Below are 288358 nucleotides of genomic sequence, written 5' to 3'. Positions count from 1 at the left end.
GCCAGGCAGCCATCTTGGATTTTGATAGTTAAAGTTTATTATCGCTATTTCTCAGAAAGTGCTGAAGGGATCTGTCTCAAATTTCATATGTAGGTTCCCCTTGGTACCTAGTTGTGCATATTGCATTTTGGGACCGATCGGTCAAAAAGATGGCCGCCAGGCAGCCATCTTGGATTTTGATAGTCAAATTTGATATCACTATTTCCTCGGAAAGTACTGAAGGGATCTGTCTCATAATTCACGTGTAGGTTCCTTTAGGTACCTTGTTGTGTATACTGATGATTATGGAAAAGACAATGTAAAGGAGTAGGTACAATAAGGGGCAATTATGGCCCCAGAATGTATAGAAATTCAAACAATGTCAAATCTCACAAACACAGCTTTCCAAAAGAGTTGAGTATCGATATTTTCGCAATCAAAGATGATTTTCCACTTACAGTATTTGTAGATGGGTTAAAAGACGATATATTTAGGCCATTTCATGCATTTTTATACATTTTCTTGCAAAAATGGCTTGAAAAAGCGTAGTTTTCACATTGGCCGCAGCTTTGTCCAAACACCATTTTTTGTCAACAGAACCAACATAAAAATTTAAATCTTTATGCAAAATGTCGAATTTGGACACAAATGCGGCCAATCCGAAAAAAAGAAAATTCTATGAAATTAACGAACCAGAGATCGCAGCGGCGGTAATAATAACATAAAACGGTATCGGGCACGGCTATTATTTATCCGGAAAAAATAAATCGGAAACATATTCAGTGTGCATATATGAACTAAGGAATAAAAATAATATTAGTAATTATTTTGATTAGTTTTATGACGATGTATAAAATTATTACTCCGTGCAGTAAGCGCCTTTCTCAATTTTCTGTAGCGAAAACGTTGCGATAAAAATAGTGTCCGTATTCTTTTGCCCGGATTACGGTCCCGCCTTTATAATGTACTCGGTGTTTTGACACAGCGTAACTGGCGATGTTTACGCTGATTTTCTATATACATTGTCTTCCCGGTCGTTTCAACATGGATCGTGATGTTCAATTGAAGAATCAAGTATACTCTTCTTGATATATATAGTCTATAGATTTACTACTATATATCTCACGAGAGGTATTTTGATCATAGATGGGAACCCGTCAATGACCTGACATTTCGGTAGGCCTACGTCACTGAAAATTCGAAGCCATGTATCGTTGGTAGGCCAAGTACAGTAACGTTAACGTTCAGTTCAACATAGATCATTCCGTCATACAGTAAATCCTATTCATTGACACCATTTTCATGTATAAGCCTGTGTGTTTTATGTGAAAAATGTTCATTTTTTAATTTTGAAAATCTGAAAAGTTGGCGATTCTACAGTTAACGTTAGGCCTACTAGCTAGCTAGGCTAGAGTAGTGCAATACGGTAGGACACTGGACATGGGTTTAACTACTGTATTTTATCTCTATATGTTATAGATGTATTTATATCATAAAGGCGTTATATACCTTTATATAATAAAATCTAATCTAGCAAAAAAATTGTTTACATTAGAGTGCTACAGATTATTAAGGATACATATCTTCATTTTTTCAACTAATTACGAAGCATGCGTGGCAGTCGTGACGTTCTGTCCCCTGTTCCGAAGGTAGTGAGTCCGAATCGACATTTATACATATATATATTTTTTTTAATTTCTGAACCCCAACTTTTAATGAAATTATCAATTCATCCTTTCCTAAAAAATATATATATTTATATATTAAAGACCAATTACCTTTCCGAAATAAAGAATTAATATTATTTCAATAACATTAATTGTATAAGAAAATTATATTTATCGATGACCTAACACAAGGCTTCAACACTTAACAAATGCAAGCTTTCCTTCGTAATCTATTTTAACAGTGAAGTACACTTCGCTGTTTTGCTGTCTGGCGCAGTCAGGACGACGGCTAAAACATAATACGACCCGCGTTATGAAAATAGCATTAGGGTTATTTTGAATAAATTGGTCAGAATGTGTTGCCAATTGAAGTATTAACAGAACGCTAATAACTTTTGCAAATCTACAAACTTATCAATCTCGTTTTACTTTCCAATTTTAAGAATAAAGAGCCCTTTCGGAAAGGTAGCGGGCCTTTCAGTAATAATATGTTAGGCCTATACCTACATGTGTTATTTTAGTAGGCCTATAGTTCCATTTACAATTTAAAATATTATATTTAGAAATATTGAACCAGGAACATTCTTAACCTATATAACCGTATGTGAATATGTTGTTCAATCTATTTTCTCCTTTATTCAAGTTGACATAATTAAAAAATAATAATAATAAGGACACCATTACCATAGTCAACATATGTACTATGTACATACTTCCCGGTAGTTATACATGTAACCATTGACTTTACTGTGATCAAATGTTAAAATGCATATACATATACATGTATATTACAACAACTTGTTCGTGGTCTGAGCGTTGATTATATTTACATCTGTATGGTAGGATGCCTAGACGATTAATTTGATTTGATTGTGAAAAAGGGACACTTCTTAATGAAAGACTGTATGGTTGCCATGCTACCAGTATTAATACTAAATATTTAGGAATAAACCACTGCAAGGACACTGGCGTTGCTTGTCAAAAGTATTTTCTTACATTAAAAGATCATGCTTGAAAGTAAATAACATAAAAACAGCTTATTAATTGATAAGAAAGGGTAGATGTGACGTAACGTAATTCCCAGAACAGGATACAAACCTCTGGAACACATTGAAAAGGTGTAAGTCCGAAGTCACTTGCGCGGTTGAAAAATGCTTGTAAATTAAACATGACCTGTTGTACATGTATCTAAATCTATTATCTTTCATTATTGCACTTGGAAATATTTACATGAATTAAAGTATTGTCGATTTTACTTTTGTAAATAGCGAGCGTATACATGTAATACATATCGTAAAGTAGTACCGTAGTGTACATATGTAGTAGTGCCATAAGATTGTGATTATATTACGTTGTTGCTATCCTTTTGGGACTTTGATATAAAATTCAAGAAATGTGAAGACTACCCTGCTGAAATACAGAAATGGAATGAACAGACGTAAAATTAGATTGATTAAATATCTTTAAAATCTCATTATTTTGTGTTTTTAGTGTCTAGAGTGTTGTTGCTATGGAGAGAAAATGGTTGCTATGGTGTAACTATGGGCTATAATATGGTTAAGTGTTATGAAACATGACATGGTTTCGATGATTTCTTATACACATCACAAAGTACTAACTTTCTTAAAGTTTCCACCTTAATCTACGCGTTAGAAATTTTTAAAAGCAATTCAAGTGTCTGTTTTAGCATCAATACTGTATGCTCGTTGCCAGGCCTGTTGCTAGGCAACAACATAACAGAATGTATTGAAAGTGTGCATTTTATAATTCCCATATATTGATGTATATATAGTATCAAAATAAAGGCAATCTCTGTTGGGGCCAAAATTGACCTTTATTGCACCTACTCCTTTGATATTAACATTCATCAAAAATGGTATTTTTGAAGGGATCTATCTCAAATTTCACATGTAGGTTCCCCTAGGGCCCTAGTTGTGCATTTTGTGATTTGGGACCATTTGATCAACAAGATGGCTACCAAGGAGTCATCTTGGATTTTGATAGTTGAAGTTTGTTACTGCTATTTCTCAGAAAGCACTGAAGCGATCTGTCTACAGAACTTCTACATTTCATGTAGTATGTTTGAAAAAGTTTGAAAAGTAGAGAAAAGATCCATCTTTCCATTGTCAGACAAAGATCATTCTTTGGTGGGCGCCAAGACCCCTCTGGGATCTCTTGTATTTACATTTGATAACAATTTAATGATGAAAGAGATTTTGCATCTATAAGGAATAAGAATTCATTATCAGAATATCGTCAAAGACGGGAGAGCCATTTGAACGGCCATCTTTCATATTCGCTGGCACGACAATTATAACTTCCCAATAATTATGACTTCATTATATCCAGAATGCAGTTCATGGACTGATGAATGCCAACTGCGCTTGCTAAGTTTACATAGTAAGGGTGCAATAACTATGTAAATATTATCAATTAAAGATGCTCCACCCCCAACAGAGCATAAATGATATTCATCATTTGAACAATAATTGGTGTTTAATCGTGTATATATATGTCTAATTAACACAGAAAATAATATAAAATAATTCATTTTGCCTTTGGTGCATGCGCAATCAGTACTTCATTCCATATAGGATATAGTGCCACTGATTTTTTTTGGGATGCAATTGATTATTTTTCATACTTTTAGCTTGAAGTAAAATTAGAAGCTCAAACTTTTCAATGTTGGTAATGGTGTAAAGTAAGTATTTCTTGTAACTGAAGAAAAATACTAAATTGTCTGCTCCTGTTTTAGATAGTGAAAAATACCATTAGTCAGCGTCTTTAAGTGGAGCATCTTTAACAATTATTAGGTCATCTGACCAGAAGGGTCAGGATGACCTATTGTCACCATGCATCGTTTGTCATTGTGCGCCGTGCGTAAACTTTTTATTCAAACGACTTCTTCTCAATAACCGAAGGGCCCAGGGTACTGATATTGGCCTGTAGCATGCTTGAATGAAGGGATACCAAGTTTGTTCAGATGAATGACCTTGACCTTCATTCAAGGTCACAGGGGTCAAATAGGTTAAAATCTTTAAACGACTTCATATGAATAACTAAGAGGCCTAAAGACCTGATATTGAGCCTGTGACAAGTTTGTTCAAGTGAATGACCTTGACCATCAAGTTTGTTCAAGTGAATGACCTTGACCATCATTCAAGGATATAGGGATCAAATACATGTAGGATAAAATCTTTAAGCATATTCTTGTAAATAACTAAGAGGCCTGGAGACTGGATATTGGATTTGTAGCATGGTGGGGATCAAGGAACCTTCATTCTGACATGGTCTAATTCATCAGATATATCAGAACGTGAACTTCTTCTATTAAAAGAGTTCTTTTGTATAGCCTTAATTGTGTGCCACAACTACATTCTTTGAGGTGTTGCATTGTGCCAATAGTAAGATGACAGTTAAGGCTCATGGGCCTCTTATATTTTGTATTTTCCAGCTTGAAAAATATGTAGCCACATCTAAGCTGAAGTATTATTTCGCCGTTGATACGTCATATGTAGGGAAGAAGCTAGGTCTGCTGTGTTTCCCATTCTCTCACTCAGTAAGTACTTACATGTTGTAGCTATTTTGATCTTTTGTATTAGAAAAGTGTAGGTTATTATATGATTACTAACTACAAAAATAATCACTTTATGAAAAGATATAGCTGTTAAAAGCTGTATACATGAATAAGACAATTTATTGATATGCTATAAATTTTTTATTGCATAATTTCTTATAATTTTGATTCTAAATATGTTCCATTTGAAAATAACATTGCATATGTATGTGCCTTATCTATAAATATTTTTAATTTTATGACTTTATAGTGACAACTTGACATTTGAAAGTACAGCATGACTGTTGTATGTTTTGATAGGATTGGTCTATAAAGTTTAATCAGGATGAACCTGTAGCACCCAGGTATGAGGTGAACGCTCCTGATCTCTATATCCCAGGTGAGTTCAAGTATTTACTGTAGTGATTTAGAAACATTACTAGTACTAATTAAGCTTAGTATAATATCCTTGCAGCTTTAATATTTTGTAAGTATTTTAAGTGTTATGTATTATAAGAATTTAAAGCTAAATGTGCCTTATTTTTCATATTCGTAAATCTGGAAGGGTTTTTGACATGTTATTCACCACCAAAAATTGTCAACATTTTGGGAATTACAATACTTTCAATGCATAGGTTGTACAAATTGCAGCTGAAAAATGATTTTTGGCAGTACAGCCGAAAATTATTATAATTTATGTCTACAGTGCAGTGAAATGAGTACATAAGGTCAGACCATGAAGCCAAGATGTGGTCTACAATTTCATTTTACATTTTTACAGTGTTATTGATAATTTTAAAGTGATTTCTTCAGGTTTGTTTCCATCTAAACATGCATCAGGCATAAAAACAACAATTTTACAGTGCATTACAATACAGTGTTGTAACTAATGTGCATTTTATATGATACTGTAGTTCATTAAGATAAACATTTTGATATTGAAAACTTACATCAAACATAATTCAATGATTTAAAACCGATTATAAATTATGATGTATTGTAACAACTTAAATACACACTCCATGAAATAAGTTAACTTTCTTTAATAAATAACATTTTTCATTCAAAAGATCTTAATTACACAATTGTCACACTAACATGATAGCATCTCAAGTAAAATAATCTGTTTGACAAGTTCATTTTCTTTCTTTTACAGTGATGGCCTTTGTAACATATGTACTAGTCGCAGGCATAGTGATGGGAACACAAAACAGGTGTATTATTTAATTAATCATTAGAAGCCAATCAGTCCCTTTGGGACAAGAGTATGTGTTGTGTCTTTCCATCTCTCCGCATTAAATCTTCTATAAAGCGTTCTACAAAAGGGGAAAAGTTGTCAAAAACTTGAGTTTTGGTATGAAAAGAAATCCCAGGACTACTTCTCCTACATCACTTTTCATAGTATTACAGTCCAATCTAATTAAAATTAATTCAAGTTGTAATTCCGCTCCACTTCAATAAAATCATACTTATAATTCTGCTCCACTATGATGCTATATACAATACAGTTCAATACAAGATCTAACATCTCTGGTCACTTTTAATAGCATAGAATTAGAAAATATTTTCGAGAGAATTGACCACACCAAAATTTTGATAGGCGACATGCTGACTAGCTAACCATGGGGGTCATGCTGAGGTGACCTCTAAAGGAAAGTTGTTAGATCTTGTATTGGAGTGTATCATAGAGCAACTTATTTTAATTAAATTGTATTTCAATTCTGATTAACGTTTTTTTGTTTTAACTGTACAATATTATAGAGTAAAGATTTCCTGGGTACTGATATATTTAAAGTGACACAATAAATATGTTACAGATTTACACCAGAGCAGCTAGGAACACAGGCCAGTACAGCACTAGTCTGGCTCATCATGGAGCTGGTCGTGCTGCTATTTACCTTCTATGTGATGAATATCAATACAGACCTCAAGTACCTAGACATCCTCGCCTTCTGTGGATACAAGTTTTTAGGGTAAGTTAGTGCATGGATGGTTAAAAAACTTAACAGAATCAATTCTGGTTGTTAAGTAGAGTTGTCTACTCTTGGTTTTGGGAACAGAGATTTGTTATTATGTCTTTACTTTAAATGAGAATCTTAACTTTTTCTCAAAGATTCAGTGACACATTCTCGCAAAAATATGACTCGTTATCATTTTGCGAGAAATATTAAAATGTATCCTTATGTGATTGAAATATAGTTGCTAGATTACTGTAGGTCAGCACTTGAATTTCAACGAGCAGCTTCATTAAATGTAAGTGACATCCATGTATAGTCTTAGTGACATATAACAATATGCTACAAAATTTTATAGGATTTAATTTTGGCACAGTTAGGATGTAGAAGCTAAATTACGACATTTTAAACTTAATACCAAATTGCAATAAAATACCTAACCTTCAACAACAAGTACATTTACACATACATTATTTATATTATTGCAAGTAAGTATGGAAAGATAAGATTTAAACCCACATAGAAAGTATCATTTAAGTAGACATATGTTTCTTTCTATTATTATAAAAATTCTTCCTTTCCAGGATGATCGTGAGTCTGTTAGCGGGATTGCTGTTTCAGTCAACAGGATATTACGTTGTCCTTTTATGGTTTAGTTTATGCATAGCTTTTTTCTTGGTAAGTCATTCTATATCAGAACATTTCTAATAAACAGTAAAAAAATGATAATTCTCTTCCATATTTCTATCTGGTAAATAAGATCACAACTGTTACAAAATTTCTATCTGGTAAATAAGATCACAACTGTTACAAAATTGTGTTTTGTTTATCTGCATGTACCTTATTGCTTAAAAAAGCCTTTTGTTACAAACATTAGAGAACCACTTAACAATTCCATGGTTCAATACTATTAATAATAATGAATTCCACAATTCATTCTACCAGTATGAGGCTTTAAGAGATATTTAATTAAAGGGAAATAACTCTAGATAAATCATAATACTTGAGCAATAACGGTGCAAAATAAATTTTATCATTGATTTTATTGTATTTACAGATAAAATCTTTACGAGTTCAAATTTTACCTCACTCTGAAGGAGATGGATTCTCAAAGGGAAGTAAGCGTAGTCTGTACCTGATACTATGTATATCCCTTATACAGCCCCTGATGATGTGGTGGCTTACCAGTCATATCATGTTTGTTAGGAAATGATCGCCACTGTTGCCAAACTGCTGTGTGTGATAAAACATTTGACCATGAAAACCAAATCATTTATCTGGATGTGTGCTATTTCTTATGTGGTGCATGATTAATGAGGTACAACTACAGGGTACCTCGTTCGAGAAACAGTCTGACACTTTGACATGGGTTTGGTTTGGATAAGGCCATATTTGCATTAAATATTGAAAAATGCTTTCATTTAAAGTTAGAAATGAGCATTTTGTCATATACTACTATTAAATCAGATTCACTCTGTGTAATATGTAATATGGTGAAGGAAATACTCACAAATGAAGTGGGTGGTGTTTTTTACATCTGGTTGTATCAGTGAAAGGGGATTAAATTGAACATCATTAGAATTATGTACAAATTTAGTGTTAGTTTTAACATTGACCTTATCACTGCAAATGACTTGATTGGGATGTATGAAACCAGTGCTCTACATTATGTATTTTTGTTCTATTGACTTTTCTTGATAACTTATTATTTTTAAATACCATTTTGATGTATTGTCTGTCCGTGTATATATAAGTATTATGGTATTTGGTGAGCATGGCTAATATGGTTTAAATGTGAGATTAAGTACTATTTGTTGGCATGCTTGTTAGTCTACGAAAGCATTAGTATTTAGAGAAAGGAGAATGGTCTTGGATCTGTGAATGATAGGAAGCATGTGGAAGAATAACAGTTGAGTGAAACAGGAGGGTATATAATTAAATACATTTTCTGTTTGATAATTTGATTCTGATATGGTCAGTTATATTTTACATATATAACAAATATATGTAGTTACATACAATGTACAGAACTGATGTCATGTTTTTAAGTTACTTGCTTTGATGTTGAGCTATTTCCAACTTTCACCAGCTGTATTTAAAAATGTTTTGTGTAGCCTTGCTACACTGTGCTTTACGTCACTTCTTGATGCCTATATATCCTGTTATATTTCTACAATATAAATATCTTATTATCTAAATGTAAGGGGTAGAAAATTATTCCAAATTACCTAAGGAAATTATAGTGCATAATATATTTAGTTATGGTCTTTAAAGTTCCTGACATTAATGGCTGTTACAGTGGCAATTTGTATCACTGAAGGTAACACGACTGTAGTTGTGATAACATCTGTACCGGTACTGAAAGATAATATAATACTTATGTCTATAGAGATACACATACAGTGATATAAAACATTTTAGAGTCAGTCAAACATTGCTGGTTGTCAAGGATTGAGAATTCTTAATTAAGGTAGACCGTCCCTTCTGGTTTCCTCTCATGGATTTCGTTCATTTTTTGATATTTTGATTTTAGGTATACCCTGATCACAAAAACCACATAAAAATCATATGTCACCGGGTTAATTTTTCTTCCAGGGTTGCTTAAAGATATGTACAAATGACTTAATAATCCGGATTTTAAGGATTTTTAAATAAATAATATTTCCTCCCTGTAGCATCCCTTAACATATAAATAATATACCTGTAACATGTTCATACCTTCAGTAGGTGATATAGAATTCATTACTATATCCAATAAGCTAGGTTTTCCACAATAAAACGAAATATCGTTATTTTAAAATTAAGTCCGGACCCAATTTTAGTGAAAAATTGCATAAAAATAGTAATATTTTCTTTTTTTCTGAAAAAATGATCTCAGGAAAAATCGATTTTTTAGAATTTCCATGAAGACTGGCTTATTTGCAATACGAAAAGCCAATAAAAAGTATACATCACCGCATTATTTTTCAAATTATGACCGATTTGCTTCCTACAACCCCTTAAATTTTGGTCTGAAAATGTTAAAAAATAGGCGAATCTGTAGCACTTTTCAACGTTTTATGTTATTCATCTACCCTTGTTAGTTTTTACGGATTGGCACACCTTTATATTGATACACTTTAAGTAAACACTTGAAAAGGTTCTAGACGAAATACTTGCTCGAATGCCGATTTCAGAAGCGAGTTGTAATAGGTGGGTACGGAGAAATAAAATACGTTTGCCGGGATTCGGATAGCGACGTAACAAACGTATGACGTCACAGAAGGGACGGTCTACGTTAATTTGTTAAAGAGTATCAATACTAAAAATTTGTTAAAGAGTATCAATACTAAAAGTATCCGTTTGAAAAACTCTTTTTGAAGTAATTGGTCATTTAATTGCAAGAGTTCATTAAATACCTAGGTAGTATGACAGAAATCAAATTATTTCAAATTTTCTCATGGCATACTGTGACAGTCGTATATCAGGCAAATTACGAAACTTTGTTAACACCTCATAACCATTAACATGATATTAAAGTTATAGATTTGTTTCCTAAGCCATGGCAAACGTTGTCTTCTTGATGTCATTATCTACATATTATACACTTAAAGTTTTTTATAGAGCAAATCATTTTAGAATCATGTGGTAAGAACCACATTAAAACAAATTATGACGATATTGTTACTTGTCTGTGATATATACACATTGTCAATATATCATGAATTGAATAAGAGATTGATAGTAATTATCACACTACAGTTTTGGGCTTATCATTCCAATATCTTACAACTACATGTACATGTATATCAAAATTGGGACATCTGAGGATCTGGCATCACAGATGAATTGAAAAACTAAGCCAAAAATAGAATTAGTATGTTTAAAACAAAACCTTACTGTCCCGGAATACTTCTGCATATAAATATTAATATTTAGTATTCTAATGTAAAAGATAATAGGATATCACCACATTGCACTTGTTTATATAGAGCATATAACTCAGCAGTCATTCATATTATAGATCCTAATTGTACAAAACATACAGCAAAGGGACTTTACTCAAGTCAGACCAATGTGTCATGTGGATACTGTGTGTAAAACAGACATTGTGATAAGCCAATGAGCAGATGTTAGGTCTCCTCACTATGAAGCTTCCTCTTGTAGTGAAAACAGTATTTTGATATCCTACAGAAGAGTGTGTTCCAGTAGTCACTGGATATTTTATTAAGAATGCTTGATCTTGTTCTAGTTTGCATAAATTGAGACTGTTTCTGCCAAACTCTTTTGTTTTTAAGACAAGGGGATTACTCCGAGACATTATTCTGCCTTGGTATATATCGATGCATGCAGCAAAACAAATAAAATTGTGATGTAAATTTCGTGAATCATTCTTCCTCTTATATTTTACGGATAATTAGTTAGCTGTTCATTATATATGCTTGAAAATTGAATATCGTTCTCCGTTTTCTTTGTAAAAAGATCATTTATTAGCCCACCATCGTGAGTTCAGATGGTAAGCCATTCAAAACACCTTTCGTCCATGCTTTGTCCCTATAGGTTGCCTATTGCATTTTGTGAATGAAAGGGGGAAAACATGACTTATACGCAGCCATGTTGGATTTGGTCCTTTTATCAGTCTACGATCGTATCGTAGACTACTGTACCCTTGGCTAGCGAAGTTGTCCTGGTGTACATCAAAGAATTTGTATAAGGGTACACACTGTTGTTTTGAAGGGTAGCTCTCTCTGTTATCTTCAAAGGAAGTCCCTGTAGGCCTGTGATTGGTCAGTTTTCCTCACCTGGACTGCCTTCAGTTTTCATATAAAGTATAAGATAATGTAGTCCAGCGGTGGATATCGCATCAGTAATAGAAACCCCTGGAATATCGAGGATTAAAGTACTAAAAGACATAGCTAGCTTCATCAAATTAACCGTGTTGGGTCAGTTTGGTCCCGAGTTCTGCTTATCCATTTTGGAACAAATCCCAGCACAAAATGGCAGATTATGCCTGGTCCCCATTATATTTGAAAATTGATGTGTGATTTTGCTAAACAGACTTCAGTTTTCAAATGGGTATCAAATGTTAAAAAAACAAAAACAAAAAACGGAAAATGAAAAAATCCCTCGTTCCATTGTCTGACATAGATCATTCTTTAATGGGCGCGAAGATCCATCTGGGCTCTCTTGTCACAAAATTCTGATATAAATATGTTGCTGCTCACGAAATTTGTACCAGTAATTTTTACGTTCGTTTGAAATAAACTCACACAAAACTCGTCTTTGCCCAACTTTGGACTTGAACATCTGGCTTGCATAGTTATTCCCTGTGGATATATTATGCGCCTGTACTTAACAAAAGAACACATATGATTGCACGATAAACATAAAATATATTTCTGATGACACACCACACTGTATTAGCGATATCTTACTACATACATCACGTCTACTTACTTTAATGTACAGAATATAAAAATGCTTATTTGTGATTGCACCAAGGATTTATAAGTGACACTTGTAAGTCCTTGGATTGCATGTAAATGAAACTCGCTTATCATTGAAGTTATAACGGTTTATTAAAGTCTACCTACCGGAACGACTTTAAAAAAATAAAGAAATGTGAAAATGAGTTAGGTAATTCCATTGATTCCCAAAAATGTTAAATGTGTTACTATAATCCTTTTGACCACTTTTTGAACAGCAGTCAATTCTTTTTAAAATTCCAATAGCGTGTATTGTGCAGCTTTTGTTGGATTTTTCCAAGCGTTTTCATATTTTTACCGCGCAATACTTCACGGCTTCGATTTGGTTTGCTCGGTGTAACGTCTTACTAACGATACAGCCATGACAGTCAGGTTTAGGAGGTGGGGGAAAGTCGGAGTTCTCATTATCAAAAAAACACTGGCCAGTACCTGCTTGGCAACTGTCTACATTGGATTCGAACATGCGGATGGATTGTGGTAAAATATGTATAAAGCACCGAAATAAACTTTTGGGCATAATTTTACATAAGGCAGCTTCCATTTGTTCAGCAGAGTAATTATTATAATTTTATAATTGTGTAATTAAAAAAAGACCCTTGACAAATACCTTGAACCCCTAAAACAATTATCAACCTATATCCAAGGTCAGCGTTAATTACGTGTATCTACATACTGACATAATGTAGTGTGTCTGTGTTGATTGTAAACAGGTGTCGTCGTTCACATACTTTTTGTAAGTAAAACACACAAGACTGTGTACTACGCTGATAGGGCAAGACTTATATATGTACTATCTCGGGACTAATGATAAGCTCTGCGACATAATCTGTGTACTTCTAGCTGATAGCATGATCATTTACATGTGTCCGTTTCGTCAGTAAAGATACCAGCTGGCCTACCAATTAGTCAATCTTAGAGGAAGCTGACCGCTGATGTAAGATCACCCCGGATCGCCAAAAGGTAACAGGGAGGGGCGTTCGTGGTAACTGTCGGGGATATACAATGTTGTAAGTTTGATCTTAGGTGATTGTTGCATAATCTGGTGTATGTGCCCTTTCTGCCAAACTAAGACATTCTGACAGTAAACCTAAACCGTCAGAATTCCCTAGTCTGACAGAAGGGCCAGAAGAAAGTCGAGCTATCAAGGCCAAGTTACTTGCGTATTACTGATGAGCATGGGTTGTATATGTATACATTATTGTCTGTAGCAACAAGAATGATGTTTGGTAGTAGTAGGACTGTATGGTCTAGTTTGAAGATGACAATATGAAATACAACACACCTCGTATAATTTACATGTTATAACTGCTCAATATACAATTTTATTGTGACGCATCACGAATATATGTGACACGGCTTGATACATATAAGCTTGATTTTTTGACATTTTTATATACAATTTATTTACATAACAGAAATTAAGTTACAAGACCCAATTTGACCCATGTACAGCCGCACGGACTGGTATTGTCCAAAGTGGTTGACATGACCCGGTGTCGAACGATGGCGTTTCTCTGTACCTAGGTTAAGAAATATTTTTCATGAATCAGTGTCACATAAGATTTAAAGTAACTGATTTGTGGATTTGTCGGTCTATGCATTTCATCTTTATTACAATACTGTATCAAATTTTCTCTTATTTGCTACATACCACAAGTTGTATCTGTATAAGTACTCGTATTTCCGTATACCAGTTTTCTCACTTAAGATTTACGTTGTTATTGTTCCTCATTCGGTAAACTTACTGATGACAGGGACAATGCTCTGCTGTCTATATACAGGTGTACATAATAGTTAGACACCGCCATATACAACCACTATTGCCCATCTATCACCTTATACATGTATATCAATATGAAGACATTTTTTTTCACTCCCATCAGATAATAACGATTATCATTTAACACATTAGTTGATATCGATATTGTATGCTCTTTTGTCAGAGTTGCTTCCCTTCGTTTTACTCCGTCAGTTCTGACGGAGTGAGACAGGGGAAGTAACTCGTGATAGATCAGAATGGGGCTGCTGGTGTCACACAAGTCTACTATGTAATGCCTTTCCATGTGACACTTTAATCATGTATATTGAATCTATACAACGCTACACTTTTCTCTTAGCTACACTTATCACCTTAGACCCTATTCCACTAAACCTGCCTATATTGTTAATATTTTAACCTGATATAATATGTTTAGCGACCAACTTAGACCCACGGTTGATTGAACTTCGCTATTTTTTTCACTTGATACTAACCGACCTTTTTTTTTACACCAATCCAAATATGGCACCGATCCTGTGATAAATGCATCCTCGATATACTGGGTTACTAACTTACTATCAATGACGCTCTATACACCCCTGTGGATATGACCTCAGTGATATTAACCCCCATAGTATCGAGGATCCCCGGTGGATATAACGTCAGTGATAGTAATCCCTGAAGTATCGAGGATGCCGTTGACTAGGAATGACAATATTTGCCTTGACATAGTGAATTATGCTAATATTGTGAAACAAACAAAATAATGTTATGTAACATTTTGTAGTGTCCGGTGGAGCCATGATGGACAGATGGACCACATGTGGCGACTCAGTAGTGGTGGTAGGCCTGCTATTCGCTATAAGCTTACATTTAACAGAGGGACAGATGTTTCAGTTTCAGTCGACCATGGATCCAGCGCTAAGTCTTAGATTGAGTCTTTGTCGGGAAACCTGCGGTAACCAATACTATGACTGTAAAATTGGAAAATGTGAAAATGGAGATTTTGGAGCGGATGAAGGATACGGACCCTGCATTGGCCTTTGTACGGACACTTTTTATTCGTGTTGGAACGATTGTAAAAGAACTATAACTCCCGCCCCCACCACAGTCCCACCCACTGCAAGCCAGACCCTGCCTCCGGGAGTTTACGAGGTCATTCGGAAATTACACTCGGCAAATGATATTAGTGAATTAAATTCAAAATTTCTCCGTGATCCGAATGGTCACATAAAGGCGTTGAAGAGACATGCAGACAATGAACAGCCGACCGACTTAGTCCTGTTTGCTGGGAAAGGCTACATTGACAAATTAAATACAGCTAAACCATATTCGTTCACTGGGATGCGGAATTGATAAGTACCTTAACTAAGATTTAAATCGATTCTGATTCATAACACAGGGTCCAGATGTCAGTTGATATTTTCAAGTATATTTTGGTCTTTCAATTCATAGTGTTTATGGAACAATTTTCCAACTTTTTGAAAATATGCCTTCACTTAATATCGAAAAGTTTGATCGTTTGTTTTTTCTTCAATAATCCACTGAAACTCAAGCGTTTTGATAATCATTATAAAACCATATGTGATGGTTTAAAAACGCTATCACTTACTTTACAATTGTTAAAACGTTATGTTTCTGGGCCCAGTTTCAAGAACACTCCTTATAGTTAGGAATCTTTTTTTCTTAAAATGATCTGTATATAAAGCATTACAGAAGTTAAGGATGGGATATAAATGTTGTATATGTGATAAGATGAAATCATCATCGAAGTGACTTTACCAATTACCAATTAAGTAAGGCTCTTTCTTTGGCTGTGCATTTTCATTTTGGTACACGGTAGACGAACATATTCTGAGTCTTTAACTCTTACTGAAATCAAAACCTATCTTGTCTTGTATTTTTCAAAATGTTGGTTATGTTCTGTTGATTCCGAAAAAACTAAGACACATTTAACTTAAAAGTATATTCTTAAAAATAATTATCGAGTCATGAAATATTTGTCGACATACCTACATTATGTGCATGTGTAAAACGTGTATACATGTATTTATAATGCACTTTTTACCAAATACCGCATATAGACGTATATTTTTCCTAAATTTAATAATATTTATCAGAGTTACTTCCATTTGTTTTACTTCACCAGACTGACTCTTGGTCACCATGGTTACTGGATCAAGTTAATTAGGGAGATGACATAATTACATTAGATAGGTTATTTGTAAAGTTCATTTAAAGGCCAGTTCGAAAGAAAACTTAAATTGTATTAACAACAATCATAACATCAAAAATATATATCGATGTTCTAAGATGAGGTAACAGCAACAAACAATTGCGAGACTTCCTGTGTAATCTATTTCGCTATTTTGCCGTCTGTCGTATTAGTGGGTTTTGAGATCCCAAAACGACGTGGATAAAGTACTATTTACCGTCGATTAGTCCCTATCTTCCGGTGATTATGACGTCATCATTTGACGTGGTTTTTGTGACGATGAAGGTGATGATAAGTATGGTATGAACGATAAGCTAACAATTTTTGCAACACTACAAAATTATCAATCTAGTTTCATATTCCAATTTTTAAAATTTAAAAGCCATTTCGGAAAGGTAATGGGCCTTTAACAAGTTATGAACAATATGCATTTAATGTGTAATATGCAATGCGCTTGAAAATAGCTAAAATATTAAAGAAACTATATTTCTAACTATGTATATTGACTGTAGCTGTCCGCATATGGGTATTTATAAGCATATAGTATTGGATTGACAAATGTATATAATTAGATCAAAATATGTTAGTAGGGACAAAGATACATTCAATTCTCACAAATGTCACAATTCTTAGTAGAAGAACACATTAGCCAGGCAAACCAAAATATAAGATAATATATATATATAACGTGAACTTACGAAACTCACCAAAATCAATTTATTTCTTCGTTCCAATTGTTCACCTTGTACATACTCACACCTTTATAGAAATACACTTAAGAAACCAGGACGTTTTCCAGGTACATGTGATACTCAAGGATACGACAGAATGTTTATATATATACGGAACATGACACGGCAGTTTGTATTTTGTTACGGATGTTTTGTTGGGAAACCCTATGGCGGGCCTCTAAGCGTTACAGATAGTGTACACTGTGATGATGCAATCAATCCGGTGGAATCAAGTGGAAGGCGGGGAGGGGAGGCTGGGGGAGGGGGTAGGGGTAAATTTTGAAAGGATTAAAAATGGATCTTGTTTTTATCATTATTATTCCGAGGCTAAGCAAACATCTCTGTATTATTATGTCATATAGCATCAGCCAGCATATACATATAAACCAGAGAGAAACGGCGTAATTTTCGCATATTGAAATACAATGACTTAACGCTACCTCCAAGAGAAATGGTGGGCTTTAAAGTGTAGTGGGAAATCCAAATTTTGTGGTAATTTGGATTTCCCACTTCACTTTAAAGCCCACCATTTCTCTTGGAGGTAGCGTAATATGAATTTGTAATTGATGTTTTTATTTTCTTACAATTCAATTCAAATTTGCTTGTAACGAGCATTTTCATTCCCTTTATCAGACCATAAAGAATTAAAAATAAATGACGAAGCCGTTTGAAACGTCACTTCTGATTAGCTGATATTGATTTCATAGGGGGGGGGGGGTTACCGGAATTCTTATGAAATTATCTTAAATACATTTTTATGTTATGTGGAGATAACAAAAGTAAATTCAAGTTGTTAACCTTAAATTACAACAAAAGTGTTATAAAATACTTAAAAAAAAGGAACGGTAACTTCTGAGATTTTCCGTCTGTGCACAAATTTCCATCGACCATTATTTTGTGTCCTAATTAGTGTAAAAGTAAGAAGTGTACTCTTATTTAGTTATTATTTCATTTTTAGCAATCTAACCATTAATGATTATCATGATGAAAATGTACCAGATAAGTTCTACAATAATTATAGGTTTTATTTTTAAATGCAAATATATATTTTGTTTTGGTTTTGCGCAAAAGCATCAAAATAAGCGAAATGTGAGCTGTAACCGTTTCAGTGTATACTAGACTTTGCTAGTTCAGTTAAAGCTTAGTTTCACTTATAAATCCTTGCTTATACTAAAACTTATGCTTCTAGGGATGAAGTGGTAAAACGTCTTATTAATTGAAAATAGATAGCAATAGATTTTCTACTGGTTCAAACTTAAGACAAAATAAAAAGAAAAATAACTTAGACGAAATTGAACCACGCAAACATTATATTGTAGTACCCCTTATGGGGCCTCTTAATGTCCTATTATGGCCAATCCCAGTTGTGGCAACTCCCGGATGTCAAGGTATGAAAACGAGGCTAGAGAACACATTGCATCAGACAAGGGCGAGGGAACAGCACGTAAGCGGTTGTCCCAGAAGATAGCTATTTTATTAAAGTGAAGCTAACGACCACAACATGGCAGAAACAAATTCAGTGGACGAAGAAAAGAAAGGCCTAACAGAAACAAATTCAGTGGACGAAGAAAAGAAAGGCCTAACCGACATGAACGACTCTGCGGCTGTAGATATTGACCATGATGATTCCACGGTAAAATTTCTCAATGGCGGAAATGGTATCGACTCGACGAAAGAGGACAGTGGATCGGGTGACATTTCGTTCACAGGACTTGGGAAAGAAGAGTTGATGAAATATGCCGAAGATCCATTTTGGAAGAAGGTCAGGATTATCCTGTTCATTCTCTTTTGGGTAGGATGGGTTGCTATGTTGGTAGCCGCAATCATCATTATTGTGATGGCACCAAGATGTCCATATCGACCCGACACAAAATGGTACGACGAAAACGCTGCATACCAAGTTTACCCCAAATCGTTCAAGGACAGCTCAGAAAGGCAAAGCACAGAACCCTCGGCTGGAATCGGAGATCTCAAAGGTCAGTATGTCAACATATGATAAAACGAAATACATTGTGGTCAAAAGGTGATATCTTTTCCGCTACAACACTAGGTAAATGTGGTCAAAAACAACTGGGTGGATTTCTCAAATTCTGTCACGCGATGCAGTTGGCACCACGTAACACGGTAACCGACATAATGGTTCAATTGTCATGCCTTTAAGTTTTGCGCGTGAATGTTGGACATCTGTTGCCAGTATAAAGCTGTCAATGAACCATCCTCGATACTCCAGGAGTTCCGATCACTTACGATCTCTACACCCCTGGACTATCTCAGGGTAAAACTGGAGGCAGCTCAGCGGAAAACATTTAACCAATCACAGACTAGCAAAGCTTTCCTTTGAAGACTACAGAGAGAGCGACGCCTAACATCAAAGCAACACAGCCACAGTGTACCGTTATACGGCTCTTGATGTACATCAAATGACTAATTTACCTATTTTATTCTGTTGCCTCCAGTTTTACCACGAGATGGTCCAGGGGTGTAGAGATAGTAAGTGATCGGAACCCCTGGAGTATCGAGGATGACAATGAACAGGCTATATCTAAGTCAATTTCTGATTTCAAAATATTTTATTGGTAATACAAAAAGCATAATTATAACATAGATCATAAATATAATAAGGTACATTGTATTAGCAATTTGATTGGATAACAGGCAAAGCCTATACAAATCCGACCCCAAGTCAATATTTTAACACAAAGAATAAAAATATACCTTCCAAACTGATACATACACAGTATATACAACTAAAAAATGAGACACACAGGTACAAGAGGTCATAACAAAAAACTCTACAACAAACCCTTTCATCTCAACTCGGCAAGAAATGTTTTCAGTAACAGGATAGTGGAGTCCTGGAATTCTCTCCCTGTTGATGTGGTCAATGCCGAGAACCTGAACATTTTCAAAAATAGATTAAACAAGCACTGGAAAAACCATGCCACAAAATTTACCATCAACCTAGGAACAACAGTATATTATACATACACCTAGGACATACTATTAAGGATTTTAAGCAATTACTTTAAATATTTTTCCATTATTGTAAATATACATCTCTACAAGCCTTTTTAGCTCACCTGGTCCGAAGGACCGAGGTGAGCTTATGGGATACCGCAGCGTCCGGCGTCCGTCAACAATCTACTTCTTCTCCATAACTACTGGTCGGATTTCAACAAAATTTGACTGGTAGCATCCTTATGCAAGTTATGGGCTACTAACTGAAAATATTACAAATGATGGGGCTGATCCCCCGGAGCCTGAGGGGCGGGGCCAAAAGAGGTCAATTTGGCTATTTCCATATAAACGACTTCTTCTCTGAAACTAAACAAGAGATAGCACGCATAATGCAATGGTAGTATTGTTATAGGGTGGGAATTGAAAATTGTACAAATGATGGGGCTGACCCCCGGGGGGCCTGAGGGGCGGGGTCAAAAGGGGTCAATTTGGCTATTTCCATATAAACGACTTCTTCTCTGAAACCCAAGCATGGGATTGCACCCATAATGTAATGGTACCATCCTTATAGGGTGGGGATTCAAAATTGTACAAATGATGGGGCTGACCTCCCGGGGGCCTGAGGGGCGGGGTCAAAAGTGGTCAATTTCCATATAAATGACTTTTTCTTTGCAACTTAACATGGGATTACGCTCATAATGCAATGGTTACATCCTTATAGGGTTTGGATTCAAAATTTTGCAAATGATGTGGCTGACCCCCCGGGGGCCTGAAGGGTGGGGTCAAAAGGGGTTAATTTAGCTATTTCGATATAAATGACTTCTTCTCTGCAACTAAGAATGGAAGAGCACTTATAATGCAATGGTATAGCATCCTTATAGGGTTGGGATTTGAAATTGTACAAATGATAGGGCTGACCCCCGGGGCCTTAGACGGCAATAGATGCGAGGTCAAAAAGGTCAATTAGGCTACTACTTTCATATAAATTACTTTGTCTCTAAACCTATGTATTGGATAGCATATTTGTATGGTATCAATAGCATCATTGTATGGTTGTGATTCAAAATTAAACTTTGGGAGTCAATTTTGCTTATTTTTCTAATTGTCAGTCTTGTGATAATTACTAACAAAAAACCAGGTGAGCGATACAGGCCCTCTGGGCCTCTTGTTTGGAAACTGATGAGTATCTGCAATGTTTTCATTCAATATAGGTTTATCCAGCAAGCTCTCCTACCTGAAAGATCTTGGAATAAAATCCCTGTACATCAGTTCTTTCTACAAGTCTGGAAATGAAGACAGTGGAATGGATGTGGTTGATCATAAACAGATCGACTCCATCTTCGGCACCCTGGACCAATTCAAGGCCATCCGCAAAGAAACCAAAAATGACAGTATGTATTATAACTATTGCAATTTTTACACATGCAAAAAATAGCCGAAACAGTTAATAAATTGTCAAAATTTCTTGTCATCATTTGCTCATGCTTTTCCTTTCCTCTTTAATGTCTTACAGAAGTCATATACTTAAGGCATTTCTAGTCCATACAAATTTTGTAATGGGTTTGTAAATAGCTTTATTCTATTATTGCAGTGCGCATCATCCTGGATTTCATTCCTAACCATACTAGCCGAAACCACACTTGGTTCCAGAAGAGCATGAGGAAGGAAGGAGACTATACAGACTACTATGTCTGGGCACCATGTTCACAAAATAGCAAACCAAACAACTGGGTAAGGATAATGTAGCATTGTCTTATTTGCAATTAGCTGTCTTTGAGAATAGATTCAACCCATAAGCACCTGGACGCTTGAAAAATTGAAAAAAAAATAAATAAGGGACACTTAATAGAACCAAGTTTGGACTAGCTTTTCATAAAATTAGCGCACAAAGTAAGCCATCAATCAATTTACAAGAAGTCATCAAATACCAGTAAGAACCTTTAGGTTTTTGTCATATTTTCAGTCTGCATTTGAGGCCATAGGGATGAGACACTTATTGGGAGAATACATCACAGCATGTGTCATTGTATTAAAAAAACTAGATTTTTTTTTTCTTTTTTTTTCTTTTTTTTTCTAATCTTATAATTGGTTATTATTTTGAAAATAATTTGTGTATTCTTATGTCTAGATGAAGAGTGTTTTAACTGTAGAAACCTGTACTACACGTGTATTATGGTTTTTGTTGTAGTTAAGTGTACATGGAGGCTCTGCCTGGGAGTACGACCCTGTGAGACAGGAGTGTTATCTCCACACGTACCTGAAGGAGGAACCAGACCTCAATCTTCATAATCCAGATGTGCTGAATGAATTGGATGTATGTATTACATGAAAGAAGGACCAACTCTCCCTCATAATTTGTTGTCAAAGTTTGATACGTTTTCATTGATCCAACATTTCATAACAGTACACATTAGGAGGACAGATGCTTCACAGATGATTACAATCTTTGATATAAAAAAGTGCAATTTTCATTGTTAATGTGTTTATTATCAGAAAGATAAAGGTGCTGTTCTGGCTAGAGTGTAGTATTCATATAAATTTCGTTTGATTTCAGGATATTTTGCGTTTCTGGTTGGACCTGGGAGTCGATGGATTTAATATCATTGGAGCACAGAACTTGTTAGAAGCCAACTCCACTGTCAATAATGACGAAGAACCGAGTGGTCTACCTGTCGCTCCAGTAAGCTCTGCTTTTAACTTGTGTAAAGATGTTGTCTCATCATTTCGTATTCATTTTTCTGTCCTTTTGTGTAAAATAAAAAGACTATGTACGGTACATGTATTTCATTATTTGGTTTAACAGACACATTAATTCACTGATAACTGAAAACGTTTTTAATGTTTGAACGATGAAATATTCTTTATTTAGATTCATTATGATATCCTCTTGAACATGTGTCAGAAATTATTTAATTTTAGTTTGGTCAAGGTGAATAATAGAAACCCTACATTTAATTTCTTTACTGTTGAACCTTCAGACTGACTATGCCTATTTGGAACACACCCTTACCCGTAACCTGCCAGAGTCTGTCGCCCTCATCAGTAGGTGGAGATCTGTCGCTGACAGCTATGCTACAAAGCCAGGCAAAGAAAAGTAAGTCGAGATTATTAATATCATAAAAACAAGTAGTGGTGAACAGGATACAATTTGTCCAATAATAGGTACAATTAGTCTTTTTGAGAAGGATTTTGTATTCGGAATATTGATTGTTTATTTCACAATTTACTCAAAAATGTGGCCAGATATATTCATGAAATAAAAAATATCCGAAACCAAAACCAGTTTAAACATTGGATGGTATCAAAACTTTTAAGATTGATGAAATATAATTATGAAAATGTTACTAAAAATTGTTTGTTTTCTTTAGGATGTTGATGGTAGCAGCCACTGGGAACATGAATGAGACCAGCATGTATTATAGTGCTGGTGGTAAGGCGGCTGCACACTTCGTCCTAACATCCCCTGTTGACTTCACCAAACCTGCTTCAGCAAGCAACATTGCATCAATGATCCAGGACTTCATAGATGCTGGCCAAACAAAACGGGCCTGGTCTGTAAGTAGACTTAAGGGATTTGATAAAAGTGTTGGTAGCACCAATAGATATCTTAAAAGTTGTTAAAGGTTACGTGATCAAGTTGGGAAAGCAAATTAGTGAAACAATCTTATTTAGTTTTCAATAAAGTAACAGCTTGAGTGAAAAGTGTTAGAAGGACAATTAAAATGATAAAAAGAAAATTTCCTCAATATACACTGTTTTCGGTTATCTTAACACAGGACAATAATCACATATTTAAAGCCATGTTGCTCCATCCTCATAACTTTTGTTGAAATTGTGTATGATTGAAAAAAATATAACTTAACTGTTGAATTTTGTTTTCATTTTAGTTTGGCAACCAGGACGAATCTCGTCTCGCCACTAAGGCTGGTAGTAAGATGGTAAAGGCTATGTTGGCTCTCCAGATGTTGTTACCAGGGGTACCTGTTAATTACTATGGCAACGAGATTGGCATGGAGGATGGCAACATTCCATACGCAGACAGGAAAGATAGTTTGGTGAAAGATGTATCATCGGTAAGGATAACTTATGAATGATTGGTTAAACTCTTAAAGTAACATGGTTTTGTTTTTTCACAAACTTCAGTAAGCAAAACATTTAATGATATACAGCTGCAAGTATTCCTAGTTTAAGTAAAGAGAGCTTTCTGATTAGTTATTAGTATCTAAAGTTCCCATATTTTGTGATATCCTGGTCATTAACCAGGTCATGACTTTATCTATCAGTTAAGGTATTTTTGCTGGTCGTAGAATCGCTCTGTTTACATAGTTAAAGATTTGCTGACTTACATAGTTAAAGATTTGCTGACTGATAATTATCACATTTGATATTACTTGTAGACTGACTATGACCAGACAAAGAGCAGGGATCCATTCCGCACACCAATGCAATGGACCAGTGGACAGAATGCTGGCTTCTCCGAGAACACTCCTTGGTTACCAGTCAATGCAAACTCAGATAAAGTCAATGTGGAGGTAAGATTTATAAAAAAAAAATTAAGACATTTTAAGAAAATAGTACTCTATGTTGATATCATATCTATAGGCAAAGCTTAAAAAATCTGATTTCTGTAAGTAGTTGGAATTGTCAGATGTCTTCAGTGAAGGATCGTTGACGAACCTTTCATAACATTCTTACCCTCCTGTTTTCAGACTGAAACTGCATACTTTAGCGACAGAAATATGGATGAGACCCAACTGTATGCATTCAAAAACCTGACAGAAATCCGAAATGAGGAATCCTTCCAGTGGGGTAAAACCACTGTAGGCACCGTGCTTGACAGTCTCTGGTTTAAACGCCATGCAGAGGGATTCCCTGGCTTCGTGGTCCTGATGAATCTGGGTTCAGGAAGCCAGACTTTGAAGGTCGATAAAGTTACAGATATCCCTGCCCAAGTGGAACTTGTGTTCCATTCGGAATACAGGATCACAGAAATGGAAAGAAATCTGGACTTTGAAAAGAAATCCATTTCCATAAATGCAGGCCAAGTCCTTGTTTTTAAATTCCAGTAAATTATTGAAATTGATGGAAGCATGAGTTAATTTTGATGATGAAATATTAACCATATACTATGAAATAGTAAATGTTTTACACTTCAATGAACTGTAAAATTACAGGCCATATTAAAATATACTACTTCAATATTTCTTAAGTAGAGCATTTAAAATTTCTGCCTGCATAATATGAAAAGCTTTTCAAAAAGAAATGAAGGGGAAAAATAGATAAATGTACATTATAAGTGGTACCACAATAGCTTACAAATTAAGCAAATTACGAAGTGATAGTCCCATTATGGAAATGATAGAATTAATTTCTAAAAACAAAATCAACACATGCTTCCGTCACCTGTGCACCAGATCCTGTCTTAATTTATTTGATATCTTGATGAAGTGTTAGAGACACTGACTGCATGATGACCGTCCAAGGACAGAACTGTCGGTTGTATCAATTTCATCACTGTGTATCGATATCAATTTTGTACAACTACTCGTAGAACGGGATATTTTTGTGTGTGCACCGTTTGGCAAAATAAAACCAAAGAACAAAATTACTGAAATCCAATAAAATAAAAGATATTAACACCTAATAATATAGTTATCTTTTTTTGCATTTATATACCAAGTGAAGTTGAAATTTATGGTAATAATTATCACATAAAAAGTATCACCATGGTCTATTTGATATGGCCAATGCCAAACCAAGTCATAAATGCCAGAGTTGTTTGTTTACCCACTAGTGCTGTAATGCAAGGAGGATTGGAGACCATCTTTGCACCCGAGAATTCAACAAAACAAAGCTTTTCTGTTCTTTCTTTCATTGAACATTTCAGAAACACTGGAAGCTACATAATGTTACATGTATGAAGTGTCATGATGTGGTAATCGTAAATATTATTAGCCAGAAATTACCGTATTCAACACAAACTCCCTGTTATAGACATCTCCCATTTTGCCTGACATGGAGTACGGACACCGACACGGACTTCCAAAATTCGGGGGTTGTTTCGAAAAACAAATTCAACAAATCAAACTCTCCTTACTTTTTCATGTTCATTCCATGTTTATCCAAACATATATGTTTATAGAATAGAATAATGATTATAATTTAATTCAGATAACTCAATCAGGTACCAATCAATTTCCGAGATTTTACTTACTTTTACTATAGAAAAATCGAGTTGTGGCGCATTGATATCTTGTCCAATAATTCAGTTTGGCCAATGATTGCGCCGCTTTTAAAGTGAACAGTCGGGCAAGGATGGCTAAAGTCGGTAAAAATGGTGTGAATGTATCCAGTATAATTTCTTATGAAATGGAAAAATAAAATATCTCGTCAAAATCTGTCTGCATACGAAGAAATTAATTTAAAGTATGGGAATTCTAAAACGTCCTCCCGGCTCACTATGTCATTTCCACACAGCCTCGCTTTCAATGCTTTCAACTTTTCTTTACTTTAATGGACAGAACTGGGAAACTAAGCAGAACTTGACCGTAGTATTAATATGTGAGAACTTTTGGAAGGCCAATGAACGCATTTAGACTGGTTTTCTTTGCCCGACTATTCACTTTAAAATTCCCCGCGAAAATACTTCACGATGGAAAAATAATCTCCACGATTTAACCAATAGAAATGAATGTAACAGTGCGCACATGGTCACCTTTAATTTGTATTTACTATGCGAAAACACGTGTTGTTTTCAATTATTTCTTTTAATGACGGGTAATAAGTCATTAAATAATTAATTATATGATTAATCAAGAATGTCAAAAAATCTTGAGGACCTTTGCCCCTCATTACGTTTAATCTTCCTGAGCCACTGATCAATTCCACCTTTGAAAATTTTTGTATTTAAACCAAACAAATAAGATATATCAGAAATTGTTACCGACCATGCACTGTCACTAATATAGATACACAGACTTTCGACTCTGTTGATATACGGACACCTCAGATGCACAGGGACCTGGCACGATTTTTTTAAACTAACAGTATACATATAACGTTATATATTATAGTATCAAGGGTATGAACTCGGTGGTCGAGAAAAACGGACCTATTTTCTTAAAACCGTGATTATTTTAATAAATGGGTTCTATACAACATTGACGGATATCTTACATTAAAGAGAAATAATTCATCTTTCCATTGAGTGCTTGATGAACAAAATTGGCCAAGTATTGACGAAGTTATGGTAGGATGAATCGGGAAATTTACGAAAAATATGCTAGGTAGACATTTCCTGTCCGGTCGAAATGTCGTCTCGGCTCTAATGGGTACCTCAAAAACCAAGCCAAAATCACAAAATCTACGCTGGTGGTGGTAAACAGTACCCATAACTGTGTTCATCCACAATCTCCTTTGGAGGTGTCATGACCCGTACTATTTAGAAACTCCATTTAAACATCGTGCAGCTCACTTACTTTAACCGTCACCGCCATGTTCATTTGTTCTTCGGCGAAGGCGCGATCTTTTGTTGTTTGGGGGTTCGGGGTCACCCCGGGAAAAAAAATTACGATTTAGAATGTCATAGATGAGTTTTACGATGTATTTTGATGATTTTGCAATCGCCGAAGGCGCAAGATTTTGGTGATTGTGGGTCCGGGGGTCACCCTGGTAAAAAAATTACGATTTAGAATAGCTGAGATGAGTTTTACGATGTATTTTGATGAAGTTGCGAGCGCCGAAGGCGCGGGATTTTGTTGTTGTTGTTGGGGGGAGTCTGGGGGTCTCCCCCGAGAAAAAATATTAAGATTTGGAATGGCTGAGATGAGTTTTACAATGTATTATGGTGATATTAAAGCGATCCTAACACGGTAATTGTTCCATTTAAAGTTATCTGCATTTAGAAATGATAATTGTGAGTGTCGTCATACCATTATGGAACCAAGCTCGATCTGAACATACCGGATTCACACTATCGGCACATTATTGTGTAACTCAAAATAATGATAAATTGATTGTCAAGACAATAAACAAATTCATCTTGTAAGAAGCATTTTTTTAAATAGTATAATCCCTTGATGGACATGTTTAGTCTAGTTCGGTGTATTGAATTTTCATTATTAAAGGTTTTGACATTATGTGCTTGTTCAAACATATAAGGAAATTCGCCGAGCAGCGGAAAATTTTATAAACAAATGTACAGAAGGACCCTTTTTCTTTCAAATGTGCATATTTAGAACATTTCACTCGGCGAAAATGGGGGGAAAGAGACATGTTTGCTACCCCCGCTTCCTACCCCCCTGCGTATATCAATAGTCAAAAGCCTGTGCTATACCATATCGGTCCGGATATACACTAAAGCATGACACAAGTAGGTCACGTGCATATAGAGACAGGACAGTGCTGAAACAAGCATATCGTATCAAAAATGTATAACGAATAAATTTACAATGAACACCATTAAAAAAATTGAAAGTAAACACACATTTAAAGTTATATAGAAGTTGCAAGCAGTATTCAATTTATCTTAAAATACCAAGAACGTACATATCGTGTATATACCATCTACGTCCATGAAATATAACCGAATTATACCTGAAGTACATTATTGTATGTTTGAAAGACACGAAATTTGATTGCACTCCCTGCTTTTAAGCGGAGCCAATCAAATGGCCAGATGTTGTATAATGAATATGTATAATTAGTACCGCCTTTATTAATTGAGTTTACATTTGATTGATTTTCAGTGTAACCTGACATTATAAAATGAAAGAAAATGATACCATTTAAACTTAAAAATTCTTCCAGCAATAATGTCTAACTTTAAAGATACAACACGACAATATATTCTTTTTATAACGTATTTGTTACAATTTGCCTATTTTACATTTCGTGACTGCCCCCAAATTTCGGAGGTCCGTGTTGTGTCGGTGTCCGTACTCCGTGTCGGGCAAAATGGGAGATGTCTAATAGAACCAAATTCGAACTAGCCTTTCATAAAATTATGGCACAAAGTAAGCCACGAATCAGTTTTCAGAAGGAAATCTAAGAAACTTGAGGTTTTCATAATTCAGTTTGAGATCAGTGAAAATTAGACTTCAATAAAGGGGAGGGGCGCTTATTGGGTCGAATACAGTACTAGTAAGAGACCACCTACTGGAGACATCAACTAAATGACATTTGTAGTCGGCCGTAAAACTCATACAAATATCCCTAATATTTCATTTACCATATCCAACCCAATAGGCAAGCACAAGGGACGGTTTTAAATTGGCGCATAATAATATGAATAGATTTGGCCTAATCTTTCTCAAAGTGATTGCAAAATAAATTAAATAAAGAAGCTTACACCGATTTCATGTCGTGGTAAGTGAAATTGAGGCCTCAAAAAAGGGCGAAGTGTTGCTTATTGGGTCGAATACGGTACATATATTCTTGGGACAGTTGTACTTATTGGGTCGAATACGGTACATATATTCTTGGGACAGTTGTACTTATTGGGTCGAATACGGTACATATATTCTTGGGACAGTTGTACTTATTGGGTCGAATACGGTACATATATTCTTGGGACAGTTGTACTTATTGGGTCGAATACGGTACATATATTCTTGGGACAGTTGTACTTATTGGGTCGAATACGGTACATATATTCTTGGGACAGTTGTACTTATTTCATTTTAGAACTATTAAAAAAACAAGACGGTCGATAACAAACTACATTTGCATACGATTTTATTTTGTCGATTAAGGGTTTATCACTACAGTGTATAGGCCGAGATACTCTGGCCCTGACCACAGGTATCTGAGAATTAGTTACAGATGATATAATCATGGACCCAACAGAGTGCCCTAAGACCATTTTCAGACGTTTTCGAGGTCTAGATCAAAAAACGATAAAAATCATATTCTACATGGTACAGTATGATTTTTATCGTTTTTTTTCTAGACCTCTAATATTATATCATCTGTAACTAATTCTCAGATCCCTGTGGCCCTGACACCAGACTTATGACGGGTACAATGCAGAATCAATTATGGGCATTAGCTTTAATTACGATGGTATAGATACACCAACACGAGAAGTAAAGTACGATCTATCGTCGATTATCCCCACATTCCGACTTCACAAAAATCACGTCAAAATATGAAATATGAAAGACCACTTTTAAAGGAATTTACAAACTCATGCAGTTTTTACATTTCATAGAAATCGGATTTGATACATTTACAAATGTGATTGACACCATGAAATGTTCAAGAACAAGGACTTTGCATATTGCAGTCACAGGTCCTTGATGTTCTGTTAATATAGCATAAATATAGAAAACAAACACCCCCTATCACGTACTGTTTTGATACACTATATAAAAACCGTATTTTTATATGTATATAGGGGTATTTTGATGCTATATATTATTGAAAGAACGTCAAGCTCCTGTGGTATAGCCAACTACCGGTGACATTTTTGGTACTAGTAGCCGAACAAATATTAACGCATAATGAAGAACATTATCAAAGCGTGTTCGAAAAAAGTCGAAACGCAACTAGTAGACCGCATCCGTAAAAGGTTCTGTTTACTCTCAGGCGCTTGACTCTGTAGCTATATGTATTATACTGTGCCACTGTATTACATATAGAGAGAGAACGATATTGATAGAGCCAAGCGCCTGTGGTTCGCTTCTGGCCTAGTAGATTAGCTTAACAATGTGAGATGAATATCAAATTGGCCCCAAAATGAAGTCAGAACTATACAGAATACTTCAATGTTGATAACATGATGGAAATTTGTTTATCAATCGGCTGACATATGATGAGTTTATAAAGCCGACTTTCGAAAACAACAGCATGCTATTCTCACGTTGTATAAATCATATACCATATTTTGGACTAATATCTAGACTTATAGGTAATGAAACAGGAAATTATATTCTAGTACTCTATTAACAAAGACCACAGGGATCCGTGAATTAGTTAGACTTTGTATAAATTTGGACCTACCAGTGTGTCCATCGTCCATAGGGGTCTAGATGAAACAATATTAAAACCATACAGCTATTATTCGATTGAGAACAAATAAAACATTACATGGACCAAATACGAAGCCACGATATCGGCAATATTTTGATATAAAATTGTCTTATGTCGTACAAGTGAAAAAGAGATCCCTGTTGCCAATGTTAGGATATTTAGGACAAGTGTAATCCTATCATATCCGATATATAATGTTAAGATATTTAGGACAAGTGTAGTCCTATCATATCCGATATATAATGTTAGGATATTTAGGACAAGTGTAGTCCTATTATATCCGAAATATAATGTTAGGATATTTAGGACAAGTGTAGCCTATAATATCCGATATATAATGTTAGGATATTTAGGACAAGTGTAGTCCTATCATATCCGATATATAATGTTAGGATATTTAGGACAAGTGTAGTCCTATCATATCCGATATATAATGTTAGGATATTTCGGTCAAGTGTAGCTTATAATATCCGATATATAATGTTAGGATATTTAGGACAAGTGTAGCCTATAATATCCGATATATAATGTTAGGATATTTAGGACAAGTGTAGTCCTATCATATCCGATATATAATGTTAGGATATTTAGGACAAGTGTAGTCCTATTATATCCGAAATATAATGTTAGGATATTTAGGACAAGTGTAGTCCTGTCATATCCGATATATAATGTTAGGATATTTAGGACAAGTGTAGTCCTATCATATCCGATATATAATGTTAGGATATTTAGGACAAGTGTAGTCCTATCATATCCGATATATAATGTTAGGATATTTAGGACAAATTTAGTCCTATCGTCGATTAAAATGAATCGCTGAATCGATATAAGGAATCATTCAGAAACAAGAATTCCACGGAAGTGGATGTGTTGCCTGCAGAGCAGTTTCAACGTCATAAGAAATAGTGCTTTACAGTTGAAAATATTGTTTTATAAATAACTAAGTGAAGTTATCAAGTCCCGTAACTCTTGCAAATACCCATCCGAAAACTTATTGATATAAAGCAATATACATAATTTTGTTGAAATCGCCGAAACAGCTAACAATATGTGAAAATTATATTCTTTTCGATCAATCTTTAAAAATGTCCTCAAATACAATGATAAACGCGCGACATTGTCGTACGATCTATGAAAAATGCTTACAAACATGGAAGCATCGTGGCTTTGTCTATTTTCCAAGAACTTCCACAAAAAATACCACGTGACCTTATTACATCCTCCAGTCGAATAAAAAGTATGTGTCAACAAGGTTCTAATGGATCACTAATACGATACGCAGTTTCCAACGGATGCTCCAGGAATTATCACATTTCTCAGTCAATGACATCACAGACAATGAGGTTGTACAATCGTAAGTGATGATCAAGATGGTGGTACCTCGCTACAAAAGGCTTTTCCGTGACCTCCATGTACTGTTAAAGAAATTATTTTCGATGGCGTTGTCTACTTGATGCTGGTCGTACACACATTCGTGAAGGCGTTATGTGGTATCTTGAAAGGTGCAGGCTGTTGGCGGCTCTTATTCCTTACGGAACGGCTACGTTCCCGGCTAGCCATTATTCTAGGAAGAACGTCCGATCCGGCGGTTTTGGGCGGGTCGTTCATGAGCTCTTTGAGTTCCGACGCCCGTGCGAGATTAGGGAACATCTTGGGTTGTGTCTGGGGTCTACGTCCACCCCTGCTCATCAAGGCTCGGGCGTTAAATAATTCATGTGACGTGTTGACAGCTTGGACCACTGGCTCTCGGGTGTCGTCTGCAATGTCTTTCTCTGGGCTGCTCATATCAGCAGTTGTGGTCGTCTTGTCAACCATAGCTGGGGAAGAGATCTTTGGAAGTGACACATCTTCTTTGGACTCGATTTTCTCGTCTTCACATGGACTTTTCTCTTCCTTATAAGGATGTGTGATGGAGGTATGGGGTGTGTCCCTTGCCTTACGAGGAGTTCGCTGACTATTTAGCGGCGTCCGCGGGACTTTGACCACCTTCTTTGCGACGGGCCTTTCTTGTAGTTCCTTTTTGGTAAACATGCGTCTGATGGAAGATTTTGGCGGTAATGGCGTCACACACTGGTTAATATTAGGCAAGGTCCTTGACACCGCAAGAGACCATACCTTAGGCGGCCTCTTCTCATCTATACTTTCCTTGTTAATTCGCGAGCCAGATACGGCAAACATTGACTTACGAACCTTTTCAGTTTTCGCAAGTTCTAGCCTTTTTACTAAATGTTCCTTTTCTTTCCAAGAATATTTTGCACAGTTGATTTCTCCTATTGTCTTTTCTCGTCGGATGGCAAAAGAAGGGAACAAATTCACAGTCTTGTTACTGTCAAACATAGACATTGTTGGGAAACTCTTTGTATGTTTCGACATATCCAACTCAGTCACCATTTTTTGAAGTTTAATATCCTGAATACACGACCGAGCTTTTGAAGTCATAAGAATTTGGTACGGGGTTCGCTGGTCTGTTGCAAACATCTTGTCTTCTTCTCACTTTTAAACCAATATAAGATGGAATCCTCACAGAATATCGTTGTGTATATTCTATGTCCACATTTCAGAACATCAATCATGCCCGCACATTTCTACCATGCTGAACACTCGCCATAAGTGCCGACCGAAGGTGTTGCAATGGCGACTTTATCCGTTGCTATTGTAAGAACAAGATTAAGCTACATTGACCTTTCTTACGACGTTACAACAAATGTGTGCTAGTGTTAAGTTTTTATTTCAAAACAGGATCGACTAGAGTTACACAATGGAAGAATCCACTACGTTTTAGTGGTAATCCCTTTACTGTAACAAGTGGGGATTAGTAATGTACAGCTCGTAGGCTTCTAACGATAATTCCCCGCCTAATCCAGTCAGCACCAATATGGTATCCCTATAATACACAAGTGTCTAACTAATGTGTAGATTCATTATACACCTTACAGCTGTGTAAATCCAGTATTAAACAATCAAAGGTACTGCAACACACGTGAGTATATAATATTAGTCTCACCGACTATTCTTAGTAACAGAGACCTCACTGACTATTCTTAGTAACAGTGACCTTCACTGACTATTCTTAGTAACAGTGACCTTCACTGACTGTTCTTAGTAACAGTGACCTTCACTGACTATTCTTAGTAACAGTGACCTTCACAGACTATTCTCAGTAACATTGACCTTCACCGACTACTCTTAGTAGCAATGACCTTCACCGACTATTCTTAGTTATAATGACATTCATCGACTATTTTTGGTAACAGTGACCTCACTGACTATTCTTAGTAACAGTGACCTTCACCTACTATTCTTAGTAACAGTGACCTTCACCAACTATTCTCAGTAATAATAACCTTTCACTGGATATTCTAGTAACAATGACCTTCACTGACAATTCTTTGTAACAGTGACCTCCATTGGTTATTCTTAGTACTTAGTAACAGTGACCTTCATTTAGTATTCTTGGTAACTGTGACCTTCATTGCCTTTTCTAAATAAGTGACATTCATTAATTATTCTTACTTACAGTGACCTTCACCAACTATTCTTAGTAACAGTGACCTTTACTGATTATTCTTACTAACAGTGACCTTTACTGACTACTCTTGTAACAATAACCTTGACCATCTATTCTCAGTAACAGTGACCTTCTCCGAGTATCCCCACATAATCCCAAAAATACTGTTTCATTGAAATCAATCCAGTAGTTTAGAAGCAGTTGTTCGGACAAATTTTGAAACCTGTGTATAGTAACCTTGTTACCATGGCAACACAAATTTCGACACATATAACCTGCCCGCACATCTACACATGGTCCCCGACAATACTGCAAAATCAGTCTGGTAATTTGGGAAGAGTTGTCTGGACAAAAGTTTTCTTCATTAACATGTATATAGTGACCTGGTTACTATGGCAACCAAACTTTTGACAACAAAAACTGCATACACATCTACACGTTGTACGAAGCAATATTGCCAAGTTTCACTGAAAATGACCCAGTAGTGTAAGAGGAGTTTTCCGGACAAAATCAAGTGTGTATAGTGACCTGGTTACCAAAATTTGACAAACAAAAACCTATATGCACATCTACACATGGTCCCCATGGGGGCTATAATGACCTTCACGGACTATTCTTAGTATCAGTGACCTTCTCTTGAGTGTTCTTAGTAACAGTGACCTTCATTGACTATTCTTAGCTGCAGTTACTCCTGGAATCTGAATATAGGTTACAGTTTATATCATGAGCGAGACTGCAATCTCATAAATTGACTGAAATGAAAAGTTGTTGTGCTCCTTTAAGGACACCTAATGATTTTCCTTTGGTTTAGCCCACACACGAGAGACACCCGGTAAAAATACATGCATAATGCATGTGAAAGTGCCAACATGAATTTCCATGGCCTAATTGAGGAAATTTTTTTTATCATTTTTGTTCACACAAGGTTGCTTTCATCTTAGTGACGACACTTTGTGTAATTGTGTAGGCCGTAGTAACCGTTTTCTTGAAGGCATGCTAGAATAGAAATGTGTTATTTTAGCTGCTAAAGCTTTAGGGGGAAAAGCTTTATATGTTTAATACTACAAAATGTACCGTAATTAGATTACAAATTTTCCAATTTTTTACCTTGACCCCTCAAACTGTTCTATGGGTACTCTGGGTGGTCTACATATTGATATAAACTAACTAATTCTCAGATTCCTGTGCATTTACCTTCTGACTGGCTGTTCTACATGAACCTTGAGATTGACTTTTCCTAGTAACAATGACTGAACAATTTGGAACATACCAATACATCAGATCTCTGAAGGCTTTTGTCATTGTTTTATTGCTCCAACACAGACTTCAGTCTAAAGATTCTCATCATCTTGTCTCTAACATTGTTGGAGTATCATCAGTATAGGCTATTTCCATTAGAATGAGTCATACCCTGCCTCCATACCGTACCCATTACGACCATCTGTCAGAAATCTCCCGCCCGTCGTTCAGAGCTACATCATCACAGCTAATATCAATATACAGTGTGTGTAGTTTTGAAGATTGGATATATTTGATAGACAAACACAGCATTTGAATCATTTTCATCATGTTGTATTGTTTCCATAACATACAATCTATCAGAACATATACATCATTTCAATTTGCAAGTTTAGATATTGCATGTATCTAAATAAATTATATGCCACTGCACCAATGTCCACAAAACATGAATAAGAAATGATAACTGGTTATAATTAACGTCATTCATACAACTATACCAGTGACTTTATTTTAACCATGCAAGGAGTTGTTTTGTTTTACATGACAAAAACCATATATATATGGACAGACCATTGGCATCTTTTAAGTTGATTACAGTTATTAGAATACATTTCACATATTTTATGACAAAATGGAAATAAAAATATTCAGGCAATAGTAGAATTATCTATTTATCAGTAGCAAAACCTAAGAGGAAAAGTCTGAGCTAGTGTATGATTGTTGAAAGAAAGTCATAATGTATCTAGAAAATCACAAGAAATATTTTATGAAAATGAATAAAAATGGAATGAAGAGGACTGTCCCAACTAACTGGACATATTTTGAGCAGACAAAGAATCGATAAATGCTGAATGGATCTGAAAATATTTAATATATTTGTATCTCATCAGTTGTTACCCTAAAAGGCTCTAACAAGTGTCAATTTGTATATCTTGGGGCCACAATTCTTTTTTTAATATATCAATTCTGATGAACGCAAAAGAAAATAATTGTATTGAACACAATGGCTAAGCCTATAAATACAAGTGTTGTTTGCTCTATGAAGGCTAAAAAAAGACTTAACCTGTCATACTGTCATATTCAAACAGAAATGGCAACCAGCATAGAAAAGTTAAATTTTACAGTGGTCCCGATGTTTTAACAGAAAAAATCCACCTACATTGTATATATGTTCATATTAAGAAATCAAACTGAAATCAAATTTCTAAGCTGCATTTCATTGAACCTAACAGAAGCAAAATGTTTGACTCTTATAATAAACTTATTTCAATTTCAGATAAATAACTGTTGGACTGATTTCTTTACAACCCAATCAAGATATAAGTGGAAAGAATGATTTATCCAACACCATCCTATCACTAATAAAAATACATTTCCGGATTTTCCCAGAAACTTCCCGATATATTTCTTTGTCCATCCCTGCAACAAAGGTGGAATTGATTTACAGATTTCTCCCAATCTTTATATAAAGGAATATCTTTTCTCTACACTGATTTAAAGATTTCCACAATCTTGAAATGCAGGGATATCTTTTCTCGACCCTCGTTTCCAGATTTTCCCCTGAAACCAGATTTTCCCCAACTTGACATGCAGGGATACCCTATATCAACATTGATGTCCATATTTTCCTGTCTTTTGACTTATAGGGATTCTATTTCTCCTACCCTAGCACATTGGTATGTATTTTCCTCCAGGATACCCGACTCAGTCCTATCAACCCCTGGGTTTTGAGGGCACTGTCACTGTGATGCCCTGAACACAGAATCTTCCTGAAGAATTTCCAATTATCCATGCAACATCAGAGGTGAAAAACATGATCAATTTGTAGTCTTTTAAGTGTTAATTTGTTTGTAATTCACCAATAATTATGCAATCACAGCACTGCATCAACGAATAGCAATGATACCACTTTCCAACAGTTTCTCAATCTTCTTAGCTACTTCAGGATTTTTCAAATGTCTGAAGAGAAAAAGGAAATGGTGAAAATATTGTGTTTTCTAGAAGAAAAGGAAGAGTTTAAACAACTTATTATATAATCCAATCTGTCTTAGTGACTATCTCTGTATAAAGACCACTTGCTTGATAACAGCATTTCCTTAGGGTTTCAAATGGTGAATCTCAACACAATTTGTCCTGTGTATAAAGATTATTTTTTCTTGGTCCCTTTAGTGGTCTTTATAGACAGGTTAGACTATATATAGCCTTATTGATTTATATGATTAATTAACCTATGTCAGCCATCTTGATACAAAATACCTGATTTAACAATTTTTTATAACTAATAAATCAATGTGTTTGTTGTATTTTATCAATTTTTGATAAAATTTATGACAGTATCCTCCACCAATACATATGAATTGTGTACATCATTTTAGATTTTATTTATAAGGTTTGGTTACAGTCCATGATTGGTATGACTTACTCTCTAACAGCTTCTGGCTCTTTCTGCATCTGTTGCAGTATAAGCTGCATGGCTGGATCAGCGAGGATCTGTTGCACTTCAGGGTCAGCCATGGCACGTTTCCTGACAGCCTCGGGATCCCCTCCCTCCGCCATCAGTGCCTCTCGGTAACCACGAGAAGCTTCCTGGATACAGGGAATGCAAAAACCATCGGAAATGGTGAAAGTTGTGCTTAAGTGTTTATAACTATTTTATCTATAGCAAATGTAATACAGTCGAGACTGTCTTATGTGACTTTCCAAGGGACCATTACAAATAAGTCAAATAAGACAGGGAGTCACTTAAAACAGTCCAAGTTCATCCGCAACATCACAAAATAAAACATTCCGATTAATTTAATGTATCCCTTTATTTATTGTCATGTTTACCATTGTTTATCAAGGAGAAATATATTGATGGTACCTGGCATGGTCTATTTAATAGTGTTAAGCCAAATATTGTGAGAAAAAACGATCTCTCGTGATCCGTCAAAACAGTAATGTACGCTTGTCAACAGTCAATGTTAAGTTCGATGATCACACCTCTTTCTCAATCCTAAGGCCTCCGGCGAATGAAAAGTCGTTCAAGACAGACTTTTGATAATTTGTGGGTTGTAAAAACACAGTCGCTTGTCACATAAGACAGGGAGTCACTGAAAACAGACCCATTAAATAGCAAACTATGTTTGGGGTGTCTCCAGTAAAGTCACATAAGACAGGGAGTGGCTATATACAGGGGGTCGCTCAGACAGTCTCGACTGTAGCTATCCTAATTTATACAAACAAAGCATCACAAGGTCTTATTAACATTCCAAAACGTAGGGGTTAAAACAAAGAATAAGAATAATTGTATACACCTAAAACAAGAATTAATAATGAAAGTACAAGCAAATTCATGGAATTCATATCCCCTCCTTTCATTAATCAAAGGCCCATTAAGGGTCCAATGAAAGTGTCGAACGTTATACCGATCTTTGAACCTAACTATGCTCACCTCACATTTTGGATCTACCTCCAACGCCTTCTGGTAGGCAGTAGCAGCTTTGCTATGTTCTTTCATTGCCTGCAGGATACCACCCTTCCGTAGGTAACCCTTTACTGGAAACAAACAGAAGAGTTCAATCAAACATGTTCGAAAGATCCTATTTAAAAGAATTTAGTTTTTAGTTTTAACAGTAAAACTTGAAGACAAATCTGCTTGATATGAAATGTTGCTATTACTAAATCAATTAAAATTTCCAGTTTTGGGTCCTCTTTGATTATACAGTAAAACCCCTCTAACTCGAACCCGGATTCCTCGAATACCCCCTATTCGTCGAACTGGTCGTACGGTCCCGACCATCTCTCTATTTAATCTATGTAACAAAACCCCGGATAGCTCGAACAGCTATTCGTCGAATACCCCTTATTCCTCGAACAGAAATATGTCCCCGTTTCATCAAATACATAGTATTTACCCACGTATTCGTCGAACAGGTGTTCGGCCCTTGAGATTTTTTTACCTGTGTCACACCTGACTGCACTGACCGACATGGATCACGATCTTGTGTTTATACAAGTAACGTATCAAACCTTGTAATTAAGGGATTAACGGTGTCATTATTACCTACCTACCCGATCGCAAGTCGTTGTTTGATGCTAACTTTATTTAAATATATCAGAAAAGGCATTAAGTTATTGATGTTTCTCTCGTAATAATCTTCGCTGTAGATACGAAAATACGGAAGTTGTTGATCCATGTTAATAGAAAGTACGCATTGTGAAATGACAAAAGAGGCGGAAGATATTGCTGACGCCCGCCTAATTATAAAAATTTATTTTTTAAAATTTCTTTGTTGGTTTAATTCGACAGACTAACACAATGTTATTTGCCGAAAGATGTAAACGATATCAAACAATATATGCAAAGTACATTTTATCAGCGCGTTCCGTATCTTTTTCCATAAATTATATTTTTTAACTTGACTCGTAAACACATGTAACCCAACGTTACGCTTTTATTAAATAGACATCTATAGATATCATTTCTTATGTCCGTAAATATGCTGGTTAATAATTTTTATTGGGAGTATGTATTTTGTAAATGTTTTGAATGATTTGTGATAATCAAATAACAGAAAATGTACTTCTTGTTGACCTATACGGATTGTACATTAACCTAGATGACAATCGCTTACTCTGATGTGAATGATATTTGATTAAGGGCTTTCTCGTTAGCTTTTTCAAACGCTAAATTTATGTTATACATATTTTTCAACTTGATATTGCTATCAATAAAACACTTAAATAAAGAAATCCAAAATGCTGAAAGATAGGGTAATTAAAATGTCATTGCCGTGCATTGTTTGTCATAGTTTGAAACCGGACATTTTGAATGTTGATCGTGACCAACCTCGGATGAGTCGAATACCCCGTATTCCTCGAACTATTGATCTGGTCTCCTGCTGTTCGAGTTATAGGGGTTTTACTGTACTTTGAATTTTATACCTATCAACTACAGTAGATACCAGTAGGTATAGAGAAAAGGATACAGATATGACAACAAAACAAACTGATTGATTGCTCATGTAGTGAAGACAGAACTTAATGCTCAATGTTAAGAACAATGAGCATTTGATGGTGAAAATAGAACGAACTAAAAAGGTCTAAAGGTTTGATAAGAGGCTTTGAAAGTTTAAGACATTATACATCAGGCAACATATTCATGATATCAAACACAAAACTTTTCCAGTCTTTTTAATCAATAAAGCATTACCTAGTTCTTTATATATTGAAATAAAATGAAACAAACCTTTACAAGGAAATAGAATATTGTAACCTTACCAAATGCAGGGTCGAGTCTTATACACGTTTCAGCATCTTTTAACGCTAAGTTGAATTCCATTAGTTTTGTGTAACAAGCAGCCCTGTTGCTGTAGATCTTGGCATCCTCAGGGTTCCTCTTTATAGCCTCATCATAATGCTTCTTAGCTGTTGGATAGTCACCTAAGAAACAAATGATTTTGGAATCGCATATAATGCTAATTTTAATAATAACCTCAAAAACAGATTTACTTCTTATAAATATTGTATCCTACAGGGTACTTTTCAGTATTTAAACACAAAATTTGTTTCTTATTTCCCTTATTTTCCAAATTTCTCTGTAAAACTCTTAATGCATTCACCATTTAAGACAATTGAACTCTTCAATTCCGATTCAAATGCTGGAACAGCTCTCATGAATTTTTAGGTGTGATCGAGTTAGTATTACTTATAAAATTGGAAAATGAATCCTCACCTTTCTGAAAGAACTGATTGCCTAAAGCTTTAGCTTCTAAAGATTTTTCAGGATCAATAAACGCTAGTCTTTCCTTTTCTTTGATTCTCTTCTCAATCTACAACAAGACAATCTTAGCAAAGTACAAAACAAGAAATTTAAGGGGATATTCTGAATTTTGTCATTAGTTCTAAAAGAAAATTCTGTATTTTCTCATGAATTTTTAAAGATGCTCCATCGCTGACAAATGGTTTTTTTCTCTATCAAAAACATGAGCAAAGGAGTATCATGTATATTTCTTCAGTTTAAAAAGTTACTTAATTTACACCCTGGCGCTATGTCCTATATTGAATAAAGTACTAGTTATGCTTGCACTCAATGCAAAGTAACTTATCTTATATTATTTTTTGGTGTTAATTAGACATATATATATATACATGATTAAACCCCATTTATTGTTAAAATGATGAGTATCGTTTATGCTCTGTCGGCAGGAAATATATCAGTTTCGTATTTTGTCATGAATTCTAAAGGAAATTCTGAAAACAAATTTGTATTTTGTCACAAATAAATCAAACATTTAATTTTGTAGATTGAGTAAAATATTTTAAGGGCATCAAACATTATTACTTCGGGATAAACAGTGAATATTTCAATCATATTCAAGAACATACCTCCTGAATACTCTTTGCTACATCGGGTGTTCGATGTTCTGCCAGAGCTTTCTGGAAATACCTCAAAGCATTTGAGTCATCATCTTTCTTCAAGTAAGCTTTCCCTATACGTGCTAAGGCTCTGTGGATATAATTACATAATATCACAAATAATCATATATATTGTTTCTGCAAATTTCACATTATGTCACATTAAGACAATAATTACTATATAGAACACTATCAGTAAAATATCTTGTTAAGGTATAACAAAATATATGTTTGGTTAATTGGACTCGAACTCTGGCACCACTCACTTAAAAGGCTGATAAAATAGGAAAGGTGCTTAGTTTATGAAAGAAATAGAATAAAGCAACCTTATGGTTGAATATTCAATGGGAACATTTAATAAATATTTCATATTCAAGGTAATGGAACTTCAGGCCTTGAAAAGAGAAATGGGTGTTTTATAGGAATATGGTGTTTATTGTGTCAAATATGGTATTACACTTACTTTGCAATTAATGTGTAGTCCACTCTATTCTCTCGTCCAACTTCAACGGCCTCCTCACATACTGCTATACACTTATCATATTCCTTTTGTTCAAAATACACCGCTGAAACATACAAGTGTTAATCTTATCACCATTAAAACTCACTTTTACATAAATATCACATCTTTTTTCTATCCAAATTTCCTCACTACAACTGAGCTGAACACACAAAACAGATCATGGTTCTATTAAAATCCTATTATGCTTTCACAAAACTCTAAGATGTACATAAGGATTCCCTATGAGACATACTTCATATGGTTTCTTTCTAATGAGGATAATTACGACATTAATAATCAATTAGTAAAGAAGTCTTAAAATAAAACAGGATGATTCCCATACATAATTCGATTCCCTATCATTCGGCAAAGTTTGGTACTTTATGACAATAATTTTACCCCCCAAAACATAATTGGACTTAAAAGCTAAATCAGATACATTTTAATTATATTATCCTCAATCTTTTTCAGTTATAGTCAGGAAAAAAGTCAAATTTATAAGTACCATATCTTATTGCAATTTTGTTTATTAAATTCTTATCAATCCCAATTTTAATGCCAGGCCTATTAAGTGACCTAAAAATGAATGTCACATTCTCAGAGATTTCCGACAACTTGAATTGCCAAATTAATTGTCAATTAAGTCACTTATTATATGAAGACAAAATCTGTACCTGCTTTATTTGTTCTAAAGGAAATATTATCTGGGTCCAGTTCAATGGCTGTGTCATAGTGAGTTAGCGCCTCCTCAAACTTTTTACTCTTATAGGCAGCATTACCAGCCTCCTTCTCAGCGAGAGCCTGTAATGGAGGCAGACCACAGAATATATAAAACGTCTTGTAAATGCATTCTTCTTTAGACTGGTGTGTGATGCATCATCCTTAAAAGAATTTACCTGCCCTACTGACAAGAGACAACAAAATATCTGCAAACAAGAGGCCCAAAGGGCCTTAACGGTCATCTGACTACCTTGACAATAGTAAAATTAAATATATATGGTGTCACTTTGTCAGGATCAAGTCAGGATCATTTTCAATTTCTTTTAACAAATTTTATTTCAAACAAGAGGCCCAAGGGCCTTTAAATATAGGAAATTAATTAGATATATAGTGTCATGGTAGTCATCTTCGATTTGGGATCAACCAGAGATGTAACAATACTTTGTCGGGACCATGTCAGGATCATTTCATGCAAGTTTCAGCCAAATCGCACCGGTAGAACTTGAGGAGAAGTTCAAAATGTGTTTTCAAGATGGCGGCTGTGACCGCCATCTTGGATTTCGGATTGACCCGAAAAATAACAACACTTTGTCGGGACCATGTCAGGATCATTTCATGCAAGTTTCAGCAAAATCCCACAGGTAGAACTTGAGAAGAAGTTCAAAATGTGTTTTCAAGATGGCGGCTGTGGCGGCCATCTTGGATTTCTGATTGACCCAAAAAATAACAACACTTTGTCAGGACCATGTCAGGATCATTTCATGCAAGTTTCAGCCAAATTGCACTGGTAGAACTTGAGAAGAAGTTCAAAATGTGTTTTCAAGATGGCGGCTGTGGCGGCCATCTTGGATTTCGGTTCCACTCGAAAAATAACAACACTTTGTCGGGACCATGTCAGGATCATTTCATGCAAGTTTCAGCCAAATCGCACCGGTAGAACTTGAGAAGAAGTTCAAAATGTGTTTTCAAGATGGCGGCTGTGGCGGCCATCTTGGATTTCGGATCGACCCGAAAAATAACATCACTTTGTCGGGACCATGTCAGGATCATTTCATGCAAGTTTCAGCCAAATCGCACCGGTAGAACTTGAGAAGAAGTTCAAAATGTGTCTTCAAGATGGCGGCTGTGGCGGCCATCTTGGATTTCGGATCAACCCGAAAAATAACAACACTTTGTCAGGACCATCTCAGGATCATTTCAGGTAAGTTTCAGCCAAATCGCACCGGTAGAACTTGAGAAGAAGTTCAAAATGTGTTTTCAAGATGGCAGCTGTGGCGGCCATCTTGGATTTCGGATCAACCCGAAAAATAACAACACTTTGTCAGGACCATCTCAGGATCATTTCAGGTAAGTTTCAGCTCAATCCCACTGGTCAAACTTGAGAAGAAGTTCAAAATGTGAAAAGTTAACGCACGGCGGATGGCGGACGGCGCACGGACGAAACATGATGACTATAGGTCATCCTGACCCTTCGGGTCAGATGACCTAAAAAGTGATCTTAATTCTGCACAGACAATTGTTTTCTCCCTTTACTATACAACTTTTAGAGATATTGAGAACAGAAATCATCAATCTTTTTTTTATATTTATAATCATTTATCAGCTTTCTAAATGAGTTTCAACTCTGCTCTTGCCCATATAGATTATATGCAAAAGGCACAAAAAAACAGAAGAAAACAAAATGAAACAACTATGCTTTGCTAGAATAACATATCAATTTTTCAAACATTGTTTTACTTATGGTATTTATATTTAGAAAAAAATGCACCATAGAGGTACAGTAAACCACATGCCCTGGATACTGCAACATTATTCCATGTTTCATCAAATACTTCATAAACCAAATGTTGCACAAAAAAAGCATGGGGAGGGTGAAATCAGGGTAAAAACAGGCATCACTCCACAAAACCAATAATTATATATCAAGATTTCATCTACAAAATTCCTTTTAATCGATTGAACACAAGTATATTTCTGTGTAGGGTCTACCTTTGCACTGTTTGCATTAGATTGTTCAGAGCTTTGTGATTTGTTACTCGGAGGAGCATCGGTTTCCATTTGTTGTGGACTTTGAGGATTAGCGTTAGACTTGGGCTCTTTTTCAGCATTATCTGAAGTTTCCATATCCCCCATCTTGGCCTCCAAGTCAAATCCCATCAAAACTCCTAAAGTTGTTATGATTCGGGGATCTTGAAAGTTCCTTAAAATATAAACAAAATGCATATCAATTATCAATTATTTTTCATGTATCCTTTTCATTTGTATTTACCAAATCCGAGTCTAACAGTGTTAAAATGAACCATTTCAAAACATTCAATAGGTCCAGGATCCTTTTAGAATTCTATACATACATAACTAGCAATATATATGTGCCATACAACCTCCAAAGCTTAAATACTACTTGAGTTGCTTACATCAAATTTTATAAATTCAACTGAAACTTTAGGTCAGAGCACATGAACTTGTTGATTTCTTTATCATCTTTTAAGGCTTGGCTTTTGCATGATGAGAACTCAGAACTTTCAAAGAGCTACCCATCAACTGTTCTTTGACCTACACACTTCAGTCATTAATCTCATACACTGGTCTATTAAAATGTCTTGAGTAAAATTTCAAGATATACTTTTACTTCTTTCAGCAAGAAGTTTTCCTTTCAAAGGTTACATTGCAACTTGGAATGTATACTCATCTCCTGTTTTCCTGCAAAGGAGTAGCTAAATGGATTAGAAGTTTAGAACCTTTGGCAAAGGTTTCCAAAATGTTACAATTTGCACACAATCTAGTTCAATATCACCAATTCTTTGTGTTATGTTTCTGGTAGATAAAGAAGTTGGAGTAGCTGAAAGATCACTGTCAATCTACAGCAAATATGTAGGCCTTAAATCTTAGCCCAAATGTGACAAGCTTCCTACATAACAATGTAGGATATTTTAACCATTTGGCTGCAGAGGCCCTATGAGGCTTTTCATGTATGACAAAATGGGAATGAATCTTTCCATATATAACAAAATGGGAATGAATCTTTCCATATATAACAAAATGGGAATAAGAAAGGGTAAGGACATATACCACTATATTTACATTTGCTTGTCACTTCTACTATATAAACTAACCAAGGCAAAGTGAAGGATATGGCGGTATAACTGACACCCAAAAAATGACCATAATGACGTCACCAATGTTGACGTGGTGACGTCAACTGATCACCGTCAAAATGGCTGTTCCATCTTGTGGATTAAATCGTCATTGGTTAATTGTTTTCCTGGTTTAGCTTAAACAATGTTTATACAGATACCCTAAAGTGAGTTGATAATGTAAATATAAGCATTAAACTATCTTCCTACGGCATCTATGGTCTATATAGATGCCAGAGCTTTGCAGGCAATCATCGCATTATGAAGATTGTCTGCAAAGCTCTGGCATCTATATAGACCATAGATGCCATAGGAAGATAGTTAAATGCTTAAATATATAACATTGTGTAGAGATTAAGGAACTTACTGAAGACTGTTTGGGTTTTGTCTTAGAAGTTCTATCATCATTTTGTAATCAGGCTGTTTCAAATATTCCCTGGTTTTTGGGTTAGCCTCCAGCTTAGCCATCACATCTGGTCCTGAGAAGGGGTTACCGATGGGCTGACTACCAGCCGGACCTGCAGAAAAAAGAAAAAAAAATTTAAACCAGAATATTGAAAAAAAAATTCAATTACAAAATGATATGACTTTATGCATATACTACAGCATTCTATTTCAGTAATAGTAATCTACAACAATTTCTTTAGATATTTTCTTTTTCATTTTATATTTAATTTGAATTACGTTTTGTTCAAGGTCTAGAACATTCATTCCTTTTTTTTATGTGGGTAGAAATATTCATGGTTAATCTTTTATAACCATGTGACTGCAGTTTTATACTGAACCATTTTCATTGCATTTATATTTGCAGTTTCTAGCAATAATGGAAAAAAACGAAAATTTCTTACACAACAAACATTTCCTGTTAAACAGTAGTATACTGTTCATCATTAATTGGTCCATAGAAAACATTAACCCTGGTTTACTTTAGCTCACCAGCTGATGCTATCATGTAAAACTTGCCTGAAAGATGGGATTTGGCTTCTTTAAGATCATCTTTCAATTGTTGATTGTCAGGCACCACCTTCAGTCCCTCTTCATAAACCTCAACTGCCTCCTGGTAACGGTTTAGGTAGCGTAGGGCAGCTCCTTTTCGTGAATAACCCTACAACCAACAAAGCCATAAGAATGTTTGATCTATAAAATCAAAACCAAACTATTTAGCCTACTGTTGCAAGTCACTTGTACTGGTATAGTAATACAATATAATCAGTTTCAGCTAATATGTGAGAAATTATTATACCCCATTGCTCATTAACTTTCATTAAAAGTGAATACCTGGCAGAGCTGGTGGTGCATTGATATATAATTGATTCAATCTAGCCACAGCAAATCAACATCAAACTACGATTTTATGTTCAATATTCATAAAAATCATGAGATTTAATTGATTATTTCTTCTCTTGATCAGTGACAGTGAAACTTCAATAAAATGGGTTTTTTTTTGTATCTGAAAACATAACTTGTCTGAGACATCAATCTTTATTTAATGATTCACGATACAATTTTCAATATTATTGAGTTACACTCACTTTGAACCAGTCAGGTTTTATTTCCAGTGTTTTATCTGCATCACCAAGCGCCTCCAGATAGCGACTGGCTTTGGTCAGGGCCGCTGATCGGTTACTGTACAAGACATGGTTGGCCGGGTCCAAAGCAATGGCATCTGTGTATTTCTGAATGGCTTCCTCAAAGTCTCCAACCTCCAATGCTTTGTTGCCTTGTAATTTTAGCTCATTCACCTAGGTACATTTTTGTAAAAGGGTGAGGTCTTTATAATGGGTGGAAGGTGTGGAATCATGCATGTTGGACTGCAGGTACACTTTGCAACAACCACAACCTCAAAATTGTGAGGATTGGAAAACTCAACAAGGCATGCATACATTTACATACATACGTAAATAGGAAAAGTCAGGATTTCATCATTATTTGAGAAATTAATACTTAATCATAAACTTATATTTGCAGACATAAAATGCAGGTCAAAATGTAGGTCAAAGTGACCTGCCTCAGCCTAGTTTTGGTATATCATACACTGCCTCATCTAGGTGGACCAATATACTAAATCTGGAGTTCTAGTGCATTATACAGGAGGTAGAGCCATGACAAGACAATGTGAGGAATGTAAACCTAGAATATTCTCTTCTTCCCTTACCTGAATATAACTAATTTGGCACTAATACCTGTAGCAAAGACTAGAGTCAATTGACTTTGTTAAGCATGTGGAAATAAAAGTTGACTGGTGAGAATGGTAGCTTCTAGCTTTCAGTCAGTCCTCTGCCATATGACCTACATACTATTCATCAATACTTTGTAATATGTACATGTACTGCACAATATCTAAGTATTCTGACAGCCCAGGGGAGATAATAAGTTAGAGTATTATAAATTTCAAAGCTATTTGACTGAACTTTGCATCGAAGGAAGCTAGTAGGAGCTTGTGGTAAACTTTTATCAATTTAAATTTGAATAGGATTTCTTTTCATTATATGGAATTAAATTTTCAATACAGAAATTTATGGCATTAAATTTTCAATACAGACATAAATAACTAAGCCATTTATTTTAATTGTCATTTCAACATTACCTGTATATTGAATTAAACGGATACTGTAAATTTACTGATATATTTTTTAAGTTGGTGTGCATCTCAGTGTGGGTTTTTTCCCTAAATCTTTAACATTAGGCTTATCAAAAAGTTTCTCTTTGGATCTTTATGTTTTTCCAATCAAAGAGTGTCACAACTCTAATTGTGCAAGGACAGTGTGGACAAATTTACCCAAAAAATATATCACCTCATCACCACACCAAGATGAATATGACCCCCCACCCTTCTTCACTTGATGACCTATCAATATCAGTTTTCACTAAGCTGTAGGATAGAGATGTCCATAGACTATAATATTGAAGTTAACTGTTACCTATAAGGGTCGGTGGATGTGGCCAGAAACATATATACATAGAGATTGGAAACTTTGTCTTTGTTGACAGGCAGCGGGACCTCCGGTTTATAGGCATTTTCCCTTGGCTAACCACTTTTAAGTGTTATATTTAAAACATGACATTTTTGCATCAACACAAAGTTTAAACATTATATCATGGTTTGATGTGACCAGTTTTCCCGATTTATGTTATTTAATATGATTTTAGAAAGCATGAAAATCTGCAATTTTACCGGGTTTTTCGAAAATGAGACATTCAAAACCGGAAGTGCATTTTGTTTTATTAATATATAACGTAAATTAAAATATTATTTTTTCTATCTAAAATCGTACTCAAACCATCCGAAAATTATTGAACATTTATAAAATATCAAAGTTATTCTGCAGCAGTGCTGTATTTAACTATTTAAAAAATTATCTAAAAACCCCTAAGCACATACAGAGGTACATCTGCCGATCGTGAAAATGGCGAAGTTGCCAGTCTCTCTGTATACATATATATGTTTCTGATGTGGCATAAAAGGAACAACCATTAAAAGAACAATGAATAACACCGTAACATACAGTGCGATTGGCTTAAAAAATAACAAACTTGGACTTGTTTTACTTGCTTTGTCAGTTATTAATGGAGCGATCGGGAGAGTATAGTATACACAGCACATTGTAAATCAAAATGCCTGCTAATACCTTCCACGGTAGTTGTCAAACTGGAGCTTATTTCCAATCAAAACATTAGAACGAAACCACATGGTTCCGACATGGCCGAACCGGCATGTCTCGCCGACATGTGTTCATTGAACTAGCAGCGACTTGTTGTGTGCTTTTCTAATGACAGACGAACAAACTGGATCGGTTATACCTTCATGCAAGACATACAAGTGAGAAACTACTCCACAAACGAGTTGTAAACACAGTTTCGACTGTGAACAATCCTACCTTTTCCTTAGTATCCGCCATCTTTATAGAACGTTCTCGACAGTTGAACTGTAGTTATCTCCCTTACATCGGGACTGTGCGTAGAAATTGCTAGAATATTTTCACGTCATACAAATTAAAATGCAACAAACAGATAAGTGAGCATTATATTTTGTATGGTTAGTTTGAATGTGAATATGTGACTGCCTCAACTCCATGGAATTCCATGTCAAACATGTCTTATTTCAGTCTGTTCATTAAACTGATTATTTTTCTTGTTTAAACACATGGATCCTTTTATTGTATTTTGAGTAAAAAATAAACAATACAATGGGAATTAAATCATCACCATACCCATTTAAAGTTTGGTGTCCGAAATTTGAACACCCATTACTAAAATGAAAATTTCCTTATTAGTCCAAAATTATCGATAAATACTTAAAGGCCCACTACCTTTCCGAAACGGTTTTTGATTTTTAAAATGGGAATGTAAAGCGAGATTAATAATTTTGTCGAGTGGCAAAAGTTATTAACTTAACGTTAATACTACACTTATTATCACCTCCTAAACAATTTAATTAAAATAAATAAAATGTTAATTTTCATAACGCGGGTCGTCTTATGATTTCCCCGTCGTCCTAAATACCGCGCGGTAGTTGACTATCACTGCGGCAGACGGTAAAACAGCGAAATGACTCCCCATTGTTATCATATATTACGCAGGAAAAATTTAGCATATGTTTGGTGTTGTAACCTCATCTTAGGCCATCGGTATATATTTTCTGAGATAATTAATGTTTTAAAGAAATCTTTATATTTTGCTCCGGAAAGGTAGTGGGCCTTTAAATATTGTTCGATTTTCATAACATTTGAAAAGTTCTAAATGGATTTTAGTAATTCAGAGCTTTCCTTGGTTATAAATCAATAAAAAATAGTAGAAGTAGTAAGTAGAGTAACCAGTTATATCCTAGAAATAAAAGTTCAAGTTGACAAGGGGACATGTTTATCAGCTAATAAAGCCTTTAGGGTAATTACAAATTGAGCCAAAAATCTGGGAATATATGGCGAAAGTTAAAAAAGATATATATCAAATTAACTAAACAAACTTAACAAACTTTTATTTCAATGCATATATGATGCAATTGCAAATGAGTTTAGTCAAGTTTATTAATTTGAATTCAAAAGACTTAATTTAGCTTACCAATAACTGTTTATTAATTTGGCTTTTAACTTATCAAATTATAAATTCAAATAAAACAGGACTGTCTTGGATCGTCTTACTTCAAATGTCATAATAATAGATCATCTCCGTACATGTACATCATGTGGAATTACAACAAGGAAACTTTACATCAGGTGTTTTAATTTCATATATTAGTTCTTAATACATGTACTTTGTATAGGCCTAATATCATAATGTTCAATGACCAACCCGAAAGTGAAAATATCATTTGCGCTTCCATAAGGTCGTGCATCTGATCTGCAGTATCAACTGAGATAGGTTTTTGTGCAATAACGTTACAAATTAATCACCATAGCTGTAATGTCAATGCCCACCCCCCCCCTCCAAAATAAAAATATATCAACTACAGACATGGGTAGCTCTTTATCATTTTTCAGTTAGTGCCTATGATGCACCAATTGGAGCTGCAGAACAAGTTGTAATAATCATTTGGGACAGCATTCTTAGATAATTGCATTTGGGGCAGACACAAAATATGTACCTATGGGATTATATAAGTATACATCCAGGCATGTTTTAGTTCAATCTAATATGTATAGAACATGAGAACATTTAAAAAAAATACATGTGAAAAAGCTCATAGATAATTCAGCTAATAGAGGTCGAGATGACCATGAAAAAAAGTACAATGAGTCAGATAACTTGACCAGCTTTATAATATCAATAAATATGGCTAACTTATTATATTTGTACTCACTGACATTATTTACATTTGCTCACAATGTAACAATATACATGCTTTATATGAAAATTATAATTATTTTAATTTGTTTTTAATTGCTGTCCGAAATTTGAACCCCCCCCCCCGTCTGAAATTCGAACTGCTATACATTGCTGATTACTTTGGCCTGGTATAACACAAATTTAGTATCTGTGTTGAGTTTCAAGTGATAATAGCAAGAAAAGAAAATTCTCTCTCTGCTCATACCTCAGTTGTGGGGGTATGTGGATAGGTTTCAAGCATACAAAGGTTTTACTATTAAGGTGTCCGAAATTTGACTACTCTAACCTATCTCTAATCACACGTCAGCGATGCAAACAATGATAACGAACACAAACTTAATATTGTCGTCGTGCTCCGTCGTTGTTACGTCATTTTATTGTTGTCCTGACGTCATGCTAGCTAGCTACTGTGTTACCGGGACGCCATAATACCGTTGTCGCGACGTAATACAATTGTTGAGAACGTACATATATATTTACCCTCCGAGATCAATAAAATCTTCCTGCACATTTGAAAGAAAGGGGGGTCCTCATGCACATTTTTTCGAAACTCATTGTAAAATCCTAAAACGTTCAAGCACGTAATGTTCAAACCTTTAATAATGAAAATTCAATACACACAAACTAGACCAAAAATGTCCATCAAGGGATTATACTATTTCAAAAAATGTCTCTGAAAAGATCAATTTGTTTATATGTCGTAGCAAGACAATTAATTCATTATTACTTTGAGTTACACATCAATGTGCCGATGCTGTGAATCCGGTATTTTCAGATCGAGCAAGGTTGCATAATAGTATGACGACATTCACAATTATCACTTCTAAATGCAGGTAACTTTAAAGGTAGGTTTCGCCCAACCAAATAAATATTTTTCTTGGTCAAGCTAGGCAACTGACCACCCATATTGGTTGCTGTATGCATCGAAAATGATCTGAAGATTATATCTATGTACAGGATAAATTTCAATTTCGTAGTCGTAATTTTTCATTGGGCGAGACCTACCTTTAAATCGAAAAATTACCGTGTTAAGAACGCTTTAAAATCATCTAAAAACATTGTAAAACTCATCTCAGCTATTCTAAATCGTAATATTTTTCTCTGGGAGACCCCCCGGACTCCCTTACATCCAAAATCTCGTGACTTCAGCGCTCGCCCGCTAATAATTTCCTGTTAGCGACGCCACTGTCTATAGATGTGTACAAGGCAAGGACGTATTTGTACGGAAGCGTATTAGGCTCACGTACGAAAATATTTTTCAGGATAACGAAAATGTTTTATTTGGCGGCCGCCATAAAATTATATATAACACATTTAAAATAAAACATTTTCGCTATCCTAAAAAATATTTACGTACGTGAGCCTAATACGCTTCCGTATATATGAGACTTATAAATACTTGGTACAAGGATATATGAAAAAAAAGTATATAAAATATCTCCTTTGGGTGCGGGCCGCGGAGGCGGGGGTTTACAAAATATTGACTCGGGACATTTGCCCCCCCCCCCCCCCCCCCCATTACGTATACGTTTCATCTTCCTATGCCACTGAGATTTTTTTTTTCCAATCTCATCATGAAATAAAGACAAGCTACACGAGATCTTAGCATGTTCCAAAAATATGTCGTGACAAAAGTATCACGATTTCGCGGTAATTCCAGACATGTACGTGGAAATCATTTTACATGTGTGACCCTGACTGTAGACATTTACGTCAAAACCATTAAACAAGTGACCTTCACTGTAGACGGGTACATCAAAACCATTAAACAACTGACCCTAACTGTAGACGTTTACGTCAAAACCATTAAACAAGTGACCTTGACTGTAGATGTGTACGTCAAAACCATTAAACAAGTGACCTTCACTGTAGACGTTTACGTCGAACCCATTAAACAAGTGACCTTCACTGTAGACGTTAACGTCGAACCCATTAAACAAATGACCTTCACTGTAGACGTTAACGTCGAACCCATTAAACAAGTGACCTTGACTGTAGATGTGTAGTCAAAACCATTAAACAAGTGACCTTCACTGTAGACGTTTACGTCGAACCCATTAAACAAGTGACCTTGACTGTAGATGTGTACGTCAAAACCATTAAACAAGTGACCTTCACTGTAGACGTTTACGTCGAACCCATTAAACAAGTGACCTTCACTGTAGACGTTAACGTCGAACCCATTAAACAAGTGACCTTCACTGTAGACGTTAACGTCGAACCCATTAAACAAGTCACCTTGACTGTAGATGTGTAGTCGAAACCATTAAACAAGTGACCTTCACTGTAGACGTTTACGTCGAACCCATTAAACAAGTGACCTTAACTGTAGACGTTAACGTTAAAACCATTAATAAAAAGTGACATTCACTGTAGATGTGTAAGTCAGAAACATTAAACAAGTGACCTTGACTGCACTTACGCTTTAACCGTGACATTTCCTGTGTGCATATGCGCGGAAACCATACAGTTGTTCACGATTCTAAATATGTTCTAGAATACCTTTGTAATGTGCCTATATAATGTATATATGTATACTATGTAAGTAGGCCTAAATCTATATTTGATGTTTTACGAATTTTAGTTTAGATCCCCAAAACAATTAAACTGGTCTCTGGGTCTGGACACTAACAGTAGAATGATTGATAGGCTAAGGCTAAACAAGAAACGAGTTTTTTTATATGAATCCATGCATTCTTTTCTTTATTTTGTAATGAAAAAACTAACTTCTAAAAAAGTGTCAACCATTTTATCATTGATATAATGGGGGTAATGACAAGTAGGTGTAGATAGAAACAACAACAGATAGTACAAGATCAATTTCTTACAATTGAAAATGTATTTTGGCGAGGTAAAGATGGTATGTGTGTAAATATTACCGTGTCCCTGTGCCAAGACCTCTTCATCTTTATACGCAGGCGGTTAACATAACAGCTAGATAGTAACGAGCAAAGCGTTATCACGTGGTATAGTAGTTTCCGCTCTGACTAATGACCCACTTACCTACACACGTTACACATTTTGAAAGTAAATAACAACTATAGCGCTCCACATCACCTGAAAACTGTAAGTATTATTTCTTTTACTTATTTTATAAAGACATGTTATTGTAAACTTATTTTATATGTACTTTGGAATCATATTCCTTCCTCACTGCTGCTGCGGGACAAAGAAAAAGAGACCACGCGGTGATGTTTACATTTCGGGTTCCCGCGAAAATGTGGGGCGTTTTTAATGTGTACTATTAACACACATTATGCGCAATAATTCACATTAACAACAATAACGATGAACAAGAACAGTAATTAATAATAAGAAAATTCATAATTCTGTATTATTTTCTCCAAAATACATAACTTCATGTCCATTTCTCCCTGCTGATAAAGGCGGTGTCATCAGACAAATGATGATTTCCGGTCTTCTGTCGTACTCAAAAAATGAATTTTATGTCTTATATATAGAAATGTTTCTTGATATCGATAACCAAAGGTAACACTTGTTATTTAACATCTACTAATGTAGATGTTGTTACTTGTATAACCGAAAGATGATGGCCATACTTTCACTCCTCGTGCACGTGGACTGATGAAAAAAACATGGCCGTTCATTTATGCGTTGTTGACTACGCAATATGGTATCAACCATTTTACCGAGAAAACACGTGTAATGAGTAAATTGTAGGACATTAATCTAGCACGCAAAATTTGAAGAAAATTTATTTGTTGACGTTTCCCTTATTTTGAAATAATTTATTTACATCCTGAATATTAGTCTAGTCTACCCAACAGTACCAACTAGATTTAACAACTGCCACTAAACTTAGATTACACAGAATGAATGGATTTCAGTGCCTGTGTTCAGAGTTAGTCATTCATAAAAAGACGTTGTCTTTTAAAAATACATTTTACATTTGTTTTGTTAAACACACAAAAAATATATACATGTTCAATATTAATGCTCCACCAATTAAAGTGAACAGTCAGGCAAGGATTTATAAGTGAGAAGGATTCGTGACAGTCTCTTTATACTACTAAACACCACGCGAGACGCCTATGAACCGGGAATAAAAACCGTTTTTCTCAACAAGCACTTGTCTTATCAAGTCAAACGAAACACCAATGTAAAGTTTATTAAATTTCACAACGTTTATTACTTGCTTTAAGGGTGGAAGATTTAGAAGATATGTCTTAAATTTTCGTTAAAAAATACGAATGCTCATAAAATGACGGCCCCGCTTCAGAAAGTAAGACGGGTAACCCTCGCACCCGCAAGCTACATCAAAGGCTGCGCCGGCGGATATCAAAGGGAAAAGGTCGTCGCCCAACGTCACGGTCAGTGCACAAACACAAAAGCTCCTGTCTTGTACTCCCCCAAAACCCAGTGTGACTTATCCTTCTCATATACGTCCTTGAGTCAGGCAAGGATGGCTAAAGTCGGTAAAAATGGTGTGAATGTATGCAGTATAATTTCTTATGAAATGGAAAAATAAAATCTCTCGTCAAAATCTGTCTGCATACGAAGAAGTTAATTTAAAGTATGGAAATTCTAAAACGTCCTCCCGGCTCACTATGTCCGTGGTTACATTTCCACGCAGCCTCGCTTTCAATGCTTTCAACTTTTCTTTACTTTAATGGTCAGAACTGGGAAACTAAGCAGAGCTTGACCGTCGTATTAATATGTGAGAACTTTTGGAATGCCAATGAACGCATTTAGACTGGATTTCTTTGCCCGACTATTCACTTTAAAGCAATTATAGACAAGTAGGCTAGGACCATTTGTAGATATACAATGTTCTGTTTTTAGAAAAGCACAATTTGTTGATCAAATTCTGGTTGGATTATAAGAACACTAAAATTTATTGGCTTCTTTATGCAAACCATGAATACTTTAAAATAACAATGCAAAAACAGAACAAATTAAAATATTGATACGTTATAAGTAGATGCCTGGTATGATGGGAGACCACTTAAAAAAGTAAATAATAAGTATGCTAACTTTGCTGCATTTAAATGTTTATAGATACATAATGAGAAAATGATGAAAGTGAAGAGCACAGAAAAAAGAAAGACAAGATAACCTATATGAAAGAGATAGATAATAGGTAAGTGGTAACCTTTGAGTTCTCAAGATCATTTTTCTTATTTCATGTAGAATTAAAATTGTCTTAAAAAAGAAACAAGTAAAAAACCAGGATTAATCAATGTAATACAGGGGTTTCGAGATCCTAAAGCGACGTGAGTAAAGTACTATTTACCGTCGATTAGTCCCACCTTCCAGTGATTATGACGTCGTCATTTGACGTGAGTTTTGTGACATCATAATCACCGGAAGGTGGGACTAATGGACCGTAAATTGTACTTTACCCACGTTGTTTTGGGATCTTGAAACCCACATATTTTGTGTGCATTGAAAGAAAACGTCTGTTTATTAAAGATGATACTTATTTTAACAGCAAATTGTTGGTGTGTAAAATGTTAATAAATATATACTAGGTATAATAAAGTATATTTGGTTGTGTAGTGTAACTCTAAGCAGTATGTGGAGATTGTAGTTGGGTTGTATACACACAGATATCACAAGACATACAACTAACAGTAGAATACACAGCCAGTGGTTATGACAGACAGGTCCACCCGCTGTGTCCCATACACCCCCACAAATACCTGTACCTGTCATATAACAATTAACACCTGTGGCCCCTCAACAGGTAAATTACTCCCAAGGCCAAGGTGACACCTACCTGAGGTTGTGTCAATCACATTGATAAGGTGACAACTCTCAGTACTATAACTACCATCAATGTCACACACAGGATCTACATGTGGTACAGGTACTACACAATGCATCATTTACAGCTATTTCTATCATAGTTATAGTTATACAGGTACCCAGTTTGACTTTTTGTAAGTGTATACCCAGTTTGACCTTTTATAAATGTATACCCAGTTTGACCTTTCATAGGTCAATTTTAATGGATTGTATAATGATCAATTTGACACTTGTTAGTGACATATTAGTCAATTTTGGAATAGCATAAGCTCTTAGTGGAACTAGTGAATCAATTCCTTGTTCTGTTATTGAAAATTGTCTCCCTTGGTTAATGACTAGTATTAAAGTTATTTTCAACTGTGTTATTTTAGCTCCCTCATTTTCCTGATGTGTAAATGTGTTATTTAAAATTGTATTTTAATTATATTCACGGGTTTTTCTCGTTTTAAAAACTCTGAAAATTTCAAATAATAGTATATAACAATATTTTGCATTAATTAAAATTAAAAAAAGGGATTCTATATATATATGGTAGAAAAATGTTCATGAAAGTTGAGGAATATGATCATTTAAATCATCATGATACATATGTGCTGTAGTAATATTTGAATGAGAAAAAAAAATTGTAAGGTGTACAGTTTGCACACTGCAGGGTTTTTGCCAGATATTTTGCGAAAAGGACCCTAAGCAAAATTTGGGAAAATATAAGAAGTATAATTTTATTTCTTTTTCCAGTTTTTAAAAGTTCTGGAAAAAATATACGATCTTTGCAAAATTTTACAAGTTGTTAACATTATTGTTGAAGCTTTTCACATCATTTGGGAGTTATACCTTAATTTTACCACAATTGGGAAAATGTTGACTGAAAGTACAGTGCTATTTTTCAACTGGGAATGGATCATTTTACCGGCTGCCTGGCAAAAATCCTGACTGTATGATTTGTAATTTATGAACTGCTTCTTTCAAAGACGAATGTTATAATTTAGTAGTTCTAGCTCTTGCCTGATCTTTTATATGCTACTAATAACCATGTAACATTGAGAATTGTACCATATAGCAGAAACATATAACCATTGTTTGCATATATATATTACTCCTGTATAATGTCTGTTGGAGATAAACTAACAAATCCATAGAAATTACTAATCAATAAAAATGTTTGTTTTTTTTCTGGTTTAACAAGTCTTGCTGTGTCATTACTACTGGAGGCTAATGACCCCAGACTTGGTAGTGACCTAGTTTTTGTATGTTACAGTTTTTGGTCAAAACTTGTGATATTAACACCTGAATTACAATACCACAAGATCAAAACTAAATGATCACACCAATAATGAGGTCCTAACTGGACAACAATAGGAGAAATAACGCCTGTATTGTTAATGGAGAATATTTTTTTCTTTTCTACTCATGTAAAAATTTATAACACTATGACAGAATTATAACAGGTTTGTAAAACATTCACACCAAGATAATATTCACATGATTAGCGCTTTCTGCAAATTGTAGTAGAACCTGAAACATATTTATTTATGACAACAAATTCAATGTATTGAGAAGAATTATTCTTAAATACAATTAAGAACAATCTATTTACATACTTCACCTGTAACTTTTGTGTGTTGGCACCTGGAACTTATCAGAGGACAAACCGGTAAAGTGATTGATTCCCAATTTTAATATTTTAAAGTATTAGATTTGCCTCTCTTTTCTTGATTTGAGTAATTTTTCTGATATGCCCATGAGTTAATTGAAATCACTTCAATTGAAGCTGAAATTAATCTGTGATCAAGTTAAATGTAGAAACTTAGCAATGATTAAATGTTATATTCAGTTGAAATAAAATTCTTTCAGTTTCATTACTGTCTGTCCATTCAGAATTTGTTACCAGATATTTTCCAAAAAATTAGCTGAATGAAATTTGGTATTCAGATCATATCATATTGTCATGGTTTTACAGGGATCTAGCAAAGGGAAAAGTAAGATTTCTTAGGACTCTATGTCTGTCAAAAAAGGATAAAACAGAAAATTCTTAGGACACTGAACATCTGATCTTGGGCATAATTTTGGAAGGGTTTCTATTACATTATTGTATGAGACATTAAATTACACTGTAGTAAAGGTAAAAATAAAATATATTGTAGCGGTGAGACAATATAATACATAAATTGTTGCATTGGTGAGAGATTATAATACATTGTTGTGGTGATGAGACACTAAAATGCATTTTTGTAGTGGTGAGACACTATGATAAATTGTTGTAGTAGTGAGACATAATACAATGTTGTAGTTGCGAGACACTATATTACATTGTTGTAGTGATGAGACACTACTACATTGTTGTAGTAGTGAGACATAATACATTGTTGTAGTTGCGAGGCGCTATACTACATTGTTGTTGTGGTGAGACACTATAATACATTGTTGTTGTGGTGAGACACTATAATACATTGTTGTAGTAATGAGACACTTTACTACATTGTTGCATCGGTAAGACACTATAATACATTGTTGTAGTAGTAAGACACTATAATACATTGTTGTTGTGGTGAGACACTATAATACACTGTTGTTGTGGTGAGACATTATAATACATTGTTGTAGTAGTGAGACACTATGTTGTTGTGGTGAGACACTATAATACATTGTTGTAGTAGTGAGACACTATAATACATTGTTGTTGTGTTGAGACATTATAATACATTGTTTTTGTAGTGAGACACTATATTAAATTGTTGTAGTAGTGTGACACCATAATACAATATTGTTGTGGTGAGACACTACTACATTATTGTAGTGATGAGACATTATGATACATTGTCTTGTTGATACACTATAATACGTTGTTGTAGTAGTGAGACACTATATTACATTGCTGTTGTGGTGAGACACTACTACATCATTGTAGTGATGAGACATTATGATACATTGTTGTAGTAGTGAGACACTATAATACATTGTTGTAGTAGTGAGACACTACTACATCATTGTAGTGATGAGACATTATGATACATTGTTGTAGTGGTGAGACACTAATACATTGTTGTAGTAGTGAGACACTATAATACATTGTTGTAGTAGTGAGACACTACTACATCATTGTAGTGATGAGACATTATGATACATTGTTGTAGTGGTGAGACACTAATACATTGTTGTAGTAGTGAGACACTATAATACATTGTTGTTTTGGTGATACACTATAATACATTGCTGTAGTAGTGTGACACTATACTACCTTGTTGTTTTGGTGAGACACTATAATACATTGCTATAGTGTGGTGAGGCACTGGAGCTCTGATACATCCTTGTCGTAATGGAGTAATTTAATGAATTGTTAGACTGGTGAGACACTGTAATGCATTGTTGCTGTAATGGGTAATAATGTTATTGTTGTTTACAGTTTTAATAAGGTCCATTAACAAGGATATTTCCTGAAAACAGGGATTAAAATCACAAAACATTTTGGTCATTTAGAACAGGAGAACACTCAAGCACAAGTTGTTGTAGCCTGTATAATGTTAAATCAATACAATTTCCTCATGTATTAGTTGAAATGATTCATACATTTTATGTTTTGATTAAGTCGAACCTCCAATAATCAAAACTATTAGATCATGAAAGATGGTTATCTCTGCTTTGATTTAGGCTTGAATGATTATAGAAATATTAGCACTTGTTTTTTGTCCAGTGTAGTTGGAATTTGTCGATATAGCTATCTTGTAGCTGCATCTGGAGCCCCACATCACTAAGAGTGAAATGATGATGTAGTGAGATCGAAGTCTTTCTTTCTTGGCTGTGGTACAGCTAGTGATGTTTTGATCATCTTGTGTGAGTTGCTTAGCAACCGAGTGATAGAAGCCCTGTGGTTGCCATGGATATCCGCCATGGAGGGAAAATGAATTGAAAAGATGCAGCCAGTGAGAATGGCATATCTCTAATAGCATGCTATATGTGTAGCTGTAGTATCAATGGCCGCCCAGTCATTGTCAGTGAGGGCTGACACTGAGGGCTGACACTGCGTGCCATAGACTATTGTTCTCTTCAGAATATTTTCTTCGTAGGAAATGATCTTTGTCTAATTTTCCTTTAAATAATTAATTTAAAGAAAAAGAGGAAAACTTTTGAATATTTTTTACAGATTTTTTTCTTTTGAAAACATCAAAAGGAAAGACACTACAAGCAGTTAATAACTTTAGATCAATCAGAAAATTCTAAGTAATTTATATCAAAGGAAATTTGGAAGGATATTTTTAGTTTATTTAGAATAGAATTAATTTTGAGATTTTGTTGTGACCGAAATTGGTGATTTGAGTCATTGGACTTGGCAGTTGGTGATTGTATGTTTGTGAGATGGTCTGTGTTCATCAATTATACATGGCTGAGCTGCACTGTAGCATCACACCATTCTTATGTATTACAGGACAAAGTCTGACACAATAACATCACACAGTTCTAATGTATTACAGGACAAAGTCTGACACAATAATATCACACAGTTCCAATGTATTACAGGACTTGAACAAAGTCTGACACAATAACATCACACAGTTCTAATGTATTACAGGACTTGAACAAAGTCTGACACAATAATATCACACAGTTCTAATGTATTACAGGACTTGAACAAAGTCTGACACAATAACATCACACAGTTCTAATGTATTACCGGACTTGTTCAAAGTCTGACACAATAACATCACACAGTTCTAATGTATAACAGGACTTGTACAAAGTATGACACAATAACATCACACTGTTCTAATGTAATACAGGACTTGTACAAAGTCTGACACAATAACATCACACAGTTCTAATGTAAAACATGACTTGAACAAAGTCTGACACAATAACATCACACAGTTGTAATGTATTACAGGACTTGTACAAAGTCTGACTCAATAACATCACACAGTTCTAGTTCTAATGTAAAACATGACTTGTACAAAGTCTGACACAATAACATCACACAGTTCTTAATGTATTACAGGACTTGTACAAAGTCTGACACAATAACATCACACAGTTCTAATGTATTACAGACTTGACAATCGACAATAATCACACAGTTCTAATATACAGACTTGTACAAAGTCTGACACAATAACATCACACAGTTCTAATGTATTACAGGACTTGTACAAAGTCTGACACAATAACATCACACAGTTCTAATGTATTACAGGACTTGTACAAAGTCTGACACAATAACATCACACAGTTCTAATGTATTACAGGACTTGTACAAAGTCTGACACAATAACATCACACACAGTTCTTATGTATTACAGGACAAAGTCTGACACAATAACATCACACAGTTCTAATGTATTACAGGACTTGTACAAAGTCTGACACAATAACATCACACTGTTCTAATGTAATACAGGACTTGAACAAAGTCTGACACAATAACATCACACAGTTCTAATGTAATACAGGACTTGAACAAAGTCTGACACAATAACATCACACAGTTCTAATGTATTACAGGACTTGTACAAAGTCTGACACAATAACATCACACAGTTCTAATGTATTACAGGACTTGTACAAAGTATGACACAATAACATCACACTGTTCTAATGTAATACAGGACTTGTACAAAGTCTGACACAATAACATCACACAGTTCTAATGTATTACAGGACTTGTACAAAGTCTGACATAATAACATCACACAGTTCTAATGTATTACAGGACTTGTACAAAGTCTGACACAATAACATCACACAGTTCTTATGTATTACAGGACAAAGTCTGACACAATAACATCACACTAGTTCTAATGTATTATACAGGACTTGTACAAAGTCTGACACAATAACATCACACAGTTCTTAATGTATTACAGGACTTGTACAAAGTCTGACACAATAACATCACACAGTTCTTGTATACATCACAAGTCTGACACAATAACATCACACAGTTCTATGTATCAGGACTTGTACAAAGTCTGACACAATAACATCACACAGTTCTTAGTATACACACAATAACATCACACAGTTCTAATGTATTACAGGACTTGTACAAAGTCTGACACAATAACATCACACAGTTCTTATGTATAACAGGACTTGTACAAAGTCTGACACAATAACATCACACAGTTCTTATGTATAACAGGACAATAACATCACACAGTTCTTGTACAAAGTCTGACACAATAACATCACACAGTTGTAATGTAAAACAGGACTTGTACAAAGTCTGACACAATAACATCACACAGTTCTAATGTATTACAGGACTTGTACAAAGTCTGACACAATAACATCACACAGTTCTAATGTATTACAGGACTTGTACAAAGTCTGACACAATAACATCACACAGTTCTAATGTATTACAGGACTTGTACAAAGTCTGACACAATAACATCACACAGTTCTAATGTAATACAGGACTTGTACAAAGTCTGACACAATAAAACTACATCACACAGTTCTAATGTATTACAGGACTTGTACAAAGTCTGACACAATAACATCACACACAGTTCTAATGTATTACAGGACTTGTACAAAGTCTGACACAATAACATCACACAGTTCTAATGTATAACAGGACTTGTACAAAGTCTGACACAATAACATCACACAGTTCTAATGTATTACAGGACTTGTACAAAGTCTGACACAATAACATCACACAGTTCTAATGTATTACAGGACTTGTACAAAGTCTGACACAATAACATCACACAGTTCTAATGTATTACAGGACTTGTACAAAGTCTGACACAATAACATCACACAGTTCTTATGTATTACAGGACTTGTACAAAGTCTGACACAATAACATCACACAGTTCTAATGTATTACAGGACTTGTACAAAGTCTGACACAATAACATCACACAGTTCTAATGTATTACAGGACTTGAACAAAGTCTGACACAATAACATCACACAGTTCTAATGTATTACAGGACTTGTACAAAGTCTGACACAATAACATCACACAGTTCTAATGTATTACAGGACTTGTACAAAGTCTGACACAATAACATCACACAGTTCTAATGTATTACAGGACTTGTACAAAGTCTGACACAATAACATCACACAGTTCTAATGTAAAACATGACTTGAACAAAGTCTGACACAATAACATCACACAGTTGTAATGTATTACAGGACTTGTACAAAGTCTGACACAATAACATCACACAGTTCTAATGTATTATACAGGACTTGTACAAAGTCTGACACAATAACATCACACAGTTCTTATGTATTACAGGACTTGTACAAAGTCTGACACAATAACATCACACAGTTCTAATGTATTACAGGACTTGTACAAAGTCTGACACAATAACATCACACAGTTGTAATGTAAAACATGACTTGTACAAAGTCTGACACAATAACATCACACAGTTCTAATGTATTACAGGACTTGTACAAAGTCTGACACAATAACATCACACAGTTTCTAATGTATTACAGGACTTGTACAAAGTCTGACACAATAACATCACACAGTTCTTATGTATTACACTTGTACAAAGTCTGACACAATAACATCACACAGTTCTAATGTATTACAGGACTGTACAAAGTCTGACACAATAACATCACACAGTTCTAATGTATACAGGACTTGTACAAAGTCTGACACAATAACATCACACAGTTCTATATTATTAGGTCACAAAGTCTGACACAATAACATCACACAGTTAATGTATTACAGGACTTGTACAAAGTCTGACACAATAACATCACACAGTTCTTATGTATTACAGGACTTGATACAAAGTCTGACACAATAACATCACACAGTTCTAATGTAATACAGGACTTGTACAAAGTCTGACACAATAAGTTCTTATGTATTACAGGACAAAGTCTGACACAATAACATCACACAGTTCTAATGTATTACAGGACTTGTACAAAGTCTGACACAATAACATCACACAGTTCTAATGTATTACAGGACTTGTACAAAGTCTGACACAATAACATCACACAGTTCTTATGTATTACAGGACAAAAGTCTGACACAATAACATCACACAGTTCTTATGTATTACAGGACAAAAGTCTGACACAATAACATCACACACAGTTCTAATGTATTACAGGACTTGTACAAAGTCTGACACAATAAACATCACACAGTTGTAATGTATTACAGGACTTGTACAAAGTCTGACACAATAACATCACACAGTTCTAATGTATTACAGGACTTGTCAAAGTCTGACACAATAAATCATCACAGTTCTAATGTATTACAGGACTTGTACAAAGTCTGACACAATAACATCACACAGTTCTAATGTATTACAGGACTTGTACAAAGTCTGACACAATAACATCACACAGTTCTAATGTATTACAGGACTTGCAAAGTCTGACACAATAATCACACAGTTCTAATGTATTACAGGACAAAGTCTGACACAATAAATCACACAGTTCTAATGTATTACAGGACTTGTTCAAAGTCTGACATAATTATATCTCAGTTCTAATGTAAAACAGGACTTGTACAAAGTCTGACACAATAACATCACACAGTTCTAATGTATTACAGGACTTGTACAAAGTCTGACACAATAACATCACACAGTTCTAATGTATTACAGGACTTGTACAAAGTCTGACACAATAACATCACACAGTTCTAATGTATTACAGGACTTGAACAAAGTCTGACACAATAACATCACACAGTTCTAATGTATTACAGGACTTGTACAAAGTCTGACACAATAACATCACACAGTTCTAATGTATTACAGGACTTGTACAAAGTCTGACACAATAACATCACACAGTTCTAATGTATTACAGGACTTGTACAAAGTCTGACACAATAACATCACACAGTTCTAATGTATTACAGGACTTGTACAAAGTCTGACACAATAACATCACACAGTTCTTATGTATTACAGGACTTGTACAAAGTCTGACACAATAACATCACACAGTTCTAATGTATTACAGGACTTGTACAAAGTCTGACACAATAACATCACACAGTTCTTATGTATAACAGGACTTGTACAAAGTCTGACACAATAACATCACACAGTTCTTATGTATTACAGGACTTGTACAAAGTCTGACACAATAACATCACACAGTTCTTATGTATTACAGGACTTGTACAAAGTCTGACACAATAACATCACACAGTTCTTATGTATTACAGGACTTGTACAAAGTCTGACACAATAACATCACACAGTTCTTATGTATTACAGGACAAAGTCTGACACAATAACATCACACAGTTCTAATGTATTACAGGACTTGTACAATACACAATAGTACGTGACACTGACACAATAACATCACACAGTTCTTATGTATAACAGGACTTGTACAAAGTCTGACACAATAATATCACACAGTTCTTATGTATAACAGGACTTGTACAAAGTCTGACACAATAATATCACACAGTTCTTATGTATAACTGTACAATAACATCACACAGTTCTAATGTATAACAGGACTTGTACAAAGTCTGACACAATAACATCACACCATTCTTATGAATAACTGTACAATAACATCACACTGTTGTAATGTATTACAGGACTTGTACAAAGTCTGACACAAAAACATCACACAGTTGTAATGTATTACAGGACTTGTACAAAGTCTGACACAATTATTAACATCACACAGTTGTAATGTAAAACATGACTTGTACAAAGTCTGACACAATAACATCACACAGTTGTAATGTATTACAGGACTTGTACAAAGTCTGACACAATAACATCACACAGTTCTAATGTATTACAGGACTTGTACAAAGTATGACCAGGGCTGGGGAAAAGTACTCGTTCGCTCGTCTAGACGAGTGGATTTGGCCATCGGACGAGTGAATGTTGACATCACGCTTGTCCGTCGGACGAGTGAAAAATTCTGACAATGACTATATGACCTACACCTTATTAATTATATCGTTTCTCGGTAAATTTATATAGGGTCTGACATTCGTAACGGTTTCTTAAAAATACGACGAAGAAATGATAAGCTTTCGTTTTCTGCATCATTCTAGGAATTCCCGACTTTCGTTTTCAATGCGCATGCGCATGTAAAGCATTGTAACATTGTAATCAAGAGTCTAGAGGTGTATCGAAAAACAAGATGTCACAGCGAAATTTGCTTCAGTTTTTAGCGACATTCGCCTCAAAAAAATCTTACCAGTAAGCTAATGGAGTTAAAAATAATATATACCTACTACATTGGAAAGTAAGTTAAAATATCGACCCTTTAAAAAGATATCTTTTTTATAACACTTGCATACAAAATTGTTTGGGAATTAAATGTTTTGTCGGTCTTCTTGTAAAACTGTCTGTTAGTCATGTTATCCCGAATCGGCATCAATACAGTTCTAACAATCAAATGGATATATCTAAAACCGCTGTAGGCTAATATATACAGTCACATCTCCTTATTTATCTGACAAATATTGCGGACAAGTAAAAATGTCATTCGGACGAGTAGATTGTGATGAAGCACTTGTCAGACGGACGAGTACATTTCAAAATTTTTCCGCAGCCCTGATGACACAATAACATCACACTGTTCTAATGTAATACAGGACTTATACAAAGTCTGACACAATAACATCACACAGTTCTTATGTATTACAGGACAAAGTCTGACACAATAACATCACACAGTTCTTATGTATTACAGGACTTGTACAAAGTCTGACACAATAACATCACACAGTTCTAATGTATTACAGGACTTGTACAAAGTCTGACACAATAACATCACACAGTTCTTATGTATTACAGGACAAAGTCTGACACAATAACATCACACAGTTCTAATGTATTACAGGACAAAGTCTGACACAATAACATCACACAGTTCCAATGTATTACAGGACTTGTACAAAGTCTGACACAATAATATCACACAGTTCTAATGTATTACAGGACTTGAACAAAGTCTGACACAATAACATCACACAGTTCTAATGTATTACAGGACTTGTTCAAAGTCTGACATAATTATATCTCAGTTCTAATGTAAAACAGGACTTGTACAAAGTCTGACATAATAACATCATACAGTTCCATTGTATTAAAGGAATTGTACAGAGCCTGACACAATAACATCACACAGTTCCAATGTAATACAGGACTTGATCAGTGCGTAAACTTTTCAATCAAATGACTTCTTTTCAATAACCCGAAAGGCCCAGGGCACTGATATTTGACCTGTAGCATGCTGGGATGAAGGGCTTCCGTTCAAGGTCACAGGGGTCAAATAGGCTAAAATCTTTTAAACAATTTCTTGTGAATAACTAAGAGGCCTAGAGACTTGATATTGGGCCTTTGGCATACTGTGATGAAGGGCTATCAACTTTGTTCAAGTGAATGACCTTGACCTTCATTCAAGATCACAGGGGTGAAATAGGCTAAAATCTTTAAATGACTTCTTGAGAATAACTGAGTCCTAAAGACCTAATATTTGGCCTGTGGCATGCTGGGATGTAGGGCTACCAAGTTTGTACAAATGAATGACCTTGATCTTCATTCAAGGTCACAGGGGTAAATAAGGCTAAAACTTTTAAATGACTTCTTATGGATAACTAAGAGGCCTAGAGACCTGATATTAGGCCTGTGACATGCTGGGATGAATGACTACCAAATTTGTTCAAATGAATGACCTTGACCTTCATTTAAGGTCAAAGGGGTCAATTAGGCTAAAATCTTTAAATGACTTCTTGTGAATAACTAAGAAGCCTAGAGACCTGATATTAGGCCTGTGACATGCTGGGATGAATGACTACTAAATTTGTTCAAATGAATGACCTTGACCTTCATTTAAGGTCAAAGGGGTCAAAAAGGCTTAAATCTTTAAAAGACTTCTTCTCAAGAACCAGAAGACCCAGGATTCTCATATTGGGCCTGTGGCATGCTGTGATGAAGGGCTATGAACTTTGTTCAAATGAATGACCTTGACCTTCATTCAAGATCACAGGGGTGAAATAGGCTAAAATCTTTAAATGTTTTCTTGAGAATAATTGAGTCCTAGAGACCTGATTTTGGGCCTGTGACATGCTGGGATGAATGGCTACCAGATTTGTTCAAATGAATGACCTTCACCTTCATTTAAGGTCAAAGGGGTCAAAAAGGCTTAATTCTTTTAAACAACTTTTCTCAAGAACCAGGAGGCCCAGAGTACTGATATTGTGTCTGTAGCATACTGAGATGAAGGGCTACCAAGTTTGTTTAAATGAATAACCTTGACATTCATTCAAGGTCACATGGGTCAAAAAGGCTTAAATCTTTAAAAGACTTCTTCTCAAGAACTAGAAGACCCAGGATACTCATATTGGGCCTGTAGCATGCTGAGATGAAGGGCTACTAGGTTTATTCAAATGAATGACATCGAACTTCATTCAAAGTCATAGGGATAAAATAGGTTAAAATCTTTGAATGACTTCTTAAGAATAACTAAGAGGCCCAGAGACCTGATATTGGGCCTGTGACATGTTGGGATGAAGAGCTACCAAGTTTGGTTAAATGAATGACCTTGACCTTCATTCAAGATCACAGGGTTCAAAATGGCTAAAATCTTTAAATGACTTCTTGTGAATTATTAAGAGGCCTAGAGACCTGTTATTGGGCCAGTGACATGCTGGAATGAAGGGCTACCAAGTTCAAATGAATGACCTTGATCTTCATTCAAGGTCACAGGGGTTATATAGACTTAAATCTTTAAAAGACTAATGTTTTGTGCTAATAGTCAGATGACCGTTAAGGCCCATGGGCCTCTTGTTAGTGAATATTATAAGTGGCTCGCTGACTTGTTGGTAATCTAGTAACACAACTTATTAAAGGTCAGTGACATTTTAATCCCACCATCACCATCATATTAGCAGGGTCAGCTGTTCAAACCTGAATTTGTCCTTGGTCAAATCATCCTCCATTGACTGTATGCACAGGGATAAATCTTAGTCTGGTTTATAAAATAAATGTTTGGTTCGATCGTGCTCTGAATCTTATTATTGAATTGGTGGAAAACTGGAGCTCCAATAGAAAATTGTCAACCTGACCTTGATAAACAGATTTCATAGATTCATTTGTTTGAACCAAGTTGTTTGAAAATCTAGGAATTTGTCAATATGTAGAACAATACCTTGTATGATGATAACAATACAGGATGTTTCATATCGAGATGTAGTTCTGCCAAACCTTTGATTGCTGAGCCATCCTGATGTATCCTTCTCTCACTAACACTGCTAATATTTATCTGATGGACTATTGATGGCAAGTTTTTTGTTTATTCGCTGCCAAATGAATCATTCAGTATAAGTATGGTACAAAAAAATCAACAATAAATAAGCCACGAACAACCTTAATGACAAAGTGGTGAAATTGTCTTTGTAGGTAGGTGGGTTTTCTCCAGGTACTCCGACTTAATAACCAGGCATAAGTCCTTAGATGGCCCTGTCTGTTGATATGACTAGAAATGATTAATCAAACTCTATCTGATGTGTCTAGTGATGTAAAATATTGTTTCTTATCTTTCTTCGATATGTAATATTGTAGTGCTTTACTATGTATTGTTCATAAGGCTATAATATACAGTCTGCTATAAGGCATATTAACATATGATTTGATGTTTGACATATAAATATTTTGGTATATATTATTTTAACTCATTCACCCCTGAATATTCATTATGAACTGTTCCAACCTTAGAATTAGAATGGTTCAAATGTGTATTTAGCGTGTGTGTGTGAATGGACTAAAATACTGATTCCCAGCCACATTGTCTCTATTATAGAAATGGGTTAATTTAATCATGTTAATAAACAGCTTTAAATTAAAAGTAAGTTCTGGACTTTATTTTGCTTTGCTTAGATTAAAATCTGTCACAGCTGGTTGTAAAATTCTCTTATGTTTCATCAAACAACTATGGATTTCTAATATAATTCCTATAAATTCTATGAAATGGATACAACCAATAGAAATAGAAAGTTTATATTCATAATCAATACTGGTATATGAAATAATTGAAGTTTGAATTATTGGCTGTTTTGGCTGTTTGAGAAGTGATAGGAGATTCAAATGAAAACGAGATTCTAGAGACCAGAGTTGTTTAAAAAGACAGATTTCAGAAGCCTTAAACTTAGATTTTCAGATAAAACTAGAATATTTTTAGGATTTTAATTACAATATGAATACACTTGTAGCTAAGTATATTTCAGTATTCCATTTTGATCTGTTTGTTAATTGATAATGTGTAAGTCCTTAATTAAAACATTATTTAGTGTGTCTATGTGTAAGAAAAGGTTTAAGTGGTTGTCTCATTTTGGTCTCCAGCATTTGGTTATTCAACAAGAATACCCACTATTTACAACCAGTTTTCAGTTTTATTTCTGAAGAAAAACTTGATTATTCTTTTAGAAACTTCTAATTTTATGTCCACTCTCTGACTCAGCTTAATATAATAACAAAAAGCAGTTGTCATTTGAGAAAACATTGTTTTAATTCTTAACAAAAAAAGAATCATCATTGTACAATTTATATACATGTATTTGTCAGCACTCAAAACTCACATCCCACTGCTTTTCTTACAAAACTCTTGTATTTGGTTTAATACCATTGGCTGAAAATACTGATAAACTCATCCATTTCATTAAAGACTAAATCCGTTAAAATTAACGTAATGATTTAGACTGCTTGTGAACAATTAGGTGTATATTACGTTCATCTATGATGCCATGAGAAATATTTTATACAGATATAAATAAAAAGGGAAAACATTGCTGTATTAATCCATATATTAAGAAAACTAAAAATACCAATTTGGACTCAATTAATGTTCAAGGTCAAACTGTAACCCTTGATCTGAAACGTTTGATATAATCTTTATAAATTGTAACAAAAATAAAAATGAATCTGCCCATGTCAAAGAGCAAAATCAATGCTGTTTCCTTACATGGCTGCAAATGAAAGCGAACTAAAATAAAGGCAACTGGATCAGTTGTGACTGATTTAATTCTCTTGTTTTTACAAAATCAATATGCTTCGATATGAAAAGAAAAAACCTATGCTAGCAGAAATGTAAGTTTTGTAAAATAACTTCAGATGAATTCAGATAAAATCTACAGTGACAATTAACTTTGACACTGATCTACCTTATATGTGTTGTGAAAGTTTATTTTCCAGTAAAACTCAACTGACCAAGATCCCAAGCAACCTTGAATACTTTCAGCAGATTTTTCTGAATTTGCATCCTGAACACAATGTACTCCTGAACTGTGAGTTAATGACAATAAAATGAACAGAATATTTGAAGCTACTCTAAAGTTTTATAATTAACAATCCTAGAGCCAAATGCCACAAGTGAAGATGATGAAGTTAGGACTAATGCTCATTATAATTTAATGAATGGCAATTGCAGTTTCAAGATGCCTAGCAATATCCTGGTGTACATGATGCAGCAACATCTTGCATGACCCATCCCAGTACCCGATGCAATTTCAAGGTAGTGGCACTACATGTCTCTCACAATATGGTACTGACTTTAATTGCAGTAAAACAACTTTTGGCATTTCTGGTATCGAAGTGAACTCGGGAATAATAAGGAATTGGTTACAGGAGTTTCATTAATAGCACAATGTGCATATGTTTGTCCATAACTAAGGAGATGTTATCATCATTTGGATGAGCAATACTCTTGACACTTTCAACATGAAAAATGTCAGATTTGGGGGACAGTCTGTTATATTATGGTCATGACAAGCTAGAGCTCTACAAACATGTTGTTATCCATCAAACAGCTTTAGGATATGGGGACCAAGTCTGCGTGTTGCTAGAGTTTACTTGTGGTGACATTCTGTTGACCCAACAAGATCCCAGTTCTTGATTGACTATGCAGTACCTGCAGTTTTGTCTCAAATTAAGCATTTGTGGGACAACTGGATATCAATATCAAATAGTGCTTTAATGTCCTATTAATATTTTTCACCATATTTGGTAGTGGAATGAGATCCATTACAAGGGCAATATACTCCCTGAGGGTCAATGTTAAAGAAAGAGCAGAGACTGAACCCAAGGTTGGGCACAGATGCTACTGATTTTTTTAAATAAAACAGCATACCACCATGTATGTACCTACCACGCAAAACTTGATCTGTCTTGGCCATGAAACATGTAAAATAATAGCAGAAAAATAAATTTGTGTTTGTTTGTTTTTTCTTGCCATTTTAAAGAAAAAGAAAATGTTATCTTCTGTAATTCCATTGAGATGTTAAATTGGGGACAATTTTAACATGTACACCTCCTGTAGTGTTGCAGGCACACAGTATTGATATTTTTGTGAATGTAGTAAACATGTCAACCCGTTTCTCCATGCTAGCTGTTTCACTGGCCTGTTGACATGGCAGACCCAGTGTGTCTGTAATTCTCCACAGCTGTTGTGTGTTATTATCATGGAAATAGGCAGGGATTGTAAAGATACTAATATAGAGTTACTATCCCAGCCAACACATGTGTGTAGTCCCAGGTCATCAGCTGGCCCACTGTTACCATGGAGACTTTGATCACAAGTTCTGCTCTTTTTTTCTTTATAGGCCAATGCACTATATATATTTCATTTGTGACAGTAGGCCATATTTGCCGACTCATTGACAACACATTTTACAGGGCAGTTATAATAAATTGCTATTTGTGGTAATAAACTTCTGAATGCTGCCATAATTGTGAACTCTTTATCCTACATTAGAATATTATGTCCATCTACTTAATGATAACTGTCTTCCTTCTGGACATCTAACATATATGATTAGTGGAAATTTTTCTATATTTTTTTTTCTTTCTTTTAAATCTATTTATACTTCAGTAAACAGGGTCACAAATTTTACACATGTGCATAACCATAGACCTTCTTCATCGACCTGACACTTTAAAGCTCCTCCTCATTTATAGAAGACAATATCATAGATTATTTATGAACAATTTGGCCATAATTTCATCCATTTTGTCCCATATTAGGTAGTTAAAAACCAGTGGGTAGCTCCTGTTTGGTCCTAATCGGTGATAAATTAGACCAGCAATTGGATGGCCTAATATTATAACACCATGGATACATACATGCACATGCATTGGGAGGAGAGGCTGTGGAAGTGTATTGATTGAAGCCAGCTTAATTCCCCTCTGTTTTAGAGACATGAGCATGGCCCTGTAGGGGTCATTGACAACATACATGCGATTCCAGGGAAGGTAGGAATGGAGGTTTCTGGGTACAGACGACAGTCATCATTATGGAGTATAAATAGCCCCTCTAATGGTATCCCTTTAACAATCTCCTGGCAATTATTACTAATAAATATGGTTAATTTTGTCAAAACTTCCTAATTGGACAAACTTGATTGTGGATTTTTTAAAAGTCGTTTATCAGTGTATATCTATACATATGCCACTGATGTGTATGTCACAATGATAAGACAGATACAGGCTTATAGATACACATGTATACTATATACACTAACAACACACACATCCTAACATCCCATAATATACAGACACATCATTCTCTCTCCAGTCACTGGGCCAGTCCACACACTAACTAGATTACTGAGTAACACAGGTGTATTTACATAGCTAGATATATATATACCATCTTCACTCATCCATGATTTTCTCCGCCAATTGTAAGTGTTTTAAAGTTTTTGACCCATTTTCTACATTTTCTATTATCAACAATGTCAGGGAACTGTTTATAGGATTTAAAGCTGTATAGGAAGTTAATAGTAGAACTTTTTTTTTATCTTCCTTGTTTTCTTTTCTGTCTATAATCTGATGATATATGCCTGACTGACATGGTGTCTTAAACCCCAGGATTAAGTCTGCCTTAAAGGTCAGTAAATCTGTTGTGGTCTAACTTCCCTAAGTATATACAGGAAGATGCCCACAGCTATTGTTGGTGACATAATTGTCAGTCCACAGAGATAGTGAGATTTTCATGATTAGGGACAGTACATTGCCTGAATTTGACAATTTACTGGTCAATACCTAATATGATGACTGCTGGCCTGAGGCTGTGGTCAAGTGCTCAGGAGAAGTCTTTGAATTAAATGTGACAGGCCATGAGTGTCTGCTCGATTTAGCTGGAGGGAGGTGTAATTAGAGAACACACCAGTTTTCTAGCTCAAGATAGTTCAATTGTGGTAACTAAGCAACTGTGCCCAGTATCCATGGAGATGATGCCTGGCTATGCAGAGGGCACAGCTGTGTAGAGACTACATCACATGGGCACTCTAGCCAGCCAGTAGACTGAGATGTTCAACCAATAGGGAGCCAGCCTGTGAGAAGATGTAGCCTTTCATTTGACAATCCCATCATTCACCTTTACGCTCTGTTGAGTCGGAAGAGACGCCATCTTGATTTCCCTAACAAACAGGACAGCATCTTGTGATGAGGAGTTTAAGATGAGACTCATCTTCTCTACTGGAATGTAACGTAAATGAGAAACTGGAATTTAATTTGTGAACCTGAAAGATAACACAGTAGGTATATATACTATTGGGCACTTGTTAGCCAAGGACTTATACACTATCAGGCTAGATTAGATTAGGCGCATATGTTTATAGCTCGAGCTCTCCATGTGTTGGTTTCTCTTCAGCCTCAGAGTCACACTCAGGAGGAAAAAAGTTTTTAAAGTTTACAACTGATGTAGAAGCACATGGAGCCTTGGGTATAGCTGCTGCTATGTATTGATTTGCCTATAGGTAAGTTGTAGTGGACATTTAAACCCCATACAGCTGTGATGTGGTGGCTCTGGATGACACCACTATATATATACGTGTCCATACCATTCCTCTCCATAAACTCCACATTTTTCCTGAAAGTAGAAATGTTAACACTTTAAACCACAAGTATATGCAATATAATCACTCTTGAATCTAAAATTATTGCTAGCAGTAACATTATTTATTTTACATGTCTGGAGCTTATGATATAATGGGGTTAAAGTGAAGAGGAAATGATAGAGTTAGTGAGCATTACAAAGCACTTGTGTCGTAGTTAGCGACGTGGACACCCTATACTGTACAGTATAAGGTTACATTTAGCCTGTAGTACCCAAAGCTATACATGTTACTGTTTTGTTAGAGCTGTAATATTCTTTATCAGTTCTCCAATAAAGCTATAGGATGTGAAAGTCATTGTAGCTGTAATAGCAGTTTTTATGTGTGACCCTAACGAATCTGGTCTTATCACATGCATACATAATCTATATGGACAGGATGTATGTTTTCATCTAGTGGTTCTGAAAATAAGAAATGCTCCAAATTCGGCCAGTAGGACACCTTGCTATTACTTATATTTGTAGGACAACAGTGTGTCACTTGTCATCTGCGCCAATAGAGCTTTTCATTATGTCCTTGCTTGCCTTTTCAGATGATTATGAAATAATTCAATAGGTTTCTAACATTACGATAAATTTTATTCAAAATGCATTTTCTATGAAAATAATATATAGTTTTGATAGAATTGTTAAGTTACAATAAAAAATGTCATCTCTGTTGCTATTCTCCCTAAGAATTTGTCGTAATTTGCACTTGGCTTCATGAATACATTAGTTTCAAATTTTAGGGGTAAAGTAAGGTACAATTTAACGTTGGTTGTCGATTAGTTCCCCCTTCTGGTGATAGTAACGTCATATTTTGACACAATTTTTATGACATCACAATCACTGGACTTATATTGACAGTAAATATTAGTTACTCATATCGTTTTGGTATGTCGAAACCCCGGTATTATTTATGACAATTGAAAATGTTGGTTCTTGAGCGCTAGCTCCTCTCCTACACTTTTAATCTGATATTACCTTCCTAAGGGCGTCACACTTACTGCATGCATGCATCCTTTTCTATATTTTAGGATATAGAAACTGATACTTTATAATGGTCCTTCTTGCATGACGTCCTATTAACAGCCCAGGTCATTTAAGGACGTGCCAGTTTTAGAGGTGGAGGAAAGCCAGATTACCCGGAGAAAAACAGCCAACCAGTGGCCATTACCCAGCAACTGCTTCACATAGTATTCAAACTTATGACCCAGAGGTGGAGGGTTTGTGGTTATATATGTCGAAACATCATAACCACTCGGCCATCGAAGCCTCTACAGTGTAATGTCAGTTTAGTCAATTGATTTGGTCTAAACCATAAGCTTTCTTATCTTAAACAGGGATGCAGTGTCAAATTGGTTTGGGTGTTCAGGGTTCGAAACTGACATGGGGCAGTTGTCAGGTAGACAGGTTCTGACCATTAGTTGATGGTTCTTTCTCTGAGTACTTCTGTTTTCCAAATATGACTGCTAAACCTGGCATGTTGTTAAATGTCATAAGACTTTAACATTTTATAGGTCATAAAGTCGAAATAAACAAACTCTATCCTAGATGCCAGTAAATGGTTTTACCATATACATTAATTCTTACACAATATAATGAATATTTTAACAGACAATGCATTCTATATGATGTCATTTCCTGAAAGGCCATGAGATACCTAAATCTGGTATGTGTGTAGCCTGTATCATTGATACAAGTCATGGTGTTTTTTACTACAAGGGCATTGTGACATGGTCTGACTGCATGTGTTCATTAAAACAAACGGATTTTGACTGGTCCAGTTGTCTAGGAGTAGTCTGATATGTTGTATTACCTGTAGTATTACAGGTTGATACAGGTATTCCATCACACCTTAAGGACTCTGATAAGGATAAAGAGATCAATCAATACTTAAACAATTCTTTACTAAAATACACCTGTACAATACTGGATAGATATCATTGATAATGTTAAAATTTCCTATAACATCAAGAAGGGAATTATTGGTAAGATTGGCGATATAAATTGAACTATACAATGGACAACCTAACGACTGTAGCTAATGACCAGAGATGTGTAGTATGTTACCTGTGTATACCTGTATTCCTGCTGTAGCTGCTTTCAGCCTCCAGTTACCTGGCCAAATCCTCTTACATCAGGTGTAGATGTGTTACCTGTGATGTTTAAACACTTCTGATCTGCTGTAGGGTGGAGCCTCATCCCTCTAAACTTCCTCATGTTACCTGTGAGTCCACTCACTGCTGCGTCCAGGTCTGGATCCAGGTAAACAAAGGTGAGATGGTGGTAATGGAATCACAGCCTCTGAACCAATCAAAAGCCAGTTAACATGGCTGAGTCAGCCACACTGCTTTGTTCTAACAAAGGGTGTTTGGTCGAGCGACCAAAGCATCATGTATCCTGGCAGCCTGACTGCCTAATTACCTTGAATGGTCTATTGATTGGAACACCTTGTGCAGGATATCGACAGTTTTTGCAATTTCTTGATATCTCAAAAATCAGACAGCAACAAAGTGTTGTCATGCACATCAGTTCTCAGTGTTCATAGTTACCATGGTAACTATTACAACATTATTATGGCAAATCGGCCAAGTGTCATGGATGATATGATGTATACTGGGTAAGAGAGGGCCACAATGGATATGTGGCTCCGACGTCTCAACTATAGCGCAGAGAAACTCTCCAGGTAGCATCCTATCTCATTTATTAATTGTCTTATTCATTAATTCATATGTGATAATTCTGTTGACTGGTATCAAAATCATTGTCTTGTTTTTTAACGTATTACCAGAAAAAAATATCAGTCTGCATTATGTTAAAAATGAACTTTTGTGTCTGGGAAATGAAAATAAAATGTAGCAATTTATGTGGAATTTAAAAGTCTTTTAGACAAAAGGACAGTGTATCTATTATATCTATTAGAATGGTATAGTTAAGGGAGACTCACAATTGAAATTGATTTTACTGTGTAACATAATGGATGTGACATGCTTAATGGCTAACTATTGATGTGATGTTGTTATATATACAGATAATTCCTATTTGTGTCAAATTAACACCTGTACAGGTAAACAATTACCTGTCTATATTGTGGGTTTCCTTTCTAGAGTACTTAGGGGCCATTATCATTTCGCTAACAATACCTGTTTTCTTTAGTGCTGTAGCCTGTTCAGGTAGATAATGACCTCTGACCCCACACAGGTAAAAAACAACAGATGAAAGACAAACACCTCAATTTGAGCACTATCTAGATAAAAGAACACCTTTAAGGGTTTTTTGAGGTGTTTGTTTTCCAATTAATGCGAGGTCTTAACTTGGTGATTGGCAGTAATAATCCTGTCAGGAACATTATATAGACATAGGGTCTCCTCACTGGTCAGTAGACATTACAACACAGACCAGTGTCCATGCAGTCAGACCAAATGAAATCAAGACAGTTTACAGCATAGTTCATATTTTAAGGTCAGTAAATCAACAAACAGAGAAATGTTGCCATTTTAATAATTGGCACCCCATGTGATATCAGATTTAGCTTCTCAATGTACATGCGATTCCTTGTGAAGAATAAAAAGTTTTATAAATAAATTTTATCTATTTATAGTATCCACTTTGTCATTCCTGCTAATTAAAGTCCTATATTATCAATAACAGTCAATGATATTATATTCTATCTGTAGAGAATATACAGTATATATACATGCAATGTAACTCCATGATGTACCTGTTGTACTTTGTAATCAGGTAGATAATATTCTATATAGGTTACCTGTATATGTCATTTACCTGTAATGTATGGCTAGGTCATAAATGATAAAGTGATCTGGTTCCAAAGTGTATAAAGGTTTGAATGAATAAGATGTAATTCTCGCATTATTTAATGCAAAACAAAAGAAAAACACAAAAACGAAATATAATTATTTTAATATGAATCCGTGTATTTTTAGCTCATACAATAAATATATATTAGAGGATGAACAGACTTAGACCTATATCGCTATAACATTTTCAAAATGATTTCATGAAGCCTTTCTAAATATAACTTATTTTGAAGGTAAAATTATATTCTCATTATCATTTATCAGGTAAAAAATGACGAAACATTTTATTTTTGAATGAAATTGATTCTAAATATATGTTGAACAGTACATGACAATGCGTTTAATAACATATATCGGCATTTGTAGGCATATCATGTGTACTGATGATACACCCTATAAAATATGGCGTTGTCAATATTTGTCCTTTGTCATGTGTTTATACAGCATGCTTAGCTGATGAGGGCATCAGCATAATGTTTGTTTGCAGGAAACATTCCGAGCTATTTTGATACATATTTCAAATATTCAATAGTAGTAATAGAGTATCTGATAACATACTTTTGTATTACTGTATCTTATATCCTAGTTATATATATACACTGGACAAATACAGATTGAACTAGTAGTATTTTCAAAGACAGTGATTGTTATAGTATATGCGAAATGATAAATCAATATTCACAGGTTTTATCTAATTCATGATTTAATTAAACTGAATTTCTATCAAACAAAAACATTTTACGTATGTAAACTGATGTTATTTAACAGTGATAGGTTAATATATGAACTTGATCTTGATAAATTGTCAGATTGGGCACCATATCGAGTATACCTTGATGGGCAGGTGCACCCAGTACATTGTCTGAATGGGAGTACATTGTCTGAATGGGAATTGAACCCTTAAGTCTTATTGGTGACAGGCAGCATCGTTAACATTACACCATCTGGCCATCCTATAAATTAATCAATTTAAACTTTTTGGGGGAAAACGATAATGCATTTTTGTTCTTTTTCCATTGTTTCATACAACTATTTGACTGTTTTAATTCAAGGCTAATATGAAATAGAATTAATATCAAAGTTGTCAGACACATTCAGTTCTAGTCAGATTCAAGCATCAGAACACTGTTAAAGAGTTTTAAAACAAAATACAGACTTGCTGTTTAATGTGAATAATACACAGGAAGTGTCCTCCAGATATTAACATCCAGATGTCAGTGTATAATGTCCCTGTAATTTTATACACATGTAACCATGGCGATGGTGTACAACAAGCCACAGGTAACATGTTGTGTCTCCAATGAAAGGATGTTACACATGACTGATCCGGTACAATCCACACAAACCCTACCACTAAGACTGACACTGTCTGCATTTACACATTGAAACTTACATAGGACTTTATGATGAGGATACTTTTCAAGTCTTAATTGAAGATAGCATACTTTTTATCAGGACATTTTAAAAAATGACCTTGACTCGCATGACTTGATAGTTAAGAGTTGGATGATTTATAAGTAAGTATATATAGGTACTTATTGAGTGCTCACAAGTCACGATACATGTGACCTTTTTTAAGGGCACGACCTCTCTAGAAGTCTTGTGATCAGCAATTCTGCAGAAACTAGAGGTGTTGTAAACTGTTATCCTGATGTTAAAGTCTAAGATATACAACTTAAAGATGTCATCTGAGCGAGTCTTGATGCATTTCTTTAAGATTCCTTTTTGTCCATAGTTTCTGTATGTGTAGGGCACATGTGCTGCAAGCCTTCCAAGGGACCTATGTTTTATAAGCCTTAAATAGGGATTGTTTCCTGTGAACCTTCCAAGGTTGTGTCTTCTAAGCCTTCTGAAGGGCTTTATTCTAATAAGTCTGCCAAGAGTAGGTCTTTAAAAGCTTCTTGAATACATGCATCTTCATTTGATTTTTGAATCCCAAAGGGACTATTTTGCAAGGAAGTTAAACTATATATATATTGCTACTAAAATATGTATTTGGAATATTGCTTGACTTTTACCAATTTTTTGTTTGTTTCTTTTTGCAGTGTGTTCATGACTCTTTTGACGATGGCCCCGACACGTGCGGAGGAGAGCGATGCCCACATGCGGGAACGACTGGTGAATAGTTTGAGCCAGTCCTTCCCGGGAAGCGCCCTCTCGCGTGCCCTGCAGTGCATGCAGCCGGAGTCTGATGATGAGGATTTCAAGTTAGACGATGATATGCTCAGTAGTAGCTGTTTTGCTGAACTCCGCCTTGAGAAAGGCCCCATCGAGGATGATGATCTAACAAGTTTGTCATGGCTTCAGGACACAAACCTACTGCAGAACATTAACGCCGAAGAGGATGAAGAAAACTCGGAAGGTCAGAAAGAGAACGGCGATTCGAAGGAAGGAAACCATTACAGTCAGTCGCATCCTCCACATGTGCCATACAACCCACAGAAACATGTCAACAGTAAGCCTCCCTACTCGTTTAGCTGTTTAATATTCATGGCTATTGAGGACTCACCACAGAAAAAACTTCCTGTGAAAGACATTTATTCCTGGATATTAGGACATTTTCCCTACTTCCAACATGCTCCGACGGGATGGAAGAACTCGGTGCGGCACAACTTATCTCTCAACAAGTGTTTCAAGAAGGTGGATAAGGATCGTGGACAGGTAAGCATTTGTAACACAGTTTTAGATTTTAAGTTAATCGTCAAGTTTTAATATGTCAAAACATACAATGTTTTTAGACTTAAAGTTTAAAATATTTTCTCCTTAAATAGTTTCTGCAACTTTTACGATACTCCCTGCAGTAAAAGGGAAAAGTGAAAATGTAGTGTTATGACCTTGAACCTAAGAACACTAAGCTGGAAGCTCTACTTATTGAGTGTTGTGGTCAACAAACAAGTTTGGTTAAACTCTTGTAACGCCAGAGTAGAGAATGTTGCACCAATGCATATCCCCCTACTCTATGAAATGTTTCCCATAATGCATCACTTTCCACCATTGCTACCCCTACATTGTAGCAGCTAGTCTCTCAATGAAGCAATTCCCAGAATGCATCAGTACATTGTGTACCCCCATAAAATATTACCCATAATATTTCCCTATTTGTGTCTCAGCCGATACACAACCTCCCATGGTATAGACCTACATGTTTTTTATTCAGATCCGTGTAGCTTGTAAGTCGATATGAGTGGTGGTCTGCTTTTTATCACTCGATATATATATATATATATATATATATATATATATATATATATATATATATATATATATCAGAATAACATTATAATGATCAGCTATCAAACCTAACAAACACTTAAAACCACTGTAGCCTCGTTACACATGGATGTTACATGTTGCCAGGCAACAGAATTATTTAACTAGCTTAAAATGGCATTGATAGTAAAACATTTAAAAAAATTATTTAAGAAAGAATGTCAAAATACTTCAAGTATGAAGTTGAATTTAAAAGAAAGAGTAGAAAAATAAAAATAAATTATCATTATAATGCCTTGATAGGTAAATGACATATAAAAACATTTTTCACTAGAATTAAGGAACATGAATCATGGTGCATAACTTTTTCAGTACATGTAAACTGTTTCTGGCAGTCTAGATGTAGGGTACAGCTACTTAATCAATTAGCTTAACATGTTTGATGAGGTGAATAGACTTGAAGCATATCTACTTTGGCATGTTTCGTATGCTCTAAATGATACCAGACAATATTGGTGATGATGAAGTGTCTGCATCATAGCAACAACAAAACCAACACACAGAATGGACCAAGATAGTCCTCATTTCAAACAAACGTAAGAGAACTTCAGCTTTATTAAAACATCTTTTGCTATTTTAAAAGCAAATGTAGATCATTGAATGTGAGGCTGAATAACAGATGGTACAGACCTTGTACATTGTACTGGCACAGATATACTAGGGATTACGCAAATTCCATGTACCTGTGGTGTTCCTGTGTTTTGGAAAGAGACAAAAAAAATGAAGTTTTAATCTGTGAGGATCTGAAAATTTAGATAGCATTACCTACTGGTTACTCTAGATCTGTTAAATATCAGATAATTTTTTTTTTATATATAAATTGCTTGTTTGCCATGATAAAAAAGCAAATTTACTGGAGAAAGATATACAATTAAATGGAACCTTATAATGCATATAAAGCAAATGACCGTAAATAAGATGCAAATTGAATGATTATACAAGAAGGATTTTCTGCTGTTAATTTTCACTGTCATTGGAAATGAAGAAGAATTTATAAAATGCCAAATGTTGAAAGCAATGAAGAATACTGTGAAACATATTACAAAGCTCTACCTTGATTAGAGATTTCCTAGGTAGATTTGGCCAGTTGTATTGATGTCACTGTAGACAGTTAGAAGGTTAGGAAAAGTAGATTTGTCACATTGTTTTGGTGTCTTACATATTAGACTGATGATGCAAGCAGTTAGATAAGACTGGCTCAGGATTATACATGTAATGTGTGATGGGGTACTAAGTGGTATTAGCTCAACAGGTGTCCCTTGTACAGGAATGTGGTGTGACTGCCTCATGCTGTATCCTACAAAGGCAGGTCTTCACTTAAGGTCCCTAAATAATATAGCTTTAAACAGGGGCTAACCCCTTTTATACCTGTATGTCTGATCGTTCATCTTTTTGTTCAGTAGAAATAATTACAGATAAATCCTATATCTTCACATCAGTTTAGCTAGGTGTTGCAGTATCTTATTTCTTTAAAATGCTCACTTTGTACTCAATTTGGTGTCTTTGCCTGGGGATGTTTTCTCTATTCTGATTTGAATGTCCCTAAAAATTCTTTAAAAGTGGTTAATTCTAGGTGGCAATTATAGTGTCTGTTGGAGCAGAATTCCGCTGATCAGATCAGTGGATTAAAGGGCCTGTAAACAGGGTCAGTTAAAGGAGTTTGAACTGACAGGTCAGTTAATGGGGCTCGGGGTCGTCCCCAACTTGAAGGGTCAGTGAGGAGAGAAGTAAGGGTGTTGATGACATGCTGTTGAGAGTTATCTCAGGTGTACAAAGTCTAAACTGCTGGGTCTGAGTCTGCATTCCTGATAGTCACATAGACCTATACCAACACCTGGTGTTGACCCGTGATAGTACTCTGATAACATTGTCTCTGTTCTTCTCCTCGTACACATCTCTGTTGTCACCTGCTTCATTCACATCCACTCAAAAAAACAGCTGATTCCACTTCTTAAAAAGTCTACAATCTTTGATGTGACATAATTCTGGTGGGTTTTGTTTGAGCTTGACTGTTCATGTGAAGCTACACCAAGTAAACCTGCATTGTTGTAGAGAATTTAGTAGCTATTATAGGAAATAATTAAATTAGCAGTTGTTGATTTAAGTTGTGGTAACTAGCTTCCAGTTGAGCAGACAGTTATGTAAGGGGTGAGCTCGGGTTAATTGGCTGATGATGTGATGGTTGGGCTACACAAGTGTACTTACATACATTTCAGGAGTCCATGGTAACAGTATAGCATTATGATATAGGCCTAGTCCTAGAGGATATCATAACTTAATTCAACAGGCTAAATTGTTTCAATTTGTACCACTGCCTTCTGGGGAGAGGCAGGTCAGGCAATGTAAAGGAAACTCCTAGTAGATCTCCATGACAACACCCTAGTGGTGCCTGCCTCAGCCATTTGTATTCACATCCCAGTTACCATAGTTACCAAATTCAGCAGTGTCTAGCTATAGCAACACCAAGCAGGCTACCACTATATGTGAAGGGTAATCAATGTTCTCACCCAAATCCACTACATGGCCACTGTCTATTCAGTATAAAAACATTGACATGTTCACTAAAACGCAGGTTTCAAATTCAGGAATATTTTCATTTCTGTGGAAAATTATTCAACATAAAATATCAAAATCAATTATAGAATGGACCATTCCTCTAAAAGAATAAAACTTTACTCTTTATATAGCAGCATGGTTTCCATGTACAATCAATTCAGACATGTCCTTAATCATGCCTTAATAGATATAGTCATGTCCTTACAACCTACGTGATATATGTCTTTAGACCCGTCTTCAGATCTGTCTATTTACATCTATCTTACAATTTATACCCATCTGATAGCAAAATATCACTTTCATAAGCTTATCCATTTCATGAACAATGGTGTTTATAGTACATGAATTCACAAACAAAAGGTAAATGTAGTATATGTATATGACTTGTTCTTGTAGTAAGGAGAATTCCTCGACAGTTTCAGTTAACAAAATTATTCCAAGTAAAACCAGATAAATATTGGCCTATCTATTTAATAAATCATGTTACAGTTTAGGTTACATACTGATTATAGGATTTTTACAAAGCAAACACTTCCATGTTAAACTCTTTTGGATTGAAAAGTATCTGTATGATAACAGACTTGTGTTTAATGTGTTGGTGTCAAATAACATTGAATCGTTACATGCTTGTTTGCTTTAGCAACGTATCATAATGCAAATTTGTTTGTACTATAAAGTTTTAGAATTAAGTTTCGATTCGTAAATAATTCTATTGATAATGTGTGAGTTTGCTATTCCTATTGACTTAGAATCATGATCCGTTAGTGATCATGTACTGTCAAAAAGTTATCTCTGGACAGCATATCTGTTATATAACGGATCTTTATCATAATGATTTTAATAATTATGTTGACAATGTAAATTGGCAAGAGATCTATATATAATTAAGAGTTTACATTTCCTGTTGAATTAATAGAATATCAGTAAGGATCCAGATTTATATAATAATATTATGAGTTAGTTATTTTTGTTGAAAATGAGTACAATATTGGTTAGGTAAGGTATATATTAAAATTTATATTAAATGCGTTTTATTTTTCTGTTGAAAGTGATTTTAAGAGATTTATATGATAATGAGTTTTATTTTCCTGTTGACAGAGTATCTGTAAGAGATTTATATGATAATAAGCTTGATTTTCCTGTTGACAGAGTATCTGTAAGAGATTTATATGATAATGAGTTTGATTTTCCTGTTGACAGAGTATCTGTAAGAGATTTATATGATAATGAGTTTGATTTTCCTGTTGACAGAGTATCTGTAAGAGATTTATATGATAATGAGTTTGATTTTTCTGTTGACAGAGTATCTGTAAGAGATTTATATTAAATGCGTTTTATTTTTCTGTTGACAGAGTATCTGTAAGAGATTTATATGATAATGAGTTTGATTTTCCTGTTGACAGAGTATCTGTAAGAGATTTATATGATAATGAGTTTGATTTTCCTGTTGACAGAGTATCTGTAAGAGATTTATATGATAATAAGCTTGATTTTCCTGTTGACAGAGTATCTGTAAGAGATTTATATGATAATGAGTTTGATTTTTCTGTTGACAGAGTATTGGTAAGAGATTTATATGATAATGAGTTTGATTTTTCTGTTGACAGAGTATTGGTAAGGGTTCCCTATGGTGTATAGACCCAGACTACAGACCTAACCTCTTACAGGCACTGAGGAAGACGCCCTATCACCCCTACCATCAGCTACAGATGCTGGCCAACCCACAACCATCTCATCAATACTCTTTTGTCCAGAAGTAGGTGTACCAGCTTGTGATAATGACAGATTGATGTTAATTATTCTCAAATAATTAGAAATTAGGGTAGATTTCTTAGAGCATATGTAATAGAATATTTTACCTAATAGCATATGTTATAGAATACTTAAAACATCATAGCACATGTTATAGAATACTTTGAACATCTTGACCATGTAAGAATATTGTTAGGTTAGAGAACGATAAAAATTTGATTTAAAATCTTTTATCAATAAATGTTCAATGGTAAAGTGTATCTAAGATCATATAATGATAATGTAATGAAATTGAGCCAATATCTTTGTTAAGACAGTTGTTAGCCAAGATCTCAGGTCAACTCCATCAGACAATGTTATAAGGTGAAGGACTTCAAGATAGTTACATCATCTGTCTTGATGACGGGGACATCAAAGCTTCCCTATAGGCTAGCTAATGGTATACCATGGAAAGTTGGGTTAGGCGTTTGTTAGAAACAAATTTCAGATGTGAGAGATATCAGATCAAATCATCACAGTTGTGTTGTTAGAGGGGTCAAATCATTATATGTCTATAGTGTGTTTAGGGTTGAGGGGGTGGGATTCAGATTTTCATTACACATGCCTTCCCGATCATGACTTCCCCCTATTGATCTATATAGTTACTATGTAAATCACCACATCAAACTATTGTTAGTGTAGTAACAGCTGCAGACCTAACAACACTTCAACAACATTGGAATTAATGTATAGTGAATAACAAAGGAAAAATGCTAATTATGGACAGGGAGCAAAATTTGTATGCCGTCCCATGATTTTAGTAGCCATATAGTATATTCACATCTCAGTTGATTTCTTATGGGATCAAGTAGGATTAAGTCACAGGTTACTAAACTGTTTGCTTTAAATCAGATTAAGTAATGGAAGTAATTAAGCTAAGCTCCACGGGTAAAATGGATACTGTAAAGATTATGGAATTACATAAGATTAAGTAATTATTTGTTAAAAATGAAGTTGTTAGAAATGATATTCCTTTGGAAAGCTAACTTTTTGTTTAGTTTGTCATACCTGGGCTTACTTGGACACTTGGCCCTCTCCTCTGAACCGTCTGTCGTATTCAGGGGTATCCACTGGGAAATCATGTTAATATATCAAATGTTGTCATTAGTTTTGTGCTGGACCTGTATTGAAAAGGCAATCACCAGTCACTGTTTCATGTAATGGGGTTTTTTGACTTCAAGGCAAAGTCATTAACATGTAACTTGGTATGCAAGATGGACATGTATATAACAAACAGAACAGCCAAGGGATAATAGACGAACATTTCTAGTATAAACATTGTTTATATGTGGTACTCTAAGTAACATCAACAGTGTGGCAAGTCTTTACATAACCCAAGTTTCTTTTTACCTTAACCAGACTAGGACACGCTGTACATGTATTTGTCCTTATAAAGTTTAAGTCTGGTGTAAGGGCCAGAGGAAACCTGGACCACTTTCTATAGGGGAAAGAATAGCTAATTACATTTCTATGGTAAACCACTGTGTTATTGCAGGGGCAGATAAATTTATTGTATACAGAGAAATGCTATTGTTGTTATGTGTGTAAGTGTCACTACACACATGTAGAGTGGGAAGTTACCATGGTAACAGGAAGCCTAGTCTGAGTAACCAGTGGAGCAGGAAGTATTGGGCTAGGGGTAGTGTGTGTTTCCCTGGGGCTAATACTGACAGTGATATACAGTGTTTGTGTTCTATTTATAAGTATAGGTGGTCTTTCCCGACAAAACTATGATTCTCATTGTCCACTTGTTGCTCAGGACACTTGTCCTAACCTCAGGTCATAGAAACATTCCATTGATGACAAAAACACTTTTTGTTAAGACAAAAAAGTATACATATCAGAAAACAACATCAAATATTGTCTGAAGATTTTTGTCAAAAGACAATAAATAGATTTTGTATAAAATATAAAAAAAAAACCATGCTTGTAAGTTGTTAGAGGGCAGTGCACTAGGTTTTCTTTAGCTTCCGTCACAAAACAGCATATAAAGTGTATCATAAACAAACTGTGCTGTAAATCAAGATTAAAAACTCAACCCATCCACCCTAAAGTTCATAATGGACTGTTCCAACCTGACAGTTAGAAGAGTTCAAAATATATTTTTTCAGGTGTGAACCAGTTAGATTTTATGTTGAAAAAAAATCATTCAGTTATCAAAAGATTTTCTGTATCCTACTTTTTCTGATTTAAGTATGATCATGATCAGTTCAAAGCTTCTGCATGATGTCATATGTTTTCTAGATATTTGGGTGTCAATCTATGTTGATGATCTCAGTATTTAGATATTTCAGAACTTTTAAGTGCCTAATGATGTAAGCTTCAGCAGGTTAGCTTTTCTATTATAAAAAGCACAAACATGTAAAATTAAAGGCAATTTATCAGCTCTTGATTTCTTTTTCATTGATGACATTTAGTTGTTTCTTACGAGAATCAAGAAATACATGCACTGTCAAATATTTACATATCTAGATGACACTATGAACATTTACATAGAAAAAAAGTAACATCATTCTTTCTACATGCTGATGTTACTATGAAATTATGTACAAAATATGATACAATGGATATCTCATGAATAAATGGTTGTTGACTGGAATATTATAATTCAAATGAATATTCATGAATTTTATGTTCTTTTCAGTGGTCCAAAACCGCTACCTTTGACACCTAGGCTGGGCCATAACTCCATTTCACCTCGTAAGTATCACACCTGTACTAATCACACCTGTATATATCAACAATGTTGTAAGGTTCACAACGTGCATGCTATACAACATGTATTTATCGTATCAATCACTTCAGTTCTCAAATGTAGCAGCTCATTATTGCATTTAGCCCTCCTCCACTCTCCTCATTATTAAAGCATTACCAAAAATGTGTCCAACGATGATTATGATTATGATACCATCATTTATGAATTATGAAGGAATAACCTGAACCATATCCAAGGTTGATACCCCTGGTCCCTCCTTCCCTCCCCAACCCCTGAAAAACAATACAAAAATGATAACACAAGACTGCACCTAAACAAGAGTCTATTTTAAGGATTTGAAGTGAGATGTTTAAGAGATAACTGTATGGGCTAATGAATGGTTTACAAGCCTCTCTGGTTTTTATGCCTTTTTGTTGTCAGACAGTATCCCACACACATAATAGGCTTAGCTGTCATTTAATCTTTTTGTAAAGTGTTGTTCACAAATGCCATGGTGACTGGTATCAAAAATTGATTGTACACTGACTGAGGTGAAAGTATGATATTATGGATGAATATCAAAATCGTGATGAACTGGGTTACATAAGGGGAATATTATTTGAGAAATCAATGTTTGGATATGGGCCATGAAGCATTGATGCTAATCCAGGTCCACAATCCCATCCCGATGCTTTCTCCATGATTTGATCTGACTATTTTTGTACTTCTCCAAACGATTTAAGTGCTTGACACTGGCTAGTATAGTCCGATTATTTCACACCATGTTCGTGTTGGCTGCCAATAAAAACATTCGGTATCTGTAAGTTGAAAAATACAAGTTGACAGATGCATTGGCACAATTAGCTTTATGTATTTTATGTTGTCATGGTTACCTGTTCCTTCACCCTTGTTGCTAGGCCACCTATTCTGTTTATATATGTTCAACGCACAATTTAATTTTGCCTGTGTATATCATTTTTCCAGATTTGTTCCCATTTTTGAGCAAGAGATTGGCACAGTCCAATTGTGATATAGGTAAGTGCTAAAAGGATCTTATGGGACTAATTCACATACCATGTGATACCCGATAACGTTTGTGCGGGACTAGTATCTTCAGTGGTGATGGAACGTAACTCTTTGTTATCTTCCTGCTGTAATTACATTATCCTGTGATAACGTCATTTAACGTCATTTCATCACCAATAGAAACAACAGTCCCGCACAAATATTATTGGGTATCACATGGTATGTAAATTAGTCCCATTTTAAGCAATAATTAATTCTAAATATGGGAAAAATTTGTTCTTGCATCAGCACCTCAGGGTTCAGATTCTTTTAAAGAAAAAGAATTTAAAATTTACTTTGAAAATCTAAAATTATCATGAATACGCCATACAATGTGTATGTGAAAAGCCAGTAATTTGAATTTAGCCCATGTCAATGGTTCAATTGAATACCGGATTATGACAATGAATTGGGCCCCTGAAGTGGCTCTTGAGTAGCTCTATGGAGTATAGCATCTTCATATAGCATTGGAGACCTAAACAAATTTGTGACAATAAAGTCGTACAGGCCAAGTGAGGGACTGATGGGTTTATGTAAATGTCTGTGTAACAATGATTCCACTGGGAGGTCGTGAAGGATACAGCTGGAGAGCTGGGTAAAGGTATTAGGATCTTATGTCTGAAATATGATACAATCAGTATCCACAGTCCACGCTATCTGTTTCAATGTTGGAAGGTGAATTGTTTATCCGTTTCCATGGTGATATATGTTGAGGGACCCATAACATTTGCTTTGTCCATGTAGGCAGAATACTTGTAAAAATGTTACGTGCACCGGTTTCATCCGAGACAAATTAAATACAAAGAAAATTGATTTGGAGAGATGAGCAGAGGCCATCTGTCTGAAATATTATAAAACAAAACAAAGGCAAATGATGAGATGTTTTAACCCATGTCTGTATGTGAGTTAATGGGCTGATGCAGTCTATAGCATTATAGCACCATCTGTGTACATGTATCCATGGTAACCGACAAGCAGAGAGTGGCCCAGCTGCTTCTGTACCTACAGAAGCTGAGTGGAACACTCTCTCTGGCTGTCTCCCCTGGGTGGTTACCAGTATAGGAGGAATACAAGTATTGATTTCACATTCCCGAATCCCACAATGAGATTTCTCTCAATGAAATCTCTCCATTGTTGACGATTATGAATAAAAGTTTTCAAATAACATCCATGTAACAATTTACAAATCACTATTGTTCTAAATTGGGCTTTGTAAATTATGAGGTGGACTTGATATTTGATTACCCTTGACATGATTGTCTGACTGATGAGCATCATGAGACTTACAATAATTGACTCCTATTTGTGCTGTGTGACTGAAATGGCCTGTAAATTGAAGAGCATTTTCCGGACTTGGAAACAAATCTGGAATGAATCTGGTTGGCTAGTCACAGCTACTGAGTCACTGGAGGAGTGTAGATTACTCATACCAAACTCTCAGAGGAATTAATACGGTTTCTAGGACAACCATGAAAACAAACATTTCTTACATGTCTCAAATGCTTTAATTTGAACTGATAAAAATGCGATCAATGCATTTGGAATCGCATGCATCATTAATTTCCTTAGGATTAGGGCATTATCTGTGAGACCTGGGCTATAAAGCTTGATTAGTAACACTGAAGTGTTATAAGCTGATTTAGACTGATAGGCCTAGCACACGACCTATTTCTCTATTGCTTTCTCTGATTCCTGTTGTTTTTATTATCCCTCTGTATTAGCAGCTTAATATATAATATTGTTTAAATTTTGAATGGTAGAATATTATGAAAATAGAATTTCCCAGGTTTGGATTAAAGAATAATGAGATATTTTAGTGACCATAGTTCTAGTTGTTCCCTTTATTGATTTCATATCTAACACTTTCCATGAGTCTAACAACTCTCTGTCCTTTTATTGTCATCTTGTTGATTGTTGTGTTAGACAAACAAAAGCAACGATAGGAATAACTTTGATTCCCCCCTTCCATATCAGAACCATTGTTGTTATTTTCATCACATATCCACAGTCACTGGGTTATTTTAGCACTTTTATACATGTTTCTTTTATGGTATCACTGCACATGCTTACCCTTTTTTCTGGGTTTGAGCAATGAATTCTATATCACTCGCATGTAAAATCTGATTAAATCAGAACATCATTAACTTTTTTTATGATAGTGGTGGAAACGATGATGGTGCTGACGATGGCAAAGACATAGTTGTTAATGATGCCAGTTTAATATGAGATGCTGACATTGTTGTAAAGATGGAATTATAAAAAATTCCACTTACCTTGGGATAATCTAATTAACGATATGATAATCCAATTAATGAAATATATATTTATTGTTTACAGATAGTGATATAATAATCCAATTAACGATATCTTTATATTTACAGATAGTGATATAATAATCCAATTAACGATATCTTCATTGTTTACAGATAGTGATATCCAAGACGTTGCCCACACTCTAGTGTCTCTGAAGAGCTTTAGCAGTGGAAGTAAGTCCATACTTATAACTATCTGTAATAGATCTGTAATTATTATGTAATTAATGGTTACAATATTAGCTGTATATGATACTATTCTATTGACTATCATAATGCCTGTAGCAGTGAGCTAATATATCATTTTTGATTCACAAATGTGTGTAAATTTTCTGAGGCTGGCATTAAGCATAAAAAATTTTTGTCTAAAACTTGTTTACATCAATCTATTTGTGCCACTTAATCAACTTAAATATGTCAAGTTGTCTTTGATGAAATAAGATGTTAATTAGATTGTATCATTGTCTTTTCTTTTAATTTTTTTCTAGATTCCTCAGCAAAGTCTTCAGATGGCGAATACTCACCACCTGAACATCAGAGGATGAGACTCAAACGAAAGCAAAAGTAAGTTGTTAATGGTAACATGGAAGTCGCAAGACAATTAATTCAGTAGGATACATTTTCAATGAAATTTGAAATGTTTTATGTAGAATTTTTTATAGAAAATGTCTTAAGAATTGATGATGATGATGAAACATTAAAAGTCATGATGACATGAGAGGTTCTAATTATATAATTGTGAAACTCTAAGATTTTAATGATTGAATACTTCTGTTTAAGTTTATTTAAAGCTCCTATAATATGAAGATCCTATTTAAGTTATTTGTTAGTCTAACCCACATTTTTTCACTATACTTTCAAATAATTTTAACTTCAATTTAGTATGGTCCTGTGTATTTTGAGAATATGACCATGATTAATAATTCTATGAATTACACAACCTTTATCATCATTTGTTGATTAAGCATTATTTCCTGTTAATCTACAGACAACTAACACAGAGCTACCACAAGCGACGGAACCTAGGCGATGTGATCTGTACCCTTGTGCCGAGTGAGGACCATACCTACAGTGTTACAAATCTACTCAAGGCTCCCCCGTCCCCAGGATCGTCTATAGATGAGGAGTACGACTTCGGCGATGAGGACGAGGAGGAGGAGTTCAGCGAGTACAGCTATAATAGTGACGAATGGGAGAGTGCTGACGAGGTCGATGGATCTATCACAGTCAACAACAGTGCACGCTTTATACCCCGCAAAAATACGCCGGAAGAAGAGGCAGAGGAACAGAAAAAGATTGTAGAGGGCGCTGATGCACTTCTTAACCTCGCTGGAATTAAAACAAATGGACCTTCCTCACCTGTGGTGAATAGTAAATCGGCCAAACGCAACACACCAAGCTCCTTAGCGAGGTAGACTTGATAAAATAGCATTAAAAACAATAAATGTGCTAAAGATACGATGCCAAATGAGATTTCGCCCCAAACCCCCTGTACAGAGGTGTTTGCTGGGTGGTGACATTGGGTGTTGTTGTTGTTGTGGGCAGCGAATATTTTGTGGACCAGAAGAAGACAATGTAGCGAAGCTGGACTTTTGTCTTCCTCTTCATAATGTGATGGACCTATTTTCCTCTTCCAACCCCTCGAGCTCCAGCGGAGCCTCCTGGTGGCTGTATCACCTAGTGATCTGACGCATTTTACTTTGTGCTGGGACCTCGGGAGGAGATACTTAACCTTTGACCTTTGTGCTAAAGGGACCTTTGCCTCTGTACTAGGTTGGAGATCCCTTGCCAGAGCCCTCACAAAGATTCTTTGTTACTACAGCAACAAGGACTATTTTATAGAATGGATCATTACTGCATTGTTTTATTACTTTATAAACCAATGTTTTAGGAATGACTTGTGAAAGCTTGGTAAAATTGGAACATGGTCTGCCAGACCGGACACTTATAGGGTCAATCAATCTTTGTTTTTAGCTGTTACAGGTGCTATGTGTATTAGAAATGGTTTTCACCTTGTTTACATCACGGTTCAGATAATATACAATACAAATGTGCAATTACTAAAAAATTAGAATTAGGTACCAAATTGTGTTCCAGATCCCTCTAATTCTTTGATAGAGTAGCGATTCATTATATTACTGAAGTACACCAAAAGAAGTTGATTTTTCAATGAAATGCCACGGATATTTTATATATGTTTATAGTCAAGATATCATTCACCATTAACATTTAGCATCTTCAGGAAATTCCTCTCTGACAAAAAATCAAATGCAAAATTGATCATTGCAGAATACTGCAAACCAACTAATTTTTATGTGGAATTAAAGTCTACATAGGGACAATAAAAATCACCCATATCACTGTGAAAAGGAAACAACTATGAGTAAAATAGAATGTTTTAATTGAAAGTTGCAAAATTAAATTGTTGTGAAAAAGCTGTTAGACAAGAAAATACAGAATTAAGTCACCATGAAAATTAGTTAGTTTACCGTATCAAATGTCAGTTTAAGACCCGACGGCTAAGTGCACATATTTATAGATGGGTAAAAATATTTGGTGCTAATTATAAAATAAAATATTGCCACTATAATATTCTTATCATTGATCAATCAAATTTTACCCTGGTTGTTTCAGAATCATCCGTTTCTTTGGCAATTTAGTAGTGAAATAGACAAACCGGAATCGAATCATCATCATCTCGTATAAAACTACAATAATCACATAACTTGTTATAGACTAAGGGGATTATCCTGAGGGATCTATTAAGTTTCATTTGCTTTTATTTATCAAGGTGTACTATTGTTGTCTAGGTCTAACAACCTAGATGAAACATCAACCTAGGTAGTTTTCACATACTATGTTAAACAGTTTTTAATACCTATGTGTTCAAAATGTACAACTTTACAAGGTGGATATTATTACAGTTTTTGGCTTGTGATGTGAAAACACTTGTTATTATTTGTTAACTGCATTAACATTAGTTATATATGAGACTGTTGTCTCATGCGAAGTGTTGTCCTGATGATAAGAGATATATTTTCCCTCTGAATAATATTAGAAAATAATTGTTTATTGTTTAGATGGTAAATATGTCATATTATGAGGGACAACATGGTAGTGTTGTTATCTTTTTGCTCACTGTTCAATCGTACAATAAAATCAAACATTGTTAAACTTCGTTAATGAGTGATAATATGGGATCAGTTTTTAAATTTAAGTGCAATTTTTAGATTAATGTAAATCAACTTAGTCTGTAACATTAACTAGGAAAAATTTGTTTCTTTTTGCAGATGCTTTATCATCAATATATGTATCTCCTAAATAAACGGAACACAAATGAAATTGAAATAAATTTAATTCAAACCAACGATATGTAATAATAATTACTTATTGACAAAAAACTTTAAAATTTAAAAAAAATTATGGAAGTAGATCACTGGTCGTTTAAGTAGGATTTCTTTGCCTGAAACATTTAATTCAAATATCTGTCTTTTGGAGAGTAAAGTCGAGGAGTTACAAAATTAGAGTATTCTGTATAATGTATGGTATCTATCAAAATAACGACATTTGCATTTGTCTGCAGTAAATCACATTTACACTATTGATTGATATAGCATCTTCGATTAATACATAAAAAGGCAATTTTTTTTATAGTGTTATTAGACAGAATCCTACACCAGCGATATTTTGTTTCACAAAATTGCCCTGAATTAATTTCTGGAATTGCTATTGGTCTTGTCACTCATGCAAAAATAGAAAAGAAAAGCGATTTTGTTGATGCTACGACTGTGGCGCCTTAGGATGGTGTAGATATTTGGTGATCCCTGTAAATATTACAGTGGACGATTATGTACACCATGTTATGTTCATTTGTTAAATATCTTGTTATTTTGTGCATACATTGTTGCAGTTTTTAATACCTATAAGTAGCTGTGTACAGTTAGGTATATAAAATACTCCTAATATTTAGTGCTTAGTATTGATGAGCAAGCCATAATGATGATCACACAGGTATATTTTTATCAAATACTATGTTATCAATTTATATATCAGCTGTTTATTTACTAATATGTAATTTTTTTATGTAAATATTTGCAGGATCCTACTTTGAAAAGAAAGAGGCAGTTTTTGCTTTCAGTAATTGAAGGAGACACGAAGTAGATCAAATTACATCTAAAAAAAATTTTTCAAGAATGCAATATTAATTCCTTTTGAACTTTAAATCGCTTAACTCTGTGGTTAGTTAAATTAAATAAAGACAATATCTTAATTAAAATATAATATATTATTGTTGATGTTAAGATAAGTTATTTGTCAGATTAGTGAAGGTTTTGTGTATTACTTGAATTTATTATACAAAGAAAAACTTTTTAACAATTTAAATTGATATGATAGAATCAGTATAAATTTAGTATGTTTTAAAGAACATTTCTTATTGATTATATATACTGATTTTTTTTCTGAAATTTTATTTTTTTATGATAATTCTTAATTTTATCCAGAGAGCAATGCTTTTCGTTCAAATTTAAAATTGTGAAATCAATGTTGTCAAGAACATTTGGGTGGGGTGTGTTGCCTGGTGTCTTCGGCGGCATGCTTCAGTGATATAGCACTATAAAAAGGGCAACAGTTCCACTATACAAGAAGACACAACACGAATATACCGCAGTCTCCCAAAACACGAACCTCGCGCAACATACACGCAACACACTGCATACATGGGAGGCCGTCCTTACATGACCATAGCTGTTAATAGGACGTTAATTAATCAAACAAACAAACAAACAAAGCAATGTTTAACAGTAGTCTCAGTCACTGAAGTGTTTGTTAACTATCTGATTCCTTGAAATGTTTCTCAACAGGCTGAGTACCAGTGTTATAACAATTCCTCTTCACTGGATAATTATCACTTATCGGGTAAATGAGAATCTTCTTCTGCTAGTGAGTTGATGTTTTCGTGATTGGTTGAAGTTAAATAATACTTTGGAATATTTCATGAGAAAATTTCAAAATATTCGTGAAATTTTTTGTGAAATTTCTTACATTTTCAATTGCTGAAATGGATTTTGTTAAAAATAATATATTGAAAAGTCTTAGAGTTTCAGAAAGAATCTTGAATACCCAATATATGATGCTGTGTAACTTAATAGCTAATCTACTTCTTACACTATTTCTCTGTCTAGAATATTTTAATATGAAATATTTATTACAGTTTTGTGCCTCTCTTATTTAAAAATGGAATATTTCTTAATGTCTGCATAGCATTATTTAGATGTATACTTATATACATGTACTCAGTAATTGTCTATTTAATGTGACAAAATATGTGGGATATATATATATCAAATCTGTCATGTATGATATGAAGCAGATAGGCTGATGGTTTCTTTCTCCTTTTTTTCTTTGAAGATGTGTCTTCCATTACGTCAAAAATGCCAGGAACTTGTCAAAACAAGAAAAAACAATGCTTTAATGAATCTTGGCTATTTTGATGATATCGCTAGATTTTTATGCTCAATCCTATTTGTTAACAATGTACAGTCTCTGTTTAAAATCCTTTGTTGTGTTCACGATGACCCCTAGTCAGAAAGCTGGAGTTTTGTCGTAACAATGCCTTAATTCCAGTATCGTTATGTTTCATTAATCGCCAGGCAGGCAGCCATACTTTATGTAGCATCTACTGTTCACCTTCTGTGCAGTAGTAATAGCCTTAGAATATAATTTGCTGGATTTTTTAATGGTATTTCAATAGTATATTGAATATCACTTTATTGCGTTCTGTGTTTTGAAGAAAAGAAAAAAATAGGATATTGGCAATTCGTTTTGAAATGTGTGAAATATCTCAGGTCAGAAATCATTTATCTAATGTATTTAATTTAAAAGAAAGATTTTTTTTCTCAAAAAGTTTTCTAAGACTTGTGTAGAATAACATTTAGCAGTAATATTGATGATTGCTAATGTTTCATTTACAATATTGACATTTGTAATATTGACATTAGTTTTTCCTTTTGAATGGAGTTTCGCTTTTTGTAAACAAGTTATCAATAAGTCCTATGCAATACTGTTATTTGTATTTTGGTCTGATTTCTTCAACAGTATTTTCAAATCAAAACATGTGCAATACAACCGTTTTCATAACTTGTTGAAGTAAAACACCTTCAGTGTGGATTTTTTTAAGTCATGACAATTTCTTAACGAGTATTTTACGCAGCAAACAGGTGCAATAGGAAAATGTTGGCATTCTTCATTAGGGAAAAAAAAATCATGTAAAAATATAAGAAAGCATTTAATCATTCATATGTCAAAATCGTTTGTCAATTCCTCATTTTTTACATGGTTAAGGTGTATAGTTGTACATACAATGAAGACTAGTTCTTAATAAACAAATCAATACATTTATCTGTATCTGTCATTTATGTCTCAAAACAGTTAATGGACCTGACAAGTGTTATGGTTTCAGAAAGTTCAAGAACCCAGGAAAAAGCATTACCTTATGGCCAGAGCCGTACATTACAAATGTATGGACATTTACTCCTGACCAAAAGATGAAGTTTGCAACTCACCAAGCCCCCCACTTCTGGCTTGCGAGTTTGAATCTGGCAGTTGCCAGTTAAAGACTGTTGGTTGATAGGTTTTCTCTGAGTATTCCGGATTTCCTCCTCCATTTAAACCTGGCAGTCCGTAAATGGCCCTTGCTGTTGGTAAGGTGTGAAACAAACTGAACCAAACAAAGCATTGCATCATTCTTGTTTGAACATTTACCCATCAAATTAAACTATATACTTTATTCTGAGGAGAGAATTCACTGTAAATGCCTCATACTAGAGTACATCTCTGTCCGTGGTAAAGAATTTTGTTACACATGTAGAAGACATTTGTATACTTTGATGTTGCTCTCAGATGTTAGGGGCGTCTGATAGTTAAAAGCTCATTATTAGCGAATTAATTGGATAGGAACGAGATGTATTGCAGTTAAGGTCATTAATAGACAAGTACATGAATGATTTATAGAATCGTACATTGGTCTGACAAGCAGAATGATATGTCTCCACCCAGATGGGTTTAGCTGCTTTATGACACTTAATTTTTAAGGTAGGTCCATACTTTTGAAAATCGCGCCAATTCAGTTGATGCTATACCGGAAGTTGCGGAGGTTGTTTTGAATTCCAGAATGGTTTCCGATACGCCACGACATCACACTTGGATATTTTTTCAATAGGTGAAAATTGTCTACATATAATATTGAATGTTTAAAATCATTAAATAAATCAAATAAAAGCAGTGAAGTGAAAATTTTATGCTATCTCTGAGGTTTTTGCGGTCCCTGTCGTAAATGGGAATAGACTGGTTCCCTTCCCTTAGTTCTCTACTCTCCGCCAGGCTGCGCTCCGCTCACTAGGGACCGGTAGCGGGTAACCATGATGATTTTTTTGATTGGTCAATCTACATATCCGGTTCGCTGGCATCACTTTTTTTAGGCGTGGGAAACCCCTTTACGCACGAAGCGACGGATCTTAACGTAAAGAATAAATAATTTATTTGAACGATATATAAACAAAAGTAAATAAGATCTTAAGTTTTGAAATCATTTCGTGCTAACAGAGTTTAGAGTGTTCATAGGAACGACGTTAATGACGTTATTTTCTCTTAACGGAAGTAGCCGTCTCCATGATGACATATCATGCGCAGTAATGATGCGCACTACTCTGGAGTTGGAATTCCCACTCAAGATGGCTACTCGCTACCGGTCCTCAGTGAAGCGTACGCAAGGGAGGTAACTGAGGCGGGAACCAGTCTAAAATGGGAATGGATTTTTAAACACCGGAAGTGCCGTTCGTCGCTATAAATCATATGACGGGACCCGGCCGGACCGAAATTCCGGAATTCTAAAAAAATCGCATACGGATTTCCTTTAAACACACAATTTGGAGAAAATCATAAAAACAAACAGACATAAACCAGATATAATATCACAAAAACGTATGAACTGATGTGGAATGTTTTTTTGCGGCATGATTTTCAAAAAATAGTCAAATATAACCCATCTTAGCACTAGATGAAATGGGGGTAGGGTTGCGAGTTACAAACTTCAAGCTTACAAAATTGTGAAATTTTGATCGAGGACCCCATGTTTTTATATGATATTTGAAAAACATATTACCTTGGGCATATCATATACAAATATTGAGAATTGACATGGGTTATCATTTCCTTTTTGGCCTATTCATTGATTTTTTACGGGCGAAAATATGGCAAAACATGGTAATTACGTATAGAAACGGTCCTGGGAAATAACAAAAATTAGTTAGCATTTGTAAAAATAAAATAGTTTTGTATATTGTTCTATCGTAAGAAATTTAGGACAAAAAATCAACAGGATCGAGACTACATTCACCCTAATATTACAGAAAACATAATTTTATGAATTTTTCTATTTTCGGTCAGCAAATTTGCATGGATGGTATATTTCAAGCTCAAATATCTCAAAAAGTAGTTCGAGAACACCCATTTATCTTTACAGATTTGAAATCTACATGAAAAATGCAAGAAAATAAGACCTGTTAGAAAAAAATGACATGGGTTTTTCCAAAAGTATGCAGCTACCTTAACTACAGATTAACTGATTTATTTGAATTGTCCCCATACTTAATTAAAAGTGGTGAGTTAATAATTGTTTATAAATCAGCATTTTCACAATGCCATGATTTTAAATCTTGATTCCATGGAGTATCAATTTGCATAAATATTCCTGATGTTATAAAAATAATGTATGGTATGTTTATATGTCACATGGATAGGTATTGGTGATGTTACATACACTAGTAAGTGGTAAGTTTATAAGTTCTATAGGCTAAAGCATATAATCTGTCCATGGCAATCTCTCTGAAGTGATAAGTAAAATCCCTATCAATGAAACATGGAAGGGAAAAAGTCTTAACTTATATTAAAACTTGGTTATGTTGAATCTCTGTAACCATGGTAATATCATTATCAATCAATTATACAATTGTAAGAGTAATAGCTACAGGTAGACTTGAGTGACTGGTGGGAGTGCAATCTGTTGTCACTGGTTACCAAGGTTTATATAATTATGTTTATAAACATAGTTTATTATACATAACTTATTGGAATCTTGATGGGGAAATGAAAAATATTATGTTAAACCAGAAATTTACTGTAAATGTGTTTGTAATAACTCTGTATAACGTTTTAATATACATAGAAAACAAAATGCTAGAGAGCAGAGCTTGTCAAAAAAATTTCATTGACTGTCAAAATGATTCTTTTCACGCAGGTAAAATGGATCATTTTCAATAAGTCGTTTTACCATTGATCAAACACTTGTATTTATATATTAGATTCTACTTTTGTAGAAACAAAATCATCATTCACACTTTTATCTTCTTTATAACAACTTTACTTTTGTGTTATACGAGATGAAAATACTTATAAGATCAGAAATATCTAATCTGTGTATTATAAAGGTGACATAAATCAGTTTTATCACATGATCTTAGGTAAGAAGGCTTTACTAGAAATCATGTGAAAGTCTATAGCTAGGCTTACCCAAGTGTGAAGTCTAGTGTATATATAGGCTATTAATCTGTTAGCTTTTCTCCGTGTTGAAATTCAGTGTAACACTAGGATTATCTCCCTTTGATTGCATCCTTTGGCTTACACAGAGGCATGGTGCTCCCTAAGACTTTAAAGTTCCATAGTAAAAATTTAATTGTAGAATATCTTTATATAGACCATTGTTTTGAAGTCCCTGTGATCTTTGTATATATGTTTAATCTGGTCTATTACAATCACATTATCTCTGTTACAAGTAGTTACATAAGACAGATAAATCAAGTGTTGTAGTGTAATCATATGTCTGATATGTCTGTACACGGATCAGACATGGAGCGAGGCAGATACTCAGATAGTAGGTCACTACTCTATTGTTCATTTGACCCTCAAAAAATAAAAAAAAATTCTGATAGCATCCATTGGTCATTCAACAATGCCAACATTTTACAAACTAAAAATATCTATTGTTAAAAGGGATTGATTAAAGATGCTCCACCGCCAATAAATGGTATTTTTCTGTATCAAAAACAGGAGCAGACAAATCAGTATTTTTCCCCAATTACAAAACTTACCTGGAACTTACTTTACACAATTACAACCATTAAAAAGTTTGAGCTTATTTTAATTCAAGATAAAAATATTAAACAAGAGGCCCAAAGGGCCTTAACGGTCATCTGACTACCTTGGCAATAGTAAAATTAATTATATATGGTGTCATTTTGTCAGACCATGTCAGGATCATTTTCAATTTCTTTCAACAAATTTTATTTCAAACAAGAGGCCAAAGGGCCTTAACATATAGGAAATTAATTAGATATAGTGTCATGGTAGCCATATTCGATTTGGGATCAACCAGAGATGTAACAATACTTTGTCGGGATCATGTCAGGATCATTTCATGCAAGTTTCAGCCAAATCGAACCAGTAAAACTTGAGAAGAGGATCAAAATGTGTTTTTAAAGATGGCGGCTGAGGCGGCCATCTTAAATTTCAGATCTACCCGAAAAATAACATCAATTTGTCGGGACCATGTCAGGATAATTTCATACAAGTTTCAGCCAAATTGGATAGGTAGAACTTGAGAAGAAGTTCAAAATATATTTTCAAGACTGCGGCTGTGGCGGCCATCTTGGATTTCAGATCGACCCGAAAATTAACAACACTTTGTCGCGACCATGTCAAGATCATTTCATGTAAGTTTCTGCCAAATCCCACCTCTAGAACTTGAGAAGAAGTTCAAAATGTATTTTCAAGATGGCGGCTGTGGTGGCAATCTTGGAATTCAGATAGACCAGAAAAATAAAAACATTTGTCGGGACCATGTCAGGATCATTTCATGCAAGTTTCTGCCAAATCGCACCAGTAGAACTTGAGAAGAAGTTCAAAATGTATTTTAAAGATGGCGGCTGTGGCAGCCATCTTAGAATTCAGATCTACCCGAAAAATAACAACACTTTGTCGGGACCATGTCAGGATCATTTCACGCAAGTTTCAGCCATATCGCACTGGTAGAACTTGAGAAGAAGTTCAAAATGTGTTTTCAAGATGGCAGCTGTGGTGGCCATCTTGGATTTCGGATCGACCTCAAATAACAACACTTTGTTGGGACCATGTCAAGATCATTTCATGCAAGTTTCAGCCCAATTGCACCGGTAGAACTTGAGAAGAAGTTCAAAATGTGTTTTGGAGATGGCGGCTGTGGCGGCCATCTTGGATTACTGATCGACCCGAAAAATAACATCACTTTGTCAGGACCATGTCAGGATCATTTCATGCAAGTTTCAGCCAAATCGTACTGGTCGAAATTGAGAAGAAGTTCAAAATGTGTTTTCAAGATGGCGGCTGTGGCGGCCATCTTGGATTTCTGATCGACCTGAAAAATAACAACACTTTGTTAGGACCATGTCAGGATCATTTCATGCAAGTTTCAGCCAAATCGTACTGGTAGAACTTGAGAAGAAGTTCAAAATGTGTTTTCAAGATGGCGGCTGTGGCGGCCATCTTGGATTTCTGATCGACCTGAAAAATAACAACACTTTGTTGGGACCATGTCAGGATCATTTCATGCAAGTTTCAGCCAAATCGTACCGGTAGAACTTGAGAAGAAGCTCAAAATGTGTTTTCAAGATGGCGGCTGTGGCAACCATCTTTGTTGGGACCATGTCAGGATCATTTCATGCAAGTTTCAGCCAAATCGTACTGGTAGAACTTGAGAAGAAGTTCAAAATGTGAAAAGTTAACGCACGGCGGATGGCGCATGGCGGATTGCGGACGACGACAGACGAAACATGACGACTATAGGTCAGATGACCTAAAAATTAATTTTGTCTCGAAAAACAATCCATGAAATCCAAGTACTGATTGTGTGATCACAAAAACCAAATAAATTGTTTAATATGTATGTTTTTGTTAATAAGACACATATATACCACAATTAAACATCAGTTATTGTTCAAATGATGGGTATCGTTTATGCTTTGTTGACGATGGAGCTTCTTTAAGTAATGTAGCCTATATTTAATGCATAACTCAAAGATTGAAGAAAGCTAAATTGGTGAATTTAAATTCTTACCTGAAACCATGAAACATATCTTGGCAAAACAGGGGTTACTCACTCACAACAAACATATAAACAAGAACTGCCTGACTCTGTGGGAACAGAAGAAAACTAGCTCTGAAGATTGCAGCTAATGGCTAATTCTGAACAAACTTGACATCTAAATATTTCTGAGAAGAAGGTTAGACTGTCGACTCTGAACCAAAATGACTCGTGAAAAGCAACTTGACTCAACATTAAGAAGTTTAACCAGGAAAACTTGACTCCCAAAAGCTACTGAGAAAGCCCTTGACTCTGAGTTAAAGTGCCTCAACTCATGCATGGAAAATCTGACTCCAATGTTAAGCTACATAATTCACATATAAAAACTAAATATTTTAAATATAATTCATATAAAGTGTAAAGTCTATTGGGGAAAAATAATGTATACTATGGTTATATGCCACAGGAATATATTGCATTGCATGTACACTAGAAAGTAGTAGGAGCATTTAAGTTCTATAGGTTATGGCATGTTATTTGTGCTATTCTATTGGTTAAAATGTTCCCCTTTCCTAAAAGATATACTACAGGTCAGTTACAGTTCATGCAGAACTGATTTAAAGGACTTACCTCTGCTTACCCCAATTGGACCCCGCCTGTCCTATCCAAAAGGGGTCAGATACAGCCAAAACTGTTCCCCTTCCCTAAAGAATGTTTCTGGCCAAATTTGGTTACAATCCATCCTCTATGACTAATCCAATTTTTAAAGGATTTATCTCTATTTCTCTGGTAAACGGGGCCTCACTCCTCCTGTTCCAGAGGGGTCAGAGCCAAAATTATTAGATGCTTCTGGCCAAATTTGGTTACAATTCATGTAGAACTTTAAGAATAGTAGCGATTTAAAGGAAATGCTGATGGGCAGACAACGGATGGACGGGCGATAGACGCCACAACATGACATAAGCTCAACGGCCCTTCGGGCCAAGTGAGCTAAAAACGGAGAATGATATATGATAGCGATTTAAAGTGAATGTTGAAGGATGGAATGATGCCGGATGGATGCTGGATGATGGATGCCTCACGCTGGCATAAACTCACTGGCACTTCAGCTGAGATAAGCAAAATATATGATGAGTACCCATACTGGTATGTTGTTTCTAATGATACTGGGCCCTTACAGATTATTTTACAAATGTATAAAGTATGAAACTGAAAAACAAACAAACAAAAACAACTAATTATGGCAAATTGTATTAATAAAACAAAAAGAACAAGGTATTTTTGTTATTTATTGCTATAATCATTGACAAAAACTAAATACAGAATGTCTAGAAAGTAGATCAGACACTGGTACAAGGGCAACACTCACAGGCTCTCCTCCATCTTGTTGAAACATGGTATCGAAAGCTGAAAATTAAAATATAGTTACTTGCATTGTCTAAATTGAATGTGCAGTGATGTGACATTCCCACAAGTTATCTAAGTGGAAATCTGCAATATTTCTAATATGGCCAGAAACTCTTCAACCGTTCATGAAAAACATAAATACAAATCTATATTTTTGGAAGCCATTTGCTATGTAGTCAGTCAACTTTAACATCGGCTCCAAGATCAGAGGTCATGGACAAGATCATCCAATAATTTATAAAGGGTGAGACTTCTATTTTTGTTGTTTAGAACAGATTGTTATAGCGTTTGTGGGATAACCTACCTTGAGTAAGTTCAGCATAGCGGTATTGTGATGATCGGTAGAAGATCCTCAGTGTGGGGAGACACCCTGATGTTATGTCCAGTGATGAAGTGGCCTTTCTGTAGCATTTACACAGACATGTTACAGCAGCCTCCATGTCCTCTGGCAGAGACAGAGTCTGAACCTCTGAAACATTAGGTAATTATGTAAAAATAATCAGTATTGATACTACCTGACACAACTTAAGCATCATAATGATACACATTTACAAATATTCCAACTATATACACACACCATCAAACCCAACTGTTACTGTCTAGTATAACCTCACAATGACATCCTGTCAAAATTATGATTCGCTTTCATTGGTTTGATTACATAGTTTAACGTCCTATTAACAGTTACCTGTAAAGCCTGTACAGGAAATTCCTTGGAAATCACCACAGGAAGTAAGTTTAATAGCAGTTGTGTAGTCCCCAAATCTACAACTCTCGGTTGTTTCTACAAAAGAAAGATGATCAAGGTTAGATACCAGATAAATATGGTACAGTACATGGTTTAAAAGTACAGAGATGTTAATTTTGACATCGCCAGCAGATATAATCCATGTTTACTTTGCAAAATTGAGCTTTAAGACCAGAAGTCGTCACCAGGTTCTTCTGGAGTATGGTAAGTATTCTACTGTCAGTCATCCACAAGGAATAATGTTAGATAACCAGTTCAAAATAATTTATCCTGAATGCAAAAGAAACAAAAATGTTCTAACCTTTGACCTCTGACCCTGGGGAGAAAGCAGTGACCTGCCACTCAACCTTGGCACTGCGTGGTAAATATGGGATAACAACACACACAAGAGAAGGAGTAGATGTCCCATCACCACATCCATCATCCTGGAAGGTAAGTTAGTCATAGAAATTGTAAGTAATACCCACAGGGATGGTTAGATCAAATTAAGCTCAAATTATATGGATGATAAACGGTAAAGTTTTCTAGCTGAGCTCTAACTTTGCAGTCCCCCCCCCACCCCCCGCACATTACAGAGTAATCTCCCATGTAGGAAGGTCTCCATTATGAAGTCATTATTTTGTGAGTGATTTTTTTTTTTTTAAATATGACATTATGCTTATGAAAACATGACAGAATAATCCAGGGCTGATAACTCTGTAAGATGAAAATATCAAATGAGTAAAATTTAAATTTGATGCCTGTGTCTTTTCAATATTGCACGTAATGAATAAAATGAATATCCTTTCCATTCCATTTGTTATTTCTCTGTATCTTTACATGCAATAAATGTACATGTTTACTTTAAATATTTCAACTCCAAATTACAATATTAAAATTTTATATTAAATATTAAAATATAAAATTTAAATATAGCATTTAACATTAATTAGTACCATTTACTTTGATTTCCAATAGCAATATTTATAAGAAACTGAATTCATCAAACAAATCTATAACATTAATTAGTAGTTGATGCCTACCTCATGAAGAGCCTTCAGAGCCCTGCTCCACTCCTGTTTAGCGACGTCTATGTATTGACAGGAAGTGACATAACATACAACACTGACCACATGACTGAGGTTACACCCGGGACTCTGTGCGTCGAGGACACGTACAACATGACGTAGTGACAGACGACTCTCCGTGGTAATACCTCCCTGTACAATATTTAACGATCCTGGCACCATGGCAATCTGACCTGCTACAAATATCCTTCCATCCACCTAGAGCAAAGTAACACAATTTTGGTTTTTTGCATGTCCTGTTCACAATCATTTAACGATAAAGTTTAGATGATAGAGGAAAGCATCAGTACCTGGAGAAAAATCACTAACCTACAGTCAGTACCTTGCAACAGTTCTATATGTATTTGGAACTTACAACCTAGTGATGGAGTCTAGTTATAATATGTTTAAATAATGTGATCACTTGACCAGTGTTACAGATCAAATACATGTGTGAAAGCATTAACTGAATAACCAGAATTTCAATACAAATAATAGTTAATAAACAAATCAAAACTGGTTAGAAAATAAGATAACCACAATTTTGGAAAGAGCATAAATAAATGTTTCACAAGAAACTTAACTGACAGTAACATTCTGACTGTAGGTCCCAATGTTGGCTGGGGACCAGTGAGAGAACCAAACTAACAGTAACAGCCTGACTGTAGGGCCCAATGTTGGCTGGGGACCAGTGAGAGAACCAAACTTACAGTAACAGCCTAACTGTAGCGCCCAATGTTGGCTGGGGACCAGTGAGAGAACCAAACTAACAGTAACAGCCTAACTGTAGCGCCCAATGTTGGCTGGGGCCCAGTGAGAGAACCAAACTAACAGTAACAGCCTGACTGTAGGGCCCAATATTGGCCGGGGACCAGTGAGAGAACCAAACTTACAGTAACAGCCTAACTGTAGCGCCCAATGTTGGCTGGGGACCAGTGAGAGAACCAAACTTACATTAACAGCCTAACTGTAGGGCCCAATGTTGGCTGGGGACCAGTGAGAGAACCAAACTTACATTAACAGCCTAACTGTAGCGCCCAATGTTGGCTGGGGCCCAGTGAGAGAACCAAACTTACATTAACAGCCTGACTGTAGGGCCATATGTTAGCTGGGGCCCAGTGAGAGAACTAAACTTACAGTAACAGCCTGACTGTAGGGCCCAATGTTGGCTGGTGCCCAGTGAGAGAGCCAAACTTACAGTAACAGCCTGACTGTAGGGCCCAGTGAGAGAACCAAACTTACAGTAACAGCCTGACTGTAGGGCCCAATGTTGGCTGGGGCCCAGTGAGAGAGCCAAACTTACATTAACAGCCTGACTGTAGGGCCATATGTTAGCTGGGGCCCAGTGAGAGAGCCAAACTTACAGTAACAGCCTGACTGTAGGGCCCAATGTTGGCTGGTGCCCAGTGAGAGAGCCAAACTTACAGTAACAGCCTGACTGTAGGGCCCAGTGAGAGAACCAAACTTACAGTAACAGCCTAACTGTAGCGCCCAATGTTGGCTGGGGACCAGTGAGAGAACCAAACTTACATTAACAGCCTAACTGTAGCGCCCAATGTTGGCTGGGGCCCAGTGAGAGAACCAAACTTACAGTAACAGCCTGACTGTAGGGCCCAATGTTGGCTGGGGCCCAGTGAGAGAGCCAAACTTACATTAACAGCCTGACTGTAGGGCCATATGTTAGCTGGGGCCCAGTGAGAGAGCCAAACTTACAGTAACAGCCTGACTGTAGGGCCCAATGTTGGCTAGGGACCAGTGAGAGAACCAAACTAACAGTAACAGCCTGACTGTAGGGCCCAATGTTGGCTGGGGACCAGTGAGAGAACCAAACTTACAGTAACAGCCTAACTGTAGCGCCCAATGTTGGCTGGGGACCAGTGAGAGAACCAAACTTACAGTAACAGCCTGACTGTAGGCCCCAATATTGGCTGGGGCCCAGTGAGAGAACCAAACTTACAGTAACAGCCTGACTGTAGGGCCCAATGTTGGCTAGGGACCAGTGAGAGAACCAAACTTACAGTAACAGCCTAACTGTAGCGCCCAATGTTGGCTGGGGACCAGTGAGAGAAGCAAACTTACATTAACAGCCTAACTGTAGGGCCCAATGTTGGCTGGGGACCAGTGAGAGAACCAAACTTACATTAACAGCCTAACTGTAGCGCCCAATGTTGGCTGGGGCCCAGTGAGAGAACCAAACTTACATTAACAGCCTGACTGTAGGGCCATATGTTAGCTGGGGCCCAGTGAGAGAACTAAACTTACAGTAACAGCCTGACTGTAGGGCCCAATGTTGGCTGGTGCCCAGTGAGAGAGCCAAACTTACAGTAACAGCCTGACTGTAGGGCCCAGTGAGAGAACCAAACTTACAGTAACAGCCTAACTGTAGCGCCCAATGTTGACTGGGGCCCAGTGAGAGAGCCAAACTTACATTAACAGCCTGACTGTAGGGCCATATGTTAGCTGGGGCCCAGTGAGAGAGCCAAACTTACAGTAACAGCCTGACTGTAGGGCCCAATGTTGGCTGGTGCCCAGTGAGAGAGCCAAACTTACAGTAACAGCCTGACTGTAGGGCCCAGTGAGAGAACCAAACTTACAGTAACAGCCTAACTGTAGGGCCCAATGTTGGCTGGGGACCAGTGAGAGAACCAAACTTACATTAACAGCCTAACTGTAGCGCCCAATGTTGGCTGGGGCCCAGTGAGAGAACCAAACTTACAGTAACAGCCTGACTGTAGGGCCCAATGTTGGCTGGGGCCCAGTGAGAGAGCCAAACTTACATTAACAGCCTGACTGTAGGGCCATATGTTAGCTGGGGCCCAGTGAGAGAGCCAAACTTACAGTAACAGCCTGACTGTAGGGCCCAATGTTGGCCGGGGACCAGTGAGAGAACCAAACTAACAGTAACAGCCTAACTGTAGGGCCCAATGTTGGCTGGGGACCAGTGAGAGAACCAAACTTACAGTAACAGCCTAACTGTAGCGCCCAATGTTGGCTGGGGACCAGTGAGAGAACCAAACTTACAGTAACAGCCTGACTGTAGGCCCCAATATTGGCTGGGGCCCAGTGAGAAGAACCAAACTTACAGTAACAGCCTGACTGTAGGGCCCAATGTTGGCTAGGGACCAGTGAGAGAACCAAACTAACAGTAACAGACTTACTGTAGGGCCCAATGTTGGCTGGGGACCAGTGAGAGAACCAAACTAACAGTAACAGCCTGACTCTAGGGCCAAATGTTAGCTGGGACCCAGTGAGAGAACCAAACTTACATTAACAGCCTGACTGTAGGGCCATATGTTAGCTGGGGCCCAGTGAGAGAACCAAACTTACAGTAACAGCCTGACTGTAGGCCCCAATGTTGGCTGGTGCCCAGTGAGAGAACTAAACTTACAGTAACAGCCTGACTGTAGGCCCCAATGTTGGCTGGGGCCCAGTGAGAGAACTAAACTTACAGTAACAGCCTGACTGTAGGGCCCAATGTTGGCTGGGGCCCAGTGAGAGAACCAAACTTACAGTAACAGCCTGACTGTAGGGCCCAATGTTGGCTGGGGCCCAGTGAGAGAACTAAACTTACAGTAACAGCCTGACTGTAGGGCCCAATGTTGGCTGGGGCCCAGTGAGAAAACTAAACTTACATTAACAGCCTGACTGTAGGGCCCAATGTTGGCTGGTGCCCAGTGAGAGAGCCAAACTTACAGTAACAGCCTGACTGTAGGGCCCAATGTTGGCTGGGGCCCAGTGAGAGAACCAAACTTACAGTAACAGCCTGACTGTAGGGCCCAATGTTGGCTGGGGCCCAGTGAGAGAACCAAACTTACAGTAACAGCCTGACTGTAGGGCCCAATGTTGGCTGGGGCCCAGTGAGAGAACCAAACTTACAGTAACAGCTTGACTGTAGGGCCCAATGTTGGCTAGGGCCCAGTGAGAGAACAAAACTTACAGTGACAGCCTGACTGTAGGGCCCAATGTTGGCTGGGGCCCAGTGAGAGAACCAAACTTACAGTAACAGCCTGACTGTAGGGCCCAATGTTGGCTGGGGCCCAGTGAGAGAACTAAACTTACAGTAACAACCTGACTGTAGGGCCCAATATTGGCTGGGGCCCAGTGAGAAATGCCCTGTACATGCATCGTACTGCGGCCTGCTGCCTGACTCCCATAACAATCCATTAGTAGAGTTACATTCTTCGGAAGTGATGCTTGGACACAAACTCTGAAAAAAAACTTTTTTTTAAACTACATTTTCATATAAAGCATTTTAGATCACTTGGTATGTAAAATGTTGGTCTCTTTTAAAAGTCATTAAAAATGTATTCTTTCATTAGTAGGTGAATTGGACTGATTCACCCATCATGTTCCTTTTTAGTACGAATATAACTGTAAATAATTCTAACAACATTTACACTTAGTCTATAATGAATAATTAGGTAAATGTTTTCTTGCCTGACAGGTGGATTTAGTTTAAAGTATGTCTTGTAGATGGCGTTCACTTTAGCAAAGTCCTCCATTTTCTGTACATAGAGACAAACCACAGCTAATTGTGACATCTCCCAGCCAACACCAGATACCCGCTAATGAAGAAAGTGCAGAATGACAACCAGCTAAATGAGACAATATCAAAAATTTGACAGTTTCAATCACTGGACCTTATACCAGCCACTGCTGGGGGATTTCCATTTTGGTTGATTAGACAGGGTGTCAAAAAGTTGTTTTCTTTATGGCAGACAATATCAAAAGTAGTTTGAAGTTTCAGACAATCACTGGACCTTATAAATATAAGACACAATATATTTACAGCCACTGGTAATGACACTATGGGGGATTTTCCATTTTGGTTGGATAGACGGGTAGGTTTACTACAAAATTAAATATGATAAATCATTATTAATTTATAAATAGAAAATTTATATTGTTTTTTACCTTACCTTTGACCTGGTCCATTGCTGTCCTTGTAGCCTGCTGTATATCTGTGTCATACTTAGCGACCACACCTGTTACCCACAAGTTTTTCCCTTGGGTTTTAATGGACAGTTTAATCTCTTCTAGAAAATAAATAATCCAATGTACTGTCACCTAGCAAAACCATTAATTTTTTTCTAGGGACATTCATAGATTCCTTTGTTAGATTTCTGTTTTACTAGTCGAAACGTATAATGTGACAAGACTGAAACAATGATTAACAAGATGAATGATTTACAATTATGAATTAAAATTAAACTATTGAATACTGCATCTTGTTATATACTTTGCTTAAGCACTGAAAACCTTTAATTGTCATGTATCATGTCAGTGATTCCACATAAGGTTCTAAACTTCTCTTTCTACAAATTCTCACCTTGTAGAATATCGTTACTGACACCATGAGTTCCCTCCCCTGGCATGTCTCCATCCAAATCATCATCCCCTTCTTGTAGCAGGTCATAGTACACATCCTTGCTTGTCTTCAAGTGTAAACCCTGAATCTGCTGGGCCTGGTTCATGCTAAGGTCCTGATAGCAAACATTAATTTGTGTATTATATACATGTATTCTGATAGCAAACATTAATTTGTGTATTATATACATGTATTCTGATAGCAAACATTAATTTGTTTATTATATACATGTATTCTGGTAGCAAACATTAATTTGTGTATTATATACATGTATTCTGATAGCAAACATTAATTTGTTTATTGTATATATGTATTCTGATAAAAAAATAAAGGATTGATATGGAAATTTGATCATTTCAGAAGGACTTAATGGTATACTGACTGTGTCTTTGTCCTCCAGGTGTGCTTTCTTCAGATTAAGGTATCCCACAGGCGAGAAGGCATCGTCAGAGTGAATCACCATCTCTGGCTCATCCCTGAAATCAAACATTTTATATTAGTGATATAATTTTAAAGATACAAACTTGCAAATAAATTGGTGTATTTGTTGAAGTATACCGAATTGTATGAAAATGGCAGAATAAAATCATTTTTGTAAAATTCTAGGGCATTAACTCATCAATATAACATTTGCAAAAAAGTAATAATCAAAAATATGAACAGTTGTTAAGGCATTTTACATTATTACAAAGTTTAATAAAAAAAATCTGTTTCATTTGTTACACCTGCTGCCCAGATATGGCTGAAAATGACAATTTTCTTTATCAAGGGGCCATAACTCCACCAAAATTTGTCAAATGTTGCAATTAACATTGGTGAGCCATTTTATGCAAAACTCAGAAAACTAAGTTATCATTAATCAAGAGTCTTAACTGCCAATAATATTGGTATTAAGGGGAAATAACTCTACCAAATAGTAATAGGCAAAGCATTTAACCTTGCAACCATCTGTGATAGAAGAAAATTTAGTAATATTGGTACAATATTTCTTAAAAAATATAAACTTCCACGGATAAAGCTTAATTTCAAACCTACACAAAATTGCAATACGGAAATGCATTTTATCTTAACAGATTACAGAGTACAATTAATCTTGTTTTAAATAAGGTAAAATGTTTCAAACTTACAGCACAATTTTCTTTTTAAACAGAGGACAGTCCAGAGTAAATGTTTCATACTCCCCTCCTTCTCCACATACATTTAATTCAAACTTAGTATGCTACAAAATCAACAAGGTGCGCAAAAATAAAAACTTGTAAGACTTGTCTCATAAAATCTCATATAAAATGAACGCTTATGTAAAACCCTATACAGTCTGTATTGATATTTCTACTGAGATAAGGTAAAAATATACTTTTCTGAGAAGGTAAACATAAAAAATATATTATTCAGTTGTTTTTTATCTGATAATCACATTTGCAATCCTGGGAACAAATTAGAAGCTATTAGATTTATTTTCTATGAAATACTTTAAAAGCATACTAAAATAAAATTTCAAAAGACACATAGAGTTGCTTGTAGGAACAAATATTTACCATATTGTGAAGTTCAGGTTGCATCTCTGCTAACGTCCTTCCCAAGTGTTTCTTAGGATTTAAACCTAAACCAAACAAAAACAATGCTTATTGTAAATCTTTGAATTATTTTTACAGTTATCTGAAAAGAAATCTATACATATTTAAAAGATGAAATATTATTTTAACATAGTGTATACTCAATATTTCAATATGGCAATCATTTGAATCACAAACATGTACATACAGAGGGAGGTACCTACCCAGAGATGCCACTTTGATAAGGACAGCTGTGACGTCACATCTAATCATCTCATCAAGGAGTTCAGCTTGATCCCGTCTCCATAGATACGCCAAACATGTGAGGCCTAGTCTCTGACATCTGAAAAACATAAATTCAGTCTTGTAAGACATTCAAATTTGATTAGCACAGACCCTCTTCATTCCATGTTAGGCATTGACAGCTGAATGACAGCTCATGTTTTTCATTATGCATGCATTGATAAGTAAATACTTATATTTTGATATTAATGAACAAAATGGTATATTTTTTCCTACAAAAAGCATGGCTATACTGATCCATTATGATGGTGTATAAAACTGAAAGCTGATCATATATAGTTTGTAGGAGTTGCTATCTTGTATTTGGATGTTCCAGGCATTGGTATTGTTTTTTAAAAAATTATTTTCTTCTAATCTATTTTACATTTATGTCGGTGCTAAAAATGCATAACATCAATCAATCAATCAGTCTACTTGTATATTGTGAGGTACTGATAAAGTGACATGATCACATATTATGTTGTGTTTATCTACTTACACATTCTCCACACGAACCCTCTGGTAGTTAGACAGTATAGCCCCCACTGACACAGCCTCTATTTCAACCTCTTTCTGTAAGAAAAAAAAAATATATCAGCATCTCTTAATCATAAACTTATACATGCATTTAGTTTTTTTGTGTTTTTTTTACATTAAGAATCTGAAGAGAGATTCTTCTGATGAGTATCCACTATCTAGTGTAGAGAAACAACACTTTAGACAATTTCTTTTCATAACTTTACATTATTATATACCTAGTAATATTATTGTATTAAAAAGCAAAATAAAAGGTCCACTACCTTTCTGAAACTGCTTTTGATTTTTAAAATGAGGATAACTTATAAAACGGGTTTGATAATTTTGTAGGATCCGAAAGTTATTATCTTAACACTAATACTACACTTATCAACACCTACTGAACAATTTAATTAATATAAATTCAATGATAATTTTCACAATGCAGGTCATATTATGTTTTCTGCTGTCATCCTAATTACCGCTTGTTAGATGATAGAACGAATATAGGTACCCGGCCTACTATACCTTTCGGCAGGGTACGAATTGGTCCCTATGTGTCGTAGTGGAGCACTGCCTCCGAAAATCACTCGGGCACAGTTTTCTATACTTTTTTGTTGGTTTCCAATTATTTTATGCGTATACATGCATTTACATATTATTTTGTCCAAAACAAACATTACTACCATTCTTGATTTCTACCGTACCGCTCACACAACCTCAAATTCACTATTTCTGGACTTGCCGTGTAAATTCCCTTCCGAAAAACCTTCATATGCATTATTTAAAAAAATTATGCCTCGATGAGAATTTGATAATTTATATGGTTCAGATTTATTGCCTTGTAGGTTAGCAATATCGAACAAGTACGATAAAATGCAAACAAACGTTTTATAATGGTTTGCATGATCATTACACCATTAGCAGTAATAGGCACCTATTGTAGCTCTGAAGACGATACCATTTTCAGTCTAAAAGTCATTTGAGCTACAATATTGCAGCTAGTTAGATGATAAACCAAGCAGTATGATTTATCATGGTACAATGTATTGTAACCCTGGTGAATAGTAGCCCCAATATACCGCTCGGCTAGAGAGAACTTCTCTTTAGCTCGATTGGTTGAGAATCAGACTAGTAACCCAAAGGTCCAAAGTTCAAATCCTGGCAGAGGCAGTGACTATATCTGTATCAAATCATTTGTTCTGCTACATTGGTGCCCATGTAGGGACTTGAGTAAATACTCGGCCATACCCCACATGTATTGCTGTTAACCCCCGGAACTGAGGACGAGTTATATCCTTGAGGGGGGTGTATGTAACCCTGGTGAATACTAGCCTCAATACACAGCTCAGCTAGAGAGAACTTCTCTTTAGCTCGATCGCTTGAGAATCAGACTAGTAACCTAGAGGTCCCGAGTTTGAATCCTGGCAGAGGCAGTGATTATATCAGTATGAAATCATGTGCTCTGCTACAGTATACTGAACTATAGTTTCAATTCTTGTTGGAGTAACAATTAAATAACTTATTAATAATGGTATCAAATATATAATAATAAAACTTATTACATTCATACCTGAACTTTCTGTAATAGTATCAGCAGATCCTCGACCTCGTCCTGTGGGGTGGGGACGTAATCCCCTCCTGTCTCTTTGGCCACTCCCTGGATAGTGTGTCTATAGAGAGGTAGACCCATAGCTTCAGCATACAGGTCTATAGCATGGTGTCCCACAGTCTGGTACATATAACTGTCCATCTCATCTGAAACCAATACAAATAGCTATTAGATGGGACTTAAAATTTGAATAAAAAAATGCAAGGGCTCCTTGCCAAAATATTGTAGCTTTTTTCCTTTTCCTTCTTTTTGAAGTTCAGATTGATTGTATGGTGATACCCAAGAAATCAAATCAAAATTAGATTTCTTGAATATTTTATGAATCGTCTAAGAACAGAAAAGTATAATTATGTACTTTACGTCATTTACAATTAGTTCTGGAAAGAAATTATACATTTCTTAACCTTTAATGACAGTATATAATATACAACACATCTATGAACAATAGTGAATGATACATGCTAACAAGTACAATATACCTGATATATGTCACAGAAAAAAATAATCTTAGATCTTTGGTGTGAAAAACCAAGCGAGTAAGTGCAGAGTCAAATAAATCAAATTGTGTTCACTGATTGTTACTGTAAGTGTAACATCATCCCAGTGTCTCGCTATATTTTATTCGTAGAATGAGGTTTGTAATCGATTTACAGACTTGTGTGATGACTCGATTAAATCTATCCGTACCTTTGTCAGCTGGTCTAAGGTTTGCAAGAGCTACAATCTCATGTCCTTCTGATACACACTGAATCATGTTGTAGCAACTGTCCTTGCCACCACTAAGAATAGATTATAAACATGTGAAGGCATAATTAAACAAACAAATCTTATGAGATGATAGATCATTTATTGCATTACACATTACAAACATTCTGAATAGAACACAATCTACACAACAGAGCTTGTGCTGACACTCCTTTCAGTCATTCAAAACAATATCTGAATACAGTTTCAAGACAAGAATCAAATACATTTATCATTTGTATATATATATACATCCTCGATACTCCAGGGGTTCCGAGCACTTACCATCTCTACACCCCTGGACTATCTCATAGTGAAATTGAAGGCAGCTCAGCGGAAAACATTTGACCAATCACAGACCAGCAAAGATTTCCTCTGAAGACTACAGAGAGAGCGACGCCCAACTTCAAAGCCATACAGTCAACCACAGTGTACCGTTATACGGCTCTTTTGATGTACATCAAACGACTAAATTATCTGTTCTATTCTGTTGCCTCCAGTTTTACTATGAGATAGTCCAGGGGTGTAGAGATCGTTAGTGATAGGAACCCCTGGAGTATCGAGGATGATTTATATAATGAAAAGGGGCAAAAGCATTATCATACTGTACTATTCCAATTCCTGTATATACGGTTATACATGATTAAATATTAACATTGAATTACAAATCATTACTAAGAATATAATTTTAGTCAATAATTACCATATCTGTATCCAGCCCTGGTTCTGGTGTCATGTGATTTCACACTGTCTGTCAGTCTATGGTCAAGAGATTTTCACAGTACATACATATTTCCACATTTGACAACTGAAAATCAGTCCTTTTCAATGTCGTAAGAAAGTCTTATAATAATATTTCTGACTGACATAATTACTAAATTAGATTGAATAGTTGTTTATTTACCTGATCAATGCGACGGTTTTCATGTTGTTTGCAGAAACTTTGGAAGGAAAATTTGTTTACATTTTGATCAGCACACGTGTGTTTTACCGGAAATAAATAGACTTTGAGCATGCGTAAATTCCGTACACGTCAAATCATGTCTGGGTCGACAAAACGTTTCCCACACACATAGTCAGCAACATAAACATGAACAAGCGTATATTTTACGTAGAGCATAATAGTTTAAGGGAAGTTGTCTGCAAAAACTTAGGTAAGAAATCTAAAATGTGTCGTGAAAGTAATCAGTCTTAGATTATACACAAAATTGTCTATCTGTTTGATTTCATGTTATGAAAAAACGCTCTTGAAAGAACGTCGATTCGAAATGCATTGCACATTTTGGTGTTCTTTAAAATGTCAATATTTGTTGACAGTCTTGCCATTTTCTGTTTGTACAAGTCAAATGGCAGTGGTCAGGATTTTAGCTGATTTTATTATCACTGACTCTCTGACACTGTCGCGCGGCTGTCACAGATATAGAAAGTAGTTTCTGAATGCTATCTATCATGATCAAAAGTCATTTAATGTGTGCCTCTGTCTGAAAATTTCAGTGAAAAGTAGGCAGGCCTACAGTAGTGGAAATAAAATATTTTTACGTTAGTATAATAATAAGTTGCTGTATTATAGGCATACTACACAAATTTCGCAATCCAAGTAAATTCGTGAAAGTTTGCAAAGTAATTAACATCATTATCGTTTCTATTGATAGAAATCACGTTCAATTATTGAATCTTTTAATCTTCAAAAGCATATCTTCCGGAAATATAATTCAAAATAGCCACCAAAAACGGACACTTATAATTAACTCTAATACATCACTTTTTACTAAGTTGTCCAACTTGTCTGTGAATTAAATAATAAAGTCATCAGAATCTGATAAGCTCTAAGGTTACATTGGTATTACTTTGTGTACTTTACAAACTGATTAAAACCAGTTCTTCAATACGCTTACATAGCTGGTTTTAATCAGATTGTGTACTTCATAACACAACATAATTTAATGTTTAGTTTGGTTTTCAGACATCTGTAGTATGCAAGATGTCATGGTTATCAGGATTGACAGGAAATGTTGAAGATTTTCTCAACAAAATCGACCAGTCAGCTGCTGGGGCCTTAAAGAATGAAAGTGACACCAGTTATGCGTCAGGCAATGTGAGTAGTAATAAACAAAGTGACCACACAGCTGATGCTGCATCATCAAGACAATATATTCAAAATCCTTCACCCATTGGTCCCTCTAAATTGAGTGGCCAAGGAGCTGAAAAATCCTCACCATTTGTGACTAAACCTATCCGACAGACACTAACAGGATTGTCCAAATCACCAAGTACTCCACAGGCAAACATCAAACCGGGCAGTTCTCCCAGTCCAGCCCAGAAATCACAGGCAAGTGCAGCCTCCTCTGTATCAAGTCCACAGCAATTAACTACGATAACAACACCAGGAGGCAAGAAAAAAATAGACTCAGATGAAGCGTTGTTTGACTTTCTCAACAGCAGTGATCCAGTGGAATCAACCAGAAAGAAAAGTATAACACCAATCAGTAGTGCTAGACACTCGCGACAGTCAAGTACATCCTCCACAATATCAAGTAAAGGCAATAAGAGCACAGACGCCCCACCCTCCACCAGTGGATCGTCAATAGTACACATAGATTCAGTCGGACCAGGTTAGTGAAAGAAAAGATTTTAAGTAGGACTTTTCAAAGCAAGACAAATAATCATAATTTTGTGAACTCCAAAGAATGACTTCTTATGTGTAATGTCAATTTGAGTTAGTCACACAAGCATTAAATTACAGTGTACCTTAATAAGGTAAGGTCCAGTGATTCAATATCTACAGGATCCTAAAACCCTATGATATATCAAACACATAAAGCTTCCTCCATCATTTTCAAATTATCTAAATGAGAAATTAGTCAGACAGACAGTACGATGTTGTGAAAGTTATATCAACAAAATTTAAAATGACACTTTCACTTTTGGTTGTTCATTATAGCAAGTGAACGAGAAAGTCCAAACTCTGAGCCAGATGGCCTTGCAGACGTTGCAGCTCTGGCAGATGCTATGTTAGAACAGAGTCCCAGCAACAGTGTCCATAGCAACCAAGGATCAGAAACAGCGGGGGAAGCACATCAGAAAATGTCATCTTTAGAACTTGAAAATAAACTTCTGAAAAATGAAGTAGCTTCTCTTAACCAGGAGATGTCTTCTATCATACAACGGTCCAAGGATTCAATATCTGGTACTGAAATATGTTGTTGAAACAAAGAAGTACTAGTGTAAAAGAGTGCTTTAATTTTGAGGTTACAAAAGATTTAAGTATTGAATCAGTGTGTAAAATGCTATTTCAATATTACAAAAAAATAAAGGACAAATTATTTATTGATCAGGGTGTACATGAAATCTAGCCCCATATTTTACCCTATAATGTTAAATCTTATCATTTTTGTGCTTTCTTCAGAATTGATGTCAATTGAAGGCTATTGCTTTTGTTTGGTTAACTGGAAAAGTAATTCCATTAGTTTGTTCCCAAAGATAATTTCAAAGCTTTAGATCTTTACACACAAACTTTAAGCATGTGAATGTAGCTAAAATGTTATGAAGTATTTTATCATTATCAGAATTGGACATTACAAAACAGAAGCTTGAGTCTTATCATCGGTCAGCTTCCATGCATGACCAGCTGGTACGTGAACTGCAGTCGCGAGAATCTGATCTGACAGAGGCTCTGGGGGCCAAGGATTCCCAGCTGGCTGTTCTCCGAGTCCGACTGGAGGAGGCTGACAAAGAGCTGTCTAGGAAAGAAGCATCCATACAGGATCTCCAGTCACATAGAGACAGGTGGGCCGTTGTGTTATCTGTTGATTAGTAATATTTTCCAATGATTGCTCTTGAGAGATACAAGTTTTACTATAGGAAGATGATCTAAGGTAAACTATATATGCATTTTTCTAAGAAAAGAAGTCTTCTCAAAGATCTTCCATCTTGTAGAGATACATGTGAAGTTATATTCTGGAAGTAGAAAAGGGGAGATACATGTGAAGTTATATTCTGGAAGTAGAAAAGGGGCTCATACCTTGGTATACCAGGTAAGGGAGAAAACACTTTCTTGTTCTGAAAAAGTAGAGATTGCCATTTTAAGTTGTAGTGGAGGTAACTCTTTAACAATCTATCAAGGGCAGATATGACTATTTGTAGTCTGTGTAAGGGAGACAACCATATTGGTCTAATAAGGGTTGAGTTTATGAATAGACATTTAGTAAAGAAACATGCTAGATATTTCACTTTTCTTGATTACAGGATACTACAGGACCATACAGACTCCAGTGGTATGCACAGTCAGGCCCTGGACACCCTCAAGTATAAACTGGTAGAGGTGGAGGCAGCACTACAGAGGGAACAGGAGGCATACAAAAAGGCTCAGGTTTGTATGGCCATTGTAGGAAACTGATGCCGTTCATATAGTGTGACCTTAAGGGATTTTATGAAACAAGCTTAGAAGTTTCTATTTTTGTGAATCTTTGTGAGCAAAGGTAAAAATTCTGAAACTGGTTTCAAAAAGTCTTATATGCAATACACACAATTTTAAATCCCTTTGATACATTAACTTTTAAAATATTCATTTTGGCAGATTTAAAGTAAAAACTGGTACAAGAATCAAACAGTGGTAGCTCTCTAATCTTGATGTGTCATTGTAAATTTCAGATGGTACATCATTGAATATCTTGTGACGTGACTATGGATTTTCTACAGAAAACACACCAAGTCAATTTACACTATGGGCAAAAATATTTCAAGTAATTACGTATGTTAAATGGAAAGGTATACATGTACTATCTTAGAATTTAAGCTAATATTATGGCAGTGGTATGCATTCTGGTCACACTTTTTCAGCAAGAGGCATCAGATAGACAGAGCAGACTTGAAGAGGAACAGAGAAGCCTTGCTGAATCTTTAACAACCTCAGAACGGAGGTTTAATGAGGAAAGAGGTAAATACTCTGATAAGTCAATTTTGTTAGGAAGCATCTTTTGGTTACATTTATATTGATGTGGAACATAATACAATTACGATAGTTAATGTACTTGCCAACTACAAGATTAAACTAAAAGGTATAGATAAGTGATAAAATTTTGTAGCAGAGATCATGATGATCTTTGTAAAATTCAAAACACAATTTATCTCTCATCATCATGTTATAACCTTTATTAATTCATATTAACATTTCTTTTGCAGCCAAAGTTTCTGAAATATCTGTCCAGATGAAAACTTTGAAGAGTAGTGCTGACTCTGCCAAACAGGAGCTGTCTGAGTACAAGGAGAAGGCAACAAGGATACTACAGGTAGTATACCTAAATATGTGCTGTTGGAGTAAGTTTTATACTCATCTTTAGCGGTAAACAGAATTTCAGTCGGTGTATAGGCTTAATTTGTATCTGAATGTGGCTTCTTCAATTATACACACTCAAACATGGATGTGTTTGATATATTTTGTAGTTTTGATATTCTTTATTTACCTTGGTCCAGTTTTTCAAAATCATGTAATTACTAAAATATGATTTCTGAATTGTATGAGCACTCTCCAAACAACTACAACATGACTATTTATGTGAGCACTTATCTGTCTTGCACAAGTATAGATAATTTCAGCATCATATTTTATCTCTAGTATATAGCTTACAGGAATGTTATAAAGAACTCTCCTAGTTATACAAGACCTATTAAGATATAACATACCTTTGTTGTTGCTAGTCCAAGGAGCGATTGATCGCCAGTCTAAGAGAGGGATCTGGGGCTGCAGGAGAGATGGCAGGAGTGTCCAGTCTGGAGTATGACTCAGTCAAGCAGGAGAGAGACATGTTTAGGGACGAGCTTCAACAATCCCGAATGACTGTTGACAGTCTAAGGGTAGAGCTACAGGTAATGAAAAATAGCCTAGATAACTTTGTAAGGCATTAAGGGGAAAATCCTGAGTATCTAGAATACATACTTCTGTTTGAATCAAAATTGTTTCTCATGGCTAAACATATGTCTAGCAATATGCTTTTGATGTTGTGACAACTTATGTAAAAATAAAGACCTACCTCCAAAGTAAGGAGGTAAGCGCCTTATATGTGTTATATAGACCACAGGGGTCCCTTCCGTCCTTATCAAGGGGAGTGCTAACCTTCTCTCCTTTCTTACAACACATACTAGAGAAGTACCTATTACTCTTATATAGTCATCGATATATAAAGTGTATTGATTTAGGTGGTAGAATTTCAATAATTCAACTCATCCATTTTAAATATAAATTAAATTGGTCAATTATCAATGTCTGATATACCTTTTTTTAAAAATGTAATTAGAAGGAATTTTTTCATTGGCATAAAATAACAGTAAATAGTGATTATTTTGGGAGAAAGGAATTTTCTGTATAAAATGGGAGAAAAAGGTGTAGGGGAGGTAATTTTGGATTATCTCCCCTCGATATATAGTGTATTTGTATACTTGGAAAATATATTGAAAATTCAATATATTTAGTATTTTATAATTATTTTAAAAACTTTTTGACATCATTTAGAATATTTGGATAGTTATTTACCATTTTTTCTTGGCCATTTGTATATATTTTACCCTCTACTTAAATAGATTTATGCAAAGAATATCACCAAATTAGAATATAGAGTGTTTTAAAAAAATCTTGTCAGTCTGAATCATCTGTAAACTTACTAAATATCTGTACCAAAATAAACAAAATTTTTAACAAAAATTTAAAAGGTATTATCAGGAATTATTTATTTTTTATTTACACATAATTATTTATGATTGAAATATTGAATTGACTTCTGTTATACCAGTTGTACAAAATTTTTTATTATATATCCCTGAAGTTATTGCAGTAATGATAATTCCATCAATTTAATTTCAGGATCTAGAAGGACAACTACAACGTGACAGTGATGAAGCTAATGACCAGATTCGTACTTTAGAGGACAATGTAATGAGTGAGAAACGTCGGCGAGAGGACGCTGAGACTGAACTCCTCAAACAGAAACAGGTTAGTCCAAATGTCAATTATTATAGACTTTAGAATGTTTAATGCTATAATTTATAATGAAAATGTATCTTTGTTGAATTTATTTTATAATGAATTACATATTGTACTCAACTAAAATTGTTTAAATAATTTCTTCATCATTATTATTAATACTAGATATTTAAGTACATTCACTTTTGATTGATAAAATTACTTATGTAAACCGTATCTATTTTCACATAGACACTGAAATTATAAAACAGAAAATCATTATTATCTCTTTTGAACATTTCTATATACATTTATTATATTTTGTTAGGAGATGCAGTATTCTATAGAGGAGATTCACAAACAAAAGGCGACATTTCAGAACTGTGTCAGAGACAGGGAAGTGGAGATTGAACGACTTAGAAATCAGGTATCCAAATTATTTTATTGTTAATATTCAGATATGCAATGCAATGATTTTAATTTAACAATATAAATTTGTGGATTCCATATCAAAACTGTTAAAATGGTAACTTTATAAAGTAAAGTTATGACATGTTTTGTATATTTACTTAGATAAAACTGTATCTGTTGCGCGTTGGCCGAGTGGTTAAGATGTCTCGACATATTACCACAAGCCTTCCACCTCTGGGTCGCGTGTTTGAATCCCACGTGGGGCAGTTGCCAAGTACTGACCGCTGGTCGTGGGTTTTTTCCGGGTACTCTGGCTTTCCTCCACTAGCAAACCTAGCACGTCCTTAGAATACCCAGGCTGTCAATAGGACGTTAAACTAATAAACATTGATAAAAAAAGATCATACATGAATTTGAACTATTTGGATATTCTTACTTTTGTGGAGTAACATACCGTTTAGATGTTTTGAAATCTTGAATAAAATTCCATGGCATTATATTCCTTATGATATATAAACCCACAGATATCGATAAAGTCCATGATTAGAAAGATGCTTTTAATTTTAACTTTGTTTACCAAAGCTGAACCATAACAAAGCAAACTGAGTGAATTGTGTGTAGGTCATAGCTTTACTGACTGTCAGTTTATGGAAGAAGTGATTATTTTGGATATAAACCTAAATTTTATTGCATGTTCGAAGTAGAATGTTCCTGCATTTTTGTGATATCTACATTTAAAAATTTTAGCATGTTGATATTAACAAGTCTTTGTATTAAAACTTGTGTATTCTTTGAAGCTCACAACAAAGTCGATCAGTTCTACATCAGAGAGTGAACTAGAATCTCGTGTTAGATCACTGACAGAGAGCCTTATCCACAAACAGACAATGCTGGAGGCTCTGAGTACTGAGAAAAACTCATTAACCCTGCAATTAGAGAGACTTGAGGTAAGAACTTATCCTACATATCTCCTAATACATAGAAAAATTCATAAACCCTGTAACTATAGATATTCGAGGTAAGAACTTGTCCTAAAGATCTAATACAAAAGAAAAACTATTAAACTTTTCAACTGAGAGGCTCAAGGTAAGAAAACCTAGCTCTGTATACAGAGGAAAACTTGTTCACCCTACAACTAGAGAGACTTAAGGTAAGAAGTTTTGTTTTTTAAGTACAGAGAAAAAACCCGCTATCTCTTCAGGAGGAGCATCTTCGATACTCCAGGGGTTGCTGTCACTGACATAATATCCAACTCTGGACTATCTCATTGTAAAACTGGAGGCAACAGAACAGAACGGGTAATTTAGTCCTTTCATTTACATCAAAGATATTGTATAACGGTACACTGTGGTTGACTTAGAACGAATATACCTACCCGGCCTACTATACCTTTCGGCCAGGTACGAATTGGTCCCTATGTGTCGTAGTGGAGCACTGCCTCCGAAAATCACTCGGGCATAGTTTTCTATACTTTTTTGTAGGTTTCCAATTATTTTATGCGTATACATGCATTTACATATTATTTTTATCCAAAACAAACTTAACTACCATTCTTAATATCTACCGTACCGCTCATAAGACGTCAAATTCATAATTTGTGGACTTGCCTTATAAATTCTCTTCAGAAAGACCTTAATACGTATTATGTAAAAAAATAATGCCTTGGTGAGAATTTGATATTTTATGTGGTTCAGTTTTATTACCTAGTAGGTAAGCGATATCAAACAAATACGATAAAAATGCAAAGAAACGTTTTATAATGGTTTGCATAATCATTTCTTTGCTCCATTGGCAGTAATAGGCACCAATTGTAGCTCTAAAGACGATACCATTTTCTGTCAAAAAGTCTTTTGAGCTACAATATTGCAGCTATGGTTGACTGTGTGGCTTTGAAGTTGGGCATCGCTCTCTGTAATCTTCAAAGGAAGTCTTTGCTGGCCTGTGATTGGTCAGAGTTTTTCTCCTAAACTGCCTTCAGTTTTACTATCTGATAGTCCAGGGATGGATATGACGTCAGTGATACTAACCCCTGGGGTATCGAGGATGCAACTGAAGAGACTTGAAATAAGAAGTTTAGAATATTAAGAACAGAGAAAACCCACTATTTCTTCAGCAAGAGAGACCCGAGGTAAAAAATACTCTTGAGTACAAAGGAAAACCTGTAACTTTGTTGTTTCAGAGATTCAATATAATTGTATTTTACTGTTTTGATGGTATGTATCATTAATTAATCATAATTTTTCTTTATAGATGCAGTATAAAGATGTTCAAGCCTCATCACTGAGAACCAACACAGCTGTGGTTAACGTCAATGATGATGATGATGGTATGTCAGATACTGCATGAATGAGAACAGTTAATACTGAATAAAGAAAGTTAATCCATGTGTGTTATTTTCAATAACTAGTATATACAAGTTTTCTAGTATACCAGGTATACATTTTGTCAACAACAAGCACATATGTAGCTGAGTTATTTACTTATGAACCATGTATTTACAGTGCGACAGAGACTGCCTGCATTTATGAGAGAGACCGCCACAGACACAGAAGTGACCAAGAAAATGAAGCGCGCCGCTAACTCTATTGATAAAGTCGGGTAAGAGAGTCCATTACAGATATAGTGGGTTGAGCAGTAGAAATAAAATATTTGATATACATATTTATCAATGTAAAGCTTGGTAACAGTAGCAGCTTAAATGCAACAATCAGTCCTCAACCATGGTGGCAGTTTTCAGAATGAGCAACTGTTGACAACAGACATACTCTGGGCAGATGTTTTTACTCCTGGAACTCTGACTTTCCTCCACCATAGCTGTTCATATGACATACAATTTTAAATGGATAAATTGTATAGATATTTCTTTGTACATGTAGATTTTTTCCATACCTTGTACTTTCTACATTTTAAAATCATCATTAAAGTTTTATTGTATGTTGAATTTTCTGTTTCCAGTATACGGCTTGGAGTTTTCCTGAGAAGGTATCCTATTGCTAGAGTTTTTGTGATAATTTACATGGTAAGTTATATCTATGATCACTTAGTTAGTGGTCTGTCTTTACCAGACAATATTCATCTTTATGACAGAAATTATGACGGCTCTTTCAGGATATAAAAATACATTATATTTAACCTACTGTATTTGATAACCCATTGTTGCCAATTAAATTCTTACATTATTATCACAAATGTATAAAAAATTAAAAATCAAATGGAACTCTGAATACATAAAAAGTTTTCCCCTTTTCAAATCTTTTATGAAAAAACGCGACTTCTGTAATAATTTTGTGATATTGGTACTTTTATGTACATAATTACCCTTTGGTTATTTGGTGTTTTGTCTACTTAACGGTATGTTTCTGTTTTGAGCAAAAGGGAGATAATATGTCCAAATGAAACAAAAACTCTTTTAACCAACTTGTCATCAAAGTATATAAATCAAATACTTGCCTGGTATTGATAATTCAAACAATTGAATCAAAATTCAGGAATGAAGGTTGTGTTTGATTGTTTTAGGCAATGCTTCACCTGTGGGTGATGGTTGTGTTGTTGACGTACCAGCCAGAGATGCACGGAGCAGACCGTGGACAACCTTTGCCTCCTGCCTGAAGAGTGCTGGCACTCCAAGGAAAACATACAGCTGTAATTACTTATTTCTGTCAACCTATCGTCACAAGGGACAACATGGGAACAATTCATCACATCTGATAGTGTTCGGTACATTAACCTTTATGGTTTTATAACATTGGACTGTTACTAGAGATTTTAAGGTAATACGCAAGAATCTCTGTAAGTATCTGAGTGTAGGCCTATAATCATGTCAAAGTTTTTTTCCATTTCAGTAAAAAAAAAATTCCATTTCAGCAGTGTGACACAAACAAGAATTGTAGGTCAGGTTAATATAAATATTCAGGTACTTTTATAGCTGTAAAAGGATGAGTGAATACGATGGTTCAAGATCCTTAACAATGCAGGGTAAGGTACAGATTACTGCCGATTAGTCCCATCTTCCGATGATTGAAAAGTTGTCTGATGACTTTATTTTTGTGACGTCATAATCACCGGAAGCTGGGACTAATTGACAGTAAATTGACCTTTAGCCATGTCGTTTTAGGATCTTGAAGCCTCTGTATTCAGCTTTAATTTTACCAAAGTTAAAGTATAATTCTAGGTTACTGCTGAACACCAGGGAAAAAAATTCAAAAATCTTTTAGATTTACTGTCCAAGTTGTGAAGAATTTTCTAGCGTACACATGATTGTGTAGTTAATTGTTAAAACCAAGGTTATACAGGCAATATTGTATTACTTTAGACCTAGAAGATGAACCACAACATACATGAACTTGCAGGACATGGTTCTTCGATTTTTTCCATCTGGAGATTTTCTATTTGTTCACCTTTTGTATTGCTTTGTATGGTCTGTATTTTACATTATGAAAGGCTTACAGAACATCCAATGAAACACAGTTTTATAGTTAATAGTACATGTAGTACTGTGTGGAAGTTATAAATACAACATCAAGTGCTGCTTGTTGAACTGATTTATTTATTATTTTTCTTCAGTTTGTTAGATCTTCTGTTTGGTTTAAAATGAAAAAGTTAAACAAAGGTTATTGACACACATGTACAGACTGTGTTACTTGTACATAATGTCTGAACTTTTTAGTTGAAGAGAGGAGGGAGGGAGAGGGGGTGTGGGGTGGAGGAGAAATAGACAAATTCTAACAAAATATTATTAAACTGATATTCCTGTACAGTTTTTATTGTACTGTTTATCATTTTGCAAGTACAATTTTAATACTAGGCAAGGAAATAATTTTCATCATAACTCTTGTGTTAATAAAAATATTGGTTGCCAAAATCAAACATGTTAAACATACTAGTAGTTGTATTTCACAATTTGTTTACATGCCAAATTCCATACAAAATCAAACTAAAAGCCCTGTAATTGTATGTTCATAAATAATCAGTTTGGAAAAAAGATAACAATAAAGAAAAGGAACAATGGAATACTTTGGAATCTTTTGTATGTAAAATTGAAGTTTTTATGCAGATCATATGAGATAGAATTGAAACTTTATGGTAGATTTTCCTCAAATATATGTTACATATCATCAAATAAACTAAAATGCAATGCAGAAATAAAAGTAATGTCTGAAGAAACATGATTTTCACTACAACTTAAGAGATTTGAAGCACTTCAATGTAAATATTCATTTGAAATGTATTACAAATATGGGGAGTAAATTTTACTTTAGAGTACATTCTATTACAAAGGGACCCACTTACAGTATTTGCTCATTGGTTATTTAAATTAACTGATCACAGCGAATTTTTTTTATAAATAACAATAAGATAATAAGTAGATCCCTTTCACGGTTCAGATTCTGGTTGTGTTTGTCTTGAGACGGGCTTATAATTTGATTATTTAAAGCCATGCAATGGCAAAAGTTTTATGTTGTTAAGTTTTACAATCTTAATGCATTGGTATGCATATGGTGTCAAAGGATGTTGGGGGGGGTGTCTCTTTTGGGGAAATATTTTAAGAAAATATTGAGTACAGGGTATTAAATGCAAGAAAGTCATCAAGAGACATACATGTAGTGGATACCCCGGTACTTATATAGATCATTGGCCTTGATTCTGTATTATAAACAGTGTGTGTAAAATACATCTGATGGGTGTGATGTGCATATTCTTATCTGATGTCGTTTGTGTATTATGATACTATTGATCTGTGATACATTGTTTTATTAGATTTATGTGAATGTTTCTCGCGATATGACTAGGCTTAAGGTCTTTTATATTTCTGAGAAAACTAGACTCCAAATTTATAATAGTGAATGATTCGGATAAAATACTATTGCACTGAAATTTGTACATGTACTGTACTTTCTTTTTCCATTCTTATTAGTGGTACATGTATACTTAGTGATATGTTTACATTACATTTTAAGACATAAAGATCAAGCCATAGAATTCATAGTAGGTGCAATTTTACATGTAAATTATCTGCTTCATCACATAAAGTTGTGAGAGGATTTTGTTTGAATAATACTTCAGAAAGATAACTTATTTTTCAGAAATGCTAAAATTTTAAATTTCAGATTCAGTACTTAACGCTGTGACTTTATAAAGAGGTATCTTTTATACAGATGTATTCCTTATAGCAGGTATGACTGAAATAGGTTCCAAATTAATATGGAAAGATGATAGAGACTGAAATAGGTTCCAAATTAATATGGAAAGATGATAGAGACCAGAGACTGATTGTACCTTGTAAATGATAATAAAAGATGACCAAAAAATCCTCAACTCATTAGGCGGACTAGCAATTAGTACCAGGTATTTAAGAATTTAAATTTCGAGTATGTATTCATAGATATTGAGACAAAATGGAGTCTGAAGTATATCAGACAGTAAATAGGGCATCCTTGTTGATACTGCATGGGTTATGTTCATAAAGGGGAGGTTATCAGGAAACATGGTAATCTAATAAGTGCTGAAGTGTCAGCAGCAATATCAAACACTAAACAGGAATGAGTGTGTGTGTAATTGAATGTAAATTAAGCATGTAAAATCTTATCACATGTACCTTGTGCATTTGTTATGTATCATAGTGGTTGACATTAAATTATATATAATATATTGCTTTAAGCATAATTTGTAAAAAATAAAGAGGGAACCTGAATACATTTGAGTGTGGTTTTGTTATTTTAAGGTTTTTATAGTTTCTCTTAACTGTGCATGGCTTGGTACTAAAGATCAAGTTTGACCGACTGTGTTTTAGACTTCAGACCATGACCAGGTTCATAGCAACAAGTGTCTGTAGCAGAAAGGGAGACATATTGTATGCTATTTATAGCTACTGTGTTACAGCTTAATTGTGTCCTGTGACTGGCTATATAATTAGACATCAAGTCTTATTAACAGTGCCTTTTCTGTGTTTGTATATGACCATATTTGCCGTAATTAGCACCCTTCCCATTTCGGAAGAGAAGAAAATGAAATTATATAAACGCTCTCATTTCATGAATTGAAATGAAAATGTATTTTACAAGTATGTGATGCTTAACATCAGTTTTTTATCCCATATCACATGAACTTATGAGTCTTTCACATCTGAATCACAGTGTAATAATGTGTCTCAAAGGAAAGAAGACATCCGCATGTTTACTGCAACAGATTCATGTGCCACGAGTACGGAAAGAGTTGATATATGGTTGATTTTTTTTTTTAGAATTTTTTCCCCTCAACTTACTTTTTGGTTACTTTCTTTATAATTTTAAGCTCCCTGGGCGCTAATTACAGTAAATACAGTTATCTACCTGTTTGAGTATGTAGCGATTGTGATGACATTTTTTATAACTTCCTCTGAAAATTATGATATGTTTGCAAACATATGAAATCACAATCAATACCTTACTGGAAGGCCAGATATATCTGTAACAAGCAAATACAGAACAGAACAACAAAGAAGAATCCAGTTTTAAACATTTATTTACTATCTAGTCTGAAGATGGCACATCAATGTTGGGATGTTGCGCGGGTAATATCACTATGGAGTGCAGATGTTTATAGATAGATATACAGCTGAGGTGTTTAGAACTAGGGGAACGCTTTTACATTATAGTGAGGGGATCTTAGCTGATCCACAAAGACAGGAGCATGGCTATTATAAAGAATTACAATAAGAATTGCTGTATTAAAGAAATACACTGTAAGGAGCATAGCTGTTCTACAGACACAGAAAACAGCATACTTGTTCTATGGCAGTATACTTACAGGAGCAATCAGTTCTACAGTATAGCTGTTCTACAGATATTTACTGATAACAACATAGCTGTTCTTATACAATGAATCACATCACATAGGACCTACAATATAAATGTGTGAGTGACTACACAATGGGGGCATGAACCAGTGGTACTGTATTCTACACAAGGCCCTCACCACTAGACTGTATACACCCTCAGATACTGGTACTGTATTCTACACAAGGCCCTCACCACTAGACTGTATACACCCTCAGATACTGGTACTGTACTGTATACACCCTCAGATCCTGGTACTGTATTGTACACAAGACCCTCACCACTAGACTGTATACACCCTCAGATCCTGGTACTGTATCCTACACAAGACCCTCACCACTAGACTGTATACATCCTCAGATCCTGGTACTGTACTCTACACATGGCCCTCACCACTAGACTGTATACACCCTCAGATCCTGGTACTGTATTCTACACAAGGCCCTCACCACTAGACTGTATACATCCTCAGATCCTGGTACTGTACTCTACACAAGGCCCTCACCACTAGACTGTATACATCCTCAGATCCTGGTACTGTATTCTACACAAGGCCCTCACCACTAGACTGTATACACCCTCAGATCCTGGTACTGTATTCTACACAAGGCCCTCACCACTAGACTGTATACACCCTCAGATCCTGGTACTGTATTCTACACATGGCCCTCACCACTAGACTGTATACACCCTCAGATCCTGGTACTGTATTCTACACAAGGCCCTCACCACTAGACTGTATACACCCTCAGATCCTGGTACTGTACTCTACACAAGGCCCTCACCACTAGACTGTATACATCCTCAGATCCTGGTACTGTATTCTACACAAGGCCCTCACCACTAGACTGTATACACCCTCAGATCCTGGCAAGTTGAACTAAGTCAGGCTCTCAGGCAATGTACTCTCCTATGAAGCCTCGTGGATACAATACCCAACAAGATTATAAATAACACACATATAAAGTAGAGGAAGTATAGTGCTACTCATGCATAGATAAGCATACTAAGCTTTACTTTAGGAGTTGATACCATATTTGATGTTGTAAGATTTCTAACACACTATCCAACAAAATACAATACAAAACCTGATCTACGGTCACACAGCATTGGCCAAGTTTAGATTTTAATGGGAGTTATACAATAATGATAATACAGTAATTCTATCTCTGCTCCCCTATGGATAAAACTGACATCCACCAAGTTACATCATTATAATAAAGTTATATATTGCATGGGTAATAAATTTGGACATCAACACATATATAGCCAGTAGAAAATGCTAACTAATACTTGTATATATGGAAAGTGATAACAATTCATCAAAACACATATAACAATATATTTAAAACAATAAACCATCTTGTCAAGTCAAACGTGTGTATATATATTTGGCTGGAACATGAAGTGGTTCATGGAAAACGGATTGAAATTATGAAGCAACAGGATTATATGATAATAAGGTGATGATACAATCTTTGTGATAATTCATTTTAGTGCTGACAGGATTCTGCTGGATGAGGATTGTGCTATTAGTAGATTTTGTATACAGTTTTACAGAGATTTTTTTATTTGTGTGTATTTCGTTGAAATTCAGATATCTGTATCAAAATGAACACCCAACATACTGATAATACACTGTTGATTGTATGAACACATCTAGAGTATACACACACAATACATATGTTCATAACACACTTTGTAAATTCTTATGTTTTAAAATCTTTAATACTCTCGTTAATCCTATATTAGGTACATTATACTTTGAATACTTGTGCACTTTGAATATGGTGTTTTCCATTCTCCCAACTAAAAGATCATTTATTTTTCTTGCATACTTAACTTTTTCTTGTCAAGTTAACAAATCATCACATTTTAATACATTTGACTAATGACAAGTTTTGCGAGACACTAGCAAAAACAAAAACAAAAATTGGCATGAACAAAATATTGTAATTGTCTGTTCTACTTTACCCGGTAATTACAGGCCATAATTTTGGATTCTGACCTTCAAGCAGGTCCAAAAGATCTTATTTAATTGTGATAATTCCACACCAAAGTTGCTATGGAACACTACACAGTGATTTGTTGTAGTGATTACAGCACTAACTCCAATAATTTCTAGAATGAACCCAACAACTTAAAATAACAAATGTCAAGAAAAAAAATCCACACACATAACTTAATGCTTTTGAATTCAATTCAACACAGGTATGACTAGAAATCCCAGCAGTCTATATCATTGAATCAGGAATGTTGAATATTAGCACTTCTTATGATTTCATGAAAGACAAATATATTCAAATGAAAGTGAGTGTGATATTGAAAAGCAAGGTAAGATAAAAAAAAAATCAATCGCACTCGTACACAAAGAAAACACAATGATTTCCTCTATTTCTAAATTTTAGAGAACTTTCTCCATTCACACCTCATGAAATATTTCACCAAATGCTGTATTACCAAGTATATTTATTTCTACGCTGTTAGCAAGCATGTATCAAATGGTAAAACACATGGTAGATAATTTCCTATAAGTTCTTGCTTAGAGCTACCAGACAAAGTCTTCTCAGTGTTTTAAATATACAGTACCAATTTCATTGACAAGATCAACGTCAACATTCAGCCATGATAGGTTATAGAATCTTGTGTGGTCATAAAAACAAACGTTTCAAATCTCAAATACAGCCCCAATCATTCAACCAGCAGTTACCCTGATGACAAATCCCACACCTCAGGAAGACAAGACCAAAACAATCAAAGCTAAGTTGCCTTAATTCTATTAACTCATTCGACCCTGAAGACGCATTTAGACTCTTCTAAATCAAAGAAAAGACCAATCCATTACGAATGTTCAGGGGTATATCACTTCATAACCAACCCTGCACTTTTCTGACCAGCACTACAACATTTGTGCTTTTGTAAGTAATGTTATGTCAAAACATCTTCTGTGATATATGTGATATAATATTTGTACACTGTAGTAAAATGTACATGTATATAAGTTAAACCACATAAAGTTCTTGTATATTTCTAATTTCAATTTCAACAAAATTTTCCTTCCATAAATTGAAAAAGGAGTACTCAACAGGCAAAGCCTATATAAGTTCTATCCTAACAATTTCTAATCTGGCATTAACATATACAACAGCCATTAAGTGAAACAAGATAATTATTCTTATCTATGGTACACTCTATACAAGTGATATCACAAGGGGATATTGTAGGTCAAAATATCTACACAAATGTATATCTAAAATCCATGACAACAAACATAAATATTATGTACACCATATGCCTCTCACATTCAACATACCTACATAATGGAGAGGAAATATCAAACACCAAGTGCCATTGGTGCCAATACATAGCCATTCAGACATTTTCGATTGTGTATGAACCGTTACGCGGATGGTACATTGGGGTGAAATACCGTTACAAATGTTGTTTTCTCACAATGTTTTCCTTTCACAACCACCCAATAGAAATACAACACTGAATCAATGAAGATGAAAGAGCATATCTTGTTATTTTGTGACGAAATGTCACCATCTTTGACCCTATTGATCTCTAACCTCCATATTTTTCGCAGACTTGACTTTAAACTGTCCTTTTTCCATATCTTATATCTGACTTGAACTCTTTCACCAAAAAAAAAAAAAAATGAAATGTGTGAAATGATTTATATACTATCATAAAAACAACATTACATTTCATTCAATAAATAACTTAAATAGGAAAATTTTCAAAACTACTTGCTATTTTTAAAGCAGACAAAAAATTGTCTGCATCAGGAAGGGAAGTACTACTTACCAACACAACTCATATCAATCTAATAAATGTTCTCGACTGTACTAGTTAAATTTAATACCATCACTAGACTGAACTCGGATATCAATATCAATTATGTCAAATGTCACAGCTTAATAACAAAATGAAATCTATTGGCTAACAGAAAAGGTAAGAGATCGGTTATCGAAGGTCCTCAGAGTTGATTGTTTTCTTGATACGTAGGAGTATGGTTGTCGTCCATTGGTCCAGCCGGGAGATACTGTCATACTCCTTCACTGCATCTGTGTAGGTATCTGTGTTCTGTTCTTCACATGCCTCCAACAATTTCTTAAAAAAAATAGAGTTAATATGACCTCACAATATGAAACATGAACTCACATTATGAATACACTGTGCAAATGGTGTTAATATATTGAAGTCTTCTTAAGATATACTTTTTTACCTATTGATTTTTTAATACTCTAAAATCACTTAATTAAATATATGTACAATGATATCATCTCATATACCATTGTAATATGTTATATCATGGGTTTCTAAAGAAAACATAGATGCAGAAAATTCTGTTTATGCTGAAAATCCGACAAATAAAAGTTGACACTAAAAGTTTATTGTACACAGTATATTGTTTTATCATGAATGAAAATATTCTTTTATTCATGAAATCACAATGAATATTGACCAATCAAATGCTTAACTTGTGAAAAGATGGCATCAAACCAAATCTCATGAAATATGAATTGATATAGGTCTGTGATGTCTGGTGTATTTACCTTGATTAGTTTACACTCCCTGGAGTCACCGAATTGCGGAAACATATCCTCATATTTCTGGATGGCGAGCTGAGCATTGAGTACATCTACACACATATGACACAGTGCTGCCTTAAAGAAGTAGTCCTTAGCACTGTACTTGAGCAATTGATTATCCATACAAGACATTCCAATCTGGAAAAAAAATCAATAGGAATTTGTTATGGTCTAAGGGAGATAATTCTAATCTATGATAAGTTATTTTCATGCTAGAAACCCTATTTTGTGTATAGCACTAATACATGTACACTTATCAGAAGTCTATAAACTAAAAGTTCCAAAGATATAATATTGGGAAAACAACGTGGATTCTTTATTTGATGATTTTAGGCTTGATAAAAAAAGAACATGGATTTAAGTCCTTTAAATTATGGTACTGACTTCCAGGCCAATGTCATTTTCAGTGTATTTACCTCCTCATAAATCTGTATAGCTTTCTCATACTGTTCCAGCTGGGCTGCATAATGGGCTACCTTTACTAAACACTTATTGGCTGAGCTGGAACATCAAAAGGAAGGCACAATATAGTACTTATCTTAGATATGCAAATGGAAGCAAATATTTCATATATAAAACAAAAACATCACAACCATATGCTTTAATTTAAATTTATATATACATGTACAGTATATTCATTAAGTTTATAGTATTCTGGACTATGATAAACTAAATATGGGAAAAAGTTTTGTCAAAATGCATATCAGCCCATTAACATTCGTCCATGACATTAAAACCTAAATCATTTCTGATAATTTGTGATTTTCTCTGGAATGGGGTTACGTTACCTCAATCAGGTTTTGACATGATAAATTTTCAATATTAAAGTCCTTACTTTGTTAGGGTTTTTTCATCATAGATATATTTTCTATTGTAAATATTTTCAAAATGAAGGGTTTCGGTTTATGAACGTAAAAGAGAATGAACTGAAACCCTTCATTGTCAAGATAAAACCCCAAAACAGTCCCATATTGTCTAACCTCTTGGATTCCTCTCCTTTATAGTAATCAGCTGCTTGTTCGTAACTGGATATAGCCTGCAACAGGAAGGGTGCTATATGTCATACATCATTGGTAATCAATCATTTTCTAAATACGTAAAACAAAGAAAGTTCACAAAAAATTACCAACCAGAAATGCTGCCTTGGCCATTAATAGACATCAAATCCATTTATTACCAGTTCCTATATATCAATTTTATTTGACACTATAGATGTAAGTCTTATTCGAAGTTGTTGAGAGAACGCAATGTAAATGAAGTGTCAAATAGAAATTCTGACCAGAGAAAGAGTTTGGAATAAAATCAACAAGACCTCAACAAAGCAGATGTGGATATGATTGTAATCTCCTCTGAAGAAGGCTTCAACAAAAGGATTAAGACTTTTTATGCTACATTAATAGGTAAAGCATACTTACCTTTTCAATATCAACAAGTTCTGATTCATAAATCTCAGCAATATTAACATGATGTTTTGCTGCAATTGAAAAGCGTCCCTGGAAAATAAACACAAATACGAATGTATACTTAACTGGTCAATTCTATAATACATAAATCCAGAATGTAGCCATTTCCATTCATAAATAATTATTTTAATTGAAATTATAAGGATACTTTTTTACAAGAGAATGAATGAATAGCCAATACAAATAATATACATACCATATCTGTATATATTTCTACAGCTTTTAATAAACATGTGACAGCCTCTACAAAAAAAAAAAATCAAAAATCAAAATTAGATTAATTGTTGCAATGGTGATCAGTAAATCACATCTAAACAGATACCATGATGCTCCAACCAATTAGCATCCAAAATAATACATTGTACATCTCCTCTTCCTCATTTTCAGCCTGGCAACTTTTATTACTTGTAGTACTTTAAGTTCTTTATTGGAACTAAAAAATATTCACAAACTTCCAAGTGAGTCCCTCTTCATTAAATCTCTTTCAAATAACTTGTACACACATATAAAAGTATTTTCTGTCGCTTCTTTTGAATATATATATAAAAGAAAACCATGGACAGGGGTGATTCTAACAATTGTGTAATACATTGTAGTACCCCTGATATAAACACCAATAAATACAATATATATCTATACCATTAGGATCAGCCTTCCTATAACAGTTTCCAGCATCAACATAATCTGTGGCAGCTTGGTGATTACTTCCAACTTTTAACTGCAATACAGCTGCTTTACAAAATGAATTCCCAGCCTCTGAAAAAATTACCACAACAAAATTATGAATTATAAATAATAGTAAAATGTTTTTTTTTTCATGTTTTAGTCCATGATATATCAACACAAAGTAAATCATAAAACAATCATGACATGCTCTGTCATCACATCTGATCTCTAATTCCTATTATAAATGTTTTTAAAAATTGATTAAGCACTGATGTCAATGTCTTTCTCTATAAAGCTATAAGTGTAAATCGTTATAGAAACATGTAGTACAATCAAAGCATGGCATTACATAACTACCATGTATAGTGTTCGAGTGACCTATATCAGAAAGAATGGATCAATGATATCTACTTTATATGATGATCTTTTTTGTTTGTTACTATATTAGCAATAATTTTGAGAAAATTACCGCATTGTTTTCCCATATACCTCTATAAGCTAGCTTACAACAAATCTCATGCCATTTAATAGTGAAGATATGGAATTTCTATTTAACACTGACCTGCCCATTTCTTTCCCATTTTGTACATGTTAGCAGCACGCACATACAAATCTGCAGCATCCTCCAGTTTACTTTGTGACCTGCAGGGAATATAAAACAAATCAAAATGAATGTTCATTTCACATTCATCAATTACCATTACATTATGAATGTTAAACTGTGAACTCCAAATAAATTTTGTTCCATATTACCTTTTCATGATCACATAACTTAACTATTACCTATAGTAAATCTGAATTCACGATCAGTGTTTTTCCTGTTTTCTTTTTGGAAATTGTTGCACACCCCTTCACTAATTGGTAGTTGCAACAAAATGCTGAAGATGATTGTTTGGACAGTTGGTGGATTTCTGCAGCAGTGCAGTACTCCAGTTTTTCTCCACCTCGACAACCAGGCACATCCTTTAATTGATCATATTGTTTCAGGACAGTAAATTAAAATTAGCTGTGACACTCAGCTGATAGGGAATACTTATTTGGATTAGTTGGTTGCCTAGGTAATCATTAAGGTGATAGAGTCTATAGATACCTAGTATTTGTTTATATTGTACATCATAGTGAGGCAGGCATCACGGCGACAGGCTTCTAGGCACCGCCACTGAAGATTGTCCATCATGGATTGAACACTTGAGGTGTTCCTATGACGGTTGGTGACAAATCAAGCAGCCCGTCGCTGGACCTTTTATATTTGGTCAATATATGTCCTTTTTCCAGTATGAGTCCCACACTAAACTAGCATATTCAATTTTAGGCCTGACTAGGGCTCAGTACGATTTTGGTGCAGGGTTGCAGTAATATGTGATAAGTCATTGGATGAACTGTCCAATATTTAGTATGAATGATTCCCTATATATATGGAGTGGAGGGCCACAAGTACAAGCCCTAAAAGGCTTTGGGTGCATTGATAATTTGATACACCATTTTACTGTGGCCATAGTACTTGAGCTTTTGATGCCCTTCTATATTTGATGGTGTTCTACTAGATGATTCAATGCCTGATTACCAGATGACATTGATTTAATAGTAAAATAGGTTTTAAAAGTTATGTGTGCGTGTCGGGAACATTTTTTAAAACAGATCAGGGGATGGACTGTTCAGATTGAAGTTTCATTTGTTACATAATTCATGTTCTGCAAGTATATTTGATGATTTTGATTAAACATCTGAAATCTTTTACCAAGGATTTATAAGTGAGAAGGATTCGTGTCTGTCTCTTTACACTACTAAACACCACGCGAGACGCTTATGAATCGGGAATAAAAACCGTTTTTCTCAACAAATACTTGTCTTATCGAGTCAAACGAAACGCCAATGTAAAGTAAATTAAATTTCACAACGTTTATAACTTGCTTTAAAGACGGAAGATTTAGAAGAAATGTCTTAAACTATCGTTAAAAAAATATGACCGCTCATGAAATGGCAGCACGCTTCAGAAAGTAAGACGGTAACCCTCGCACCCCCATGCTACATCAAAGGCTGCGGCGGCGGATATCAAAGGAAATCAGTCGTCGCCCAACGTCACAGTCAGTGCACAAACACAAAAGCGCCTGCGCTGTCTTTGCCCAAAACTCAGTGTGACTTATCCTTCTCATATACGTCCTTGCTTTCACCGACCATATCAGTCACGGTGAAACCTGGAATGATTCTGTAACTGTCTGATGATGAATAAAATGGGTATCAAATCATTACGAACGGCTACCATGTATATGTACAACGTAGTCATGGCCAGTCTATCGTCCACATGCCGTTACAATTTTTTTCGGGAATGTGAACATATTGATGGATCATCACAAGATGTAAAACCATCAAAATATAGGATATCAACAAGAACAGGAAACGTCACATTTACCCAAATAACGACGCCAAAAATCCCGCAGACGCCTTCTCTTTCTTCTCGGCATCCATCAGTAATTGCTGTGCTTTTTCCTCGCTAAACGCCATGTCTTTCTTTTATATATGTGCTAAATTTGCTAGATGTATGTCTATTTTCGATTGGACATTTGACACAACCACCACCTTATTTACTTCACATGAGAGTCTGGGTCACTCGTGCACTTTGATTGGAGGAATCACTTATAATTTATGGTAAAAGCACTTCAATGACTAAGATTGAAACCGTCATTTCCGGTTGTGTGGCATGACAAAAAGTTATTTTTGGACACCAACTCAAAATCAGTCGTCTGCTACAAAAAGTTTCTTTAAAAAGATTTCATCATCTGAAGACTATCGTCAGAGTACCGAATTGAACTTCCAATGAAAACATTTCGCTGTTTGTCAAAAGGGCGGGTGCCTGGTTTTAAATTGCAGCTTGAAGAGTCTCTTGCAGTTGGAAAGCTCGTGAGGCTGATCAACCTGACAGTGGCACATTATTGGAAGCAGATGAGAAAGATGTAAGTTTAATATATGCTGAATGCCTACCTGATATAACTGCATGCGATTCTTTCAGAAACATAGATCTATATGTTTCTGATTCTATTTAAAGATGCTCCACCGCTGACAAATGGTATTTTTTCACTATCAAAAACAGGAGCAGACGATTAGTATTTTTTTCAGTTACAAAAATTTCTTACTTTACACCTTTACCATCATCGAAAAGTTTGAGCTTCTAATTTTACTTCAAGTTAAAAATATAAAAAATAATTAATTGCAACCGAAAGGAATAAAACATCAAGTTACTATGGTAACTGTTACACCATCGCTGCAATAATGAACAGATAAACCGCCGTATGAAAATTGAACAGGTGAGCTGATTTCAAGTCAATTAAATGATACAAATGCATTTTCCGGGATCCCATGACAACTCTAAATCACTTCATTTAAAGTGATGTTTCATACATAAAGGGACTAATACAGGAATATGTTTTATAAGATTATAGAGAAGCCTGGTAGAGAACTTTTTAAGACTTTGTGAATTGTAATATAGTGTACGTGTCAACAAATTCAGTTTATGAAATAAGCAGTTTACTAGCTGTGCTATTGGAATCCAATAGTTATTTAAGGTATTGAGAATTTTAAATTTGTTGCCTTGACCCATAATTACTGTATAACAAAAATATTTGAAAACAAATTTCAACAAAAAGAAAAATCCAGAAAAACAGCAAACAAACAAATAATAATAAAAAAAAAAAACCCAATGTTTATCAAAAAAACATTTCTGCAATAGTATACTATGAAAATAAAAGTGTGTGCATACTATTAACAAAAAAAAATGTTCTCTACATTATTTTGTCAACTTGTTTTGAGCTTTCTTATCACCACCATTTAGGTTAGCAGGTTGGCCGAAGGAAAGCTTATCACCAGCCTGGTAGCACTTGCAGATTTCCCAACGGTGGCATTGCCGCCACCATGAAAGTCCACACAGGGGACGTGGAGGAGGAAGTGTGTGTTAATTTCATAATCCAATTATCATGGGAATAGCTGTGTTAATTTCTATTTTAACAGTATTGTGTAGTGGAGTGGAGCGTGGACAATGCCATAAGTACGACAGGTACACCACCAGTGTTCTATGTCAGACACAATGTGGAGCCTTGTGTATGGAAAATGAGGTAGGGTTGCTATTTATAAATTCTTGTTTCCATTAATAGCGATTGAAAGTGTTTTATTCTTTGAAAAAAACTTGATCATAAAGTTTAACATGTAGAAAATTTTATAGAAATGATGAAGAAACTTACATAAAATGTTTATTTTTATTTAAAGAAATTTTGATAGAATACAACTGTACATACTCTTTTGGAAAAAAAGTATGATATAATTATTTTTTTTGGTGATTTTACAGAATAAGACAATAAACTGATAATTCATTAATAGCTTTATTTATGTTAAATAATTGAAAGATGTACATTGTTGTAGATTTATTTGAAGGTAACTTTGATATAAACAAAATAAATCAAAATGCAATGTTTTTTACCTTCATTTGTACAGATTTAATTCATATTTATCAATGTGGGGGAAAAAAATCGAAAAAATGCATTTGTTTATACCATATGGAAAAATTCAATGACGATATGACCTTATTAGGGCAGTGTTGTTGGGATAGGCTATTCTACACAACACGTTGTTTGGTCATACTTTTCATTGACTAAACAGACAGCCTTATCCACGGTTTACGTTAGTAGTGGAATGATAAGCCTGAACTAGATCAATCCCACCACCTGGAAGTTCCCATCCCATTATTATGATAAATATTTCCCTTATTGACTTGTCCTACAAAAATGTTGTGATATGGCCTTTCTGGAAACTAACATACTTTTGTGGTGACTTAATTTCACATTTTCATGTTGAACATATCATTTCCACAACAGGAATGAATTTGTTAAAAGTATCCATTAAGGTGAATTAGAAGTCTGTCAACTCCCTATCATGTTACAAAAAGTAAGTCTGTATTGCCTATTGTCATTGTAAAGTGTGACCAGATGTTCAAAGTGTTCGTTTCAGTGAGATAGCACTGTAAGACTTTTAAGAGTTTCCAATTTCATGGGGGCCACGGTGGCTGAATAGTTAAGATGTCTCAACATATTACCACAAGCCCTCCACCTCTGGGTTGTGTATGGCATTTGCCAGCTACTGACCTCTGGTCGGTGGTTTTCTCCAGGTACTCCGGCTTTCCTCCACCCACAAACTTGTTACGTCCTTACATGACCCTTGCTCTTAATAGCATGTTAACTAATAATCCACTTATACTGCTAGGAGACAAACTACAATGTACAAATAAACCTTCGAGATCAAAATTATGGTCTGCTCAAGGTAGCCACACAGCTGACAAAATTGTTGGACCTCGATCTTGTTTCACATTAGTATTTACTAGGACCAAGATTGAGGATCTGGACACAAGTGTTGCCTATCTGAATAAGTTCTGGAAATCTAATGCATATAGATAAGATCTATAAGTGTTGTACATTTTCTTTTTTCAGTCTTATTGTGATTCAATATGCCATAACCAGTTTGGGTTGTGGATGACAAAGTGTGATGTAAGTTTATTTAACATACATTTTGTTTTTAAGAATAAATCAATATTTAACTCAAATAAAGACATATTAAGTTAATTTCTGATGGAAACTATCTGTGTCTTAATAATCACAATATACATATTTATACTCTATAAGCTATTACACATATCAGACATATCCCTATTTGGTATTTCTTTTAATTGTTCCAAAGTTAAAGTTTTGATGTTCCTATAAGTGATATGTCACCAGTTTCAAGTATTTTTTATTTAGCTACATGGAAGTATGTGGCTTGTTGAGATTGTGTAAATTGTTAGATCAATGAAAGTGATGGATGTACAGCTAAAAGAGTTCATATCAATATAATTAGATACAATGTATATACCCCCCCCCTCTCTCTCTCTCTGGTCACCTAAATTAGTAATAAAATCTACAAGTCATTCTTTTTAGAAATAAAAAATCCATTGATCAATAAGTCTGATGATATTGGCTTGTCATTGCAGGACCCTGGGTGTGAAGGAACATGTGCCGATCATGGCTTAAGTAAATTTTTCAGTGAGTATTTCATTAATGTTCCCTGTCTGGTTGCATGTATCAGAGAATTTTAAAATGTCTGTTTTCCACTTGTAAATTGAATTGGTTGTTAAACTGATTCTGTGGTTGTCTTGGTGATTATCAGCTGACATACCTTTTATTATGATATTCTCAAATAGGACCATCTGACTACTTAGCTACATCAGGGAGAAACAACTATGTTTGCGCAGATATGAAGTGTTTTAACTTTTTTAGATTAATTGTTAGTGGTCTATTGTTGATAAAACTGTATACAATATTTGAAGAGTATTTTTATGTAGGCTTATTGAAATGGACCATTTATTAAATCATTAAGTTTAAAGGTTAGATGAGGTTGCTACCTTTATTTATATAAAGTACAGTATAGTGAAACTTGTTTTAGCGACCACCTCTTTATAAAGACTACCTGCTTAATAAGACCACTTTCTTAGGGTCCCAAATGGTCAATTTCAACAGAACTTGCCATATGTATATTAACGTCGCTTGGCGTTTAAGACCATTTTTCTTGGTCCCTTGGGTGGTCATTATAGACAAGTTTGACTGTATATGATTCAATGTTTTTGTTGGTAATGATGTTTCTCCGTTTCCATTTCATAGATATATCACTTTTACCGGAAATCCCTATCCTTAACCAATGGAAAGTACAAAATAATCAAGTCAAGTTATCATGGCAACCAAGCAAGTCAGAAAGTCAAGTTTTATATGCAGTGCAATACAAGAAAATAAACAGCCGGACTTGGACCAATGCAATTTATGAGGTATGCTAGCAAATTTTACAATATTATTAATGGATGTATAATTCTATTATAGATGAAATTATAAATATGAAATTGATTTATCAGACATTGTTGTTCTTGATACATTATGTTCTTTCTGTGTGATAAATAAAATATTAGATCCAGACATCTTGAGTGCAGTTTTTTTTTTCTTTAATTTGTAAAAAGAATGGATTCATTGTAATTTTATATACAGCTTTTAAAACACTGTATGTCAAAATTTGTATTACAAAACAAAGTTGTTTCTTTTATTTATGTTAAAACATTAGTTAGAGACTTACATGTAATGGTTCTCAGAGATCAGATAAAAAATGTTCTATATGTATTTCAGATCCAAACTCTCTTCTGCACTATTGACATAGTGGATGTGTGTTCAGACCATCACTTTCGTGTGATAGCAATTAACAGACATGGATCTCAGGGATTTTCTAACTACACATATATACCATCTTCAGGTAAAGTTCTAACTACACATATATACCAGCTTCAGGTAAAGTTCTAACTACACATATATACCAGCTTCAGGTAAAGTTCTAACTACACATATATACCAGCTTCAGGTAAAGTTCTAACTACACATATATACCAGCTTCAGGTAAAGTTCTAACTACACATATATACCAGCTTCAGGTAAAGATTCTTACTACACCATTCAGGTAAAGATAACCAGCTTATATCTAACTACCAGCTTCAGGTAAAGATCTAACTACACATATATACCAGCTTCAGGTAAAGTTCTAACTATACATATATATATAGACCAGCTTCAGTTAAAGTTCTACTTGTCATTGAAGTGTCCAAGATCACAAACAAAAGCTACATTTAACCTGCAAGCAAAATTGGTCTGGGTCAGTTATCAGTGACCAGGTAGCTTAATCGTAAGAGTATCGGCTAGTGTTCTGTTCGGAGGTCTCAAATTTAAGTTTTGCTCAGGCCGTTATATTTCCCCATATCTTGTTACAAACCTATTAAGTTGTAATGCTTTTATTAAAACATATCTCCTTTTTGTACTGTCTGAAAAGCAGGTGGTTGCATAGGTATCAATGTGTTTGAATATGAGTCGACAATCCATGTCAGCAGTAATGTCAGCGTTGGTGGCGTCATCTGCACAAAGTTGTTCTTGTGATAACTCAAATCTCTGTTAACTTGTCAAATTCAAACTTAATGCACACCTTTATTGCCATAATTGCCAATTACTTTCTTTGGATTGTTTTTGCAGTCCAAAGTTGAAATTCAAAGTCATTTTTAATAAAATTTGAAGTTCCCTTGGGCAGATCAAGCTTTAATTTCTGACAAACTCTTCTTACCAAAAAAATCAATGTAGTTGCTTAAGATTGAGATTTAAGGTATTAAAATCAAGGTTTTTCTGACTAAACTTGAAGCTTTGCATTAACTCAAGATGCAGACAACATATTCACTTGCGAAAAAGTTTATTTTGTAATGACAATAAATGTGCTGTTTACTATAAATCAAACTCATTGTTGCAGCATTTCAACTGGATCCTGTACCAAACGTTACCTTTGTGGGACGTGGAATATACTACTACCCTAATACTCAAGAGTTCATGGCAATCATCCAATGGGATCCCATTCCAGGTGAGATGGGATAATTATTGACTCTTATTAATGCTCAACTGTTCAAGTGAAAATAAGCTATGGTAACCTTCATTTTAATAGGATAAAATTTATGAACAAAAGCAAGGTTGATCAATCTCATAAACCTCATATAATAGGATGAAATATTGACTGACTCATTGATACTTTCTTTATGATATGACACAGGACAACTCATTCAAACTCACTTCAGAATAGTATAATGAGTGCTCAAACCTACTCTTTGACGTACAACATATTGAGTTATGAGATGTTATATATTTATTAGGAGAGGAAACTTTAAACATTTTTCTTTCCCATTCCTTACCCTGTGTAGTTGGTGCTATTCTACAGATTATAGATTTTAGAGGCCATGGTGGCCATGTGATTAAGATGTCCCAACATATTACCACAAGCTCTCTAGAGACCTCTGGGTCGCCAGTTCAAATCATATGTGGGGCAGTTGCCAGGTTCTGATAGCAGGTCGTTGCTTTTTCTCTGGCTGTTTATAGGTTGTTTATTGGTTGTTTTATTCAAACCAAACCAAGCAGATTGTAGTTATATAACTTAAAATGTATGTAGGATGGGACTCACCAAGTGACGTGCTGGATTACAAATGGAACGAGACACCAAGAATGACCTGCAATAACAAAATCACCAACATCATGCCCTTGTTTGAGATAGGTGAAAATACTGTAAGTACCCAATATCACTCCTGATGTGGAAGATCAGTGGCAGCTTTAGCTTCAAATAATCAAACAAATGAACAGCTGTAATGTTATCACATCATTAAGATTTCAACTTAATAATGAAAATTAATCCTTTGACGTAGAAGTCCTTATCTGCAACTCTGTAATCATATTCATATGTTACCTTAATTTTGATTGTATTTTCTTGTTATAAATTAGCAACATTGTTTTAAAATAGGTTTACGATGTAAGAGAGCAGGAAACTGAAATTGTTGTCTAAGATCAACAATTGGTTAGATATGTTTACAGTGTAGGAGACATTGAGCGTTTTGTCTAATTTTACAGACCACAGCCACTTACAGAAGGATTCTGATGCACATCAGTGCTGACGCTTACGGCTGTCTGTACCAGGGACAGGTTTGTATTCCAGGCAACTTATGTTATGTAGGTAAATGATAGATGAAAATATTTTCAGTAAAATTAATCCCACTGTTTGTTAAGTTTATCACTTAAAGATGATCTAAGGATGATGTAGTATGTAAAATGTAAAACTTTATCAGGTAAGTGTATTCTTCTAAAAGCTTTTTTTTAGCTGATAGAATGAAGCAATACATCCAAATATGATTGAAACATACAGCAGTTTCTACAAACTGTTCATATAGAAATTTATTTTGAATGCCTCATACACCTACTATATATGCTCATATGAAATGACTGTTTATTGAGAATGTTCAATATAGTAAATTGAAAATATTGATTGAGAAATGTATAAATTTTAGTAATTAAAGAGAAACAAGAATATTGCTCATTCCAATTCACTTTGTAGATTCGTGCAGAAACCAAATGTGGACTGTTGGGACCATGGGCAAACTTTACACTTGATCTTACAGGTAAGCTCTTGGGAACGGACATTTGTTTAATGTGAATCTAATAAATTGTGTCGTAGTATATGCTTTGAACACATTTACCGTAATGTATGTTTTTATTTCCAATTTCCACTAGTGATTAACTTTAAACACATTTTCCTACACAATTGCTATTGTTATTAGAATTAGACAAAAATAAAAGTAAAAGTGCCAAGATATCCATAATAAAACAATCTTTTCATAATTGTTGTAGGATTTCTTCAAAGAATTTTTTTTCAACTTTAGAGATGGTGTGTTTTAGCAATTTTTTTTTTAAATAGATGAAACAATTTATTTTTCATATTTCTCCGCAACCTGTCTATTATTGAAATATACCACTTTGGTTGTAAATAACTTTATAACTGTTAAATCATGATCTATTTTCCTGATGTTTTCCAGATTGTAACAATATATTCAACTTCCCATGTGTAGCTGCCACATGTAAGTTGTATTTCTTTTGTTACCATAATGATTAATTCAATCATTGGTGATTTGACTGGCCTCTACAGATAATAACACAGTAACCAAAAAAATTATTCATTCAACTGGAAATAATTTCTTGATATAGACAGCATATGTATTGATGTGAGACAAATTGATTGGAACAGAGAATAGGACATTAAATTCTCTCAATTTTTTTTCAATCAGAATACAGATAATCAGATTCCAGATTGGTAAAACATTCAAAATAATGTTAAAAACATTTATTGTTAAGTCTTTATTAGGTAAAAGGAGTATTAAACAATCTGCTCTTGTGAACCAATGAGTCAAATAGCTTTCTCTTTGACATTTGCCGTACCTGCCTAAGCAGCAAGACAAATCATGAGAATATCGTTTGGTTACAGCACAACCTGTTGGCATATCAGCAAATATTGGAGAGGTCTCACTTTATGTTATGTAGGAAAAATATACCACTGAGATCATTGATGATGCCTGTCTTGCCAGTGCCAGTCATACAATTTTATGTAAATGTGAACAATTAATAATTGAAAGTAAATCTTAACATTAAATTAATTCAGTACCCATAGTCATAGTCTGAATTACTTGAATTTCAGATTGTCAATTTACATTCAACTCACCTTGTGGAGCTGCATCCCCCATTACATGTAAGTGTCTGTTTTATTGATATCTCATTAACACTTTCTTAAAACACCACTGGTTGCCAATGGCAATGTCATCAATTTCCATTAATTATTATTAATTTTTTTACTTGAAATATACAGTAAAACTTGGTTAGGTAACAAGCTTCTGGGAACCAACAAAATCATTTTATTATAAGCAGTATTTGTTATACATATATTTCAAACATATTAAAGGAACCTTGATGGGGAATGACTTTTTAGGTCACCTGAGACGAAGTCTCAAGTGACCTATTCTAATCGCCTTTTGTCCGTCGTCGTGCGTCGTGCGTCGTCCGTCGTCCGTCGTGTGTTCGTAAACAATTTACATTTTCGACTTCTTCTCAAAAACCGCTGAAGCAATTTCAATGAAATTTTGCACAAACCTTCTAAGGCATATGGTCAATCAAAATTGTGAATTATATGACCCCCACCCCCCAGGGGGCTGTGGGAGGGGCCAAAAGGGGTAAAATTGACTAAAATTTCAAAAATCTTCTCCTCCACTCACAGATGTGGTAGAATCAAATACTCTTCATAAATAGAAAGGTCTCAAGGCCCTCTACAAAAATTGTGAATTATATGACCCTGGGGTCTCAGGTTTCCCCCTGGGGAGGGGGTTAAGTTTACTATAGTTTATATAGTGAAAACACATTTTGGAGCATTACTTGGTCATTTATAATAGAAAATTAGTCAAATGTTGTCAGAATTATCCCTATGAAATGGCCATGGAATTCTATTAACAAATTTTCCATGACTGACTCCCAGGGGCCTTAGGGGTGGGGCCAAAAGGGGTCAAATAGGCTAAAACTTCAAAAATCTTCTAAAATTCTGGAACTGGTAGAATCAAATACTCTTCATAGATGGAAAGGTCTTAAGGTCCTTTACAAAAAATGTGAATTATATGACCCTGGGGTCTCATGTTTCCCCCTGGGGAGGGGGGCAAGTTTACTATAGTTTATATAGGAAAAACACACATATGAATATTTTTTGCTTATTTTTCATAGGAATTTAGTCAAACTGGGTTAGAATGTTTAGCCTGAGATAGCATTTTATCGTCATATCCATATTGGTCCTGGCTGACCCCCAGGGGCCTTAGGGGTGGGGCCAAAAAAGGGTCAAATAGGCTAAAACTTCAAAAATCTTCTTCTGAATTCACAGATTTGATGGAACCTGATACTCTTCATAGATTGGAAGGTCTTAAGGCCCTTTACAAAAATTGTGAATTTCATGGCCCTGGGATCTCAGATTTTCCCCTGGGTAGGGCGTCAAGTTTACTATAGTTTATATAGGAAAAACACATTTATGAATATTTTTTGCTTATTTTTCATAGGAAATTAGTCAAACTGGGTTAGAATGTTTAGCCTGAGATAGCATTTTATCGTCATATCCATATTGGTCCTGGCCGACCCCCAGGGGCCTTAGGGGCGGGGCCAAAAAAGGGTCAAATAGGCTAAAACTTCAAAAATCTTCTTCTGAATTCACAGATTTGATGGAACCTGATACTCTTCATAGATTGGAAGGTCTTAAGGCCCTTTACAAAAATTGTGAATTTCATGGCCCTGGGATCTCAGATTTTCCCCTGGGTAGGGCGTCAAGTTTACTATAGTTTATTTTTTTATTTTTTGGGTATATAGGAAAAACACATTTATGAACATTATTTGCTTTGTTTTCATAGGAAATTAGTCAAACTGGGTTAGAATTATTAGCCTGAAATAGCATTTTAACACCAAATCCATATTTGTCCTGGCCTGGCCGACCCCCAGGGGCCAGAGGGGTGGGGCCAAAAGGGGTCAAATAGGCTAAAACTTCAAAAATCTTATTCTGAATTCACAGATTTGATGGAACCAAATAATCTTCATAGATTAAAAAGTGAAATTTATAAAATCACTGACATTAATGACTGACTTCTTGTTTGGTTTTGTTGTTTAACATTGCAAAAGCAAATTGGAATTTTAAGCATAAGGTTTGGTAAAATAATACACTATCAAAATGAAAAACAAAAAATCAAAATTCTAAAAGGTTCAACTTTAAAGTTTATTCTAATTCGTAAATACTTTTTACAGATTTGAACCAACTTTGCAATGCTTTTCTGTAGCAGCACACAGGTGACCGTCAAGGCCTCTTAGGCCTCTTGTTTACATCATAACCATTAATTCACTGTCAGTGAATCATATAATACATTAATTGTGCAATTATTACTATTGTTTATATTGTTAAATTCATATCTGCTGTTTGAGATCCATTATAGTAAAAAAAAAAAAAAGTTTTTATATTTTCAACTGCTGTAAAGAAAACTTTCCAATCATTCTTATTTTAGATCCTAACTTTCTTTTAGGATTCAAAATCCAGGTAACTCTACATTTTATACATGACAGATTCTCCGCCGGGCGTCGTGAAGAACGTTTCATTGTGTGTGGAGTATGGGGGAGTCAACTCGTCAATGCTGATCCGCCTCCAGTGGGATGAACCAACAGATCTTGGCAGTATGGCTATAATAGATAGCTATACCATCCGATGGGGAGCAGTCATACGGAATGAATGGCCAGAGTCTCCAAACTTTACTGGTGAAATCAGGAAAATTAGTGTTGATGCTGTAAGTCCCAGAGCTATGATATCTTTTAATAATTGGGGGAAAAAAAACGTTATTTAATGAAATTTTAACCTTATTACTCAGCATATCATTATGCCAACTACTGTCTGTCCGTAGTAAAAAACGATTGGACAATTGGGAACATTGTTAGGGACATTGTGCATGCAGGTTTTTTTTTTTTTTTTTTTTTTGTTCTTGCCGAAATACATGGTATACACAGGTTTTCTCATAAAACTTTAAATAACTCATTAGCTTTTAGATCAATTTTGTTTGAACTTGGATAATTATGGTAAAGTCTTTAATTTGACACGCTGCATGCTTCAATCATGGTTGCCATGGAATGAATATGGAATAATATTAGGTTGCTGTTGTGTCTGAAATAAGGGGTAGCGGGGATGGGGATATTAGTTAGCCATTTGCTTTACATCAGAGATGCTGGAGTTTTATAGTAATAACTGTATCCGTATGTCCTTCTGTATCCACAATTGGTTTCTATAGATTTCCTTAAAATACCATTGGGCCCATTGTTTTGAAATTGCTCATGGTAATAGCTATTGTAAAAGTTTTTTGTTGTCTTTGTATAATGGTTTGATTTTCTCAGCAATTGTTTTTAAAAAGTCATACTTTACATTAGATTAATATGTAAGCTGTTTACCATAACATTGGCTTTGAGTTTGATTTTGTGATAACTATAGGACATCAGAGAAGTGGATGTACCAGTAAGCTACGATGACATGTCAGCCGTGTACGGGTTCCAGGTAAGAGTTTTGAGAGTCTAAAATAATCATTTAGCTCATCTTTTCTAAGTAACTGAACTTTTTTTGTCAGTATGCTGTCCAAATTAATAATTTAGCTAATCTTTTCTAAGGTAACTGAACTTTTTCTGTCAGCATGCAGGGTTCAAGATCAGCTGACCATCAAGCTTTTTTCTTCTCCTTAACAATATCTTTTACAATGATTAATAACAAGCAGCTAGTTCAGCAGTCTATGGGGCTCAGTAGTCTGTAGGGCTCAATAGTCTGTAGGGCTCAATAGTCTGTAGGGCTCAAAAGTCTGTGGGGCTCAATAGTCTGTGGGGCTCAATAATCTGTGGGTCTCAATAATCTGTTGGGCTCAATAGTCTGTGAGGCTCAATAGTCTGTGGGGCTCAATAGTCTGTGGGGCTCAATAGTCTGTGAGGCTCAATAGTCTGTGAGGCTCAATAGTCTGTGGGGCTCAATAGTCTGTGAGGCTCAATAGTCTGTGGGGCTCAATAGTCTGTGGGGCTCAATAGTCTGTGAGGTTCACTATTCTGTGGGGCTTAATAGTCTGTAGGGCTCAATAGTCTATGGGGCTAAAAAGTCTGGGGCTCAAAAGTCTGTGGGGCTCAATAGTCTGTGGGGCTCAATATTCTGTAAGGCTCAATAGTCTGTGGGGCTCAAAAGTCTGTGAGGCTCAATAGTCTGTGGGGCTCAATAGTCTATGGGGCTCATTAGTCTGTGGGGCTCAATAGTCTGTGAGGCTCAATAGTCTGTGTGGCTCAACAGTCTGTGGGGCTCATTTATCTGTGGGGCTCAATAGTCTGTAGGGCTCATTAATCTGTGGGGCTCATTAATCTATGGGGCATAATATTCTGGGGCTCAATAGTCTATGGGGCTCATTTATTTCTGAGGCTCAAAGAATGCATGCTCAAATAAATGACATTGATCTATGACATGTGTCCAATATGTTAAAAGGATAAAGTTGATTTCCAGTACAAAGCAAGAAATGCATTTTACTTTTGACATGAGAGTTCAGAGAGACATATTGTATTGTAGGTTGTGGCTGTTGCACCTCAGCACCCAATCCAGGACAAAGAGTGGAACATATTTGAGGTATATACCGTACAGATCAGCTCCGATTCCAACAACCATTCTCCCTCAGGTAATCAACTCAGTACTGCTAGAGTGTCATGTATAAACGGCCTATTTCACACTTAGTGTATCCAGACCAATTTACATTTTCAGCAACACAAATTGAAGGAGTTTATTTGAAGTGGAAGGGGAAAAAAGTTGAATAGTTAATAGAATCTATGATTACTTGGGATCATTGGGATACCTGAAATAATTGGGACCCCAGAAGTTTTAGTGTTAATGGTCGGTTGATATAGCTAGTGTTAAAAAGGTTACATACGATTAGTTTTCTGGTAATTCATAGGAGATAGGAAATTGCAAAAATTAATTGTGGCAAAATTGTTTCAAACACAAGTTAAGAAGGATGATAAGAGTCTAGATCGTGATAATAAATCGTTGTGAAGAAGTAGTTTTGCTGAAAAATGTGAAATTAAGTTTGTTTACAGTTTATCTGCTTCATCATATTGCTTCATATTAGAAGGCTAAAATGGATGTTCTTCAAGCACTATGTTCCAGTTATGGATAGAGGGGAGAGGGGATTTCCATCTTGTTGCATTTGGCCCTGTCCATTTCATATGGAAGTGAATCTATTTATGCCTTAATGCACATATTTCTAGTTTTACCTTTGTTTTTGTTTGTAGGGACAATCCTGTTGGATGAGGCAGGTGTGAGAGTGATACAAATCCCCAATGCTCTCAGTGAGAATATGAGGTGGAAGGCACGTACCATGCTACAGCCCCCTGTACTAAGTAGTGCCTGCAAGGAGCACTACTCAATACAACTTGGGCGCATTATACGCGACGGTGCACGGCGTCCTCACCTCACAGACAAAACTGTCAAATATATTCCAGGGGTGAGTTTACACACATATCAATATGGAAATAATTATTTAAAAGCAGCATCCACAATAGAATTGTTTATCTAAGCAAAAACCAATATTCTAAAAATTTTGTTCTTTCATTAGACAAACTTAACCAAATGTCTTGACAATTTCTGCAAAGTTTATCATTATTTCTGATCATGCGCAATTTCAACTCCAAAATTTTCAAATATTTGATGCACTCCATAAGAGGGGCTCTAAATTGCATTGTATTAAGACTATACATACTTATTACATTACTAAAGAGACACATTCACTATACATAATGTTTGTGGAGGCTCTTGAAATATCACATATTAACAAACATGCTTATGTAATCCATGTCTTGTTATCATCAGATCTTGGCCCAGAGTCAAACCTGTAGGTCCCTTAATAACTCTGATAATGTTTTGGTTAATATGTAATCGTTTCATTCTCAGTTATTGATCGGAATAAAAATAATTACATCAACATAATTTAACTTTCAGAATAAGACGCGAAAAAAATGGCAAGAAAATGGACAGAACTAGAGCCCTTGGTCAGTGTGTCACAACAGTTGTTTGTGGAAACAATTTTGTCTTAATAAGTCAATTGCAGTGTTATTTCCTTGTCCGCGGTTGGTAACGGGTATTTTGGAAATAAATGTTTTGTTTGACACTAAGTGGTCATTTTGTTCTGGCTTTGTAGTTTCACTTACAAGCTGCCTGTTGTGACACACTGATTCAGGACCGAGAAGGGAGGGTAATATAATAGGGGGCACCTGTTTAATTATATGTGTTGTCTCTTACTGGCAGCTTGTAAAGTGTTACTTCATCATCAACATTAAAACTCATATCTAAACACTACGAATTGTCAGTGTTACTTTATTATCAACATTAAAACTCATATCTTAACACTACAGATTGTCAAAGTGTTACTTCATTATCAACATTAAAACTCATATCTAAACACTATGAATTGTCAAAGTGTTACTTTATTATCAACAATAAAACTTCTCATATCTATGGATTGTTAAAATAATGATTAACTCATTTCCGTGGGAAATGGAATGACACAGATTCTAATGATGTACTGTATAGCACTTCAGATTCGCAGGGTCAATAATTCATGTTTTTCTATAAGGGGCATATTGTCGGAGGTTCAATTTCATAATTCACTGATTCCTATTATTCTTTAAACTACTATTCTAAGGTACACAATGTATGTCAATGAATTAATATTTCGCTAGTGTTTAAAATTCATGGATTTCAGTGAAAATGCGAATAGATAGAGAAAATAAAACATTTGCAAAGTTTACACATCAACATGCACATTTCTGCATGGCTATTGAATGAAAACAGCAACGTTTTTGTGTGTATTTGCGAGGTAATTCTTATGATCACTCTTTGAGAAAAGTTGGTGGCCTTGAAAAGGGCTGTTTTTGTTAATGTAGAATCATGGAACCGTTTACTTGGTGGCAGGTTTGCTGGTCCTCTTGGGGAGAAGTACAAAAGTACAATTTAAACACTATATACAGTACAGTTGAACTGCGTTAAAAGAATTTGTACAAAGTTGTTTAACTCGATGACACTGACTCAGAAGTCTTACTACGGTCCTGCCGATTTTGAGTTAACAAAGTTTAACACGCATGATACACATTAGAATAGTATACATTTTAAGTATGTTGGATTGACACATTGAATGACACCTTGGAAGAGTTGATATGAAGGACACTATAAATGGCATCAGAATATAATGCTTTCCTGTTGGTATCAAATCATATATTACAACATCATAGCATTTTAGATAGTGCAGCATCAACAACAAAAACAAGGAATTTCTCTAAACCTTTATCATAACAACAGCAATTACTGTTAGAAGCAAAGTGGTTTATCAACTGAAAATGTGTGCAAAAGCTAAATAGCTACTGATGATGGTTGAAATATGTTGTGTCCTCAGAATGCAACAGACCTAATGCTGGATCTCCAGTATGTCGGAGCAGAATACGGATTTAGGGTTGGTATTGATTTTCATAAAAGATATAAAGGTACAATGTGTATTACCATAGAGAGAGATTATGAGAAAAGTAGATGATGGATGCTAAGATATCTCTGATGTTAAGACCATTTCTATAGGACAACAATTTTATGATCTCTGTAAAGATGCTCCATCGCTGATGAACAGTATTTTTTCCCTATCAAAAACAGGAGGAGACGATTTAATACCTTTCTTCAGTTACAAAAGTTATTTACTTTACAAATTACCACTATTGAAAAGTTTGAGCTTCTTATTGTTTTTCAAGATAAAGATATTAAAAATGATTAATTGCATCCAGAAAAAATTGTGGCACTAAATCCTATATGGAATGAAGTACCGCTTGCGCATGCGCTAAAAGCAAAATAAATTATTTATATTATTTTTTGTGTTAATTAGACTTATATATACATGATAAATCACCAATTAATATTGGCGGTGGAGCATCTATACAAGCCTTTGGCAATCACATTTAATAGTGACCGACCAATAGGATCAATCATACATTATGATATTATCCGTAGTTATTTCCTATTCTTATTTGTTGATGTTATATTAACATTTTGCACTGTTGATACTACTAACATAGAATTTTAATATCATTTTATTGATAGATTAGAAGTGTTGATGTCAATGAAAATGTATCGGATGAAGTTTGGGATGAAACAGAGCTTCATATTTTCAAGTTTGATGTAGACAACTCCAGTAATGATACAGGTATTAACATTGTATTCATAAATAAATGAACATATTTAACTCTAAATAGGTATATAAATCATGCTTGTTGATACCAATAGTAGTTTCTGGTCCTGTTCAACATTCAGCATTATGGGAATGGGACTACTCATTGTTGGTATAATGTGATGTGCTTATTTGGTGTATGGTGGAATGTTTCAGCGAAATTGTACAATAGAAATGGCATTGAGTAATCCAATAAGAGACACAACACAAATATACCACAGCCTCCCAAAATAGATGGACATTCAAACACGTTAGGTATTATAAAAAGACAAGGCTGTCCTTTAATGACCTTCGCTGTTAATAGGACATTAAGTCTAATGAAACAGGCAACCAGAAAGCATAGCACTAGGTGACATCATATTGGAGAAAACTGTCACAAAGGAAAAATCTAGATGACCCCCATACCTTTTCACATTTTAGGGTGAATCTAACCTTGGCTGCCTTGAGGAAAGACATGTGCTTTAACATTGCACCATCAGACCACCCATTGAATTTCTGATTGATATGTTTGATAATTGATGTTCAGTTACATAGTAATGTGAATATGATTTTGATAACAACAAAAAAAAAACAGTTTTTAATCTTTTGAAAATATCCAGGTAGCAGTGACTTTCCAGAAGTTTTGATCGTGGCCCTAGCTATTACGGTGGTCTCAGTAGCTATATCTGGTGCATTGTGGATAAAGAGGAAAGTGAAAAGACACAAACAACTGCCGCATTTACTTGGACAACTAGGGGCAGACGCCAATCACTACCAGTTATTCCACACCCAGTAAGTGGGCCAGCCACTTTTTATCCAGTTGTATTTTATAAAAGTTGTCTCCCCTAACACAGACCCGCCAGTCTATGGTTGATTGTTCATAAGCAATATTTCCTTTTTTCTTGGTCTGTCAGAATCAAGATTTGTCCCTATATCTGTTGTCTCCCTTGTATCTTGTTATGATTGTCTCCCCTTATGTAGGCCTTTCTTTAATCTATTGTTTTGTCTCTTGATATTTAGGTCGAGTTTGTCCTCCATAGCTACACCAGCAGTCGTATCTGATATGTGGGAGCTACCTCACAGTGCCATCAAGGTTGGTCCAATGCTTGGTCAAGGAGCTTTTGGACTGGTCACCAAAGGTCGCATCAGTGGTCATCTACTGGCTAATAGGAACATTCCTCTTCCGAAGGAGGTTCGAAGAGAAGGCACTGAAATATCTGTGGCAATCAAAATGCTGAAAGGTAAAATGGCCTATTTCATGGTATGTTCTGGCTTCCTTACTGAAGATAATAGTTAGATCCCTGTGTCCATCTTTCTGTCTGTCCACAATCAGTTTTCAGAGATTTCCTCAAAATTGATAAGCTATATATTTCGGAAAGTTTTCTATGTATCTATTTCACATTTAATGTTACAGATGATGATGACAGCTACCATCGCAGTGACTTTTTACGTGAGATAGCTCTAATGAAAAAGATCGGCTACCATACCAATGTTGTGAGTATGCTTGGATGCTGTACACTATGTGACCCTGTATGTGTCGTGGTAGAACATATGGCCAATGGTGACCTTCAGTCCTACCTTAAGGGCATCAGGAATTCAATAAGGGAGGTAAGTTTGTCTCAATTCTAAAAAAAAGGGCTACCTTTTAGTCTAAGCTATGTATTAAACTCAGCAACCTGGCTTTTCTATACTACAAACCACTATATATGACAACATATTCATCAACAGAAACAAATTTCACAATCTCACTGACACTAGAACTAATGAAACTGGTATATATTGAAAATTGCCTCAAAACCTTAGAAAATCAATGTACAGGTATTTTGTATGTTTTCTATGTCAAACAACCACAAAATGTATCCTAAAAATCAATTAGTACCAACTTCAGTGTATGTTCATAATATTAAAAGACAAAGATTTCAATATCACCAAAATTATTACAATATTACTAGTTTGTGTATGTTGATGAGGGGAGATAACTCCTACAACCTTATATTTTAAGGTCATTTTTTTTTACATCAAGTGCTATTTGATATTTAAATATAAAGCACTATCACTTTTTACATTATATAAATTAGGTGTATTATAACATGTAACAGCTCTCTCTTTTTGTTATCTGTTCCTTCATCTTCCCTATCAGTTCTTTATTCCCCTGTACAAAACATTTCACTTTGAATCTGATAAGTAAATTTGTAGAGAGTGCAGAAACTTAATCACTGGCAAAACCTTTATTCAGAAGAAACATTGGACATTGTGTAATACGTTTAACATAGATGAGCCTTTTGTTGTGCAGAGATATTGATGATTCAATTATGATTGTGGTGATTTGATTGTAGCGGGACCACACACAGCAGGGCTATGTCAACAGAGATGCCGATCTCCTGGGTCCCACGGACTTACTGTCCTTCGCCAGACAAATCGCCATAGGCATGGTAGGCTGTTACAATATTTCTAGCTCTATTATTTGGGTGCTTTCCCTTTGATCAGAAATCCTTTGCTTCTCTTAGATTTTGATTTCTAACCTGATAGTGGTGCTATTATGCACATTACCACATACACATAATTTGTAGGGCTTAGTATATTGGTAAAAACTACTATGTACATTATCTTGTACAAATATGTGGTAGGGCTAGTATATTGGTAAAAACTACTATGAACATTATCTTGTACAAATATATTTGTAAGGCTAGTATATTGGTAAAAACTATTATGTACATTATCTTATACAAATATGTTGTAGGGCTTAGTATATTGGTAAAAACTACTATGTATATTATCTTGTACAAATATGTTGTAGGGCTTAGTATATTGGTAAAAACTACTATTTACATTATCTTGTACAAATATGTTGTAGAGCTAGTATATTGGTAAAAACTATTATGTACATTATTTTGTACAAATATATTGTAGGGCTAGTATATTGGTAAAAACTACTATGTATATTATCTAGTATATTGGTAAAAACTACTATGTATATTATCTTGTACAAATATATTGTAGGGCTAGTATATTGGTAAAAACTACTATGTATATTATCTTGTACAAATATATTGTAGAGCTAGTATATTGGTAAAAACTATTATGTACATTATTTTGTACAAATATATTGTAGGGCTTAGTATATTGGTAAAAACTACTATTTACATTATCTTGTACAAATATATTGTAGGGCTTAGTATATTGGTAAAAACTACTATTTACATTATCTTGTACAAATATATTGTAGGGCTAGTATATTGGTAAAAACTACTATGTATATTATCTTGTACAAATATATTGTAGGGCTTAGTATATTGGAAAAAAACTACTATGTATATTATCTTGTACAAATATATTGTAGGGCTAGTATATTGGTAAAAAACTACTATGTATATTATCTTGTACAAATATGTTGTAAGGCTAGTATATTGGTAAAAACTACTATGTGCATTATCTTGTACAAATATGTTGTAGGGCTTAGTATATTGGTAAAAACTACTATGTATATTATCTTGTACAAATATATTGTAGGGCTTAGTATATTGGTAAAAACTACTATGTATATTATCTTGTACAAATATGTTGTAAGGCTAGTATATTGGTAAAAACTACTATGTACATTATCATGTACAAATATGTTGTAGGGCTTAGTATATTGGAAAAAAGGGAAGCTTGTTATTATGCTTTTGTTTGATTATCTTATACCTTTGCCAGTATCCGTGTATGCTGTCCCTTTCTCTGATGTCCTGTTCTGTCACAATTTTATATAGAGCTGTATGTGGTTGCAGCATCTTTGTCTATCAGATATTTCTATTGGTTTTTTCAACAACAAGTATAGAAATCTGACTCTGTTTTGGTCACTTGTCTAGGCCACCGTTGCTGAGAGCTCTACCTTTGGAGCTGTGATGACTAAGTGGTTAAGGTGTCTGACATTTTTTCGTTGGCCAACATCCTATTACAGAGGATCTGTTGTACTATGTACACATTATAGCCTGTGTTGTGTGTTTTTGATGTATAGCATTTGTTAATTAATTTTGAATGGATGATTTATGCTTTTATGCCTCTTCAGTTCTGACTTTCCACAAAAACATTTCTTTAATTTTAACAACACATCATAGTAAACTGTATTGTAAAGTACATGTACTTCCTGGTTTGTTTTGTACTATAAAATACAGGGTGCTGATAATGTAATATGTCTTTAGCCTATCTGGATAGCAGCGACATCTGTTTGTATCTGTTCCAACTTTAAATTTTGTTTCCAAAGTCAACAACAACAAATTTTCTAGCAATTCAATTCAACAATTCCTTTAATCACTGTAGATTTTAACTCTTCTTCACATTGTTATATGTCTTGAAACCTGCAAATTTTGGTTTCTTGAAAGATTAACTGGATTATTTAAATAATCAAAGCAAAGATACCTGCTTAAAATTGAAAACAGCTCATTCCAATACCTAAATACATGTATTAGATAGAATTGATGCAGGATGTTAAAGAAGTGATCACAACATAACCAAATGCAGTATTTTGAAATTAGATTCAAGTCAATGTCAGTCTTTGATAGTGAGAAAAGTCTCTATAATAGATTTTACAAAGAAAAGTACAAAGGCAAAAGATGAAATCCTTAAGATCTATAGGACTGGGAGCATTATCCTCAGAATCTAAAACAGCAGTAGACGCAATCATCTTCAAAACAAAGGAGAACTATCAAAATCTATAGAATAAGCAACAATATGTTTTCAAGATCTAAAGCACTGAACAAAATCCCCTTCAAGATCTAAAACACTGAACAAAATCCCTATCAATATTAAGAATAATTTTCCTTCAGATTGAAGGCAGAGAATAAAATCTCAAGAAGAAAAACAGAAATCCAAATCTAGATATGAAGTAATATTGACATACTTCCTCCATTTTACCAAGGAATTAGACTTAGGTTGTACTCCAACATGTTCAGTATTATGGAATATGAACCTCTATATGAAAGACTACCCACCTTAAGATTTGATACCAATATGTTAAAAGCATCTTAATCATGGTTCTAAACACTGGACAGTATCCACTGAAGAATATGAAGAAGAACTGGACACCCCAACTCATAATTTAGAGTACATTTTGATGACTAGTGGGGCTTGTACAGTCAAATTCTGCTTATCATAATGAAAAATAAATGGCCTTTTGATTACTCTCTCCTGCAGACATTTGGCATTTAGTTCTTTATCCATTAAAACATTGAGCTAGTTATGTACTTAAATGCTATATGGCCTATTGACAAGAGGTTGTATAGAGACGGAGGATGGGCCAGCCGAGCGGCACAGCGTGATTAATGCCTACTATCGGTGGCCTGATCTCTGTTGACCCACCCAGATGCGGGTGGGATCAAAACGAGATAATATTCCCAACATTTAGACATGTCTGATGATGAAAATACTCTAATTTTTATCTTTTGATTACAGGCAAAATATGGTTTAAAAATCTGACAGTTACAAAAAATGCTCCCATAAATCAGAAGGGTTTAAAGCTTGGTGAGCAACTGTAACTGAGAAATCGGATCTTCTTAATGTCTATCCTGAAGGTACTTATAGCTTAAACGATTTATAATTGTGATAAATCTCCTACAAATTAGTAAATTCTATATTTCTATTCAAATACAGGAGACGCTGTGGATAGCATTCTGTTTTAACAGTATTCCGCATGTGACCATATTATACTTGTTGAACTTTATGCTGCAAATGAAAAAAGAAATAAAAAATTAAGATTTGGAAGTGTGTCATAACTTCATTTTGTAGTTTTAGAGATCAAAAATTTTTATATAGTAAATCTGATTATTTTCACATTTCAATTTTTTTTTAACTTCAAAGTATTTTTTTTTTAATTAAAAAAAATTGTAATCTGTCTGTAAGAACAGATTTGTTTGGCACTTATTTGATGTTAAAATTTTCTCAACCACAACAATATTCCAAAATATCCTTGCAAAAATTACAGGCTTCAAGGTTTTAATGAGTTGAAAAGTGATGCCTCTCATAAAATGATCCGGCTTTATCGATTGTATAGTCAATTATATCGAGTGATATCACGATAAAATCTGCGATTTCGTAAAAAATTGTTTTTTTTTTTAAGTTAGAAACATTAGAAAAACATAGTTGCTGCATGGATATTGAAGATATTTTTTAGATATTGATTTATATATTTTTTGCTTTTACAGGAACTAGAATATTATTGTCATTTTTTAATAACGATATTGTACACAGTAGTGTTATGACATAAATCCATGGATTACCTCCCATAGTTTAATCTTTATTTACATTTTGATAAAAGTGATTAATATAATTTGCCTACTTATGAAAATTTAAATAGTCTACTTTCAGTTTTAAATTGTTATTCATATTTGAAATATAATGAAAGCATTTGTGCTTTTACATATCACTCTGATAGTGTTGAGATGATATTTCATATTCCCCTTCAAGTGCTGCTTTTTGTCTATCATTCCTGATTTTGTTACATCAGTAATGTCCTTGGTTTATTTCTTTCTGTCTGTGGGTAATATTTCCGTGACTTTTCTTTGCTAATATATGCTTGTGTTAAATTGAATATGGTTTTTATACCTGCTCCAATTTGACCGTATGAACACCTGTGTTCTATATTCAGATTGTCCTCTGTGACATGGTACCTCTGTTTGAGTCTCTTATTTATGGCGGAATAAACTTTAGAAAGCATTAAAGAATTTTAACAAACGATTCCGGTACCTTGTCACTCAACACTTCGGCATTGTCTGCTGATTTGTTTTTCATGCCGCATGAATTACATCTTTGTTACATATCAAAGGCTGATATTTTTTAAACTGAAAAAATGAAAAATATGTTCCTCACGCTGAATAATAGCTGTGTTCATATATGAAAATGAAGCATGTTCAAATTGACCTTTGATCTGTGTGATTCTCTGTAATTCACTTCCACGTTCATTCATTAAGTCCAGGTGAGGTGTTGAATCGTTTGTCTTGTCCCCACACTCACGGTGTTCTTCCACGCCTCACTTCCCCTTCCTTACCTCATTAACCTGCGGGAACAACTATTCATTTCTGATTTTTATCTTGTTCTTCTCTACAATAAGTTAGGGCCTTGAATTGAAACATGGTATGACACTTAATACCTGAATGTAAATGTGTATCCCAACGTTTATCATGGAATGTGGGGACAGTTTTGTTGGTCTGAACTGTCAGGACTCCCAGCTGAGAAACACCTGAGAAGGCCGAGAGATATGCACACCTGTTTTACTTTTCATGCAGGTGTGAAAGTGAACCTTGTAACCCAAGGTCATGGGAACCCCCCAAGGTCGTCGGGATACAGTCTTGGCACTATCCACCCTTGAAAGGCCCTCACAGCATTTTTGTATTACGTCTGCATTACATTACTCAAAATATGGCACCTTCATTTTGATAAACATTGAAGAGTTGTGTACCTGATGCCTTGCTATCTTACCTGTATTTACCTGGTGTGGTAACGAGCATGCATTATCAGGGCCAATCACTTTTATCCCCTTACTTTTATCTTTGCCCAATTCAATTTGCCAGGTGTAAGGCTTTCTGACAGGCTGGGATCAGGTTATATATGGCTGAGACTTGTGTGGCCAGAGAGTAAGACCTAGGATTATTAATGAGGGGGCTAAATACCTACTCTTTTCCTCTGTAATGGTATGAAAATGATCCATATAGAAATCAGATCATTGTTACGGGCTTTTTACCTGATATACTGCCTGATTAGCATACTAAACTTTCAGAAAAACCTTTGAACAGGTGCTTGGTTTTATTACACATTTTTTATCTCTTCTGATTTATTACCTTTACATGCTTAAAATGTGGTTGAAGTTATTATTTTACATGTAACTAATGTTGTACAGGTATATGAATAGAATCATTTTCAGCCTTAAGCTGTATCAATCAGGTCTTCAATGCTAATCTCCTCAGATCAACAGGGGGCAATGTCAGTACATTTTTCATCTGAGCATTGACATGTGCCTATAAGTGGGAAATATGGTGAAATACCTTAACACTCAATTCCTAACTTCTCTAATACATTCCTGTTCCATATTTAAGTTATAATGATCCTGTACCAGGAAATCAGTTAACCTGAAAGAGTAGCTCACAATCATGTGAATTGCATGCTAGTATTTAAAATGACAGCCTACTGCACTTTAAGTTCTTTTATTCTTCTCTTTTACTCTGGTCTGTTGCTCTATATTAGCATTTTAGTCTTTTGCTATTTTAGTCTTTCACATTGGTCTTTTGCTTTTTTTCAACCTTTTGACTTGGTCTTTTGCTATTTCAGACTTTTACACTGGTCTTTTGCTATTCCATCATACCATTGACTGCTCACTTGATAACTCAAAGCATTACCATTTTGTCCGCTTGCATATGTTATTTCTCTGCTGCTGTATACAAGGCTGAGCACCTGGGCTGCTGCTGTATGCAAGGCTGAGTACTTGGTCTGCTGCTTAACTTTAAGGGAAAGATACCATCCCAAATAAGGAGACAATGTTTAAGGATCATTTAGATTATCATGTCTTTTCGCCTTTGAAGACCTATCCCAAATAAGGAAAAAAGAATCTAAAATATTCATTTTTTAGAAAGAAAAAATACTATTGTACCAATTTAAGAAGCCCCTGAACTGACTGAGTAAGAAAATCACTGTTTTTTAAGTTTGTGATCACCTGATAATTAATCACTATCTTATCCAGGTGCAATACAACTCCACACTTATTCAGGTTTATATAAAAACGATGACCAGGTATGATTGGGGATTAAGTATCAATTAAGGGGAGTGTGTTGTGTTGAGCTCGAGTGTTGGAAACCGAGGGGTGTTGATGGCATTCTACTTGACCCACACCCTGTTATCTGTCTACCCATCATCTACTTATACACACTCAGGTGTTATAGCCAATCTTTTCTCTGGATCGTTTCATTTTAGCCGTCAAACCAGAAGAGGAAAACAGTTTTAGAAAAGTAAATTCTGGTATTTTATTTTTGGTTACTCATATAAATCAAACATCCAAATCATGCATAGCTGGTAAAATATTAATAAGCTCCTCTTCTTTTCATTCTTATAAGAACCAAAATGCTTCCTGCCAAATTGTGACTTCTGTAACAGGAGGAAATCTAGCGGCCAGACCAGACTGGAGCCTGGGACCTCCGAACACTAGTCAGATGCTCTACTGATTGTACTACCTGGTCACCAATGTTTTACCTTAAGTCCAGTCTTGCTACACTCCAGTGATTAAGGCATTAGTTGCGTCCTACACATTTTACTTCCTGATATGATCATCTGTGACCTGCAGGTAGAGCATCTGGCTAGTGTTTAGAGGTTCAGGGTTTGAACCTTGGTCTTGTTGTTACATTTTCCCCTCTCTATCCCCTATTACAAAATTGGTGTGCTCACCAACCCCTGTCACAGTCATGGGGAGTAAGCTTTGTAGTAGGAGATATTCAAGCTTGTAAGTTGTTGTGTCTTAGGTTGGGGGGAGATTTGGAGAAGAGAAGGAGATTTGCAGTGGGATTGGACTGGATCGATCATCGGTGACCAGGTAGCTGAATCGGTAGAGCATATAGTTAGTGTTCGGAGGTCCCTGGTTCAAACCCTGGTCTTGCCTGTACATGTCCTCCTCTCCTGTTGCACAGATACTGTTTTCTACCAATTCCACTTGGTCACCTGTGCTTACTAGACACTCTCATTTCTACAAATTTGGCAAATGAAAGCTGTACTTTTAACAAGATACAAAAAATTCTCTATATCATCACTAAAAAAATATATTTGGTGGTTTCATGCACTCTTAAATGAATTAGATAAAAGCTGTAATGACTTCTTCGACACAAATTTTGACGAGTTTCATTTAATTTCAAAACCAAAATAAGAAAATAATAACAAAAAAATAATAGCCCTACAAAAATACCTCATGTTAATCTTTAACGTTAGATTTCATTCCTTTCAATCAACTTTTTGTATTTTAAGAAATATGAACTGAAGTTTTATCAAGATAGTTTTCATTATATGAAAGCCTGTCTAAATTTGATTAAGATATGTTTGTTATAAAACTCTGTATTAAGTGAAAGTTTTGATCAATTCTTAATACATAGAATAAAATGCTCCCAATGATCTTGTGTTTTTAGTATTGTATAAAGTTCTCTTTGACACCCCCATAATACTAAACCTGAGCATGTGTTTAGCTTTGGTTACGAATGAACCAAGCTCGCGACCTGAGTGTTTATTGTGATATCTATGATAGCCACATGGAGATGAAGGTATCCTGTGCCAGGATTTAGACAAAAAGCTTATCAGATATAGGAAAAAAAATGAACAGTAGGTTGTATTATCTAGCCGAGTGATTTCCAAACTAATATCTTCAGCTCTGCCTTTAATTCCAGTGTATTACAACATACCTCACTTAAAATGAATAGGTTCAGAACTGTAATCTGGCCTGGTGATTGATCAAGTTGACGTTCATGATTTTATAAGACCACCATGTATGTTTTTGGTGAGATAAAGTAAATAGCATTGACCTTGGTGAACATTTAGACTGTGATATACATCTGATCGGTAATGTATATTTTACGGTAGATATTGCGCCTGTATATTTCTTATAGTTGGGTGTTATCAATATGAAAGTTAAGTTTTCATTTTTGAAAGACATAATGTTATGCTCAGTTATTTCTTGTCCACAATAACCTTCACACAAGATTGTAAACCTAACAATAATCTTGTGATCTTCAGTCAAGGTCAAAGATATGTGTCTAACAACTGGTTTGGAATTTGATGTTTTTCAGTGACATTATTACATTTCTTTTATTATATCCTTGATGTTTTCCACACTTTCTCTTTGGCATTATGAAAGTGTCTTATCACACCTTGTGACCTTGATGTTTGTCCTGCCTTTTCTTTGACGTTATGTAAGTGTCTTATCACACCTTGTGACCTTGATGTATGCACTGCCTTTTCTTTGACGTTATAGAAGTGTCTTATCACACCTTGTGACCTTGATGTATGCCCTGCCTTTTCTTTGACGTTATGAAAGTGTCTTATCACACCTTGTGACCTTGTGACCTTGATGTATGCCCTGCCTTTTCTTTGACGTTATGAAAGTGTCTTATTATATCCTTGACCTTAAGAAGTGTCTTATCACACCTTGTGACCTTGATGTATGCCCTGCCTTTTCTTTGACCTTATGAAGTATCTGACCTCACCTTGTGACCTTGATGTTTGTCCTGCCTTATCTTTGATGTTATGAAGTGTCTTATCACACCTTGTGACCTTGATGTATGCCCTGCCTTTTCTTTGACGTTATGAAAGTGTTTTATAACACCTTGTGACCTTGATGTATGCCCTGCCTTTTCTTTGACGTTATGAAGTGTCTTATTATATCCTTGACCTTAAGAAGTGTCTTATCACACCTTGTGACCTTGATGTATGCCCTGCCTTTTCTTTGACCTTATGAAGTATCTGACCTCACCTTGTGAACTTGATATTTGTCCTGCCTTATCTTTGACGTTATGAAGTGTCTTATCACACCTTGTGACCTTGATGTATGCCCTGCCTTTTCTTTGACGTTATGAAAGTGTTTTATCACACCTTGTGACCTTGATGTATGCCCTGCCTTTTCTTTGACGTTATGAAGTGTCTTATTATATCCTTGACCTTAAGAAGTGTCTTATCACACCTTGTGACCTTGATGTATGCCCTGCCTTTTCTTTGACCTTATGAAGTATCTGACCTCACCTTGTGAACTTGATATTTGTCCTGCCTTATCTTTGACGTTATGAAGTGTCTTATCACACCTTGTGACCTTGATGTATGCCCTGCCTTTTCTTTGACGTTATGAAGTGTCTTATTATATCCTTGACCTTAAGAAGTGTCTTATCACACCTTGTGACCTTGATGTATGCCCTGCCTTTTCTTTGACCTTATGAAGTATCTGACCTCACCTTGTGAACTTGATATTTGTCCTGCCTTATCTTTGACGTTATGAAGTGTCTTATCACACCTTGTGACCTTGATGTATGCCCTGCCTTTTCTTTGACCTTATGAAGTATCTTACCTCACCTTGTGACCTTGATATTTGTCCTGCCTTATCTTTGATGTTATGAATTGTCTTATCACACCTTGTGACCTTGTGACCTTGATGTATGCCCTGCCTTTTCTTTGACCTTATGAAGTATCTTACCTCACCTTGTGACCTTGATATTTGTCCTGCCTTATCTTTGATGTTATGAATTGTCTTATCACACCTTGTGACCTTGATATTTGTCATTGTGTGCATCTTTAATGGTGTGGAATATGTTCTGTAATATCCTTTGACTTTTCTATGGCATTGTCCTGGTTTATACATTGTATAGCGAACAATACCTTATTTATTGACTTTCATATTAATGACATGTTCTGAATAATTATCAAAACATAATTTTAGTAGCAGCTGGAAGCTAAGTCTCAAACTCCTGTTAGATTTGTAGCAGCTCAAAGATTAGTATTTAAGAAAAGCTACTTTAAGCACAGATTTATTGTAAATTGGAAAAAAAAATTACCACAATTATGAAGAAAATCCTGATATAACCTTTGCTGCTGTAAAATTGTGACCTTTGGGCATATTCACCAAGTGCAAATGTGTGTTTGTTTCCACAGTGATTTGGCTGCTGGTACAACTGACGTCTATGTGAATTTTACTGTCTATTCCTACCAAACAACTACAATATTTAAATTGAACACTCATGCTGTGGAAAAGGTTTTGACAAGACAAGCTATTAGCCATAATCATTTGAACATTTTCTTCAGCAAGAAAAAAATCCCTAACATGATATTAATGCCAAATTCAATTACTCTGTTTTGTTGGCACTAAATTGAATGATATATTGATATAGATACAAACTTATTTATAAGTTTATTCCGTCTTTTATTTATATCTGATGCTGTCTGGACACATAAATATGTAGATGCATTGTTCATCAATATCAATTGTCTGTTTTGAATTATGCGGATCTGCATGGCTGATCGGTAACCAAGCCAGATGTTAGAAGGGGGATTGGTTCATGCTTTGGTAGAGGGGGCTAGGGACATATAAGTTAAGGGGTTGATTTTGGGGTAGGGCAGGGACTGGTTATTGCTTTCCTAGTGGGAGTAGTGATATTCTGTGTGGATTAATGTAGAAAAGAGGAGGTATGGGTTTATGTTGGGGTTAGGATTGAGACTGCATAATTATTAATTTACAAAGCAGTAGTGGGAGCGGTGATATTCTGTGTGGGGAGATATGGAAGATAAATGGCTGTGTAAGAGAGGAAGATATGGATTCATACTTGGCAGTAAATGATTATTGCTTAGCAGTGGATTGGTGATATTTAGTGTGGGGAGGGGAAATGTTTATTGGTAGGATAAGCGGGTTAGTTATGTGTTCATATTGGGGTAGGGCAGGGAGTGATTGCTTTAGCAGGGAAAGTGGTGATATTTTGGAAATAGCCATGTGTCTTTATAATGATAGTGGGGATTGATATTGGTATTGATATGCGGTGTGTGTTTTTGGTGGGAGTTTAATGACACTGTAAAAAAGGTGTTAGTATATTAGGGTAATGGTTGGGACAGATTATTACTTAAGCAGGTGAAATGTTAAATATTCTGTGGGGCAGAAGGGATGGGTGTGTGGCATTAAAGAAGGGAAGTGTTTATTTGGGTAAGGATGTTCATGTAAATTTTCATTCATATCAATTAAAGAAGAATCTATGTACAGTGTATAGAAAAAAAATGGTTGAACCTGAATGCAGAATTTGAACTAAAAATGTCATGAGAAGAAAGAATAGAAATATTGACATTAGGAAATTGATGGCATCAAATGTGAATATAAAAAACATGTATGTGCAAAGAGAAATGAATATTTTTACAATTATTTAGCAAGAACTCTTGAGTATCCTAATTGTAAATATAAATGAAAGCCTTTGATTATTTAATTTTGAAAGTAATGGCATTGTTTAAATGAGTTAAAAAACAATTTTAGGTATATGATGATGGCTAATTGGAGATGACAAAGGTTAATAAGCATTGAATAGAGTAAAGCCTGTTTGAGGCTAGCCAGGCTTTTGTAATACTTCAGTACATACAGGATTATTATATGAATTGTGATATCATAAAAGATAGTGCTCTATTGCATATAATGTGAAAAGTTCAAAGGTGAACATTGTCGGTGAATTTCACCGATCTTAACCAGTTCAATGTCTGGTTTGTGTAAGAATATGATGGTGAAGATTGTTGATTAAGCTATATCAAAGTGATAGTGATAATGCTCCATAATTTACTCACCTTTCATGTCAAAACCTAATCAAGTTTGAGTCACACCAGTGCCTGCTGGGTAGAAACACATCAAACAGAAAATTCACTGAAATTGAATTTTGATTTAAAAACTAACAATGCTTTGATGTTTTGCTGTTGTACTTAATCACTGGTAACTTCATGAAGTTGTCAACTTTCACTAAACTTGTCAGCTTCAAAAAAGGACATCTGCAACTTGGGATTCGTCCCATATGAGTATATGCTTGTGGTTACTAACCTAGTAACGATTCTTCTGGAATATTTGTCCCATATTGTCCAAACTAAAATACTGCAAAGAATATTTTTTTAATTCTTGTGTTCTTTAAATCAAGTATTTTGGAAAGAAGTATTTTTCTTCCTTTGTCATTGCTTCTCCTGATTTTCTATTCAAGTTACCTCCCTTGCAATATCTTTAGATTACCTCCCATGCAATTTCAAGTTATATATGTATCAAAAACTCTCATCTCTGAAAACAATAGGTTGAAATAGATTATTGCCAGACAAAAAGATCCCGGTACATCGTCGGATTCTGATGAGTATTCCATAAAATTGTTATTGAAATTCTAACATTAAGGCCTTACATTTCTGATGCATACAATAGCAATCACTGTGTTTCTCAGTCTGTCTTAGAATCTATCTGTCTGTCCATTTAAGATTGATTTCAAGAGTTTTTCTTGCAAAATCTATGACCTATTATATATTAGGTATGGTGAAACATGATATAAAAATTATGTAGATGTGCAATTGTCAGATTTTTTTCTGAGAAATCTACATCACCAATGCAGATATATGATTTAGTATGATATAAATTTGATAGCTTTTATATGAATAGTAACAGACATAAAGACTTCAAATTGAAGGTGCAAATAGATTTGAATACAAATGTCAGGGTGCTGATCAACTCATCAACTCAATGCTGATAATGTATGACTGTTTTGTCATTGTAGGAATTCCTTGCCCAGAAAGGTTTCGTCCACAGAGACTTGGCAGCCAGAAATATCTTGGTAGGAGGCGACAAGACTGTGAAGATTGGTGATTTTGGTCTGGCTCGCTTCGTCTATAATGATGCTGTGTACATGAACAGAAAAGGGGGACGACTCCCTCTCAAGTGGATGTCTATTGAAGCTATCTGTGAACTGACCTTCTCTTCAGCAAGTGATGTGTGAGTAAATGGATTTTGTAATTTTGCGCTGTACGCAGTTTCGTACATTATTATGTATTTGATTTTCTTTTTCAGTAATTTTTTTCTTTTTCATTTTTACTTTTACTTTTTGTATTTTTCCCATCCTCTCTACATGTGTGATTTAAACAAGTTTAAATGTCATTCATAGAATAATTCAAAATAAGTTTTTTTGCCTCTTTTATTTTGCACATTAATATTTATTAATATAACTATTAATCTTAATTCTTGTTTGTACTTTGACATATTGTCTTGTTTGTTTGAAGTTAAATGAGATGCGCTCTGTGTTTTTTGTAATTCCTCTTTCTGTGTGTCCTACATCCTTGTCCAAGGTCAGTTTATCTTGTCGGCAATGTTTGTAAATTATTATTTAATTACTGCGCCTGTGCAGGTCTTTAATTAATGGTGGTTGTTAGATTGTTCCCATGTGAACGATGAGAATGTCTGTGACTTGGCAAGCTTATACAATACCTGGATTAAAGTAATCTGTAGGTGTCTACATCCTTACACTGCCTGTAATTGACAATTATCACTGTATACAGCGTTTCCATGCTAGATCAGACAGCAAACTCTAATTTGAAATATGTCATCAAGGGTCAGTAATTCTTATTACCTTCGAGTGGAAGACTGTAAGTTTCATAATTCATTGTAGCTTTCTCGGCTATCATATCTTTTGGCTACAGGCTAAATATCAAAGTGTCTTATGTAGTTACTAGGTAAAACAGTACTAAACACAACTACTTTGATTTAGGGAAATCAAAAAGAAAGATATCAAGAATGTGTACAAATCAATGGCAAATGAAGTTTGCAATTAGGTCAAGATATATTAACCCTGACAACAAAAGTGTTAGAATTAGGTCAGCCTTAATCATGGTTATATAGTGTGTAGGATATATTCACCATGACAATATTACATGGTAATATAGTGTGTAGGATATATTCACCATGACAATATTACATGGTAATATAGTGTGTAGGATATATTCACCATGACAATATTACACAGTAATATAGTGTGTAGGATATATTCACTATGACAATATTACATAAAACAAGTGAATTCATGTGTCCATGAAACTAGAATGTGTGCAAAATAGATCAAGCTACAGTTTTCATAGCAACTAGAATTTGTGAAAAATAGGTCAAACTGCAGTATCCATGACAACTATGGTTTTCAAACTAAATCAAGTTATTTAGAAAATGTGCAAAATAGGTCAAACTACAGTCTCCATGGCAACTAGAGCATATGCAAATACATATGTATCTCCATGACAACTAGAGCATCTGCAAAATAGATCAAGCTACAGTCTATGACAAATAGTGAGGTCTCATGACAACTGGAGTGTATACTTGTGTAAAATAGGTCAAGCTACAGTCTCAATGATAACTTCAGTGTATGAAAAATAGGTCAAGTCACAATGTTGTTTCCAGCACTACAATCAGGGTGATAACTTTAACTAAACACACCAAACTAAAAGAGACAGTGCAGGCCCCAATTTCTCCAAACAAACTTAAGTCAAAAACTAACTTAAGTCATAAATTTTCATATAAGTTACATAAGGAGAAAAACTTAAGTTTTGACTTAAGTCTCCACTTAAGTTTCGAGAAAACGGGGCCTGATCTGCTTTGGAACATATTTCTGATGTTCTTGTTTGTTGTCGTATGAACTTGATAATCTCTACACCTTTCAATAATTATGGCATTTGGATACTAAAGCTAACTTTTGATCCAATTATGTGTGGATTGTAGTGACTGGGTGGAGTCGGTGAGATCCCTGTTACAATCAGACACCCCAGCTTTGGGGTTAGGGCTGTAATTGGATCTGAGATTAGTGGCTGATTTATTTCTGGTTTGTTACCAAAAATATTGTTATTTTATCTTCAGTCATGTAAAAGGTCAAAGAAAAACAAAATCTGGCATGTTTTCCTCTCTTTCTTCTTCTGACATAACTGATCTATGAAATTTTACCAACTGTAAAAGAAGAGTCAATTTTGAAAGCTGTATAGTCTTACTATGATGTCCATGCTATCATGCTATCTTGATATTAGCTTAATGTGAGGTAACTCTTCATTGGTAGAACACCTTGCCACAGCAGCTGTTTTATTGTAGAATTTATATACTTTTTGTAGAAAGATTTCAATATTCAAAGGTTTATCATGTTAACATGTATTAGTATGGGATTATATTGTGTTAGTATTTAAACTTAGAAATTTACAATTAAAATCTTATCAAACAAGATTAAGCATCAGCTAAGTATGAGAAAAAATATGGATTACATTGATATATATTCAATTTTTTTAGAAGAATTAGCAAGCTTGTCTTGAATCAATCTGGATTAGTTTAAATTTTCCACCAATTAATAGAATTTAAGTAATTCAACTGAAAAGTTTAGGATAGGGATATTTTAGCTATAAATCATGTTTAACTAAGGTATGTAGCAGTGAGGTATTCAAGTGCCAGGCAGACATATCAGTGATATCTATTAGCATCAGAGTATGTATATTCTCTTTGATTTTAGAGTTTCTTAATTTAAAAGTGACCTTGGTATAGCGACTGACGTCACATCCAACAGGTGTTTGAATCTGGCTATTATCTTTTACGGCCATTTTAGGATGATGTGATTTGATACAGGGATCTTAAGCTTCTATATCCCTGTTTATGATACGTTTTGACTGGAGCATGTCTGTTTAAAGTGGTGTAAGTCGATACACATGTATACCGTAGAAAGCTGCTCATGTATTTCAATCTCATTTGCAATTAATGATATACAGGTGTGATTTTATTACAATGTGGTTGAGACTATGTAAAAGGTTATAAAGATACTTTTAGGAAAACACCAAAGTCTTTATATGTAAGCCCACCATCTGTTTATGACCAGTTTATTCAAATCATATTTCATCTCTTGTCAGCCTAACAAAAGTACATCGCCAACCACAATATGGTTTTCCAGTACAAGTGAAGAATTTTGAATGTTCACTTGTTCTACATAGTAATTTTAAGCTACTTCATTGTTTTTAAGCATTATCAGAGAAATACAAAGCTCCCAAGAAGTCATCATATTTTTGAAAAGCTTAATAAGGATTATTTAGCAATCATCAATGACTTCTGAGCCCAGAAATATAAGTCACATATTGATATTGAATAAATTTTCACCATCAAAAACTTTTTCATCGTCAAATACTTTTTAACTGTAACAAAGTATTTCCAGAGTCCCAATTTATTTCGCAGTATGAAGATAATTATCCAGTCACAAACATTTTCATTGATTGGCCACCTTAAAGAACCTAAGTTGTTGATAAAAAAATTCTCAGAAGATTTTTTTTTATGTTACAGTATGAATATCCAGTCACAAACATTTTCATTGACTGGCCACCTTAAAGAAACTAAGTTGTTGATAAAAAAATTCTCAGAAGATTTTTTTTTATGTTACCCGTAGGTTATTTCCTCCTAGCTTGAAACTTAGAATCAGATATGTCACATAGACAAAAAAATTCAAGCTTAATTTTAGTGATGTATTTCATATTATAGAGACCGTTGTCGTGACTTTAATTTCTCTTTCCAAGTAACTTTCCTCAGGACTGAAATGTTAGCACTGTATTGAATCTATTTCACAGTCACAAATATTATCCAAGTATTGAAAACAAGCTTGCATAGCCTCTTGACATAAATTCATACTCTTAAGCGAATCCCCTATGGGACAAATCATGACATCTTCACGGTAACAAAATTAAGGTAATAAAGTCATTGTCAAAATTGCAAAGCAAATACCAAACTCGCAGAATGGCAACAAAGCAGACAGTTTGATGATAAATTGTGAAAGGAAGTTTTGAAAACTTTATTGTAACATTACCTTGTCCTTTTAAAAATCTACACCATAAAATAAGCTTAGTATCATTAAACATCCGTACATCTATAAAGAGGGAGATATATTTTTGAAATGCATTTAACGCCTGTGTCAGCGAGGGGTTTTTATCACTTCTACATTGTTGGTGATATAGAGAACCACAAGTTTGAATGTATGATACCTATAAAATGGCGGCTCATAAATCGGAAATCCCTGACATCAGATCAATGGCTGACTGCATCACAGTAGAAAATGTGTGGTAAGTCATCTAATATTTCATTATCATAAACGTATTTGTCAAAACCAACAGGACATTCCTCATATCACCACTGTATATCCAGGCTTATATTGGCCAAGACACCATAAATGCCAGAGAGATTTGATGTACTGGTGGTTTTTTGTAGGTTTTTTTGTGCCCATTACCTTGATTTACTGTAATCGGGCTGCAGTAAACCCCCTGACTAGTCTTTGATATCCAATCACATCGCCACAGATCTCTTTTCAAATTCAAATAGGTTTTGTGGCAGTAAGTGTTAGATATACACGATACAACCACAGAATACCTGCTAAGATAGATATGTAGGCTGAAAATATCAAGTATGATATTTTATAAAGTTGTATCAAACAAGTGGTTAAGATATCTGACAATTACCACTATAGACCTCCTCCACCTCAGAGTTGTCGTAAGGTTAAGGCAGATATGGGGCCAGGTGAAAAGGTTTTGTCAGTGTGGCACATGTTTTCTCTGGGAACGTAGGATTTCCGCCATCTTCTTAACTTTGCATGATTATTTAATATCAAAAATATTTAAGTGTCATAAGCTAATCAAATAAAACAAAATAAAGTTATTTAATACATGCATCCACAATGAGCTCTGAAAATCTTTGTTTAAGAGCAATTGTTAGTATTGTTAGTATTCCAAATCAATTTGTTATTGGCTGATATTGGTTTCCCTATTTGAGTTTAGGGATAATCCATAAGAAAAAAATGTCATATTATGAAGAAACCAGTTGTCATACAAATGTCAGAAATTGACTCAGCATCTGGCGCAAGATTGTTCTCTTGTTCTTATTACCTCAAAAAGACCCATTTATTGTGATAAAAAACAGATTATGTGAGAGACATACAATGTATACTGAAATGCTTTTCAATAGAGAGATTTGGTGAGAGAGTTTTCCATAAGAGACCACCTGTTATGAGAGAGAGCCTTTATGTTTTAAGACCACCTTGAATGGGAGACTACATTTTCTCTTCATTTGACATTCATGACGTTGATAAGTGTCTTCCTATATATAGTGCAAATATGTTAAAAATGCTTTAGCATAATCCCATACAAAACATCTCAGATGATGTTCAGAATTAAATACATTATGTATATATATTCCTGGAATCTAGTTTTTCCCATACTTTAATGATGAAGATGAGTACTACTGACACTACTCCAGGCTCTCGAGAGTTCACACCTGTATATCAGGGCCCTCGCTACGTATTTTCTGCACCTGTGCAGTTCATATCCAACCATCATAATAAAAGTAAAATTTCATCGCATTGAGTAATCCAGGAAAGCTGTAGAGTTGTCAAAAGCTGTTGTGTCAGTTATTGAGGAAACGACAGGTAAAAATAAACAATAATTATCACCAGCTGTGAAATTGGGGCTATATACAAGGTGTCTGTGATGTCGTTGATGTTGTCCCTGTCAGCTATAAACCCATCCCTCCTTCATTTTCTGGACATAACCTGCTAATTGGGCTCATATCAAATGAGCTTTGTTTATATCTCCTACGCACCTCTTTGTAGAGACAGATCAGCAGCATACAACTAAGGTCATAGAGAAGTTAATGGCATAATACCAGGGTCAAAGGTTAATCAATTATTTCAGTATTTTCATACCTAGGTTATTTGATGACTTCTTTTGTTCATGCACCATCTTGTGTGGAATTTTTTCTGACAGATTCTCTCGTTTAAAGTACTACATTGTCAAGGCCAAAAATCATAACCGTAGGCAGTAAACCTACTGCAGTCAGTACCTTTGGTTAGTGACCACCTACTTCATAAGATAATTTTCTTTGGGTGCCCTTTGTGAAAAGACCATTAGCTACAAAGACCAATTTCTCTGGATGGACTCTTTAGATCACCAAATTGTACTCCAAAAATACTGGGAAATGCATCAGAGACTCCCCATGTTAATGAACATTGTCTTAATAATCTTCTGATACCTTACCTAGTACCTTGCATATACTCAATTAACACAGTACACTAAAAGATACAGATATTTTAAAACAAGACCTAAGTTACAGTTATAAGTGAGAATGATCAATGTAGCCAAGATATGTCTTGTAGGCACATACAATACATAAATTACTGTGATAAATGGGATTTTTTTTTTTTTTTTTAAATATATCAAAAGATCTGATTTATTTCCATTCATATTTTCAAGAGAAAAAGATAAGTTTTGGACACCTGCAAAATTAATAATAAAGAATTTCCTTTTCTGTTTTTTTTTTCGAGCCGGACACCTGCGGTTTCTGATACATTTTATCAGTAAGAACATGAAAATGAATGGTCATAACTGCACGCTTGTCGTCGTTATCTGTACGATGTATGACTGGTTTGTTCACCAATACATTAGGTATGGGATAAGAAGGTCAAACACAATGATTTGATCTCGGATTCCTGTCCTTGTTACATAATGATCGGCTGCAATTAACATATTGTATTTCTGTTAAAAACAAGCTGTACATAAGTAGCGGGGCTATATTCTGTCCAAGTGTTGGATTACCCTTGCTGAGCTGTGGGGTGGTAACGGATACACCAAATGTACATTTATTTGACAAAAATTACATTAAAAGAAGATAAATGGTGAGATAGGGGCAGGATGATATGTAGGATTGGACCGGTAATAGCACTTCTGGGCCTGTGTGGGGTAGGTCCTAAGGACGCTAGAACACTGCTGTGGTTTATTGTGTTTTAATTGTTATATTTGTGTCTCGCAATAATTTTCCACTTGTAGTAAATTACTCCCTATTTTGGCCGACTGTCATTTAGTCTGGGGGTAGATCATAGCCATGATGTTGATGCGATAATGTCTTATCTACAAAACTAATGAGAAAAAAAAAGATATTGTGTGGGTAACCTCATATAGACATTTTTCACTAACTTTTGCCGAGTCTGTAACCTTCCTGTTGGACTATTCATGATGGGTAATTCTTAAACATCAGGACTTTATCTACACACAGGAACCAGTATACAAAAAGTGTATTAAGATTTTTTTGCTCCTATCTAGTTTCCTGTTGCATGAGCAAGAAAATCATTTTTTACTTGAATATAAAATAATAAATCTTGATTTCCTTATCTGTTATGAACATCTGTTATCTTGGTATCATACCTGTGACCTCTTTATACTAGAGATGAGACTCATTTCTAAATCCACAACGGAATAGGCTCGGAAATTTCATCATTTTACATTTTATATATATGGTCATGTAACATACTTCATCACTTTACACAGTAGAACCGCAAACTTCATCATTTTACAGAGTAAGACCTCATACTTCATCACTTTACAGGGTAGGACCTCATACTTCATCACTTTACAGAGGTAGGACCTCATACTTCATCACTTTACTGGGTAGGACCTCATACTTCATCACTTTACAGGGTAGGACCTCATACTTCATCACTTTACAGGGTAGGACCTCATACTTCATCACTTTACAGGGTAGGACCTCATACTTCATCACTTTACAGGGTAGGACCTCATACTTCATCACTTTACAGGTAGGACTTCATACTTCATCACTTTACAGGGTAGGACCTCATACTTCATCACTTTACAGGGTAGGACCTCATACTTCATCATTTACAGGGTAGGACCTCATACTTATTACAGGTGACCTCACTTCATCACTTTACAGGGTAGGACCTCATACTTCATCACTTTACAGGGAGGACCTCATTATCTTACATACTTCATCACTTTTACAGGGTAGGACCTCATACTTCATTCATCAACTTCATCACTTTACAGGGTAGGACCTCATACTTCATCACTTTACAGGGTAGGACCTCATACTTCATCACTTTACACAGTAGGACCTCATACTTCATCACTTTACATAGTAGGACCTCATACTTCATCACTTTACAGGGTAGGACCTCATACTTCATCACTTTACAGGGTAGGACCTCATACTTCATCACTTTACAGGGTAGGACCTCATACTTCATCACTTTACAGGGTAGGACCTCATACTTCATCACTTTACAGGGTAGGACCTCATACTTCATCACTTTACAGGGTAGGACCTCATACTTCATCACTTTACAGGGTAGGACCTCATACTTCATCACTTTACAGGGTAGGACCTCATACTTCATCACTTTACAGGGTAGGACCTCATACTTCATCACTTACTTCATCTTCATCACTTTACAGGTAGGACCTCATACTTCATCACTTTACAGGGTAGGACCTCATACTTCATCACTTTACACAGTAGGACCTCATACTTCATCACTTTACAGGGTAGGACCTCATACTTCATCACTTTACAGGGTAGGACCTCATACTTCATCACTTTACAGGGTAGGACCTCATACTTCATCACTTTTACAGGGTAGGACCTCATACTTCATCACTTTACAGGGTAGGACTCATACTTCATCACTTTACAGGGAGGACCTCATACTTCATCACTTTACAGGGTAGGACCTCATACTTCATCACTTTACAGGGTAGGACCTCATACTTCATCACTTTACAGGGTAGGACCTCATACTTCATCACTTTACAGGGTAGGACCTCATACTTCATCACTTTACAGGGTAGGACCTCATACTTCATCACTTTACAGGGTAGGACCTCATACTTCATCACTTTACAGGGTAGGACCTCATACTTCATCACTTTACAGGGTAGGACCTCATACTTCATCACTTTACAGGGTAGGACCTCACTTATCATTCATACTTTACAGGGTAGGACCTCATACTTCATCACTTTACAGGTAGGACCTCATACTTCATCACTTTACAGGGTAGGACCTCATACTTCATCACTTTACAGGTAGGACCTCATACTTCATCACTTTACAGGGTAGGACCTCATACTTCATCACTTTACAGGGTAGGACCTCATACTTCATCACTTTACAGGGTAGGACCTCATACTTCATCACTTTACAGGGTAGGACCTCATACTTCATCACTTTACAGGGTAGGACCTCATACTTCATCACTTTACAGGGTAGGACCTCATACTTCATCACTTTACAGGGTAGGACCTCATACTTCATCACTTTACAGGGTAGGACCTCATACTTCATCACTTTACAGGTAGGACCAACCATCATTTACAGGTATCATTCACTTTACAGGGTAGGACCTCATACTTCATCACTTTACAGGTAGGACCTCATACTTCATCACTTTACAGGTAGGACCTCATACTTCATCACTTTACAGGGTAGGACCTCATACTTCATCACTTTACAGGGTAGGACCTCATACTTCATCACTTTACAGGTAGGACCTCATACTTCATCACTTTACAGGGTAGGACCTCATACTTCATCACTTTACAGGGTAGGACCTCATACTTCATCACTTTACAGGGTAGGACCTCATACTTCATCACTTTACAGGTAGGACCTCATACTTCATCACTTTACAGGTAGGACCTCATACTTCATCACTTTACAGGTAGACCTCATTTCATCACTTTACAGGGTAGGACCTCATACTTCATCACTTTACAGGGTAGGACCTCATACTTCATCACTTTACAGGGTAGGACCTCATACTTCATCACTTTACAGGGTAGGACCTCATACTTCATCACTTTACAGGTGGACCTCATACTTCATCACTTTACAGGGTAGGACCTCATACTTCATCACTTTACAGTAGGACCTCATACTTCATCACTTTACAGGGTAGGACCTCATACTTCATCACTTTACAGGTAGGACCTCATACTTCATCACTTTACAGGGTAGGACCTCATACTTCATCACTTTACAGGGTAGGACCTCATACTTCATCACTTTACAGGGTAGGACCTCATACTTCATCACTTTACAGGGTAGGACCTCATACTTCATCACTTACACCTCATACTTTCACACAGGTAGGACCTCATATACTTCATCACTTTACAGGGTAGGACCTCATACTTCATCACTTTACAGGGTAGGACCTCATACTTCATCACTTTACAGGTAGGACCTCATACTTCATCACTTTACAGGGTAGGACCTCATACTTCATCACTTTACAGGGTAGGACCTCATACTTCATCACTTTACAGGGTAGGACCTCATACTTCATCACTTTACAGGGTAGGACCTCATACTTCATCACTTTACAGGGTAGGACCTCATACTTCATCACTTTACAGGGGACCTAGATCCTTTACATAGGACTTCTTCATCTTTACAGGGTAGGACCTCATACTTCATCACTTTACAGGGTAGGACTCATACTCATCATTACAGGTAGGACCTCATACTTCATCACTTTACAGGGTAGGACCTCATACTTCATCACTTTACAGGGTAGGACCTCATACTTCATCACTTTACAGGGTAGGACCTCATACTTCATCACTTTACACAGTAGGACCTCATACTTCATCACTTTACAGGGTAGGACCTCATACTTCATCACTTTACAGGGTAGGACCTCATACTCATACTACTTCATCACTTTACAGGGTAGGACCTCATACTTCATCACTTTACAGGTTAGGACCTCATACTTCATCACTTTACAGGTAGGACCTCATACTTCATCATCATCACTTTACAGGGTAGGACCTCATACTTCATCACTTTACAGTTAGAACCTCATACTCATCACTTACAGTAGGACCTCATCATCACTTTACAGGGTAGAGACCTCATACTTCATCATTTAACAGGGTAGGACCTCATACTTCATCACTTTACAGGGTAGGAACTCACTCTTCATCACTTTACAGGGTAGGACCTCATACTTCATCACTTTACAGGGTAGGACCTCATACTTCATCACTTTACAGGGTAGGACCTCATACTTCATCACTTTACAGGGTAGGACTCATCACTTCATCACTTTACAGGGTAGGACCTCATACTTCATCACTTACAGGACTCATAATCACTTTACAGGGTAGGACCTCATTTAAGTACTCACTTACTTCATCATCACTTTACAGGGTAGGACCTCATACTCACTCAGGTAGACCTCACTTTACAGAGGGTAGGACCTCATACTTCATCACTTTACAGGGTAGGACCTCATACTTCATCACTTTACAGGGTAGGACCTCATACTTCATCACTTTACAGGGTAGGACCTCATACTTCATCACTTTACAGGGTAGGACCTCATACTTCATCACTTTTCAGGGTAGGACCTCATGCTCCATCACTTTGCTTTGTGTAGGTCTAATATAACAAAATTAGTTATCATTATGTTTCTTTGTTTTATTTATATTTCAAACTTATTACAAAGTATTACACTGTTTTTGACATGTGATGAAGCTCACTTTCGTTTATTCTAGACTTACAAAATTGACATTTTAGAGTTCAATGAAGGCAGTCTGCCTTAATGGAGTACACAAAACCTCTCTGTATATTAGATATGGCTGTATTTGTGGCATGGTGTTAGTTGTAAACATAATTACATACAGGTGTGCAACATACGAAACTGCTTTGTCATATATAATAAAACTTAACACCAAATAAATCCACAACCATTACGGTGTTAAAAACGCAAATTAATATTTTACATTCATATAAATAATTTATCCATTGAGAGTTTTGGAAAATTAAGTCATAAAGATGGCTATCAACGAAGGCATCCAAACATGAAAAGCTGGGTTTGGTTTAATTGAAAGATTCATTGAGTCTAGATTGCAGGATATGCAGATAGATGTATATGGGGACAAAGGGTATATTACATACTGATCCTAGAGGAGATTTGTCTCCCACACGACAGGGGCAGAATCACTTCACACCTAGCTGAGTGAGAGTAATGTGATGATGTGATAGTCTTTCTATAGTACAACATCTGCCGGGGCAATAGTATTCCTTCTTGTATTTAAATATACCCAATTCATCACCTGAAATAGTTATCTTTTCATTTCCTTTTATCAAATCCTGAAAAGTTTTCCTTCAATTTTCTTAGGAAACTCCATATCTTAAGGTCATCAAAGGAAACATATGTTTCATATGTATGAGGCCAAGGTCATTGTATTGATTCCAAAAAAAGGTCAAGGTCACTTTTTTTGCTATTTACTACTAATTATTATATAACAATTGGATGCTGCTTTTTAATCTGAATTTATAAAGGCCAGAATTAATGAAATCAAAGTTTTTGGGTCACCTCCACACTCAGAGGGCCATTGTAAGTTAAAAGGTTATATAACCTAAATTTTCAAAACTCTTCTTAACACTCAGGACGGGTAAAATTGATTTTTATATTAAAATGGTCTTACCAAATCACCTAAAAGATTTAATGAAACACTTTTACAACTTATGAGGAAATGATTATTTAAAGTATGAGTATTTAAAGTAAAGAAGACTTCAGGTGATAGTTAAGATACAGTTCTATTGATTAACATTTGATTTAAAGCAGTAAATTGAGACAATTCTTCTTTAAAATCTGATCAAAAACTTTTAAATTGTTCATTACGAAAATAAATCAGAATAAATACACAATACGCAAAGCAAATCATATTGAAATTTATTTGATGATAGTGGGAAAAAAACCCAGAAACACAGTATTGTATTATCTTCAATTCCAGCCCGTGGTATTATATCAAGTTGTATATCTAATGCCCAATCAGTCTGGTAGAAATAAAGGGAAATAACTCTAATTAGACTCAGATCAATATCCTTACTCTGCCATTCAGGTTAATAGAATTATATTTAAAGTTATTTGATGAGTGTAGATCCAAAGAATTATTATCTGTCTTATAATATATATTATAACATATCAATAATATGTATTTGTGAATTTTGCATTCGTGATAACTATGACATTTGTGCCAAAACTTAGGATAAAATACTTCACTTATCTTTTTTATATGCATGCATAATGTTTTTGCTTTCAAATTTTACTACAAAAGCAGATGTGATGTTAATATCAGATGATACTTGTGGCAGATCATAGTGTGTCTGCCTTTGATACTTTCACAGGGATTATCCATTTTGTACACAGTATTTATCAAGCATATAAATCAATGCTCCTTCACAAATTCTGCAGTTTTCTATGCCTCGACCATGAAATGTGTGTATGGAGATATAGTGTTTACTATGTCATTCCTGTCACATCACTTCATGTTGCATCCCCATCCTATCCTAGCTGTCTTATCCTGTCCTATCCTTTCTTGTCTACAACTTGTCCTCATCCTATTCTGTCCCAATCCTATCCTATCCTGCCTCCATCTTACTATGCCCCTAACTTATCCTATCCTACCCCTACCCTACCCCGATCTTATCTTATCCTATCCTATCCTATTCCCACTCTATCCTGTCCCCATTTTACCCTGTCGTGCCCTCCGTCCCCACTCTATCCTGTCCGTGCCCTGTCCCACTCACTCTATCCTGTCCTGTCTTGTCCCCCTCTATCCCTGTCCCTGCCCTGTCCCCACTCTATCCTGTGTCCTGTCCTGTCCCCACTCTATCCTGTCCTGTCCTGTCCTGTCCCCACTCTATCCTGTCCTCCTCACTGTCCTGTCCCCACTCTACTCTTCCTGTCCTGTCCTGTCCCCACTCTATCCTGTCCTGTCCTGTCCCCACTCTATCCTGTCCTGTCCTGTCCCCACTCTATCCTGTCCTGTCCTGTCCCCACTCTATCCTGCCCTGTCCTGTCCCCACTCTATCCTGTCCTGTCCTGTCCCCACTCTATCCTGTCCTCCCTGTCCATACTCTATCCTGTCCTGTCCCTGTCCCCATCTATCCTGTCCTGCCTGTCCCACTCTATCCTGTCCTGTCCTGTCCTGTGTCCCCTCTATCCTGTCCTGTATCTGTCCTGTCTATCCTGTCCTGCCCTGTCCCCACTCTATCCTGTCCCTGTCCCCACTCATTCCCACTCTCCTGTCCCACTCATCTGTCCTGCCCTGTCCCCCACTCTATCCTTCCCTGTCCCCCTCCCTGTCCTGTCCCCCACTCTATCCTGTCCTGTCCTGTCCCCACTCTATCCTGTCCTGTCCTGTCCATACTCTATCCTGTCCTGTCCTGTCCCCACTCTATCCTGTCCTGTCCTGTCCCCACTCTATCCTGTCCTGTCCTGTCCCCACTCTATCCTGTCCTGTCCTGTCCCCACTCTATCCTGTCCTGTCCTGTCCCCACTCTATCCTGTCCTGTCCTGTCCCCACTCTATCCTGTTCTGTCCTGTCCCCACTCTATACTGTCCTGCCCTGTCCTCACTCTATCCTGTCCTGCCCTGTCTTGTCCCCACTCTATCCTGTCCCAATTCTATCCTGTCCTGCCCTGTTCCCACTCTATCCTGTCCTGCCCTGTGTCCTGCCCTGTCCTGTCTGTCCCACTGTCCTGCCCTGTCCCCACTCTATCCTGTCCTGCCCTGTCTTGTCCCCACTCTATCCTGTCCTGCCCTGTCCTGCCCTGTCCCCACTCTATCCTGTCCTGCCCTGTCTTGTCCCCACTCTATCCTGTCCCAATTCTATCCTGTCCTGCCCTGTCTTGTCCCCACTCTATCCTGTCCCAATTCTATCCTGTCCTGCCCTGTCCCCACTCTATCCTGTCCTGCCCTGTCCTGCCCTGTCCCCACTCTATCTTGTCCTGCCCTGTTTTGTCCCCACTTTATCCTGTCCCCACTCTATCTTGTCCTGCCCTGTCCTCACTCTATCCTGTCCTGGTCCTTTTCTGTCCTGTTACATTCTGTCATGTCCCAATTTTATATAGAGATGGGAGTATTTATGTCTTACACACGTTTCTAGTTTTTTTTATATGTGACTATTGAACACGACATGTAAACAGTACCTGGTAAGTTGTGTAGCCTACAGTCTGTATGATAAGTACTTTGTTTGATGACCTCTTGTTGAACACTAGATTGGGTTAGAGTGGTTGATAAATCTTGAAATCTTACAAAAAGACAATCATCAAACAGTTGTCAATTTAAAAGGAAGACAACATAGCTTATCAGCTGCAATAAGTGTTCAATGAGCTTGATACATACGGCTAGCATTATCTCTCGGCCTGATTATCGCTGTACAATTGCGGGGGTAGACCTGCTTGCCTCACCTGTACCTCGTGAAAGTTTCCCCTCACCTGTTCATCTCGTGTTACTGCAGTTAATGTTGTTTACAACTACGTACAAGCTTGTCTGGTAAAACAAAGAAGTTTGACATCAATATTTGTAAGGATGTAAGTGACTTTATTTCAACAATATCTCGCGCCATGAGTTATAGCTTCACCCCTTGTACTGTGGAATTGTTTTGCTTCGCAAATAAGGCAATCATACGCTTTTCTTTCCCAGAACGTCCTCATCGGTTTGCCCATACATACCGTGTGTGATAGCTTTGTTGTGAGTGTGTTGATCCCAGTATACCTGGGTAAATGCATCCCCCAGTAAACCTATCCATAAGGCCGAGCTATTGAGGCCCTGTTATTGCTCGGATTCCTCCGTGGGGGGATGTTGTCCACATGAACAGGTAGCTAGGAGGAAATAGCCTGATGTCACTTTCGCTAGCCTTCCATCTACTCACCAACAACTCGAGATAAGACTAACCTTACTTACCTAGCTATAAGCCAGCTCATTACTTTGCTATCAGAGTTCTAAGTACTATTACTTAAGTGGCTGATGGTGTTAAAAGGTTTAGGCCTATTTCACATTTCAGTCTCTCTATCACTGTATGCTAATCCTCAAATTGTACAAGAGTGTATTTTGAAATGTTCCTTGAACCAGAACCAGAGAGATTTACTGTTTAGGCCCAATAGATTAGACTTAATTCTTATTTTCCATCCATAAGATAGAAATTGCAGCTACAGATAGCAATTCTTTGATGTGAATATTGTTGATCTTGCTTTGCATTTAAAGAAAGAGTTACCAGAATTTGCAAAATTTGGGATTTGTAATGCACAGAGTATTATTTAAGCAAAAGATGATGATTAAAGATGACGGTTAAGGTGATGATAATTGTGGAATATCCTAATTAGTTTATCTAACATTTAAAGAAATGTGAAAAATGTTTGTTTACCTTTGATAGATGACTATAATTCACAAATTTAGCTGTCTATTTATCTATCTGAATTAGTATAATGAAATAAAATTGAAATAAAAGATAATTCATTTTAGATTTATTGGTATGTGATGTATATATAATGCACATTATACCATGTATTTAACTAATTAAGGTAGAATTTAAATAAAATCCTTCCTAAGTAAACGAGTCTTAATAGATTCCTTACACGGGTATATGTTACCTATGATACTCCGATCTTTCTACCTGTTGACGAGTTAACACACTAACACCTGCATTGCCTGCCGTTTGTGAAGTCAATATGATCACATGGCACTATATTGTGCGGGGCCCATTAATATCATCTGTAGGGATTCTTTTGTGAACGCTACTGGTATGTACACAGTTTACCTACACAGGTAAGCCGTGCGATTGTATAGACCCTTTTGTAGATCACAAAACTACAGTGTACAGCTGGGAATTTTAATCTTACAAACTATAAAGCTGAATTTGTTCTTAAGTTATTATGTAGAAAGCATCATCGAGCGCTGTTATGTGAAGCACAAAAGATGGCATTGGTGGTTTTATGTTTTGACACCGGTATTTGGTGACAGTGATGAAAACATTCTCTATAGTCCTACGGCATTCTCCCTCTTTCTAACATGGCCGTTCAACCCGCTTTCATTTGACTAGGGACAGAAAGTTTGGGTAGCCTCCAATACTGGGATCATCAACAGGGGCCATAACGAAGGACAAACAGGATTGTATGGTCTGTGTTAGACCTGACACATTACACTATACCTGTGTTCTAATGTTATTGAAGTTGGGTGGGATTAGCCCCGATAGCAGAGTGGCAAAGTATAGACAAATTGTTTGGTATATGGTGAGAGCATTCTTCAGATTTGACAGAAACACAAAGTGAAAAATCTGTTTAAATCAGTCATACCATGTCTGATGCCAAATTTATTTTTACGTCCTGAAAATATATTGGTGCATTCAGGGAAAAAACCGACTGATTCAATGATAAAGATTATAGCTGTTGATCAACAGGGAACATATATACTACAGTCTATGTCACAGGAGTCAGATTGACTGAAATCTATCACTAACCAATCAATAACCAATAGCATGAGGCCCGGAGACCTGATATTGGGCCTGTAGCATGCTGAATAGTATGGCTGTCATGTTCTCTGCATCCATTGTTTACAGGTTTCAAGTATGATTAGTTCTAAAACGTCTTTCACTCTTTGTTGAAGCAATGTATATGGGCACTATAGATAGCAAATTATAGATGCAGGCCCATTGGGCTTTTGATGCATACTTTAATAAGCCCACTGATATTCCAAATATATTTTTACATGTTTCAATAGATAAGTACAACAGAAAACAAATTGGTATTTTTTTAAAACAATCAAAATCTGCAAAATAGGATTGCCATCAATATTGCTGGTTTTTAATATTCTTATCAAGAGAAAAGTTGTTTTGATTGCGTCACAATGTTCCTGTGTGCAGTGTCATGCTTCCGAAGGCATTAATTAAGGTATGTTTATCATTAAGATTGTTTGGTATTTTTATGCAGTATATTGATAAAGCGATTGTTGTTTGTTTCGATGCAGGTGTCCACATAAGTTGTAGGTGTGTATCAATTATAGAAATATGTTATCTCTATAGTATCTCTTTGTCCAGAAACACCTTGTACATTGAGTCACTCTGCACCCAGGCTATGTGCAAAGTGCTTATTCACGGAACTTGGCAAAAAACTCTTCGATTTCAAGGCTTTATTCAGATGTTATATCAATCTTTCATTTTGTGCACGATACCAATCGATTTGAAATGTATTCAAAATGTTTGAATTAATTTCAATAGAATGTAGTGTTATACAAGCTGATATCATCAATGAATTTGAACACCTGATCGTTGGACATTACAGGTATTTACTGGTGCTATCAGAACAGAGGATCTTACACAACAACCTCTGATATTGGTTTGTTACATGTACTATTAGAGTACTCCCACAATACAATGTATGCTAGAGCACAAACTTATTATTTATATGAAAACAACCATGAATGATTATGAGGATTCGGTCAAGTATGTAATATGTACATCTGCACTATCAACGAAATCTATTTCTGGTGTTGACGGATATGTTGTTCAACACCTGTTTCTTACATAATATATTACACAGAAACATACCTCACTAATTCTAACCTCACTAATGTGTTCACAAGTCTCTTTATGATGTATCCAAAATGTAAATACAGTCAAACCTGTGTATAAAGACCACCTAAGGGACAGAGAACAATTTAGCCAAGTGGTCTTATACATAGGTCAAATTGTGTTGAAATTGACAAATTAGGGGCCTCAAAAGTGGTCTTACTAAGCAGGTGGTCTTTATACAGAGGTGGTCACTAAGACAGGTTTACTGTATACATAGATAAAAGTTAAAAGAAATCTTTATAAAGTTATTCACAAAATACTTCTGACTTTGATGATTTGCAATTTTATTTCGTTATTTCAGATATCCAATTGTCAGTGCCCAAAATTCTTTTTCATCTAACTTTATATTGAATAATTGAGTACCTTGAACATCACTGAGTGTTTCAATACAAGAGAAACGGTTTGGAATGACAAGACTAACTACTGGTATTTCATGTATGAAGGGGCTAAATAGCATTGAATGTAGTTTCGGATGGTTATTTTATGGTCTGAATGCCTGAAGAGGTCTAAGGTCAATCTCCTCCCATAATCAGTCACTTGTCCCTAGCCTTTATATGGCAGCTGATGAAGCAGTTTGTCGGAGTGGTAATTTTCAAATTGATAATCACTTGGAGATTGTTGAACTTGATTGGATTGTTTGCAATTGAATGATTCAGCATTCCTGGCTATTGTAGGAGAACTGTTATTGTCAACATGTCTCTCATCAAACTGGACACATGAAGGAAAGGGACTGTAACATCACTTGATGGATCATCTGTCACTGTAAAGCCAGAAACTGGGGATCATTTCTCAGGTGTTCTATTGGGTCTGAAACAGCTCAGGTGTTCTATAGGACAAGAAACTAGGGGTCGCTTCTCGGGTGTTCTATAGAGCCAGAAACTGGGGATCACTTCTCAGGTGTTCTATAGGGCTAGAAACGGGGGTATGAAACAGCTCAAGTGTTCTGTAGGGCCAGAAACTGAGGGTCGCTTCTCAGGCGTTCTTTAGGGCCAGAAACTGGGAGTCACTTTCCAGGTGTTCTATTGGGTTTTACAGGGATCAGAAACTAAGGATAGCTTCTCAGGTATTCTATTGGGCCTCAAACAGCTCAGGTGTTACATAGGATTGGATCTATAGGGACCAGAAACTGGGAATTGCTTCTTTGGTGTTCTATAGGGCCAGAAACTGGGGGTCGCTTTTCAGGTATTCTGTTGGATCTGAAACAGCACAGGTGTTACATAGGGTTCTACAGAGGCCAGAAACCGGGGATCACTTCTGGGGTATTCTTTTGGGTCCAAAACAGCTCAGGTGATCTATAGAGCTCTAAACAGCTCAGCTTAGCAGTTTCAATATCTGGAATTCTCAGTTGTTTAACATGCCCCCCTCCCTCCCTAATAATATGGCTATCTAGACATTCCGAAATGTTCAATACAGGCCCAAACAATTTATCTGAATTGACATTTACAGGTTTTCAGGTGTTCAATTATACCAATAAATAATCACTATATCTTTTACAGGTTATATAGTTTCAAGATTGTCATATCAAGGTCAAGGTTATTGTTTTTACTATTTTAAGAAAACCATTCTCAAATTTTGCAGGAGTCATGTATTCACTTAAGAAATGTTTCTCTTAAATGAATGCTTGTTTTTGTTTGAAAAGTGTGTTTCTTTTAGGGCAAAGGGTCAGAATGACCTATAGCGATTATGCCTCATCTGATGTCATCCACTTTCCGCCTCTGTAAATTTTTCTTTCAAACAGCTTTTTCTGAATACGTGTGCATCTGAAAGGCTCATGGTACTGATATTTGGCTGTTGCTTGCTTGGATAAAGGGCTACCATTTACTTTCATCCACAGGGATCAAATAAAACGACTACAAATGATTAAATGTAATCAGGCCCTTCTTTTCTCTTGTCTTGTTTTGGTACCAGAAAAACCAAATTTTAGTTTCATTACCTATAGAAATACAATTAATTTAAACTAATTTGGTTTTGCTTTGGTAAAATTGATTATATTCCTTATTAATTATTGCCATATTTATTTGTTATACTATTTTTACATGTTTTGAATGTTTGCCTGTTGCAAAAATGTCTCAAATTTCATTTCAAATTCTGTTTGTTGTGGGTCCCTATTAGAATGATGTAATGATATTCATCAGAAGCGAGAAAAGAAACAGTAGGATTTTTCAGATTGACAGTTTTACATGTAAAAAAATCTTTAACAAATGCAAAGACATGCCATTACATGCTAGTTTCTTCAGGAAATACATGGCTCTCTGACAGGTGATGATAAAGCTGCATTTGTTGTAGAAGAAAAGAGTGCGATCTAGTAAATCATCGTGTTAAACAGTTACAGACAGAACGTGACTTTACCTTGTGATATATTGTTTACACTTAAAGTTAGCATATGAAATGAGACTTTAATGATCAATCTTGTGTTTTATTCAGTATATGGATGTTTTCAATTTAAGATAATGTGATCCTGATTTTGGTAATTTTTGACAGAATATGCGTGCAATCTGTTTACCATGTGTTTTGATTGGCTTAACATGTGCACTAACTTTCTGTGCCGTTTTACTCGATGTTGTACTGAAAATGTTTATCCTTCATTTCTTACTTTGTGTTTCTCATTTATCTGAATATCATAGATAAATGTTTTTACATATCCATAGAAAGGTTTAGTGTATAATATCAATCAAGGTTCTGATGCAATAAAAACTGTGCATATGGGCAACTATGAAAAAGAAAATAATATACCAGAAATACTACATTGTAACTTATTATCACAATTTACAATGTATTACTGTAAACTGAATTTCTTTTATATGCAATTTACTTTAACAAATTTCAAGATTCAATTTGATTCGCGAAAGTTTATCCCTGCGAATTAATTGCATTACTTACATTGATAGGACTTTCTATTTACAATTTTGCAACTAAATGATGCTACATTGTACACCGCTGACAAATGGTATTTTTTCTCTCTCAAAAACAGGAGCAGATGAATTAGTGCTTTTTTTAGAAGCAAAAGTTCCTTACTGTATCCGACCCAGTAAGCGCCCACATCCCTATAAGAGCCCCTACCCCCTTTTTTAGGCTTTACACTTACTTTATATTAAATGCAGACTGAAAACACGAAAACTGAATTGGTTTCCTTACTGACTTCTTTTGCAAATTGATTTATGGCTTATATTACTTTATAGAATAATGTATTGAAAGGCTAGTTAAGTGCCCCTTTATTTGCGTCAATTTTTTGAACACCCTGGGTGCCTATTGGGTTGAATAGGCTACTTTACACATAACCACAATTAAAAAGTTTGAACTTCTTATTTTACTTCAAGATAAAAGGTTTAAAAACAATTAATTGGGTTCCAAAAAAACAATTATTGTTCAAATGATGAGAATCATTTATGATCTTTTGGTAGTGGAACATCTTTAACAAAGGATTTAAAATTGCGAAGAAGCTAAAGGGAAAGTGCATCTACATCTTAGAATTAAATAAAGATCACCAACTATCCTGAACTTGTTGCGATTGAATATCAACTTTTCTTCTTCTTTTTTTTTTATCTTAGAATGTTTCAGATCATAGAAATTGTTAATTAAGATTGCTGCTTGAAAATATAAGGCTATGAAGATAGCTAAATTGAGATTAACACTGAAATGTGTTGCATTTACAGTAAATAGTCGAGCAAAGAAGTAGTTCCAACAGTATGAACCGAATTTTGTTGAATTTTTCTAGGCGATCTGCCCCTTTATCAAGACACAAAAATAACAAACAAAATTAAATCCTAATACCTTTCAGAAATTTGAATACTGCAATATAAAAAGTGATTGACAATTTTGTAGAGTCGCAAAAGTTATAAGCTTACTGTTAATAATACACTGATTATTATACCTCACTTTCATTTAGAATGTTCTGATTGGATTAATTAAACTTGATCACATGACATTGAATAAGTTAGATTTCTCCCAGAAATCGGAAGAGGAGGGAAATAACACCAAGGAAATAACCCCAGGGAAGTAACCCCTTGGAAGCTCCATACATGACCGGAAGTGGCGGTTGTCTGCAACATCAACCAATAATGGCAACGTTTTTTGTTTAATTTTTTGCAGATAGCTTGTTGATGTTAAATATAACAAATTTATGGATTTATTTTAATTTTGTTAGTTGCAATAAAATAATTATGTCCCTATGTGTCGGGATACATTTAGCATTGTCTCCCTGGAAAGAGGGACATAATTGTATATTATCACTTCTGAACAATTTAATTAAAATGAATCAAATATAAATTTTCATAATGTGGGTCATCTTATGTTTTCTGCGATTGTCCTAAATTACGTTGCAGGAAATCTAGCATTTGTTTTACATGTTTACATATGTTTTACATACGTTTTTGATGTTATTATTGTTTTAAGAAGCTTTTAAATTAATTGTTTCGGAAAGGTAGTGGGCCTTTAAGGACGGTCACAAATGTCCAAAAAACACAAATTAGTTTATGTAAGTATCTACACTTTATGTAAAATTTTCAAATTTAACATGCAATTTAAAAGATAAAAGTTTAAATATTTAAATGTTACATTGTCATAGCTACATTTTATAGAACTGTCAGTGTATAAGTTTTGATGTACATTTACTTGGTAATTATGCTTCCGGAAACAAGATGAACTCAATAATATGTCTTCCAAATTAATTCAGGAAAAAAGGTTTCAAAGAAAAATCAATGAATCATTTCCAGCAATGTCATCATATTTGTTTAATATGAAAATGAGTTCATTTCTTTGCTGACTGATATAATTTATCAGAATTTTGTGTTTTTGTCTATTGTATAATTGTCTATATACAGTAAGCTGTTACGGACCGGTACTATTAATATGTATAAAACGTAGTACAAAATCAACTATAATTCATTTCAGGAAACATTTTTCCATTCATGTTATTCAGTTAGAAATAATGATAATTTATCAAAATGTTTGCCATCCACTGTGGTTTAACACATTTAATAATTAAGTGTTTTAAATAATTTTCCTATTGCAATTTCATCTTCATCATCCTGTCTTTTGTTAAATGTTTTGTTATCATATTATATGGTTTCTGATTGGTCCTTTTGTGGTACAAGTTTTGTAACCAATTAGGCTTAAGTTTTTGTTACTGATCATGACATAGCTGATTGGTGGAGAAAATTATTCACCAAACAAGATGGTTGACTGGCAACCATCTTTCACAATTGCAGATGTCTCGTCAGAGAAAGTGGTAAAATATTAATTCTCTTTAGACTTTATATAGTGATAAGATTTTTGATAAAAGTTGCTGATTTATGTAAAATGGAATCTTCAAGTTCCATGTAATTTCTGTTTGTATGAAATGTCCTAAATTGTGCATGTTTAATTTCAAGAAGGAGAGAATAAAACAATATAGAATGCCATTATCGATAATGTCATCTTGGAGTTGAACAGTCTGTTGCATGCTGTATAAAACAAGACTATGGGTTATATATCTGACCGTGTTTATGACTGTCATAGAATGAAAATCTTCAACATTTCACTTTTACTTTGATCAAACAGATTTTACAGCTGTACTCTTAAAATTGATATTTTAGCTAAAGAAACCATGCCTTTATAAGTTGTAATTATTTTAATACATGTAACAAGTAAATCCTGCTGATAATGTGAGACTTTTCCAGTTTTGAGGCCTATCTAAAAACAGTTGAAGTGTTGTTTATCTCAAGGAAGACTCCATCCATCCGTTCATTTGTTACCTGTATAAATCACAACAAAAATAGATTTTACTGTTCCCAGGCATGGCAATGCATTCAGCCTGTCTGAGTACATCTTCTCCCGGTCTAAACGGGCTGCATGGATTTCCTTCTAATCACTGCAAAAAGGCCACTTTTCTACCTTAAATCAAACTTAATGCACCGGTAACTTATAAAAGTCAGAGAAAATGTTGTTAGGAATAAAACTTTTCCGAGATGTGTGCTGCTTTTCTGGTTTGTTTTCACGTGATTAGCTGTGTACTTTTTATAGATTCCCCACCTGGCCATATGTTCTTTAATGGTGTCCCGTCCTATTTCAGAAAGTCGGGAGTATCATTTTCGGCTAAAATATATAATATGAGTGACTCATTCTGCTGGTAGTATGTGACTCATATTAGATTATTGCCAAAGCTCAATAAATTCATTTTTTTTAAATGTTAAAATTATCATATTGGCAAACATTCAACACCTATCAAAAAGATTGTTAAACATTGTTCCAAGACAATTATCAGTGATAGATGTAGTAAAGAATCATTTTGATTAAATAATAAATGTAGGTTCATTAATTACTAAATATTATTCCTAAAACGAGGCATGAAACTAAATTACCATGGAACCAAATCCCCCCCCCCTCTCAAAAAAAAAAAAAAAAAAAAAATATTAAGAAGTTTAGATTATATCTAATTCACTTGTAATTGAATTAGTACCATCAAAGGGCATTCCCACCGTATGATAGTGGTTCTATTTCTGTAGGACATACAATTATTGTATTTGTGTTGTCATATCATAGTTTTGATAATAATATTAATTACTAAACTACAGAATAGTTGGCATGCAGTTTAGCCAATGATGTTCATTATGACCTAAAGAACCTCTGCAACACTTGTAGATAATCTTTTTGTGTCTCTTTGTGTTTTTGATATCACTTTAAATCAAGCATGAAGATAGTTGTTTTAGGGATACGAGAGTCTAATCTTAGTTAAATTGGCGGATGCTTCTTGACAAAGATATGAAAAGAACAGTAAAATAATGTTATACTGTGGCATTTAATGTCGATGGTAGACCTTTACTGGATGATGTTTGTAGGATAGACTATGACATATCTTATTAAACCAAGTAGGGTCTGATTTTGATGGTAAACTTGTAGTGTCTGATGTTGATGGTGGACTCGTAGTGTCTAATGTTGATGGTGGACTCATAGTGTCTAATGTTGATGGTGGACTCATGTGTCTAATGTTGATGGTTGACTCGTAGTGTCTAATGTTGATGGTTGACTTGTAGTGTCTAATGTTGATGGTTGACTTGTAGACTTGTGTCTAATGTTGATGGTTGACTTGTAGTGTCTAATGTCGATGGTGGACTCCTAGTGTCAAATGTTGATGGTGGACTCGTAGTATCTAATGTTGATGGTGGACTCATAGTGTCTGAAATGGAGTGGATCTAATGTTGATGGTGGACTCATAGTGTCTGAAATGGATTGTGGACTCATTGTGTCTAATGTTGATGGTGGACTCGTGTCTACTGTCGATGGTGGACCCATAGTGTCTAATGTTGATGGTGGACTCATAGTGTCTAATGTTGATGGTGAACTCATAGTGTCTAATGTTGATGGTGGACTCGTAGTGTCTAATGTTGATGGTGGACTGGTAGTGTCTGATGTTGATGGTGGACTTGTAGTGTCTAATGTCGATAGACTACTGTAAGTGTCTAATGTTGGTGATAGACTACAGTAAGTGTCTGATGTTGGTGATAGACTTAAAGTGTCTGATGTTGACAACATTGATTTGTAATGTTTTACATTTGACAGTATGTTGACAAATACACATCTGATGTTGACAGTGTGAATTTGCGGTATTTACATAAACTTGTCGTGTATGATGATGTTAACTTGTACAATATCAGATGGAACTTCTCTCACTAATGCATGTCTGTTGAGTGATTTCACCACTAAATTCTGTCTAGACAACACTCCAGATTTAATGAATTAACCAAAATCTGTTCAGTTTTTATGATCCATAAAAACTTGATCTATTTACTATTTTCCTGCAATCGGGAGTTACAAACTAGCCCAGCCGGCCCCTGTCTTTCCCACTTTTACCAAGAACGGAAATTTTTTATTTGGCAAATGTCAACAGCCGCGTGGCCCTTGATTTAAACTGCTATGTTTGGAGGCTGTACTGTTATATTTGGTGAATTTATTGACCTCCTGTATAAGTGTACTTTAGTTGTCATGAATCCAGAAAAAAAATGTATTTAAAGTTGACTTAAGTGCGGTCTACTGTATAAACTCTACTCTTAGCTATTTTAAATTTTTGTTTGGCTGCATCTCTCCGATGTGTTGTTAATCTGTTGATGTTTTAGTGATGATATTAGTTTCAAAGGGATCCTTTTAATATTAAATCAGAATCATTAAGTCTTGTTGACACAAAATTATAAAAGATATATATATATATATAGTCAAAAGTGAGAAAATATGATACAGAAAAAAGTAAAATAAAATAATTGAGACCTGGATGTTCATAGATATTTTTTTTATAGATTTCTTGTATTCAAAGGTATTATATTATCGTGATTTATGCAAAGAAAAATGTCATAATTACATTAAGTTATTTTGCGTAACATCACATCTCAGAAATTTTTATTGTAAATGATAACAAAATGAAATATGAATTGAATCTTGTCATGTTGAGAACTAAATTAGGCTTATACAGTCAGAGTGTAAATCTCTTTCTCTGTAAAAGCATCAATTTTCAGACCTGTAATTATATTAAGTATGATAGTATGCATGTCATTTCTGAATTATAATTATTGTTACTATAATAGTTTAGGGTGTGTGTGTATGTGACTGAATTGTAATAATGGTTACTATATAAGATGTTATGTTTGTGTCCTCCTTAGATGGTCGTTTGGCGTGGTTCTATTTGAGCTGGTCACCCTGGGAGGAACCCCCTACCCCACGGTGGACATGCATGATTTACTGCGACTCCTCCGACAGGGATACAGGATGAAGAAGCCACCAAACTGTTCCGGGAAACTGTAAGTAGCCACTAGGGACTTAGCCTTTACCACTCCGAGACTTGTTTAAGCTGAAATAATGACATGTGCTAGTCACATCAACTTAAAAGATTCTTTTGACAGGAATGTGATAAATCTTAATAAAGATCTTTGGGTTTATTTGTCACTTTTGATACAAAGTTGGGTAAAATGGATTTGGTTTCAGCAGTTGACCTTTTCAGCTGAATAGTGTAAGTTGTTTTGTAAAAAAAAATTTAGTCATCAAATGAAAAGCATATGGGAGAAAGTTTGTGTGCAAGGTTAAAAAACAAGTGTGGTTCTGATAAAGTAATTGGGTATAATTGTTTGATTGAGGCGGACAGCCCTGCCCATCAGTGTGAGGTAGTCACATGTGTATGGGGTAAAAGAGAGAAAATAATGAGCTGAACACGACCAAATTACTATCAGGGGATACAATTCAATAACATCAAATCTTCACCTAATAACAATTAGAGGAGCAACTCCATTTGAGGTGAGCATGGACATTTGTCATTAATAAGAGATAACTCAAACTAAGCTGAGCAAAACCCAGCAACTTCCAAGGGAGGCAATCACTATGGACAGAGCATTACAAAAAAACACTGACTATCAGGGGAGATAACTCAAGATGGTTAAATCAAGATCTAATTAAACTCAGGAGAGACACCTCACACTGAGGTGAGTGCAAACTCATGAAAATTAGGGACTACAACTTAGCACAAATTGAGCACAAGACAATGATTCTCATTCAGGACAACTTAAATGGATTTACATATCCAGGAGAAGAGGCACAGAACTCCAACAAAAACTCATTATTGACAAGTTTCTCAGAGTTTAAAATGAGGAAACTTAAGTTGACAATTTAAGCTGATGAAATGGGAATGTAAAGATATGAATGGAATCTAGGTATTGTAATTGGGCTTAGAGAACTATTTCATCCTCAGGTGAACTTCATGTGGTTAGCTCATCAATCAAGAAATTTAAAAATTGAAAAAGAAAAAAAATGAAGTAATGGAAACAATTTAAGAATGAAAATTTTGCTCATGTGTTCATTTTATGTGACAGTTTTGATTTGTGCACTCTAGAAGTAACAAGTTTGTTGAATGGATGAATTTGTGTCCTTAGCCTTAGTTATATATGTGTTAATAGAGAGATTTGTATACATGGTAGTGGGCCTGGTTCCAGTAATGGCACTAAATGACTATAACGATACTACTGCAATTTTCTGCTTCGATTCACACGCATAACTTGCTTTCTAGCTTTGTAAAGGTTAAAAAGGTACTTTAAGTTGTTTTTTATTATTTCTATACTTATATGTGTACCTTTATGGAATTGAGCTATGTGCGCTGTTCACTTTAATACATTCAGACTGTATATTTATGTACAATACAATATACATATAATTTACTTTTGATTTTTTGCATAGAAGTTTTCACTGACTTAAGCTGTCAGGAGTTTTGTAGTGTTTCTTATTTATGTCTTAAGATGTTGGCAGTTTGTCTAAGAAGACTACCACAGATGTGTGATTTTGATAGATGTAATTTTTGTGATGAATGCCAATATAAGTTAAGTGGGGGCTATGAAGGCCCCTTAATTACTGCCCATTACATCTGTAACTACTGATGGTACAGGGCAGGCTAGTGCTGCCAAGCTCTGGCACGTGGTCAAGCCGAGGTCCAGTTCCATTACAGATGGAGTACAAAAGTCCTTCAAGATTTCTCAAAATAAAGATGAAGGACCGAGCTTTGGCACACTATCTCATAGAGTTAAAAAGACAGTAATTATACAAAAAGTTAGCATAAAGTAGCATCCATGTAAATATATTGCGATAAAGAATTGCAGGTCTCAGATGTGTGGAAGGAGCCTAGCAGTAGTGGTAGTGTTCCCTAGGCTGTTTAATCAAACATGTCAGAAGTGAGGAGTGATTCCTTAGAAGATACATTTAATGTAATTCATTTGCCAATTTTGTTGGTGTGTGATAGAGGTACAGGTGTTTGGAGGGAACGCTCTCCAGCAAAGGTTACACCAGACTGTCAGTGTCAAATACTGTATGAATATTTAATAACGCCTGACTTTGTGGCTAAGATGGCTGACTGATAATGTAAGGGAAGAAAAATGATTGAATTCAGGTGTTTGCTGGCTAGCTATGAGAACATCTCCCTTTCTCTTCACCACTAACTTACTAAAACTAGATATGAAATTCTACCTGACATACATTCCAGAGGAGCTGATATTTTTGTTGTAATTATGGCTCTGTTTTTAAAATGTTTTGTGCAACACATTTGGTTATTTGTATATATTTTCTACATATTTTGTCATCTCTGTTCCCAGGTTACTCCAGTTAAACCTAGTTGTCCTTTATACTGAGATCAATTATATAGTAAATTGAACCAAATGGAATTGACGGGTCCATCCTTTATAGACAGGGTAAACTTTTTAATGTGTCTTTTGTAGCTGGTTAGAAGTTGGACTAGTAATTTACAATGTGACCATTCATAAACAATGTATAGTAATATGGAATACAGCCTGCTACAGGAGACGTGGCCTCTAAACTAACTGCCCTTATGTACAGATCCACAGACCTGTCTCTGTCAGTCATACTTTCAAACTTCCTTCTCAAAAATCAACTCTCTTGTCCAAGCTTTTAATTATTTCGCCAGTGCACACAACCTTCCCCCAACAAAGCACCTGTTTGACAGTGCTCTATAATAGACAGAGGAGTGTGTTTCTCTGTTGTCTGTTTGACTTTTAACGCCATCCCTCATTGTTATAAATTGCCCTTTAACATGGCCATAAAACACTATTATTAATATATGTAAGCTTCCATGCAATCCTAGTGCAAAATCCTCATCTATCGGAAGGTTTACAAAGATGATAAATGTCATGTAAATTCTTTGAAATTTGGATAATTTCTTGTGGGTATTCCTCCATTCAACAGAGTTCCTTTGATTTGACTTGTGGGCAGAACTTTGATTGGGGTAGAATCGTGTTTACTGACAGACCACCATGACTGAGAAGGTTAGAAGGTACTGCCACTCAAACATTATAGAGCTGATTGAACGTTCACGGTAGAAATCAACCACTTCCTGTAGTCCAAGATTTCGTACACAAGCATCAGACACTCGGTACATTTGCTTTCAGTTTTAATATTCTTCTATTACTGTTTTGATGAAATGAAACACATCCCTCCAGACTCCTGTAATTGGCCGATGCACAGAGATTTGACCTTTGACAAAAGGTCATGCAACAGGAATTTGTCAAAGTGTTTTGAGAAGATAGGAGGGATGCATTGTACATACGCTTTTTGGGATGCTCCATTAACTTTATATAGTGTGAACCAGTTACTCCACTTTGGACATTGTTCTTTTATTATTTACAAAAATTGTTCTTTATGAAACTTAAATACATGCTTACACAACATTTTATATGCAAATATTGAACATTTAATACAGAATTAATGCTTCATAAAATATTACCCACGATACTTTAAAAGTTAAAACCTGTTCAGTTAAAGTTTGGAAGTCATATAATGAGAGACTTAATTCTTTATTATGTGAGTCACATCCACTTGGCACAAATCCCCATCCCACAGTCTATATATATATGTACATATAGTTATATCATAAGAATCAGGACAATTCTGGGTCATTCCCTGCACAAAAAGTGGGAGAAAAAGAGAACTTGTTTAAATAATTATAAATTGAAACCTTCCCAGCAAGTGTTTGCATAAAATAGCAGTATCAGTATCTCATCACAGATAGAACCAAGGTATATAAATAGTCTCTGAAAACTTTTCTGTCCCAGACTTTGACCATACAACACATGCAATGCACTTTATCATATATATAAATTTGATGTAGCACAAGACATAAACTTAATACAAAATGTAACCCTCTTTGAACTAACTTTGTTCTTATAAGTAATGCATCTATGCTGTCTTGCTGATGTTGTTCTACAGTCAGTTTTTCTTAGTTGATGTTTGTAAGGTGCTTTGATTGGTCTGACTTTGATTGATGTCCAAAACAAAATTGTACTGCTAATTTTAGTAGCGAAAGGAAACCTTAAAGTCCTTGTTCTCAGCAATTGTAGCATGCGTCTCAAATTTGACCCTCAATTTTGGAGAGGCAGCACTAGAATGACACCCAATGCACTTTACCAACACAACACCTGAATGGAAGGCCAATGGAGGCGAGATTGGGAGAAGAAGGAATAAGAAAGAGGAAAGAAAGCGTTAGTATAAAAATAAGTGAGAATGAAGCAAGGAATGTGATGAAGGAAAAAATCTGTGATAAACTATATAAAAGAGGCGTAACCATATTTTTCTTTTTATATTTAAGCCCTCTGCACTCTAACCTGCATTAGATATATGTGATTGCACTATGACAACCTTTCCAGATGTTTGCATGTGATTCACATCTCACCCCCTCCATTATGTTATAGAAACGGGACCACTATAGCCCCGACACTGGTGCATGGTGAATCAAAGACATCTCCCTAATCAAGCTAATTGGTTATTACACCTATCAACATGAATCACTTACAAGAACTCTACACTAAATTTCATTTTATTCACACATACATTTAATGACTAAACTCACACATGTTGCTTGCGCTCTGGCAATCTTTTTATGCCCTGCCATTAAATGGGGGACCATACGGTGTTATCCTTGTTCATCCAATTCCATCCTCTCTCGTCCTGTCAGACATTTCTTGTCTTGCCCAGAACTTACTTCATATGTTTTGAATACTCAGTAGCTAATATATTTGATTATAGCCATATCATCTGAAGACACTTGACAGTGTTTATATGAGAGAAAATAATAGTGTAGTTATTATGAGAGGATGACCGTATGTGTCGTACAGATAATTCAATGTGTCTTATATATAGTTACAATGTGTTTTACAATAGTTATCCTTGTCCATCCAATTCCATCCTCTCTTGTCCTGTCAGACGTTTCTTGTCTTGCCCAGAACTTACTTCATATGTTTTGAATACTCAGTAGCTAATATATTTGATTATAGCCATATCATCTGAAGACACTTGACAGTGTTTATATGAGAGAAAATAATAGTGTAGTTATTATGAGAGGATGACCGTATGTGTCGTACAGATAATTCAATGTGTCTTATATATAGTTACAATGTGTCTTACAATAGTTACAATGTGTCTTATGGATACTTACAATGTGTCTTACTTATGGTTAAAATGAGTCTTACAGATAGTTAAAATGAGTCTTACTGATAGTAACAATGTGTCTTACATATAGTTACAATGTGGACTCCTAAGGATAGTTATAATGTGTCTTACAGATAGTTACTATGTCAGTCTTACAGATAGTTACAATGTGTCTTACTTATAATTTCAATTAGTCTTACTTATAGTTACAATGTGTCTTATAGATAGTTACAATATGTCTGACAGATAGTTACAATGAGTCTTACTGAAAGTTACAATCAGTCTTACCGATAGTTACAATGTGTCTTACGAATAGTTACAATGTGCCTTACAAATAGTTATTATGTGTCTTTCAGATAGTTACAATGTGTCTTACATATAGTTACAATTTGTCTTATAGATAGTTACAATGAGTCATACAGATAGTAAAATGAGTCTTATAAATAGTCAAAACGTGTCTTACTAATAGTTACAATGTGTCTTATAGATAGCTACAATGTGTCTTATAAATAGTTACAATGTGTCATATGGATAGTTACAATGTGTCTTACAGATAGTTACAATGAGTCTTACAGATAGTTACAATGAGTCTTACAGATAGTTACAATGAGTCATATGGATAGTTACAATATGTCTTATAAATAGTCAAAATGTGTCTTACATATAGTTACAATGTGTCTTATAGATAGTTACAATGAGTCTTACGGATAGTTACAATGAGTCTTACATATAGTTGCAATGTGCCTTATAGATAGCTACAATGTGTCTTACAGATTGCTGCAATGAGTCTTACATATAGCTACAATGAGTAATATGGATAGTTACAATGTGTCTTTCAGTTAGTTACAATGTGTCTTACAGATAGTTAAAATGTGTCTTACAGATATTCACAATGTGTCTTAGGGAAGTCTGACAATTTTTGCATGTTTAAAGGGAGGGAGTACTATATTTTTTGCAATTTGAGAGGATAACATGAAAAGGTTTAGAATGGAGCGACAATGTGTCTTTCGCAAGTCTCACATAATAATGTCTGTCTGTGGTGACAGCGTCTCTTATGATGCAGGGCTTAAAGTGCATCTTCAGGAATAGTATGTGTCTTACAAGGCAATGATGACATGTCTATGTAATGAGAATGATGACATGTCTTTGTAATGAGTCACAATTTGTCTGAAGTAAAGTTTGTCTTGCTGTATGTAGTATTGCATCATACTCAATAATATACAGGGATGTATCTGAAAGGACAGTGTCATTGTGTCTCATTCAAGGCTGGAAGAATTTGATGTCTTATGAGATGAAGTGGCAGTATGACAACTTTTTTTAGAGCGGTAAGCAATGTCGTCTCAGGATAAACTGAGTATGTGTCTATGGGGAGGGCGTTGTGATGATTACATGGGAGGATAGTACATGTGTTTGTAAGGATGAAGGAGGGGATGGATACTGGAGGATAACTGTATAGCTCTGCTGTAACTTCATCTATCTGTGTTTAAACACTTGCATAAAGAGGTGTTGACATGGTGAGGTGTCTGACGGCTGTCGTCTCGGACATTGGCTGTTGTAACACATCAGCACCTATTTCCTGCGATAGCTATGATAACACTGCTACTGGAACTGTACCCTAGCTTCTCACTGTATTTTTGGTTCTCCCTGATGAAAGAAACATTTAACATGGCATGTTTTTCTTTGTGTAAACAGATTGATAAAGACAAGCAAGTTATGTGTGAGGTAGAATAAGCTTTCCCTGCTGTCCATTCAGTAGAAGTTTTTAGGACACCGAATCTCTACAGATTGGGTGGTAAGTTACAAGCAATTCATATGAAGGCTGTTGTGTGCCTCTAGAGTTGTCTTTCATGCATATAGTTACCAATAAGTATTTGAGATCAATCTGTTTACATACAAACTGTCCAAACTGACCCTGGCCGTTAATAGGACATCAACCAACCAATGAGAACTAAGTAATATTTTGGTAATTATCAGTGAAATTACCATGTCGATCCCTCTTCTTTACACCAGAATCATTTATTTAATGTAATAGCTACTCATATTGACATACATAATTTTACTAAGAAAAAAAATATAATATCAATATTTGTTGAGTCAAGCATTTAACAAGTTGTAGTAAACAAAAGAAATGTTTAGTTGCCATCATCAAAGTAGTTGGAAATTATATTGAGTTCAACTTAGATTTACTGCTTCAATGTCCATGACTAAAATTATAGTATGATGGTGAAATGTTGTAATGTTGTCCTAGAAAGTAACACCAGATTGGGATGATTTAGTGTCGGGAATGGATTAACCACCTGTTAAAAGACCTGACTGAAACTGAAAGATCGTTGTAGATCTACACTGCTCAGGCTCACATGAAAGCACCATTATTGGAGATTATAATAAAGCTTTTCTTCTGTGAAAAGGTTCACCAATGAGAAGGCTGTATTACCAAGATCTCTTTTACACTAATTGACCAGAGACTTATCTCTGTGGTTGATATTCTTTCTCAGTGTACATATGAGGGATACGGCTTCCTCTCACTTTGAGATGGTTTTTGGGGCTGGAATGTTGAGAAACCTGCCAACCAACTACGCATGGACCTTTAATGTTTGTGATGTACATGTGTGAGGGATTAAACAAAGAACTGCTGGGATTAACAAGTTTACTTTCAAGTGAAAAAAATTTGTAAATGTATGGGAGATTATAAAATGTGTAGGATTAGGGAGGTCTGTGTGTATGAAGTGAGAGATGGATCAGCTGCAGGTGGGATAATTTAGATCTGTACAGAAGATAGAGTCCAGTTTTCACTCCTTGGCTTCTGAACTGCCTAACTCCAGTACAGCAAACATATCCTTAATGCCTTTATCTCCAGTACAACAGTTTAAGAGGCAAGTTTTTGATATGTGGCCACGAATGCCTAGCTCTTGTACAGCAAACAGATCCTTAGTGCCTCAACCTCGTAATTTCAGTACAACAGCTAGAGCCAGTTTTCACTTTCTTTATACCACAACACCCTTACTGTAGTACATAACAGATAAAAGCTTTATGGCCTCAAATGCCTGTGCTTATTAGACTTTATACTGACTAAATAAAGTACAGCAAAATATATTTAACTCCTCATCTGCCTAACATCAAACAGCATAAAATATACTTTAGCCCCAATATTCTAATTCCATGACAACAAATAAATTGTTAAGACTTCAAGTTTTCAAGTCTAGTGGCACTTTGACTTCAACTGCCAGTCTAGATCCTCAAGGCCTCAATTGCTTAACTGCAGTAGAGATCCTCTGAGCCTCAACTGCCTAACTGTAATATAGATCCTCAGGGCAAAAACTTCCAGTGTAGATTAATATACCTCTACTTTATTTACACTATATAAAAGATACTTTGTTAAATTTACTAGCTCCCTGCTTTTTCCAAAAACCTCTCTCAGCTGTGTGTTAGTCATCGAACTAGCACACCCCTGGAAGCTAGCACACCCTTGCACTCGGGTATTTCCGTTTAACCAATCAGATTTGAGGTGGGCGGGACTTGTTTCCGATCACGCCATCAGTTGCTAGGTGACGTAACAATTGGACGGAGCTAGTTTCCGATCACGCCATCTCCGTTGACGTACTCAGACGACGTTAGTATCGATCGGAAACTGTTACCGAACACGTCGTCATGTTTATCTTGTAAGTGAGAGGCTTGTGAAAAAATGTAATGGGGTCAGAGGACAATACCTTTTACATGTACGTACAGTTGTTATGTATATATTTAGGCTACCTGTAAGTGGTTAACGTCTCGGAATTTCAACAATATTTGTATACAAATTTAGTATTATACCTACAGTAGTGGTATAAATGTTGAAATATGGAGAAATCATAGCGGAATCAAATTTTAACCTGCGGTTTGAATAGAAGCAAAACAAATCGGACATAGAATCACAGTTATCATCTCAGAATAATTTGTATGTTTGAAGATAAGATTACGTAGATCGATTACAATGTAAAATTATCTCAATCTAACGTTAGCGTATGAAAGAAATATATTTTCAGTCTTATCATAGCTTTTGTATGTATCGGTATATTAAAACAGTTAAAGTATGGGATTGAGTGATATATCAAGTTTCCGGTTTCCCTCGAACTTGCCTATTTCCCTCGGCTCCACCTCGGGAAATAGACAAGTCTCGGGAAACCAGAAACTTGCTATATCCCTCAAACCCATACTTTAACTGTATATTCTCAGAACATCAAGTGCCTAACTCTAGTATTGATCCTTCGAGCCTCAACTGCCTAACTCCAGTATACATGCAGATCCTCAAGGCCTCATTATAAATGCCTACTCTAGAATAGATCATAAAGGTCTCAACTCCCTAACTCCAGTATGTCAAATATACTGTTTTAGTGAAATCTGCAGCCTCAATATAGTCTAACTTTATATATGCATTTACACCTCTGGGCTTTGTCCAAAGTCTAATAAATTTCATAACATTACAAAACACAGTTGGGATGATACTTTTCTACATAGGTTATAATGTATTGATTTCCTATTGGATGTAATAATCTATTTAAAATAATGTGAGTTCTAACCAGGACCTGTTACATCTACCTACAGACAAACATACTTTTTATACCTATCTGTTTCAGTCAGTAAGATTTTGTTTTGATGTCATATGGTAATAAATTAAGCGTAATTTCAACAAAAATCAGAATTGCTCTTTAAATGTTGATGTTGTGCTCACAAACAGAGAAGATTCATTAACCTGTTAGATCTGTATACAGTCTACAGGTGGTACTATCGGTGAACTCCAGGTCCCAAAGTACCTGTTGACCCTTAACCAGGGTCAAGTGACAAGGGTCAGTACTCTTAAGGACACAGATAACATGGAAACAAAGGGATCTTATAAGATTGCATCTGAGACATGGCTGATATCTGTTAAAACATACAGATCTTTCAAACAAGTACAAAGTCAGTGTATCAGACACAAAACGGGGTTTTCTATGTGTTGTTTAAGTCCAGCTGTTTTTAATACATTCAATCTCCCATACAATGGACAGTGTTTCGTTTATTCTCAAATAGAACATATAGGTATTGATAGTGTTGAAGAAGTCATTCCTGGCTATATACTATAACAGTAAGAAACTTACTCAGCTAAAACTATGTTCTGGCACTCTGGATATATACCAGGTATTTGTAACAAGTTACCATAATTGAAATGCTTATTTCAATTCCCTTAGGTGCATGCTCCCCATTTCATTGTCTTCTATAAGCAGATGCCTCTATCGAATTACATGTATCTTTTATAATGTTAAATATCTGTGATCTATATTTTTGGTGATTTCAGCTGTAATAAACTGTAATATTAATTCTCCCATAATGATACATGTATATTATAAGCAGTTGCTCTTATCAATAGGTTATAGCATGACATGATGAATATCTGTTTTAAAGAGGTATTCTTGCTCTCTGGTTTTCGAAGTCTGCAAAATTAAAAAAAAAAAAAAAAAAAGGGGGAGGGGAAAGACCGGGTATGGACCTTTAATATATATAAACAAATTTTTACACCAAGATGGCACAGTCGTGGTTATGTCTTGGTTTAGTCTTGTGATGTGGATTTGAAACTGAAGATTGTAAGTCAAATGCCATCTCAATTAATAACTCAAGGACATGGTAGAAATAGTTTGAGCATGACTTTTGCTCATATTTATCCTGAAACATAGTATCCATTCATCAGAAGATGCTTTTGGAAGCTAGTTGAGATTCCTGAAATGCTTCTCCTACATGGAAATAATATATCTATGTTGTTCAACGATATTGATAGTGATGAAAAATCCAGCAAACTTTTGTTTCTGAGTTATAGACAATAAAAGGTGGGTCCCTATGTACCTGCACCCATTGTATAGTAACATACTGCTATACAACTATCCTAGCAATGTATGCTTCCTGCATCTTAATGTCGACAGAATTAACCTGCCCGTCAGGGGAAGCTACTAACTCTGTGCGGACAATTTGCCAACTCTGGCCATAAAACAGTACATAATCTTTTGGCTGTATACACAAGTGTTCTACTTAAAACAATCCCCAACAGCTTTGTCTTTAAGTGCACTCTTTGAATTAGCATTTTTCTCAGCATCAGAACGCAGGCCTCACTTTTGGTAATTAAGAGAAGAATAGCGAAGGGGATAGGCCTCACAAAGGTCACCTCGCTAATCAAACAATATCGCCCAAATAGATATACCGCTGTTCATATATAAAAGAGGCTATAAATTACGCAAGGCTTCGCTGATGTTCATCATCGTTTGTTTGATACCACTGTATCCTGGTTTCCCCAGACGTAGTAATGACGAAAGTGTCATATTTGGATCCGATGTTGAAATGAATTCTTTGTTTTTCTTGGAGCTCCAATATATCTTTTGTCTTTCTTTAAGAGAATGAATATTTGGGATACATTCTTAGTGGCTGGTAATTAATGGAAAATACTTACGATTGTTCCGTGGCTGAAGGGAATTTGATTCATTTTGCTGTTTTCTTATATTAGGGTACCTGAATATTTGTGGTCTTCAAAACCAGGTCAGATAGAGGTGTCTAAAGATTAGCCTTTCGTATGGGACAGCTTGGGTTTTGAATTCCTTGATTGGGCTTTTGCTGGAACCTGTCCTATCATGTACAGTTTCTCTGAGTTCTCCTGATTCCTCTCATAGAAAAAAATATTTAAGTATTTCTATCTGGATTGTTTTAACCTGAATTGTCTGATGTAAATGAAAAATCTTGTGATCGTATAGGTACGTCACCAGTCCATCTAAAATGTAACATAAGATGTGAGTATGTATGTTGAGCTGATAGGGGCCCCCACTTGTACGGACCCTTTCCCAACACATTGTCTAGTGTTTACACAGATACCGTATTAAACACCTGCAGCCCATAGTGGGAATCTCAAGTCCCCTACACTTCCACAATGGTACGAGTCAAAATCGAACTGAGCGATTTAAAGTGCCGTTTTAAATCATTCATTAAAAGTTATTGTCAGTTGTATTTGAATTAAACATTGAATCTTTTCATCAAAGAAAAACTCAATTTGAAACTGATAAATGCGTTGATTTGTGTTGGACAATGAGTTTGTATGGGTGGGACAGGAGGAAGGTTGTCCTCACTGTGTTGACAGAGGCCAGCGTGTTTTTATGTTTGGGGGTTAGTGCCAACAAGACACCTTCTTAACTTCTCATTCCACCATTGTTGTAGGGTCTTCAACAGCACTTGACCTCCATCAAATGGCGATTTGTCAGTTCATTTTATTCGATTTTAAGATTATAATATGACATGATTGAATTGGGACGAGTGTGTGAAGTGTCAAAGAGGGTGAGAAGTGAATAAGCAGTGTGACTGGGTACTACAGTACCTACCACCCCACACAGTAGGCCACCATTACTATTGTACCACTGATGTATACTCACCAACTCAACACTAGGCCACTACTATTGTACCACAGATGTATACTCACCATCCCACAGTAGGCCACCACTACTATTGTACCACAGATGTATACCCACCACCAACCCACAGTGGGCCACCACTACTATTGTACCACAGATGTATATCCACCATCCCACAGTAGGCCACCACTACTATTGTACCACAGATGTATATCCACCATTCCAACACTAGGCCACTACTATTGTACCACAGATGTATACCCACCACCACCTCACAGTAGGCCACCACTACTATTGTACCACAGATGTATACCCACCACCACCCCACAGTAGGCCACCACTACTATTGTACCACAGATGTATACCCACCACCCCACAGTAGGCCACCACTACTATTGTACCACAGATGTATACCCACCACCCCACAGTAGGCCACCACCACTATTGTACCACAGATGTATACCCACCACCCCACAGTAGGCCACCACCACTTTTGTACCACAGATGTATACCCCCACCACCACCCCACAGTAGGCCACCACTACTATTGTACCACAGATGTATATCCACCACCCCACAGTAGGCCACCACTACTATTGTACCACAGATGTATACCCACCACCCCACAGTAGGCCACCACTACTATTGTACCACAGATGTATATCCACCACCACCCCACAGTAGGCCACCACTTCTATTGTACCACAGATGTATACCACAGTAGGCCACCACTACTATTGTACCACAGATGTATATCCACCATCCCAACACTAGGCCACCACTACTATTGTACCACAGATGTATACCCACCACCCCACACAGTAGGCCACCACTACTATTGTACCACAGATGTATACCCACCACCACCCCACAGTAGGCCACCACTACTATTGTACCACAGATGTATATCCACCATCCCAACACTAGGCCACCACTACTATTGTACCACAGATGTATACCCACCACCACCTCACAGAAGGCAACCACTACTATTGTACCACAGATGTTTACCAACCACCCCACAGTAGGCAACCACTACTATTGTACCACAGATGTATATCCACCACCCCACAGTAGGCCACCACTACTATTTTACCACAGATGTATACCCACCACAACCCCACAGTAGGCCACCACTACTATTGTACCACAGATGTATATCCACCATCCCAACACTAGGCCACCACTACTATTGTACCACAGATGTATACCCACCACCACCTCACAGTAGGCCACCACTACTATTGTACCACAGATGTATATCCACCACTACCCCACAGTAGGCCACCACTACTATTGTACCACAGATGTATACCCACCACCCCCACAGTAGGCCACCACTACTGTTGTACCACAGATGTATATCCACCATTCCAACACTAGGCCACTACTATTGTACCACAGATGTATACCCACCACCACCTCACAGTAGGCCACCACTACTATTGTACCACAGATGTATACCCACCACCACCTCACAGTAGGCCACCACTACTATTGTACCACAGATGTATATCCACCACCCCCACAGTAGGCCACCACTACTATTGTACCACAGATGTATATCCACCACCACCCCACAGTAGGCCACCACTACTATTGTACCACAGATGTATACCCACCACCTCACAGTAGGCCACCACTACTATTGTACCACAGATGTATATCCACCACTACCCACAGTAGGCCACCACTACTATTGTACCACAGATGTATACCCACCACCCCACAGTAGGCCACCACTACTATTGTACCACAGATGTATACCCACCACCCCACAGTAGGCCACCACTACTATTGTACCACAGATGTATACCCACCACCACCCCACAGTAGGCCACCACTACTATTGTACCACAGATGTATACCCACCACCCTCACAGTAGGCAACCACTACTATTGTACCACAGATGTATATCCACCACCCCACAGTAGGCCACCACTACTATTGTACCACAGATGTATATCCACCACCACCCACAGTAGGCCACCACTACTATTGTACCACAGATGTATATCCACCACCCCACAGTAGGCCACCACTACTATTGTACCACAGATGTATATCCACCACCACCTCACAGTAGGCAACCACTACTATTGTACCACAGATGTATATCCACCACTACCCCACAGTAGGCCACCACTACTATTGTACCACAGATGTATACCCACCACCACCTCACAGTAGGCAACCACTACTATTGTACCACAGATGTATATCCACCACCTACCCCACAGTAGGCCACCACTACTATTGTACCACAGATGTATACCCACCACACCCCACCACCACCCCACAGTAGGCCACCACTACTATTGTACCACAGATGTATATCCACCACCCCACAGTAGGCCACCACTACTATTGTACCACAGATGTATATCCACCACCCCACAGTAGGCCACCACTACTATTGTACCACAGATGTATACCCACCACCACCTCACAGTAGGCAACCACTACTACTATTGTACCACAGATGTATATCCACCACTACCCCACAGTAGGCCACCACTACTATTGTACCACAGATGTATATCCACCACCCCCACAGTAGGCCACCACTACTATTGTACCACAGATGTATATCCACCACCACCACAGTAGGCCACCACTACTATTGTACCACAGATGTATATCCACCACTACCCCACAGTAGGCCACCACTACTATTGTACCACAGATGTATATCCACCACCACCCACAGTAGGCCACCACTACTATTGTACCACAGATGTATACCCACCACCAACCCACAGTAGGCCACCACTACTATTGTACCACAGATGTATATCCACCATCCCAACACTAGGCCACTACTATTGTACCACAGATGTATACCCACCACCACCCCACAGTAGGCCACCACTACTATTGTACCACAGATGTATACCCACCACCCCACAGTAGGCCACCACTACTATTGTACCACAGATGTATACCCACCACCCCCTCACAGTAGGCCACCACTACTATTGTACCACAGATGTATATCCACCACCCCACAGTAGGCCACCACTACTATTGTACCACAGATGTATACCCACCACCACCCCACAGTAGGCCACCACTACTATTGTACCACAGATGTATACCCACCACCCCACAGTAGGCCACCACTACTACTATTGTACCACAGATGTATATTGTACCCACCACCACCCCACAGTAGGCCACCACTACTATTGTACCACAGATGTATACCCACTACCCCACAGTAGGCCACCACTACTATTGTACCACAGATGTATACCCACTACCCCACAGTAGGCCACCACTACTATTGTACCACAGATGTATACCCACCACCACCTCACAGTAGGCAACCACTACTATTGTACCACAGATGTATATCCACCACTACCCCACAGTAGGCAACCACTACTATTGTACCACAGATGTATATCCACCACCCCACAGTAGGCCACCACTACTATTGTACCACAGATGTATACCCACCACCCCACAGTAGGCCACCACTACTATTGTACCACAGATGTATACCCACCACCCCACAGTAGGCCACCACTACTATTGTACCACAGGTTTATACCCACCACCCCACAGAAGGCCACCACCAGGACTACTATTGTACCACAGATGTATACCCACCACCCCACAGTAGGCCACCACTACTATTGTACCACAGATGTATACCACAGTAGGCCACCACTACTATTGTACCACAGATGTATACCCACCATGTGCACCCCACAGTAGGCCACCACTATTATTGTACCACAGATGTATACTCACAACCACCCCACAGTATACCACCACTACTATTGTACCACAGATGTATACCACAGTAGGCCACCACTACTATTGTACCACAGATGTATACCACAGTAGGCCACCACTACTATTGTACCACAGATGTATACCACAGTAGGCCACCACTACTATTGTACCACAGATGTATACCACAGTAGGCCACCACTACTATTGTACCACAGATGTATACCACAGTAGGCCACCACTACTATTGTACCACAGATGTATACCCACCACCCCACAGTAGGCCACCACTATTATTGTACCACAGATGTATACCAACAACCACCCTACAGTATACCACCACTACTATTGTACCACAGATGTATAACACAGTAGGCCACCACTACTATTGTACCACAGGTTTATACCCACAACCACCCCACAGTAGGCCACCACCAGGACTTCTACGAGTCATCATTATTGACAGCAGTATCCTTTATTGTATATATATATTTATTTATATTTTTAAATAATCAGTTCATAAATATAATATAAATGTTGAAAGTACCATAAATTAAAACCAAAACATTTAATATGACCAGTGACTGCTTAAGGCTGAATGAACAAATTTATTTTTGTGAGATTAATTTTCATGAAATTTTGTGAGCGAGCATAAATATGAACTCAAATGTTTCGCGACATATTTAAGCTTTAAATTGCCTTCTTGGGGAATTGATGGTCCTATAACATTTTAAAATCATAACTACAAATATTGTTGCGAATAACATAGAACAAATGTGGCTTTTCATTCTGGTAGCATGCAAGTACTGTACACACAAAAAATGAGCATTGCATCATTATGTCATGACATCGTTCAGAATAACGTCAAATGCATGTTATACATTTCACTACACCAATGAGAGTTATAGGAGAATTATGATCTCATAAATACCCTTTTTGGTTGGTAAGGTTATATAGTGTCAGTCCCGAGCAAATGGAAATATATTACATCAATTGTAATCACTAAATGTAAATATTCTCAACAACCTGTGGTCACAAATTCATGTATTATATATGTAAAATTGAACAAAGACAAAAAATATAGTATACAAAAGTAAAGTAGGTTACAATATTTTTGTGAAGGATAAAGGTTCTATTGTTTCAGATTTTCTTTTGTTTTATTTTGATGTGGAAAAGATTTTGAATTTGTGATATGCAAATTGCAAGCCATCTTTGTTGACTTACGTGATGTAGGGGGGATGTGGGTCCTTGACTCAAAAGATAGATTTTTATATTGCTTTTGTATTTTGTTTGTGCAGGTCTCAAGTTAGACAGAAATATGGCCGTTTCCCTGGTCGGCTTGTATCCTTATTATTGTATTCTACAAGGACTTCGTTTACTGAAATTACAATTTACAACTTAATCAAGTATTTCCTGTCAAAAAGAAAATTATTGCTCCAGACATGGGGGGACAATTTAAAGAATTGCACTATATTATTCTTTAAAGTCACATTTGGCAGGTCATTTAACATTACATGTCACTAGCTAGACAAAATGTCGCAATCTCCTTTGATTTTAGTGCATTTCCTTATACTTTTGATAAGAAAATATACAATATAATACATGGATGTGAAAGCGATAACTCACCTGGTCGAAAACGAAGCTTCAGACGCGATTAAGATGAAGCCTTTTTCACTTTATGAATGTCATGTCTATTTCAATGATTTACTAGTTGTGTCAATATACGTTTTTGAACCTGAGTCAACAGAAAGAACGGAATTCGTGATCTACCGAATTTCTTTGATGAAATTGAGCGATTACGTTGTCAGTCTGGAATTTCAGGTGTTTTTGTTGTTTTCATAGAATGAGGTCTTTTCATTAAACAAGACTTAGTAAAATAATTATATTTGTATCAAATAAACTACATATTGTAGGTATCTATACTGATAATAAAACAATGAAAGTTTCATATTAACATGGTTTTAATCAGGTAAATTAGACAGGTGAAATATCTTATGTATTTGATGTAGAAATGCATAGGACTTTGTTCTGGTTTGACAGCTCTATTGATATTGGCATTGAGCTTTGCCTACCGTCCTGTCATTACAAAGACCATTACTGGAGACTTTGATCGTGGCCTAATTGGCTGTGTTTAGTCACATCACAAATGCTTCACATTCGCACCTTGGCTGGTTCATATAATTACAAGTTTTCCTCAAGAATGCCGTTTCAAGATTAAAGACTTACATATCCAGTGCATCTCATGGTTCGTCATCAGTGGCAAATTTGTGTCATGTCAACTTTGTCTACCAAGTAATGAGTATATCCATGTTGTAGTCAAGGCTAAACCATTTCAGCACTCGTTAGCTGGTGACTAATAAAACACTGAGATAGTCTGACAGAGTACATACATTTTTGTATGTCAATGAGTTGCAGGTTGCCAGATATTGGTTTGGTTATAGTCTGTCACTGATCACTGTTGTCTAATGAGAGAAAGTGGGACCAAGATTGCGGTTATGTGCCTTAAAGGTAGTTTATCAGTGAGGTAATTTATTGTGTCTCATTGTTTATGATAAGGTATATAATCTACAGCTGGTGTAATCTGTTAAAGGACCACTCCTCTGAACCTGAACCTAAAAATCAGATTCATCACTGGTTTTTCCATATCATCATGCCCCGGGCTAAATATAAAATGAGGGGCATATTCCAAAGTCTATGTTGTGTTCTGATTGGTCAATATTTGGTGAAAATATCAAAACTGATATTTCCACTCAGGTGAAAGATACCAATTATATTTTCACTATCAAACCTTATATTTCCTTTTGTAAAATAAAAAAAAAATGTGCAAAGACCAGAGACAAATAAAAACTATTTTTGGTTCAAAGGTCAATATTACAGATTACATTTTATACACCCTATAACCATGAAATGGGGTGCATTTAGTTTTAATTATTTACTTGTCCATCTTATCACAATGGTTGTCATGTCCCAATCCGTCTTAGGCATTCATCTCTAGCTTATATTGATATGATTGGCTTGATAGAATGACTTTTTGCATATTAAGGTTTGATATTCAAAGAAATGGGTTAAGGTATTCAGATTCTATTGCCTTCTATTTATGACAACACGTGGACAGTATCTATATTGACTATGGTTTACATGTTTCGTGTCAAAGAATAATGATTAAATACGCAGTAATAGTTACTATGTTATGTAACTTGCTCTGTAATTATCTGTCAAATTTGAATTCAAATTTATCATGGCAATCTATCCTTGTTTAAAAAAAATCTTATTTGCCCAAAAATATCCATTATTTGACAGTGGTGAATTATTGCAATATAACTGAAATAAATGAAATATTAAATTTTCATTTGATTTGATTTGAATTTTTTTTTTTTTTTTTTTTTTTTTTGAGGAGTGTGTGTGGGGGTGCTTTGTAATGGATAAATTTATGATCTATCTGATGAACATCTGATTTTGTTTAATTCAAAGTTTTCCTATTTAACTCAAATATATGGTAAAGATATATTAATTTGTGTCAAAGGCTGTAGTTGAACATACAAATGAACCTTGAAATAAACGCAGATCAAAGAATCAAAGTTGTTACTTTTGATAAACCAATTAGGCTTTTTCGTCACAGCCATGGTAAGAAAATGTTATATGGTTTTCTATTGGCTACAATGAACTAGTAGGTGGCATGCCATTGGTTACATACACGTTCATAAACCATTCTCACCACCCACAGAGTTTGCCTTGGACTGCCTGTGATAAATTAGACCTAGCCCCAGAGGAGATTCTTATCTGTCCAGCATTTCACCTTCCCCACAATCAGATGACAGATAACCATCTCACCTGAACCACCAAAAGCCTCAGTGTCCAATGTCAGAAAGGATTTACCTGAGTCCTCTTGAAGCACTAGATATGGCCTTTACAGAATGACCGTGAAATGGTAAGGTGATAATTGACCAGCAGGGATGACATTTCTCTGTGATCCTCCACCTAATTACAGTGACCATTCTCAGTCTATGACCCTATTATAGACAGACATACCTGGCCAAAGTACAGGTGACAGTGGCATGTCTCACATCTGTCTAAAATGGTTCAAGCTCATACATTACCTCTTGACTAAGCAGAGTCACATTCATGTTTTCTAAAAAGATGTTCAGATGGCTAATACAAGCAACTATCACCTTGTGTCTCAGAGACAGGTACATGTCACAGTACTAATCTGTAGCAATGTGAACTACCTTTACCTGTCATTAAGGAGCAGAGAGTAGTAGTACATACTTGTCTGTACCCTAAAGACAGGTAAGGGTAGTACACACCTGTCTGTCCCTGAAAAGACAGGTAAGGGTAGTACACACCTGTCTGTCCCCTAATGACAGGTAATGGTAGTACACACCTGTCTGTCCCCCTAATGACAAATAAGGGTAGTACACACCTGTCTTTCCCCTAAAGACAGGTAAAAGTAGTACACACCTGTCTGTCCCCTAATAGACAGGTAAGGGAAATACACACCTGTCTGTCCCCTAAAAGACAGGTAAGGGTAGTACACACCTGTATGTCCCCTACTAGACAGGAAAGGGTAGTACACACTTGTCTGTCCCCTAAAAGACAGGTAAGGGTAGTACACACCTGTATGTCCCCTTACTAGACAGGTAAGGGTAGTACACACTTGTCTGTCCCCTAAAAGACAGGAAAGGGTAGTACACACCTGTCTGTCCCATAAAAGACAGGTAAGGGTACTACACATCTGTCTGTCCCCCTAAAAGACAGGAAAGGGTAGTAAACACCTGTCTGTCCCCTAAAAGACAGGTAAGGGTACTACCACTGTCTGTCCCATAAAAGACAGGTAAGGGCTGTACACACCTGTCTGTCCCCTAAAAGACAGGAAAGGGTAGTACACGCCTGTCTGTCCCTAAAAAGACAGGTAAGGGTAGTACACACCTGTCTGTCCCTGAAAAGACAGGTAAGGGTAGTACACACCTGTCTGTCCCCTAAAAGACAGGTAAGGGTAGTACACACCTGTCTGTCCCCTAAAAGACAGGTAAGGGTAGTACACACCTGTCTGTCCCTAAAGACAGGTAAGGGTAGTACACACCTGTCTGTCCCTAAAAGACAGGTAAGGTACACACCTGTCTGTCCCTAAAAGACAGGGTAGTACACACACCTGTCTGTCCCTAAAAGACAGGTAAGGGTATACACATCTGTCTGTCCCCTAAAAGACAGGAAGGGTGTACACACCTGTCTGTCCCCTAAAAGACAGGTAAAGGGTAGTACACGCCTGTCTGTCCCCTAAAAGACAAGTAAGGGTACTACACACTGTCTGTCCCCTAAAAGACAGGTAAGGGTAGTACACACCTGTCTGTCCCCTAAAAGACAGGTAAGGGTTGTACACACCTGTCTGTCCCTAAAAGACAGGTAAGGGTAGTACACACCCTGTCTGTCCCCTAAACGACAGGTATTGGTAGTACAAGCCTGTCAGTCCCCTAAAAGACAGGAAAGGGTAGTACACGCCTGTCTTCCCCCTAATGACAGGTAAAGGTAGTACACACCTGCATGTCCCCTTAAAAGACAGGTAAGGGTACATCACACCTGTCTGCCCCCGTCAAGACAAGTAAGGGTAGTACACACCTGTCTATCCCCTAAAAGACAGGTATCTGTCTGTTCCCTAAAAGACAGGTAAGGGTAGTACACACCTGTCTGTCCCCTAATGATAGGTAAGGGTAGTTCACACCTATCTGTCCCAGAAAAGACAGAAAACGGTAGTACACACCTGTATGTCCCCTAAAAGACAGGTAAGGGTAGTTAACACCTGTATGCCCCCTAAAAGACAGGTAAGTGTAGTACACACTTGTATGTCCCCTAAAAGACAGGTAAGTTTAGCACACACCTGTATGTCCCTGAATAGACAGGTAAGGGTAGTACACACCTGTTTGTCCCCTAAAAGACAGGTAAGAGTAGTACACATCTGTCTGTCCCCTAAAAGACAGGAAAGGGTAGTAGTACACACCTGTCTGTCCCCTAAAAGACAGGTAAGGGTAGTACACACCTGTCTGTCCCCTAAAAGACAGGTAAGGGTAGTACACATCTGTCTGTCCCCTAAAAGACAGGTAAGGGTAGTACACACCTGTCTGTCCCCTAAAAGACAGGTAAGGGTAGTACACACCTGTATGTCCCCTAAAAGACAGGTAAGTTTAGTACACACCTGTCTGTCCCCTAAAAGACAGGTAAGGGTAGTACACACCTGTCTGTCCCCTAAAAGACAGGTAAGGGTAGTACACATCTGTCTGTCCCCTAAAAGACAGGTAAGGGTAGTACACACCTGTCTGTCCCCTAAAAGACAGGTAAGGGTAGTACACACCTGTCTGTCCCCTAAAAGACAGGAAAGGGTAGTACACACCTGTCTGTCCCCTAAAAGACAGGTAAGGGTAGTAAACATCTGTCTGTCCCCTAAAAGACAGGTAAGGGTGGTACACTGCTTTCTGACCCCTAAAAGACAGGTAAGGGTAGTGCACATCTGTCTGTCCCCTAAAAGACAGGTAAGGGTAGTACACACCTGTCTGTCCCCTAAAAGACAGGTAAGGGTAGTACACATCTGTCTGTCCCCTAAAAGACAGGTAAGGGTAGTACACACCTGTCTGTCCCCTAAAAGACAGGAAAGGGTAGTACACACCTGTCTGTCCCCTAAAAGACAGGTAAGGGTAGTACACATCTGTCTGTCCCCTAAAAGACAGGTAAGGGTAGTACACACTGTCTGTCCCCTAAAAGACAGGTAAGGGTAGTTCACACCTGTCTGTCCCCTAAAGACAGGTACAGGTAAGGGTAGTATCACACCTGTCTGTCCCCTAAAAGACAGGTAAGGGTAGTACACACCTGTCTGTCCCCTAAAAGACAGGTAAGGGTAGTACACACCTGTCTGTCCCCTAAAAGACAGGTAAGGGTAGTACACACCTGTCTGTCCCCTAAAAGACAGGTAAGGGTAGTTCACACCTGTCTGTCCCCTAAAAGACAGGTAAGGGTAGTACACACCTGTCTGTCCCCTAAAAGACAGGTAAGGGTAGTTCACACCTGTCTGTCCCCTAATGATAGGTAAGGGAAGTTCACACCTGTCTGTCCCAGTAAAGAAGACAGGTACAGGGTAGTACACGCCTGTCTATCCCCTTAACAACAGGTAAGTGTAGTACACACCTGTCTGTCCCCTAAAGACAGGTAAGGGTAGTACACAACTGTCTGTCCCCTAAACAACAGGTAAGGGTAGTACACACCTGTCTGTCCCCTAAAGACAGGTAAGGGTAGTGCACACCTATCTCTCCCCTAAAGACAGGTAAGGGTAGTGCACACCTGATTCTCCAGTAGATAGTTCAAGGTATCTAGTACTGTACCACACCTGCTGGTTTGACATGCTATTAAATGTCATTGTTAACACATTGATCAAAGGTAAATTGGCCATTTCATCTTTTTGACATTCTAAGTGCTACCTTCTCTTTATTTAGGCTACTGTTTAGACTTATAAGGATATTTAGTGCCAACTCATTTCGACAGGCATTTACTCAATAAATTTGATTCAGTAGTTTGTTTCATTTAATCAAACAGAAAATATTATTAAGAATTTTATGACAGGTGCTTGTCAGTATAATGAACACATTCCTTAGTTAATTAGTATAATATTAATGATTTAAGGCCAGCGTAGCTCTGACAAGTGCACAGTTTTTTTAATATACCACTTGTCTGTTTGATATACTGGGGCAATTTACCTGTACAAAGCTGCAAGATACTATCTATCAAAGTGGATACTTTAAGACTTCTTTTTTTTCAAAATAGAAACAATTCCTAATTGAAGTAATTAGTATATGACAGATAATTGAGCGATCGAAGGCAATTATTGATGTAGACTTGTCATTATATAATGGTATTAAACAACTCTGTTCGTCCCATAGCACTGCACCATATATACTCTAGTCCTGAAAAATCTAAAGAAGTAAAGAAATTTATCTCATCTAAACTAGTTCTATGGTCTGGAAACTACAATATGTACTCTGTATGGAAAATAGGTTTTTATGTAAGATTTATTTAAAGATGTAATCATTTTGACTATCTGTGTGCTTTGTAATTTAAGATTAATTCCATGATATTATAATTGATTTGAAACTTGAGATAATATATCTTACCAATCCATACTCTAAAATCGTCTTTGAAATATATGTCAATAAATATCACCGACACATTTTTAATTGATCTGTCTATTTTTGTGTTGAAATAATGAATTTCATAGGCACTGTAAATCATTTCGTGTGAATGAGATCCACATGTACCATTTCAAATACGTTTAGGCAGATAGTTCAATGGAATGTTTATTGGCCATTCTGATCGAGTGAAACATTATACTACCAACCACTTTTCACTCTCTAAGAAACCACAATTTAAACAATTGTTAGGTACTGGCCATTGGTCAAACTCTGAACAACTGTCATGATCTGGTTTTTGGTCAAACCTAAAACCTTGAACAACTCTGACACTGGCAAACTCTGAGCAACTGTAATGGGCTTGTCATTTGACATTCCTTGCACATCTGTCAAGAATTAAGAATTTTTCATTCTTCAGCAACTGTAACACGTTGGTCATTGGTCAAACCTTGAACAACTCAGACACTGGCAATTTGTCGAACCTTGTCATTGGCTAAACCTTGAACAATTGTCAGCCACTAGGCATTAGCTAAACCTTGAACAAATGCCAGCCACTAGTCATTGGCTAAACCTTGAACAATTGTCAGCCACTAGTCATTGGCTAAACCTTGAACAATTGCCAGCCACCAGTCATTGGCTAAATCTTGAACAATTGTCAGTCACTAGTCATTGGTCAAACATTGAACAATTGTCAGCAACTAGTCATTATTCAAACCTTGAACAATTGTCAGCCACCAGTCATTGGCTAAACCTTGAACAATTGTCAGCCACTAGTCATTGGTCAAACCATTATCAACTGTCAGCCGCTAGTCATTGGTCAAGCCGCTAACAACTGTCAATCCTTAGCCAATCGTCAAGCCTTCAACAACTGTCAGACATTGGCTATTGGGCAAACAAACATGGGACACATTTAAGACACTTGTCATCGATTAAACCTACAACAGTCAGGCACTGGCAATTGGTCAAACCTCCAACAGCTGTAATCACCAATTGTAACGTGCTGACTATTGGTCAAACCTTGAACAACTGTTAGGCAATGATTTTGTTGATGGTTTGATATCATATACTCCACATATATTCAATCACGATACCATTCTATCGTCTTTCCATGTAGTTATAAACCCATTACTATTGTAAACAACACCATGATGACTGGTTCTCTTTTGTTATAGGTTACCGTCCACCGTTGAAAAATCAATGTCAATTCGTTATTTCTTAATATGGCAATGCAAGAGACACATTGGGCAATATATTAAAAGATAAACGTATTTTACTTAAAACACACATTTAAGAAGATGGTTCCAAAAGAAAAAGTAGCTTGCTTTCACTAATGGAAAATTTATTTATTATTTATTTATTATAGTTGAGAAATCTTTCTTCCTCAGATCCACCCATTATTTGTTGTTTCAAACGTTGCATTTAACAAAAAGATGTGTTGTCAGAGACAAACAGCATAGTTAATGATACTGTCATAACTATAACAACAACTCATGGTTTATGATAGTACGATATGCAGTATGCATTACACAAGGAAATTGTCTATGTCATCAGGAGCATTTGTCAAATACCATGACACGATGGCGAAATTACTTACTGTTTATTAGGGAGAAAAAACGATCTACTTGTAAATTGGCATAGCGTACATTTTTCTTTGGGTAGCTGTAACACAGATGTTTCTGGAGCATCCTTGGAAGATGATCGCAAGGTGGTATACTAGTTATCATGTTCCAAGGCTTATACCCCCACCATAGAGCACAGTTCAAAGACAGGTTCAAACGGCAGACATTATGGCAATTCCCCTGATATTCTACCTATTTCTTTGTGAGTATATGATCATAGGTCCGGTCTGTGGTTCCTGCTGGAGGCCAAGCGTAGTTTCATGTTCGGGATCAGTATGTGCAGCATTCTTGGTCTCTCCTGTCAGAAGATATTTACATATGTGTTGAAATCGTGCCAGTATTGCATGTAAATTTAACAATAACAGGTGTACAAATTAAAAACCATTTCTCGGTTCTAAAATAGTACTATTGCGGTTTTTGTCTGCTTTATATACATCGGATGTAAAACAGATCTCTTCAACACAGTGATTGTATATCCAATATAGCAATATGCTGACACATCTACGTGGAAATATGCAACTCAGATTTGTTATTTATCCAAATTTTAGCCAATTAACATGCATATTATAGGACAATTATTAGCGTTGCTGGTATTGTGAAAGGAGAAATTCGTTCAAAACATGCCAAGATTTTTCTCTCTCATTTTTTATACGAATTCATAATTAAACAATAATTATTCATATGTTTGAATACATTTAGCAAGGTCGTTCCAATTTGTTCGTGTGCATTAAAAATCCAGTTAAACAATTGTTTTTTTAATGTAATTGCATCTAAGGAATTTCGTTTATGTGAATCAATATGATATTCAATTCATCGCCGATTCGAATGTAGAGTGTTCCACATTATTATGAAAGCAATATTGCTGACACTTCCATGCATGTCATCCTACCTAAATGAACTTTTGTCCTTACCGTATTCAACTGCCATGGCTCACGAAACTGTCTTTCTTTCTCATATCAATGGACACGCTCTCTACTCTCTACGCCATTGGTATAGTTTGTCTACTAACAGCCTCCTGCTAAGAGGAACCGTGATTGTAATCGAAGAGAAAATTAAGTTATTTTGATATAATACCTATGTGAAAATTTAATATGAAGGTCAAAAAACTATACCAATATGGAACAGGTCTAAATGCAATAACTTTATATTGTTTCCTTGTTTCTGTACTATATGTAAACTGAAGATATCGAGGACACAATTGCATACTCAGACTAATTAGCACAAGACCAGCTTACGTGTGTCACGGCATTACTCAAAGTTAGCAATATGAATAATTTACTAAACACGACACGTTTCTTTTGATTACGTCAGATGGTAAAAAAGAAACTTATTGAATCTATACAACAATCTCATTCTCGTATTGAAATTGATTTTAGATGACAAAGATTTTATAAGTAAGAGTCTTTTCAAAGAGCAGACCAATTAAATATCCAATCTAATTATGTATCCTTTTCATTTTCATTGACTGGCTGTAAGTGTTAACACACGTAGAGGAAAGATACGCCAAACATGATGAGGTCACTTGCCGAAAGGCCCATTAAACATGAAACATGCCATATTTTGCACATACAAAAGAGAAAGGTGTTTGTTGGTTGATATGTTGGTTTGTACATACAAAAGAGAATTGTGTTTGTTGGTTTGATTAACGTCCTATGAATGGGGTGTTTTAAGGACGTCCTCCTGTGTGTGCTATTGTTTTTGGAGACTGCAGCATGTCCGTGTTGGGACTCCCCTTAGTATCCCCCGCCCAACGAAGTTGGCGGGGGATATACAAATGGGTTCCGTCCGTCCGTCTGTCCGTCCGTCTGTCCGAATGGTTTCCGGAGCATAACTCTAAAACCAGTAGAGATATTTCCATGAAACTTCATACACATATTGGTCTTATTGTCTAGTAGTGCCTTTTGCTATTTTTAGGTTTTCATTTTTTGCATTTTTTCCGTAACCATGGAAACATTGCTGAAAATATCATATTTTTGTACCAGGTTCGTTTCCGGAGCATAACTCTAAAACCAGAAGAGATATTTCCACGAAGCTTCATAGACACATTGGTCTTATGGTCTAGTAGTGCCTTTTGCTATTTTAAAGTTTTCACTTTTTGTACTTTTTTTCTGTAACCATGGAAACATTGCTGAAAATGGCAGATTTTTGTGTAAGAATCGTTTCCGGAGCACAACTCTAAAACCAGCAGAGATATTTCCATGAAACGTCATAGACACATTGTTCTTATGGTCTAGTAGTGCCTTTTGCTATTTTAAGGTTTTCATTTTTTGCACTTTTTCCGTAACCATGGAAACATTGCTGAAAATATCATATTTTTGTACCAGGTTCGTTTCCGCAGCATAACTGGAAAACCGGTTGAGATATATGCACGGAACTCCATAGGCACATTAGTCTTAAGGTCTAGTAGTGCCTTTTGCTATTTTAAGGTTTTCACTTATTGTACTTTTTTCTGTAACCATGGAAACATTGCTGAAAATGGCAGATTTTTGTGTAAGAATCGTTTCCGGAGCACAACTCTAAAACCAGCAGAGATATTTCCATGAAACTTCATAGACACATTGTTCTTATGGTCTAGTAGTGCCTTTTGCTATTTTTAGGTTTTCACTTTTTGTGCTTTTTTCTGTAACCATGGAAACATTGCTGAAAATGTCATATTTTTGTACCAGGTTCGTTTCCGCAGCATAACTGGAAAACCGGTTGAGATATATGCACGGAACTCCATAGGCAGATTAGTCTTATGGTCTAGTAGTGCCTTTTGCTATTTTAAGGTTTTCACTTATTGTACTTTTTTCTGTAACCATGGAAACATTGCTGAAAATGGCAGATTTTTGTGTAAGAATCGTTTCCGGAGCACAACTCTAAAACCAGCAGAAATATTTCCATGAAACTTCATAGACACATTGTTCTTATGGTCTAGTAGTGCCTTTTGCTATTTTTAGGTTTTCACTTTTTGTGCTTTTTTTCTGTAACCATAGAAACATTGCTGAAAATATCATATTTTTGTAGCAGGTTCATTTCCGGAGCATAACTCTAAAAGCAGCAGAGATATTTCCACAAAACTTCATAGACACATTCTTTCTATGGTCTAGTAGTATCTTTTGCTATTTTTAGGTTTTCTTTTTTGCACTTTTTCCGTTACCATGGAAACATTGCTGAAAATATCATGGTAAATGGTAAATGTTACTTTGCAAAACTCCACCCATCTTTGTGTATATAGTCTAATATAAATGTCAAGGCTGTATACCTGATTCAACAATTGCAGCCCCGCTCTACTTGAATTATACTCCATCTTTCTTTAGCTCAACTTCCTTTTTCCTGTTTTTTTTTTCATACACGTAAGTCTCCAAAATCAAACTTACTTCAGTTTTGATATCTCCATTGGCGGGGGATCTGAATGACTATGTCCTTGTTTTACTTTAAATAGTGCCATACAGAACAAGCAAACTTATCCAATCACATTATACTGACAAACCAGTCGTACATTTCTTAATGTTAAGATAACCCCAATGCAATTATTTTTGCTATTGAAATCGTAAACATATACAACTATGCAAAAATGTCACGTTTCCTATCTATTAATCGCAGTTTGTCATTTTGCCCGCTATAGCGACTATTGACCATAGAAAACCAGTTATTCCTTCGTTCAAAATGATCGTTAACAAGTAAAACTCAATTCATTCATGAAATATCAATTTCAATAAATATGAATGAACATAATTTATTACGCGCATACAAGTTTCCCTCATTCAGATATTTCATAAGAATTTCAATGTCTTTGGTATGTGTTTGTTGTGTAATGTTTATTTCTACTGTCGTATAATGGGGCAGTGCACCTGTATTAACTTTATGGTAATTGCTTTGTGTATTTATATTCAAATATTTTAGCCATTCAAATGTAATGTTTAAAAGGGCTGCTTTGTGGTATAATGCATTATTTTGTTAGTTATCTGCAACAATGCTTTAACCACTCTTATGGTCTCTTTGTCGTTACCTAAACAGCTTTCAAATTTATAGTTTTATGATGTTATCAATTTACGTTGAGCGGAATACATGTATTTTTCATGATACAAAATGAAAATTTGAAATCTTCATTGGTCGATTTCTCAAACACGGCTGACAGGAAAGGCATTGATAGAGTCAATTATGATGGGATACGAGTTAGATACTTGTGTAATCCGAGGAATGTGATAGACAAAGCTGACAGAGAGTAAGCCTATATTATGAATGATGTGTAGAAAACGATATGGAAACGAAACGAAGCCATACCAGAGATCGCAATATCAACCTAAATGAGACATTAATTAGCCTGTACTCAAGATCTTTTTGTAAACGTCTATAGAAAATGACTGACAGCCATTTGTTCATATTTTACCCATTCTTTATGATGGTTTAAAAGAATTTTCATTAAGTATTTTCAGAATGTTTTGATAAAATTATGTGGAGGTTAACAGATAAATAAGCTACTGTTTTGTTTATTTGCCGTGGTAGTGTCAATATTAGAGTTAAAATACAAATGAATAAATATTAATACATTAATGTAGATCCCTATGGGCGTTAGCGTAATTGTTACCCTAACATTTCACATTTATATAGACAAATAAGTTGAATGTCCTATATAATTGGGAGTTTTCCTGGTTTCCTCTTGTTTTCTGTCGCATTATTAGTATTTTTATGACAGCTACAGGTCCAGTTCTCTTTGACGAACGACATACGAGAAATGACGAGGTGTTTTGTGAGAGTGATATTTGTTTTTATGACATATAGACAACAAAGAAGACGAGAAGTTCAGTGTAATTGATGAAAATAATTGTTTTAATGTGACATGGAAGGAGGGGAGACGTTTTTGATGACACCTTTTGTTTGTGATGGGAAGGACTAGCCAATACTGGGCGACACGAGTGTAGGTGTAGTTGTTGTGAATGAGACAGAAAATGGCATACTCAGCTGGTGATGTCGTCTTCTCCGTATGTAACTAATGGCTGTTCCTGCTTCTCCTGACTGATCCGACGGTTTGTGGTTTTTGGATAAGTGATCTGTGGTTCTCCTGTGGTTCCACCTCGCCATTGATGCTAGTCCAAGTGGAGTCGTAAGGTTAATGACGAGGAAGGAACTAGTTAGTATACTGTCAGACTGTGGCAAGGTTGCCAGAATCCTTGTGTTTTAGTTATTCATGTTCTATTCTTTGTTTTGGTTTTTGTCATGACAATGGGTAAAATAACGGGAGCCAAAAATAATATCACATGAACAACATATTTGAAATGTTTTATCATATGCAAGGGAACTTGCAAAGCATTACTTGTGATTAAAATCCAAAAAGCGTTCTTTATCTCTATATAAGAATTTAATACTTTATCTATTCTATATTGTTGTTTACAGACTGTTGGTTCATATTCTTTTTTTTTTCCATTACTACGGGTTATCGGGGCATCTTCAGCTCCTGTTGCTTCTTTACTATACTGATCGAATTTTGTTGTAGTATCAGGTTGCTAACCGATGTGAATTTCAATTCGAACTTAACGCTAAAACGCATCTGAATCTAATGAAACTCCGTTCATCAAGTTGAACTTATTTCAGTTTTCTTTGTATTTTACAGATACAATGTAATGCTGAATTGCTGGAATGAGCGTCCGACAGCAAGACCAAGCTTTACAGAATTAAAATCCACGTTAGATTCTATGCTTGAGAATGAGTGTGGGGCTGACTACTTGAGTGTGGACGTGGACAAGTGCCATTACTACTATACGGTTACCTGCGACCAGGATGAAACATCAGTAAAATACACACAGATCGACAATATCGATAGAGATACAAGTGATATAGAAGATGTCGCAGATATCAAGTCTAAAAGATATCAAGGTATCGAAACATCATACGTTGTTCAGAATTTGAATAACAGTGACAGCTCAGACGATGAGAGTGCAAAAAAGCATTCAGTAGTTGATACAGAAGATGTCGCAGATATTAAGTCTAAAATCTACATAAATCCTGTTCCTATCGAAACATCACACGTTGTTCGGAAAGAGAATAACAGTGACAGCTCAGACGATGAGAGTGCAAAAGAGCATTCAGTAGTTGTTCACGAAGTTCAAATAGAGCACAAGCCACGCTCTCTTGACCATTGCTTTTCCGTAATGTGCACGTCTTTAGCGCCGGTTCAGCATCCTAATCCATACAGAGAACATAGAGACTCTGGCTTCGATACCAGTAGCTACTCCGGATCGTCACCGAACGCTAGTCCGAGGACGGTATCCTCTAGAGGAAGTCACAAAGAGTCGATCGGTATGGAAGACGAAGTCTTCTTTCACGACTATGGTACAGCGAATACATTTCTGGACATCCAACGACATTTGGGATCGTTTGATAAACATCAAGGAACGGAAAAGTTCACAAGCGATTGTCCAATGTGTAAAGCATGCCATTCACCTGTCAATGAAGAGTTCCACTTCTGCGACAAATACACATCTTCCGCTTCGACTGAGTGTTCCCAAGAAACTGGTGTAGATTACAGTAGTACGTACAGCTGGAAATATAGATTAGCAAACAGCAATGACCAGCAAAGTTCGTGTGATAATGATGCTTCTGTTTGTAGTTCAAGTATGGACACTTTAATGTCCTGGGACGAGGAAACTCTAATTACTTACTTATAATTGTTTAAATAAGAACAAGGTCATGGAATGGCAGTGACATTGTCACCTGTTAGTGAAATAAAATGACATTCAACTCTTTCTTGCTGTTATACTTATGCTGTTACAGACATCATTGTGTGTCTCTATAGGTAAAAGTAATTTGTGGCACTGTATTCATGGATTACAGTAACTCTAAGTAAAGAATCTAGATCTGTTATATAGATATTTTAACTACTGAATACATAGCTATTTATAATCAAAGACATTCCACGCGAATGTATTCAAGAGAGGCCAAAACATATACATGAAATCTCGTCACCGTAAAAAAAAAGCTTATGATTGGTCACATATTGTGGCCACAATTAAGAGACACAAAAACTATTTGCAAAGAGGACACTCAATGAGAACATTCGAAAATTCATGGAGATTTGACCCATTTGCTGTAGACATCTGCATCTGAATTATTATTCAATAGCTATCCTTGGTGATCAAAATAGAGCCTATGTATTGTATGTCCCGAACACTTACACGAAGAATTGTGATAATTGCATGCCAGAGAAGGGATGAAATAGTATTTTAGTTTGTCTGACCATGGCCGAGAAACGTTGATGTAGTTACAAATTAAATATCTACAAAACAGAATAAAATAGAATCAAAATCATCGATTAAACTACAATTAACAACTGCATGACAACGTTGCATACATTTTGCACGAGGTTTAGAGGTAAAAAAAAATGCAGAAATTTATACACCAAAATTCATCTTTTATACCGTAGGCCGGCCCAGTACAATTCGTCAGCGTAAATAAAAGTCAATTACTTGAAAATCGAATGAACATAAAAAGCGTTATGACAATGAACAACATCAGATGCATCTGTACCGTAAATATGATTGAAATAAAGTAAATCGTAGACCATGGAAATGATCATAAATTAAGTCATGGTACAAGGAAAGGCCGCGGTAAGTGAAAAGAACCATGGCTTTTTATCATATAAGACATCCACAAACACCTTCAGAAATATTTTATGATGAAGGAATCCTTATTGTGGTCGAGAAGAGTACAAAACCTACCCTTGTGTTAGGTAAAAAGTATAGTAAATCACAGAGAGGATGGCAAATATACGCACGGTTTCTTCATCATTGCAACTTGTGACTCATACTTCGTGTTTATTTTTATGATGAAATATTTGCCGATCAACGTCCTGTCTGGTCGGCGAAGACTTACGAAGGGTTTGTTCAAGACCCTCACTGATTCTCTACGCTGACGACAGCGTGTACCGTAATGGTACAATGTCGCACTAGAACCAAACCCCAATACATCTCTGCTGCAGATACTCGTAAAAAGTGGAGAGTTTGTCATATTATCCATGCACATTTAGAACTGTCATTTTGTTGTATTTATGCCATCGTTTACCCCCCGACTAAGCTTTGCAATAGGGTGCAATTTACACTCACTTTTCCTATTTTTCCGTCTCCCTTCAACTCTGTTGAGAGGATGATAACCCTAGCACAAGTTGTGCCGCAAAAGTAACCTTGTTATTCTATAACTCTTAATGCATTCCTAATGTTTTTGAGTTGAAATATGAATTAGCTACATTACGTAGTGCGTTGAGTTTTGATGAAGATATTATCACATTAGTAAAACTAATGACTGCCGAGAATTGGAAATGATGTATGCAGTATTTCTTACACATGCCTGTTGCGCTGGCAGAGCGTTTGTTCACTGGTAATGAGAAGTATACTGTATGTAACCCGTACGATAGCTGGGTATTACTGTATGTAACCCGTACAATAGCTGGGTATTACTGCATGTAACCCGTACGATAGCTGGGTATTACTGTATGTAACCCGTACGATAGCTGGATATTACTGTATGTAACCCATACGATAGCTGGGTATTACTGTATGTAACCCATACGATAGCTGGGTATTACTGTATGTAACCCATACGATAGCTGGGTATTACCTGGGTATTACTGTATGTAACCCATACGATAGCTGGGTATTACTGTATGTAACCCGTACGATAGCTGGGTATTACTGTATGTAACCCATACGATAGCTGGGTATTACTGTATGTAACCCATACGATAGCTGGGTATTACTGTATGTAACCCGTACGATAGCTGGTTATTACTGTATGTAACCTGTACGATAGCTGGATATTACTGTATGTAACCCATACGATAGCTGGGTATTACTGTATGTAACCCATACGATAGCTGGGTATTACTGTATGTAACCCGTATGATAGCTGGGTATTACTGTATGTAACCCATACGATAGCTGGGTATTACTGTATGTAACCCGTACGATAGCTGGGTATTACTGTATGTAACCCGTACGATAGCTGGATATAACTGTATGTAACCCGTACGATAGCTGGGTATTACTATATGTAACCCATACGATAGCTGGGTATTACTATATGTAACCCGTACGATAGCTGGGTATTACTGCATGTAACCCGTACGATAGCTGGGTATTACTATATGTAACCCATACGATAGCTGGGTATTACTGTATGTAACCCCTACGATAGCTGGGTATTACTATATGTAACCCAAACGATAGCTGGGTATTATATATGTAACCCGTACGATAGCTGGGTATTACTATATGTAACCCGTACGATAGCTGGGTATTACTATATGTAACCCGTACGATAGTTGTGTATTACTGTATGTAACCCGTACGATAGCTGGGTATTACTATATGTAACCCATACGATAGCTGGGTATTACTATATGTAACCCATACGATAGCTGGGTATTACTATATGTAACCCGTACGATAGCTGGGTATTACTGTATGTAACCCATACGATAGCTGGGTATTACTGTATGTAACCCATACGATAGCTGGGTATTACTGTATGTAACCCGTACGATAGCTGGGTATTACTATATGTATTCCGTACGATAGCTGGGTATTACTGCATGTAACCCGTACGATAGCTGGGTATTACTGTATGTAACCCGTACGATAGCTGGGTATTACTGTATGTAACCCATACGATAGCTGGGTATTACTATATGTAACCCGTACGATAGCTGGGTATTACTGCATGTAACCCGTGCGATAGCTGGGTATTACTATATGTAACCCATACGATAGCTGGGTATTACTGTATGTAACCCGTACGATAGCTGGGTATTACTATATGTAACCCGTACGATAGCTGGGTATTACTATATGTAACCCGTACGATAGCTGGGTATTACTATATGTAACCCGTACGATAGCTGGGTATTACTATATGTAACCCGTACGATAGCTGGGTATTACTATATGTAACCCGTACGATAGCTGGGTATTACTGTATGTAACCCGTACGATAGCTGGGTATTACTATATGTAACCCATACGATAGCTGGGTATTACTGTATGTAACCCATACGATAGCTGGGTATTACTGTATGTAACCCGTACGATAGCTGGGTATTACTATATGTATTCCGTACGATAGCTGGGTATTACTGCATGTAACCCGTACGATAGCTGGGTATTACTATATGTAACCCATACGATAGCTGGGTATTACTGTATGTAACCCATACGATAGCTGGGTATTACTGTATGTAACCCGTACGATAGCTGGGTATTACTATATGTAACCCGTACGATAGCTGGGTATTACTGCATGTAACCCGTACGATAGCTGGGTATTACTATATATGTAACCCGTACGATAGCTGGGATTACTGTATGTAACCCGTACGATAGCTGGATTACTATATGTAACCCGTACGATAGTTGGGTATTACTATATGTAACCCGTACGATAGTTGGGTATTACTATATGTAACCCGTACGATAGTTGGGTATTACTATATGTAACCCATACGATAGCTGGGTATTACTATATGTAACCCGTACGATAGCTGGGTATTACTGTATGTAACCCGTACGATAGCTGGGTATTACTGTATGTAACCCGTACGATAGCTGGGTATTACTATATGTAACCCGTACGATAGCTGGGTATTACTGTATGTAACCCGTGCGATAGCTGGTTATTACTGTATGTTACCCGTACGATAGCTGGGTATTACTATATGTAACCCGTACGATAGCTGGTTATTACTGTATGTAACCCGTACGATAGCTGGGTATTACTGTATGTAACCCGTACGATAGTTGGGTATTACTGTATGTAACCCGTACGATAGCTGGGTATTACTGTATGTAACCCGTACGATAGCTGGGTATTACTGTATGTAACCCGTACGATAGCTGGGTATTACTGTATGTAACCCGTACGATAGCTGGGTATTACTGTATGTGTCCCGTACGATAGCTGGGAATTACTGTATGTAACCCGTACGATAGTTTGGGTATTACTGTATGTAACCCGTACGATAGCTGGGTATTACTGTATGTAACCCGTACGATAGCTGGGTATTACTATATGTAACCCGCACGATAGCTGTGTATTACTGCATGTAACCCGTACGATAGCTGGGTATTACTGCATGTATCCCGTACGATAGCTGGGAATTACTGTATGTAACCCGTACGATAGTTGGGTATTATTGTATGTAACCCGTACGATAGTAGGGTATTATTGTATGTAACCCGTACGATAGTTGTGTATTACTGTATGTAACCCGTACGATAGTTGTGTATTACTGTATGTAACCCGTACGATAGTTGGGTATTACTGTATGTAACCCGTACGATAGCTGGGTATTACTGTATGTAACCAGTACGATAGCTGGGTATTACTGTATGTAACCCGTACGATAGTTGTGTATTACTGTATGTAACCCGTATGATAGCTGGGTATATGTTTACTTTCTGTATCACAATGCAATGATACTAAATCGTCAGAGAATATGCGAAAAAACCCTTTGGAATCACTTCTAAATCCAGGGACAGGTTTCCGTCATTCCTCTTGTACTTCATAAAATCTCGGAATGAAATTCAAGTAGTATTGAAATATATATTACCTGCGGTGAGATTCCTGCTGGTTGTTTTCCTTTTTTGATAATTTTCATTTCTTTTTTTCTTTTTTTTTTTTTTGCATCCTGAAATATGCCCGATGTCATTTAAGCCAATTTAAAGCAGTTATACATGGGCCGCTGGGTCGAATCATGACAATAAAAGGTTATAAAATAATCGTTGAAAATGCTAGACATTGATGAACACATCATATTCTGGAAATGATAAACCTGTTAATGACGACAAAAAACCATTTGTTAAGTTATCTATAGTCATTTTTTATTCAAACAATATGGTATAAAGTACCTTTACTATAAGCTTGCTATGAAAATCAATTCAGGCTAAAAGAACATTAAAATTTGTACATATATCGGGAAAAAACCAGTTCTAATGGAAATTAGATCAGTTGGTTTTACTGTAATATGCCAGAAAAGCCCATGGTGGTGAAATGCGTGTGGAGTATTCAAACTCGCTCGCTGTCCGCCATTACACATTGTGGTCGAACTTCTTGTATGCCGAACCCTGTCCCTTGCTCGTAGTGTAATGCTACTTTTGTCTAGAACTGCTCAAATCGCTGTGACAATAGTGTGTTTACCTTATTAGGTGAATTGGCTCGTCTAAAAAAATCATTTTATCACCTCCTCAGTGGTTATGCAGTTCATTTGTTAAACGTGCGTGACGTTGGCTCGGGTATAGATACAGCGAACATATTTTACCTGTTGAATCGTATTGATCAACGATTTATAATTACAACGGTATAGATTGAAATACTAAACAATGACGTGGAATTTGTCAATATTTTATGTTATATGTTTCATTTGTCAATATTTTATGTTATATGTTTCATAAGAAATGTAGAACAATACATTTATGCCATATTTTGCTTCTTGGTTATGTAAAAGAATTAGCCTGAGTGAATTGTCCCTTTAACATGTGTAAAGATCAAGCGGGATATGTCTTTAGAAGATACATATCGCTGACGATCTAGACGTTGATGACCGCCAGACAGTGATAATTGTAAAGACAACAAGGACCCTCGGTCAATAACAACAAACGCATATTCGCCCACATTTTTAGGGTGGTGCTGGACTCCCGATGTTGTGGTCAGCGTTCATCACAAATCTTCCTATAACAACACATCACTTGTTTACCTGTGGACGTGGGGGAATCTCCTGAATGTCAATACCATCAAATCAAATCCAGAGATACAGCTGACAGTTACTCCAGTCTCGTCGTTTATGACCTGCTTCAGGGGAACTCATTTTGCACCATCATGGTCAACAGGCGTAAACGGACATATTTTTTGTTTGCCCAGTGTACTTCTATCACTGTTTTTGTTACTTTGTAACTTGTTTTTAGGTTCCCTTCTTATTTTTTGTCCAAGCTATACTGTGTTCATGTTGTCAACATTTTCAAAGCAATATCTATCGCCTCTTAAAAAGTCTGTCATCACAACAACCAAATACACAAGTGTTAACCAAACAAATAGTACACTATAATCATCGAAAAAATCACATTATGCCAGTTATTGATCAAAACCAATCCCATATTTTTGTCTTTGATTGCATGTAACCAAAACACAAGGAATATACCATATTCATAGTTAAAACACTTTTATTCCATGGAATAGTTATGTGGTTGACATGAATCACAACTGACATGTCAAGTAATAATAAAAAAGTTTTAATCATTAGTAAATTTAAAGATCAGTATGCTATATCGGTTTGGTGTGGTCCTCATATAAAAGCGAGAAAACGAAGTTGAAACCCGGGTTAAAAGCGAGAAAACGAAGTTGAAACCCGGGTTAAAAGCGAGAAAACGAAGTTGAAACCCGTGTTACGGATAACAAGGTTTGTTCTGTGTGTGTCGTACTGTATAACATGAAAGGTTTGTTGTGTAGAAACTATCGTTGTTTTCGTGATTGTCGTGAAACCACATAAGAATATAAAGAATATTGTTTATATATAGTATTGTCACTATTGCTCAATCGACTTACCACCCATGAGTATTTTTATCCACGAAATAAATAGCTCCAAGTCACGAAAAAAAGTATACACGAATATATCATGGCATACAGTAAACGAAACTGAACTATTCCAGATCATCTATAAGTATACAGTACGTATCCATTCATTTTTTTCAGCAGTCTATGTAAAATTGTGATCATTCATTGTTGTGTTTTTGTTTTCGTTGTATTTGCAAGAGATGTTTTTTAAGCATTTCGTATTCGTTGCTTTGTTTGATATGATTAAACCAAGTTGTTTTGAAATCAAATTTTTAAGTAAGAATACAAAATCGTGTTTGATTATATCATCAATCCCTGTGACGTGATTACTAAACAGCGATGAACTATAATATAAATGTTGGGTCCAAAACATGAATATTCATAAGTGACGTTTGATGATTGTCAGTTTTATTACAAACCTAATGTATACCGATGATTTCATATCATTATGGAGATATAAGATGGTCTGAATACAAAACAAAATGATATTTTCGTTACCAGACTTTTAAATATTCGACGACCTCTGGATTTGTTGTTGATGCATTCATGCGTTCGATTTTTTATTATGTTATTATTTACGATATTTTTGTTGAACGCTGGGAGGTCCTAGCTGTATCAATGCACGCGCAGACACGCGTAGTGTCCTCTCAGGTGTGTGTAGGAGTGACACCATCCATCAGGAAACGACCTACATGGGTAGTAGACCACACTCCGCGGAAATAAAATCAATTAATTAGTAAATACAACTTATCATTAGCACACCTGTTGTACAATATTATAAGGAGTGCGTAAACGAGAGCTTCATTAAAGTCATTATATCTGTCTTATTTTATTTATTTAACATTTGTTATAATATAACTATTGATTGATTTTAGTTTTAATTAATATTCTATCGGTTGTAATTTAATTTCATACTGATGATTTCATTTTATTTACATTTATTATCATTTTAAAATAATTTGTCTAATGAGGAATGTTTATCACTATTTTACATTCGTAGTTAATGCTTTATCAAATCTATTGTTAAATTATACCGGCTGACTTTAATGTGTTTTGTATTGATAGTGTATTGGACACACATTTTACACAAGACTGTGTACTTCTAATTAGCATGGTGAATTAGGCATATATTAGTACATATCAATCACATCACATACCTGATTTCCGCCGATGATCTCCTCTGTCAGTTAAAGTCCTGATATAAATCGGTCAATGGTCACCTGGCTTTGTCCTCGTCTTCAGCTCAATCCAAAATGATGCCAGATACCATCAAAAACGTTAGCAAATATTTCAATGTTTCAGAAATAGAATTTTAGACAAAATATAATTCATTAAGTTCATTATGAACGCAATATTGCGCTTAACTGGTGTCTGACAGTACATTTCACGATCAATGTTTGATAAACTACATTAAATCGTATCAAGTTTAATCGTTAAGTGTTCCACCATAACATACATTTTAAATACGTTTAAAACGCATAAACTAAATAGTGGGAGGCGATCTTACCTTATATCAATGTTGTTTCAATACAAAAAATGCTGGAATAGAAAATACATACTAGTTATCAAAATAATTTAGCTGTTAAATAGGTCGTTTGAACTATGATATGGAGTCTAATTCTCATTAGCTTGGCCTAAACTTTAATCATAATAATTTCGTTTATCTTAAATTTTACATTTATATACTTATTTACTGTGACCAAGTACATGCCCTACTATTATGACAAACTCTGACATCATAACCATCAAATTGTGTTCACTTTGCGTATTTGAATCTTAGCGGTCATACTGTGTTTAGAGAGCGTTGATTTTCTTGAAATGTGGGCATCAAACCAGCGTCTCGCTTCCATCATTTGAAGTTGTATCCTGACGTGTGGGCATCAAACCAGCGTCTCGCTTCCATCATTTGAAGTTGTATCCTGACGTGTGGGCATCAAACTAGTAGTTCACATCCATCATTATAATTTCTTGAAGTGTTGGCATCAAGTTAGCGATTTTCCTCCATCATTTGAAGTTAAGTCATTATAATGAGTTTAATTTCTTGAAGTGTAGGCAGCAAACTGTGTTAAGCAAGCGTTCCCCCTCCAGTCTAGTCGTCATACTGTGATTATACAGATCATTGTTTAAGTGTGTTCAGTTAGCAATCTGTTTTCCTCCTGTTATTAACAGTTGAACCATCATATATATCTTATGTTTAACCATGTCCTTTCTATCATCATAAGTTTAGCCATTATGCAGTGTAAAACGTATTGCCCCGTAGTGTCTGTTTATAAGTAATAGTCAGTATACATTAAAGATGAAACTCAGGTACAATATCTCGTTAACCCCACCGGTAGTATGTGCGGTCCCGCTGAAGCCACGTAGGTCGTGTTTTAGCGTTGCCCTGTCCGTTCACAATGATATATGTCTTTTTATCTGAATCACTCTCATAAATGAATGACATTTTTTCCTAAATTATCCCCGTTCTTAGTTGATATATGTGTTCCAATGAAATGCCTTTCTAATGTGAATCGCTTTGCCCTTCGATGGAATACCTTGTATTTAATGTAGTAAAGATTGCTATCAAGTGTAGCTCAGCTACACCTACCAGTTAAACTCTCTTATTATGACCTGCAAAGCTTTGACTTTGTGAAGGACAGTTGTGGGTTGTTGTGGGGGACTGGTCTCTAGAATATTGAAAACATCACTGAGGTTATAGTAGCTAGTCTAGTTGTGGTGAAGTTGTATGGAATTTTAGTAACAGAACTCAAACGATGAGTGAGAGTTTCCCTGTACTTCTGTTGTGGACGAAGAATGTATTCCAGAAATTTCATTATGAACCAAAAAATCTGTTTTCTTTATTGTCCTTTAAATGGGAAATAATTACTAATTTTAGTTTCACAATTCCCATTAAGGAAATGCCTGCCATCTATATTTTCACTGGAAATTAATATATCAGTATAGTTCTTATTTTTTTTCCATATTAGAGCTTCTTATTATTATACTACGTGTTTCGCAGAGAGAACAAGGTTTGTTCTTAAACAGGAAATGACGTTTTTATTATTTATAGGCACGTTTACTATTCACTTCGTATGCATTATATAAAACAAATACAATTATGACAAATTAAACACCTGTCCGATGTAATGACTGCGCATACACGATCAGTGGCTTCCTGAGTCATTGAAGTGAGTTATTTGTGGGAGCACGGGGATCCTATCATTCATCATAATTGCTAATACTGTTGCATGCGTTATGTTAATTAATGATTTTATATATTATCTTTCAAATGACATATTGGGTTATATACGTGCGCACTACATGTTTTATTTAATTTAGCACCTGTCTGCCAATGCCGGTTTGTTTATCAAGGTGCAGCGGTTTTATTATCTGCAATAATCACGTTTATATTAGCATAAACACTAAACCATACACACTGGCCGCAAATTGCCTGGAGTAAGGGTTGACAAAAGTGCAATTATTGATCAAGGATTCATTTAAAATTTAAAATTTAGTTAAATTTTATATCAGGATGTGTAAAACCAGGACATATTAGTTTTTTTCAATAATTTCAATCCATTTGTTTTACATTAATTACGTTTTTCACTCTTTTTGTCGTTGATAAGGAGTTATATTTTTATGTAAATAGTACTAGTCGATGGGCGGGAAACATCCTACAAAATAATACATCTAACAAACCAATCATCCATAAAAGAGTGCTTTGTAATAACCAAAATATTGGATGAATAGTAATATGGCGTTTCCTTGTAATATCGGAACTCTTGTTTATTTTGTAGCGATATCTCATGGAAGCATAACGAACAACACACCTAATCCCGACCAGACGGTCACATTGAGCTGCGCCAGTCGTCCCACTCTCTTTATTAGGAACCTTCAAGTTAAACCCACCTTTCACATACTATTCCAGAATGCCACTTTTACTTTATCGCAAAATAAGAAAGAGAGTGAAAATTATATTGTACGGTGTTTATCAGGAAACGTTATTTAAAGAGGTTTTTAATTACATTCTAATTGAAATAATCCATGATAGCTTTTCCGTAAAAACAAATGGAATGTATTTATGAATGACAAGTATTTTCACTTTTAATTATAACATTTAACGTGCTGATTGAAGCTGTAGCGCCCTTAAGCTACTGTATCACCTGATACGCACGTCCCCTTACCTATCGGTGCACACATCCGTCTTCTGGCTACACGGATACAACACCGTTATTAGTCTACTCAGATATAATTCCTTCACAGACTAACCCCAACATCAGTATACATGGGTGTGTATTGTCACCTGTTGAACGATGCATTTTCTTCCTCCTTTTTTCAATTGATGTAACTCTAAATTGAGTTTCCTCAGATTTTGTTTGAAAGGTACATACGAAATATACATAATCCATATTCCTATTTGATATCAGAGATTGTTCTAGACGTTAAGAGAAGAAATCGTTATCTTAACTTAGATATAACAAGAATAAATTCTGTATTTAAAGACAGGAAATAAAGCACCGACAATGCTACCAACAAACTGGAATGGTCTATATTTGTTGCGCGTATGGTCTTTTCGTGTCCAAGTGCAAATTAAATTTGATATGAAATGCTAAAGTTCAGGAAAAAACATTTCTCACTTAGAAAAAAAATCATACAGGTGCGTAAGTTATTGGGGAGATGCAATCTCCATATGGATGCATACATCCATCAACAAGTGCGGTATATGTACAAGTTGGCGTAATTGATAAAGAACCCGGTTATTGTATATAGAATATAACGTCACTTCTCAGCTGCCAGTTCCACATGACATAATCCCTCACCGATCACTTAATTGCATACTTGTAGAGTCTTGATGTAAGGATGAAAATGGCTAAACTATGAATTGAGAACGCTTTGAAATAAGAAAAATATTAATGCGAAAATAATTGTTTTGAAAGCGTTTCTTTAAGTGGTTTATACATATTTACTTACACTGTAAAATTAAACATGTAAGACCTCTCCGGCGTACTTTGATTGCTATGTATTTTAGAGCTTCAGTTAGTTACAAGAATGTTAACTACCTCACAACCACCAAAGGAGGGCAGAGGGAGATTTTGTCGCCGGAACAAAAGAAGTATTTTTTATCTGTTTGTAATATTGATTTTTTTTTCTAAAAGTACTTTAACGAGATTTGTTAATAACATCCAAGGTCTCGGAAAAGGAAGTGTGAGGTTTGTTTTTTATACTGACAAAAGTATATTTCCGAGAACAAACAAGAAAATGAGCAAATAAGAAAATGATTTCGAAGCTTGATTCTTCTCCTTTTTACAAACCCGAATACAGACACCTTTCAATGAAAATCTTAACAGCAGAATAGTGCCTATACAATCAATGCATTTTGAATAATATTCAGTGAATGGATTTGATATTCCTTCCTTTTTCTCAGCTTGTGCTTCTTGATAACAATGATCATACGATGTTGTTATTGATCATCCGACAGTGAGCGTACGGTAATAAACACGTGAATGAGACGTTGGCGACAGTACTTGTATTTTTACAATGTAATTCATTGTTTATAAATAATCTCATTATATTTTCATCAACAACAACATTTTCTCGTTGAAGTTTTATTAGATGCCATGTACGATTTTTGCTGTTTCATGCGGTCATGGCCCTTAGAATCACATATCATTCATCAATCCCTCATCTTCGTCATCACTTATACCTCATCGCACAGTCTTGTCTGACAGCGAACTTGGGAGGTCCTGATAATGTCCATAACGATTTTTCAGTCATATAATCATATTTTTTCTATTGCTAATTCAAACATTCTAATATTACTATTTTAGAAATATTTTTATTTATGAAAACAGTGTGTCAGCTACTCAAATAGAGCTTATTAAAAAACCAACCATCCTTTTCTTAGTCAATCATTAGGTTAATCATACACTACTTGATAAACGTCTTGATTTGATTTGAAAGACAAACACTGTAGACAAACGGAGAGACTAGGAGTTATTTTATTAGCCTTTCGAACCAATGATCATTATCCGTAGTAGGCACTCGGGTATTGTTACCGGACACAATAGAACTGACCGCAGTCTGAGTGTCCACCAAACATCAGCCACTCGACCGCAGATTAGTGTGGATGGTCGTTGAGTTGGATCGTGGAGACAGTGGGTCGGTGGCCAGTGTTAGAGTCGAGATTGGGACAATCAACAATAACACTTCCGTAACATAATCAGGGGGTAATGGCGTATTAAAAATGCAGATATTGTTTAAAGAAGATGATACGCTCGACTTTGTCTCGTGGTGTCATCGCGTTCTGGAACGAGACGAATCATTGGATACTTGATCTATTCCAGTTTATTTATATGAAACCAGAGGTCAGAAATTAGTCTACGTATGGCACACAAGCTTATAAGCTTAGCAAATACCTTAAAAAGTATCAACTAATTTGCCGTGTATTGTTTTGACCAATCTGGGAAAAAAACAGTAAAATTGAAATCCCGATTGATTTCATATTGACAATAAGTGAAAAGACGTCTTTGCTCAAATTGTGTGGGTTTTTGTTTGAAGTAATGATTTACCAGATCCCAATACAAGATCGCGGAAATATCGAGAGAAATTTTCTGATACACCACCGGCACGACAAATTATTCGTAAGAATATAAACTTGTCTGTCATTCTTTTAAAATTTATTCGAATAGTCATACTAATGTGACCACGCTTGTACCGACTCATGAATCTTTTACACATTCCCATTAATGTTCTACAAATCTATACTATTTATGGCTAGCTTTATCGTCAGAGACAACTACATTGTATGATGATAATGGAGAGTGTCACTCTCGAAAAGAACAGTTTCTCATAAGCTTTCAAACAATATGCATTTTCTTAACTATGTAAAGCTTTTTGAATATTGAGGTGGAAAACCGCCATGACAAATTGAAAAACCCTTTCACGAAAAATGTGTTTCCTTTAGTCGACTATATAATTTTGCGAATGATATCAAATAATTCATCTTCAATAACCTGCCATTATTGAAGACCTCAGATTCACTAAGTAGCCTAAAAAGAAGACAACACTGGTTCATATTTGCTTTCCAGTATCCTAGGACTTATACAAAAGACACATTGTACTATTTATGTAGTCATTTGCCTCGACATAGGCTCGTCAGTGAAGTTTGTTTCCAAAAATAATGATAATTTTGAATTATGAAGGAGACTAAAATGTAGAAGTTGGACTTGGTTAAGAAAGGTACTTATTTGTACAATACTTTGGTTATGACGTCATAGTAAATTTTACTTAGATAATCAGCTTTTGTTGATCATCGTGATTCGCCCATCCAATTAAAGTACATAGTAACATAACAGTTTCATGGATATATGGGACTGTCGCTACGTCACCCAAACCCCACCCACTCACACTCGACACAGAACACACATCGGAAGGAGTATTACTCACAAGCCAGGGAATCCCAGACAATGCCTGATAAAACGATATCTCTTGTAAACTTTACATAGTTATTGTCAAACTTTGTCCTATATCAGGCCGCGGTATACCCAGGCGCCCAATACTACTGTCGCCATTCAGATTCGCTTCGATAGCGAAAGAAAATTGTCGGGTTTTATTAGAAGACCACAATCTGCGATAAACCTGTATTTCCTTACATAATGTTATTGTTATCGTACTTTTGGTCATTGCTGTGTTTGGACTAATAGCGACAGTCTGGTCCACAAAAGCACCTCGCTCACCTAGACAACACGACGAGCACCCAGGGGCCAAAAACTTTGCCCCGTTTCTGCTTACGTTTCGTTTGAACCCGCGATGAGGACTTTCACTACAGCACTGCACGTTCCTAGCGTGTGTATTGTCAATCTTGTGGTGATTTCATTCATAAATTTGTCATTGACTCGAGTTTGTACTACTGATTGCACGGCTGCAGGTGGTAGGTCCTGTCACTAGTGGAATGTTCTTTGAACTACCGTAACCACTCATAGTAGATCTACTCTCGTTGAAATTATTGAAAATACGTCAAACCGTCGATCTAGCTGGGTGGGATTTTGTACCAAGAGTGATACTGTGTTCATGAAATCATAAGCATGAATGAAAACAGTCAATGAGGTTAATTTGTATTGAAAACATGTTGGCGTTTACTTCTATAAAATGGTGATGTGATCGATTCGGCAGGCAATTCATTTTTTCCTGTTTTGAGACACAACTTACTAACACCTGAATGCACATCACACAGAAAATATTTCAAACTTGTTTTTGTACACTGTATTGTAAAAGGCAACGTCCATAACTTAAAAAGCCTGAAGATAAAAGAAAGCCAACATTAAATGATCGAAATGTTTATTCATGTATCCAGATAATTGAAAGATCTACTGTGTCATTGGTGATAGAATACCGCCTTTAGTAAAAATATATATACCTGTGTATCGCGTTGACATACTGTATCTTAATTTGATGTAGAATTTTTATCCGGGTTGGTATGAATTTACATTATATAAACTGAAAGCTTTTAATTATAATTAGTTCATAAAAGATTCAAACTGGGCATATAGTAGATTCCAGAATTGTATCTATCAATATATACTTATAACTGATATTGCCAAATGCTAACTCACTTCCTTGTAGGATATCTCCACACGTTAATAATCGTGTTAGTTATATATCACTTTGTAGGATATCTCCACACGTTAATAATCGTGTTAGTTATATATCACATTGTAGGATATCTCCACACGTTAATAATCGTGTTAGTTATATATCACTTTGTAGGATATCTCCACACGTTAATAATCGTGTTAGTTATATATCACTTTGTAGGATATCTCCACACGACTTTGTAGGATATCTCCACACGTTAATAATCGTGTTAGTTATATATCACTTTGTAGGATATCTCCACACGTTAATAATCGTGTTAGTTATATATCACATTGTAGGATATCTCCACACGTTAATAATCGTGTTAGTTATATATCACATTGTAGGATATATCCACACGTTAATATATATCACATTGTAGGATATCTCCACACGTTAATAATCGTGTTAGTTATATATCACTTTGTAGGATATCTCTACACGTTAATAATCGTGTTAGTTATATAATTATTTGTAGGATACCCAACGATTTGTAGGATATCTCCACACTTAATAATCGTGTTAGTATATATCACTTGTAGATATCTCCCACGTTATAACGGTTAGTTATATATCACTTTGTAGGATATCTCCACACGACATATATTACATTGTAGGATATCTCCACACGTTAATAATCGTGTTAGTTATATATCACTTTGTAGGATATCTCCACACGTTAATAATCGTGTTAGTTATATATCACATTGTAGGATATCTCCACACGTTAATAATCGTGTTAGTTATATATCACATTGTAGGATATCTCCACACGTTAATAATCGTGTTAGTTATATATCACATTGTAGGATATCTCCACACGTTAATAATCGTGTTAGTTATATATCACTTTGTAGGATATCTCCACACGTTAATAATCGTGTTAGTTATATATCACATTGTAGGATATCTCCACACGTTAATAATCGTGTTAGTTATATATCACTTTGTAGGATATCTCCACACGTTAATAATCGTGTTAGTTATATATCACATTGTAGGATATCTCCACACGTTAATAATCGTGTTAGTTATATATCACTTGTAGGATATCTCCACACGTCTTTATTATCACTTGTAGGATATCTCCACACGTTAATAATCGTGTTAGTTATATATCACATTGTAGGATATCTCCACACGTTAATAATCGTGTTAGTTATATATCACATTGTAGGATATCTCCACAGTTAATCGTATTAGTATTCACTTGTAGGATATCTCCACACGTTAATATATCACTTGTAGGATTAGTTATATATATATCACTTTGTAGGATATCTCCACACGTTAATAATCGTGTTAGTTATATATCACATTGTAGGATATCTCCACACGTTAATAATCGTAGTATTATATGTAGTATCTCCACACGTAATAATCGTATTATATATCACTTTGTAGGATATCTCCACACGTTAATAATCGTGTTAGTTATATATCACTTTGTAGGATATCTCCACACGTAATAATCGTGTTAGTTATATATCACTTTGTAGGATATCTCTACACGTTAATAATCGTGTTAGTTATATATCACTTTGTAGGATATCTCCACACGTTAATAATGTTAGTTATTCACTTGTGTTTAGTTATATATCACTTTGTAGGATATCTCCACACGACTTTGTAGGATATCTCCACACGTTAATAATCGTGTTAGTTATATATCACTCCACTTTGTAGGATATCTCCACACGTTAATAATCGTGTTAGTTATATATCACATTGTAGGATATCTCCACACTTTAATAATCGTGTTAGTTATATATCACATTGTAGGATATCTCCACACGTTAATAATCGTGTTAGTTATATATCACATTGTAGGATATCTCCACACGTTAATGTTTTTATAGACACCAAAAGGTACTCTGAACATAACAAGAAGACTCTTCACGAAAAAAATAGTTCAAACAATCTGTTTGGGGCGAAAAATGCAAATTTCCGGAAAGAGCCTTAAAGTCCACATTTTAACTATTTTTTTTCGTAAATATTCTTCTTATCATGTTCAGAGTACCTTATAGTGTATATAAGAGCACTTGTATCAATTAAAATGTCTTTTTATATGCTATATTTGTGATCCGCCATTTAAAGCAGCCATTTGCATTTACAACAATAGGCTCCTGCGCTATTCGCTGGTCCGATTTTGCCAAACAAACTGTTGGAGTACCTGGCATAGTCACTACTGAACACGATAGCATGTTTATTTGGTTCCATCAATGCAATTCACACGAGTTCTATGTCTTCTCCAGAAATATACATTTTTCTCTTATTTTACTGAAATTTACAAGCAGCTTCACAAATTACTTATCAACAGTATGACTGACAGTTAGCCAGGGTATATACCAACAATTAATGAAATTAGTTCTGTTCAATTGCAGCACAGTAATGCGTTTTAGGCTTGCAAAATATCACTGGTTAAAGCCATTACATGAACCTTAAATGTTGTTACTGGTCGGTGTATTTAGCTAGGTTTGGGATACAACCACTTATTAACCTTTATTGTTATCGGCGTTCTATAACATACAAACTATTCGTGCTGAAATGTTTCACGTGCGCGTGTGTTGAGTTGCGTTGCTGCCTTTCTTCTCACGCGCGATCACCCCACTGATACAGAAAGCATCTATCATTAGCTTGCTATAGGTTTCAAGTCCCTCAAATCACTTCACATTAAAATGAAATTACGTATTTCCATTTCAGTGTCAATGTGTAAATTGTTGGACTCGGTCGGATAGGGTCCCGCTGTGAAAGTTTGTGCTGTTAATGACGCGCAGATGTATGGGACAGCACGTGCATGTGCGTTAAAGGCTGTCTGTAGACTATAGTAAATCACCCTTGCTTACCGAAACGCTGATACGCAATAACGGGATTACAGATAGGGCCAAGAAACAGGTATTTTAACGTATCGCCGTGGACTGACTCGGCACGAATGTGTAGTCATTACGTGTTTTAAGAGCAGTTCTTATGTTTAAATTGGTTTTCAATGAATATTGCTCAACTAAGCGTTTTCAAGGATCGCTGGTGAATGTTTTTAACAGGTGAGAGTTTGTGATATTATACAGAAATATATTTTTACCATAAGTATATCTACCAGATGTCAGTGTACGTAAACTGTTCCTTTGATGTTCGGATACTTCATGTACAGCTATAGGTATACTCCATCAATCAATTCGCTGTATATAATACGTGCCAAGCTACATGTGAAGTTCCCAACCTCGCGAGAAATGGAAAGGGTATATAATATACAGTCGATAAAGTCTAAAAAGTTTCAAGTAGAATTAAACTATGTCTATTAGAGCGATAGACTGCGGGTAGTTGAGTCTGATAGCATTGATATACAGCTGTGCTGGAATGTTTCATTCTGTCGCCAATTATAATGACAATATTAAGTGCATTGTACTATTGTGTTGTGCATTATATGTGAAGAAGTCACACCGTGAGAGAAACGACAGTTGTTTTCTATGCTTATACCTGATTACATAGCGCGATGCATAAAAGTAGCAAACGCAAACAAATACAAAAACTTTTTTGTCCTGTTGAACAACATCTTGTCAAGATCGGGTAAACAAAAACAGATGGCCAATTTGAAACATTTTCAGAGTATAATTTCTTTTTTACTTCAGGTGTTACTGCCGATGAAGGATTCATAGCACGTTTTTCTTTACGTCAGACACTATACAACTAATGACGTCCATAGGTTTGCAATGGTTCGTAAACCACAATAATAACCGATAGGATTACCTATCTCCATTGTTTTGACACCTGTGCTAGAAATCATTTATGTTTATGGAGTTATTAAAAGATTTCTTTAATTCGTTGTCATTTACATAGCCTGTATAAATATTTAACATAAGACTTGTTTATTTTAACAAAGTGTTTGATCTTCACCAATTGATATGTTATTATGATAATCAGTATCCATAAATACAGACTAGATGTCAATTCTACTGACATGTATCGTTTTCTTCTATATCCTATAATTACAGTTATCTAATTAAGGTCGACGTAAATATGCTTTAGTGTTTCTAGCCAGAATTAATGTTTTCATTTCAATATTTTGTTGGCTTTTATCAATCAAAATATTAAAACAAAAGCAAATCAATCATCAGATTTAAAAAATGGTGTTGGCAATGAGAATTATTGAATGTATTTTGCTCTAATAAGGAGAATGTTCAAGATAAAAGTACACATGTCGATATCCTCCAGATATTCCTATACTAAAGTATTTATTTGAAATAATTTCCCACGAATTTTTTTAAATCGGTAATCAGCAGCCCTAAATTTCAGTGTTTGCAAGTATAGAAACAAATTAATTTAAATTATAATTTACATAATGAAGTAGATTTTCCTAGAATTGTTAAAATTGATATGACATCTCGCTCTACATTATAATACTATCTATGTATTTATAAATAAAGCATAAACTATCTGCACTTGATCAACGTTCATCTGCATTTGTAATTAAGAACTTATGGATATTATGATTATGTACTGAAACATCTCAGTGAGTTGGATTTTAAAATATTTCACGACATTCTTGCATTCTTTTTTTTAATGCTTAAATTAAATCACTCATTTGAAATATGTAACATATTTGATATCCTTTAGATTTCTTCGGGATAGGCCAGTGAAAAGGAGCATATATCAATTACAGATATGAACAAAAATAGTATCTTGTTACAAAAACTATACTCTGCACGTTAACAAATCCTGTATAAAATTATTACAAGAAATAAATTTTTGTGGCCATGGTCGCGTATTTGTTTCTAATGCGTCAATGTATTCTTGTCATCGCGAGAAAACAATAAACAAGTTTGTCAATCTTTAATATCTTTCTCCATTTGACAATTCTGATATAAAAACTATCCTCGTAATCATTATTTTCACTCATAAGTTTTGTATTTTCAATACTATCCTCGTAATCATTATTTTCACTCATAAGTTTTGTATTTTCAATATCGTTCTTTTGAGGTTATGTCATTAACAAATTGATTTGTATATAAGATATCGATGGGTATTTCCTTGTTTATGAGCAGCTGACTGTGCTGAAGGAGAGAAGGTAGGGGTATGATATAGTCGATTTGTACCTGTACACCTGAGTTCTGTCACCTGTTCACACAAACCATGTCAACGTACACATTTTAAGGTATTACACGTAAATAAGATCCCACCGATCCATCTCCGTACCAAACCATGTGTTCATGACTAGGATGATTTAGGGGTTTCGTTCCTGAACCACCACCAGGTCACATAGGGTAGATGGATGGGAGTGGGGACGACAGTTGACATAGTAATTAGCACATTTGTTAAATGAAGTAAGTCCTGGAATAGCTTGATTTACTGACATAGGTTAACAAGTGCTTTAATCAATAATATCTCGTGTAGTTTTTGTATAGTCCCAATCCCATGATATCAGGTTTTTATTTTCTATTTTCGAGGCAGTTAGCTATATACAATGTATAGCAATATTGCTTGTACTATATTGTATTTTCTTAATCTAAAATAATAATGAATCTGTATTCAACCAGAGTTAAGTCAGAATCCCTGTTAAAAATATATCGTGTTGAAAATTTAACTGCTGAATATAGTCATGAGACTGTTTTACTCGATGAGGTATTTTTCGCAACAGAATGACAGAATATATAATATCCTATTTGATTATTTTGGAGATATTTCTCGACTCGGAATCACATCAAGATAATAAAAAGGTTCGATGCACATTTTATTATGACAAGAGCTTGATAAATATGTCTTTGATATATCTGGTTAGTATATTTTGAATGCACGTCGTGTATTTAAAATGCCTTGTATATTTTCCTGCCTTAAGAACATTGGCACAACAGTATGGTCGTATTATTTTCCTGTTTTTGGTGATTGCAGTCGTTTTCTTACAAGAAAGGCAAAGCGGTTCCGTCACCAATCCGACTGTCGTTTGGTATCATGACTTACCTTGTCTGTACATTTGACCCAGATTTGTAGAACGAGTGTTGGTTGATTACGGTCAACATCATATTAACAGCTTGGGTCATTATGTGTTGTGTGTGTGAATGTCGATAGGTTCTGGAGGCTGCGGTATAACATTGTTCAAAGTAGAAACAGGCGACGCTAATTACACATGATCATCTAGTCTTTTTACTATTTTTATTTTTTCTTCAAAAGTCACATCAAATTCTATATGCTAATCATAATCTATCCCGCTTCTCTCTCCTAAGTGAGGCTTTTTTCAAAACCTGTTAAATGCATGACACTTTTCAATCGATTTCCTAAACCGATTTCAAACAAATGCATGACGCTTAGTCGCTGACTATCTATTTACAAAGAGTAGAGTAATAAACGGACCACCAACCACTAATTAGAGCCCAATTTCTTGTTTTGATGTGGTAAGTGTGGTTTTTAAGGTACGTCTAGGAGTGACGTAAACATATTTACTAATTAATGTCGGTGTGTGACTCCCTCTGTGATTTGTTAATAATCAATAGCCAAGTTTAAGAAGCAACTTCTTAAATTGATGACTGTCTCTTAAAAAGGGCCAAACAAACACCAGCCTTTAAAACATTACTTTAAGGAAGAAATTAGTACGTTTTAATATTCACTAGAATTGTATCTGCTGCCCCTATTGCATGAACGTAAAAGGCGACTAAATTTAGGATCTTATCTTTTCTCTTCTTCCTAACTTACTTTATTCTTCCTAACGTCTCCCTTGACACCGCCTCACATGTGGCCTTCTCCGCCCAGATCTGTGAGGTAGGCTCTGGGTTTTGTCCCCTGGCCGAAACACACTAAAGTCTATAAAAGTGGTAGTTTTTGTTCCTGCTTATCGCTCAGCATTAAGAGAATGAGACGACCGGTTCGCCTACTGTCAGTATAATGTGACTGAGTGGGGTGTGTTGCTCTGTGTATTCAATGGCATACTTCAGTGATATAAAAAGGGCAAGAGTTCACCACACAAGACGACAACATATACCGCAGTCTTCCAACACACTCACCACGCACTCCTTACACACTACACACCGCATACATGGGAGGCCGTCCTTACATCGCCCTGGCTGTTTAAAGGATATTAATTTATCAAACAAACAAACCCAGAACTTCCTTACAGGGGTGAGCGCTCACCTCGTGACCCAAAAGTAAGTAAGTGTCAAAGGAGACGTTAGGCAGAAGGGAAAAGATAATATCCCATATTTAGTCGCCTTTACTATTATAATTATAAAAGCGACCGAATTTGAAATCTTATATTTTCTTTTTTCCCCACTAAATGTCTTCTTATTATTTAGGGCATTGAATTAAACATTAGTTTTGGTTTGAAATGTTAAATTCTACATGTATTTACGTTCTATTTACATCCATGGTCATTTAAGGACGGCTTCCCGTGGATGTGTGGAGTGCCAGGTGCGTGTTTTTGGGAGTCTGTGGTATATTCGTGTTGTGTCTTCTTGTATAGTGGAACTCTTGTCATTAGCTCACCTGGTCCGAAGGACCAAGGTGAGCTTATGCCATACCGTAGCGTCCGGCGTCCGGAGTCTGTCGTCCGTCGTCCGTCCGCCAACAATTGCCTTTTGGGCTACTAACTGAAAATTGTACAAATGATGGGGCTGACCCCCCAGGGGCCTGAGGGGCGGGGCCAAAAGGGGTCAATTTGGCATTTTTCCATATAAACGACTTCTTCTCTGAAACTAAGCATGGGATAGCACCCATAATGCAATGGTAGCATCCTTATAGGTTGGGGATTCAAAATTGTACAAATGATTGGGCTGACCCCCTGGGGGCCTGAGGGACGGGGTCAAAAGGGGTCAATTTGGCTATTTCCATATAAACGACTTCTTTTCTGAAACTAAGCATGGGAGAGCACTCATAATGCAATGGTAGCATCCTTATAGGGGTGGGGCTTAAAAATTGTACAAATGATGGGGATTACCCCCCCCCCCCCAGGGGCCTTAGGGGTGGGGTCAATTTAGCTATTTCCATATAAATGACTTCTTCTCTGCAACTAAGCATGAGAGAGCACTCATAATGCAATGGTAGCATCCTTATAGGGGTGGGGCTTAAAAATTGTACAAATGATGGGCATTACCCCCCCCCCCCCCAGGGGCCTTAGGGGTGGGGTCAATTTAGCTATTTCCATATAAATGACTTCTTCTCTGAAACTAAGCATGGGAGAGCACTCATAATGCAATGGTAGCATCCTGAGGGGTTTTTGTTTGTTTGTTTGTTTGATTTACGTCCTATTAACAGCTATGGTCATGTAAGGACGACCTCCCATGTATGCGGTGTGTTACGTGTATGTTGGGGATGTCAAATGTGGTCAATTTGACTATTTCTATATACACGACTTCTTCTATGCAACTTAACATGGAATTACGCTCATAATGCAATAATGGTAACATCCTTATAGGGTGGGATTCAAAATTGTACAAATGATGGGGCTGACCCACGGGGTCTTAGACGCGGGACCAAAAAGGTCAATAAAGCTTCTATTTTCATATAAATTACTTCCTCTCTGAACTTATGTATTGGATAGCATATTTGTATGGTATCAATAGCATCATTATATGGTTGTAATTAAAAGAAAAACAAATTTGGAGTCAATTCTGCTAATTTATCTAATTGTAAGAGTCTTTGTAATAATTACTTAAAAAAACACGTGAGCGATAGAGGCCCTCTCGTATTTGTAGTGCTATACCATTGAATCATGCCGCCGAAGACACCTAAACACACCCGCCCGGTCACAACTGATAACGGGCGAACCAGTAACTACATGTATCACTTTAATAGACTAAGGTGTGTCTCGGTCGAGGGAGAGATCCCAGAGCCTTCCTCACATGGGGGGGGGGGGCGCTCAACCGAAGGCCAATAGAGAGATGGTGTAAAAGGAGACGTTAGGAGAAATTATAATATCCTAAATTTAGTCGCCTTTTACTATAGCATACTAATAAGTAGCAGCAGATAGATTCTAACGTCCTACCTTCAGGGCAATGGAAAGAATCTATAAAATGATACATATGGTTGCTGTTCCCTTTTTGCGTTTAGTTAAACTGGAATATGGTGTTTGGTCTGTCCCTTATGAGTATGTATGTCTAATTGAGAAAGCACTATGAAATCGGCAATGACTTCCAATTTCACAAGGATAGGAACATATATATCACTGTCCAACAAAACACATACCCCTACCACATAAACATACTCCTGCCATGTTCGGATGACCTTTGTACCACTTGTACTTCGGACCAAATGATTTTTCTACATATTCCAACGCCATTTCGTCCCATATACATATACAATTAACCATGTTGTGCCGTTTGGGCGAGATGACGTCGTACACAAAAATAATTCTGACAGCTGTTCCAAACAATTTCGTCCCCTTAAAGTCACATTCAAGATTCTGGCAGCAGTAATTTGATTTGCCATTTACAAAGCTTACCTGGACATGACCCCTAATGGGATGTTGTCAGATCCTCTTATCCAACGCAGTGATAATAAGGAGCTGTATTTTAATCAGATTGCATACAATGCCTACAGGGGAGACCTTAAATGTCCGTATCTGTTAATAAGACGTTAAGCAATATGCAACATGCCTAATTGCTGATTGGACATTGAGAAATTTAAAACATACATCTTTTACATACTTTTACTTTCACTTTTGTAGAAATCTTGTTGGTTTAAAAATTGTACCTTAGCCTAAATTATCGGAAAAGGCGGCTCACTTTGGATTCTTATTGTCTCTGTTCTTACCTATGACTATTTAATATTAATTTGAATGTAATCTATTTACTCAAATGAACCGTGAAGCATCTTATAATGAGAACACAAACAGTTTACTTAAGATAATCTCTCATAATTCCAAACTCATTTTGGGACTCTTTTATTCTATAAAAATCATTACGCCATTGTCTCAGCAAATCATAGGCGACGTTACAAACGGCGACGTCTTTTTTCCTTTATGCGCTGATAAAGGAAAATTTCAAGCCAGTGAAAAAGCAAAATTGAATTGTTACATCATACATCTCTAATGTTTTGTCCATAAGCATTGCGTCATCACAAAGCAACGTGATAAATGATCATTTTTCACACTTATTTGCAGCATTCTAAATGGACGTTTGTCTCTTTTAATCGTTGCATGCAGTTATCACGACGTGGTAAAGAAACATGGCCAATGAACCTTTGTCAATAATGGTTGTATCGTGCTCTTTAGCTTATGTCCATTATTGTCGCAGCATAGTAAAATGGCTCTATAAACACATTATCGTATAATGTGTGTTATATGTCGTTGTCGTTGTCTTAGAAAACTCGACCAGGAAATACTTTGTAGTGAAACTCTTTATGTAATATAATTGTGTATTAAAAGCAAATTTGCATCCCTCTCATGACAGCCCATCACCTGAACTACGGGCTCGCACCTGTTTCTCGTGATATAACACCGGGGTCACGTTGATGTGCCGTAATTACCACATCCATTGGACACAGAGATTTATATATTCAACACACACAGATTCTCCATTCATAAGTAGAAATATTTTATTTTTGTCTGAGTTTCTGTGGAGGTCATTTAATATATAAATGTAAACGACTTCCGCTGGCTTCTCTAGATTAGTGTAGGAGGTGTCCCTCGCTGACGTCATCGTACTATTTGTTTTTCGTCATTAGCGGCTGATTACCTTTTACAGTGAATTTTATTTGATTTTTTTTTTTCTGACGATAGGAGGACTCTGGGAACAGGTTTTCGTTAATATTCCCTTGTTACCGCTATGCCTGTGACGTGTCTTCTATCAGCCGTCTGAATGACCATCAACTATTTGCTGTCCGTCTGTATGCATTAATATATCAGTCATAAAGCAGGGGAAGTAGTAAACATAACATCCAATGGAAGTCCCGTGTATATGGTTTACAGGAAATGAAAAGAACAAAATCACTTTCGGCGTTCTCGTATTTGAACTATTTTTTGGGATATTATTTCTTCGCATTGTCAAATTTCAGAAGTGATTACCTGCATCATTACCGCCTACACGACTGAACTGGTTATCTGAATTTCCAATGGCAATATCGGTCCACGGTCTCTGTGTACCGGTCAGATGTATTCGGCCACTGAGGGTCACCGTTCGAAGCTCCAGGGCACACCTTGACCACTCGTTGATAGATGGCCAGTCTATAATTATTTCCAGCTAATGATGGCTGTCATGTGAAGATGGATGGTAAAACAAAATAATATGGAGCGTAAGCGGCCGCTATCTGATGTTCCATTAGCCAAACAATGGAGAGATGAACGGTGGACATACCTAGATAGATATACTAATGTTAAACGTGATAGAATCCCACCGCTAACACCATTTACGTGTATCTGTTACAGATGTGGGGGTGGAATTTCCTAAAGATAGTAATAATGTATAATAAATCCCACTTAACTACGCGAAAATGATTTATAATGGACTTTGTAATTATATGCGTTGCAGTTTGATCTAATGTAATGATTTTTGAATGTGCACTATACTGATTTGTCTTGTTACATAATGACAACTTGATATATATGTAATCATGACAGTCATATACATGATGTTTGTGATCAATGGGGGCAGACGAGATCTGTACCGAGAGCATGAGTGTGTTTAAGGTTAAACACTGCATGTATATGTCAAAAGATAGCAAATTATCATATTGTATTTATTACTAATTTTCTTTATAAATCAAAACCTTTGCATTTCTACGCAAAGAAGAGGCCACCAAAGTATTAGAATTAACGGGTGTTTTTTCAAACTTTTTTAGTTTGATAATAGCCTTTACCTAAGTCGTGCTGTTTCCATGTCTAAGCTCGACACATGAAAATCTAACGTTCTACCATTCACCTACTCTCTAACACTAATTGCTCATTTTCATCGGATAATTGGCCAGGTAATTTGGTGAAAGTGTTAGAAGGCTGTCACATATGTGATATTAAATTTCTCTCTCCGTAATTTGGATGTGCATTTATGAATATCGCCTACACGTGTATGAATGACATTTAGTATGGGAATTACGAGTAGTCTAGAAAACAGAACATTGCGTTGTACACATGAAGTCGGAGATGTTTGCCGATATCAGTTCACGTGTACAATCGAACGTGTTAGGTACCTTTCTATGCTCAACTTCCCTGGGTGTGTAATGGAAATTCATTGTGGTTTTATGATGCTTCGGTTGAACTTATGTTATTCAGCAAGAACAGGAAAATCATAGAGAAATTAGAAACTATCTTAATCTTTCATGACATGGGAATAATGAAACGCAATGAAACAGAATACCTAGGCAATAACACCAAACAGATGCGACAAATATATCATATTTGTCAAAAGGTCCATGATTAAATCCTCTATGAATGTCAAGGAATAACTAATTTTGTTGTTTAAGTGCCTTTACGCATGTTTACTGAACTCAAAATCTGTCGTTTCTCTCAGAACTATTTTAAGGTTTTGATGTATCATGTTGAAAACATCGCGATAAAATGCAACCCACTTCGTCTTCTCCAGCGAAAAGGGCGACACTGCGAGTTTATGTTAAGCTGTTAAAGGTGTTATTGTAGAGAAAGCTTTGAGGGACAGTCTAACACCGTTGGCATATATTGTTTGAACAGGTTGTATAGCTAAAACTACAGGTAGGGACCGACAGCGGCACAGACAGACCGGATACCGTCATTCCATAAAACGAATTATCAATTATTTGATACCCTTCTCTCTATTATTGAAATGTTTGAATTTATTCAACAAGATAAAAAATGTTTTTGTATGCCGACACTCTCTTCACAAGGGTATTAGGAAATGTATTTACCGTTAAACTCTGAAGAATGTGTCTACAAATATTGAATGTTGAGCGCACAATGGGCAAGCACTTGACACCATACAAAGAACGGACAAGTACTCTTCCTTTCAACTCCATAACGTTATTGTTGGTCCATGCTATGTGCTTGTATTATGCCATTGTAATTGTGTTTATTGCCATTAAAATGTTTATTTACAAGGCAGACAAGTCTTCTATTATTGCTAGGCCACTGGATTTTGATAAAAATGTGATCTCCCGTCTTCATGCCACACTGAGCAGACTTAACGATGTATAGGAGATTAAAGAAATCTGGCCGCTGTCCTTCTGTACAAAGGTTAGCCCAGTAAATGGTGCTCCACTGATTTCCACGTGTAAATTTTGCCGCCTCGACCAATTTTGTCCGGGTGTCCGATATTCTTCAACTGGTGTGGCAATTCCAACAAAAACTGGCCGCCTGTCAGTTTGCATTTGAATTGTATCCAAAGAGTTTTAACTTGATTTTATAGAATATCGATTGGTTCAGTGAGTGGCACAAACACCATCTGTTATATGCAAAAGAATGTCCTGCGATTATACTACGAAAGCTCTGGATGCGACGGTCCATCTTTATTTGCATTCATGGTTTCTGTACATTCTTTTGTTTTTATCTGGATTCTAAATCTTGCTTCGATATCCTACGGTGTTCAAACATTTTCCTCTTGCATGCCTTTCAGATGGTATTTGATAGTGATAAATGTAGACAATAGTATGCTGCTGTATTCCGACAAATTAATTGTACACCTTTTCATCAAGAATTATATTCAAACGACAGATATTTATAATTGCCTTAAAAATCCTTGGATCAGAAACATTTGTAGTTTTTGTTTGTTTACCACGGGCTTTTTTTTATCCACAATAAAACTCTACTCGTTTAAACACACTTTTGTGTGTTCGGATACTTCCTTAAAGTTGTACCAACGCTAATTGGGCGTCGGACATTAAAGAAGTTGATCGAGTTCTAAGTTCGTTGAATCGGAACCAAGTTTTGGATTGTCGTTATTGACTATTTCACGCTCTGTCGGCCCCGTCCTTGCCAAGGTAGGGACGTACGAGGACGCCTCGGGCCCTCCAACCAGGTGGCTCGACACAGCGCACCTGCGATCCTCGTAAACAATCTCCACCTTCACTCGTATAAGACTGTCTACTTGTCAAAAAGTAATGTCTTCTTCAACGAATTTATGGTGTGTTAAGTTTCATGAAATAAATGAAATATTACAGCCGACAGTCTTTAACAGTAAAAACTTGAAATTGTTATGGCCATTCATTCTTACAGGTACATGAAGTTTGAAATCATCGTGGGACGTCATGTACGACAACCTGCCATGCTGTCCATATGTGAAGGAGAAGCTATTATCCCCAAGATGAGAACTTAATAGTATGTGGTACGATAAATCGAGTTTGTATATAAAAAAATTGTATCAGTATTCGCAAGGCGAACACGTACAAGAACTATTTTATCATTTCAACTACATTGTCCATATCCACTTGACAATTCCGTCGACATATTTGTTGTAAATACACGTGCGCGGAATTATTTTAAATACCAAATGTCTAAATTGGCTTTGTTAGTACACGCGAACGTCAATATTGTGTGTTGATCGCGTTTCTATTACTATGTCGTCATCACTGCACGTACGTTACGGGTGGGGGACAAACCCTTTCGTTGAACTACCTATATGAACATGTATTTAGGTTTCGTGTCTTGCAGTTAAAACAATTTCCATGACAACAATTTTACTCTTACACGAGACCATGATTACGAGCACGTGATGACATGCTCTTGTCACGTGAATGCGCTCATGAATACGCCACATATAACTGGCCTAGTTTTAATGCGCACTTTATATAATACTAGATTCGTGCAAGTGTTCGAAACACTGTTCTTTTTTTCATTCGGTGTACATGAATACGCCACATATAACTGTCCTCGTTTTAATGCGCACTTTATATAATACTAGATTCGTGCAAGTGTTCGAAACACTGTTCTTTTTTTTTCATTCGGTGTACATAAACCTTTTCTGTCGTCTAATAAATAAGTTCATTATTAAAACGCTCCATAAACAAGGTTGTCACTATTGTATCACTTCCAAAGTGTTCAGGATGAAGTTATGAGGTGTCTGTCGCCTTTGATCATTCGTGACCCCCAGCAGTGTGTAGGTGTGGCGAATGATAACTAACCTTAAAAACTACTTTGCATTATTAACTGTCACGTGGAAATTAATTTAGGCATAATCTTATTGTGGGACAAACTGTAAAAAACAATGGTGTGTTTGTGAGACAACAGGTGTGTTGTTACCTGGCTGGTAGGTATTAAACACGCAGTCATTTATCAATGTATGTCCCTAACGATATTACCCTGTACTGTCGTGTAGACACCACTTCCATAGTTAATAAGAAATAAAAAACTGAAGGAACAGGTGTCTGGTTAAAAGTCATCGCATCTGTATGTACTTTACAATTAAGAATACTGAAATACCTAGATATAAACTAAGATTTTTCTATGCCGTGGCACGCAAAAACAGTGATGTATTGTATTACTGGTGGTAATACAACCATGTATTCCTGTTGAAGCAAAATATAACATCAATAAGAAATGTATATCTGTGGTAATTGTATTGTCTACGCATGTTCTGTAAAGAAATCTAATGTGATTGGTCATTTGATCTAATAATGCGCGGCTGAGGCAGCCAATCAAAAGGGTACAACGGGCGCAAAATACCTTTTTGGATTGGTTTTGTGTACAAAAATCATAATAGCTAAACCGTCACTTAGGCATAATAATTATGCTTTACAGAAATTATCAATAAGTCTGTTAGAATGGAAATGATTGGAAAATAATAATAGAGTCAAAATATGTAATCATTTCATATTTCGAGACTTCCTTACACCTGCGAGACAGTGTTGAATTTTTTACTTTGTTCGTAAATGTGTTATTTCGCACAAGTCGAGACATTGGTGACACTAATGCATAATTTTTCTGTGGTTGGTTCCGAGTATATGTCGAGTAAAGAATGCAACATATACAACAAAGCAGACTGTACACCTACACTAAGTATACTCCCTAGAAAATGATGGTTTGACTAAAAGCAGGCCGAACCAAGATTTATAATTCATTACATCGATAAAAATGTCCAAAATTAACAAAATATCTTTTGGTATTATAAATTGCTGTTTATGATTTCAGTAAGATTCTATTAGCAGATGCCTCCAAAATTTGTATACGAGAGTATTGAAACGTGTGCGAAATATCCCTTTATCTTTTAGATTTCTGAGATCTACGTTTGAAGAGAGAACGTCATGACGAAGAAGGATTTATCACAACTGTCTGGCGTTCACTCGTAATTAATTTTTATGTTCACAATAAAGATAACAACGACAAGAATTAGATGTGTTTTTTAAATTTTAGTTTTTGTCATTTGAAGAACTGCCATAGAAATATACATAATGACATTGTATCATCTGTGATACATTAATAACATTTCTCATCAGATAAATATACATACTTAACGATTAAACCCATAATCAGTCCATCCAACTCCCCGTAGTTTCGTATCCAAGTCACGTCACAAGAACAAAGACACGAACAAATATATATTACTTTAAAACAGACGTCGCTTATAAACTTTCACGCTCCCTCTCACACCAAACGTCTGCCTCTGTTCCAGTGATCCCAATCATGTGTTAAGATGGAGATGAGGGTTGGTATAAAGATGAGCCGAGGTTATCTTTCGGATTATGCTAATCCCGTACAAGGGATGCAATGCTATCAAACAACGATCTGAGAGGAATCATTGTTCGCCAGGCGACGAGGTCGCGTTCAGAGACATGGTTATCTAAATTCAACATTTTAACCGGAAGATTGGCAGCAAATGTGTCTTTTTAACAAATGCGACAGATATTGAATTAGCCCTCAGTATGTCTCAGATTATCTTAAAGGTACATGGTTAACACTGGTCTGTCTAGCGTGTACCGCCATTTGTAGCAGATCACTACGTGTACTCAAAAAGCAAGATGATGGAAGACAGTTTCTCTCCGCATTATGATACGCGTCCATCAACCATATAAACACATGTAATTGTATATATAATTTATCTAGAAGTTGACATGGTAAAGCAACCGTGAAATTGATGACATATTTGGTTATGATGACGTCATGATGTTAGCGAGGTAGTCTATATATTGTTGTGAAATTGTTCTAAATTTCTAATAATTACAAAACACCTGTAGACTGTAACGACTAGATTTAGTATTATATGACGTCTTCATACAATGACGTCATTATCAAATTCACATTTGTCACAGATATGTCACTTTGTATACATATTCACAACGACAACAACACATAGCAACTATTCATTAAAAGCATATGTTCGCGAAACCTTGGTCGAGAGGGGTTGGATGGATTGATGCTGGGCAGGTTTTGAGAACACGTGAGTTCGTACCAGATTCATTCTCTCGTACACATGCGCGCACTGTAAACTCAAAACACCAATAACATCACAACCAACAAATACGTGCATCCGTCCTCCCGCAACTTTCATTTCAATAAATAAGATTTATCACACATTTACACATTTTCTCACAAGAGTTTCGGAACCGGTGTCACCGGCATCCGCACCCCTCTACTACCATGTCCTGGTAACTCTTCAGTATCACCTTTTCATATTCGTCCACATAAAGTAGTGAGATTGGACTCAGCTCTGTTGGTACACAGCACGGTTTAGGGACAGACTTGGAGTCTATAGAATTCACCAAGTCCTGCACTATAGCGTGGTTTGTAGCGTTCATGTGTTCCGAAAACGGAAACTCACATTCGCCTTGACAATAATAAGCATGGTATCCAGGCGGCGCAAAAATCCAGTCTGTCCACCCCACGGCTGTAAAGTCTACATACAGTGGCTTCCTCCTACAGAATTTCTTGTGTCGTTTCCGCTTCCTGTTGCGCGGTCGCCTCCTTTTAGATTTTCTATTACTATTACTCCTTTTTGTCCGCGCTTTACCGCGATTGTCATCAGTATATGTAACTAAAAGTGGTCTTTGTAAATACCAATCTTCATCTGAAGCAGAAGTTGATCGCCGTAAACGCACGTGTTTCATTGGCTGTTTAGACGGATAATTGTTATAAGGTAGAATTCGTACTTCCAATCCATGGTTCGACTCCGGAGAGTTCTTCCACTTTAGCACAGCGGGCTGAACATCAAAAGACGCCCAAGAAGCGTTCTTACGACCACTAACATGTTTCACATCCAACAACCTCGTTATGGAATCCTGACCTTTTTTTATTGGTCTCATCACTTGTAATATTTCCACTCGTAAACGCCCCTTTTTGGCACTATCAACAGCACTATGATCCTTGTCGAAAAACACTCTCAACTCAGCAGCAGTGAGAACTTCCTCTAGGGGAATGTTTGACACATTGAACCACACTCGAACACAGTTGTTCTCCTCCCCGCAACCCGTCATCTCAACCGGATGATCATCGGCATCTGTGAAATAAAAATAAATTTTGTTTTAGAAAACTTAATTTAATTTCAAGGCGAGCAAAGCTAAACTGCTGAAACCCGACATTGTAATATGATGAATACAGTATTGTCATTGCCTTGAAAATAGTTTAATAATTACATAAAACATTGCGAAGTCAGGATTGCATCCTTATATAAAATGTATAAAGAATTCCTGGATTTTGTTAAAGATTCAAACGAAACTGCAAATTCAATTGCAAATATTAAGTAATTTTATACCGGGAAATGTTCATTTAAATTGAAATATTTTATTCGTCATCCATGTTCGCATACATACCTTTGTGGTAAAAACTTCTGACTGTGTTGGCTGTACCAACCCCTTTTCCTCGGATGTTAAAGTTAGGCGATAAAACATCGGGATCCTTTGTGTGGGTCTTGTACAAGTCTATCATATACTGAGGTATTTTGATATCCTTTTTGGGTCGGGGACGAGCATTAAGGCTGAACAAATTCAATAGACTCGATTCAAATGCTTGAATTATTTCTTTCTTTTGTTGAGAGTCAACGTTGTCGAGGAATTTGTTGTCAAAGAGATTATTTTGTTGATCCGCGGGCTGTTGTACGCTTATTGCAACACTGAGAGCTAGCAACAGAAATGTCCTTACTTCACCGGTCATGATGACGATACCTGTAAATACATAAAGAAACACAAAGTTAGCATAGCACTGGGTTTACAGTCCGGGGCAGCACAGGGCTGTAATTGTTCTCAGTTCACTAGTGACAAGAGAACCATTACCAAGGCTTTCTGTAAAGGATTAAACATTAAAAAAATCACACAAAACCATCACTTAGACACGAGGCATTCTAACCCGGCTCTAATCGCGTACCTCGACGCGTTCAGAGGGACTGATGATGATATGTTAACACGCAAAGTGGGAAATACAAGACAAGTGAGGGACGGACGGTAGTAGAGTTCGGGAGGGGTAAATAGTGCTTAAACGATTCTCAATTAAAAGTGTAGCAGTCTCCCCCAGCGATCTGATCACAGGTTTGAAACAAGTCATGTTGATCGAAATGAAACGTCTATTAATTAAGCGTGGAGAATAAATACTACCTAATCTGAATAAATGTATTGGGTTGAGGAGTCACGAATGGCAGCCTCTGATAGCGGCGAGGTGTCCCGATAGCTATGAGAGGCCAATCGCCGACTACCTTGCACACACTCGCTAATTGATGGAATGTGTTCCAATGAAGTCTGCACTGTGATACTCTTAATGTGAGTTATGCATATTTATAATATGCGATTTATGACGTCACAATCGACCACGATTCTAACGTTCGTGCCAATAAAAATCTTTTCGTGTCTTTTAATTATTCTCGTAACCATGAAAATGGGCAATAAACATCAGTGATTATTCTTTCCGAATTTCAAGAGCCAATGAAATATTGTTGATTGGATGACCTTAACTATTGGTATATACTATACTTTTATTTAAGTTGGCGCTCTTTTCTGTAGTGCTTCTTGAAATTTTACAAAAACTATATAACTAATCATATTACTGAAAATGGCAACAAAAAATAAATGCCTACAGCCATATGGCAGTCTGGCACACGCGTGTGTGGGAGACTTGTGCTCGATTTAGATACACAAACAACTAGACTTACATGGGGTCAGCAAGTCAAGCGTACCCCTTTACATTCAGTTATATAAAACATATGTAGAATATTAAGTTGGGTTAAGGAGTCGGATGATCCGTAACTCTGACGTCATTATCACGTTCAAAATATCAGTATTCCATTTATGGCCAAAATTGTGTTTAGTTCTACCAATTCTCTACTGAATAACTGACAAAATATAATCACATCGCTTATCAAAATGAACAGAATATTCAACAAAGCAGAGATGGAGTAAATTTCATTAACTTGTCTTAAGAAGAATATGTTATCATAATTTGATGTACAATTCATTCTTTAACGTGAACTGAGAAATATATTCCTAGACTTGTCCCGTGCTGAATATGCGGTCAAAATCTTATGCAATTTGATGAATATTTTAAGAGTATGAACAGTTTTGAAAGCTAGTGCATTTGTGGGTTTTTGTTCTGCCTACAAAATTACACTGCCACCAACAGTATGCCACAATACAGCGAGCATATGCTTTGCTAATGAGGGCCTCTACCGAAACAGAAATCTGTGCGCGAGATAAAATTCCTGGCGACTAGATTTTATGATAGTGCGACCGACGGCCGTGGCTCCTCGTCAGTGAACACTATGGGAACCTGCGGCAGTCTCCCCAAAGATCCACAGCCGAAACTTTTTTTCGAATATAATACAAAAAATAAAAAATAGAAGCTTGAAATACCCTTCTAACATCATAATACATATGCTTTCAAGTAAACCTTGAAGATGTAGCACGGATGACAAAAACTAGAGTGGTTATATGTGTACCACCCACCACTGCGGAAAGCCGGTGAGTAATAGACTAGTTATAAGCTGGGGTTACGCACACGACTGAGTAATCGGCCAGTAAAGCTAATTACAATAGTTTTGGCTGTAATGATCGGGTTTAAACACGAAAAACCCTGTAACGGTTTGATCGATCACTGATACACGCCCACTAGCTTAGAGGGTAACCTGCAAGTTCCGGTATCACTTACTCTCGTACCCAAAAAGGATTCTACTGCAGTATGGACGATGATGGTTAATGAAAGGATAATTTTATGGAAGCTAACCTGTGAAATGTATGAGGCGTGTTTATGTGGACGATTTGATTAGGAAGTACGCGCAAATGGCGATGTTACGAAATAAATCAATTATATATACTTTGTACAGTCATACTTTGATAAATAATATCTGGTCTAACGTCCATCCCAAAGTATCATTGTAAATAGGTTTTGGTGATCAATCAAAATCGTCCATTCATATATAAATGTGTATCATTTAGTTTACAAGTTAAGGCTAGAATATAATGATATGTGAGTCAAATGGGTGTTAGAATCGAGTCCAGATATACTGTGTACAGGTATTGGGGTCGGGATTAAAAAGACAAAGGCAAAGATCTACAACTATTAACCCTGAAAACGAATATCAATGGAGATCAGGAAAGGTTAAAGGTGGCTTTGTCACTATCTCACATCACCATTTAAATGTTTGTGGAACACGAATGCTATCCTGGCCCGATCTGTGTCTGTCGGTGGAACGGAATGTACAAGTTTGTGGGTACAACTAAAGGCAGAACGGGGACTATGGCAGACTGTGTAAAACTTAAGTTATTGTCTCTGTTGTGAGGCTCACTGGTTTGGAGCAATACAAAATTGTGGAGGTTCGAACGAAACCCAAATGGGGAAAAGATTATTTTTGATTATTAAACTCACGGAAAAAGTGTTGACGATTAGATGACTGTCACAGAAATATATTTTAAGAATATCCACAAACATCTTTTATGAATGTTAGAAAGGTTTATTTTAGAAAACCAATGCACTTTTGTAGGAATGCAAGAGTACAATGAAATAGATGTTTGACTTGAAGTATTTGAAAATACTCAAAAGATAATAAATTATTTATCTCTTGCACCAACAGAGGTAACTTTGTAATTTTGTATAGAAAACATGCGTCGAACAATCCCAATCTTTTAAACAACAATTTCGAAAATATTTTCAAATGTGAATTTATCGTTAAACTTCTGTGTAAAGTGTTATATCTTTCTATTTAAAGAATTTAGGGGTTCTTCAAATCAATTTCTAAATAAAAAAACATAATTCATTCCAAGGACAATTATTATCAAAACTCCTGTATGAAGTGTTATTGCTGCCCTTTAAGAATCGAGAGGATCCTTAAACTAATTGTGGCTAAATACCTAAATAGTACCGTTTAATCCCCATCCGATTACCCTTGGTCGAGTACCGAAGCACACACAGCTAGCTGGAATACCTGTGCTGTCGGTGTCGCCCTAAAACTGGGATTGTTGACTCGGCGGATAACAGTTTGTTGTTATCTACATAGTTTAGTAAGTTTTAACTTGCACTGATAAAATATATCAGTGAACAAAATGGTTTAGCACTGTGGAGTTAATAGGCCGTCAGGGAGGGCGAGAGAGAGTGAGACCATCGTGGAACGTTTACGGAGATAAACTGTCCAACATTTGAGGCATTTGTGTAGAGTGCCTAAATCGAGCACGCCACTCGCCTTCGGTCTGGTATTGTCATTGCCCCATCTAGTGTACCCCTTAATTCATAAAGCAGGCTTTTTGCTAATAATGCCAGGTTTTGAGAATGTATGGTTATTGTAAATTGCACGAGAGATATGGGGAATGTCTGTGCTGGTGGTGAATTGGCGCGATGCGTGTGGGGCAGGTACGAGAGGGCGATAGTAATGAACAAAATAATTAGAACGAGAAAGACACAACTCGAAACACAAGTGGAGTTACTTAACACGAGAACGTTTTAGCCGAAGCTGTAACTATTACTAGGATCGAGTAGGTACCTAAAATCTATGTGTCGAACCTAACATGGATGGATTTTTATGTTGTCATTTGTTGGGTTGGTGCTGATGTATAGTCGACTAGAAATATAATCAGCACGTGAACCAGACGAATTTCATTTGGAATATGAACAAACATTAATCCCAATTTTGATATGACCAGAAAAAAACCTTATAATCCTTTTAGAACATAATATACATTTCAATTATTGGTAGTTCGTGTTTGTATCAATTGATTTATGAAAGTTTTAGATATGATGCATTTCAGCGTAATTTCAAAAACAGTACAATTAAGGGGTAATCGTGAGCATGCAGCGATCTATAAATTATCATTATATTACATTCAAATATATCTTACTCTGATAAGGGCATTGATAGTTTTTGTCACCGACGACTGATATGATTATAAATTAGCAATTAAGTTGAATTGAACTGAATTAATTTACCATATATATTCTTTTTGTGGCTTCTTGTTATGTGTCGATGTCATTTTGATATGTTAAATATTTGGTACAAAATTATTTACAACCTATCCAAGAATTTGTCTCCAGATGTTTCCTTATTGAATAGTTAAAATTTTGGAATTCTGTCGTCGTTTCAAACATTAGAATTACACATCTCATTTATAGATTCGTGGGTTAAATACAATTGATATGACAGGTTACTACATAATGACAGAGATAAATGATTAGCACGTGGCCGGTTAATATTATGGTTGTAAGCGCGCGTTCGGAGCGGTGGGTGGGGTAGGGACATGCCCGGGGGTGGTAGTGACAGCTGGATAGATTGACAATGATCAGACGTCATATTTTTATGTTTTGATTAGAGATGAAACAGCACCGTCCCAGAGGCAGTGATCAAATTGATAATCACATACAATGACCGGGCATGCTTCATGCCTCGAGCCGGCAATATACACGTAACGTCTTCATGTATAGTGATTGTTTACAGAATGTAATATTGGTGTTCTGTCCGTGTGTCGGGTCGCCCCCACTAACGACTTAGAAAATCAATCTATCAGTGGACATTATTAAAGTATTTGTGGTAAAACCAAGGTGTGAAAAAATTGACCAAGTTGTGAAAATGTTATGCTCAATGATTAAAAATAAAAAAAGGAACCTCACACGATATTTTACTTATTTCATTCTTTAAATTTTTCGGATTTTTTCAGTAACTTTATAATATCTTATTCATTATAGATAAACCGATGGATTATTTAATAAAGTTGACCTTGTGTATATAATAACACAATACTTGGTTTATTTTCGCCAGTAATGTATTCTATAAGATACTCTAACGATTACGAGACACCTGCTCGATCGCATTACCAGAAACACGTGTTGAACATAGATCGGTTTGGACCTTACAATACACATCAACCTCGGTTAATATCACCGTATCGTGTCGGGTACTTAACAGATTCCCATAACTAACACCTGTCTAACTCGGACGCCACTCCAAAGCTTATATGCTTTATGTTGAAATTTTAACGGCTTAATGTTTTCTTTTTATTTATATGAGATTTTTCATTGTATATTTATATATATATATATACGTGGAACGGCGATACACCTGTCCGAGACTTAATATCAGGTGTGCTCCTATACAGGTGTTAACTGGTTAATATACATATACAAGGAAATATTTTTGGAATTCTCATTAACATGCAATGGTTCAAAATATTAGCATGAATCAAATTTCTTAAACATAATCGGGTGAATATCAGAGCGTAATAAAATGAAACAGCAGAGACATTCTTGTAATGAACGCGAACCTAAGGACAAACTCGGAGGGTATGGGTTTACCTTGTTAAGAATGTATACGTGAACCTACTAGCCTGCGTAAGTTCCCTACATGCCTAGATCCCTTGTGTGATTATTTAAGAATATATATGGGGAATATGTTCCTGATAATAACATTAATCTACTAAATGATATTGACAGGAAAAAGGTAGAAATCCTACGGAAATGGGCAGTGTGTTTGGGTTTATTCTCAGAAGATAAAAAATTAATGCAAGAATACTTTGGATAAAACAAAACGGTGCAAAAGAAATTTGGAAAATGTCAGTGTAATAGTTCAATGTTATCAGAGTTTTAGCTGGTGGTCGTTAATATAACTCGTGTATAATGGTCCAAAACCAGTCAACACAGAGTTTATTGACTACTTACGCTATTAGAGGAAGTTTCGTCACTCGCGTCCATTGGGGTAGTGAATAGCATCGCATGGTTTACATCATGTCCGTCTGGACAGACCCTGAGTAATCCAACACGCCGAATAAATAACAATAATTCCTGTCATCAAATATTTCAGAATTCAACTACATGGCGAAAATTCCCCATGACCACTCAATTCTGACACTAGATAATATCACGTTGTGGATTAGATCCCGTCAACGACACATCCATCTGTATAGAGAACACGTTAGACGCCGGTAAAGCCCACAGCTAGCATACGGATGTATTATGTCCAACATTTCGTTGAATACTTTTTTGCATCTGATAAAGGTATATATATGTATATGTATGTATATTGGGATCCGGTCGTCCTTACTACTTCCACACGTACAACGGTTTACTCCACAAAGACATACGTCACTAGCACTTATAAATCATTTTCATACTGAGAAGATTTCGATTTCAAAATATTTTGGTTGAGACTTTCAGCGAATTTTAACGTAACAAAAAATATCCACTTCTCTTACGCAGGTAGAACAAAGTAGTGCGCTCCAGCCTATCGGTCGAGCTCTATCATACCTATTTACTATCGACTTGTCAGCTCCTCGAATAACTAGCTTTTTGATTGGGCGGGAGGGAGGTATTTCACCCAGTCACTCATCTTCGCGCATGCCCACTTCCGTCAGTCAACAGGGGATAGTTCGTCCCCCTGACGTCAGATATACTACTCTAGTAGCATGATTTCCAATTGATTACGAGTATTTTGTCAATGATAGTGGACTGTTTGAGATTAGCGTTGTACATGAAACATTAACTGTAGACCCTAGTACACACACACACAGACCTAGCTAGCGTGACGGTACTACACACTATAAACTATATCGTCTGCTATTGTGAGTGCATAAATGTACATACGAAAAACTCTCAAATAATTGGTTTACAGGATTCAATATCAACTTATTTCACCTTATAATATCTTTAAAATATTTTTTTCAATGAAAATGTAATAAAAATATGTACATATTATATAGAAAACAAAATAATTTAAATAATTACGGTTTATTTCTAACTTTGAAATATTTAAACCTACATTGCCAGTTCGCGATGCGCTGCAAGCTTTAAGTATGAAATGAGATTATAAAAAAAAATAAAAAAAATATCGAATTTGTTATTGCTTCGGAAGAAAATTTAATGCAGGAAACTATTTTATTATAATTATATCGGTGCATTTCTTATGTAAATGCTTCAATAATAAGAAATTTATAACTACAAATTACGATTTATTGAACGAATTTATATCGCGTATTAAAAGGTGAAAACGACAAACAGAAGTTGGTGTGAGTCGACAAACATTTCACAAGTTACTTAAGAATAAATCTGTTGGTCAGTTGCGGTCAGTCTTTAAGGCACCACATTAAGTCGTAACTTCAACACGCCCCGTGGATTAAGACCCGATTAAAAACAGATTAAGATCGACAATATAGATTAAGTGAGAAACAATATATATACTCGACGTGCATCATACACACCTTAGCTTGTCATGGCTCCGGCCATATGTTGGTCAGTCTAGAAAGACACTGGACAGTCGTAGGTGTTCCGTAAACTTGATTGGAATGAATACTTTGTAATTAGTGACAGGTAAGTGATTCGCCAGGTGAGACTAGGTTAAGAGAAGTGAAGAAAGACAGATGGGCCTGGCGATATATACTCCCTTAGTCTATACCTCCACGCTTGTCGATTACTTACTTTCACTTTGACGGAGAACCACGTGCACGCGCTGAGTGTTTTCATAGAATGTAATTGTTGTGTGTTTACGATTCCTCCTCTTCAAGTTGTCGAGCAGCAGATGGTAACGGTGTCCTTAACAAACACAAATTGTTGTTACAGGTACCGCAATGTAAACAACCAATCGATTAACTTCTAAACCAATCGATTAATTAATTAATTAATTATCACCACGAGGACCTCTATTTGGCAGTAACACGGTATCAAACATCTGCGATAATTGCAATTTTGCTAATAATTAAAAATTAAATATTTGCTCTCTTTTTAATCCTCTCAAAAACTGACATTTTGTCATTTGCCTCATCAAAATATTATACTTCCGTAACTTCTATGATATAAGAAAGAAAGAAAAAATATGACAAGAAGAGTTACACCCCAAGAACTTTTTTGTTTGTTTTAAAATACAAATTTTGTTTCATTTTAAAAATTCAATTACCGAAAGAATTACCGACAGAGATCAGGAACTATATCCATGTAGCATTCTATCATTTCTCAGACACCGACATTTAATGTCGGAGATTTCCTTGTTAGAAAGTGCCAGTCATTTAGCAATGATACATGGCTCCGCCCACACCCCCTCTTCTCATGTCGGCCAGGTGATCTCATCGATATTTCATCATTTCATCAAAATCACATATTTTTACCGCGAATAATATTTATAGATTTATTGATAATTCACATTATGATATTTCTTATTTCAGCTCAGTATAATCTACGACAATTTGATTTAATTATCTTTATCTGTAAAAAAAAATCAATATTTTCTATTTTAAGTCAACAGTAATCCCTTATTATAAGCTTCTTCTTGTTCAAACGAATACATAACATATAATTATCATTTTGAATTAAATCGTAATCATTAAATTGATATAGTGTCTTTTACGTTAGTAAGTGTTTATTTCAGAAGTAAAAACGGATCCTTAATTGATCATAACGGCATTATAATGAGTGTTATTATCTCAGTGTTCATTATAACTGAGGTAATACACTACTGTATCAATTCGTACACACAAAATTAGTAATGAAAGTGATATATTATGGCTTACAATTTCCAAAGCTTGATTCCAACTCTCTATGTGTTAATAATAAACTCGTATTCCTGTTTCGACTTATCAATCTGAACAAAAAAAAACGTAAATTAAATAAGACTGGTAAAATTGGTTAGCGCAGCTGAGGATTTGTTTGATATTATAATGTAAAATCATATTCTACTAATACATTGTTTTTCAAATACTATATATACATTAGAGATGAGATGTTATTTTGTGGTATATTAAGAAAAAAAACTGTATAAAATGAAACTTAATGTGACATTACTTAGTGTCTATTGATTATTATCAAATATCGACTGCTTTGTTTTCTTTTCGAAGTTAAGATCATTTGTATTATCACTAAAATTATATGTCCGTGTATACGTAGTTTACGTACATATGCTCAGAAAATGTCTGGCTATTCGAACGCTAACTGTTTACGTGATCGAGTGATTATGTTTACATTTTGTTCAATATCTTATCAACAGACAGTGTCATTAAAGCATGTAGTACATTGGTAACTGTCTCGTATGGGTTTCGACCTCAGAGGTGGAGATCTTGTAGTGTTTTATGGTAAAACTTTAACCACTAGACCATTATTATACATCAGAAATACAAGTATGGTACCGGGCACATAAATCGCCTCACAGACTGGGGACATAACCCATAAAAGTATGGTAACTATCGCCTCACAGACTGGGGACATCACAGATAGAATTATGGTAACTATTGCCACACAGACTGGGGACATCACACATACAAGTATGGTAACTATTGCCTCACAGACTGGGGACATCACACATACAAGTATGGTAACTATTGCCACACAGACTGGGGACATCACACATACAAGTATGGTTACTATCGACCACAAACCGGGGACTTCACACATACAAGTATGGTAACTATCGCCACACAGACTGGGGACATCACACATACAAGTATGGTAACTATTGCCACACAGACTGGGGACATCACACATACAAGTATGGTAACTATTGCCACACAGACTGGGGACATCACACATAGAAGTATGGTAACCATCGCCTCACAGACTGGGGACATCACACATAGAAATATGCTAACTATCGCCTCACAGACTGGGGATATCACATATAAAAGTATGGTAACTATCGCCACACAGACTGGGGACATCACACATACCCGTATGGTAACTATCGCCACACAGACTGGGGACATCACACATACAAGTATGGTAACTATCGCCACACACACTGGGGACATCACACATACAAATATGGTAACTATTGCCACACAGACTGGGGACATCACACATAGAAGTATGGTAGCTATCGTCACACAGACTGGTGACATCACACATAAAAGTATGGTAACTATCGCCTCACAGACTGGGGACATCACACATACAAGTATGGTCACTATCGCCACACAGACTGGGGACATCACACATACAAGTATGGTAACTATTGCCACACAGACTGGGGACATCACACATACAAGTATGGTAACTATTGCCACACAGACTGGGGACATCACACATACAAGTATGGTAACTATCGCCACACAGACTGGGGATATCACACATACAAGTATGGTAACTATCGCCACACAGACTGGGGACATCACACATACCCGTATGGTAACTATCGCCACACAGACTGGGGACATCACACATACAAGTATGGTAACTATCGCCACACACACTGGGGACATCACACATACAAGTATGGTAACTATTGCCACACACACTGGGGACATCACACATACAAGTATGGAAACTATCGCCTCACAGACTGGGGACATCACACATAGAAGTATGGTAACCATCGCCTCACAGACTGGGGACATCACACATAGAAATATGCTAACTATCGCCTCACAGACTGGGGATATCACATATAAAAGTATGGTAACTATCGCCACACAGACTGGGGACATCACACATACCCGTATGGTAACTATCGCCACACAGACTGAGGACATCACACATACAAGTATGGTAACTATCGCCACACACACTGGGGACATTACACATACAAGTATGGTAACTATTGCCACACACACTGGGGACATCACACATAGAAGTATGGTAACTATCGCCACACACACTGGGGACATCACACATAGAAGTATGGTAACTATCGCCACACAGACTGGGGACATCACACATAGAAGTATGGTAACTATCGTCACACAGACTGGTGACATCACACATACAAGTATGGTAACTATCGCCACACAGACTGGGGACATCACACATACAAGTATGGTAACTATCGCCACACAGACTGGGGACATCACACATAGAAGTATGGTAGCTATCGTCACACAGACTGGTGACATCACACATACAAGTATGGTAACTATCGCCACACAGACTGGGGACATCACACATAGAAGTATGGTAACTATCGTCACACAGACTGGTGACATCACACATACAAGTATGGTAACTATCGCCACACAGACTGGGGACATCACACATACAAGTATGGTAACTATCGCCACACACACTGGGGACATCACACATACAAGTATGGTAACTATTGCCACACACACTGGGGACATCACACATACAAGTATGGAAACTATCGCCACACAGACTGGGGACATCACACACACAAGTATGGTAACTATCGCCACACACACCCGGGACATCACACATACATGTATGGTAACTATTGCCACACAGACTGGGCCATCACACATACAAGTATGGAAACTATCGCCACACAGACTGGGGACATCACACATACAAGTATGGTAACTATCGTCACACATACTGGTGACATCACACATAGAAGTATGGTAACTATCGCCACACAGACTGGGGACATCACACATAGAAGTATGGTAACTATCGTCACACAGACTGGTGACATCACACATACAAGTATGGTAACTATCGCCACACAGACTGGGGACATCACACATAGAAGTATGGTAACTATCGTCACACAGACTGGTGACATCACACATACAAGTATGGTAACTATCGCCACACAGACTGGGGACTTCACACATAGAAGTATGGTAACTATCGCCACACAGACTGGGGACATCACACATACAAGTATGGTAACTATCGCCACACAGACTGGGGACATCACACATACAAGTATGGTAACTATCGCCACACAGACTGGGGACATCACACATAGAAGTATGGTAACTATCGTCACACAGACTGGTGACATCACACATACAAGTATGGTAACTATCGCCACACAGACTGGGGACATCACACATACAAGTATGGTAACTATCGCCACACAGACTGGGGACATCACACATAGAAGTATGGTAGCTATCGCCACACAGACTCGGACATCACACATAGAAGTATGGTAACTACCAACACACAGACTGGGGACATCACACATAGAAGTATGGTAACTACCAACACACAGACTGGGGACATCACACATACAAGTATGGTAACTATCGCCTCACAGACTGGGACATCACACATACAAGTATGGTAACTACCAACACACAGACTGGGAACATCACACATAGAAATATGGTTAGTATCGCCACACAGACTGGTGACATCACACAAAGAAGTATGGTAACACACATGGAAGTATGGTAGCTATCGCCACACATATCGGGGACATAAAACATACAAAGGAGAATAACTCGTCGTCACAAGGTTCGTCTGTGGCTATGTACAGAGACCGACTGTGGACATACAAAAGTGCATTATGTTTTTGTCAAAAATATCTTAGTAAGGATATTGCTGTTCTGTTGAAAGTTTACATGTTCTTGATTTTGAAAACAGAACATGACGTAAGTATTAACGTTAACTCTTCATAAATAATAATAAATAATCTCTAAAAATATAAAACGATTGCCAGTAATAATTTTGACGAAAAAAAAGATTAATTAAATCCAATAGTTAACAAAGGCGCCTAAATGAGTACTAAGGTCTCTGCTAATGACACTTTAGTACATCGTGTGAAAGTTTCCTCTGTCATTACCAACTTTGTGTTTATCGCAGAGGTTAGTTTCCACCCAATAACGCTAATCTGACAGACAAACTCGTGGAGGAGATTTCCAAGTTGATGATATTGACCTGCTCTGTGTTAACATGTTAATAAACTCTTAGTCTCATCTCTTATCGTGTACCCACAGCGCCCTCTGTCGCAATTATCAGCATTCCGAGATAAGGCGGGAACCTGTTTTTAGGGATCGTCTCACTCGACGGAGATATCAAACGCATTTTACGCAGTTGGTTTGTACCTGTTTAGAAACTAACACAACGCAAAGGAACACATTTTAATGTATTTCTAACTTTAAAGTAATTTAAATTAGATCGAGTTTCAACTTAATTTTCTGTGCAGCTGCTGGAGTAGGGATCTACCGGAAGTGATTAACTAATTGGTTAATTATACGCCTACACATCTTATCTAGTTATATCTTATATGTATTCTGTATATCTAGAGCTTGTATTCCGTCATACAACAGGAATATACTTTCAGTGAAAATTAATATAAACTCAATCCAATTCACATCAATGCCATGTTTTAAAACTATGATTATTGGTTCTGACAGGAAATTTATCGTCTGCATCATATTGGTTTTTCCGAAATCTGTAACATTTATATTTCGTAAATGCTGATTTGGATAGATATTACGTGTCTGGTAGAATCTAAATTATGACCAATAAGGATCGTGTTTACAAAACTGGAACTTCAGCCGACAGTTCACTCCCTTCCGAACAGCTAATCACGAAGTTTGGTGCAATTTTGAAGAATACTTCAGCCAGTATTTTTGTATGTTTTGGCGATACTGTTTGCAACACTTGATGAAGATAGCCAGACGATACCTATAGCTATCGTTTCCTTCTGAGGATCTGAGGAACACTAAAGACATACCATAGCAAACATTTTACCGCAATCGTTCACAGTAAAGGGGACAATTCTCACTACTTTTAAGTGACTGTTTGATATGTGATTTTCGATATTTCGTTCGCCTTATTGAAGGACCGTAGCTCGGCGACATATTTAACTTGTCAGGATGATTTTTTTTTATTTATCTTTTACAGCGAATAGTTTATGATCAGTAGACAATATATTTGGGAAACGATGAGCGACATTTAAAGTATATTTTATGAGCGATTACTTCACGACATATTGGCGACAATTACAAATAACTTTCCAATCGGCTATTTTTTTTTTAAATATTTGACGACTATTTCAAATATATATTTTAAGCGATTATATCTTGTTATATGTTTATTTTTTTCCAATATCTTTTAAGCAATTATTAAAAGAATTGCATGTGAAAGTTTTTTTACTACTAAAGGAGTTCACTGTAAAAAATAGACGACGTAACCTTGATAACCTTAATAACCTTGATTAGTGTTGTTTTTTAAGAGAAATCTATGACGAAGCCCCAGAACTATTTAGTAATTTATTTTTGGACAAACACGAGTTTTCCACACCATGATTAATTCCAACGAATCCAAGAGGGGAATAACTTTACAATACTCTATATTGAATTCCATTGCTCCCCTACACGGGCACCAGAAGTGGCCACTTACTCAGAAGTATACCAAGGTTCGGACCCGTGTCCTGGTGTGCTCAGTGCATCGTAGTGTACCGCGACATCGCGACCAGGCCGTATGTTTTGACGATATCGCGGATAAGTCGTGTTGTGACGATGGACGGAACCCAAACTATCACTACGATGCGCTATCTTGGAGAGTTAAGACACGGGCTATAAATTACGAGGACTAAGCTTGTTGACAAAGCTGTTCGTGTTTACAAATATCGCGACTGCAGTTGGTGTTGCCAGGTGTGAACTTTGGCCATGTGGACACAGGTGGCGATTAATCCTATATCCTAACACGGTCTGTCATCTTTGAAATATTTCTGCCAGAAATAACTTCTAAAATATTCTAATAAAATGTATATATAACATTCCATTCTTCAAATCTTATTTGACTACACCATGTACCCGACACGAGCCTGTTTTTTGAGACTTTGATGTAATTTGTTATCGGTTTTAAATTAGATGACATTAAGTTCGAGGCCCTCTCGCGGAATGTGTATATGTCTGTGGGCTCCCCGTGCCATAGCGAATGTGATGTGATTTGCCGCATAAGTTTCAGATCTTCTCTTCTTCACAACGACCAACAATAGTTCCCGTTATATGGGTATAATTTCCAGTTTGACGCCAAACTGACGACGCTTTTGTAAATATTCCTTTAAAAAACCTCCTAGTCTCATCCCTCTCGAGGAATAACGCGTAAACGCACGTGCGGGAGATCGCAAAATACGTCCCCTTAATCTGTGTAGCGCCTGTCCACAGAGACGGGCGCGAAAGACACGGCGACGTCAATATCATCGAATTAATTACATTTTAAACATGACAGCTTTAATTAAGTACTTAAAATTAGGATAAAAGACGCGATCTTGTAGGGGCGATATTAACATTTTATTTAAGTTTTGTTGTGTTGAAACGATGAGGGAATGATTTGTCAATTCAATATACGATCAATTGACTGAATGGAATTAATTAAATAAATAATGTGTCAATTTTTATAAACTATATGAGTATTTCAACATTAAATTTTATGAATGTAATCATGATGTATTATTGACACTAATTGTTTGCCTGTCAAATGTGGCACGTGGTCAGGCCGGAAATCGACATGCATCGATATTTTTGTTACAAACGATAATTAGGTGATTAATTAGCCTAATTATAAGATTGGCACAATGCTAGAAACATGACGGGAGTGTAATTACTTCGGACGGTCTCGCTTCAGTGAACAAAACAAAATTGCGTTTCGGTACTAGAACAAAACAATACCAAATTCAATTCAAGTCGAGATGTAATTAAAGTCACAGAAATATAAACATTTATTGTTAACCATCCTAACAGACGAAATTTGACCACGAAACTGACAGTTTTTTACCCACGGGAAGTGACATTTTATTAAACACGAAAAATGCAATGTCGTGTTCGCGCATCAATAAAACTCACCAACACCTAATTTTAACATTTTAAGGAGTTGACATTTTTAGCTATACATTTTTATTTTGGTATTTTAAGAGCTGTCCTTTTGGAAATAAGGCGCACACGCCAAACTATAACTGTCGGTCTATTCTTGTCTAGAATATACTCTATATGTCTATTCGTGAGTTTCTTGCCAATAAATGATACATGTATGATATCAATGAGAATTTTCTAACTACGTGTATTACAACTCCCAAGTAATATAAAACCTATATTAAGTTTGGTCTCGGACAAGTTCAAAAATATGATTTGAACATTTTTTATTCACTGCGACTTGTTATTTTTATAGATTAATTTGTGGTTTTCATTAAAATGTAATAATACATATTACGTTTTAAGTGTATCTCTTCATCACTTTACTTATTAACTGGAAGAAAAAGAAAGAAATGTTTGTATAAACGATTTAATTCGGTGTCTGCGCATGTGTTTTGAACTGTCTTTCTTTTCAGAATAATTGCCGTTAGATCTAAATATTTCTTTAAAATACATTTTACCCACATCACGTATTAGAATATAATGTCGACACGGAAAATCTTAAAATACAATTGAAATGTTTTACAAAATCAAAACTTTTGTATTTTCCTACAATTAATTGTCCTTGTTTGAAATGAAACAGATGCCACTGCATTGTTTTAATTACCGATATACACACCTACATAGCTAGCGGATATTCAATGTATATAGGATCATGTTTCAGCTCAATACGATATCGCACGATCTCTGCCCGGGGTGGATCTTACTCCATATTTGATCTGCTGGGTGATTTGCTGACAATATATGCTGACAATATGTCAGCAATAAACCCGGATAGTCACCAGATGTACGAACCGAGTTATCTTTTCTTTGTTTAAACACCACCAGATCTAATTAGTAAAACGTATAGAAAATAGATAACAAAATGTGTTCGTGATGTTATATAAAAATAAGAAGATTTTCTTATAAAAATGCGTGAAATATATTAATGTGGCATTGTTACTAATGGCAAAAGGTTTAGCATTATACTGATTGACCAAAGAGCGATACTAAAACTAGCAGTTAAAAGTAGTACAAATGCTATCTGGTTGTCTAATAAATCTGATTCCACAAAAAGGCGATGAAGAACCACGACGACATCAGCGAATCTAATGTGAAATTTACGTTTTACAGTTGTTGAATTATTTGAAAAATAAGATATGATACAGACTTAACTATTCATGATCAGTGCAACTTGAACTTTCGTCTCCCTGCAGACCCCACTTCAGACGGTAATGGCGGGCAGCCGAAAGTACCGGTGCAAGTTGGAGTGTTTATGGTTCAAATCTTGTTTTCTACACGATACAGGATGTTGATGTGGGCAGAGATAGAAGAAAAACACGAACCTAAAACTGAGATCCGTGTTACGACCTTGTCTACAAAGCCACGCACAGACCCACCAGCATGGTAGCCTTTGACGGACAAGTGACGTCATACACAACAGTTGCTAAACATGTGACGTAGTGCACAACAGTTGTCGTGAACAAATTGCTCCACCTTTCC

At 35.8% G+C, this 288358-nt stretch overlaps 12 protein-coding genes, 1 long non-coding RNA gene and 1 other non-coding gene across 28 annotated transcripts in view; 8 read left to right on the top strand and 6 right to left on the bottom strand.

The window, feature by feature from the left end:
- The window catches only part of LOC138318188 (protein YIF1B-B-like), a 17187-nt gene extending 5663 nt beyond the window's left edge, over positions 1–11524 (top strand). For all 4 annotated transcript variants that reach the window (XM_069260361.1, XM_069260362.1, XM_069260363.1 and 1 more), the window contains 6 exons: positions 5101–5205; positions 5524–5602; positions 6359–6416; positions 7020–7175; positions 7742–7835; positions 8215–11524. In XM_069260361.1, coding sequence (XP_069116462.1) covers positions 5101–5205; positions 5524–5602; positions 6359–6416; positions 7020–7175; positions 7742–7835; positions 8215–8370 — 648 coding nt within the window. In that variant the 3' untranslated portion in view covers positions 8371–11524. The remainder of the gene's footprint in view (positions 1–5100; positions 5206–5523; positions 5603–6358; positions 6417–7019; positions 7176–7741; positions 7836–8214) is intronic.
- A 1855-nt stretch (positions 11525–13379) lies between these two features.
- LOC138318187 (uncharacterized) lies at positions 13380–15893 on the top strand. Of its 2 annotated transcripts, none has more exons than XM_069260359.1 (2): positions 13380–13629; positions 15169–15893. In XM_069260359.1, exon 2 carries the CDS (start codon positions 15183–15185, stop codon positions 15735–15737), a length of 555 nt encoding a protein of 184 aa, XP_069116460.1. In that variant the 5' UTR covers positions 13380–13629; positions 15169–15182; the 3' UTR covers positions 15738–15893. The 2 variants fall into 2 exon arrangements, with proteins under 2 accessions (XP_069116460.1, XP_069116459.1); XM_069260358.1 differs by having other exon boundaries at positions 13382–13582.
- A 2837-nt stretch (positions 15894–18730) lies between these two features.
- LOC138318186 (maltase A3-like) lies at positions 18731–25932 on the top strand. Its single transcript, XM_069260357.1, has 11 exons — positions 18731–18867; positions 18907–19303; positions 21497–21676; positions 21877–22016; positions 22474–22599; positions 22840–22965; positions 23264–23379; positions 23654–23840; positions 24173–24358; positions 24683–24817; positions 24995–25932. Exons 1-11 carry the CDS (start codon positions 18829–18831, stop codon positions 25352–25354), a joined length of 1992 nt encoding a protein of 663 aa, XP_069116458.1. The 5' UTR covers positions 18731–18828; the 3' UTR covers positions 25355–25932.
- Positions 25933–36383: 10451 nt separating this feature from the next.
- Positions 36384–50812, bottom strand: LOC138318185 (stress-induced-phosphoprotein 1-like). The gene is made up of 13 exons (XM_069260356.1): positions 50703–50812; positions 48357–48566; positions 47788–47929; positions 47192–47342; positions 45680–45890; positions 43645–43771; positions 42932–43034; positions 42439–42559; positions 41786–41882; positions 41332–41493; positions 39503–39606; positions 38492–38655; positions 36384–38028 (listed from the first exon to the last, which is right to left on the bottom strand). Exons 1-13 carry the CDS (start codon positions 50721–50723, stop codon positions 37956–37958), a joined length of 1686 nt encoding a protein of 561 aa, XP_069116457.1. The 5' UTR covers positions 50724–50812; the 3' UTR covers positions 36384–37955.
- A 4801-nt stretch (positions 50813–55613) lies between these two features.
- LOC138318183 (forkhead box protein N3-like) lies at positions 55614–101183 on the top strand. 7 transcript variants are annotated; one of them, XM_069260348.1, is made up of 9 exons: positions 55614–55713; positions 57667–57748; positions 83144–83759; positions 88532–88680; positions 91360–91415; positions 92395–92445; positions 94902–94961; positions 95276–95351; positions 95776–101183. In XM_069260348.1, the coding sequence occupies exons 2-9, from the start codon at positions 57729–57731 to the stop codon at positions 96200–96202; spliced, it is 1455 nt and encodes a 484-aa protein (XP_069116449.1). In that variant the 5' UTR covers positions 55614–55713; positions 57667–57728; the 3' UTR covers positions 96203–101183. The 7 variants fall into 7 exon arrangements, with proteins under 7 accessions (XP_069116449.1, XP_069116455.1, XP_069116451.1 ...); XM_069260354.1 differs by lacking the exons at positions 55614–55713; positions 57667–57748 and adding an exon at positions 75970–76084; XM_069260350.1 differs by lacking the exons at positions 55614–55713; positions 57667–57748 and adding an exon at positions 76156–76939.
- Positions 72891–79555, bottom strand: LOC138318184 (uncharacterized). The gene is made up of 2 exons (XR_011207844.1): positions 79351–79555; positions 72891–77274 (listed from the first exon to the last, which is right to left on the bottom strand). It is a non-coding gene; the product is annotated as an uncharacterized lncRNA (long non-coding RNA).
- A 6991-nt stretch (positions 101184–108174) lies between the features above and the next one.
- On the bottom strand, positions 108175–121215 carry LOC138318182 (uncharacterized). The gene is given in 17 exon segments (XM_069260347.1): positions 108175–108306; positions 108611–108775; positions 108995–109090; positions 109356–109479; positions 110077–110319; positions 114160–114307; positions 114538–114695; positions 115015–115136; positions 115430–115583; positions 115851–115944; positions 116596–116687; positions 117004–117068; positions 117246–117364; positions 117803–117876; positions 119393–119577; positions 120119–120210; positions 121080–121215. Coding segments are annotated over 17 exon segments (2061 nt in total). The 5' UTR covers positions 121103–121215; the 3' UTR covers positions 108175–108199.
- Positions 121216–121240: 25 nt separating this feature from the next.
- Positions 121241–134236, top strand: LOC138318179 (golgin subfamily A member 5-like). 3 transcript variants are annotated; one of them, XR_011207843.1, is made up of 16 exons: positions 121241–121329; positions 122139–122787; positions 123117–123362; positions 123742–123961; positions 124421–124544; positions 125015–125111; positions 125357–125463; positions 125873–126040; positions 127032–127160; positions 127459–127557; positions 128339–128488; positions 129792–129867; positions 130043–130139; positions 130497–130560; positions 131058–133729; positions 133770–134236. XR_011207843.1 is itself a non-coding variant. In XM_069260344.1 (15 exons), the coding sequence occupies exons 2-15, from the start codon at positions 122157–122159 to the stop codon at positions 131148–131150; spliced, it is 2301 nt and encodes a 766-aa protein (XP_069116445.1). In that variant the 5' UTR covers positions 121241–121329; positions 122139–122156; the 3' UTR covers positions 131151–134236. The 3 variants fall into 3 exon arrangements, 2 of the variants coding, with proteins under 2 accessions (XP_069116445.1, XP_069116446.1); XM_069260344.1 differs by having other exon boundaries at positions 131058–134236; XM_069260345.1 differs by having other exon boundaries at positions 121255–121329; positions 122127–122787; positions 131058–134236.
- On the bottom strand, positions 126188–126309 carry LOC138320246 (U6atac minor spliceosomal RNA). The gene has a single exon (XR_011208156.1). It is a non-coding gene; the product is annotated as a U6atac minor spliceosomal RNA (small nuclear RNA).
- Positions 134237–135023: 787 nt separating the features above from the next.
- Positions 135024–144696, bottom strand: LOC138318180 (alpha-soluble NSF attachment protein-like). The gene is made up of 9 exons (XM_069260346.1): positions 144493–144696; positions 142645–142724; positions 142056–142172; positions 141613–141659; positions 141369–141446; positions 140934–140989; positions 140370–140454; positions 139918–140091; positions 135024–139471 (listed from the first exon to the last, which is right to left on the bottom strand). The coding sequence occupies exons 1-9, from the start codon at positions 144582–144584 to the stop codon at positions 139325–139327; spliced, it is 876 nt and encodes a 291-aa protein (XP_069116447.1). The 5' UTR covers positions 144585–144696; the 3' UTR covers positions 135024–139324.
- An 82-nt stretch (positions 144697–144778) lies between these two features.
- On the top strand, positions 144779–236616 carry LOC138318178 (uncharacterized). 2 transcript variants are annotated; one of them, XM_069260343.1, is made up of 25 exons: positions 144779–145033; positions 146085–146188; positions 147554–147610; positions 148090–148141; positions 148757–148917; positions 149267–149390; positions 150423–150530; positions 151110–151222; positions 151562–151633; positions 152043–152106; positions 152521–152562; positions 153177–153227; positions 155615–155832; positions 156525–156587; positions 157626–157731; positions 158342–158553; positions 160498–160554; positions 161187–161289; positions 161913–162084; positions 162313–162533; positions 162707–162900; positions 163629–163724; positions 176547–176761; positions 203658–203795; positions 235485–236616. In XM_069260343.1, exons 2-25 carry the CDS (start codon positions 146177–146179, stop codon positions 236536–236538), a joined length of 3705 nt encoding a protein of 1234 aa, XP_069116444.1. In that variant the 5' UTR covers positions 144779–145033; positions 146085–146176; the 3' UTR covers positions 236539–236616. The 2 variants fall into 2 exon arrangements, with proteins under 2 accessions (XP_069116444.1, XP_069116443.1); XM_069260342.1 differs by lacking the exon at positions 144779–145033 and having other exon boundaries at positions 145634–146188.
- Positions 236617–268283: 31667 nt separating this feature from the next.
- Positions 268284–278688, bottom strand: LOC138318177 (bone morphogenetic protein 2-like). Of its 2 annotated transcripts, none has more exons than XM_069260341.1 (3): positions 278546–278688; positions 270701–271051; positions 268284–270387 (listed from the first exon to the last, which is right to left on the bottom strand). In XM_069260341.1, exons 2-3 carry the CDS (start codon positions 271038–271040, stop codon positions 269504–269506), a joined length of 1224 nt encoding a protein of 407 aa, XP_069116442.1. In that variant the 5' UTR covers positions 271041–271051; positions 278546–278688; the 3' UTR covers positions 268284–269503. The 2 variants fall into 2 exon arrangements, with proteins under 2 accessions (XP_069116442.1, XP_069116441.1); XM_069260340.1 differs by lacking the exon at positions 278546–278688 and adding an exon at positions 277011–277581.
- Positions 278689–280730: 2042 nt separating this feature from the next.
- LOC138319622 (mucin-21-like) lies at positions 280731–282581 on the top strand. The gene has a single exon (XM_069262771.1). It carries the CDS (start codon positions 280731–280733, stop codon positions 282579–282581), a length of 1851 nt encoding a protein of 616 aa, XP_069118872.1.
- Positions 282582–282619: 38 nt separating this feature from the next.
- LOC138319621 (mucin-21-like) lies at positions 282620–283165 on the top strand. Its single transcript, XM_069262770.1, has one exon. The coding sequence runs from the start codon at positions 282620–282622 to the stop codon at positions 283163–283165; it is 546 nt and encodes a 181-aa protein (XP_069118871.1).
- Positions 283166–288358: the final 5193 nt, after the last annotated feature.

The sequence above is a fragment of the Argopecten irradians genome, chromosome 3, assembly GCF_041381155.1.
Source record: "Argopecten irradians isolate NY chromosome 3, Ai_NY, whole genome shotgun sequence".
NCBI lineage: Eukaryota > Metazoa > Mollusca > Bivalvia > Pectinida > Pectinidae > Argopecten > Argopecten irradians.
The sequence above is the reverse complement of the archived record's forward strand: the minus strand, read 5'-3'. Positions and strand labels throughout refer to the sequence as shown.

Excerpts from the sequence above, each read along its gene's own strand:
- LOC138318187 (XM_069260359.1), top strand. The coding sequence starts at position 15,183 with ATGATGGACAGATGGACCACATGTGGCGACTCAGTAGTGGTGGTAGGC.
- LOC138318186 (XM_069260357.1), top strand. The coding sequence starts at position 18,829 with ATGGCAGAAACAAATTCAGTGGACGAAGAAAAGAAAGGC. Across the intron at positions 18,868-18,906 it reads TGGACGAAGAAAAGAAAGGC|CTAACCGACATGAACGACTC; the intron begins CTAACAGAAACA and ends GAAAAGAAAGGC. Across the intron at positions 23,841-24,172 it reads AAACAAAACGGGCCTGGTCT|TTTGGCAACCAGGACGAATC; the intron begins GTAAGTAGACTT and ends TTTTCATTTTAG.
- LOC138318185 (XM_069260356.1), bottom strand. The coding sequence starts at position 50,723 with ATGGCGGATACTAAGGAAAAG. Across the intron at positions 48,567-50,702 it reads TGGCGGATACTAAGGAAAAG|GTGAATGAGCTAAAATTACA; the intron begins GTAGGATTGTTC and ends AAATGTACCTAG. Across the intron at positions 38,029-38,491 it reads GAGCCAGAAGCTGTTAGAGA|ACATTTGAAAAATCCTGAAG; the intron begins GTAAGTCATACC and ends TTTTCTCTTCAG.
- LOC138318183 (XM_069260348.1), top strand. The coding sequence starts at position 57,729 with ATGAAAGAGATAGATAATAG. Across the intron at positions 57,749-83,143 it reads ATGAAAGAGATAGATAATAG|TGTGTTCATGACTCTTTTGA; the intron begins GTAAGTGGTAAC and ends TTCTTTTTGCAG. Across the intron at positions 91,416-92,394 it reads CCATAACTCCATTTCACCTC|ATTTGTTCCCATTTTTGAGC; the intron begins GTAAGTATCACA and ends TCATTTTTCCAG.
- LOC138318179 (XM_069260344.1), top strand. The coding sequence starts at position 122,157 with ATGTCATGGTTATCAGGATTGACAGGAAATGTTGAAGATTTTCTCAAC. Across the intron at positions 122,788-123,116 it reads CATAGATTCAGTCGGACCAG|CAAGTGAACGAGAAAGTCCA; the intron begins GTTAGTGAAAGA and ends TGTTCATTATAG. Across the intron at positions 127,161-127,458 it reads AACTCCTCAAACAGAAACAG|GAGATGCAGTATTCTATAGA; the intron begins GTTAGTCCAAAT and ends ATATTTTGTTAG.
- LOC138318180 (XM_069260346.1), bottom strand. The coding sequence starts at position 144,584 with ATGGCGTTTAGCGAGGAAAAAGCACAGCAATTACTGATGGATGCCGAG. Across the intron at positions 142,173-142,644 it reads AATGGGAAAGAAATGGGCAG|AGGCTGGGAATTCATTTTGT; the intron begins GTCAGTGTTAAA and ends TAATTTTTTCAG. Across the intron at positions 140,990-141,368 it reads AACTTGTTGATATTGAAAAG|GCTATATCCAGTTACGAACA; the intron begins GTAAGTATGCTT and ends TTCCTGTTGCAG.
- LOC138318178 (XM_069260342.1), top strand. The coding sequence starts at position 146,051 with ATGGGAATAGCTGTGTTAATTTCTATTTTAACAGTATTGTGTAGTGGA. Across the intron at positions 148,142-148,756 it reads TGGCTTAAGTAAATTTTTCA|ATATATCACTTTTACCGGAA; the intron begins GTGAGTATTTCA and ends TCCATTTCATAG. Across the intron at positions 157,732-158,341 it reads CAACAACCATTCTCCCTCAG|GGACAATCCTGTTGGATGAG; the intron begins GTAATCAACTCA and ends TTTTGTTTGTAG.
- LOC138318177 (XM_069260341.1), bottom strand. The coding sequence starts at position 271,040 with ATGACCGGTGAAGTAAGGACATTTCTGTTGCTAGCTCTCAGTGTTGCA. Across the intron at positions 270,388-270,700 it reads CAGAAGTTTTTACCACAAAG|ATGCCGATGATCATCCGGTT; the intron begins GTATGTATGCGA and ends TTTATTTCACAG.
- LOC138319622 (XM_069262771.1), top strand. The coding sequence starts at position 280,731 with ATGGTAACTATCGCCACACAGACTGGGGACATCACACATACAAGTATG.
- LOC138319621 (XM_069262770.1), top strand. The coding sequence starts at position 282,620 with ATGGTAACTATCGCCACACAGACTGGGGACATCACACATAGAAGTATG.